At 45.9% G+C, this 288,358-nt stretch overlaps 1 protein-coding gene across 15 annotated transcripts; it reads right to left on the bottom strand.

Moving 5' to 3' along the window:
- Positions 1-32,035: 32,035 nt before the first annotated feature.
- On the bottom strand, positions 32,036-242,032 carry akap7 (A kinase (PRKA) anchor protein 7). 15 transcript variants are annotated; one of them, XM_085997131.1, is made up of 9 exons: positions 240,821-241,871; positions 225,376-225,531; positions 200,304-200,443; positions 191,999-192,135; positions 190,148-190,308; positions 166,461-166,573; positions 133,798-133,945; positions 99,711-99,803; positions 32,036-34,595 (listed from the first exon to the last, which is right to left on the bottom strand). In XM_085997131.1, the coding sequence occupies exons 1-9, from the start codon at positions 241,560-241,562 to the stop codon at positions 34,435-34,437; spliced, it is 1,851 nt and encodes a 616-aa protein (XP_085853257.1). In that variant the 5' UTR covers positions 241,563-241,871; the 3' UTR covers positions 32,036-34,434. The 15 variants fall into 15 exon arrangements, 9 of the variants coding, with proteins under 9 accessions (XP_085853257.1, XP_085853259.1, XP_085853265.1 ...); XM_085997139.1 differs by lacking the exons at positions 32,036-34,595; positions 240,821-241,871 and adding exons at positions 34,624-35,414; positions 241,891-242,032; XM_085997130.1 differs by lacking the exon at positions 32,036-34,595 and adding an exon at positions 34,624-35,414.
- Between the last annotated feature and the right edge of the window lie 46,326 nt (positions 242,033-288,358).

The raw sequence follows: 288,358 nt of genomic DNA on the forward strand, positions 1-288,358 counted from the left end.
CACTCGCAGCGACCCTAGAGACAAAACCTGCCAGAGAGTCCTCCATCTGTGCATGGAGTTCCATCACCCCTGATCTTACGGATGGACCCAGAGGCAGAGGGTCGACATACAGCTGAGCCGAGCTGGCAGAGTCCTGCGCCCTCCGACGAGGACTCTCCACTGCTGTCCCTGTCTCCACAATCTGCTGATGCTCACTTGTGAGCTGTGATACACCAGGTAACAACTCTACTCTATGTTCCGAAGGTCCCACCGAGGTGTGAGTGTCTGCGCTGGTGCTGGGTGCTCTTATTTCTGCTGACGCTGCGCCCTCAGAGGTTGCAGATTCCTCTGAGGAGTCAAGCTGCTCAGGCTCTTCCTCCTGCACAGTGGGGACGGGGGCTCTCGATGGTCCTGTGGGGGAGTCAAGGAAAAAGTTAGAGATGTGATGCCAAGGTTACATGCACGTTGCATTTTGCAGATGATCATAAGTCCATATGATGTAGCTTCAGAATCATTATCAGCGACTCATGCAATGCCAATGAGAGAGATGGAGAAATATTCTGTCACCAGCTTGTGGGGATGCTCCTGTCTGTCCTTCCCCAATGTCCACATCTCGGTCAGCCCCGGAAATCTCCAGGACGCCTTCCTCCCAGGGGGTAAGCTGGGCTAATGAGGGCGGCCCTCCTCCTGTCCTGGCTCACTCTCTCCTGTTGTGAGATATATTTTCCTGCAATGAGGGAGACAAGTGGAGGTTGAGTGAGAATGAACGAGTGAGTGCAGAGATTGCATAGCATAGATACTTAGAAGGAGACAAAGATGGAGTGAGGTTGCAATACCAAGGGCCCTCCCTGTGTGTTGTCAGTTGTGTTCAAAGCATCAGAGTGAGAGGGAGTGTGAGGGCTGCATGGTGGAATAGTTCTGTGAATGTGAGCATAGAGAGGGAATGGGTAAGGGTACATGGATGTGAGTGTCTAGTGGGATGTGCAGGAAGAGATTGCTAAAGCTGAGTGCTGGTGAGGAAAGGCAATGGGGATCAGATTGAGGGTGATGGAAACATCATACAGTACTTACTTTTCCAGTGCAAAGAAGGTCATGGAATCTTTTCCTGCACTGCAACCACGTTCTTCATGTGAGCCCCAAGCAGTTGATTTGACCTGCCACCTCTAGCCACACAGTCTTGGTCTGACTGGGAGGCCTCTTCCTCCCTGAAGAAGGGAACAGGACCTCCCTGTGGGCCCTAGCACCATCCAGTGATGCCTGCAGTGAAGCCTCAACAAATTTGGGGGCAGATCTGGCTCTCCCTTTGGCCGTTATTCCTGTAGGCTCCTGTGCCATCTTAATGGTGAAGTTTGGGAGCCTGCAGAGGAAGCAAGTCTTGCTGTGGACCTTAAAAGCAGCAGCAATGATGACATCATATTCTGCGACTTTCTGACTGGAAATACTCAATTGCCAAGGCTTCCCACACGCTGGAAATCAATTGGCCAATTGAGTTAAAATTGCATCAATCTCATAGGCCCATTTAGAATCTTGTGGGAATCACTAAATTTGGGGAACCCGCCAATTCCCCGCACCTGAGATAAAATCGACCTCTATATAAGTGCTGTAAGTTTGTGTGAAGGCTTGGCGTAGTGGGGTTCCAAAACCTCCTGCTTTGGGCGGGAATCTACCGGAATGCACGTACACAGCATGGAGCCTGGCCGCCACCTCCTACTAGGCACAGTGCACTGGCATCTTGTGGGGAGGGTGTCTTATGCAGCATATGTCCACTTCACCAGCCATTAAACAGGGCGTTGGGTACTGCGTCGCCCCATCACATATCCACAGACTGTTTTGTGCCTCCACATTGGGTATGCCTTCCTTTGCTTTTGACCTGCTACTTCTAATCCCCTGCATACAGCCTTTGGAAAGGCTGGTGGACATTTAAAAACAATGTTCAATCTCTTAAAACAACTCTAATTAATTTTTACCCCTTATATCGCTGCTTACCTTTAAGTGGCTGCATCCCATTAAATTTCCCAAACTGCATTTGATAGACGCCGACTTCCTGGATAACCAAACAGGCAGTAAAGGTGCTCCCTGCTCTTGGGTCAGTCTGCACTGGGAGTTTGTGCCAATTACTTAAATGAGTTTATCGTGCAAAATCATGCAAGGTCAGCTTGCCTGCCTAAATGTGCATAAGCTACAGTCAGTCCCGTGACGCACGCATTGCAGTCAGTCCCATGATATGTGTTCTACAGTCAGTCCTATGGTGCACACATTAAAACAAAATAATTGTTCATGGGATGTGGGTGTCACTGGCAAGGCCAGCATTTATTGCCCATCCCTAATTGCCCTCGAGAAGGTGGTGGTGAGCCACCTTCTTGAACCGCTGCAGTCTGTGTGGTGAAGGTACTCCCACAGTGCTGTTAGGGAAGGAGTTCCAGGATTTTGACCCAGTGACGATGAAGGATCGGCGATATACTTCTAAGTCAGGATGGTGTGTGACTTGGAGGGGAACTTGGAGGTGGTGGTGTTCCCATGCACCTGCTGCCCTTGTCCTAGGTGGAATAGGTCGCAGGTTTGGGAGGTGCTGCTGAAGAAGCCTTGGTGAATTGCTGCAGTGCATCTTGTAGATGGTAGACACTGCAGCCACAGTACACCGGTGGTGGAGGGAGTGAATGTTTAAGGTGGTGGATGGGGTGCCAATCAAGCGGGCTGCTTTGTCCTGGATGGTGTCGAGCTTCTTGAGTGTTGTTGGAGCTGCACTCATCCAGGCAAGTGGAGATATTCCATCACACTCCTTACTTGTGCCTTGTAGATGGTGGAAAGGCTTTGGAGAGTCAGGAGGTGAGATACTCGCTGCAGAATATCCAGCCTCTGACCTGCTCTTGTTGCCACAGTATTTATGTGGCTGGTCCAGTTAAGTTTCTGGTCAATGGTGACCCCCAGGATATTGATGGTGGGGGATTTGGCGATGGTAATACCGTTGAATGTCAAGGGGAGGCGGTTAGACTCTCGCTTGTTGGAGATTGCAGTCAGTTCCATGATATGTGTTCTACAGTCAGTCCTATGGTGCACACATTGCAGTCAGTCCCATGATATGTGTTCTACAGTCAGTCCTATGGTGCACACACTGCAGTCAGTCCCCTGGTGTGCGTGTTCCAGTCCGTTCCACGGTGAGTGTGTTACAGCCGGTTCTATGCTCTGCACTACAGTCAGTTTTGATGGAATTGCACTAGCTTGGAATATCCACCCCAAGGTGGATTTGGAAAAGCATGGTAGAACGAATTAGAGCACTGTTCTTTCAAACTTGGGTCCTTTGTCTGAATAGAGCCTAAACTGTTGTGAGGAAAGTTTCCTCTCCCTGATGGCTGGAAGGGTCCTATGTGAAATCAGTTTGTGTACTCTCAGCCCAGTTTCTAGTTAATGTGAGCTGGCAGCACAAATCTATCCACAATATGTCACTAATTGGTAGTCTGTAACAACTGACAGACAGTTCCATTGAGCTGCCAGTTCTTAATGTGGTTGCAGTGTGAATGATAAATATTGTGAGCTCCAGCCTTTCCATCCATCACACTTTAATCATTCTAATGATTTTATATCAGTATACAGTAACTTATGGCCTCAACTAGAACTTCTAGACAGGCCGCAGCAGTCACTTGAACCACAGGATCAAATCACAAAAGCAGTTTTACAGTTTTTAAGAGTCTAAAAGGACGATTTTCCTAGCTTGTGGTACTGGGAGGGGGCCTCTGTGGGTGGCAGCACATATCAAGAAATCGTAGCTGTCCTGCTTATAAATTTTCATCCATTACCTTTAATGGATGGAAAATCAAGGACAGTGTGTCACTATTTCCTGAGATGTGCACCCAGTGCACGTGACTCCCCACAAACTCAGAAAATTACCCCCCTAAATGATGAGAATGTTTGAAACATAATACAGATACACTGACCTAAAATAGATCCAAATTAGTAAAAGGCTGACCATATGCGCATGCAAATCATACCTACACAATGTAATACGCGATATTGTGAGATGTTATTTGCCTCAATTGGGGAAATGCTGCTAGTTTTTCATTAAAATGTGGGGGTTTCCCCCTACATTTACACAAAGCTCCAATTAGTTACAGTGCCGAGTTCTGACAGATCATCTAAATAATTCAAAATTTCCTTGAGAGCATTATCTGTAACAGAGGGTGATAAATTAAAGATTTGCAGAGTATAATTGTTTGGATCATGATTATATGTTTGTACATGTGATTAAACACTGAAGAACCACCCTCCCAGGACAATACATAACAAAGTATTCGATGGAATGCAAAACCTTTAGGCAAGTGTTTTTGTGTCACTGGGTCTGCCATCATGGAATGTGCTGCTGTAGAAATGACATTATGCTTTTAGAATGAAGGAAACCAGATTAATTTTATTCATATAGCGATTGGGTGTGCCCAAATTTCAAATGCTGATTGGTTGCTTCTTGTTAAGTCTGTGTGTCCCAGTTATGCTTATTATAAATCACTGGACACAGACCACAAGAATAACTTTAACAGGTCTTTACTATTCGGAGGTCAGGGCTGAACTGCCCAGCAAATCCCTACACAACACTTATATACCGGTGTGGTCACCACCGGTATTACAGTATACAGCAGCCAAGAGAAAGTAGTACATCTCTTAAGGTAGTTCTCTTAAGGTGGAACAGGTTACATACACCACAATCCTCCCTTTTTAGCTTAACAGTTATATCCCCATTTAACATAACATAATAACATATATATATACAATTTCATGCAAAACAGTTCAAAGATTCAGTCTCTGAGGAGGCCTCCTGATTCGAGTTGGATAATGCCTTTCAGGGGTCTCTGATTCTCGTTGCTGGGGTGACTCATCTAGTTGGTCTCTTATGGATTGGACATCATCATCAGGTACATTCACTTCTGAGGTAGATGCTTCAGGTTCACTAACTTCTTCCACGGTTGTCTCTGCCGTAACCATAGGTTCGACCCTTGTTCTCGATTCTACCAGTTGGTCAGCATGACGCCGTATTACATTTTTACCAATATCTACCGTGTACATCAGGGGTCCTTGTCTGGCCCGAATTGTTCCAGATTGCCATTTCTCGTTTTTATAGTCCCGGGCTAACACTGGTTGTCCTATTTCGAAACTCCGAGTGGTCTTGTTATTTATATGCTGGAACTGTTTGTTTTCAACTTCCCTCCGCACATTTGGTTTTAACAAGTCCAACCTGGACCGCAACCTCCTGTTATAGAACATCATGGCAGGACTTTGGTTTGTCACTGCATGAGTGGCGTTTCGATATGCCAGTAAGAATTTGTCCACCTTGTGTTGTAGTGGAATCTGATCTTCGCTCATGGCCTTTATTGCTTTTTTGAACGTTTGTACAAATCTCTCGGCCAACCCGTTTGTAGCCGGATGATATGGGGCAGAGGTATAATGTTTCACCCCATTCTTCTTCATGAATTTCTGGAATTCTTCTGACACGAACTGCGGTCCGTTGTCTGAACATATTTGTTCTGGCAATCCATTTCTTGCAAATATCGTTCTTAGCACCGCGATCGTCTTTTCCGAGGTAGTGGTAGTCATCTTAATCACTTCTGGCCATTTAGAATGTGCGTCCACCGCAATTAAAAACATGGAGTCCATGAATGGACCAGCAAAGTCAATATGTACACGTTGCCATGGGGTTGAAGGCCATTCCCATGGATGCAGCGGTGCAATCGGAGGTGCATTTTGCACTTTTTGGCACCCTGAGCAGCTTTTCGTCAGATCCTCTATCTGTTGGTCGATACCCGGCCACCACACATAAGCCCTAGCAAGGCTTTTCATCTTGACTCCCCCCAGATGACCTACATGCAGTTCCTTTAGAACTCTCTCTCTTAACTTAGGAGGAATAATCACCCTTGTTCCATACATCAATGTTCCTTGACAGACGGACAGCTGTTCTCGTCTTGCTGAGAATGCCGGTAACAGTGGATCATCATGTGCTGGCCATCCCTTCACTGTCACTTCGTAGACCCGGGACAGTGTCGGGTCGTTCCTGGTTTCTCTTTCAATACTTGCATTGGTGACTGGTAAACATTCGATGATGGTCGAGTGAAATAACTCAACAGGGTCAACCGTCGGTGCCTCCTCCTCTGTAGGTAGTGGCAGGCGTGACAGCCCATCAGCATTACCATGCTGCTTTGTACCTTTGAATTCAATCTGATATTGATGTGCCCCTAGGAAAAGGGACCATCTCTGGAGTCTCTGTGCTGTCATCACCGAAACACCCTTCTTAGGGTTAAAAATGGATACCAACGGCTGGTGGTCTGTCAGAAGCGTAAACTTTTGGCCCTGCAGGTAATGATTAAACTTCTTTACTCCCCACACAAGGCTGAGAGCCTCCCTATCTATCTGAGCATAGTTGCGCTCAGCGGAGGTCAATGATCTGGATGCAAACGCAACTGGCCTCTCCAGGCCATTTGGCAACTTGTGTGAGAGTACTGCCCCAATACCATATGGAGAAGCATCACAAGCCAAACGAATAGGCAGCGTTGGGTTGAAGTGAGCCAACACTTCCTCTGAGGTGATCAATGCCTTGCTTTTGCGAAAGGCCCTCTTACAGTCCTCGCTCCACTTCCATGGTACTCCCTTCTGCAAAAGAGCGTTCAGCGGGTGCAGCACCGTGGATAAATTTGGCAGAAACTTATGGTAATAGTTAATCAACCCTCGGAACGACCTCAACTGGGATACATTATCCGGAGCGGGAGCCTTCACAACAGCTTAGATCTTGTCAGGAGACTTATGAAGCCCCTCCTGGTCAATGACATGACCACAGTACGAGATCCTCTTCTGAAAGAACTCACATTTCTGGCGATTAACTCGAAGTCCATATTCTTTCAATCTGGTGAGCACCAGTTCCAAATTTGCAAGGTGTTCCTCGTCATCATCTCCTGTAATCAGAATATCGTCCAGGTAACATTGTGTGCCTGGAATTCCCTGTAATACCTGCTCCATGGCCCTCTGCCAAATTGCTGGAGCTGATGCCACTCCAAAAACCAGTCTATTATACCAGTACAAGCCTCTATGCGTGTTGATCGTGAGATACTGGCGTGACTCTTCCTCAACTTCCATCTGTAAGTACGCCTGCGCCAGGTCTATCTTGGTGAAGTGTTTCCCTCCAGACAACGAAGCGAAGATATCCTCAATCCGCGGAAGCGGATACTGCACCGTGTGAAGCACCGGATTAACAGTGATCTTGAAATCTCCACAGATGCGAACCTTCCCCGGTTCCCCCGGCTTGTTGCTCGATGAACGCTTCATGACGGGGACAATGGGCGTGGCCCACTCACTCCAGTCTACCTTAGACAGTACTCCTGAACGTTCTAGCACTTCCAGCTCAGCTTCCACAGCGGGTCGTATCGCATAAGGTACCGGTCTGGCTTTGAAAAATTTCGGGTTTGCATGTTCTTCAACCTTGATGTTTGCCGTAATTCCTCTCAGTGTTCCCAGTCCCTGTTGGAACACCTCTTTAGCATCGTCCAATATTCTGGACAATCGTTTAGGTTTGACATCTTTTTTACCGGAATCTACCGTTAGTGCTTTTAAGGAATGCCAGTCCATATTTATTTTCCTAATCCACTCCCGTCCCAGTAGTGGTGGACCTCCCTCAGGTAGCACATATAAGTCCATTCCTCGGCCTTCTTTGCCCTTGTGGACCACCTTTACCTCTATCTTCCCGATGGGGTATACTCTTTGCCCCGTGTATGTTTTCAATACAATCTCCGTATCCCGTAGGGGAATATGTGGGAATAACCTTTTGTAATCTTGCTTATTCATGACCGTCAATGCCGATCCAGTGTCCAATTCCATCTTCACTTGGACTCCTGCTATCTGAAGTGTGACCCAGATTGTTTGGAGGTCTGCTTCCTTACCAACATTGTGTACTCTTAGACTACCCAGTTCATTACTGCTGGAGTCTGAATTTGACTTCTGTTCGTTCGAACTGTTCTCTGTCACCTTGTGTACCTTTCTGTACTTTTCCTGTGGTGACTTTTTGTTGCTGGTCTTCTTTCCTGACCGGCATACTTTAGCTATGTGACCAAGCCTGCCACATTTTCTGCATTCCTGATTTTTGAACCAGCACTGGTTCTGATCGTGCGTTGTCTTTCCACAACGATAACATTTTACTGTACCCAAGACCATTTGATTGGTGCTGAGTTCCGGTGACCGTAGCTGCATTTCCGCAGTGCCATTCGCTGCGGCTTCGTGCGATGCTGCAATAGTGACAGCTTTATCAAGCGTAAGATCATTCTCCTCAAGCAGTCGCTTTTGTGTTCCTTCTTTTAACAATCCACACACAAATTTATCTCTCAGCGCATCTGCTAGTCCTGTTCCAAACTGACAGTACTTTGATAGCTTACGCAGTTCAATTAAAAATTCAGCGTTGCTTTCGTCTTTCAGCTGTGTTCTTCTGTAAAATTTAAATCGTTCCGCTATCATCAGCGGCGTGGGGTTTAAATGATTTTTCAGGACAGTAACAATATTCGCGAAAGTCTGATCCGCCGGTTTATCTGGTGACAGAAGGTGCTTCAATAGCCCGTATGTCTTCGCACCCATTGAGCTTAATAAGGTTAGTGCTTTCTCATCATCTGGTACCTTATTTGCTTTACAATAAACTTCCATGCGTTCTACATACGTGGTCCAATCTTCGATATCACTATCAAAGGTATTAATGTTCCCATGTTTAGGCATCCTTGCAAGTTTTTAAATTTTTCTTTTTCTCAAAATGGCGGCTTCCCACGCTTGTCTTCTTCCCCCGCCTACTAAAATGGCGGCTTCCCGTGCTTGGCGGTCTTTCCCGCGCTCGTCTTCTTCCCCCGCCGACTACAATGGCGGATTCCCGCGTTTGCCTTCTTCCCCCGCTGGCTGCTGTTCTCGCCTCCCCAGCGGTTCTCATGCAGCCCGGTCCTTTACACCGGCTGCGTTTGAGTTCTCTGCGGCTCTCGTGCCTTAAGCTGCCCCAGTCGCTGCGCCTCTCGGCCTCGATTGCAGCCCGGCCCTTTTCACCGGCCGTGGTCGAGTTCTCCGCCCTTTTTCCTCCGTTTTCCCTCCCCACTCCACAGTCAACGCGGACGACTTTCTGCTCGTGTCGCTGATCGGCTTACCCACCACCGTGGTAGAAGGGATGATCCCTGCCTGTCGCTGATGGAGGGCTTTGTGGTCAGAATTTTCCTTTTTAACCCGGGTTCTCGATGCCTCCCGTGCGATAGTGCTCAGCAGGATGATGAGGGCGGATGCCTCTTCTCGACGCCCGTTCTGAGGACGAAGCTGCCTTGGATGTAAAACTGCCGCAGGGTAAGATCGGACTCGTCGCCACTGTTAAGTCTGTGTGTCCCAGTTATGCTTATTATAAATCACTGGACACAGACCACAAGAATAACTTTAACAGGTCTTTACTATTCGGAGGTCAGGGCTGAACTGCCCAGCAAATCCCTACACAACACTTATATACCGGTGTGGTCACCACCGGTATTACAGTATACAGCAGCCAAGAGAAAGTAGTACATCTCTTAAGGTAGTTCTCTTAAGGTGGAACAGGTTACATACACCACACTTCTCATACCTGAAAATGGTGTTCAGCCAATCAGCATTGTTCACTGACACAAATCCACAAATTTTTGATTGTTTGGTCTTTTATCAATATGATGATATTTGGGCCAATCATGATCCTTTTCACTCTAACAATACTTTTGAGCTGTGATCAATGTTCCCTCTAATTTTCAATTGTACTGAGCGGGCGACAAACTCCTCTGAGCACAACATTTTTCTCCATTGGCAGTAGTAGTGGCAGCAGTAGTAGTAGTCATCATCGTCATCGACAACAACAGCAACAACGTTCTACCCAATAACAGCAGCAACAACAGAAAATTCAGATCTTTCATTATTTTTGTTGATTGTGCAAATACTTTTTTGGGTCTTTGAAGAGTTAACGGCCGGAATTTTTACCATGTTGTCGGGTCGGGTGCGTGCGGGCCGAGTAGCGGTTGGGAACGCGATGTTCTGCTCAGTGGGTTCTTCAGGGCAACTTTGACTTAATGGCCACAGTTAAACCAGTCATGCACGTTTCCTGCCCAATTAAATGGAGCAGGTCTGATGACATCATCGCTGACTTGTTTCCAGCGCCGATATTTAAAGCTGCCTTGCACTCAACTCATTTGAAGGTTGCTAGAGGAGTGTGGAAGCTGGAATACAAAGGGCTGAGTACTGTTCCAAACTATCAGTGATGGATAGTCAAAGGCAGAGGGCTGCACCATGATTTTGTGACGCATCCCTGCATACTCTGGTGGAGGCAGTCAGAGCACGCAGGTAGGTCCTGCTCCCTGCTAATAAGTGCAGGAGACCTCCAAAAGACACCAAAAGAGCCTGGCTGGATATAGCAGAGGTCAGCAGCAGGGATGTTGTCAGGAGGACGTGGATCCAGTGCAGGAAATGACTCAATAATCTCATGAGGTCAGGAAAGGTGAGTGCAATGCCACACTCACCTTCATCCTGATGTGCCTGTCACCACATCCCCAACACTCTGCCTTCTCAAGCCTATTCCTGCACATCACTCCTCACACCAACATACCTTGCACGTCCACCCATCCCTCTCTGTCTATGTACATACTCACATCCCCATCTGACTAACCACCCCTCACACTCACCCTCATCTGAATGCAATCATAGCAAGTAACACCACAGAAGGAGGCCATTTGCCAATGTCACACCACTCTTCATAGCCACCCTCTACAGATGTAACCCATCCATTCCTTACACTCATTCCATCACTCTCACTCAAACTTCTCTTCTTTCCCTCCTTGCAGGAGAAAAGAGCCCAGAACACGCGGGTGAGGCAGAGAACTGGAGGTGGCTCTCCAGTATTCACCCGATTAACACCAGCAGAGGAGGGGGCCCTGGAAATATTGGGAGTTGCAGAGCTGCTGGTGGTGGGAGATGGAGAGAGGGGCACATCCCAGCAACCTGGTGACAGAATTATATCTCATACAGCCACATGGCATACAGCAGTCACCCATCCGGCCCCTTGAGCCTGCTCCGCCATTCAATAAGATTATGGCTGATCTTCGACCTCAACTCCACTTTCCCGCTCGATCCTCATATCCCTTGATTCCTCTAGAGTCTCAACCACCAGCTTAACGTGGAAAAAATCTTTAATTGTAAATGATTTGTTAAGTTAATTCACATCTATGACAAATAGTTTAATAGAGAGCTTAACAGGAGAGCAGATGTTAAGAATTATAAACTGTAACCAGTGGATGGCTTATTTTACATAATTGTATCTTACAGCAGTGTATCTGCACGTTTTTGCACTAATATATAAACATTTTTTTTAGAAGTCAGGACAGAATTTATTACAAACTGTTAGTAAATGATGAAGGAAAGGATCACATTTAATAATGAAAACTAAAAAAAAAAGCCCTAATAAATTGTAGCACGGTACATTGAATGACCAGGGGGTCCAATAAAGCCCTGCTCCTTGTTATTAGCTACATCCCAAATGAACAAGTTTTAAAAAATATTTTAAAAAATTTAAACATTAATGTTTACGTGCAGAAGCTGTGTGCCCTGGGCTCGAGCCCGAGAATATGATCGTTGTGTATGCAACGTTCTGAGAACAATACCTTTCCCAGGTCTCCCTTCCAACTTTCTGCAACAAGCAATTTACCCACGAGCGCTTCCAAGGTAACCTTTTTTTTCCTCACTCATTACCTACAAGAATTGGTCACATCAGATGGGCCGCTCCCAGTGAAAGAGTATGCCGTTATTCAACAGGGTTACCAGCAGGAGAGTAAGTTGCTGTTCAGCAGGCTAAAGCTCCGGCCTGTTGGTTCGGCATCAAACTCACGATTAGAGGTTTTGTGGGAGTTGATTTATTAATCATTCTGCAGGGTTGTTTAGCAATCTTCTGGCGGTGAAATTTTGTTTTATTTGTACAGTTCGATTTATCCAACTGCTAAGTCACGGATGAAATAAAGAGTGCATCGCCCATGGCTTGGCTCACTGTGTGCCTGAGGCGAACGCTGTTTTGGAACAAGAATATTACCCTGCTGCTGAGGTAAGCTTTATGTAACTGGTGTCCTTCAAATGTCAGAAGGTGTCATTGTTGTCTTCATTTTTTTTTAAAAGATAAGTAACAAATTCTTAATTTTTAACCTGGGAGTAATTCAAAATGGCTGACAGAGTTGCTCTTCAGGATTGAAAAAGTGTTCCAAATCACATAATTTTCCGTGCATGTGCAAATCAATGTTTTTTCTTCCGAAAAAAAATCCCAGGTGCACAGGAATACACAGGAGGCTAAGAAGTGAACTGGCGATTACTGTCAATGTCTCATTGAGCAGGTCAGGGTTCATCTTTAGGTAAAGGGACTATTGAATCCAGTAAAAGGTCAGAACCAGTTGCACTTAATATCGACCCTAGTCCTTTAAATATTCTTGGTTATCAATAGGTTGCTGTTAATATCTCATCCCCATCCTTCAGTTCACTGCATTTCTGATTCCCTTTCCCGGGCCGGCTATCGGCAGGGAAGCCATCCAGCACCCTCCCCTCTCACCTGCTATTGGCTCATCCGTTGGACCCTCAGTACCCGCCCCCGTAGCCTTTGGTGAGAGTTGATGGCAGTCACAGAATGTTGGGCGGTGATTGATGGAGTGGGCTGACGGTCAGGGCGGGTGAGGCCCCGCCCTCTCTCCCTGATTGGACACTTTTCTGGGCTGCTGCTACTTTGCTGTGTTATTAAAGCCCGCTGCTGTTGTGAGCCTGAGCGGAGTGAGCGGACGGTTTCTTTTACTGCACGGCACAGTCAAGCTTACTGCGTGCCGCGGCGTGCACAGCTTAAGGGGAACATTGACTGTGATGCCCTAAAGTATCGAGCTTCTTGAGTATTGTTGGAGCTGCACTCATCCAGGCAAGTGGAGAGTATTCCATCACACTCCTTACTTGTGCCTTGTAGATGGTGGAAAGGCTTTGGGAAGTCACATTTGAAGTGTTACGGCCTACAGATGCCTGATATAAGGATTTAAAAAAAAAAAAATTCGTGGGATGTGGGGGTCGCTGGCAAGGCCAGCATTTATTGCCCATCCCTAATTGCCCTTGAGAAGGTGGTGGTGAGCCGCCTTCTTGAACCGCTGCAGTCCGTGTGGTGAAAGTACTCCCACAGTGCTGTTACGGAGGCAGTTCCAGGATTTTGACCCAGTGACGATGAAGGATCGGCGATATACTTCCAAGTCAGGATGGTGTGTGACTTGGAGGGGAACTTGGAGGTGGTGGTGTTCCCATGCACCTGCTGGCTTATTCTTCCAATTGCTAGAGGCCGCGGGTTTGTGAGGTGCTGCCGAAGAAGCCTTGGTGAGTTGCTGCAGTGCATCTTGTAGATGCTATACACTGCAGCCACGCTACGCCGGTGGTGGAGAGAGTGAATGTTTAAGGTGGTGGTTGGGGTGCCAATCAAGCGGACTGCTTTGTCCTGAATGGTGTCGAGCTTCTTGAGTGTTGTTGGAGCTGCACTCATCCAGGCAAGTGGAGAGTATTCCATCACACTCCTGACTTGTGCCTTGTAGATAGTGGAAAGGTTATGGGGAGTCAGGAGATGAGGCACTCGCCGCAGAATACACAGCCTCTGACCTGCTCTTGTAGCCACAGCATATGACAAAATGGTTTGTAACTATGTGAGAATGAGAAAAAAAATAATTTAACTTAAAAAAAGGTTAGTCTGTATATGGAGATAAATTAATGGTTTCTACATATTTTCATCTATTCAGTTGGTTTCTTTTTCAAGTTTTACAGTGTGATGGTAAACTATATACAATTTTTATTTAGATGTATTAATCGTGGAACACAAACAAACTACTATTATTGCAATGAAAGACAGCATGAGATGCTGTATATGATATTTTTAATGAAACTAGATAAACAGGCTTTAATTTACTTTTGTCTCAGTCTCTCACTGTTCCTCTTCAGGTGTCTTTTTATTTACTCTTTTTTCTTGATCACTTTTGTTCCCTTTCAAGTTCTCAATTTCCTTTCATTGTTTGCTAACTTTTTCTTTTATTGGTCTACACAAACCCATCTAGTCACTTAACTATTTTATAAACCTCAATCAAGTCACCCCCAAGTATAGAGACCCTGCTCATTAAGCCTAAATGGGTAAGTAAGATGTTTTAAACTGGGAATGAATATCGACTAATGGTAGGCCATTTGGCCCCTTGAGCCTGCTCTGCCATTCAATAAGATCATGGCTGATCTTCTACCTCAACTCCACTTTCCTGCACTATCCCATATCCCTTGATTCCATTAATATTCAAAAATCTATCAATCTCGTCTTGAATATACTCAACGACTGAGCCGCCACAGCCCTCTGGGGTAGAGAATTCCAAAGATTCACCACCCTCTGAGTGAAGAAATTTCTCCTCATCTCAGTCCTAAATGGCCGACCCCTTATTCTGAGACTGTGACCCCTGGTTCTAGACTCCCCAGCCAGGGGAAACATCCTCCCTGCATCTACCCTGTCAAGCCCTGTAAGAATGTTTTATGTTTCAATGAGATCATCTCTCATTCTTCTAAACTCCAGAGAATATAGGCCTAGTCTACTCAATCTCTCCTCATAGCACAATCCCCCCATCCCAGTGTGGTGAACCTTCATTGCACTCCCTCTATGGCAAGTATATTCTCCCTTAGGTAAGGAGACCAAAACTGTACACAATACTCCAGGTGTGGTCTCACCAGGGCCCTGTAGAATTGCAGTAAGACGTCTTTACTCTTATACTCAAATCCTCTTGTAATAAAGGCCAACATACCATTTGCTTTCCTAATTGCTTGCTGTACCTGCATGTTAACTTTCAGTGATTCGTGTACAAGGACACCCAGGTCTCTGAACACCACTATTTCCCAATCTCTCACCATTTAAAAAATACTCTGCTTTTCTATTTTTCTGACCAATGTGGATAACTTCACATTTCTCCACATTATATTCCATTTGCCATGTTCTTGCCCACTCACTTAGCCTGTCTATATCCCCTTGAAGCCTTCTTGCATCTTCCTCACAACTTACATTCCCACCCAGCTTTGTATCATCAGCAAACCTGGATATATTACATTTGGTCCCCTCATTCAAATCATTGATGTAGATTGTGAATAGCTGAGGCCCAAGCACTGATCCTTGCGATACCCCACTAGTTACAGCCTGTCAACCCGAAAATGGCCCGTTTATTCCTACTCTCTGTTTTCTGTCCGTTACCAATCCTCAATCCATGCTAATCTATTACCCCCAATCCCATGAGCCCTAATTTTGTTTAATAACATCTTGTGTGGCACCTTATCGAATGCCTTCTGAAAATCCAAATATACCACATCTACTGGTTCCCCCTTATCTATTCTGCTAGTTACAACCTCAAAAAACGAACAGATTTGACAAACACGATTTCCCTTTCATAAGTCCGTGTTGACTCTGCCCAATCCTATCATTATTTTCTAAGTGCCCTGTTACCACGTCCTTAATAATAGATTCTTGCATTTTCCCTACTACTGATGTTGGGCTAACTGGTCTGTAGCTCCCAGTTTTCTCTCTCCCTCCTTTCTTAAATAGTGGGGTTACATTTGCTACCTTCCAATCCACAGGAAACGTTCTAGAATCTATGGAATTTTGGAAAATGACAACCAATGCATCCACTATCTCTATAGCCACCTCTTTCAAAACCCTAGGATGTAGGCCATCAGGTCCAGGGGATTTATTGGCTTTCAGTCCCATAATTTCTCCAGGACTACTTTTTTACTAATACTAATATCTTTCAGTTCCTCATTCTCGCTAGACCCTTGGTTGTCTATTATTTCTGGGAAGTTTTTTGCGTCTTCTTCCGTGAAGACAGACACAAAGTATTTGTTTAATTTCTGTGCTATTTCCTTATTCCCCATTTTAATTTCTCCTATCTCAGCCTTTTTACATACCTAAAGAAGTTTTTACATTCTGTTTTTATGTCTCCCGCTAGTTTACTCTCATATTCTATTTTCCCTTTCTTTATCAATTTCTTGGTCCTCCTTTACTGAATTGTAAAATCCTCCCAATCCTCAGGCTTACTATTCTTTTTGGCAGCATTATAAGCCTCTTCCTTTGACCTAATACTATCTTTAACTTCTCTTGTTAGCCACGGTTAGACCACTTTTCCTGTGGGGGGTTTTGTGCCTTAAAGAAGTCTATTTGTTGTAAATTATGTCTTAATTCTTTAAATGCTAGCCATTGCTCATCCACTGTCATACCTTTTAATGTGGTTTCCCAATCTACCTTAGCCAACTCACCCCTCATACCTATGTAGTTTGCTTTGTTTAGATTTAAGACTCTAGTTTTGGATTGAACTAAGTCACTTTCAAACTCAATATAAAATTCTATCATATTATGGTCACTCTTCCCTAAAGGCCCCTTTACTACAAGGTTATTAACCAACCCTTTCTCGTTGCATAATACTAGATCTAAAACAGCTTGTTCCCTAGTTGGTGCCTCAACATACTGATCTAGAAAACTATCTTGCATACATTCCATGAATTCATCCTCCACACGATTACTGCAAATTTGGTTTGCCCAGTCTATATGTAGATTAAAGTCCCCCATGATTACTGTATTACCCTTGTTATATGCGCCTCTAAATTCCTGATTTATACACTGCCATACATTACAACTAATGTTTGAGGGGCTATAAACAACTCCCAGCAATGTTTTCTGCCCCTTGCTGTTTCTTAGCTCCACCTAAACTGATTCTACTTCTTGATTTTCAGAGCTAAGATCCTTTCTCTCTACTGTCTTTATCCCATCCTTTATTATCAGGGCTACCCATCCTCCTTTTCCATTTTGCCTGTCTCTTCTAAAAGTTATGTATCCTGGAATATTTAGTTCCTAACCTTGGCCACTTTGCAACCATGTCTCGGTTATAGCTATTAGATCAAACCTTTAATTTCTATCTGCGCTATTAAATCATCTATTTTGTTGTGAATGCTTTGCGCATTCAGATGTAGTGCCTTTAGCTTTGACTTATTTCTCTTTTTCCCTGATGTCACCTTAGTCACTGATGCCTTATTACCTTTGTTACACTCTCTGTCCCTTCCTGACCCACTCTGCTTATTTTTACCCAAAACTCTACTCTGCTCTAGAGCCTCGACATTTCTCTCACTGCTTTTAAATTTACTCTTTCCTGAATCTTCCCGTCCCGCCTTCATTAGTTTAAAGCCCTGTCTACTGCCCTAGTTATTCAGTTCACCAGGACACTGGTCCCAGCCCGGTTTAAGTGGAGTCCGTTCCAACTGAACAGCTCCCTCTTTCCCCAGTACTGGTGCAAGTGCCCCATGAACTGAAACCCTTCCTCCCACACCACCCTTTGTGCCACGTATTTAAACCTCTAATCTGTTTGTTCCTATGCCAATTTGCACGTGGCTCAGGTAACAATCCAGAGATTATTACCTTTGAGGTTTTGCTTTTTAATTTGGATCCTAGCTCCTCAAACTCCCTCAGCAGAACCTCATTCCTAGTTCTACCTATGTCATTGGTTCCTACGTGGACCACAACAACTGGATCCTTCCCCTCCCACTCTGAGTTCTTCTCCAGCCATGAGGAGATGTCTTTAACCCTGGCACTGGGGAGGCAACACAACCTTCGGAACTCTCGGTCGTGGCTGCAGAGCACAGTATCTATCCCCCTGACTATACTGTCTCCCACCACAACTACATTCCCTTTCACTCCCCTCACTTGAATGGCCTCCTGCACCATGGTTAGCCTGCTCATCCATCCTACAGGCTTTTCCCTCATCCACACAGGCAGCAAGAACCTCATAACTGTTAGACAAGGGCAAAGGCTGAGGCTCCTCCAGCACTGCACCTGGGGTTCCCTTACCTGCCTGGGTTGCAGTCACGCCCTCCTGTCCCTGACCACTAAACAGACCTGCACCACTACCTAACCTAAGGGGTATGACTGCCTTCTGGATCAAAGTGTCCAGGTAACTCTCTCCATCCCCGATGCCCCATAATATTTGCACCTCAGACTCCAACTCAAAACCTCTGAGCTGAAGTTCCTCAAGAAGCAGGTACTTACTGCAAACGTGGTTGTCCGGGATCACAATGCTCTCCACAAACTCCCACTTGCTGCAGTTGCAGCACACCACCTGCACTGCCATCCCTATATGACATTGTTTTATTTAATTAAATATAATTACATTTGTAATTAGGTAACTTAGTTTACAGTGTAGTTTCCTGACTACTTACTTGATCTAGGTTATGTTATGGGTATTGAAATTCAATATCTATCTGTAACACAAAGCACTACAAGTAGTGCAGGCAAAAACAACAACTCCTTCCCTCTCTTCTCCAAATTCCCACTCTTTCCAAATTCCCAACCAAAGCACTCTATTCAAGCTCACTCCGTTTAATCCTGCTCTGTGCTCTGGAGAAATGTTTACCTTTATACACTAGGAGCCTCACCCAATTTACAAGTAATGACTCAGCTCCCCTGCTCCTGGTGATTACCGCCTATTCAAGACATGCACTTACAGCTGACTGACAGTTAACTGTTACTGGCCGGCAGCTTCTGTTAGCTACACTTTTAAGTTTTAAAGTTCTATGTTAAAATCAAAATCTTAAACTAAATTTCACTTTTTACAGCTTCTACTTACCCAATACTTACCAGAAATTCCCACTCTTTCCAAATTCCAAACCAAATTCAAGTCCACTCTGTTTAATCCCACTCTGTGCAGACCGCTAATTGAGGTGTAACCAAGGTCTTGTACAAGGACAAAATGGTATGCTTGTTCTATAGGGAGTTGTTCTAGAAACCTATTTGCTTTATCTATAGCTTCCTGGCATTGTTTATGAACATTGAGATTAATGTACTCAAACACCAGGGGGGAGAAATTGGGTGAGTAGCGCCACCTGTTAGCGCCTAAAGAGGCAGTCAGTGGCTGTAGCGCCACTGGCTGCGCCTCCCGCGATATTCAGCAGGGGCGCTAATGGTGGCGTTAGCCTTTTGCGCTGCGCCGCCACTGATGACATCATCGGTGTGCGCAGCACCCCAATCGCGATATTTGGTAGCGAACGCCGCTGTCGCACCGTTCGCTACCCGCGCCCGGTTCACGGGGCCTTGCTGTGCCGGCAGAGGCGCAAGTTAAGGTGGAGGTGCGGGGCAGCCGCTTTTTCGGCGGCCGCCTGCCAGCACCTCCGTCCCCGGCCTCCTGGTCCCCCCCCCCCACAGCATTGCCGGCTGTTTCCCGAGAGCCCGGCACTTCTCCTTGGTTCCGGGCTCTTTTGCCAGCACTCGCGATCGGGGCTCGCGCTGTTGCAGGCCCCTCCCCCTTAACAGTGGGAGGAAGGCCTGCAGTGCCGCAGCATGCCGTGCCGCAGCGTGTGGCGCTGCGGCACGTAGCGCTGCGAAATTCACTTTCAGTGCCCTAAGAGGGACGCGGAGCACCTTGAGCCGTGCCCCGTCTCCCTCTAGGGGCACTTCAACTGAATTTGCGGCGATCACTAATGCGGCAATCGCGGCGCAAATTCCAGCGCCCAGGCGAACTTTGCGCCGCTTGGGCGCCTCAGGCCAATTTCTAGGCCCAGGTCTCTTTCTTTTACCACTGGCTTTAATTATTTTCCCTGTAGGGTATATGTTTCGCATTTAACTTGCCCACAGGCATAACACTGCACTTTCCTAAGTTAAACATCATTTGCCAAACATGGGTCTAATCACCAAGCACATCTAAATCTCTTGCACATATCTTGGTATTGTATGGAAACTTGTCAAGACAGAACTCAAATTGTATCTTATTTTGCTTTAAGCTTCCTTTGCCATCTTCGAGCCCTGACATTCAATACATCCTCAACATTGGCCATAGCATCTGTGTTTCTATCTGCACCATTTAAAGTTGCTTACAGTCATCTAAGAGCTATCTGCAAATACTGAATGTTGTATTTGGTTCCTGGATGGGTATGTGTGTGTCTTCGTCTCTCTCTCTGTCTAATAGCAGTTAATAATTAGGATGAGAACCCCCACAGAAATTCTACACTTGGAAATTTACTTTTGACTGGAAATGGTTTTAAAATGTGTTTACTAACTAAATATTCTTACACTTAGCTTTATCTATCCGGGGTTATGAAAAAGAAAAATGCTACTGAAAGATGTAACAGATAATTTAGATGAAACTTTCAATTAATTGTAATTTTATCAAGGAATAGTTCATCTTTTATTCATAGTGCATATACATATGTGAAATATAAAATACTGCAGATTTATATAAAGGAGAATCTGAAAAACAGAATCTGAATATATAATACTTAGCCATTCATTTTTTTTACTGTGTATTTTTCTTTACAGATTCAAGATTTCCATAAAGGTCACTTTCCTATAAAATGAAGACCACTAATCATTTCCCCTCTGCTATCTTGACTGCAGACAATTTGATTCTGTCTGTTATGATATATAGCAGCATTATTAACTGAGAGAGAAGCAATAATTTCCTTGGACTTGGAAGGCTCGTTTCAAAAATGTAATTTGAAGTCTTCAATGTAAGACAGAATGAAGCTTTAAGAAAATGACAATTATGACACAGAGGCACAATGATGCATACATGGCAACAATGAGAGTCCCACTTACCCAGATCCATGCTTCTGTTCTTATAATACTGCAAGCAAATCCATACTGTAGCAAAACATTATGAAATATAGCCTGAGACTCAGTTTTCTCTCCAGTAGTTCAGAATTATGGAGTGTTTTATGGCAGTTTTACAAAATTAGTGGTCACAGGATTTTCTACCAGAGCGACAATCATTATGAGCTGATTTTTTTTTAACTTAAGGATTACCTCAACATGTATTCAATATTTTCAGTAGCCTGAAGCAATATGATTTCTGTAGTAAGCAACTCTGAAACTGCTAAATAATTTCTCTGTTTGCTTTAAAACTAAAATGTGACAAACACAATAAAGATAATGCAATAAACACTTAATACCATTGCTTCAACACATTCATTACACTCCTGGACCTGCTACACAACACTTCAGAAGTATGAAACAATATTTCAGATAGCCTACGATCTGTATTGTAGTGAATTTATATTTGTTGGCCATAATTTTAAGCAAGTATTATATTTTGCACATATTCAGGTTTTGAACCAACATCATTGTTGCTGTAAATTGACAATATTTTCCAAAAACTTCTGAACTTTTATTGTTTATTTATAGATAGCGTTACTGCTTTATTTTGAATTATTTGTTAATATGTGCTTTTAAAAATGCTGGAAATATACACCAGGTCAGTCAGCATCTATGAAGAGAAAAGACAGGTTAATATTTCAGATATAACTCTTTGTCAGAACTGAAAGTTGAAAGATATACAAGCGTCTTAGTGAGTTGGAAAAAAGAAGAAAAGGGAGAAACAACAGATGAGTCTTAAGTCTATGAGAAGGATGGTTAAAAGAAAGAAGGGTCTGTTAATACCAGAGAGGGGATCCTGGTGACTGGTAGTTTTGGGAAGGGGGGTCCTGAAGTTTGGAAACAATATAAGGGGTTCCTGAAGATAGTGGAGGATTCTAAGTCTGTTAGCATTGAGCTGGGGGCAGGAGTCTGATCATTTTGAAGGAGGGGACCAGGGTATGACAGTATTGGCAAAAGGGGCAGTCCCTGGTGAAGTGACTGAGGTCAATCCCAGCCATCAGGTTTTTAATCCAATTTTAAGGCACAAAATCTGCTGTTTTGTACTTGCTGACTGCACGGCAGCCTAACTACTGAGAACTGGCCAGGGACGGGTCAGGATGGCATGGCAGCTACGTTTGGGCTGGGAATGCGCTTGGTGGGCTTAAGTTTCGGTGAGAGTGACGTGCCAGATCACACTCTTTCTTTCTCATTGTTGCTCTCGCTCTCACACACAGTCCAGCCAGAAAAACTCAAACTTACCTGAGAAACAATGTTTTACCTCATTAACACTGAGTGCTCATTTAACTGAAAAGAAAAAAAGATTCTTAATATGTTAATGTGAAAATTAAGATGGCCTCTAGTTTTGCTCTTCCCCACAAGTGGAAACACTCTCGGGCCTCGATTTTAACTGAGCTGTGGAGGTGGGCTTGGAGGCGTGCGGGGGGTTAAAATCGCAAAAACTGGCGGGCGAGACCCCCCCCGCCTGGTTCCCGACTCCGAGCCATTTTTACTCAGGCGTGTCTGATGGTGCTGAATCCGTCCCGCATCCAACAGGTGGGACTGGTTTTTAAGGCCCTTAATCACCACTAAATGGCCTCTATAATGCCATTTTAACAGTCTCTTGAACTTTTAACCCTTTTCCCACGTAAAACACGCCTGGCGGGAATCACGCCTGTGAAACCTGGCGGGAGCACTACTGGCTTGCTGACTATCAGCTGCAGGTCAACCATTAAAGAGGAGATTTGATCAGCCATCATTTGCAGGTGGCAGGATTTTGTCTCAGGCCTGGGGCAACTTTTACCAGGCTTAACCACACCTGTGGAAGGTTGGAGCCTCACACACATCTCCAGTGTGAACTCCTGGGAAACCCCTCTCGCCACCTTCACTCAGCGCTTCCTCAATGGAGGCATATGCCAGAAGCATGGGAGCCATTTTTTTCCTTCCCTTCTGGGCATTAGAGGAGCTCGAGCACCAGGCACGGCAGCAGCAGAACCAGAAACAACAGCAGCAACAGCAGGAGCGATAGGCTGCTGCTCACCCACCTGAGGCAGCACAGGCCAGAAGGGGCCAGCGCCTGGAAGCCCGTTGGCGCAGGAGATACCCCTCAAACAGGGTCTACAGACACAGGGTCAGCTACCTCAACATGACTGAGCAGCAGTGCCAAAGGCGGCTCCGACTTTCGCGAGAGGTAGTGACTGACATCTGCGCAATGGTGCAGCAAGACCTGGAGCCCAGAGGACCAGGTGGACACGCATTGCCAGTGGCCGTCAAAGTCACCACCGCACTCAACTTTTTTGCCTCAGGCTCATTCCAGGGATCATCAGCAGACATCAGTGGCATCTCCCAGGCGGCCGCACACACTTGCATCACGCAGGTAACCAATGCCCTCTTTGCCCTCGCGCACAATCACATCCATTTCACCAAGGATCGCGCAAGTGTCAAGGCGCGAGCGGTTGGATTAGCTCATCTGGCAGACTTTCCAAGGGTGCAGGGCGTCGTTGACTGCACACATGTGGCCCTTAGGGCACCCCATCGCAATCCAGGTATTTTTGTCAACCGCAAGGGCTTCCACTCCCTTAACGTTCAGCTGGTGTGTGACCACAGGAAGGAAATTTTGCATGTTTGTGCCATGTACCCTGGCAGTTGCCATGACTTTGAGTACAGGAACAAGGATGTCTTGCTGCAGTTGTACAGGGCCTTGCTGAGACCACATCTTGAGTATTGTGTGCAGTTTTGGTCGCCTTATCTGAGGAAGGATATTCTTGCCATGGAAGTTCAGCGAAGATTCATCAGGCTGATACCTGGGATGGCAGGAATGACGTATGAGGAGAGATTGGGTCGATTGGGCTTGTACTCGCTGGAGTTTAGAAGAATGAGAGGGGATCTCATTGAAACTTATAAAATTCTGACAGGACCGGACAGACTAGATGCAGGAAGGATGTTCCCGATGGTCGGGGAGTCCAGAACCAGGGGTCACAGTCTAAGGATAAGGGGTATGCCATTTAGGACAGAAATGAGGAGGAATTTCTTCACCCAGAGAGTGGTGAACCTGTGGAATTCTCTACCACAGAAGGCAGTGGAGGCCAATTCATTAAATATATTCAAGAAGGAGTTGGATATATTTCTTAAGGCTAAAGGGATCAAGGGGTATGGGGAGAAAGCAGGGACCGGGTACTGAATTTGGATGATCAGCCATGATCACATTGAATGGCGGAGCAGGCTCGAGGGGCCGAATGGCCTACTCCTGCTCCTATCTTCTATGTCTATGTCTAAGTCTATGACTCCTTCATATTGCGCCAGTCTAGTGTGCCTCCGCTATTCAGGCCGCCAGACCAACTTCATGGATGGCTACTTGGAGACAAGGGCTATCCCCTGAGGACTTGGCTAATGACGCCGTTGAGGAGGCCAGCCAACGAAGCTGAGGAGCGCTACAACTCCAGCCACATTTCCACCAGATCCATTATCGAGCAAACCATCAGTTTGTTGAAGATGCGCTTCAGATGCCTGTATAGATCAGGTGAAGCCCTACAGTACTCTCCAGAATCGTCGTGGTTTGCTGTGCACTTCACAACATGGCACAGCATCGTGGCTTGCAGATTCCGGAGGACCAAGTGGCTCCTCACATACCCTCCTCAGATGATGATGATGAGGGTGAGGATGAGGAGGGCGAAAACGACCATCCTGCAGAGGACCAACAACCAGCGGCAGCATTACACCAGAACATTGCTGCCCAGGATGCAAGGAACGCACTCATCCTGGCCAGATTTGCTTAGCCTAGCCAATCAAGCACTTTTGCCTCGCAGCTTCTTACCTGAGCATCGACAATGGCCAAGACCCTGCGGATTCATAGCTATTTGTCCAGCATACTGACAATTGCAAGTAATCCTGAGCCCTCAATGTGAAAGTCCCATTCGCCAAATGACATACGCCACAAATACAGCAGTAGCCATCAGACTTTTTATTGACAGAATTCATCTGATGGCTTTTTTTTAATACATAAAATTTCACCCAAGTGACTACCCTTGTGACTACTTGTGCTTTATTTTCCTCTTACGCGTGCTCCTACGTCTTGGTTCCCCTGTGGCTTCAGCAGATGTGGAGGCCCCTTGCTCACTTTCCTGCTGCTCCTGTCTCGACACCTTTGGCGGGCGTCCTCTGGGGTGGTGAGCCTGTGACGGCTCGTCAACAGTCTGCTGCTCCTGCGGCTGTGCAGGGGTTGAGACGTCTATCTCACTTGGGTGTGGACTCCGGTGGGGTTCTGACCGAGGGCTCTGCAGTGGCATGGAAGTGTGAGCGCCTCGAGAGAAACCCCCACTTCCTTGAGGTCTGCCACCAACCACCCTCTCATGGGTCAGCTCCCCCTCCGCGCCAGCAAGTGGCTGGAGAGCACCTTGCTGCACATCAGGGGGGCCATAGGGACCCATATCTGCAATGGCAGTCCTACTCAGAAGGACTTCCATGAAGGTCTGGTTTCTATGTTCAATAGATGCCCATCGCTCCTCAAGAGATGTCATTCTATTCTGAACATTCACCATGTTTTCTATACCCTGGCGACTAACCTCCTCCATGGCCGTAGCTCTCCTCTCCTCTACCGTAGCCATCCTTTCTATGTTGATGCGTTCATGCGCCAATGACTCCACAAAGGCTCTGCTCATGTTCGCTATGGACTCCTCCATTCGCTCCACACTCGCAGCGACCCTAGAGACAAAACCTGCCAGAGACTCCTGCATCTGTGCATGGAGTTCCATCACCTCTGAGCTTATGGATGGACCCAGAGGCAGTGGGTTGACATGCAGCTGAGCCGAGCTGGCAGAGTCCTGCGCCCTCTGACGAGGACTCTCCACTGCTGTCCCTATCTCTACAATCTGCTGATGCTCACTTGTGAGCTGTGATACACCAGGTGACAACACTACTCTATGTCACGAAGGTTCCACTGAGGTGCGAGTGTCTGCGCTGGTGCTGGGTGCGCTTATTTCTGCTGATGCTGCGCCCTCAGAGGTTGCAGATTCCTCTGAGGAGTCTGGAAGCTCAGGCTCTTCCTCCTGGACAGTGGGGACGGGGGCTCTCGATGGTCCTGTGGGGGAATAAAGGGAAGAGTTAGAGATGTGAGGTCAAGGTTACATGCACATTGCATATTGCAGATGATCATAAGTCCATCTGTTATAGCTTCAGAATCATTATCAGTGACTCATGCAATGTCAATGAGATGGAAAACTATTCTGTCACCAGCTTGCTGTGATGCACCCGTCTGTCCATCCCCAATGGCGCATCTTTTTCAACCCCGACAATTTCCAAGACGGCTTCCTCCCAGGGGGTGAGCTGGGCTAATGAGGGTGGCCCTCCTCCTGTCCTGGCTCACTCTCTCCTGTTGTGAGCTCTCTTTTCCTGCAATGAGGGAGACAAGTGGAGGTTGAGTGAGAATGAAGGAGTGAGTGTAGAGATTGCATAGCATAGATACTTTGTCTCCTTCTAAGATGGAGTGAGGTTGCAAGACCAAGGGCCCTCCCTGTGTGTTGTCAGTTGTGTTCAAAGCATCAAAGTGATAGGGAGTGTGAGGGCTGCATGGTGGAATAGTTATGTGGTTGTGAGCATAGAGAGGGAATGTGTAAGGGTGCATGGATGTGAGTGTCAAGTGGGATGTGGAGGAAGAGATTGCTAAAGTTGAGTGCTGGTGATGAAAGGCAATGGGGATCAGATTGAGGGTGATGGGAACTTCATACTTACTTTTCCAGTGCGTTGAAGGTCATGGAATCTTTTCCTGCACTGTATCCAGGTGCGCCGTGTGACCCCCAAGGAGTTGACCTCCCCAGCCACCTGTATCCACACAGCCTTGGTCTGACTGGGAGGCATCTTCCTCCCTGATGAAGGGAACAGGACCTCCCTGTGGGCCCTAGCCCCATCCACCAATGCCTGTAGTGCTGCCTCGTCAAACTTAGGAGCTGCTCTTGGCCTCCCGCTGGCCATTGTTCCTGCAGGTTCCTGTGCCATCAAATGGAGAAAGCTTGGCAGTCTGCAGAAGAAGCAAGGCTTGCTGTGGACCTTAAATGCAGCATCAATGATGACGTCATCGGAGGGGACTTTCAGTCATGAGAAACCCATTTACAAAGGCTTCCCACACATTGGAAATCAATTGGCCAATTGAGTTAAAATTGCATCAATCTCCCACATCTATTTAGATTCGCGTGGGAAACACGAAATTCGGGGAACACAGCAATAGCCCGCAGCCGAGTTAAAATCGAGGCCTCTGTGTCTACTCTATCAAAATGCATATAATATTCATTGATGTTGGTTTTGGTTACAATCTGAAGCGGATTATGGGCTGTGCTATTTCTGTAGGTACAAATTGAAAACCAAGCAGTCCATACACTTGAGCAATCTTTTATTTCAGATGGTTCAGCATCAATTTTTAAACTTAACCTGCTTCTGATGGCTGATATGCCATGTCAAGTAGGCTGTCTAGTTGAGCAGGCGGTTGCTAATTAAGAGCAACAGGGATTTAAAGGTACAAAAAGACAGAAAAACATCAATATGTGTCCTGACATCACAGTGTATAAAATACAAGTCTCCAAATGAACTGATTGGATCTTTTAAAAAAATAGTATTTTTATTGTAAAATGCTCTCAATTCCACCTGTTCTGCACTGATTGACTAGCAGTCAAGTGACAGATAAGGAAGTGAGCTTGCCACATATGTCATTGTACCATAAGTAGACATGAGAAAAGGGTCAAGGCCACAAGGCTGTTCATTGGTTTTAGATGCAACTAGCTGGAGGTGGGCCTATTGTACAAGTTGTGATTTCTTTCTGCTCAAAACCAGGGCTGGGCAGGATCGCTCTTTTGGATTAGAGCCCAAAAAATCCTTTTGATCTCTTGATCTGAGACAGCATGTGACCACACATACTAATAACCTCAAAGCTTTCAGTCTAGTTATATGAATATATTCATTGTCAACTCAAAATAACTTTTTAAAAAAAAATGCAGATCAGTCAACTTGTTAAAGGTTAATATTTGGATCACTCCATTAGACTCTAACTTGTTTTCTTACCAGCAAGAAATGTATGAATGTTAAAATTGGCCTTTTTACAATTTTACCTTCTAACTCTTTATTTGGCTGTAAAGAGTTTCCCTATCTCCCCATCCCCAATTAGACAGCCCCGACTGCTCACTTAGGTGTGCAACCTCAGCATCTTGTTTGACCTTGAGCTAAGCTATTCTATCAAGCATTGGGACAGTCTAATTTCCAACTCTCAAAATATTGTCCACTTTCATCTCCACTTCACCCCACAGGCAGTGAAACTCTTATTCATGCCTTAGGCATTGCAAGGCAAACTTCTCTAGTGCTCTTCTTCCTAAGCTTAACACTTCATAAACTCTAACTTATCTAAAACTCCTTTACTCACATACTATTCCATACAAAGTATCGTTTGCCTATCACCTTTTGCCTCACCGACCTCCACTGGCTTCCCACCCCTCAGGGAACTGACATCAAAATTCTTCTCTTTGTTTACATTCCCAACGTGGCCGAGCCATACCCTACCTTTGTAACCTTCTTTCCTACACCTCGCAATACTATGAATTCACCTCCTCCAGTTGCTACACCACTGGTGACAGTGTGTTCATCACAGCCTTTCATACTGTAATTCTCTTCCTAAAACCCTCCACCTTGTTCCTTTTTTCGCTATCTTCTGACTACTCCTCCGGTCAGCTTTCCTAACTTTTGTTTGGTGTCCATTCTCGCCTGTGAAGCAACTTGGGATGCTTTACTATGTTAAAACTATTACATAAATTCAAATTGTTTTAAATTCAAGTTATGCAATCAGACAACTTGGTTCTTATACAATAGCAAAATACTGCGGATGCTGGAAATCTGAAATAACAACAGAAAATGCTGCAAACACTCAGTAGGTCAGGCAGCATCCATGGAGAGGGAAACAGAGGGCTGGATTTTGCCAATGGGGAGCTTTTGGAGGCGGGACTCCCACTTGTCGGGTTTCAGTCCCACCTCCATCAACTTCTGGCCAACCCACGCTATTTTCCCTTGATTGACCTTGTTAAGCCGGCCCTGCAGGCTTAGCAGGCCAATTAAGGGAAAGCTGGTGACAGAGAACGTCAACGTATGATGTTTCATCTGTCAAAAATTTTTGACAGATGAATTGTCATTGTTTGACAGCTCTGTGAAGCTTTCAAACAGTGACATTCTCTGTAGTTTGACGAGTTCTTGAATTCAAGACCTCATCAAACCTCTTTATTTCGTAGAAATTAGATGGTTGCTGCATTGGAGAATGTAACAGTCATCTGTCATCTCTGCCGTGGAGGTGAAAGACTCTCCGCATACCCAACTCTTGAAGCCTGCAGGAAGAAACAAAGGTAAGTAAACTTTCCACTTACCTCAGATACTCGCCTCTCCACACTTGCACCCATCACTTACCTTCACAGCGCACTTTTGCACCCCTCTGATCTCCGCAGACCCACTGCTCGACTCTGTGACCCTGGCGGGGTTTGGAGCCTTTGGGAAGCCTGCACTTATTTGGGCAAAATGGGGAATATCCTCTTATCTGCCCGTTAACAGGCAGATAAGTGGCACTAATCCCCTTCCCGCCTCCAAGGTGATGGGACTTGGCGCGGGTCGGCTACCAGCCTCCTGGCAAGATGGCATGGAGGCGGGTTGAGCACCTGCCCCCAGATTCTGCCATTTTCCCGGCAGTCCCGCCTCCCCTGGGCTGGCAAGAGCGCGCCCAGAGTTAACGTTTCAGGTCTGTGACCATTCATCAGAACTGGAAAAAGAGATGTAACAGATTTTAAGCAGTGCAGAGGCAGGGAAAGCAGGGGGGGGGGGGGGGAGGAAAGAACAAAAGGGAAGGTCTGTGATAGGATACATAGAAACATAGAAGATAGGAGCAGGAGTAGGCCATTCGGCCCCTCGAGCTTGCTCCGCCATTCAACGAGATCATAGCTGATCATCCAAATTCAGTACCCTGTCCCGGCTTTCTCCCCATATCCCTTGATCCCTTTAGCCTTAAGAAATATATCCAACTCCTTCTTGAATATATTTAATGAATTGGCCTCCACTGCCTTCTGTGGTAGAGAATTCCACAGGTTCACCACTCTCTGGGTGAAGAAATTCCTCCTCATCTCTGTCCTAAATAGCTTACCCCTTATCCTTAGACTGGTTCTGGACTCCCCGACCATCAGGAACATCCTTCCTGCATCTAGTCTGTCTAGTCCTGTTAGAATTTTATAAGTTTCAATGAGATCTCCTCTCATTCTTCTAAACTCCAGCGAGTATAAGCCCAATCGACCCAATCTCCCCTCATACGTCATTCCTGCCATCCCAGGTATCAGTCTGGTGAATCTTCGCTCCACTCCCTCCATGGCAAGAATATCCTTCCTCAGATAAGGCGACCAAAACTGCACACAATACTCAAGATGTGGTCTCAGCAAGGCCCTGTACAACTGCAGCAAGACATCCTTGTTCCTATACTCAAACCCTCTCGCTATGAAGGCCAACATACCATTTGCCTTCTTAACCGCCTGCTGCACCTGCATGCTTACTTTCAGCGACTGGTGCACAAGGACACCCAGGTCTCGTTGCACTTCCCCTTCTCCCAATCTATTGCCATTCAGATAATAATCTGCCTTCCTGTTTTTGACACCAAAGTGGATAACCTCGCATTTATCCACGTTATATTGCATCTACCATGCTTCTGCCCAATCACCCAACCTGTCCAAATCATACTGGAGTTTCTCAGCATCCTCCTCACAGCACACACGCCCACCCAGCTTTGTGTCGTCTGCAAACTTGGAGATATTACATCTAGTTCCCTCGTCTAGATCATTAATTAATATATATATTGTGAATAGCTGGGGTCCAAGGGCTGATCCCTGCGGTACCCCACTCGTCACTGCCTGTCACTGGGAAAAAGAGCCGTTTATTCCAACTCTTTGCTTTCTATCTGCCAGCCAGTTCTCTATCCAAATCAATACCTTGCCCCCAATCCCATGTGCCTTAACTTTACACACTAATCTCTTATGTGGGACCTTATCGAAAGCCTTCTGAAAGTCCAAGGATGGAAGGCAGGAGTGGTTAAATGTTGTAAATGGGGACGGCAGAATCATCAACAGCTGCCGCCTGAAAAAATAGGGGCAGGGGTTATAGTCTGAAATTGTTGAACTCAATGTTGAGTCCAGAAGGCTGTAAAGTGCCTAATCGAAAGATGAGGTGCTGTTCCTCGAGCTTACGTTGAGCTTCATTGGAACAATGTAAGAGGCCGAGGATGGTGAGGTCTGAGTGGGAGTGGAGCAGTGAATTAAAGTGACAGGCGACCGAAAGCTTGGAGTCCCCCTTACGGACTGAACGGAGGTGTTCCGCAAAGCGGTCACCCAATCTGCGTTTGGTCTCCCCAATGTAGAAGAGACCGCATCGTGAGCAGCGAATACAGTATACTAGATTGCAAGAAGTACAAGTAAATCGCTGTTTCACCTGGAAGGAGTGTTTGGGCCCTGGACAGTGGGAAGGGAGGAGGTAAAAGGGCATGTGTTGCATTTCCTGCGCTTGCACGGGAAGGTGCCGTGGGGAGGGGAGAGGCTATTGGGGGTGGCTGAGGAGTGGACCAGGGTGTTGCGGAGGGAGCGGTCCCTTCAGAATGCTGAAAGGGGAGGGGAAGACGGAGAAACTGGGATAATGGAGTAGAGTCCTTACAGGAAGCGGGTTGGGAGGGAGTGTAGTCCAGGTAGCTGTGGGAGTCAGTGGGCTTATAGTGGATGTTCTTATTCTGGGATCTTATTCCATTTATTTGATTGGGTATACAATTCAAAACTAGTTAAGTTACTGGATTTTCACACATTCCAAATTGTCAGCGAATATCAACTATGAAGTTGTTGTTTATCTGTTGAATTGTTTTAGCAGTAGACGGATAGAGTCCGACAAACCACTTTCTGTTACTATAAACAGGAATCCATTATTTCTTTAAACACACAACAGATTATTTCTGATTTTGTTATCTAATTGTGCAAATATAATTTTGAGCAATGTTATGCAAGTTTGCAAAAATGTATAAGTAGCACAAAGAAAACAATATAAGACAACATGAGAATCAACATATTATTTACAATGTGAGGGTACAGAACAGCAAAGCAAGAATAATGCACAGCAGAATGAAGCACCAAAAGTATCATCGAAATATCAAAAGGCTGTGTTTGAAGTTTAGAGGAGACCCAATCCTATAAGCATATTGAAAAATTTTCTATATAATAACCAATCACATCTTTAAATACCAGCTCATATTTTAAAAACAAGTTCAACAATTATTATTTGGCATATCCTGTTTAAAAATTATTCAGCCACACTGACAATCCAGTAAATGATATGCAAACCAAATGATAATACAATATATTTTTTATTTTAAAACAATTTACAATCATACTTAAAAACCATTAGCTGACATCAATAATCACATCACAAACTTATAATAACATTTAAAAATTAATCTTACTATATGAATTTGACCACCAATACTTTCTTTCTTTACTTGGCTTCAATTTGAATCATTTTGTTTAAAATATATATAACACATACAATGTTTCTTTTATTTAGTGATATAATTTGAGAAAAGAATGCTATGTGCTCATCAATGACAAAGCCACAAAAAGAATGAAAAATAAAATCCTCACTTGAACATTACTTGAATTATGATGTTGCCAACATAATCTTTCCTCTTAATATCTATGAAAATCAGTCATGTGCATTTGATTCAAGGTGTTTGTTTAGTGCCTCTTCCCACCCTGAAATGCTCAGCTAGCTTACCTAGGCCAGTTTCTATGCATTCACAGCAATATAGAAATCCATAAACCAGTTGATTTATGTATTTACCTCAGGCACTTTAAATCATTATTCCCTTGGTTTAAGCAAATTGACTCTAAAGTGGCAGTAGAAAATAACTTGTAGTGAAAGTAAATTAATAATGTTTTGACCATATTGCTAAATTATATTTTTGCCATTCTGAATTATTTACTGCTCCCAAAAAGATATTTATTCGCACTGATCACATGTAAAACTCTTCCCTAAGGCTCTGACCAGGAAACGGACAGTCAATGCATTGCTGTCTCTTGGAAATTAAATTGGAGTTCAAAGGCCCATTGGAACACGAGGCCGCGAATTTAGTTCTGGAGGCGGGATGGGAGTGGGTCAGCTGGTTTACGGGTCCGCCCCCAGCTGCCTCCGCTCTGCAGACGTGATTTTCCCTTGATTGGCCTTGACTGGCCAATTAACAGGAAGCAGGTCTGATGACGTCATTTGATGACGCGTCATCTGCCGGTTTCCTTAAAGGGACCATGCTGGTGTGTTTCTGACAAGACGGGAAACAGGAGCCAGAAGCACGAAAATGGGAAACCACTATAAAAATAGGATTAGCAAGGCAGTTAACAGGCTCTTAACTGCCTTAACTACCTGTCCCACCGGTTCCCGTCAGGTCAGTTTGGAAGCGGCTGACCCGACACTCACGAAAATCACGTGGGGGCGGGATGGAGGCGGGTTGGCAGCCTGAAGCTATTTTTTCTGATTTTTGCTGCCGACCCGCCTCCAAAGGGCTATTAAAAGTGAGCCCCAGGTGTCTCATGAATTCAAACAGTAGTTTAATCCAACCCTACACAACTATTTTCTTTTTAAATATCAGCATAATAATTTGGCTAATGGCAGTTTTGGAGTAGACCAATCAACATTTATAACTGTTTAACATCAATATTCAAAAATTGCAGCATATAAGAAATATAAAATGATATTAGCTAAGAATAACTGTGAAATAGATATTAACAAAGGACAAAATGAGCTGCAATTAAAATTAACTCTTTTTGGTATAGGAAGTAATATGAATGGTCAAATGTTGACATTTAATACATTAAGACCGAAGATTCCAGTTTGACTGTTAGTATCTGCGGGTGGCTCTGAATATCCTTTTTGGTATTTGCATGATCTGATAGGTGCCCTAAACTGATAGGTGCCCTAAACTGATAGGTGCCCTGTGTCCTAAACTGTGAGAACAGCTTTTAAGCTCGTTAGGTTAAAATCTACTGACTGTTGAGCAAATACAGATGAGGCAAATAACAAATTTCATGCAGACTCAATGCCAAAAAGCATTTGTAACTCATTGCTGGAAATTTAATAGACTGCACACCAGTACAGCTTGCCGATACAGATCATATATAATGAGTTAAAGATTTCATATCTATTGATTTAATCAGGAGCCATACTAATGTACCTATGCAAATTAGTCTGAAACAAATGCAAATGAAATGAATACTCTTAAGAACAGTTTCCTTTCCAAATAACTATGCTGGCTTTATTTGTTTAGGTCACACAAAACAAAATGCTACTTTTCTCAGGTAATCTCTCACTGACAGTAGAAAATTAATTTGCATCTGTTCACCAATGGGAATTGAAACATTCAAGTTAATAATTTTTGCAACAATAAAATCAATGTTTTTATATATATTTTTTATATATATACTGATATATAGATATATATTTTATATATCTATATTATATAAATGTATTGAAAATGTATTAGGAACTATACTATTCATATGACTGAATGTCAATAAAGCATTACTGAACTTTAAACTTTTCAATTGAAGTAGCTGACATGCAAAATAACGATTATGTAAAACATGTTTAATTGTAAGTGACCTCAATCCTCATTTCCTCTGAGGTTTTATTACTGTATTTATTTTCCATTTTACAAGCCATAAGAACCAATGTTGACAATTAGCTCCTCCTGCTTATCACTGCTTCAGTGCAGTATTTTTTACAGCCATTTCCCTCTGAATTCTGATTTGTGTCCCTGGATGCGACAATAGTTCTCTTATCTGATTAAGTTTGCACAGTACTGTAATGGTTTCTTTCTGTAGAGCATTCCTAATTACGTCTGAATCACGCTTTTTCCCTGAAGAAAAAAAGATAAAAATGTGTTTCATTTAACAAAAGCTGATTTAATTCTATTTATGATTCAAATTAAAAAATGTAAAAGAAATGTACACTGTGTCACTAGCACAACCAGCATTATAAATAAGTACTTGTAGCATCCATGCGCACAAGCCGATTCAGCTTACATATAACTTAATTTTGTGAAATGAATAAATCTGCATAGTCTGTTGCAAGAGCTCAAACAGTTTTCCATGTGGACTATCTTCAATCATTTTACATTTATTCTGTTCTATTGTGTTTCACGACCTTTGCTGCTACAATTAAAAAAAATAGCAGTTATACAAATTAAATCAATGAAATTGTTGCCATGAAGAAGAATCAAATCAACATTTTCAGATACTTGAGACCCTTTTGTCACATTTGAGGTCCAAACACAAGCATTTAGTAGAAGGCCACTCTTTCCTTCAGTAGTTGCATTGGAGAACCTTGGAAGAATAAATTGTGAAGGTCTTGATTATTTCCATTCAATTAAATTTTCCCCCAAGCTTTCTCATCCTTGGTACATTGAACGTTCGAGACAATGATCATGTGTACTCATAAAAATACTCTCTGCACACACTAAACACGTGTTTTAAAATGTAACATTTTCATTTTTTGTTGCCATTGTTTGGATCAGTGTCATTAAACGTTTTTGAGCTGATTTTCTGCCCATTTGTGTTCTGTTTTGTTTTAGTTTGTGTTTCCTCTAGGTACTGCTGTACAGCCTTAATCACAGCAGTCTCCACTAGACGTTTACTCAGACTGACCAGTTCTTCCTCATCCGGTTCATTCTTTTCTCCTACACACCACAACAAACAAAACAGGTCAGGTATCACCTTCAGAGCAAAACACATCAAATATTTACCATATTCAGCAACAACAACTTGCAGTTATATAGCATCTTTAAAGTGGAGAAACATCCCAAGGTGCTTCACAGAAGCACAACATCATTTCTTATTTGTGACCAAGCTTACATAATCAACTTCTCTGTTGAAGCATTAATACAATATTTCATATTGTAAGGTGCATTCACTTTTTGAGAAATTTTCTATCTCTAAAACAAAATTCCATAAAGGACCCAATGTGAATTGTCACTTTTTTTAATGCTCATTAGGGTTAGTGGTGAGGGATGCTCATGCTGAGGAATGAAACTCTTCTCATTTCAGGCACCCTGTCATCAAGCAGGAGACAGTGACTAGGGATAATGGGCAGGTGCTCTAATTGGCAGGATGTGACTAGTGGCGTCCCGCAAGGATCTGTGTTGGAGCCTCAACTATTCACTGTATTTATTAATGACTTAGATGATAGGATAGAAAGCCACATATCCAAGTTTGCCAAAGATAGGTGGCTTTGTAAGCAGTGTAGATGGAAGAATAAAATTACAAAGAGCTATTAATAGATTAAGCGAATGGGTAAAACTGTGGCAAATGGGTTTCAATATAGGCAAGTGTGAGGTCATCCACTTTGGACCCAAAAAGGATAGAACAGGGTACTTTCTAAATGGTGAAAAGCTAGAAAGTCGAGGTTCAAAGAGACTTAGGGGTCCATTTACATAGATTGTTAAAATGTCATGGACAGGTACAAAAAAATAATCAAAAAGGTTAATGGAATGCTGTCCTTTATATCTAGAGGTCTAGAATACAAGGGGGTAGAAGTTATGCTACAGCTATACAAATCCCTGGTTAGACCACACCTGGAGTACTGTGAGCAGTTCTGGGCACCACACCTTAGGAAGGATATATTGGCCTTGGAGGGAGTGCAGCATAAATTTACCAGAATGAGACTGGACTCTAAAGCCTAGAAATTGGCCTGAGGCGCCCAAGCGGCGCAATGTTCGCCTGGGCGCTGGAATTTGCGCCGCGATCGCCACATTAGCGATCGCCGCAAATTCAGTTGAAGTGCCCCGAGAGGGAGATGGGACGCGGCTCGAGGCGCTCCGTGTCCCTCTTAGGGCGCTGAAAGTGAATTTTGCAGCGCTACGTGCCGCAGCGCCACACGCTGCGGCATGGCACGCTGCGGTACTGCAGGCCTTCCTCCCACTGTTAAGGGGGAGGGGCCTGCAACAGCGCGAGCCCCGATCGCGAGTGCTGGCAAAAGAGCCCGGCACCAAGGAGAAGTGCCGGGCTCTCGGGAAACAGCCGGCAATGCCGCGGGGGGGGGGGGGGCGGGGGGGGTCAAGAGGCCGGGGACGGAGGTGCTGGCAGGCGGCCGCCGAAAAAAACGGCCACCCCGCACCTCCACCTTAGCTTGCGCCTCTGCCGGCACAGTAAGGCCCCGTGAACCGGGCGCGGGTAGCGAACGGCGCAACTGCGGCGTTCACTACCAAATATCGCGAACGGGGCGTGAATGGGGCGCTGCGCACACTGATGACGTCATCGGTGGCGGCGCAGCGCAAATGTCTAACGCCACCATTAGCGCCCCTGCTGAATATCGCGGGAGGTGCAGCCAGTGGCGCTACAGCCACTGACTGCCTCTTTAGGCGCTAAGAGGTGGCGCTACTCACCCAAATTTTCCCCCTAAGAGTTAAATTATGAGGAGAGATTACACAAACTAGGATTGTATTCCCTGGAATTTAGAAGGTTAAGGGGTGATTTGATAGAAGTTTTCAAGATATTAAGGGGAACTGATAGGGTAGATAGAGAGAAACTATTTCCGCTGGTCGGGGAGTCTAGGACTAGGGGACATAGCCTAAAAGTTAGAGCCAGGCCTTTCAGGGGTGAAGTTAGGAAACACTTCTACACGCAAAGGGTGGTAGAAGTTTGGAACTCTCTTCTGCAAACGGCAGTTGATGCTGGGTCGATTTGTTAATTTTAAATCTGAGATTGACAGATTAAGGGATATGGGGCAAAGGTGGGGATATAGAGTTAGGCCGCAGATCAGCCATGATATTATTGAATGGCGGAACAGGCTCGAGGGGCTAAATGGCCTACTCCTGTTTCTATGGTTATGTCTCCTAACAGGTATGCAGTTTAGTAATGAACAATACAAAAGGAATTCTTCATACTGAAAGTACTCCCCTCAATGTGGTGTTCCTCTATAAAGCTAATTTTAGTTTTGGAAGTGCTTTTTGAGTGAAGAAGAGGAAGGAAGGAAGGGTTTATGTAGTGCCTTTCAGGACATCCCAAAGTGCTTCTTCACAGCCAAAGAAGTACTTTTGAAGGGTATTCACTGTTTTAATAGGCAGACATGACAGCCAATTTGTAAACAGCAAGATCTCATAAAAATATATTAAATAAATAACCAGATAATGTGTTTTGGTTGTGTTGGTTGAGCATTAGATGTTGGCCAGGACACGAGGCAAGCACCCCCTGCTCTTCTTCAGACAGTGCCATCAGATCTTTTACATGCACCTGAGGGCAGACAGGGCCTCGGTTTAATATCTCATCCAAAAGACAGCATCTCTGACATTGCAGCACTCCCTCAATACTGCACTGCAGGGGCTCTAATATCGCAGGAACACACATGATCAAGAACATTTAAGCTCATCTCAGGGTATCTCTATGTTGTCATAATGGTGGAGCATTGTCATAATGGATCAAATCACAGGCAAGGGGATGATCTAATAAACAACAACAACAATTATATAGCGCCTTTAATGTATTAAAACGCCCCAAGGTGCTCTACAGGGGCGTCATCAAAGAAAGTTTGACACCGAGCCACATGACATATTAGGACAGGTGACCAAAAGCTTGTCAAAGGGGTAGGTTCTAAGGAGTGTCTTAAAGGAGGAGAGAGAGGTAGAGAGTTGGAGAGGTTTAGGGAGGGAAGTCCAGAGCTTAGGACCTAGGCAGCTGAAGACACAGCTGCAAATGGTGGCGCGATTAAAATCGGGGATGCGCAAGGTGCCAGAATTGGAGGAGCGCAGATATCTCGAAGGGTTACAGGATTGGAGGAGGTTAAAGAGATAGGGAAGGGTGAGGCCATGGAGGGATTTGAAAGCAAAGACGAGAATTTTAAAACTGAGGCGTTGCTGGACCTGGCGCCCCAGTGTAGGTCAGCGAGCACAGGGGTGAAGGGTGAACGGGACATGCTGCAAGTTAGGATATGGCAGCAGAATTTTGGATGAGCTCAAGTTTACAGAGGCTGCAAAGTACAGCACAATGTATAGCTCTCCCAATGGTAAAAGTACTGCCCAGTAAACCATATATTGGTATATTTTACTCATTTTCCAGCCAGGAACACTTATCGGGAATTCAGGCATGGAGGTCAGGGGGCAATGCAGGATTTTCCTTCCATTGGAATGGAAAATCTTCAGAACCCCTAACTACTGCATCCAAATTCCCAACATAGATTCCTGCCAGGTGGAACTCTGTGTCAGGAGTTCAAATTTGTAAACGATGCCCTATAGAGCAGAAGATCACAGATTCAATTTGTGGTCTGTACTGGGTAAGATGATCTTAATGCACATTAGTGTTCCTTGGGAGAGGGAGGTAAATCATCCAGGATTCCTGCTCCTAATTGTTATCCAACAACCCTTGCTATAACGTATGTGGGTGTGTGTGTGAGCATGTGTATGCATTCAAATCTTGCACCCCTATGGTTGTGTAAGTCTGAGTGTGACTGTATGGCTCCGATATTTAAAGGGAGGCGGGAGGGACTGGGAGTGGAGGGGGGGTGCGGTGGTGGAGGGGGGGTTACAGCTCAATGGTCGGGAGACCTGCAAGTATGAATTTCCCTCAGGTCCTGCCAAATTTCATGGGAGGAGGTTGTGGACCGTGCAGGACATCGGGAGGGCCGCGGATCGCACTTCAATCGCTGGAGAGGTTAACAAAGTAGCTTGGTGGGCCGGGGGGAAGCACTCCTGTTCCTCCTGGTCCACAAGCAGTGCTGGAAAGGCACTAACCCGTTCCATCCAGCAGTCCTCGCCTCCCTTCAGTGCCGGGTTTCCCAAGGCCTGAAAACCCAGCAGGCCAGTGTTAAAGCTGGAGTAGAGATAACATTTTTGGCGTGCAGCCTCATTAAAATATTTAAATGAGGGACCCGCCTCCTGAGAGTGGGTTGGGGTCGGGTTAGAACTTGAATAAGAACAGGAATGGGTTCGACTGATGTGGTCTATGGTCAGACAGTCCGCTGAGACTCACACATGAAGAATGGCCCTTTGGTGAGGTACTAGAGGGCAGATTGGCACAGATAGGACCACATCCCAGTAAGAATTGGCACATTCATGAGAGCAGGAGAGAAAATTGAAAAAAAAAGAAAGCAGTTTGATAAATATAATAATTAAAATACTAAAAAATGGAAGTGAAAGATTAAAATCTGTTAATGTGTGACTGACTGGCATTAATGAACTCTATCATGTCAAACTACTTAGGAAGGTAGGATGTGTTTTTATTTCTCATTGTGCCCCTCGTTGTGATGAATTAATAATGTTGGCAATTAACTTTATTCCCATAATAATGCACTGGCACTACTATTCTCATGTCTGTTAAACATATTCCAATTTATTTCCCTGGCAACAAAATCATCTACAGTACCAGGGTGATATTTCAATTTTACAAATATTTATTCTCTCAGACTGCTGAAATAGGACCATTGTATGCCCAATATGCACAGTTGAAGAGGCTAGCTAAAGTCAAAAGCCAGACCCAATGTAGAGTTTTGAGTTTGGCATAATTTCCAGTATATAAAAAACAGGAATTTACAGACAGAATGAAAATAAAACTCAGAACAAGAGTTCATGGTGGGATTGGACACTGGTGCTCTGATCTTTCTTGAATGCCAAACAGTGATAGTAAATGAGCTTGAATTTATTTCATTGTAAGTCACCATAAAAGCTTTGACAAAAGGTCATCATCCTGAAACGTTAACTGTTTCTCTCTCCACAGATGCTGCCTGATCTGCTGAGTATTTCCAGCATTTTCTGTTTTTATTTCAGATTTCCAGCATCTGCAGTATTTTGCTTTTGTACCATAAAAGCTTTAATATGAGATGAGGAGGTTCTGTGGTGTTTCCCCATACAAGTGACCACAGCTCACATATATGCACCTCCTTGTTGCCAAACATATTGTGGTAGAAGCCTGCAAACATGACAGCTGCCGGTCTCCTGAGTCATGGACCAGTAGATGAGTGTAAGAAAACATGAAACAAAACAAAGCTATTCACTCATTAATCCACTCCTCCAGACTCCTCCAGTATGCTCCACATTCAAGTCTTGTTCCTCTCCTATCCATAACCTACATGCTACACCCCTGTCCAGAAGCACAGGGTCAGCTTCCACGTGTACATTCTGTACTAACTCACTGCTTGTCCAATATCAACTCCTGAAAATTCCTATTGCTCAACGTTAGCAAAACTACAGCCAGCCTCTTTTGGCTCCTGTCAGAACCTACGTGCCTTTGGTTCCATCTCCATCAATTCTTGACTCTCTGCAAAGGTTAAATCCAGTAGTGTTCAAATCCAGTGCTCTGTATGACGCTCAGCTGAAATTTTAACCCCACATGGTCCGTTCCAACTCTGGATATTGCCGGCTTATGCCCCTATTTCATCTCCTCTGCCCCTTTTAAATGCTCACTCATGCCTTCACCACCTTAACAATCAACTTCACAAATCTGGTACATGTGCAGCTTCCCTGCCTCCACCCTTCACAAACTTCTCAATGCTTTGGCCTGTGTCCACTCCTGCAAAAACTCCTGTACAGCGATCTCATCAGTCCTTGCCCAACTCCATTGGCTTCCTGTGTCCCAGTGAATTGATTTCAAGACCGTTTTTCTTATTTGCAAAACCCTCCATGGCCTCATCCACCTTATTCAGTAGACTGCAAAATCACCCAATATATCCCAGCCCATAGCCCCTGTTCTTCTGACTCTAGATTAATGTTTGTTCCCTACTCTACTGCTCCATCATTGGAGGCCTATCTTTCAACCAATGCGTCAATGCTCTCTGGAACTTTTTTCATTTGGCTTGCTATCTCCCTTGATGCTAAAAGCCGATAAAAACTTAATTTTTCTACTGTGCTTTCTGTCACTCTGCCACATTCCTTCAATTCTTCCTCAGTCCTTTTCTCCCTCTTGTAAAAGGCTCTGAGATGTTCTTCAATGCAGATCATCTATCGCTCTCCAAATCTCCTCCATTCAACCCTGCCCTCAATAGACAATATTCTACTCCACCCCCTCTCCTCAGCTGCAACAGGTCAGTGCTTGTTCCACAAGTCATCCCAAGTAGAACTTCGTTCTTACTTGTCTGTTTGCTCATGATTTCTAAATTAGTTTTAAATAAAGTGAATGTTTCCAAACATTTTTTCTGTCCCCTTTTTTTTGAAGCATAGAACTATATGAATTGGAGAGTCCAGCATGTTTCTACAGCAAGGTGGATTCTGTAATGTACCTTTAAGGGGGGGAACTACTTTTTACAGCTCATGTATACTGTAGTACCGGCAGTGACCACACCTGTATATAACGTTGAGTAGTAATCTGTACAGATCAGTTGCAGTCTGAACCACGTTGAGTAAACACCGTTTGTACCATTCTCCGCAGTCTGTGTCTGATTATACACGGACATAACATTGGCAACGAGGCAGGTTTGAACCTACCTGCAACTCTGCATCACCTCCCGGGGATTCGTTCCTGGAGATCAGTGGATTGGAGGTCAAGGCCAGAGACTCAGGCGTCGACCACGGGCAACCGCCCAGTCATCCAGCAGAGACTCGAGAATTGCGGGGGAGGCTGTTGAGAGCCAGGCTTAGCTTTCCAGTCGAGGTGGTCCAGCGAAACGGGCTGGCAACAGGTAGTGCGCAGACCCTTCCCGGACAGCGGCGGGCTAGAGCCCGACCGAGCGGCACAGCAAAAGGCCGAGCAGCGTCGACGGGGGAGAGAGAGAGAGGGCAGAGCGCACAGGACGCAGCCGGTGTTCAGGGGCCGAGCAGCGTCGGAGAGAGGGAGAAAGAAGCGCGCAAAACCTTCAGCGCGCCGCCATTGCCACGAGGACCGCCGAGAGCGGCGTTGGCAGCAGCGCAGGAGAAGCGCGCGAAACCTACAGGGCGCCGCCATTGCCACGACAACCGGCAGCAGCGGGGGAGGAAGGAAAGCCATTGGGAGACGCCATTTTAAACCACACCCAAAATGCCGAAGAGTGGCAGTATCACCGCATTTGACAATGAAGTTGAAGATTGGACTACATATGTCGAACGAATAGAGGTGTACTGCAAGGCAAATGGGGTGTCAGATGACAAGAAAGCGTCGGTATTGTTGAATTTAATGGGTGCAAAGACGTATGGGTTATTGCGAAATCTAGTAACCCCAACGAAGCCAATGGAAAAGAGTTTTGAAGACATAGTAACGATACTACAGGAACATTTAAACCCCACACCGCTTCTGATAGCAGAAAGATTCAAGTTTCACCAACGGAACCAGCATAAGGATGAAAGCAATGCTGATTATTTAACAGAGCTGCGCAAACTATCGAAACACTGCCAGTTTGGAGCGGGACTGGCAGATACCTTAAGGGACAAGTTTGTGTGTGGGCTTCAAAGTGAAGGAACCCAGAAACGGCTTTTATCTGAAAAGGACCTTACGCTGGAAAAGGCTTTCAGCATTGAGGTATCCTATGAAGCAGCAGCACGGGGCGCTGCAGAGATACAACAGAGACCGCAAGAATATGGCACAAACGAAATGTCATATGGAACAGAGAAGGGCTATCGCTGCGGCAGAACAACACACGATCAGAATGATTGCTGGTTCAAAGACAAAGTGTGCAGACAGTGTGGAAAAGTAGGACACATAGCACGAGTCTGCAGGTCGGGAAAGAAAACCAGCAATAAGAAACCGACCAAAGGAAAGTACAAGAAGGTACATAAGATAACGGAGAATAGTTCAGATGAACAAAAGAGTGATAACGACTCCGAAAGCAGGGAACTGAGTTGTCTGAAACCACATAATGTGATCACAACAGAGGATCACCGAACCATTTGGGTCACTCTCAAGATAGCAGGAGTCCAGGTAAAGATGGAATTGGACACAGGATCAGCCCTAACAGTCATAAACCGACGGGACTACGAGCAGCTATTCTCACACATGCCCTTGAGAGACACAAAAATTATTTTGAAGACGTACACGGGGCAAAAAGTCTACCCCAAAAGAAAAATAAGGGTGACCGTTATATATAACGGTAAGGAAACACCAAAACTAGACCTGTATGTATTGCAAGATGGAGGACCACCATTACTGGGACGTGAATGGATCCGGAAAATACAACTGGATTGGCATTCCATACAGGCACTGACTGTGGCTGACAAAAAGGATGACGACGTCACACCTGGGCGACTGTCAAAGATCCTAACTGACGCGAAAGAAGTGTTCCAGCAAGGACTCGGAACACTAAAAGGCATGACAGCGACGATTAAAATTGAAGAAAACGCAAGTCCAAAATTTTTTAAGGCCAGACCGGTACCTTAGGCGATCCGCCCAGCCGTCGAAGCAGAGCTGGAGAGTCTGGAACGTTCAGGTGTACTGTCCAAGGTAGACTGGAGCAAGTGGGCTACACCCATCGTCCCTGTGATGAAAAAGTCGTTGAGCAGCACGCCTGGGGAACCAAGGAAGGTTCGCATCCATGGGGACTTTAAGGTAACAGTGAACCCGGTCCTTCACACCGTACAATATCCACTTCCGCGGATTGAAGATATTTTCGCCTCGCTATCTGGAGGGAAACGCTTCACTAAGATTGATCTGGCCCAGGCGTATCTGCAAATGGAAGTAGAAGAAGCATCAAAAAAATACCTCACAATCAACACCCATAAAGGTCTCTACCAATACAACCGGCTGGTATTCGGGGTAGCATCAGCTCCGGCTATTTGGCAGAGGGCAATGGAACAAGTCCTGCATGGGATCCCAGGGGCCCAGTGTTATTTGGACGACATCCTGGTCACGGGCGAAAATGACAGTGATCACCTTGCCAACCTGGAGCAGGTGCTCACTAGATTGCAGGAATATGGGCTCCGAGCTAACCGCCCCAAATGCGAGTTTTTTAGAAAACAGATCTCGTATTGTGGCCATGTTATCGATAAAGAGGGGTAAGATTGAGGCAGTAGTCAAGGCTCCAGCACCGGAAAGTGTGTCACAACTGAGGTCGTTCCTCGGGCTGGTAAACTACTACCAAAAGTTCTTGCCAAATTTGTCGACAATACTACACCCACTGAACACCCTACTGCAAACTGGGGTGCCATGGAAGTGGAGTGACGAATGTAGACGAGCTTTCCAGAAGAGCAAAACACTAATCGCATCGAAAGAGGTATTGGCCCATTACAACCCGGCATTACCAATTCGGTTGGCATGTGATGCGTCACCCTACGGCATTGGAGTGGTGCTGTCGCACAAATTCTCGGACGGCTCAGAGAGGCCAATAGCCTTTGCGTCACGATCACTAACCTCAGCCGAGCGTAACTACGCCCAGATTGACAGGGAGGCCCTCAGCCTAGTGTGGGGAGTGAAAAAGTTCAATCACTATCTGCACGGGCAGAAATTCACCTTGCTGACTGATCACCAGCCTCTTGTCTCCATTTTTAATCCAAATAAGGGCGTTCCGGTGATGACTGCGCAACGACTACAAAGATGGTCACTTTTTCTAGGGGCGCACCACTATGAGATTGAATATAAGGGCACGAAACAGCATGGAAATGCTGATGGGCTATCACGCCTGCCACTGCCTACTGCGGAGGAAGCACCAGCAGTGGATCCTGTCGAAATATTCCATTCGACTATAGTTGAATACCTACCGGTAACTAACGCTTATATCGAAAAGGAAACCCGAAATGACCCGACACTGTCTCGGGTATATGATTTGACGGTAAAGGGATGGCCAGTACATGGCGACTCACTGTTGCCAGCATTCTCGACAAGGAGAGAACAGCTGTCAGTGTGCCGGGGGACCTTGATGTGTGGATCCCGAGTGGTAATTCCACCCAAGTTAAGGGATAGAGTGCTCAATGAGCTTCATGAGGGTCATCTGGGAGGGGTAAAAATGAAAAGCCTAGCCAGGGCTTATGTGTGGTGGCCGGGAATCGATAAACAAATCGAGGACCTGACCAAGAGTTGCTCAGGATGCCAGAAAGTCCAAAATGCACCACCACAGGCCCCTCTACACCCATGGGAGTGGCCCTCATCTCCATGGCAACGGGTGCATATTGATTTTGCTGGTCCATTCATGGACTCAATGTTTTTAATAGCCGTGGATGCGCACTCGAAATGGCCCGAGGTCATCAAAATGTCCTCCACCACCACGGAGAAAACTATTGCAGTTCTACGGACCATTTTTGCCAGGAATGGCTTGCCAGATCAGATTTGAGCCGACAACGGACCACAGTTTGTGTCCGAAGAGTTCCGGAGGTTCTTGAAAAAGAATGGGGTAAGGCATTACACATCCGCCCCGTATCATCCAGCCACAAATGGATTGGCTGAGAGGTTCGTACAAACCTTTAAGAAGGCAATAAAGGCTATGTACAATGACAACATTCCGCTGCAGCACAAGGTGGACAATTTCCTGTTCGTCTACCAGAATGCGACACATGCAGTCACCAACCAGGCCCCAGCCATGATGTTCTTTAACCGAAGGTTAAGATCTCGCCTGGATTTGCTCAGACCAAACGTACGAAGAGATGTTGAGAGTAAGCAATTCCAGCACATCCATGAGAAGCCAACAAGGAGCTTCAATGTAGGGCAACCAGTCTTGGCCCGCGATGACCGAACAGAAAAATGGCAGCCAGGAACGATATGCACACGGCAGGGCCCACTAATGTACACAGTGGACGTTGGGGAGAGCATCGTGAGACGCCATGCTGACCAGATCCTAGAGTCACAGGAACAAGTCAACCCCATGCCTCGCCCATACGTACCTGGTGATGAACCCGATGTACAGGTAGCATCTACCCCAGAAACAGTAGCATCGGAAGCTGATGAACCAACCGACGACAGGGGGCCAGAATCGCCTCCGCACCAAGAGCAAGACACTCGGGAAAGGTGCTATCCAGAAAGTATCAGGAAGCCTCCCCAAAGACTGAATTTGTAAATAGACTATTTTCAGCTAATGTTGCATGTTAAAAGTGTTAATTGTAATTTGTTTGGTATTTAATTGTTAAATGAGTGTTATGGTACTGTTAATCTAAAAGGGGAGGAATTGTAATGTATGTACCTTTAAGGGGGGGAACTACTTTTTACAGCTCATGTATACTGTAGTACCGGCAGTGACCACACCTGTATATAACGTTGAGTAGTAATCTGTACAGATCAGTTGCAGTCTGAGCCACGTTGAGTAAACACCGTTTGTACCGTTCTCCGCAGTCTGTGTTTGATTATACACGGACGTAACAGATTCCTGGTATGGAATGGATACAAGTGCTTTGTATCACTTTCTACAAGCTAAAATATAAGGCAAGACAGTGATGGCTGGGATTGAACATAAGAAATAGGAGTAGGAGTAGGCCAATCGGCCCCTCGAGCCTGCTCCACCATTCAATAAGATCATGGCTGATCTGATCCTAACCTCAAATCTTCTATCACTCTCCATCCACCCGAACCCATGTGATCTCCCGGGAGAGGCGAAAAACCAGATAAAAAACCCAATGGCCAATTTGGGAGAAAAAAATCTGGGAAATTCCTCTCCGACCCATCGAGGTGATCGAAACTCGTCCAAGAGATCACTCTGTCCCTATATTTTCTACAGTACTTACCTTCTGTAAAGGCGATCTCCACCCCAGCCAGGAACAGGAATAAAACCATCTCCTGAAATCTAACACAGAATTAGAACACAGTAGGAGCAGAACCAGGCTACACGGTCCCTGGGCCCACTCCACTACCCACAGGGCCATGACCATTCCGAACCTAGACTCATGTCCAATTTCCTGCCCGCTCCCCGTAACCCTTAATTCCCTTTACTTGTAGGAAACTATCTATTTCTGTTTTAAATTTATTTAATGATGTAGCTTCCACAGCTTTCTGGGGCAGCAAATTCCACAAACCTACCACCCTCTGAGTGAAGAAGTTTCTCCTCATCTCAGTTTTGAAAGAGCAGCCCCTTATTCTAAGATTATGCCCCCTAGTTCTAGTTTCACCCATCATTGGGAACATCCTCACCGCATCCACCCGATCAAGCCCCTTCACAATCTTATATGTTTCAATAAGATCACCTCTCATTCTTCTGAACTCCAATGAGTAGAGGCCCAATCTACTCAACCTCTCCTCATATGACCACCCCCTCATCCCCGGGATTAACCAAGTGAACCTTCTTTGTACTGACTCGAGAGCAAGTATGTCTTTTCTTAAGTATGGACACCAAAACTGTATGCAGTATTCCAGGTGCGGTCTCACCAATACCTTGTACAACTGCAGCAATACCTCCCTGTTTTTATATTCTATCCCCCTAGCAATAAAAGCCAACATTCCATTGGCCTTCTTGATCACTTGCTGCACCTGCATACTAACTTTTTGAGTTTCGTGCACCAGGACCCCCAGATCCCTTTGTACTACAGTACTTTCCAGTTTCTTGCCATTAAGATAATAACTTGCTCTATGATTTTTCCTGCCAAAGTGCATAACCTCACACTTTCCAGTATTGTATTCCATCTGCCAAATCTCTGCCCACTTACTTAGCCTGTCTATGTCCCTTTGCAGGTTTTTTATGTCCTCCTCACTCACTACTTTCCATCCCATCTTTGTATCATCTGCAAACTTTGATATGTTACACTCGGTCCCCTCCTCCAAATCGTTAATATAGATTGTAAAGAGTTGGGGACCCAGCACTGACCCCTGCGGAACACCACTAGTTACTGGTTGCCAGTCTGAGAATGAACCATTTATCCCAACTCTCTGCTTTCTGTTAGAGAGCCAATCCTCCACCCACGCCAGAATATTACCCCCAATCCCGTGATTTTTTATCTTGAGCAATAATCTTTTGTGTGGCACCTTGTCAAATGCCTTTTGGAAGTCTAAATATACTACGTCCACTGGTTCCCCTTTATCCACCCTGTATGTTACTTCCTCAAAGAACTCAAGCAAATTTGTCAAACATGACTTCCCCTTCATGAAACCATGCTGAGTTTGTCCTATTAAATTATGTTTATCCAAATGTCCCGTTACTGTCTCCTTAATAATGGACTCTAACATTTTACCAACCACAGATGTTAGGCTAACAGGTCTCTAGTTTCCAGCCTTCTGCCTACTACCCTTTTTAAATAAGGGTGTTACATTAGCAGTTTTCCAATCTGCCGGGACCTTTGCTGAGTCCAGGAAGTTTTGGAAAATTATTACCAATGCATCCACAATCCCCACCGCCACTTCCCTCCAGACCCTAGGATGCAAGCCATCAGGTCCAGGGGATTTATCCGCCTTGAGTCCCATTATTTTACCAAGTACCACTTCCTTAGTGATTTTAATCGTATTTAGCTCCTCCCCCCCCCTAGAGCCCCGTTTGTCCAGTGTTGGGATATTCTTAGTGTCCTCTACCGTAAAGACTGATACAAAATAATTGTTCAGCGTTTTTGCCATCTCCATGTTTCCCACCATTAATTTCCTGGTCTCATCCTCTAAGGGACCAACATTTACTTTAGCCACCCTTTTTCTTTTTATATAACTATAGAAACTTTTGCTATCTGTTTTTATATTTTTTGCTAATTTACTTTCATAATCTATCTTCCCTTTCTTAATCAATCTTTTAGTTATTTTTTGCTGTCTTTTAAAGGCTTCCCAATCTTCTATCCTCCCACTAGATTTGGCTACCTTATATGTCCTTGTTTTTAGTCGGATACTATCCTTAATTACTTTACTTAGCCACGGATGGCTATCTTTTCTCTTACATCCTTTTTTCCTCAGTGGAATATATTTTTTTGGAAGTTGTAAAATAACTCCTTAAATGTACACCACTGATCATGTACTGTCTTACCCTTTAATCTATTTTCCCAGTCCACTCTAATGAATTCCGCTCTCATACCTTCATAGTCTCCTTTATTCAAGCTCAGCACGCTTGTTTGAGATCCAACCTTCTCACCCTCTAATTGAATATGGAATTCAACCATGTTATGCTCACTCATTCCAAGGGGATCCTTTACTAGGACATCTTTAATTAATCCTGTCTCATTACACAAGACCAAATCTAAGGTTGCTTGACCCCTGGTCGGTTCAGTTACATACTGCTCAAGAAACCCATCCCTAATACACGCAATGAACTCATCCTCAAGGCTGCTCTGCCCAATTTGATTTGTCCAGTTAATATAATTAAAATCCCCCATAATTATAGCTGTTCCCTTATTACAAGCCTCAACTATTTCCTGATTAATACTCCGTCCAACAGAGTTGCAACTGTTCGGAGGCCTATAGACTACACCCACTAGTGTTTTTTCCCCCTTATTATTCCTTATCTCCACCCAAACTGTTTCACTATCCTGCTCCTTTGACCCAATATCATTTCTCTGTATTATAGTGATTCCTTCCTTTATTAACATAGCCACCCCACCTCCCCTCCCTTCCTGCCTGTCCTTCCTGACTGTTAAATAACCTGGTATGTTTAATTCCCAGTCATGGTCACCCTGCAGCCATGTTTCTGTAATGGCCACAAGATCATACCCATATGTCGTTATTTGTGCCGTTAACTCATTCATTTTGTTACGAATGCTACGTGCATTCAGATAAAGAACTTTCAAATATGTTTTGTAACACTTAGTTCCTGAAGATATAAAGGGCAGGGACTTGATAAACACTGGATGAGGGTTGATTGTAACACCAATCCATTAGACAGAATAGGCTTGCTGGGTCAAACGTGTTTTCTCATTCTGCAATTTTTTGCTCTTACTGCACCACATATTTATAGAAAGGAATGCGTTAATAGCTCTATTATCTTGAGTGCTTAGGAGCACATCTAAAAAAACATCTATCATGAGCTTATGAAAAAGAACTCTTAATTCTTAGCAGAAGGAGTAGTCAAGGAAACATTGTTCTGTTATTCTTATAAAGAGGTTAGCACTTGGTAGACAGGCAATATCTAACTTTACAGAGACAATAACTCAGCCTGATTTACACAGATATCAAGTAGCTTTTCATCACCATCAAATGGAAAATGTTTAATTAAAACTCAAAAGTAAGCCATATAAAGTATTCTTCCTGGAAGACAAAAGCTACAGTTACTGTTACTTCAATATTACAAGCTCCATTATTTTATAAGGCACATCATTTTGTAAAAAAATTAAAAACAATCAACAAAATTATTCCAAATTAGCAAACTGAATTGTAAGTAGGAGGAGAATCAAAAAGCAGGTGCTCATTCAAACATTACATTATTAACTACAAAAGTAAAGCTCCAATGGTTTGACAACCTGAATTCCATCCAAATTGCGTTAGTATCTTAAAGGTAGATTGTCCGAGTCCTTACAGATGGTGAGGCACCTTGCACACTGCGAGACCCGGCTGGCAGGGGAAGGCCAGCTCAAGGAGCAAGGCGGTGGTTACACCTTCTTTTGGAAAGGCAAACCTGAAGAAGAATGCTGCCTCCATGGGGTAGGCTTCGCCATAAAAAATGAGCGAGTTGAACGTCTCAGAGACTCCCCTTGTGGAATAAACAAATACCTCATGACTCTACGGCTCACCCTAGCCCAGTGCGCTACGGTCAGCAGTGCGTATGCCCCAACACTGGAAGCCACAGACGAGACCAAAGAGGAATTCTACTCCAGCCTCAAACAATCCCTGTCCCAAGTCCCAATGGGCGACAAGCTGATCCTCCTTGGCGACTTCAACATCAGAGTTGGAAAGGACACAGACCTCTGGGGAGGTGTGATCGGCAGAGAGGGGGTAGGGAAAGCCAACTCCAATGGTACCCTCGTCCTGATGAAATGCTTAGAACATGGCCTTGCCATAACCAACACCTTGTTCCGTCAGAGAGACAAGTACAAAGCTTCATGGCAACACCCTCGCTTCAAGCACTGGCATCTGCTGGGCTACATCATCGTCCGAGCGAGGGAACGCAAGGACGTCCGCATCACCCGCGCCAGGACAGGAGCCGACGACTGCTGGACAGACCACCGCCTAATCCGCTCTGTCATCTCCATCAACGTAGCCCCAAAACAGCGGCGGCAACAGAAGCAATGCCGCAGGAAAATCAACGCTGGAGCACTCAAAGACCCTGCTACGAAAGCCCTACTCAGCCTGCGCCTCACAACCAACCTGATGACTCCCAGTGATGCAGAGACACAGAGTGTCCACAGCGCCTGGTCTGCACTCAAGGCCTCCATAATCAGCACCTGTGAAGAGACGCTCGGTCACTCGACCAGGAAACACCAAGACTGGTTCAACGAGAACGACCAGGAGATCCAGGAGGTAATAAGCCGCAAGCGCAAGGCATTCCTGATCTGGAAACAGCAACAGAACTCGAGAGCAAGAAAGCAGCTCTACAGATGCCTGAAGGCCGAGGTCCAACAAAAAACTCACGACCTAAACAGATGGTGGGTGGAGAAAGCGCAGGAGATCCAGCAGCTAGCTGACAACCATGATGTGTGTGGATTCTTTAGCGCAGTCAAGACCATCTAAGGCCCAAGAACCAAAGGCCCTACCCCACTGCGGGCCAAGAATGGAGAGGTACTCACCAAGGACAGAGAGGCAGTCAGTGCCCGCTGGAAGGAGCACTTTGAAGATCTCCTTAACCGAGACTCTGTCTTCGACGCGAGTGTCCTCGACTCCATCCCGCAGCATGCTACCTGCCACCACCTCAGCACAACCCAGCCCGGCATGAGGCTGAAAAGGCCATCCGACAACTGAAGAACAATAAGGCCTCTGGAGCAGATGGAATCCTCACTGAGGTGCTAAAACATGGCTGAGAAGCACTATTGGCGCGAATACATGAACTAATTTCTCTTGTTTGGAAGGAGGAGAGCATGCCAGGGGATCTCAGTGATGCCGTAATCATGACCATCTTCAAGAAAGGTGACACGTTCGATTGCAGTAATTACAGAGGAGTCTCCCTGCTGTCTGCCACAGGGAAAGTCATCGCAAGAATCCTCCTCAATCGCCTTCTCCCAGTGGCTGAAGAGCTCCTCCCAGTCGCAATGCGGATTCCGCCCACTAAGGGGCACAATGGACATGATTTTCACCGCGCGTCAACTACAAGAGAAATGTAGGGAACAGCACCAACCGCTGTACATGGCCTTCTTTGACCTCCCAAAGGCCTTCGACACCATCAACTGTGAGGGATTATGGAGTGTCCTCCTCAAATTCGGCTGCCCTCAAAAGTTTGTCACCATCCTCCGCCTGCTTCATGATGACATGCAAGCCGTGATCCTGACCAACGGATCCACCACAGACCCAATTCACGTACGGACCGGGGTCAAGCAAGGCTGTGTCATTGCACCAACGCTCTTCTCGATCTTCCTGGCTGCAATGCTCCATCTCACCCTCAGTAAGCTCCCTGCTGGAGTGGAGCTAATCGACAGAACAAACAGGAAACTGTTCAACCTCCGTCGCCTCCAGTCCAGATCCAAGGTCGTCCCATCCTCTCTCATCGAATTACAGTATGCAGACGACACTTGCGTCTGTACACACTCTGAGGCCGAACTCCAAACCATCGTCAACACCTTCACCGAAGCGTACGAGAGCATGGGCCTTACAATAAACATCCGTAAGACAAAGATCCTCTTCCAACCTGCCCCCGCCACACAGTACTGCCCCCCGATTATCAAAATCCACGACGAGGCCTTGGACAACATGGACCACTTTCCATACCTCGGGAGCCTACTGTCAACAAGGGCAGACGTCGATAACGAAGTCCAACACCACCTTCAATGTGCCAGTACAGTCTTCGGTCGCCTGAGGAAGGGAGTGTTTGAAGACCTGGACCTCAAACCCAGCACCATGCTCATGGTCTACAGAGCAGTAGTGATATCCACCCTCCTGTATGCTTCAGAGACATGGACCATGTACAGCAGGCACCTCAAAGCACTGGAGAGGTACCACCAACGCTGCCTCCGCAAGATCCTGCAAATCCATTGGCAGGATAGGTGCACCAACGTCAGTGTTCTCGCTCAGGCCAACATCCCCAGCATCGAAGCTTTGACCACGCTCGATCAGCTCTGATGGATGGGCCATATCGTTCGCATGCCCGATACGAGACTCCCAAAACAAGCGCTCTACTCAGAGTTCCGACACGGCAAGAGAGCCCCAGGTGGGCAGAGAAAACGCTTCAAGGACACCTTCAAAGCCTTGTTGAAAAGTGTAACATCCCCACCGACACCTGGGAATCCTTGGCCCAAGACTGCACAAAGTGGAGGAGAAGCATCCGGGAAGGCACCGAACACCTCGAATCTCTTTGCCAGGAGCAAGCGGAAGCCAAGCGTAAACAGCGGAAGGAGCGCACGCCAACCCAAGCATCCCATCCACCCACCCCTTCAACCACCGTCTGCCCCACCTGTGACAGAGACTGTAGGTCCCGCATTGGACTCATCAGTCACTGAGAACTCATTTTTAGTGTGGAAGCAAGTCATTCTCGGTTCCGAGGGACTGCCTAAGAAGAAGATGAGGATACACATTTGAATATTGCGGGCAGCAGTTCCACAATTTTCCAGTGCAGGTTTGAGGTGTGTGAGGTAGCTCATATTATGCAAGGGCTCGTTAAAACTCCCGTTTATATAATTATATTTGCATTTTTATAGCAACTTATTGCATCGAAATACACCAAAATTATTCACACAATAAATTACTTTTGGAGTGTAGTGACTGTTATGTAGACAAACACTGCAACCATTCTGCACTATTAGTGTCCCAGAAACAGCAATGAAATGAATGAACAGGATTTTTTTGTGGTGTTAGTTGCAGAGGAATGTTGCTCAGGACAACAGGAATGCTCCTTGCTCTTCTTAGAATAGTGCCATGGGATTTTAACATTAAACTGAGACATGGGAACAAGCACACGCACCTTAGTTCACCATCTTATCCAAAGGACAGCACTTCTGACTATGCTGCAGTCCCACAGTACAGCACTGGAGTGTCAGCCTAGAGTGATATTGGGCTTGAACCTATAGTATGTATACAATGTACTTATCGCCCTGTATTTTCTGAAAGTAATACTCTCACAAATTGATTATTCTTCTGTCAGACTATGGTACGTTCTGAGGAATGTTGCACCTTCAGTATCAGAGGGTTGTTCTACTGTTGTGGCTATGATGTCACAATCTTACAGTTTATTTATGCTGCCTGGCCTGCTGAATGTTTCCAGCATTTTCTGTTGTTATTATTGTGCTTGTTCAGTCAACTCATTCCATTGCAACTGTGTTCACTTTTCACATACAAAACTAGAAAAAAGTAGATTATTCAAAGCTAGCAACATATAGCAACTATTTAACATTCATTAAAGTTTTGCCGACATTATGACATTTATTTTACTTTAAGCAAGTTCATTGTTTATGAAGTGCTTTGAGACGCTTCTGAAGCATAACAGATAGAAATTACAGTAGACAAACTTGTGTGTGTTATTTTCAAATATGCGTTAATCCATTTATTTTGCTTGTGTGAAAATAGCACACTGGAAAACAGCACAAACATGTCAAGTGCTCATACGTGAAGTTTACCAATCAGAGCTTCTGTCCTAATAGATGCTATATGAATACAAGATTCTTTTCCCATTTCCATCCATCTCTGAATAATCAATTAAGCTTCACTTCTCTAAAACTTATAGACGTCAAGGAGTGAGAACAGTCTATAGATACAAAATATAGATAAAATCATATCAATATATGAATTACGGCTTCACGCAGATTTCTTTGACCTGGTATGCAAGGTATGATCAACCACTTGGCATAAAGCTTGCAACTGTGACTTTTACAGTGATGCAAGTGATACATTGATTTTTACAGTATCTGCCTCAGTTTATGGTTTGTTTTCTAACTGTAGGGTTTGTCACTCCCCAATGACTATGTCACTGTCTTGAGTCAGGAATTTACAGAAAAATATCAGCTGATAAGAAAATGAACCTCCTAGAGGAGGTGACTTAAAAAATAAAACTGGTTAACCTGCTAGCTGGTAGCTTTAAAAACAAATGAAAATAGCACTTTGTCGAGGCAGTGTTCAAGGATGAGTACAGTTTTGTATTACTATGTGGTTGGAGTTGGGGGTATAGGAGGGGTCCTTTGTTGGTTGTACCCCTTGTGCACATACTGATGCAAAACCATCTTGGAAATGATTGAATTCCTTCAATTCACCTGAATGACCCCAATTCAGTATTTAATGCTATTCTATTTTATTTGATTACTTATTCCAGAACTTGAAAGCCTAATTTTTATTAATTAAACTTGCACTCGCTCAGTGACATTCTAAGCCTTGTGCAGTAGCATAAGGAAATGCTTGTCACACGCATTGTGATGCAAGCAAATGGAAGATAGTGATCAAGTGACTGGTTGAAGAGTTATTGCAAGATTGCTGTCTTTTTTTCATTTTGCAGTGAAAGATCAACCATTCACTGTCTTTACTAGCTCCACTTGGAACTTATCTCCCACTAATTTTTCAACATTATCCTTTCATCCTGAACGCTTGTCTGCTTTTCCAAACAAAGAGTACCTCAACAAAATCACCATCCCAACTAGAAGATATACTGACTTCCTTTACAAAGAGATAGGGTCCAGCATCCCCAGTTTATTAGGTTGTTGTGACATATTATTAATATTCTTCCTTCTCACTCTTTTAAAAAAAATGTACTGCAGGTTTTCACCTCAGAACTAAAAATAACTCCCTCTCCAAATGAAATGCGCCAATGCTTCAACAATGCATCAATTTTCCTTTGCTGTTCACTAAATATGTTACTCCTTACAGCAGTATCTGCTCTGGTTACTAGAATTTAATCATAGAAGTGAACAACTAGTGCACCGTTATACCCTTGTGAAAAAATAGCTGGCTTTTGTCTCCTCACCTGTGTTTTTTTTTAACAATAATAATTATGCACAGAAAATAGCCCCCTTCTAATCCATTGGGACTTCCAAGCGAGGGCATCCACTGAATTCACAATTGAATTTGTCCCACTTCCCTCTCTGTAAACTCACTCAAACAAAGAGAAAAAAATGGTGAAGAACTGCATCTGAAACATCACCTACCAGTCTTATCGTAACAGAATCGAAAGCAGCACAGCTGGCCCATGGCAGCCTGTGGTTTTCACGTTGTTCCCTTTAACCACTCCAAGCCACTGATCAATGATCTGCACAGCTTTGGAAAAAAAGCTTTTCTCTACTTTCACAGGGGAGGGGGGGAACTCAAGGCAGTGGCTTGCAAAGAGCTCCACCTCCCTGTCAAGCTTACACATGTAATTGCTTTAAGATTGACAGCAAAACAGCCATCCTCCTTCTCGCTCTCCCTCCCTCTCACTCGCTCTCTGTCTCTCTCCCTAGTCCCACCCTCATGCCAAATATGGTCTCCTTATTAATGATGCAATCTCTCAGTAATGAATTTAAAACTGTGGCACACAGCAAGTAAACACACTGTAACTTTCTCTTTCAAACAATAAAAAACAAATCGAGTATCCGTGCTGGGAATTATGTTTGAACTGTAACTGCAGAGAGCCATGGATTAACTCTTCACATACCAACAGCTCTTCCCTTCCCTTCCAGTCTTCAAAACAGAATTCTGCAAAGTATACTGACGCTGAATAAGGAATTAGCAGAAACTGATAGAATCATAGATTTTCTCCCCAGTTTTCTCCCCTTGCCATTCTTCTCTTGAAAATGGTAAGGCTGACTTTCCTGTGCTTAGCAGCCAGAAAATGCTACTTCCCCGGGTGTGAAGCACAGGCAAAAGGGGTGAAGAGCTATGATACTGGGTGTCTGCCCCCTTTGCATTGTATTGTGATTTCTGGGCTTTCTCCCAAGGTGGGGTGCACCTGGAGCAGGTGCATGCAGGGCCATTCTATGCAAATACAGTGGGAGGGACCTAACATCACCTACTCTGACAATGCCGGACAGGTGACCATTCAGTGCAGTGACAAACATAAGTGGTCCTTAGATCCTATGCGCAGGACAAAGATGGAACCGAGAAAAAGGTAAATACCTTTTTCTTTCAGGGACTGGAAGGGGGCTGAAGGCCATCTGGCTGCTGTTACTTCTTACAACAGCATCTCCTCTGGTTACTGGCACTTACGAATCAAATAAGTTGACGACCAGTGCACTCTTAAACCCTTGTACAAAATAGCAGGCTTTTATCTCCATTAAAAATGGTGTAGAACTGCATCTGAAACATCACCTACCAGTCTTACCTTCATAGAGGCACGTGCACGATGGACCGACTGGCCTCTTTCTGTGTTGTAAGAGTCGACATAAAGAACCGAGAACAGCAGAGCCGCTTGGCATTAGCAGCTATTGCTGATTTTCCTCCCATGCTTCCAATTCTGGGAGACTGTGGAGACCCTGAACCAGGAATGCATCTGGCCTATCAGATCATGTCAGATGGAGTGCACTTTGGCTGACTAGTGCCGAGGCTATATTTCACATGGTTTTAAATTAATGCCGGGTTACATCATTAATAAGGAGACCATATTTGGCAGAGGGGGTGGGAAAAGGGTGAGAGATACAGAGAGGAAGAGAGAGCAGCAGAGAAGGAGGATGGGTATTTTGCTTGGGAAATCGTAAGTGGATTAAAACACTTACCACTATTCATCAGAAGCTGATAAGATGAAAATTCTGCTTCCCAGAAACAGTATAATTCAAAGTCCTTCACATTCTCTCATGGGACTTCTGTTGTACCTGCCTCTTTATGGTTGCTGCTGCGTTTAAGGCCCAGGAATCGCTCAGATGTCCCCTTCCTTGCTTGCCTGTGGTAATAATGTGCCCCTATGAAGAACAGGCACTGAAGTTGTCATTCCATCAGTGTGTACTTCTGGAACACTGAGGATGAAATTGGTTTTAAGTGGTAGCACAAAACGGGCGATAATTAATCGGCAGCCAGTCAATGGAAAAGAAAATCGGGTGGAGTGTAAAACGGGCTGTCGATTTGTTATCATCCAATTTTTGTAACCATCCAAGACCAATTTCATCCTCATTGTGCCTGAATTGTCCCAGAACAACCTGCCCAGGAAAATCCACCCTCATGTGTTTCAGTCACCCTTGCCTTTACTAACTGCACTATTAGGGGGAGCAGTCTGGTCTGGTATAATTTGTTTACAACAACTTATAATCAAATAGCACTTCTCAGATAAGTCTCAGAATGCTTTACGAGAAGGAGAGGTGAACACAATATAACAATGTTGTGCTCTACAACTTTCTTAATATGGTTAATATTATTCACGCAGGATGTTGTGTTTATTCTTAGAAACAGAAGCTTAATTGAGATGCCAATTTCAGGACTGCTTCTATGTAGTAATTGAAGTGCTCATAAACAAAGTGTTAAGGGCAGCATTCAGCTATTTGCTACTGCATAAAAGCTATGTATGCCAGAACAACTTTTTTTTTTAGACCTCTTCCTCAATGACTGAAAATAGGTCAGAAGGTTATGGGTTCAAGTCCCACTCCAGAGGCTTGAGCAAAGAAATTTAGGCTGACACTCCAGTGCAGTACTGAAGGAGTGTTGCATTGTCGGAGGTTCTGTCTTTCGGATGAGATGTTAAACTGAAGCCCCGTCTGCTTTCTCAGGTGGATGCAAAAGATCCCAGGGCACTATTTTGAAGAAGAGCAGGGGAGTTCTCCCCGGTGTCCTGGCCAATATTTATCCTTCAATCAACATCACTAAAACAGATTGGCCTAGAAATTCAGTATCGCCACGTTTGGGGCGTTATAGACGAGCGGCGCAAATTATCGCCACCTTCAGCGAAATTGACCTGCTTCGCCCCAAGAGGTGCTTGGAGCGCTAAAGCAGGCGCTGCACAACTGTCCTAAGGCGCTAAGCCAGAGAAGCGAGGCGCTAGCACCGAGGGCAGGCGCAGCGCAGGTGTGGCCAGTTAGCGATTGCAGGCAGACACGCTGGCGCTGGTCAGCTCTTAAAGGGGGAGGGTCGATTTGGATTGCAGCCACGCCCTGCACATTGGAGCCCTGATTCTCGGCCTGGACAGACCTGCTGCCACATTCTAACGCCTAGGACCATGGAGAGGGCCAGGGAGCGAGCGCAGCGGTTCAGTGAGGGGGCCCTGCAGGTTCTCGTTGGCGCAGTGGAGCGCAGGTGATCTATCCTGTTTCCGGACAGTGGCAGGAGGCCGCTGCCCACCGACTACTGCAAAGCTTGGCGGGAGGTGGCTCACAGAGTGACCTCCAGCAGCATGGGTACCTAGGACCCCTGTGCAATGCAGGAAGAAGTTCAACGACCTCACTCGGGTTGTCAGGGTGAGTACCCTTTTCAGTATCCTCTTCATCCCTGCATGTGGACCTCACTTTATGGGCAAAGGGTCCTGAAAGCCCCAATGGCCAGCCCTCATCCAACACCTATGGGCCTTTCATGAAACTCACATGCACATTCACCACTTTACACACTGTAAGGGCTATTCGACCATGGGAGGCACTGCAGTCAAGATCAGGGCTTCACACTGTAAGGGCTATTCCACCATGGGAGGCAGTGCAGCCAAGATCAGGGCTTCACACTGTACTCAGAGCCCGCCCTTTCTCTTGCAGGGCAAGCTGGCACACAATAGGAGGCAGCAGCAACGGACCGGGGGAGGCCGGCCTCACCTTAAAGACCTAAGCGATCTGGAGCAGCGAGTCCAGCGCATTATGGCAGGCCGGCTGATTGGCCCCGTCGCCACTGGAGATGCCGACCCCGTTCTGGACAGCAATGGTAAGGTCATCACCTTTTTGACCTCTCTCCTTCCACTTGTGCCTCACACCAGCATCGTTTGCCACTATCGAACCAATACAGTGCATTGCAGCACTCATGCCACCCTCGCTGCCGCCCTGCCCTCACGCTAAAGCATCTCTTGTACCTCCCTGCTTTCAGATGGTGAAGCGCCAGGTGAGGAGGCGGGCCCTCAAGCTGTCACTGTGAGTGATTCTGAAGGCGAGGAGGAGGAAGAGGAAGCTGGACCATGAGTGCCACCCTCAGCCGAGGCAGCCCATGGCCATAATGGGGACACGTCTTCCCTGGAGGGGAGCAGGGGGGAAGGGTCTGAGGAGGGTGAAGCTCCGGGGCCCAGCGGGCTGCAGCAACGTGGGGGGGTTAGGGAAGCTCGGCGGCCTTCTCCCCGGAGGGAGAGTCTGGCCTCCAGTCCTGCTACAGTGAGCGCAGAAGAGGTGCGGCTCCTCGCTGAAATGGGCGCCCAGGCGAAGCAGAGTCACACTGAGTTCATGGCTGCAGTGGCAAGGATGCCTGAATCCATTGAGTCACTGGCAAGGAGTGTCCAGGACTTCGGGGCAACACAGGCAAGGAGTCTGCAGGACTTCGGTGCAGCACTGGCAAGGAGTCTGCAGGACTTCGGTGCAGCACAGGCAAGGAGTCTGCAGGACTTTGGTGCAGCACAGGCGGCTTCCACGCAAGTGCTTAGTGGTGCCATGCAGTCAGTGGCTGGTCTGATGCAGACACAGATTGAGGCCACATGAGCACTCACTGCTGCCATCCTCGCTGCATCGGGCACGAATCGCCGGGCCCCTCGCCGCGCAAGGCCAGCAGTCTGTGCTTCAGCAGATTGCTCCGCATGCTGCAGTGCTGCCCCGTGGGAGTGCCAATGTGTCGTCCGACCAGGGAGTGCCTGTGCTCTGTCAGGATGGCAGCATTCCTGCTGCCAACACTGTCACTCCTCCACTGCAGCTGCCACCACCCGTAGGACAGACTGCTGCCGCCCATGCAGAGTTGCAGCAGTCAGCAGCCGGGCCCTTCAGGCCCGGAGCTGGTCCAGGCCGTCCCTCAAGGGCATCTGCCGACTCAGTTTCTGACACTCAGCAGCCTTCCCCCAGCCTTGCTGCAGCCACTGGGGTCCCATTGTGGAGGAGCTGCAGGGTGGGAAGGGGCGAATCTCGCAAGCGAAGCAGATCACCCTCGCAGGCCAAAAAGTAGGAGGTGTGGCAAAATGCTGTTAATTTTTTTAGTGAAGGCCGAGGAGCATGGTCATTTTTGGTTAACTCTTTTGTTCATTGTCTCCAGGTTGTGAGAGCCAGTTATGTGTCTGACTGTTTTTTTGGGGGGTTTCTCTGTATTTCTTTGTCATGCGGGAAGGGCACACAGTTTGTTAAATAAATAATTGTCTTTATTCAGAATGTGCATGTTTGCTCTTTGAACTATTTGTTGCCTTGGCCGGCTCAGGGTTTGCAGAACCGTTCCATTCATGTTCTTTCAATGGCACAAGCCATTCCCTCAGAGGGGGCCTAGAACCGACTTGCAATAAGCCGCTGACGGACGGCCCTTGCACTTTATGCCTCCCTCCCGTCTTGGTGCTCCTCTTCCTCCTCCTCTGCTGGTGCTCCAATGTCTGCTGGCAGTGGCTGAGTCCTGAGGATAGCCAGGTTATGCAGCATGCAGCACACTACAACGAAATGGGAGACTTGCTCAGGCGAGTACTGAAGGGCTCCCCCGGAATGGTCCAGACAGCGGAACCGTTGCTTTAGCATGCCGATTGTGTGCTCAATGATGTTCCTGGTCGCTTGATGGCTGTCATTGTATCGTTCTTCAGCAGGGGTGCTGGGCGCACGGAGCGGGGTCATCAGCCAGGTGCACAAAGGATAGCCCTTGTCCCTGAGAAGCCAGCCTCCTGGGTGAGCTGGGGCTTTGAAAAGGTCTGCCACAGAAGTCTGGCACAGGATGAAGGCGTCGTGGCTGCTGCCTGGAAAGTGGGCATTGACAGCTAGTATCAGCTGTCTGTGGTCACACACCAACTGCACGTTCAACGAATGGAACCCCTTCCGGTTGCGGTAATCCTTGGCATTCTCTTGAGGCGCCCGCAAAGCCACATGCGTGCAGTCAATGGCGCCCTGGACCATGGGGAAGCCCGCTATTCTTGCAAATCCCATTGCGCGCTCTTGCTGCTTGTCCAGGGTCATGGGGAAGGAAATGTACTGATGTCTCCTTTTGAAGAGGGCATTCGTGACTTGGCGGATGCAGAAATGCACTGCAAACTGGGAGACATTGGCAATGTCCCCAGTAGCGGATTGGAAGGACCCAGTGGCATAGAAGTTGAGAGCCACTGTCACCTTCACTGCCACCGACAGAGACGTCCTGCTCCTCAGCTGAGGCTGCAGATCTGTCTGAAGCAGGTGGCAGAGCTCAGTGACCACCTCCATGCTGAATCAAAGCCTCCAAATACACTGCTCCTCAGACATGTTGAGGTAGGAGAACTGCTGGCGGTATACCCTGGGAGGGTAAGGTCTCCTGTGCCGACGCCTCTCAGAGGGTCAACTCCAGCAGCATGGTGACCAGGAGCCCTGTGCAGTGCAGGAAGAAATTCAACGACCTCACTCGGGTCGTGAGGGTGAGTGTTGCTTATGTAAACTTATGCATCCCTCCATTCGCACCTGACTTTATGGCTACAGGGTGCGCTATGCCCCAATGGCTATCTGTCAGCAAGCACCCATGGCCCTATCTGGTCACACACATGCACATTTAACTCAGGGCATCATGTGAGGGCTCTTCCACCACGGGGGGCATGAGATGATAACTCAGGGCATCATGTGAGGGCTGTTCCACCATGGGGGGCATGAGATGATAACTCAGGGCATCATGTAACATCACTTCCCGTCCATTCCCCTGCAGGCCAAGCTGGCGAAGATCCGCAAGGACCAGCTTCGCACCGGAGGAGGTCCTCCTCAACTGCAGACTCTGACGGATCTCGAGGAGAGAGTCCACCAGATTGTTGGAGGACGTCTGAGTGGTCCTGTCACCACTGCAGCTGCCGACCCCATTGTCCACAGCGATGGTAAGGTTCTCACCTTTTACAGCTGTCTCCTTCCACTTGTTTCCCCCGCCAGCATGCTTTCTCACTGTGGATCCATGTCATAGCATTGCCGCACTCTTGCATCCCTTGCTGCCAAGCTGTCCTTTTGCTAAAGCCACTCTTCAACCTCCCTACTTTCAGATGCTGCATCACCAGCTCGGGAGCCGGCCCCTCACGCTGCCAGTGCCAGTGCCTCCGGAGGCGACGATCAGGAGGAAGCCGGACCATCCGTGCCAGCCTCAGGGGAGCCAATGCATCTGGAGACTGGGGATAGTAGTTCCCTAGAGGGGAGGGGGGGGGGCTCTGATGAGGAGCCAGTTGCAGGAACCAGCGGCCTGCAGCAACGTGAGGGGGGTAGGGAAGTTCGGGGGCCGTCTCCCTGGAGGGCGAGGCAGGTCACGATGACTGCTGCACAGAGTGCAGAGGAGGTGCGTTGCCTTGCCGATATGAGCGCCCAGGCCCGGCTCAGACACACTGAGCTTATGGCTGCAGTGGGGAGGATGCCTGAGTCGATCGACACACTGGCAAAGAGTGTGCTGGACTTTGGGGCAGCAATGGAAGGGATTGTCCAGGGCTTCGGGGCAGCAATGGAAAGGTTTGTCCAGGGCTTCGGGGCAGCAATGGAAAGGTCTGTCCAGGCCTTGTCCGAAGCAGTGGAAAGGACTGTTCCGGCCTTGTCCGAAGCAGTGGAAAGGACTGTTCCGGCCTTGTCCGAAGCAGTGGAAAGGATTGTCCATGGCTTCTCCGAAGCACTGGAACCTGCCATGCAGGTCCTCACTGCTGCCACGCAGTCACTTGCTGGCCTCGTCCACACGCAAATTGAGGCCACGCGAACACTCACTGCTGCCACCCTAGCTGCATCATGCAGGATCACCCCAGGCCCTTGCAGCACCACAGCAGGCCATGAATCTGTGGAGCAGTCGGTTGTGGCGGATGATCCGGTGTGGCCCCGTCAGAGTGCCAGTGTGTCGGCTGACCACGGTGCAGGTGTCCTCTCTCTGCATGTGAGCATTCCTGATGCCACCGCTGGAACGTCAGCAGTGCAGCTGCCACCACCTGCACGGCAGACTGCATCCAGACATGCCCAGTTGGAGCAGCCAGCTTGCGGGCCCTCCAAGCCCAGGGGTCGTCCAGGCCATCCCTCAGGGGCTTCAGCGCTTCCAGACACTCAGCAGGCGTCCCCCAGCCTTGACGCAGCCACTGGGGTCCAATTACGGAGGAGCTGCAGGGAGGGAAGGGGCCGACCTCGTAAGAGGAGTCGGTCTCCATCAAGGGGTCAACAGCAGAGGGAGGTGCTAAGACGTGTCTTTTTTTGAAATGAAGGCCGTCCACACCTGCTGTGTTTGTTTGTTATGTTTTGGTTAGTCTCGCCGGGTTGTCAGACAGTTATCTGTTAGTTTGTTAGTTATGATTTCTGTTACCATTACGTTGTCATGCTGGAAGGAAGCACTTGTTTGAAAATAAAGAAAATGTTTTATTTACAATGGAGCTGTAGACTATTTACAATCATGGTGGCCTTCATAGGCTTACTGCGAACCGAAGGGCGCTGTTCCAATCACAGCCAGCATTCCGTCCGAGGGGCCTAGAACCGAGTCCTTATGAGCCTCTGACGAATGGCCCTTCCAGTTTCTGGAGCCCTCCCATCTTCCTCCTCCTCCTCCTGATCCTCCTCGTCCGCATCCTCCTCCTCCTCCTCCTCGTCCACCTGCTCTGCTGGACCTTGAGGGTTGGCTGGCATTGGCTGGGTGCGTCGGATGGCCAGGTTGTGGAGCATGCAGCAGACGACGATGCGCGCCACATGCTCCGGCGAATACTGTAGGGCGCCCCCCGAATGGTCTAGACAACGGAAACGCTGCTTCAGCACACCAATTGTGTGCTCCACAATGTTCCTGGTTGCCTGATGGCTGTTGTTGTAATGCTCTTCTGCCGGGGTGCTGGGCAAACGGAGCGGGGTCATGAGCCATGGGCAGAGAGGATAGCCCTTGTCGCCAAGAAGCCAGCCTCGTGGGTGAGCCGGGGCCTCAAAAAGGTCAGCCACTGAGGTCTGCTGCAGGATGAAGGCATCATGGCTGCTGCCAGGGAATTGTGCGTTGACCGCCATGATCATCTGCCGGTGATCACAGACCAGCTGGACATTAAGGGAGTGGAACCCCTTGCGGTTGCGGAACTCCTCAGGATTCTGTAATGGCACCCGCAAAGCCACGTGTGTGCAATCAATGGCCCCCTGCACCATGGGGAAGTCTGCAATAGCCGCGAAGCCCTGCGTGTGCTCCCCCTGCTTCTCCAGGGGCACAGGGAAGGTGATTAAATCGTGCCTCCTTTTATAGAGGGCAGCTGTCACTTGCCAGATGCAGCAATGCACTGCAAATTGTGAGATATTTGAGATGTCCCCAGTTGCTGCCTGAAACAAGCCGCTGGCGTAAAAGTTGAGGGCAACAGTGACTTTCACGGCCACCGACAGAGAGGTCCTGCACCGTAGCCGCGGCTGCAGATCCTGAGCAAGCAGGTGGCACAGCTCAGTCACAACATCCTTACCGAATCTGAGCCTTCGCAGACACTGCTCCTCCGACATGGTAAGGTATGAGACCTGCTGCCTAAAAACCCTGGCAGCGTATGGTCGGATTTGGCGACGTCCATTGGCCCTCCTCCTTCTGGCCAATCCCGGCCCTCTCTCCCTCCGTCTCTGTGCCCTTGCCAGTTGTTCAGCCAGGATGACGTTCCTCTCCAAAGCAGCTCCCATTATTCTGTCAGACGAGTAAGACGCAGTAATCTCTCAGGATCAAACTGTTCTGGACAGGGCTGAAGGTCCCAAGGCTCCTCTGGCTCAATGAGAAGAACTCTCTGCAACTGAAGGTCTGCAACTCTCTCCAGCAGCGAGCAGGATGGCCAGGCCAAATGGCTGCCGCTTTTATACTAGTGCTGTCCCCTTTAAAGAGCGCCCCCCGAGTACGAGAAGGACCTGGTAACGTTCCATCCAACTGTCACTAATAGCGCCAGGTGGAACGGAGGGGGGCGCCAAAAAGGCGTTGCACAATGAAATGACGTTATGATCTGGCTGCGCCCGCTCGGTTAGCGCCGGCGCTAAAAGGCTACTCAATATGGCAGGAAGCGCTGGGATCACTGCGCCCAGCCGAAAATTGGGTAACGCCCCAAATCTCGGGCTCATTAGGCGCTAATCACTGGCGCAACCAACCGAATTTCTAGGCCCAAGTGTGGTATCACCAGGGCCCTATATAATTGCAGTAAGACGTCTTTACTCTTATACTCAAATCCTCTTGTAATAAAGGCCAACATACCATTTGCTTTCCTAATTGCTTGCTGTACCTGCATGTTAACTTTCAGTGATTCATGTACAAGGACACCCAGGTCCCTCTGAACACCAACATTTCCCAATCTCTCACCATTTAAAAAATACTCTGCTTTTCTATTTTTCCTACCAAAGTGAATAACTTCACATTTCTCCACATTATATTCCATTTTCCATGTTCTTGCCCACTCACTTAGCTTGTCTATATCCCCTTGAAGCATCCTTGCATCCTCCTCACAACTTATATCCCCACCCAGCTTTGTTTCATCAGCAAACTTGGTTATATTACATTTGGTCCCCTCATCCAAATCATTGATATAGATTGTGAATAGCTGAGGCCCAAGCACTGATCCTTGCAGTACCCCACTAGTTACAGCCTGCCAACCCGAAAATGACCCATTTATTCCTACTCTCTGTTTTCTGTCCATTAACTAATCCTCAATCCATGCTAGTATATTACCCCCAATCCCATGAGCCCTAATTTTATTTAATAACCTCTTGTGTGGCATCTTATCGCATACCTTCTGAAAATCCAAATACACCACATCCTCTGGTTCTCCCTTATCTATTCTGCTAGTTAGAACCTCAAAAAACTCTTAACAGATTTGTCAAACACGATTTCCCTTTCATAAATCCGTGCTGACTCTGCCCAATCCTATTATTATTTTCTAAGTGCCCTGTTACCACATCCGTAATAATAGATTCTAGTGTGGCTCTGTACTAACGTTTCATGATCTACTAAGATCATTGAAACGTTTGCAGCACTGCACCAAGGTCCTCCTGACCACATCCCTGCTTGTGACCTCCTCTGCAATGTGCAACCAGGCTGTGTCGATCTCCTGGGGAGATCTCTTCCGCACATGGGAAGGGAAGAGGACCTCCCTGTGTGCTGTGACTAGTCATGGGAGAGCCTGGGTGCAGCCCTGCACCTTTGTACAGTGATTGTCAATGTTTGCAGCACCTCAATGCTGTAGAACACCGACAACACAAATGTCAAAATAAAGTTGGCCATGGTCCCTTTAAGGAAACTGGCTGATTACGCATCATCAAATGATGTCCCCAGACCCGCTTCCTCTAATTGGCTGGGAAACGTGCTGGCCGGGCTTAACAAGCCTTATCATGGGAAACTCATTTCAGAGGCCGGGATGGAGACAGCAGCGGGGTCGGGACCCACCACCAACGTCACCTGCCACGGATCTGTCAAGGTTAGTAAAATTGTGGCCTTTGTTTCTCCTCAGGGTAAGCAGAGCCTCTTCATTCTGAGCTCCCTGATTATTCTGCTGAAAGTAAGTACACAGGACTTACTATAAATAACAAGAGCTGAAATCTTTCTCTTTAACAAGAGTGGACTCCTGATTCAACAGAAGTCCAAGGAGTAAAATTAAAACTCTTCTATCGTCTTTTCAAAAGAAGTTAATGATGGAGCTGCAAATTTTTCACTATTAGACCAGTGAATGGGTTATGAATTAATAAAATGTCAACCCTTGTATCAGATACAAGGAATACTGTTTCTGTAAAACTAAATTGCTTAGCCCTAATAGAGCCCTAATGCCATCATACCAGCCGAGTCCTCTCAGTCTTGCTCTTCTTACATAAATATGTGTAATACCCACTGGAAATGTTATGTACGCTAAGTATGGTTATCAATCTTTAACTTAGACACTGTATTATCATTGTTATAAATCCCTGGGTTAAAGTTGCCCATGTGAAGGTACGGCAAGAACTTTTAAGGACACAATGTGACTAAGAGCAGACTTTCCATAATTCTGCACCAGTATCAACTGTTGCAGACAGTGAGGCTGCGCAGTCTCCAGGCAGAAACCCCAGGAGGAAGGGGTGGAGTCGGGTTTTTCGAGCGGGAAAACGCGAGCGACTGGAAGAAAAGAGGGCTCAGGAGGCAAATGGCTGCCGCATCCCGTCCCGGGCTTCCAAACTCGGCCGCCGCCCTTCGTATTAGTAGCTCTGCATCCAGAACTCAAAGTGGGATTCAGTGATCGTGAAGAGAATTCAACGAAGGGGTTCGGAGTTGTAAATCTTGCAGACATTATACATACCATGAGCTCCAACTTAAGCGCGCCAACGAAAGAGTGTACTCGAATTTGGACACAGGGACAGATTCTCCTTTGAATCCATGTAAATGGAGAATGTATGTTTATTATGTCTAGATTCATTCTAATGTATGCAAATGTCTAATTTAGTTCATTGACCTGTAATCTTCTTATACTGTCTGACGTTAAAACTATAAAGTAAGATAATTAGAATTAAGCCATAGTAGTAGTGATCTCCTTACTGGACTATAGAATACTGTCTACAACAGAGACCACATCTCACATATAGCTAGACTAGAGAACCGTGAAGGGGTTACATATGTTCGATTATTACTCATCGGTCATTTCACTTAACATGTCCAAACCATCTTAGTCCTTTCAGTGACTTGATTCACTTCTGTTTTGTTCAGTCCAAGTTTCTTTCATATTGTGTCATTTCTAATGCATAAGGCCTATAAATGCCTAGAGTACATGTTAAGGTAATCCATTCCTACCATTAACAATTTAAGTAGGCTCTTTACCAAAAGCTGGGTGCTTACGTATTGATCCATGGGCTGCATCCAGCTTTCCTCTGTAACAACCTTAACCCAATTTAAATAATCTGCTGCAGACTCTCACCCAACAGCTGGCCAGATTGATAGCCTGGCCGGCGGGCGGGTGCACAAACAAACAGCTGGAGGCCGCAGCCGCGGTCCCCAACAGTTAGTGGGGGGGATAGGGATAGCTCGGGGCCATGATGGCGGCGGTGGGGGAGAAGAGAGCGTTTCAGAGATCAGGGCCGCGATCGGGATAGGTTGGAGACTGAGCGGTCGGGGCTGTGATCGTGGAGGTGGAGGGAGGGTCTTGCCATGATCGAGGTGAGTGGAGGTACAAGGGAGGCCCAAGGCTTCCTCATGAGGCCTGGAGAAGCACGCCCACCCAGGATCTGGCTCACGGCAGACATTTTGTGATCTATTAAGATCATTGAAATGTTTACGCCACTGCACCCAGGTCGTCCTGACCACATCCCGATATCCGACCCCGCTGCTGTCTCCATCCCGGCCTCTGAAATGAATTTCCCTTGATAGAGCTTATTAAGCCCGCCCAGCACGTTTCCCGGCCAATTAGAGGAAGCGGGTCTGGGGACGTCATTTGATGACGCGTAATCAGCCGGTTTCCTTAAAGGGACCATGGCCAACTTTATTTTGACATTTGTGCTGTCAGGCAAATGTCTGACAGGAGAGCCGACACTGCCACTGCCACCACCCCCGCCCAGGCTAAAGCTTGATATTGTAAATCGGGTCTTGATGACATCATTGGACCTTATCTGCATATTAAAATCAGGATCTTGCTTCCTTCCTCAGCGTGTCCTTCTCGCCTGCTCTAAAGAGCAGGTTAATATGGGGACATGGCAGGAAGGAAGTGGTCTCGGTGAGGATAAGTGACTCCTATTATTTTAACTGCCCCCCGCCTGTTTACAGCAGGTGGAGGCCGTAAAAATCAGGGCCTATGTTTCTGCAAATCCACATTATTTCAAGAAATAATGACTAACAGCATCCAGAGAATGAAAGTAACATTGTTGCTCCCCAGCTCAGACATTAAGCTGTGCACTGCTTCTTTGGCCTGGAGTTTCCTCTGCTCTTGCACCCAGATACACCTGTAATTTTGGCGCAAACCAATTACGTGGCTTATAAGATAGCAGAATTTTGGGCGTAAATGAGTTTCGTAGGTAACTGCAAGACACCCAAGTCTTCTCACTATTTTATGTCGCTCCATCAAACCTTTCGTCTAAACTAATCATAGCCTACAAAACTGGTGCGCCCCAGACTCTCAAATGCGAGTAACCTCCAATTGCGCTTGTTCATTGGCTCTCTCAACATTGTGACCAGATTTACAAGCGCAGCAAGAAACAAAGTAATTTTTCTGGTCTCTTCATTCCAATTTTTGAGCATTGTTTTTTAAATTTATCCTCACCGAGACCTGCTCTGTACTGTATTGTTTGTTTCTTTCCATAAATTTTTATGACATATTGTCACCAAAAAAATGAAACAGATTCCCTGGTTAATGATGGCTAAATGAGTTGAAACTTAAATTTTAAGAATGGGAGTAGAAATATACTGGTGTAGGGTCGGTGTTCCCTTGGGCCTCAATTGTTTATGCTGATTTATGCCCATTTACATCCATTTTAGGTCCAGGCATATTCTACTGAGATTGGGAGGATACTTGGGTGTAAGTTGACATGGACGGTATGGGAGCAGCTTCGGGCGCAACTGCTGGTTTGCAGCCAAGCTGGAAACTCCAGGCCAACCCCTGATCTCTGCCAAGGTGGTGGTTGCGGCTCTACAAGTGGCCTCATATCCCCTCGGTTGTAGAAGGGAAAACTGAGGATTCCTACTGCTGATTGCTATGCAATGACCTCTACTGGAAGTGTGCATGTTGAGTCAGGCTAAGATAGTGTTTGGATGCGGTGATCCCTCCTTCGATTGATTAGCTTGCTGACACTTACTGTCAAGGCTTATCTGAGAATAATGGTCACTTCCATGAGGTTCCAATGACCTGAAGGTGGGAAATACTCTTTCTGTCGCTGTGTTTGTCTGTTTCTTTCTCTCTCTCTTTTGTCTATCTTTCTCTCTCTTTATAAGGTATCAGCCTTGGTTCAGTTGGTAGCACTCTTGCCTCTGAGTCAGAAGGTCATGGTTTCAAAAGCCCCACTCCAGAGACTTGAGAACATAATCCATGGTGGCACTTCAGTGCTGTTCAGAAGGAGTGCAGGTTTGTCGAAGGTACAGTCTTTCAGATGAAACATTATAACAAGGCCCTGTCTGCCCCTTCAGGTTGATGTAAAAGATCCCACTGCACAATTTGAAGAAGAGCAGGGGAGTTCTCTCGTGTCCTGGCCAATATTTATCCTTAAGCCAACATCGCTAAAAACAGATTATTCTGGTCACTTATTTCATTGCTGTTTGTGGGACCTTACAGTGTGCAAATTGGCCACACACGCAGTTGGAAAAATGCTAAATCTTACCTCGGAATGCAGGTTTAGTTCATAAAGTTGTAGAGTGAATTTTCCAACTTTCCACTCCCAGTGGGGAAGTTTGCCCACCATGAACACCTATCAGAAATTCTGGCACACCCTGTGCATGATTTTCTAAACCTAATGGTTCTCCATTTTCTTCTGTATGCAAGAGTTCAGCTGCTTGGCTGCATTTTGTGCCTCCCAGTCAATAGTGGTGTTGGCCTGACTTCTTTAGCACATTTTCCATGGGCAGAGAGTTTATTCAAAGTAAGGAGGGAACTGTATCTTAAAATTCAACTGCTTCCTCATTAGGACAACACTCTCATCCTGCTCAGCTCCCTCCCTCATTCCAATTTTGGGCCTAAGAGACTGCTGAAGTACATACCTGCTCCAGCTTTGACCCTTGAGCCTTATGGCACTCCTTCCAAATCTCATTTTTTGGGTTTGGACCCCATCGTCTTTCCTCCCAAACTCAGATCCTAGTCCTTTTCAGCCTCAGAGCCCTTCTGTCCTCATCATAAACTCCTGCACCTGCCGAGACCCACGCATCAAGTATCTGTTTCACCCATTCTTGTTGCAGTTCCACTCAGTGATTACCAGATAAGTACTAGTTACCATTGTGGCTCTGGATCTACCACATCAGCAGAAAGAGCATCTAGCCCAGAGTAAAGGTGTATCCTCGACCAAAGGATTGCTCTCCATTCGATCCTAGCCCAGGGTGCTGTGCCCATTATCCTCCCAGCTCAAGCCCCAGTGTACCACTCCATTCTGGTCTCCAGTTTCTCTCTTGCCTGTGTGTGTTGTAGAGGTTCTCGGATGGTCTTTCCCACCCAGACAAAAACCCACCACTGACCTGATACTGGTTCCTACATTGTTCTGTGCCTGACCTTTAAAAAAAACGAGAGCATTTAAGGGGCGATTCCATGAAACCCGAACCTGCATCAAGTCACACTCACCCATCACTCCTGTACTCGCTGACATACATAAGAACATAAGAAATAGGAGCAGGAGTAGGCCAATCGGCCCCTCGAGCCTGCTCCGCCATTCAATAAGATCATGGCTGATCTGATCCTAACCGCCAATCTACTATCACAGAACCATCTCCTGAATCTAACAGAATTAGACACACGAAATAGGAGCAGGATCGGGCTACACGGCCCCTGGGCCCGCTCCGCTACCCACATGTCCAAATTCCTGCCCGCTCCCCGTAACCCTCAATTCCCTTTACTTCTAGGAAACTGTCTATTTCTGTTTCAAATTTATGTAATGATGTAGCTTCTACAGCTTTTTGGGGCAGCATATTCCATGGACCTATCACCCTCTGAGTGAAGTAGTTCCTCCTCATCTCAGTTTTGAAAGAGCAGCCCCTTATTCTAAGACTATGCCCCCTAGTTCTAGTTTCACCCATCATCGGGAACATCTTCCCCGCATCCACCCGATCCAACCCCTTCACAATCTTATATGTTTCAATAAGATCGCCTCTCATTCTTCTGAACTCCAATGAGTAAAGTCCCAATCTACTCAACCTCTCCTCATATGTCCATCCCCTCATCCCCGGGATTAACCGAGTGAACCTTCTTTGTACTGACTCGAGAGCAAGTATGTATTTTCTTAAGTATGGACACCAAAACTGTATGCAGTATTCCAGGTGCGGTCTCACCAATACCTTGTACAACTGAAGCAATACCTCCCTATTTTTATATTCTATCCCCCTAGCAATGAAAGCCAACATTCCATTGGCCTTCTTAATCACTTGCTGCACCTGCATACTAACCTTTTGAGTTTCGTGCACCAGGACCCCCAGATCTCTTTGTACTTCAGTACTTTCCAGTTTCTTGCCATTAAGATAATAACTTGCTCTACGATTTTTCCTGCCAAAGTGCATAACCTCACACTTTCCAGTATTGTATTCCATCTGCCAAATCTCTGCCCACTTACTTAGCCTGTCGATGCCCCCTTGCAGGTTTTTTATGTCCTCCTCACTCACTACTTTCCCTCCCATCTTAGTATCATCTGCAAACTTTGATATGTTACACTCGGTCCCCTCCTCCAAATCGTTAATATAGATTGTAAAGAGTTGGGGACCCAGCACTGACCCCTGCGGAACACCACCAGTTACTGATTGCCAGTCTGAGAATGAACCATTTATCCCAACTCTCTGCCTTCTGTTAGATAGCCAATCCTCTATCCATGCCAGAATATTACCCCCAATCCTGTGATTTTTTATCTTAAGCAATAATCTTTTGTGTGGCACCTTGTCAAATGTCTTTTGGAAGTCTAAATACACTACGTCCACTGGTTCCCCTTTATCCACCCTATATGTTACTTCCTCAAAGAACTCCAGCAAATTTGTCAAACATGACTTCCCCTTCATAAAACCATGCTGACTTTGTCCTATTAAATTATGATTATCCAAATGTCCTGTTACTGTCTTCTTAATAATGGACTCCAATATTTTACCTACCACAGATGTTAGGCTAACCGGTCTATAGTTTCCAGCCTTCTGTCTACTGCCCTTTTTAAATAAGGGTGTTACATTAGCAGTTTTCCAGTCTGCCGGGACCTTTGCTGAGTCCAGGGAGTTTTGGAAAATTATTACCAATGCATCCACAATCCCTACCGCCACATTGGCTCCCGGTCTACCAACACCTCAAATTTAAAATTCCCATCCATGTTCAACCCTCCATGGTCTTGTCCCTTCCTATCTCTGTAACCTCTTCCAGCCTTAGAACCCTTTGAGAACGCTGCGTTCCTCGGAGTGCATCCCCTACTCCCTTTACCCCCCCCCACCGCCCCCTTTGTCAGGTGTGCCTTCAGTTGTCTTAGGTCCGAACCTCTGAAATTCTCTCCCGAAACCGCTTTCTCCTGCTTTAACAACAATTTGCATTTATATAGAGCCTTTTAACGTAGTAAAACATCTCAAGGCACTTCACAGGAGCGTTAGCAAACAAAATTTGACACCAAGCCAGATAAGGTGATATTAGGGCAGAAGAGGTAGGTTTTAAGGAGTGTCTTAAAGGAGGAAAGAGAGGTAGAGAGGCAGAGAGGTTTAGGGAGGGAATTCCAGAGCTTAGGGCCTCGGTAGCTGAGGGCACGGCCACCAATGGTGGAGCGATTAAAATCGGGGATGCGCAAGAGGCCAGAATTGGAGGAGCACATATATCTTGGAGGGTTGTAGGAGGTTACAGAGATAGGGAGGGGCAAGGCCATGGAGGGATTTGAAAACAAGGAGGAGAATTTTAAAATCGAGATGTTACTTTACCGGGAGCCAATGTAGGTCGGTGAACACAGGGGTGATGGGTGAACGGGACTTGGTGCAAGTTAGGATACAGGCAGCAGAGATTTGGATGACCTTAAGTTTAAGGAGGGTGAAAGATGGGAGGCCGGCCATGAGTGCGTTGGAATAGTCAAGTCTAGAGGTAACAAAGGCATGGATGAGGGTTTCAGCAGCAGATGAGCTGAGGCAGGGGTGGGGTCAGGCAATGTTACGGAGGTGGAAATAGGCGGTCTTAGCGATGGCGCGGATATGTGGTCGGAAGCTCATCTCAAGGCCAAATACGACACCAAGGTTGCAAACAGTCTGGTTCAGCCTCTGGGAGTTGCCAGGGAGAGGGATGGTTGGTGGCCAGGGAACGGAGTTTGTAGCGGGGATGGAAGACAATGGGTTTGGTCTTTCCAATATTTAATTGGAGGAAATTTCTGCTCATCCAATACTGGATGTCGGGCAAGCAGTCTGACAATTTAGAGACAGTAGAGTGGTCAACAGAGTGGTGAGGTAGAGCTGGGTGTTGTCAGCGTACATGTGGAACCTGACACTGTGTTTTCGGATGATGTCGCTGAGGGGCAGCATGTAGATGAAAAATAGGAGGGGGCCAAGGCTAGATCCTTGGGGGATCGTAGAGGTAATGGTGTGGGAGTGAGAAGAGAAGCCATTGCAGGTGATTCTCTGGCTACGACTGGATAGATAAAAATGGAACCAGGCGAGTGCAGTCCCATCCAGCTGGATGACAGTGGAGGGATGCTGGAGGAGGATGGTGTGGTCAACCATGTCAAAGGCTGCAGACAGGTAGAGAAGGATGAGGAGGGAGAGTTTACCACGGTCTCAATCACAAAGGATGAATTTGTAGCTTTGATAAGAGCTGTTTTGTTACTTTAAAATCTTAGGCAATTACTCAAAACTGCTGCCTTGAAATTCTGATAATAACCAACTGCCTATGGTTCATATAAAGTAGCCCGTGTTTTTATTGCCTGGTTTTAACACAATAAAGAACCCATGTTATGGCACAAATTCTTGCTGATGTATGGGTACACAGTACTATACTGGGCAAACATTCCAAAGCAGGTGAATTACTTGTACATAGGATCTATCGATTTGCAATGGGCTCTATCAGAAACGGATTTTTTTATAAAACAGAAGGTAAAAAAATGCTTTACTCACCTGTGGGTGTAAGGAAGTTATGATAAACCTTTATAAAACACTGGTTCTGCCTCAACTGGAGTATTGTGTCCAATTCTGGGCACCACACTTTAGGAAAGATGTGAAGGCCTTAGAGAGGCTGCAGAAAAGATTTACAAGAATGATTCCAGAGATGAGGGACTTCAGTTATGTGGATAGACTGGAGAAACTGGGCTTGTTGTCCTTAGAGCAGAGAAGGTTGAGAGGAGATTTGATAGAGGTGTTCAAAATCATGAGGGGTCTAGACAGAGTAGATAGAGAGAAATTGTTCCCATTGGCAGGAAGGGTCGAGAACCAGAGGACACAGGTTCAAGGTGATTGGCAAAAAAAACAAAGGCGACATGAGGAAAAACGTTTTTATGCAGTAAGTGGTTAGGATCTGGAATGCGCTGCCTGAAAGGGTGGTGGAGGCAGATTCAATTGTGGCTTTCAAAAGGGAGCTGGATAATTAATTACCTGAGGGGAAAAAATTTGCAGGGCTACGGGGAAAGGGCACGAGAGTGGGACTAGCTGAAGTGCTCTTGCAGAGAGCCGGCACGGGCTCGACAGGCCGAATGGCCTCCTTCTGTGCTGTAACTATTCTATGATTCTATGAGGTCAACTTTCAGATGTTTGTTGCCCACACCAGCTTTACCCCTCCGCATCTGTTGACTCAATGACTATCACTACGCTATCTGACTGCCTGTCTGTCATAAACTGGTGGATGAGCCAGAACATTAGCAAATATAGTATCGATAAAACTGAAGCCATCCTAATTGGCTGCCAACCAAAACTCCACACGCTAGTCCCTAGTGCCATCCACCTCTTCTGCTGTTTACTCAGGCTGAACTGGACAGTACGAAACCATGGTACAGTATCCAATTTGACCCTGGCTCCACATCTATCACAAAACTATCTACTTACACTTCTGCAATGTCACTTGGCCCTGACCTTACCTTGCCCTCAGTGCCGCTGAGTTTCTGGAGTGGGGCTTGAATGCATGACCATCTGACTCAGGAGTCAGAAGTGAGAATATTATCACTGAACCAAGACTGACACCTACACGCAAGTTGTTGTTGGTTAGGTTAACACAACTATGGACTACGAAAAACTCATTTGCCACCCAACTATCTTTCTAATAAACATAAATTTACTTTGAGTTGTATTAATTTGAGTGGAGAATTTTTTGGTTCCTGTTGTTCTTTTAAAAATATAATGGGGGAATTTTAAAGCCCCAAAAAAGGGCAGGTTTGGGTCAGGTGGAAGGTTAAAGTGGTAGAAATCTGAATCCTGACCCCCAACCAACCCACTTCCGGTTTTAACGGAGGCGGGACAGGGGGTCAGGCGGCCAACCCGCTCCCAAGAGGAGGGTTGGCATTTTAAATATTATAGTGAGGCTGTGTGCCTCATTTTGAAACTCCATTTTCAATTTAACTTTGGGCGGCCAGGTTTCCCAGGCCTCAGAGAACACGGGAGCTAAAGGGAGGTGAGGACTGCTGAATCCAGGAGGTAAGTGCCTTTCCACTTAGCTGCTGGATCCAGCGTCCCTGCCACCCCCATCCTGACCCCCGCAATTGATCACCCTAGACCTCCCTTACCTGAGGCCAATGATCTCCCCCATGAGGCCTCAAACCCCCACCCCATGAGACCTCTGATCGCCGATCCCCCTGATGTGCCATCAATAACTCAAAGACAAGGAATTAAAGGATTCAACTGAAGGCTTTTAATCACTAAGAACATTGCATGTCTTTCCACATCGGATTCGTCTGGCAGAAATGACTCATACAGCTCTTGAGACCTTTATATGACAAAAGACAGGGGCGGAGCCAATACACACAATAGGAAAAAGGGGGTGGTACACACAATACAATGCAGGTAAAACACAGGGGCTGATGAAGGCATATATTTCATCACCCCACCCCCCCACTCCCGACCCACCCTCCGGCCTCCAATGCCCAAGCCCACAACCCCACTCTGACCCACTCCGATCCCGGCCTTCCGACCGCCCCACCTCCCGATCTCCGACCCACTCCGATCCTGGTCTTCCGACCACCCCCCCCCCCGATCTCTGACCCCCTCCAATCCCAGCCTTCTGACGCACCCTCCACGATCCTGGCCTTCCAACTTCACCACCACCCTCCCTCGCCCCCCCCCCCCCCGATCCCGGCCTTCCAACTCCCCCCACCTACCCCCCCTCCTCCTCCCCGATCCCAGCCATCCGATATCACCCCCTCCCAACTCCGACCCCCTCTGATCTCCCGCACCCCGATCCCTTCCTCCCTCTCAATCTAGCTGGCTGTGGCGGGGGGTGGGGGGTGGGGAGGAGGAGGGGGAGACAAGAGAAAAAAATGTTCATCAGGCCCTGCAGTTTAATTCAGCAGGGCCTGATGTTAACCTGTTCACCAGGGATTCCCCACCGCAATCCAGCCCCCCTCCGCTCCCTACCTGCCTCCAAGTTAAAAACCTGCCCAATATGTCATATTATACCCAGGATCTCTCCAGTTTTTTTTTTCCAGTAGCTACACTGAAGGGGTCTTCAGAATTCATTAAAATAACATAACGGAAAAAAAATTAAAGCTTAGATAAACTGCTGTTTCCATGGATACAATTTTTTTCTGCCCTGCAGCATTAGTTTTCTGTTACATTCATCTACATTCTCAGCAGATCATCCAAACTGCAAATACTGCAGATATATCGTGAACCTCCCAATGTTGGATTCATTAGATTTCAAGGAGGGATTCTTCTTATGTTTTAGAGTACACACGATTGCTGCACTTACAAACATTGTCTATGGATGTATCCGATTTGTACACTCGATTTTTTTTAATTCTGGAGCCCACCGTGTTCTTATGTTTATGCTGAAAGGCAGTAAGTACTACACTCTTGGATTGTTAAGTGCAGGTTAACATCAATAGTAAGATTGGTTTACGAATAAGATTATTACACAGAAGCAGTAATGTATAGCAAGATACTGATAGTAAAAACAGTTAGAAAGGAATTGGCCCGCAAAGGGTTAAATGCCTTTTCTAGAACATATTTCTTAGTTTGTTGCAATGATAAGGCTTTAGGGTGAAATATTCTTGTGAGCATTCAACAGCGCAATGCCTTACGTAATCAATCAGTTCCTCATTCATCCTACAGAGTCATAAGGCAGGATTTACCTTGTGAGTTATTCCAGCATTATGTAGACAGGAGGAGCAGAAAATTGGATGGGCACCCATTCCACCAGATCCTTGTCCTTGTATTTGATACAAGGATCTACTAGTCATTTCAACGGATGCTAGAAGCGTCTTTCCAAACGTGGGTGGGTGCATGCAACTGAGGTGGTAATGATGGAGTGACATCATATGTCACATTTACCACTGCTGGTCACACTTGGGTACAACAGAAGTCCATTGTCAGTAGGAAATGAGAAAATTGGTTGCAACTTTAAAACAACAGAGCAGAAACTTAAAAGAACAGGGAGTTCCATCTTTATAATATTGCAATAGGGAACATGAGAGAGAATGTGTGCCCAGGCCAGCAGCCACGCTATGTGATTCTGTGAACCTGCAGCATGCAGGAACCGTGTGTCAGCAGTGGTCTTGGTGCTTGTTGCTCGTCATGTTTAATGGGCAAAAGAGCAAACGCATTGGCATGGCAGCAATACAGAGGGCTAAATCCTAGGCATAACTGTGCATTTGCAAAGTAGATGAACAGTTGCCAGCATGCTGTGCATCCTAAACAACAACAACTTGCATTTATACAACGCCTTTAACGTAATAAAAACGTCCCAAGGAGTTTATGATGCTCCGTCCATGATGTTCCACCAAATTTAGTTAAGTGCTGTTAACATGTATCATAAGGTAAGGTTGTAAAATTCAGTAAATAAGGGCACATTTACTTCAACAACCATCTGGAATCCAGCAAATTTCTTCCTCACCTGCTCTCAGGTTCTGTACACAGGTAAGATAGCATTGACTTTTCAAGCCTTCCCATCCAGCTTGCTTTGATGCTGCTCTTGACTGGAGGATGTCCCTTAGTAACAAAAAGGGCCACCCTCTCTACAAGACCTCCAAAGCTGTATCTTGGAATGGAGCCATTCTACTTTGTTAACTTGCTTCACCCATTTCTTCTCTCTAAATAGCTTTAAATGTGCCAGCTAACCCACATCTCGACCCTGGTGCATTCCCAACATGTCATAAGCTGTGCGCATGATGATATTATGTAAACGAGCTGACCTCACATTATATACAGCACTCCTGCTCCCACTGCACTGGGACCGCCTTAAGGCAAAATATTTTAGAAAAGGTTTGCAACAATTCTAACCTTGATATTATTATTGCAATATATTAGTATATACAAACTATTAATCGGCTCAAAATTAAAAAAAAATGTAGTCTTCATTAAAATAGAGCATGGAGGAACATCATACTATTGTGTTAAATGCTCATATGCTAATATTAGTAATTGTCAGTATTATATTTACTATTTTTGCTTTGGGAACTGCCAAAGATGACATTCCACCATACCATTGCTAAGATTTTATTTTTTAATAGTCTGAATGTGTATTGGGATGTTTCAATTTCTTTTAGCACTTTCATTCCCATGAGATGAAAAGTGTGAAAGCACTGCCATTGGAGGGGCAGTAAACTGACATAATAACATTCAATACTTGGCTTGGCACTAAAGCTGGTGTCCATCATGTGAAGGTCAAAATGCAGCACAGCACTCTAAAACTCAACATGGAAATGGGCTGACAGCTATGACCATCCCAATATGTGAGCTAGCTACTGAATTCATTTAAAAAAAAACTACCTTAACAAAGGTAAGCTGAATGACAATTTTGGATTTTAGTTCCTGACACTTTCTAAGGCAAATCCCATTTTTGTAAACCTTCTCAGGATTTGTTTAATTCACATGTTCTCATAGTATTGTTGCACTTGCCTGTACATTTACAAGATGAACCAGTAGACTGTCCCCAGCATAACAAGTAACAGTCATTTTACTGAGTATTCAAAGGCAAGTCTGAGGGCAGACTAAGAACACAAGTTCATGGGGCTCTTGGAATCTTGGCAACAAATATATCCCTGGCTTCTAGGACTGCTTGCTAAGAAGCTGTGAGTCTGAAGGCATAACTGAAACACACGGAGCCTATATCTCCATATGTCAGTCAACTGTTGTCACGAATACCAGTGCAGAATTTGTGCAGCTTGTGTGGAGGAGTGGAAAGATTTACACAAGATCCTCCATTGCCTTCCTTTATCTTTTTTCTTCTCCTAGTGATTCAACTCAACTGAAAATAAAATAAAATTGTACTTCCACATCTTATCATAACTGTATTGTACATTTTCCATTTCCCAAAAGGTAATTCAATGAAATAAAAGCAAAGGTTCTTAGAATAAACATTTCATGGCACTCATACTCTCGTGAGGCTGATCATAACTCGCTGGTAACTATCACTCGCGAATTATCCTCTCCCACTTAGATGCAAATACCATACAACACATAAAAATCCTATCACATGTCTCCATGTCTTCTATTTAATATGCAAGAGGACACCATAAACAACCTGACAATATTGCAGAATGGGATACCTCAAAGATAGGCTGACATATGATACAGGAACAGCCAATTAATGTCAAAATATTATGCTCATTTACCTAATGTCAGTGAATAGTAAATAAAGCAGCCACAATGCAAATCTCTAACTTTTCTGATTCAAGTTTCATTATTCAGGTTTTTCCAGTTAAGGTCAGCCTGAGAACCAAATGTATAATATGCCATCCAACATTAATTAAATATATTAATATAGTCCCAAATTCCACAATCATTTGGGGCAAAAGTGTAATAGTTCTGGCATGGGGGGCCAGATTTTGGAGTATAGGTCAGATACATCAGACTTATACCCATTCTAAAATACACACTAAATTTTGGTGCCCACCCCCAAGGTGGTGGATATATGCAAAGGACAGGATAATGAGAGTTAAAGCAGCTGTCCCAGAAATTCTGCCATTTGTGCCTGATTTGCACCTGACTTAACTTCAGCCTGTAGGAAAGAGGAATAAGTTTTCTACATGACTTGCAAAACCAGAAAGTGGTTGAGTTCACAAGCTTTGAGAGTCCACAATCTGTCTGAAATATAGGCTTTGATTACAGCAATTAGAAAATTATTTTCTCAGCTGTGCTACTAAGGAGGAATTCTGCAAACTGCCTTTCAGCAGCTTTTGGCAGGGAACCATTTTTCTTCCCATCCTTCTGTCATGGAGCCCTTATCATGGGGTTCTGTACGGCCATTCCCATATATGGCCTTATAATGGAAGTAGAACAGAAGATGGAGAAAGAGGAAATGAGAGAGACATGCAGAATAAGGATTCCCAAAAGAGAAGACAACTAACTGGGAGGTATTCTTTCACTAAGGTCTGTAGACCATGCTGCTCCCTTGAGAATGTATCACAAGAGATCTGCTTAAGAAGGCAAATGGTTCAGTAAGGAGACATGGATTTAATTCTGTCCTGTGGAAAATTGACCTCCAAACATCCTCTCAAACACAAAAAATAAAGAGATAACTTCTGAACATTGCACTTCATGTTACAAAGTTTTTTTTTTTTTTTTTACTGTACACGTATATATTTACAACAAGTGTTTTGTTTCATGCCTACCCCTATTGCCTCGCCATGCTGTTCTTAAAACTATCCTGGTGTTGCACCAAGGTGCTACCTGTGGGCCAGGGGTGTGAGTAGTTTTTGGTTGTGCTGTGGTATCATGAGTCTCTTGGGAATGGGCTTTGTTTCAGGGCTGAGTCTCGGGAGGATTCTTCAGTGGGGTACGTGACCACTGCAGGCAGCCTGGTCCTATACCCTGACACCTACATAAGCAAGCATCTGATGGAGCTGGCTAGAAAGGTCACATGAATTACTATCAGGAAAGAGGATGGCATTATGAAGGTGGACAGCATTTGTGCCCCCTGATCAGTGAAATCTAAACTGATGGATCAGCTAGATCCTGCAGGCCCTAGGAGATGGCACCCCAGAGTTCTCAGAAGCCAGTTGCTATCATTCTGTTCAAACAGCTCCTCAAGGCCTGTGGTCAAAGCATCCACATAGGATGCACTGACAAGTCTGCAAAACTCTGTCTGGGGAACAAATGCAGGCGCCCCTGTTGCTGCCAGTCGCTCCAGTTATTGCCACATCAAGTCAAATCCTTCTGGCACAGAGGATGATGTTGGACTCTGCTATGACCCCTCCCTTCTGTCTCAGGTGCTCCAAAATGGTCCTGTGCCACCACGAGTGCACTGCTCATCCAGCATCCCTCCTTTTAGAACAGAGCTCCGGAAATCTGAGTCGGCAAGTTCTGGAGCCAGAGGCTGATTTCAGGAGAGCCTCCACTGCACTGCCAGATCTTACTTTCACCTCTGACTACTCCATTCCCTCGTGTGTCATGTCTCACTCAGTGGAAAAACCCACATTATAACTATCTACATTCTCCCCGGGATTGATTTCTCTGGGAAAGTGAGATAGAAAGAATGAATTGATGGCGTGAATGAGGGAGGATGTGGCTGATTGGCCAGGGATGAAAGGCTGCTTGTCTCTTTCCTCCTCCTCAGTAGTATCTTGCTTTGGGTTGTTTAGAGGAAAACAAAATGAAGAGATATATTAGGCAGCTACCTGGACAGTTCCTCTGTAACTTCTGAAGGTGCCCAATCATGTTGCTTGCTAATAAGGTTATGGGTTCAAGTCCCACTCCAGGGACTTGAGCACAAAATCTAGGCCGACAATCCCGTGCACTACTGAGGGACTGCTGCACTGTCAGAGGTGCCGTCTTTCAGATGAGATGTTAAACCTAGGCCCCGTCTGTCCTCTCAGGTGGACATAAAAGATTCCTGGCACCGTTTCAAAAAAGAGCAGGGCAGTTAGCCCCGGTGTCCAAGCCAATATTTATTCCTCAATCAACATCACAAAAACAGATTATCTGGTGATTATCACATTGCTGTTTGTGGGAGCTTTTTGTGCACAAATTGGTTGCCGCGTTTCCTACATTACAAGAGTGACTACACTTCAAAAACTACTTCATTGGATGTCAAGAACTTTGGGATGTCCGGTGGTCATGAACGGCGCTATATAAATGTAAATCTTTATTTTTTTTAATGTGTTTGCACTCCCAAACCATTATACAGGCAAGTTGCTGAGAGCCCAGACAAACCGGGCTTCCTAAGTCTCAGCCTCATGGCTTCCCAAGGTCTCCAAGGCTTCTTTTTCACAAGGGGTCCGAGGTCTGTTGTCAGGAGATCAACACCTGTGGCCTAAGATTCCCAGTGCGAGAGAAGCTGTGAGTATTGCAGAGAAGGCTGGGCAGATAGTTTTGTTACAAAAGTTTAACACACAGGAGGTGAATGTCCTAGCCATTTTTGATGAATATGTGGCATATAAAGCGGGCAAGAAAATTTTTGTGGCAGGATAATCGGTCAGTAGCTGTTTCCGCCCGTTTTCCGTCATTAAATTGCTTCCGGAGACCTTTTGCGTTTTTTGGCCCTTGCCGCAATCTCTCTGGCAAGTCTCAAGTGCATTCATTTCAACATATGCTAATGAGAGTCAATGGCCCTGCAGATCCCAGTTTCCTGCTTTGAAACTTGCAATGCACTCAGGGTAACTTAGACTGAAGTTTATAAGGCGCATCCGATGCTAGGATCGGATGATACAGGCGGAAGCAGACGTATTTGAGTCTGAAAAGTCTGGGGAGTTTGACTAGTGAAATCTACACCTAGGACACACTTTTTGCAGTGATTTTTCTTTTTGCCATTCTGCCTATACGCACCTGGACTTGCTTCTCACTGCTTTCGACAGGATCAGTCTACCAGCAGATGTTCGCTGCCACCCATCCACCCGCATTGAGAGTTTTTCTGGAGCAGGTATGGCTAAAGCCATTTTCATGGAGGAGAAGCAAAATCATTGTGACGTGAAGCAAGAGAGAGTCAGGCAGCATTTAAAGACGATGCAGTCCACTATTACCACCCCCACCACCATAGAATATACAGGCAGCGTAGGTCATACGAGAGCTTTACTGAGGAATTATGTATAAGAACAGTGTGCTTCACCAAAGGGGCCATAGGGCAGCTCCATCACCTACTGCGTAATGACCTCCAGCCACACTCATCTACTTGCACTGTTCCTGTGGCTAGGGACCTCACTAAGAGTGGCGAAAACAGCGGCAGAGATGCACTACAACAAAGCACATGCCTCTACTTGATTAGTTGAGAGGATCATCGGGGTCTTAAAGGTATGCTTTCGCTACCTGGATTGAGAGGGGCTCTGCAGTATGCTCTAGATCACGTATCACGATGAGCTGTAGCCTGCTCTTTTCTTCACAACTACACCACTTAGGAAAGAAAGAACTTGCATTTATATAGGGCCTTTCACGAGCTCAGGACGTCCCAAAGCACTTTACAGCCAATGAAGTACTTCTGAAATGTAGTCACTGTTGTAACGTAGGAAGTAAGGGCTGGGCCTTGTGGCATTGGTGGCGTCGAGGCTCTGGCTCCTTTGGAGCTGGAACTAAATGCAGGAGAGCATCACAATGACCTACATTCAAAGGACTCCTCAGTGACTTGTGCAAGGGTCATCAGAGCACATCTCATCCTTGTTGTCCTCTGTGTAACACTGGGGTCACAGTCTAAGGATAAGAGGTAAGCCATTTAGGACAGAAATGAGGAGGAATTTCTTCACCCAGAAAGTGGTGAACCTGTGGAATTCTCTACCACAGAAGGCAGTAGAGGCCAATTCATTAAATATATTCAAGAAGGAGTTGGATACATTTCTTAAGGCTAAAGGGATCAAGGGGTATGGGGAGAAAGCAGGGACAGGGTACTGAATTTGGATGATCAGTCATGATCTCATTGAATGGCGGAGCAGGCTCGAGGGGCTGAATGGCCTACTCCTGCTCCTATCTTCTATGTTTCTATGTAACACAGTCTACCTTTGGCATCGCTGCCTTACCTCCTTATCCCCCACTTTCAAATAAAGGGACATTCACTCCATCCCTTTAAATTTGACTTGCACACAATTTACCTCACTCACCACAAGTCTGCTCTTCCAAATAGACACATTTAGTGGTATGCTAATAAGCTGATTTCGGAATATTAGGTGTAATCAGGCAATTTGCATGTCTCTGTCTGAAGATGTCAAAAGTCAGTCGAGCAATAACTATGCCAAAAAAGAGGGATATCTAGCCTACTGTGTTGATAACTATGGGCAAAACCCTTCAGCCCACCACACAGCTGTGCAGTTATTGAACCAATGTGCTGCAAAATAGAAAAAGAAAATACTGCAGATGCAGGAAATCTGAAATAAAAACAGAAAATGCTGGAGAAATTCAGCAGGCCAGGCAGCATCTGTGAAGAGAGAAACAGAATTAACGTTTCAGGTCGATGACCTTTCATCAGAACTGGAAAAAAGCAGGAAATGGAACAGATTTTTAAGCAAGTGTAGGGGCTGGGAAATGGGGGAGGGGATGAAAGAACAAAAGGGAAGGTCTGTGATAGGATAGAAGGCAGGAGAAGTTAAGAAACATTAAGAGATATTCAAGGCAAGAGGAGATAGTAATGGGACAGGTTAAAAAACAAAGGATGGCTCGAGATGAAGTGTAAATTGCACTGGCAGAATGAGAGACAGCTGCCATGTGGGAGAGAAGAACAGAAGGCACAAACAAAGTGTGGATAAATAAAAAATATATATATGATAGGGGCCAGGTTATGATCTGAAATTGTTGAACTCTATGTTGAGTCCAGAAGGCTGTAAAGTGCCTAATCGAAAGATGGAGGTGCTGTTCCTCGAGCTTACGCTGAGCTTCCGTGGAACAATGCAAGAGGCCGAGGACGGTGAGATCTGAGTGGGAATGGAGCAGTGAATTAAAGTGACAGGCGACCGGAAGCTCGGGGTCCCCCTTACGGACTGAACGGAGGTGTTCCGCAAAGCGGTCACCCAATCTGCGTTTGGTCTCCCCAATGTAGAGGAGACCACATCGTGAGCAGCGAATACAGTATACTAGATTGCAAGAAGTACACGTAAATCGCTATTTGACCTGGAAGGGGTGTTTGAGGCCCTGGACAGTGGGAAAGGGGGAGGTATGAGGGCATGTGTTTCATCTCCTGCGCTTGCACGGGAAGGTGCCGGGCAAAGGGGAAGGGGTGTTGGGGGTGATAGCGGAGTGGACTAGGGTGTCGCGGAGGGAGCGGTCTCTGCGGAATGCTGAAAGGGGAGGTGAGGGGAAGATGTGTTTGGTGGTGGGATCCCGCTGGAGGTGGCGGAAAATGATCCATTAAATGTGAAGGCTGGTGGGGTGAAAGGTGAGGACAAGGGGAACTCTATCGTGGTTCCGGAAGGGGGGGGCAGGAATGAGGGCAGAAGTGCAGGAGATAGAACGGACACGGCCAAGGGCCGTGTCAACCACTGTAGAGGATAATCCTCGGTTGAGGAAAAAGGAAGACATGTTGGAAGCACTGGTATGGAAGGTGGCATCGTCAGAGCAGGTGCAGCGGAGATGGAGAAACTGGGAGAATGGAATAGAGTCCTTACAGGAGGCGGGGTGGGAGGAAGTGTAGTCCAGGTAGCTGTGGGGGTAAGTGGGCTTGTAGTGAATGATTGTCAATAACCTATCCCCAGAGATGGAGACGGAGGAGTCGAGGAAGGGAAGGGAAGAATCGGAGATGGACCATGTGAAGGTGAGGGAAGGGTGGAAATTGGAAGCAAAGTGAATGAAATTATCTAGTTCAGGATGAGAGCAGGAAACGGCATCGATAGAGTCATGAATGTACCGGAAAAAGTGAGGAGGGGACCCGAGTAGGATTGGAATAAAGAGTGTTTCACATATCCCATGAAAAGGCAGGCATAGCTAGGACCCATGTGGGTACCCATAGCAACACCTTTGATTTGGAGGAAATGAGTGGAGTCAAAGGAGAAGTTGTTCAATGTGAGAACAAGTTCAGCCAGGCGGAGGAGGGTGGTGGTGGATGGGGACTGGTTGGGCCTCTGTTCAAGGAAGAAGCGGAGCGCCCTCAGGCCATCCTGGTGGGGGATGGAGGTGTAGAGGGATTGGACGTCCATGGTGAAAAGGAGGCGGTTGGGGCCAGGAAACTGGAAACAGCGATTTACTTGCACTTCTTGCAATCTAGTATACTGTATTCGCTGCTCACGATGTGGTCTCCTCTACATTGGGGAGACCAAACGCAGATTGGGTGACCGCTTTGCGGAACACCTCCATTCAGTCCGTAAGGGGGACCCCGAGCTTCCGGTCGCCTGTCACTTTAATTCACCGCCCCACTCCCACTCAGACCTCACCGTCCTCAGCCTCTTGCATTGTTCCACGGAAGCTCAGCGTAAGCTCGAGGAACAGCACCTCATCTTTCAATTAGGCACTTTACAGCCTTCTGGACTCAACATAGAGTTCAACAATTTCAGATCATAACCTGGCCCCTATCATATATATATTTTTTATCATATATATATTTTTTATCCACACTTTTTGTTTGTGCCTTCTGTTCTTCTCTCCCACATGGCAGCTGTCTTTCATTCTGCCAGCGCAATGTACACCATCTAGAGCCATCCTTTGTTTCTTAACCTGTCCCATTACCATCTCCTTTTGCCTTGAATATCTCTTAATGTTTCTTAACTTTTCCTGCCTTCTATCCTATCACAGACCTTTCCTTTTGTTCTTTCATCCCCTCCCCCATTTCCCAGCCCCTACACTTGCTTAAAAATCTGTTCCATTTCCTGCTGTTTTCCAGTTCTGACGAAAGGTCATCGACCTGAAACGTTAACTCTGTTTCTCTCTTCACAGATGCCGTCTGACCTGCTGAATATCTCCAGCATTTTCTGTTTTTATTTGCTGCATAATAGATCGTTTATATTTTTCAGAAAACCAAATGGACTGTCCAAGGACTTAGCAGTGTGTAAAATCTCAATCTAATATCATGTCCAAGACATCCTCAGACTTAATTTAAAGGAAAAAGAAAACCATCTTGGCGGTGTTCTGTTCTTTGGAGCCTTAAGAAGTTTACGTGCTGCTCGATGCAGAGGAAGAACTTGAAGGTGTGCATGAGCTTCTTGTAATTAGAATTATGGTTGATGGTATATTTGAAAGCCCCATGTCATCAACGTGAACGATGAGGGAGATTACTTTGATTGTCACAAGTTCTAGCTTAGCATTAAGGATTTTTTATACTTCGCTTAAAACTTTTGTAGGGAAAGCAGGAAAGCTGACATTATGAATCTCCCAACTATCAAGAATCTTCCTCTGATAATAAAAGGAAAGAACCCTGGGAATGGGAATTGCTCCAGCGTTGCTATATCAGTATGCTGCTCACAATCCAGGCAGCTGGATAATTTGTATTTAACCCAGAGTTAATATGCTGGCAAAATCTGCTGGCAACTAATGTTTTTTTTTAAGCTTAGTATGGTTGCTTTTTAACATATGTTTTTAAATACCTCACCCTGAATCCCAATGCAGCAACATTGGAGTTAATTTTATAATTTTTGCTGAAAAAATACTAGTTTTGAAAGATATGTAATTTTATTAAAAATAATTGATATGTAAAGGAACTGAAGAGTATGGCTCAGTGACATTACCAAAAAAATTGTTAATTCTCTCCATTGTGGTTGTACTCTGAATCACATTTGGCTCTGATCCAGGGATACTAGCCCAGAAATCTTAAGTACTTTCTGCTGATTGGCCTGCTGGGCTGCATCAGATAGGATGCTGCGGGACACCCTGCACTACTAATAGTCTAACATAGAAGGTATCAACATGCACACATCTGTTCTTCCCTGAGTTTTGGAATGAATCACTATTATGAGTCTCTCTCTCAGTAGGGGTAGGTTTAAATTCCAGAGTGGCGCAGTGTGAAGAGTTGAAAATTCATCATGTTGCTGTGCTGTCCCTCATGTCATTGCTAAGCTACTACCTTGTTTGTGAATATAAAAAACACCAAATGCAATTTCATTAATTTAACTTGAAGAATTGATTTTTTTTTTAGCTCTGAGATGGTAGTATGAGATTAACGGCTCAATTCAGCAACCCTTGTTCAATAACCAACCAATCTAACCCCCCTGGCCCAGTCATGGAAAATAAGTTCCTTGTTCGAATTAGCCTCAATATCCCATGTTCCCAATGGTGACTTGCAGCAGAATAATTTCCATTTGTAGTCTGTCTATTCTGGAATGAGCAAAAAGTATCAAAGATTAAATGGCCCTTTCATTTAGTGGAGTGCAGTAACTTTATCTTCAACATTTACAAAATTACAGTTCAGAATAAAGGAACAGAAACATTACTAAATTATTTTCATGATTTATAAATTATATAAGTAAATGATTTTACATATATGTAAAATTTAACTTTAAAAAATCAGTTGTTTGATTTTAAATAATGAAGCAGCTGATTTAATTAGAAAACAAATGGTATGAGCAAAAGAATGCAACAATTCTATGATTTGTTATTTTTCCCTCCTCTCCAAAGTCTCCCTATGCATCAGGTAAAAGAGCAGGATGGAGACCTGTTCTTTGGCCTCCAACAAAGCTGCTCTATAAATGGCTACCAGGAGGAATTTTAGACTTTCCTCCTTTCCTGTAGGGAAAAAGGGTCAGGAACTAACTTACAAAAGAAATGTTCAAAGCCTCAAAATGAAGGTCACTAACTAACCCTGAAACTCCAACTCCAGAAGAGCAGGACTTCTACCCGCCCAATGGACTCAACGTTGATCTACCAGAAATCACAGGGTCTGATCATTTTAATATTACTGTGCAGGACAAAGACGCAATTCCTGCCAATTGGTGAGTTACGTCAGTCAACTATGGACTATACGTGTGTGGGGAGGGGGTAGAGGAAGCACTCGTGAGGTCAAGATTTAAAACAGGACTTCTCTCAAAGAAAAACTAACGAGCAGCAATCTGAAGAAGTGGCTCCAACAGGAACAAGCTGCAAACTTCTCAGAGTGATATAAATATTATTCTTACTGAAATTAGACACAGAATAAATGCAATAGTAGAATTGATTGGCAAGAGAACACAAGAGCCAGGACCATGTGGTAAGAAGTAGCACAGGTAGTAAGGATAAACTTACTCCAAGGCCCTTTTGCAAAACAGGAGTCTAATATTGTGAACAAAGGTAAGTGTGATGGCTGCAGGTCACCATTAATGTATTATTTTGTATATTTCAGGCAGTAGACCTATATTTACCCTAACAGTGCATTCACAAATCTAAGGGTATCACTGTGAACTGTTGCGACACTGCAATTCAACTGCAAGACTTCAATTACATGGATACAGTATCCTGCAATAAATGCATGCCTGTTGAAGTCTCACTACCTCTATGGGAATTCCATAAAGAACTGATAAGAAATCTCAAATAGTTGTCACATTAAACATTGTGTGACTGACAACAAGCATACTTTTGTCATGCAGGAAAATATTGTGCACAATTCCAGAGAAGGACAGGGATAGCAGTAGGAGGAAGCAATTCAAATCCTGTTAATCCGCTCAGCTAATATTGTAGGGGATGGAGCCAGGGGAGGGCCTGCGCCCACAGATGGTCTGTGCTGACTAAGTAAGTGCTACTTATTAAAGATAAGAAATGGTTTCTCCTTGTTTTAGGCTCATACTGTGAGGAGACTCTTATGTGAGCCTAACAAGATGGAAAAAGTGAACAGAAGGAAACTGATTATATTTCTCATTCTTTTTAACTTCTCAGAAGCCAGTAAAATTCTGTTGAGAGAGAGAGGACTCTATGTCAGAACCTTCAACACCTGGCTCTGCCTACAGAAAGTGGCCTACTGTGTCATGAACTCTTATCACTAGCAGTCATCAGCCCAGATAGGTTAAATTTAAGGTGATAGTCTAGGCAAGGAATTGACACTTACAAGGATGCCAGAGAATGAGGTATTAGAGGTGGAGCAAGATATACCTGAGTGGAATCATAGAATGATACAGCACAGAAGGAGGCCATTCAGCTGGCTCTTTGGTAGACCTATCCAATTAATCCCTTTCCCCTGCTCTTTCCCCATGGCCTGTAATTTCCACCCCCCCACCCCACCCATCAAATATTTATTTAATACTCTTTTGAAAGTTACTATTGAACACCCTTTCAGGCAGTACAATCTAGATCACAAAAATGTTTTCTCATGTTGCCTCTGGTTCTTTTGCTAATTACCTTAAATCTGAGACCTCTGGTTACCGACCCTTCTGCCACTGGAAACAGTTTCTCTTTATTTACTCTATCAAAACCATTCTAATGGGGCGTCAGATCTGGACTATGGAACATTTAGGCGATGATCTCAGAGGTCCTGCCATGAAAAGTTTTTATACGTATGTGAAAAGGAAATGACAGGCGCAGGTAAATGTAGGTCCTTTACAGTCAGAGACGGGAGAATTTATAATGGGGAATGAGGAAATGGCAGAGAAATGAAATAAATACTTTGTTTCTGTCTTCACGGAGGAAGACACAAAAAACCTCCCAGGAATACGAGAAAACCAAGGGTGTGGCGAGAATGAGGAACTTAAAGAAATTATTAGTAAAAAAACAGTACTAGCAAAATTAATGGAACTAAAAGTCGATAAATCCCAAGGACCGGATGACCTACATCCTAGGGTTTTGAAAGAGGTGGCCATTGGAATAGTGGACGCATTGGTTGTCACCTTCCAAAATTCTATAGATTCTGGAACGGTTCCTGCAGATTGGAGGATAGCAAATGTAACCCTGCTATTTAAGAAAGGAGTGAGAGAGAAAACGGGGAACTACAGACCTGTTAGCCTCACATCAGTAGTTGGGAAAATGCTGGAATCTATTATAAAGGATGCAATAACTGGGCACTTAGAAACTAATAATAAGATTGGGCAGAGTCGACATGGATTTAAGAAAGGGAAGTCCTGTTTAACAAACCTATTGGAGTTCTTTGAGGATGGAACTAGTGGAGTAGACAAAGGGGAACCGGTAGATGAGGTGTATTTGGATTTTCAGAAGGCCTTCGATATTGTCCCACACAAGAGGTTGGTGAACAAAATTAGGGTACATGGAATTGGGGGTAATATACTAGCATGGATTGAGAATTGGTTAACAGACAGAAAACAAAAAGTAGGGATAAACGGGTCTTTTACAGGATGGCAGGCTGTGACTAGTGGGGTACCGCAAGGATTGGTGCTTGGACCCCAGCTATTCACAATCTATATCAATGATTTGGATGAGGGGACTAAATATAACATTTCCAAATTTGCTGATGATACAAAGCTAGGTGGCAGTGTCAGTTGTGAAGAGGCTTCAAGGGGATCTCGACAGGCTCAGTGAGTAGGCGAGAACATGGTAGATGGAATATAATGCAGATAAATGTGAAGTTGTCCACTTGGTAGAAAAAACAGAAAGGCAGAGTATTTCCTAAATGGTGAAAGATTGGGGAATGCAGATGCTCAAAGGGACCTGGGTGTCTTTGTACATGAGTCACTGAAAGTGAATGTGGAGGTGCAGCAAGCCATTAGGAAGGCAAATGGTATGCTGGCCTTCATTACAAGAGGATTTGAGTACAGGAGTAAAGATGTCTTACTCCAATTATATAGGGCCTTGGAGAGACCACACCTGGAGTACTGTGTACAATTTTGGTCTCCTAAGTAAGGATATACTTGCCATAGAGGGAGTGCAACGAAGGTTCACGAGATTGATTCCTGGGATGGCGAGACTGTCGTATGAGAAGAAATTGAGTAAACTAGGCCTGCATTTTCTTGAATTCAGAAGAATGAGAGGGGATCTCATTGAAGCATACAAAATTATTACAGGGCTCGATAGGGTGGCTGCTGGGAGAATGTTTCTCTTGGCTGGGGAGTCTAGAACCAGGGGCCACAGCCTCGGGATAAAGGGTAGGCCATTCAGGACTGAGATGAGCAGAAATTTCTTCACACAGAGGGTGGTGAATCTTTGGAATTCTCTACCCCAGGGGGCGGTGGAGGCTCAGTCATTGGGTATATTCAAAACAGAAGTTGATAGATTTCCGACTAGTAAGGGCATCAAGGGATATGGCAACAGGGCCGGTGAATGGAGTTGAGGCAGGAGATCAGCCATGATCTCATTGAATGGCGGAGCAGGCTCAAAGGGCCGAATGGCCTACACCTGCTCCTATTTCTTATGTTCTTAAAAGACAAACATAGAAAAATAGAAGATAGGAGCAGGAGTAGGCCATTCGGCCCCTCGAGCCTGCTCCGCCATTCAATGAGATCATGGCTGATCATCCAAATTCAGTACCTGGTCCCTGCTTTCTCCCCATACCCCTTGATCCCTTTAGCCTTAAGAAATATATCCAACTCCTTCTTGAATATATTTAATGAATTGGCCTCTACTGCCTTCTGTGGTAGAGAATTCCACAGGTTCACCACTCTCTGGGTGAAGAAATTCCTCCTCATTTCTGTCCTAAATGGCTTACCTTATCCTTAGACTGTGACCCCTGGGTCTGGACTCCCCAACCATCGGGAACATCCTTCCTGCATCTAGTCTGTCCAGTCCTGTCAGAATTTTATAAGTTTCAATGAGATCCCCTCTCATTCTTCTAAACTCCAGCCCAATCGACCCAATCTCTCCTCATACGTCAGTCCTGCCATCCCAGGTATCAGCCTGGTGAATCTTCGCTGAACTCCTTCCATGGCAAGAACATCCTTCCTCAGATAAGGCGACCAGAACTGCACACAATACTCAAGATGTGGTCTCACCGAGGCCCTGTATAACTGCAGCAAGACATCCTTGTTCCTGTACTCAAACCCTCTCGCTACGAAGGCCAACATACCATTTGTCTTCTTAACCGCCTGCTGCACCTGCATGCTTACCTTCAGCGACTGGTGCACAAGGACACCCAGGTCTCGTTGCACTTCCCCTTCTCCCAATCTATTGCCATTCAGATAATAATCTGCCTTCCTGTTTTTGCCACCAAAGTGGATAACCTCACATTTATCCACGTTATATTGCATCTGCCATGCTTCTGCCCAATCACCCAACCTGTCCAAATCATCCTGGAGTTTCTCGGCATCCTCCTCACAGCACACACGTCCACCCAGCTTTGTGTCGTCTGCAAATTTGGAGATATTACATCTAGTTCCCTTGTCTAGATCATTAATATATATTGTGAATAGCTGGGGTCCAAGGACCGATCCCTGCGGTACCCCACTAGTCACTGCCTGCCACTCGGAAAAAGACCCGTTTATTCCAACTCTTTACTTTCTGTCTGCCAACCAGTTCTCTATCCAAGTCAATACCTTGCCCCCAATCCCACGTGCCTTAACTTTACACAATAATCTCTTATGCGGGACCTTATCGAAAGCCTTCTGAAAGTCCAAATACACCACATCCACTGGTTCTCCCTTATCTATTTTACCAGTTACATCCTCAAAAAATTCCAGTAGATTAGTCAAGCACGATTTACCTTTATCTGATCCTGTCACTGTTTTCCAAGTGCTCTGCTATTACATCTTTTATAATGGACTCTAACATTTTCCCCACTACCGATACTTGCAGAGCATCAGAACCATATGAAACCACGACAAAGACTCATCAAAAATCTGCATCAGATAGTCGGGATGGCAGCAGAGCCCAATGCCATCCTTTGTAACACTATCAGTGTTGGCTTCTCTACAATGCTGTAGCTCCTGGAGCGAGTGGCAACTCCAGGAATTTCTGCACACGTCCCACAGAAAACAGAAGCCTCCTGACACATAACTCCATGGATGTATTGAGGAGTGATCTTCTGGGGCTATACATCTTAGTGGTTGGGTGTCTATTGGAGTGTCTAGATCTCCCAAGGTGTTGCCTTAAGAGCCTGGCCTTTCGGGTAATGTTCCGTATAAGCTGCGCTTTGTTCTGCTGTTTCTTTCAATGCGCGGTCCCTTTAAATTTCTGCGCATGCACGGTATTTACAATGTAAAAGCCGGCGAGCGCCTGCGTGGGATCTTTCCCATTACTGCGCAGCCGCTTAGAGGGAACATTGCTTTTGGGTTGCCTGCTGTTCCTCCGCTTATTCCTGCTCCAGCAAATAAATCATAAAAAGGGGTAACTCCTGTGGGGGGGAAAATACTTTGCAGCCTTCCCCTTCATTTTAGAAAAATTCGAGGGAGAATTCCAAAATAAAGAGCAAAAAAAACCTGATAAAAGACCAATCCAAGGTAAAGCTACAAGCCACTATCTCACAGCACAATGTAATACGTCAATGGAGTGGGCCTTTGGCGTAGCGGTAGCATCCCCACCGCTGGGCCAGAAGGCGTAGGGTTTCGAACCCCGCTCCAGACAGTCCCGGCAAGTGGAGTCGAAGCTCCGGCTCTAAATTCTGGGTTGACATCCAGCGGGATACTTGCGTCCGTGGGTGTGGGTGGCACCGCCCCCCTCGTATGGGTTGTGGGAGCCCGTAAAACCCTCCCGCCATAGGACTAACCACCCTAATGGCTGGTACGAAGATGGTTACGGTCACGGAAGGAGCATTAATCGTGGCCAGAAATCCTTCCACCACTTCATACAGTTCCCCAAAGGGAACAGTATGAAGACATGTACGACGACGACCTTTAAGATCTCAGCATCAGCCTGCCACAGCTTCTGCTCTGTAACCCCTGTTACAGTGGCATAAGGTAGATTGGCGAATCCTAGGGTGCAAATTATGGAATTTAAGACTGATGATGTCAGCCTGGCCTAGACCACCCTGTTTGCATGGCTGCACATAAGCTACAGCAGGCGCATTTTACACCCTCCCTCAGTTCCAACAGAATTAAGGGCAGAACCTGAATGAGGCGTAAAATCGCTGGATTCTCTCGTCTTCCCAATTTCTGACCCTGTTCCAGTTTTATCCGCAGCATTTACACCCTACCAAACTATCAGAATTTCAGAACCTACGTTTTCTTCTAAACTTATTTAATTTTGTCTTTTGGCACAAATAGAAACCATCTGACAATTATGGAAACGGCTACGCTTGCTATGCTCAGATCTTTCATTTTCCAAGCCGGACTTGAGCCAGCTCACCAAACACGAAGTGACAGGGCATTGTGCTACAGCAAAATTAAATGATTCACCTTCCATAGTCTGAAAGTTGCTATACTTAGCCTTTTAATTTCAATTACATTTTAACATGATTTTTATCATCCATTTCCTTTTTGGTTTCCTTTATTCCTCATTATTTAACAAGACAAATAGAGCATTTCAGTTTCCTCTTCTACAACATTTGGATCCAGTTTATTTTAATCAATTCATTGCAGACTTCCCCTTGTTTTTCTTAGCTGCCCTTCAGTTAGTAAAAGGTCAATTATTAAGGATTTCTGTCGCTCAGTTTTATCTGTTAGAAACAGTAGCAGATGCAAAAACATGGCAAAGCTGAAAGCAGATAAATGATCAGTCCTTCTGGAACATGCTGCTATTTGGAGCTGAAGCCCATTTCTGACAGAGTATATACATAAGTAGACCAGTTGAAAAGCTGTTGATGTCCCCACTCTGAATTATATATCTGCATAACTCATGTACACCACTATGTGTGTACTTTATATATAGAGAGAGCATATAATAATAAACAGAAAAGTGCTGCAAGGCACGTGAGTGGTTCAGATATCGGTTGAATCCAATACAATCTCTGTCTTTCAAAACATTCCTAAATACATCAGTATCTGTCCCTCAATGCCACGAGTTTTAAATCTTCATCCTCATCTTTAAATAACTCCATTGTATTGGACTACGATCTCTTCTAGCCTCCTCCTGCCCTATATACCTTCCTGAACTCTCCATTCCTCTGACTCCAGCCTCTTGTGCATCCCCTCCGCCTTTTGTCCCACCAATGGCTATAGAGCCTTCAGCCACCGGACTCCTGCTCTCTGAAACTCCATTTGCCTTTCCACCTCTCTCTTTAAAAATCTCCTCAAAACCCATCTTTTCGACCAAACTATTGGTCACCCACCACCCCACCCAACCCTGCTTCTTTCCTGGCCAGTGGTCAGTTTCTATACGCCTACAAATACATAGGACATTCTTTACAATAATTACTGACTATCCAAAGCCTTTCCATCATCTACAAGTAAGGAGTGTGTTGGAATACTCTCCACTTGCCTGGATGAGGCAGCTCCAAAAACGCTCAAGAAGCTCGACACCATCTAGCACAAAGCAGCCCACTTAATTGGCACCCCATCCACCACCTTAAACATTTACTCCCTCCACCACCGCCGTACCGTGGCTGCAGTGTGTGTGTACCATCTACAAGGTGCATTGCAACAACTCGCCAATGCTCCTTCGATAGCACCTACCAAACCCGGGACCTCGACCACCTAGAAGGACAAGGGCAGCAGGCACGTGGGAACACCACCACCTCCAAGTTCCCCTCCAAGTCATACACCATCCTGACTTGGAAATATATCGCCATTCCTTCATCGTCGCTGGGTCAAAATCCTGGAACTCCCTCCCTAATAGCACTATGGGAGTACCTTCACCCCGCAGACTGCAGCAGTTCGAGAAGGCAACTCACCACTACCTTCTCAAGGGCAATTAGGGATGGGCAATAAATGCTGGCCTTGCAAGCAACATTCACATCCCAAGAACGCATTAAAAAAAATTAAACGTGCAAGTTGGAGTGTGTAGCAAGCTAGCAACATAAGGAGTTAGCATGTGGTTGACAATGCTATGGCAATCGCAGTATTATTGGGCGTGGAAGCCTGAGGCCTGGAATACACCCAATGCAGTCCAATGTGGGTGGACGTTGCAGAGTGCTGGGAGCATGCGCACAAACTGTTTACAAGGGCCGCAAAGATACTTCAATTAGGAAGATTCCCCCAAAATACGACTGAAGCATGTGAGCAGCATTTGAGTCGTGGGGCATCCATTCCCAATGGGTGCAGAAGATGAGGGCTGGTTAACTAAATTATTTTTCGCCTGGGGAGGCCCTTCCCTTTCTTAGGGCCACTTCGACATCAAAAGGCCTAGGTGTTCCATCATCACCATTGTCCTCCCCCCTCCCTACCACAAAAACACGCTGCCAATCAATGGGCAGCCAGCAGTTGTGTGACTCACCAGAATCACTGGAAAAATATTTAATTGATTTTGTTACCATGTAAGGTGAGCTCATGGCATGGCAGATGAGTGTCGCGGGACCAGTGGTCTATGTATATACCAGGTCCTTAAAGGGACCGCTGAATGCCACTCCAAAAAGGCTGCATGTAAGTTCTGCAATGATTTTTCTGGGGCTAGGAGGAGCACAAATGCTACCCCATTGTAATGAAATCTGTTTGTCTTGCCTGTATTCGTTTTGCACTCATGTATATTACCCTCCCCCACACGGTGTATAGTTTCACTTCCTCTTTCCTGACTAACCTGGAAGGTTCCAGGTCTTGGCTCTTGGCTCCGCCCCTGACTTCTCTTACTTAAAGATCTCAGGATCTGTATGACTCATTCCTGTGAGCCAGTCGGTGTGTTGAGATGTTAGCTCTGATCTTAGTGATTAAAAGCCAACTTGTTAAAGTCTATAACTTCTAGTTTTGTGGTTATTGAAGGCACATCACCCGTGTTATGTGTTCTCCTCCCACCTGCGGTGGCGCTGTCACAGCAGATAAATGGTTGGGTTTGTTCTCTTGGTTGGGTTTGTACTCTTTTGTTCTGTATTTTCTCTGGAACTTTCCCTTTGAATAAAGAAACAGCATGTTTGTAATCTCAGGGTTCTGAGCACTAATTGTGTTTAAGTGCAATGGCACAGGTACAGACACAACAAAGTGGCGACGAGGATCGGATGAATCTGCGTTATGGGAACTTTCTTGTTTTCGACTACAAAACACTCGGAACCGAGATTGCAGCATTACATTAATGTTACGGGTGCAGTGAGTAAACAGAAATTAAAATTTGAAATGTGACATGACTGCTATATTCGGAAACATCGGTGATTTTGATGAAAATGTTGAACAATGGAGCGCTTATACGGAACGTTTTGACTACTTTGTTTTGGCGAATGCGGTGGCAAACGTAAAGGTCGTGCCTACCTTTTTGAGTATAATGGGAGCAAAGACATTCAATTTACTGCGCAGCCTTGAACAGCCAGTTAAGCCAGGAACTAAAACATATAAACAACTAGTGGAAATTCTTGGAGCACATTTTTCACCGAAACCTCTGTGAAATCTAAATCTCTCAGCAATAACCAAACGGAATCAAGAGGAGGGGGAAACAGTGACTATGTTTGTTGCTGCTTTGAAAAGGTTGTCAGAACACTGCGAGTTCAAGGAGGTGCTGAATGACACCATTAGAGACAGACTTGTGTGTGGTCTGCAAAGTGCAGCCACACAGAAGCGCCTTTTTACTGAGGACAACCTTACTCTTGAAAAGGCCATTGAAGTTAGTGTCTCCATGGAGATGGCGGTAAAGGAGGCTCACCAGTTTAGTTCAACAGGGAGAGTTCACAAGGTGTCATCTGAGCCTAAATGTGCGCGGAACAGCACATGTTACCGTTGTGGAAAAACAGGCTATCACGCTAATGACTGCTGGTGTATGGAGCTGGAATGCCGAAACTGTGGCAAAAAGGGTCACATTGAACGTGCCTGTAGAGGTAAAAAAAGGAGAGCTGGGAAGCATGAAAACAAAATGTCTGTATTTGGACAAGAGAAGAAAAAGAGTGTTCATTCAGTGCAGCATGATGGAACAAGCGAAACAGAGCGACACCTCTGAGGAGGAAGAGGTGCACATACTGACGGTTGCAGGTGGTCCAAATGACGACTGGGTGTCACCACTGGCAGAGGGACAATCAGTGCGGATGGCGGTGGACACAGGCGCGGCTGAGTCCCTTGTTTCAGACACTGTCTGCAACAAAATGCTAAAGCACCTTACCCTTCAGCCAACAAACATTGTGCTAAAGACATATACCAGCGAACCGGTGGCCATGAGAGGCGCCATTGAGGTGACAGTTAAATTGAACGGACAGACTGCGAAACTGCCGCTATATGTGGTAAAGGGAAATTACCCATCTCTATTGGGACGTGCGTGGCTAGAGAAAATCACGCTGGACTGGCCTGCAGTCTGCATGATGTCAAAAGGGGAGTCAGGTCTGACTGCAGTTTTAAACAAACATGCAGAACTCTTCAATGGTGAACTTGGGAGCATGAAAAAGATCAGCGTGAGACTGAACATTAAACCTGACAGCAAGCCGAAGTTTCACAAAGCCCAACCTGTACCCTATGCAATTAGGCCAAAAGTTGAGGCTAACTTGGAGGCCTTAGTCGAGAAGGGAGTCCTGGAGCCTGTGAGCGTGAGCAAATGGGCCACACCCATTGTTCCTGTCCTGAAAAGGGATGGATCTATTCGAATCTGCGGGGATTTTAAAGTGACCATTAACCCGGTGCTGTCTGCGGAACAGTACCCTCTTCCCCTCATTGGTGATCTCTTTATGGGCCTGGCTGGAGGGCAAAAGTTCAGTAAAATAGACTTATGCCAGGCTTATCTACAAATGCATGTCGATGACAAATCAAAGGAGTTGCTGACAATTGTGACACACAAGGGGCTATACAGGTATTGCCGCCTTCCGTTTGGAATTACGTCAGCCCCTGCTCTATTCCAAAGGGCAATGGATCAGAATTTGAGTGGACTGCCAGGAGTCCAGTGCTACCTGGACGACATCCTTGTCACTGGGACAAATGAGGATCATCTTCGGAACTTGGATGCGACACTACAGCGACTGAAAAAGTACAGACTCAGAGTTCGTAAGGACAAATGTGAATTCTTTCAGTCTTCAGTTGAGTACCTGGGGCATGTGATTGATGCTACTGGCCTGCATAAGGCGCCGTCAAAGGTCAAGGCGATCGTGGAGGCCCCAGCACCCCAGAATGTGAGCCACTTACGTTCATTCCTGGGGCTACTTAACTACTATGGAAAGTTTATTCCAGACTTAGCAACATTGCTGAAGCCGTTACATCAGTTGCTATGTCAAGGCAAAACATGGAAATGGACTGAACTGTGCAACGAAGCTTTCGCCCAAGCAAAGAAAGCATTGCTGAAGTCGGAGGTCCTGACACGCTTCGACCCAAAGCTACCCGTGCAGCTAGCATGTGATGCATCACCATATGGGGTGGGAGCAGTCATATCCCACATCATGCCTTCTGGTGAAGAGAAACCTATCGCCTTCGCATCACGCACCTTGAACAAGGCCGAGAGTAATTATGCATGGATTGAGCGCGAGGTCTTGGGAATCGTTTTTGGAATTTGAAAATTTCATCAGTACCTGTTTGGGAGAAGGTTCACACCCCTGACGGACCACCGTCCATTGACTTCAATCTTCGGGCCCCACACCGGAATTCCGTCTCTTGCTGCAAGCAGGATGCAAAGGTGGGCTTTACTGTTGTCGGGACACACATATGACATCAAATATCGCAAATCAGATTTGCACGGCAACGCAGACGGTCTCCCGAGGCTGCCCTTGCCTGTTACTCCCCCAGAGCCTCATCAGATAGACATCTTCTACTTCAGACAGGTGGAGGGAGCACCTGTCACTGCAGCTCAAGTGCGAAGGTACACCCGCAACGATCCAGTCCTGTCTAAGGTAATGGATGATGTCATTCGAGGGACAGCTACAGGAGATTCTCCTAGTTTGAAACCTTACGCTTCAAAAAGAAATGAGCTCTCCGTCCAGGCAGGTTGTCTTCTCTGGGGACGCCGTGTCATCATTCCGCCACCTCTGAGGGAACCTGTACTGCAACAACTTCATGCAGGCCACAGTGGGATGGTTCGGATGAAGGAAATGGCAAGAAGCTACTTCTGGTGGCCAGGTCTCGATGGAAATATTGAGGAGAAAGCCAAAACATGTTCCCCGTGTCAAAGGGTCCAGAATGTTCCACAGCTGGCAACCCTACACCCCTGGGATTGGCCTGAAGAAGTGTGGCAGCGCGTACATGTGGACTTTGCCGGTCCTTTCGAAGAGATGATGTTTATGGTGGTTGTGGATGCTCGTAGCAAGTGGCCGGAGGTCGCTGTGATGAGGTCTACCACGGCAGAGAAAACAATTGAGAAACTTGGTGAGATGTTCAGCTGTTATGGCTCACCGCAACAACTCGTAAGTGACAACGGTCCACAATTTGTGTCACAGGAGTTTGCAACCTTCCTGCAAGTGAATGGTGTCCAACACATCAGGTCTGCACCCTACCATCCCTCTGCTAACGGCATGGGAGAAAGGTTCGTGCAAATTTTGAAGCACGCCTTGAAGGCATCGCAAGGTCGGGGCTCAATCCACCAACGTCTGAACAGCTTCCTGTTGTCCTACAGGAATGAGCCGCATGCCACAACTTCCCCCGCTTCGCTCATGATGAAGAGGCAGTTGCGGACAAGTTTTGACTTACTCAAACCTCCAAGGGCAGAGCAGGTTGTCCAACGTCAACAACAAGCTCAAACTGAAAGACGAGAGAAAAGAGCCAAGGAGAGACGGTTTCATCCTGGAGAGCATGCCCTAGCTCGAAACTACAACACTGGACCGAAATGGGTTCCTGCTACGGTGATCGCGCAGACGGGCCCTGTGTCTTACACGGTTGAGACTGCTGAGGACGTCGTCTGGAGAAGACACACTGATCAACTGTTGCTAGGAGCAGAGACAGCCACAGAGGCTCCAACGGCTGCTTTGCCGGTAGTTTCCGGATGATACCGCAAACCAGCATCCTTTGCCACAGTGCTCTTCTCCAACACAGGAAGTCATAGAGACTGTTCCACCTGTGCAAACTCCTGACGTTTGACTGACACAGGCACCTTCTCCAACCAGGCCTGTGTCAATGCCTACTGCTGTGGAAGCCAGCGATGACCACCGGTATCCTGTCAGAGAGCGGCGGCCTCCAAGACGCTTGGATCTGTAGGCTTAGCGACTTACCCACAAGACTGGGGCAGAACAAACCCCAGGGTAAAGTCAGGGTTTGAGGCAGTCTACCTCTACCCTTGGTTAGTTAAGTGCATTGAAAGTAACTTACCTGTTGAGGAATAATGTGGACATTTCATTTACGAGGGGAGGAATGTGTTATGTATTATGTGTTCTCCTCCCACCTGCGGTGGCGCTGTCACAGCAGATAAATGGTTGGGTTTGTTCTCGGTTGGGTTTGTACTCTTGTTCTGTATTTTCTCTGGAACTTTCCGTTTGAATAAAGAAACAGCATGTTTGTAATCTCAGGGTTCTGAGCACTAATTGTGTTTAAGTGCAACGGCACAGGTACAGACACAACACCCCTCAATTTTAATATGTCCCTGCCAGCTCGCCTCTGCAGAGGAGCCACTGGATTTCCCGACCCGACCGAACCTCCGCAGCCCACCACCTCCACCAAATCGCAAGCTGTTGTCCACACTGGAAACATGTGGCTAACTCGCCTATCAAATTAAGATGAGGCCCAACTGTGAAAATGGTTCTGGGCTCTTGCCAGTGACATTGGGTGAGCGTCTGCGTTGGTGCTAGCTGCACATGAGAATTAACTACTTTAATCCCAGTTCCCTGCTGTTTCCCCATACCTTGTGAAAGTAGATCTTATTTCACTGCTTGCTGTAGGAGAACAGTGCCACCCTACTTACAATTTCTTTAGACTGTCATATCTAGGTAATCAACTGTGAATTTTGACTCATGGTTTACATCATAATTCTTAATCGTTCACTTCATATTGACGGTATATTGTATTTTAGACAACATTAACATATTACTCATGGTTTATGCTGTTCTTTGAACCAGTAAATAAGATTACGCCTACAGCGAGCTAGCTGACTGATCCTTATCGGCTCCTTTAGGTACCCATCAACTAGTCATTAAAGAGCAGCAGTTTAATCATCTACACAAGTACCCCAAATAGATTCCATTTTGGTAGTTTCACAGATGCCAGCTCGTTATAGCAACAATGCAATTTGTCGAATGTACCTTTCTCATCGGATCAAAAAACTATTTCAAGCAACCACTGATCTGTTGTGTGGAAGGAAACCTGACTTTCAAGTGCTTGGTTACCAGGCTCTCTAACCAAGGGGCAACACCTTCTCAACCTCTAGTCAACAACATCTTCCTCCTCATGTTATGAGTTATTTATAGAAACGGTGGGTATATTCACACACACACACACAAACAAAACCACTGATGTAAAACTACAACAGGTAATTTGTTATTTGTGGGATCTCCCTGTGGCAATTCTCGTGGTAAATTGCAGGAAATTTTCTGCATCTTGTGTTTTGTCTGTGTTCTTGGTGATGCCACTGTGTCTTTTTGTGGCTCTCTGCTGCATTATCCTTTTGTGCTCAGGTCTCTGGTGTTTTGCATTTATCTCTGTATTCTTGTTTTGTAGCTTGTTGTGTTTTCTCTTTTTTCTTCTTTTATATTGTTGCAGGTGGGGGAGACTTGTGATGTGTTGCACTTGTGCTACTTGTCACCTCCCTGTCTTGTGTAACGTTTTCCTCAGTGTTTATTTTCTGTATGTTCCCTATGCCCTTGTTCCCATGCCATTCCACCTCTTATTTGCTTTTAATCCACTTATTGTTATTCTTTGTCCTGTTTAGTTAGATTTCTTGTTCCTTTGTCTGTCCTTCCTACTTTTGCTTTTACATAACCTTTTTTATCCACTATTGTTCTTAAACGCTTCACCTCTTCGTGGTCTATCACCAAAGTTGTTGGGGACTGCCTATTCTTGAAGTCTCCGTATACCCCAACATGTACTCTCCACCAACTTGTGACTCCCTACTCCTCACTCTTCCTGCATCACTCATCAGCTTATCATATCTCCTCCATCACTTGTCCCTCTCACCATCAGTGCTGACCTTTGTACTATTACTCCCTCAGCCCTCAACCACCCTCACCATTTTCCCACTAGAGCTCACCTTTCTCTGTTTACCCTTTTGATATCTTCATCACCTTTCCCTTATCCTTGGCTGTAAATTGATGTCTCCATTCCCCTTGGGCCCTGAAGCCTTACCGTGAAAGGTTTCAGAGGGAGAATAGTTGATGCACAAGTTTTCATTGGGCCTGCTATATATTCACTGTGGCCTGCCTGTCACCAGGCTCCCACTGGCGCCACTTTCCCATCTCAAACATCATGTTCACTGGTTTGATGAAATTTTAGTTTTCAAGCAGATGAAACATCAAGAGTAAGAGGGAGACACTGGCGGCGGTAAGACGGTTTGGCTGATGGAAACAGATTAGGCGCCATCAAATAACCAGAGAAAAATGGAAGAGGCAGGCTTGTGGGAAAGTTGGAATGAAGGGCAGGCGGGACAGCTTGAGGGAAGCCAACTGAGGTTGAAGGCAGGAGAATGAAAGAAAGAAGAAAGGCTTGGATTTATATCACACTTTTCATGACCTCAGGCCATCTCAAGGCGCTTTACAGCCAATACAGTATTTCTGAAGTGTAGTCACTGTTCATACCAAAGCACATCACTGCAATCCGAAAATATTGCATCGGATGTTATGCAAAATACAGGCACATTACAACAGGATGTAATTCATTTTATTTCTCATTGTAATTAGCTAGCGGTTCATACAAAGACTTGGATTTATATAGCACCTTTCACTAGCTCAGGATGTACCAAAGCGCTTTAAAACCAATGAAGTACTTTTGAAATGCAGTCATTGTTGCAATGTAGAAAACACGGCAGCCAATTTGCATACAGTAAGCTCCCATAAACAGCAATGAAATAAATGACCAGATCCATCTGTTTTAGGTGTTGATTTGAAGGATAAACATTGGTCAGGACACCAGGGAACTTTCCTTCTTTTCTTCAAAAGTGCCATGGGATCTTTTATGTCCACCTGAAAGGGTAGACGAGGCCTCGGCTTAACGTCACATACAAAAACTGGCACCTCCGACAGTGCAGCGTTCCTTCAGTACTGCACAGAAGTGCCAGTCTAGATTATGTGCTCAAGTCACTGCTCCTTCTGATGGGGTCCCACTGGTTGCTATGGAAGCAACAGGCATACTGTGGCTCCCAAATCCCTGCCCAACACTTCACTGTCTTCCTTGAATAGAACTAGGAGGCTGGAGTTCCTCATGACAAACACACTGTGACAGCTCCCTACGCATTTGGCACTGACATGCAGGATTCATAATCGCTGGTTTGCCTCAACTTGAAGATTGAGGGAGTGGAATCCCCTTTTATTCTGGATATTCAATGGCTCTGAAATAGGAGGCCACAGTGTAATATGGGTGCCATGTATTTCTCCCTGAGCTCTGGGAAATCCAGCAATATGACCTCAGGAAGGATGTTCTTGCCAGAGGAAGGATGTTCTTGCCATGGAGAGAGTGCAGCAAAGATTCACCAGACTGATACCTGGGGTGGCAGGAATGACGTATGAGGAGAGATTGGGTCGATTAGGCTTATATTCGCTAGAGTTTAGAAGAATGAGAGGGGATCTCATTGAAACTTATAAAATTCTAACAGGACTAGACAGACTAGATGCAGGAAGGATGTTCCCGATGGCAGGGGAGTCCAGAACCAGGGGTCACAGTCTAAGGATAAGGGGTAAGCCATTTAGGACTGAGAGGAGGAGGAATTTCTTCACCCAGAGAGTGGTGAACCTGTGGAATTCTCCGCCACACAGGGCAGTTGAGGCCAATTCATTAAATATATTCAAGAAGGAGTTGGATATATTTCTTAAGGCTAAAGGGATCAAGGGATATGGGGAGAAAGCAGGGACAGGGTACTGAATTTGGATGATCAGCCATAATCTCATTAAATGGTAGAGCGGGCTCGAGGGGCCGAATGGCCTACTCCTGCTCCTATCTTCTATGTTTCTATGATAGAACTGAATAGCTGTTTCATGCTGCTGACTAGGCATCCTACCAAAATGGATGAATTCCTGAAGATGGAATTGATGACCTGTTGTGTACAGGTTCAGACAGCTCCCTGGCCAATGTTGCCCATGTCTGTGGTTGCAGCGTGGAAGGTACCTGTGGCATAAACGTTGAGAGCTGTGCTGACTTTGATAGCCACTGGTGGAGCTGTTCTGTTAATAACCTGCAGCTCCAGTAAAGTATGTGGAAAGTAGCATAGCTTATCAGGGCAAAATCACTAAAAGCAGAGCTTCTCATTCAGTCCCTCAAAAGACCAGTTGGGCTATATAGCCGTTGTGAGGGGTAATCATGGGTTGGCCTCATCCTACTTTGATGCTGCCTCACTTTGTTTGCAATGTAGAAAACACAGCAGCCAATTTGCACACAGTAAGCTCCCACAAACAGCAATGAAATAAATGACCAGATCCATCTGTTTTAGGTGTTGATTTGAAGGATAAACATTGGTCAGGACACCAGGGAACTTTCCTTCTTTTCTTCAAAAGTGCCATGGGATCTTTTATGTCCACCTGAAAGGGTAGACGAGGCCTCTTCTGTTTGCCTCCTCCACCATCAAGATAGCAATAAAGGTGAGATTAGGAAATCCATGCTGCTCAACAGTATTGGGAGTTAAAAATGTGCTGGTGACCAGAGGGTCCCTCACTCTGGCAACTTGAAGTGCAGCTAAATGACCCAGCTATACCTCATTTATCTGTGTGTCAGTTACACCGACGGAAACGATGCCTAAGAAGTATGTAAATGACAGGAATTCTGACGTTATACATCATATGCCAAGACACATTTACGCTGGGGGCGGGGCAGACATAGGAAATGGCTCCTCGCACCCAGACCAGAAATTTAGGTAGGAAGAAAAATGGATATAACCTTGGTGGAAACAAGCCTAATCCAAAAATCTGACCCATGAGACTTTGTTGCACCAACATTATACTCCTATCTCACCAAAACATGTGCACATTTTTGGCCTTGTACTATAGGCAGAAAAGAATAAGGAGGCAAGAATCACCCACTACAACCTATTTGGTCAATGATGCCTTCTTTTAACTAACTGGTTACAGAGAGGATGCTTTGACAACTCCCCCACCCCATGACACTGTGTGAATAGGTTGTCAAAACCTTAAAATACAGCATGAATCTTAGTTTACTTCCTTTAGGAAGCTAATGCGTAACAATGGGAAACATGGATTTTTAGGCAGCCGGAGGTCATTCTGGTGTTTAATTCAAAATATAAACACAAACTGCAGTGAAAATGACTTACAAAATATCTCAAGGAGAAAAACTGAAAAAAATCTACTAATAAAAGCCATTGTGCACTTTTACAGAATGTGTGGTTAGCTCCATTCTTTACCTCCACCCCTCCCTCACCCCCCAGCCATTTACTTCAGAGACTTTGAAAGGTCTGTTTAATCTGGGAGACTAGAGAGAATGCATCAATAAAAGGCCACTGCTGCTGCTGCTCAAGCATATGCCTTGTATTCAAGCCAATGGTTGGCAGAAGAATGCAGAAAGAAAGCAGCAAAACCTTCAAAATCAAGGCACAGGGAAAGCCTGGACTCGAGGGAGGGTGGTAAACTGGAGATGAAAGTACAAAAAAAAGTCATCCCAGAGATTGAAGTGCCAACGTTTTGGTAAAAACATCAGATGATAAGCAAATGGCAGCAGTGCCTTTTGGGTCTTATGCAAATCTATGCTTTCGAGGTATTAATAAAACATATCAACTAGGAATCATAGCAATGATTCTACAATCTGGCACTGCTAGTGGCACTTACAGGGAGCACATCTCAAGAAATTGCAGGACCACAGCCCATGATTTTCCATCCAATTTTTATTGGCTTCTTATTAACTGTGAAGTTTTAACAAATTGTGGATCTTGATGACAACATATACCACAAAAGGAAAGTATAGAATGTACATATTTTCACCAGGGCCCAGAAATCAAACCAGAATCCTGCAACACAAATACAGACATTTTCTGAAAAAAGGAATACTTAATATATACAAGATATTAGTAATTTCAGTTATTAGATAATAAATGTTTTCTTAAGTTATTACTTTTTCAACAATATGGATGAGATAAGTGACTTGGTTCAGTACAACTCTTTACCCAGAGAGTGGTTAGACTTTGGGACCTGCTACCACATGGTGTAGTTGAGGTGAATAGCAGAGATGCATTTAAGGGTAAGCTAGATAAGTATCATAGAATCATAGGATGAAACATCACATGAGGCCATTTGGCCCATCGTGCCTGTGCCGGCTCTTTGGTAGAGCTATCCAATTAGTCCCACTCCCGTGCTCTTTTCCCGTAGCCTTGTAATTTTTTCCCCCATCAAGTATCTATCCAATTCCCTATTGAATCTGCTTCCATCACCCTTTTAGGCAGTACATTCCAGATTATAACAATTCATGAGGGAGAAAGGAATAGAACGATATGCTGATAGGGTTAGGTGAACTAAGGTGGGAGGAGGCTCGTGTGGAGCATAAACAACCGCATGGACCAGTTGGGCTGAATAGCCTGTTTCTAAGCAAGGTATATATTCTACATCCACATCTATTTACCTATTATTATTTCATGTTAGTGGATTTTCCATGTGTGTGTTGGGGGGGTGGGATGGGGGAAAAGTGTTTAGTAGTTTGCTAGTATGGGGGGGGAGGGGTGGTCTTCATGTTTAACAACATGGAGGCCGCGATTTTATCAGCACTGAGAGGGTGAGTTTGGAGGTGGGTCCAAGGTTAAAAATTTTTGATTGAGGCGGGTTGCGATCCCGCTGTCAACCCGCCTCCACGCTACTTTGCTAAATGCCGGCTCTGGGAGTCCCGATCGGTCCCGCCACCAAGTGGCAGGAGAGACCCTTAAGGCAGTTAACAGTTTGTTAACTGCCTGGATAAGCCTATTCTAACAGGGTATTTCAATTTTAGCACATTTTCAGCGTGTTCCACGCTGTTCCCAAACCACAACAGCTGATTGTGCCGGGTTCAGCAAGTGCCTGACTTCTTGACACTGCAGCATAGGCATAAAAACGGAGCTCTCAACAAGGCTCATTTACAGATGACAGAACTTTGTTTTATCAGGTGTTGGAACACTTTTTGCAGGTCTACTGAGCTTGTAAGTGCTGAAGCTGAGATCCATCTCCAGTGTGACCTCCTGGGAAAACCCTCTCCCCACATTGACTGAGGTCGCAGCCGCGGCAGGAGCAGAACCAGGCACAACAGCAGCAGCAACAACAGGAGCGCCAACCTCCTCCTCATCCACCTGATGCTACACAGGGCAGAGGGCGTCAGCGCAGGCCTGCACGTCGCCGCAGGAGATACCCCCAACACAGGGTTTACAGGCAGAGGATAAGCTTCCTCAAGATGACTGGGCAGCAGTGCCAAAGGAGGCTGAGACTTTTGCGAGAGGTAGTCGCTGACATCTGCGCAATGCTGCAGCAACACCTGGAGCCCAGAGGAGCGGGTGGACACCCCTTACCAGTGGCTGTCAAAGTCACCACCGCGCTCAATTTTTTTTGCTTCAGGGTCCTTCCAGGGCTCATCAGCAGACATCAGCGGCAACTCCCAGTTGGCCACACACACACTTACATCACGCAGGTTACAGATGCTCTCTTTGCAAAGGCGCACAATTACATCCACTTCCTCATGGATGAAGCACGTGTAACCGCGCGTGCGTTTGGCTTTGCAAAGCTGGCAGGCTTGCCAAGGGTGCAGGGCGTCGTAGACTGCACATATGTGGCCATTAGGGCATCCCATCATAACCCAGCTGCTTTTGTCAATCGCAAGGGCTTCCACTCCCTTAACGTCCAGCTGGTGTGTAACCACAGGAAGAACATTATGCATGTTTGCGCAAAGTACCCTGGAAGCTGCCATGACTCGTTCATCCTGCGGCAGTCTAGTGTACCTCCGCTCTTCAATCCGCCAACCCAATTTTCTGGATGGCTACTTGGAGGCAAGGGCTATCCCCTGAAGACGTGGCTAATGATGCCGTTGAGGGGGCCATCAAACGAAGCAGAGGAGCGCTACAATGCCAGCCACATTTCCACCAGAGCCATCATCGAGCAAACCATCGGCTTGCTCAAAATGCGATTCAGATGCCTTGACCAATCAGGTGGAGCCCTACAGTATTCAGCAGCCAGGGTCTCCAGAACCATCGTGGTCGGCTGTGCACTGCACAACATCGCACAGCAGCGTGGCTTCCAGCTGCCTGAGGAGGCGGCGGAGGAGGAGGAGGACCTTGCGGAGGCGGATGCGCCAGTTCCAGCAGCACGCGAGCACATTGCTGCCCGTGATGCAAGGATGCACTAATCTTTGCCAGATTCGCTTAAGTAGACGAATCAAACACATGTGGCTGGCACCTTCTTAACACACCATACACAATGTACAAGAACCTGTGAGTTCCTATCACTCTCATCGCCATCATTACAAATGCAAGTCGCCCTGAGCCCTCAATGTGCAACTTCCATTTCCCAGATCACATAGGCCAGAAATTCAACTGTTTGCCATCACTTCTGTTTAATACATACACAAAAGGATGCCAATGGCAAATATTAAACAGAACAAAAGACAACAGAACAGAACACCCAAGTGACTACCCTTGTGACTATTTGTGCTTTATCTTCCTCTTACACGTGCTTCTCCTGTGGCTTCAGCAGATGTGGAGGCATCTTGCTCACTTTCATGCTGCTCCTGCTTCGACACCTTTGGCGGGCATCCTCTGAGTTAGCGAGCCTGTAAGGGCTCGGCAACAGTCTGCTCCTCCTGTGGCTGTGCAGGGGCTGAGACGCCCATCTTGGTTGGGTGAGGACTCTGACCGATAGCTCCGCAGTGGCATGGGAGTGTGAGCACTTGGAGAGGAGCTCACACTTCCTTGTTGCCTGCCACCAACATCCCTCTCATGGGTCAGCCCCACTTCAGTGTTAGCAAGTGGCTGGACAGAACCTTGCTGCACATCAGGGGGGCCATGATGACCTGTATCTGCACTGGCAGTCCTCCTCAAAAGGACTTCCATGAAGCTCTGGTTTCTCTGCTTAATAGCTGCCTATTGCTCCTCCAGAGATGTCAATCTATTCTGAACATTCACCATGTTTTCCTGACTCTGGTGACTTCTTTCCTCCATGACCGTAGCCATCCTTTCCTCTGACGTAGCCATCCTATCCGTGGTGATGCGTTCATGTGCCATTGCCTCCACAAAGGCACAGCTCGTGTTAGACATGGACTCCTCCATCCTCTTCACACTCGCAGTAACCCTAGATGCAAAACCTGCCAGAGACTCCTGCACTTGTTCCTGGAGTTCCAGCACCGCTCTCTTTCTGGATGGCCTCAGAGGCACAGGGTCCACATGTCGCTGAGCAGAGCTGGGAGTGCCCTGCGGCCACCAATGAGGACCCTCCACTGCTGTCCCTGTCTCCACCATTTGCTGATGCTCACTTGTGAGCTGTGATACACCAGGTGACAACACTACTCTATCTCGCGAAGGACCCACCGAGGTGTGCGTATCTGAGTTGGTGCTGGGTACGCTTAATTCTGCTGACGCTGCACCCTCAGAAGTTGCAGCTTCCTCTGAGGAGTTTTCCGGCGCTTCCTCCTGGACAGTGGGGAGGGGGGCTCTCAATGGTCCTGTGGGGGAATAAAGGCATGAGTTAGACATGTGATACTAACGTAGCATGCGCAATGAATTGTGCAGATCTGTATGAGCATCAGATGCCATATCAGTCACTCATGCAATGTAAATGAGAGGGATGCAAATCTATTCTGTCATCAGCTTGCTCTGCTGCGCCTGTCTGACCGTCCCCCACTTCCAGATCCTCATCATCTCCGATGATTTCGAGAGCAGCCTCCTCAGCAGTGGTCATATGGGCAATGGAAGGTGGCCCTCCTCCTGTCCTGGCCCTCTCCCTCTTATTGTGGGCTCTCTTTTCCTGCAATGAGGGACACAAGTGGAGTTTGAGTGAGAATGATGGTCTGAGTGTAGAGAATCCATAGCATAGATGCTTAGGAGACGACAAAGATGGAGTGAGGTGCCAATACCAAGAGCCCTCTCTGTGCGTTGTTAGTTGTTGGCATTGCATCACATTGATAGGAAGTGTGAGGGCAGCATAGTTGAATAGTGAAGTGATTCTGTACATAGAGAGAGAGGGATGGTTAAGGGTGCAAGGGATGTAAGGGTAAAGTGGGATGTGCAGGAGTAGGTTGACAATGCAGAGTGCTGGTGATGAGAGGAGATGGAGAGCACATTGAAGGTAAGTGTGATGTTATACTCACTGAGCGTACCAGGTCATTAAATCTTTTTCTGCACTGGACCCAGGAGTGAGCACACAAAGATCTGAAGCTGACCTCCTCAGCAATTTGCAGCCAGGCTGCTTTGCTTTGCTGAGGAGGTTTCCTCCGTCCAGATGACGGGAAAAGTACCTCCTTGCGCCCTCTCACTCTATCCACAAGAGCATGGAGGGAGTCATCATTAAAGCAGGGAGAGGCCTTGGCTCTTGCAGCAGCCATGGGTACAATTGCCAAAACAAGAACCAGCAGAAAAGGATGAAAAGGAAACAATGCTGCATGGACAGACATCAGCAGACCCGAAACCACTAATTGGGCCAGGTAACACGCACGCAGAGATTCAATAGGCTACTTAACTCAAAATCGCAATTTTTGACCGGCTGAAAGTGGAGGCGGGGCCAGAACCCACCGACCACCTGACCCGCACCCAACCCGCCTCCAATGATAAAACCGCGGCCAGAGGGTGGGCCGACACTATCCCTACTGTTGTAGTAAAACCTAAGTAGCAGCATCACTATTATTTATTTTATGCAATTAAATTTAAAGTATTCTGCTCCATGTCTGTTTGCTGTATGTTTATATTCAAATATTAATGATAAAAATATATATTTTTTAATGCAGGTATTTAGTGCAATCTGGAGATTAAAAGGTCGCAAGGTTTAGCGAATTATTTTCAGAAACAACAGGAAACCAAAGTTAAGAAGATGGCAGGAGGTTAGGGAGAGTTTGCAGCAGTTTTTAAATGTCTGTTCAAATGGGCTGTTATGGTCATTTGTAATTATCCCTCCCTTAGATGTGGTACCAAAAGAAATGCATGCCTAGCCTTACATAAGAACATAAGAAATAAGAGCAGAAGTAGGCCATATGGCCCCTCGAGTCTGCTCCGCCATTCAATAAGATCAAGGCCGAACTTCTACATCAACTCCACTTTCCCGCCCTATCCCCATAATCCCTCGATTCCCTTAGTGCCCAAAAATCTATCGATCTCAGTCTTGAATATACTCCACGACTGAGCCTCCACAGCCCTCTGGGGTTGAGAATTCCAAAGATTCACAACCCTCTGAGTGAAGAAATTTCTCCTCATCTCAGTCCTAAATGGCCAACCCATTTATCCTGAAACTATGACTCCTAGTTTTAGACTCTCCAGCCAGGGGAAACAGCCTCTCAGCATCTACCCTGCCAAGCCCCAAGAATTTTATACATTTCAATGAGATAATCTCTTATTCTTCTAAACGCCAGAGAATACAGGCCCATTCTACTCAATCTCTCCTCATAGGACAACCCACTCATCCCACAAATCAATCTAGTGAACCTGCGTTGCATATTAACCTTCATCATCAACTTTAACCTTCAGAAGATCTGCATGTCTTCTGCACTGATATTGCGTGTAAGAAACACAACATATTATAACACAACGACGATTTAGGCCATTTTTTACATGTTTTAACTAACAAAGAACTTTGTCTGCTGAATAGATTCCCAAAAATATCTGCAGAATCACCACACCAGAGTCATATTTGTAAATGTTCAAGGTGTGAGAAATATTAATGAGAAGTAGACAATCCGGTTCTTGGCAAGGTCCAACAGCTATAATTGCACACGTATTCATTATCACCCACTTCCTAAAAAAAGACCCTGGAGGGGATTTTAACTCTACGTACCTGGCGGAAACCAGATGGATGGGCAGTTAGAATGCCTGGATGCTGCCAATTCCAATTTTAATGAACGCATCTGAACAGGTGGCTAAGCCACCCAGCCAAACCCAGTGGGGTCCTAATTCATATGTGCTATTTAGGGTCCAATGATGTCATCGGGCCCCATCAGCAATTTTAACTTTGGCCTGAGCGGGGTAGTGGCTGTGACTTTGCCGCCAGGTGAAGGTTAGCGTGAAGAAATCAGGAAGCTGCTGTGGGGCCAGGAGGAGCAGGAAAGTTTAGGTCTCCCCTGCCCATGCAGTTAAAATCGCTGTGGCCTCATGCTGCTGTGGCCAAGTGGGAAACGAACTGACACCGGCAGTTTCCCACTGGCAATTAAAATCCATCCATCTTGTGAAATAGAGGTGGTGAAAGTAATCTCCTCTGACATATCCTCTGATGCAGGTCCTGAAGTACTGACTGGTATCGTTAAAATGCCTCGGCAATTGTAGCACTTGCATTTATTGTCCCTTCACAAATTCCTACTCCTTATCTGAATGCAGTGTGTTTGGAAGACACTGCTATATTCACCACTTTGCATATTGCAACATCAAGTCAGCTGCAACCAAGAATAATGCTTCAAAGTACTAGCGAGGGGATAAAAACCCAAAATGTAAAATTCAACGACTACTAACATAAATCAACAAAGAATACATAAAAATTCAAAAAAGCAATTTCACGAAAACCCCATGTTCCCCTTTTAAGAAGCTTGCTTCACAGTAGGCCAGGTCCCAGGACTGGCATGTGGTTTGGGCAGAGCTTCACCCAAACACACAACATTTGGCATGGGGTCTTGTTCAGGTCATTTCAATATTTAAATGAGGCCTTCTCTTGATGATAGTATAGCCCCTACACTTTGCCCCCAAATCACCCATTGGAAAATTGGGTGCTCTTGGCAGTGTTAGTGTAAGGACAAGCATCCAATTTTCTAACTCATGGCCACTGCCTACTAGACTCTGTGCTGTCGGCAGGGTCTTGTATCTCATCTTTCTCTTTGGCACTAATCAACCCTCTGGCCTGAACATTAGTAACTTTAGACCTTTGCGATCTCCCCCATTTTATTGGAAGCAGAGAGTGTTGAAGATATATGGCAGGTCCAGTGGTTTCTGGAAGGGGGCGGGGAAGAAGGGGAAGAGTTATTATTTCAGGTGTAGACATTATCTGGCTGATTACACACCCTTTGTTCTTTTAAGTGATTAATTGTTGCATATCATCCAGTCTCTGGCTTGTAAATAAACCTGTTTGCTGACATTAAATCCATTAACTCCTCTATGTGATAGGAGTCCTTACACACGATACTTGACCGTTATCTTTTGTTCTCCTATTCCTCCTTTCACTTTTTCTTCAACCCAATTATTTTCCCATCTCCAGTTCTGATGAAAGGTCTACACCTGAAACACTAATCTGTCTTTTCTCTATACACATGTTGACAACAGCATTTTCTGTTTTTATTATTGCTTTATCCACCTGCATAAATGTGAAAGAATGTCATAAACTCCAGTGTGATATTCATTCATTAATACATATATTTTGCAGGCTATCTGAACATGCAAATCTTATATATTTCACTGCCATATGTTAACTGGAATGTTATCAACAGAGCTGAAAGTGGTAGGATCATACAAGAATAAGACTGGTGTTTTGATGATGAAGTATCAGCATACTGTGCCACTGCAAGTTTAATGTGCCTTTGCACCCAAGCTAACCCTATGAAAAGTTCTTGATTTCTGCCACAGCATCAGGGTACAGTGGAATGTCTAGGTCAAATGAAGTCCCCATGGGGAGAGAGGAAAGCAGAAACTAATATAACATTGATAAGCCCCTCACGCTACATTTCCAAATAGAAACATAGAAGATAGGAGCAGGAGTAGGCCGTTCAGCCCCTCGAGCCTGCTCCGCCATTTAATGTGATCATGGCTGATCATCCAAATTCAGTACCCTGTCCCTGCCTTCTCCCCATATCCCCTGATCCCTTTAGCCTTAAGAAATATATCTAACTCCTTCTTGAATATATTTAATGAAATGGCCTCAACTGCCTTCTGTGGTAGAGAATTCCACAGGTTCACCACTCTCTGGGTGAAGAAATTCCTCCTCATCTCAGTCCTAAATGGCTTACCCCTTATCCTTAGAATAACTGATTCAAATGCAGTAGAGAGAAGTTCTGAAAACGGGGTCTACCTAATCTTTTAGGCCTAAGAATGATGCATAGTCCTGTGTGACTAAAAACAAGGGTAGAAAAGGGGAAATGGGAACATATCCCTGTGGTTAAATAGATACAGGGATCTTTTTTCATTGTATAGCTGGAAGAATTTCTATAGCATATAATAATAATGTTCCACACACAAGAACATATCAGGGTAGATTTTCCCCTGGTGTGGACCTCAAGCAGGCAGGCAACCACCGGAAGCCTAATTGCCCCCAGCAGGATGCACTGTCCGTTTTAAGAACTTGGCCTCATTAGCATTCGGCCGGTGGGCTGGGGGGGCGGAAAACGAGGGCCATGGGGCATCCCGCTGCCATATCAAGCGGACAAGCCAGCCTCTGGATCAGAAGAAGATAGGCCCATGTGGGTGGGAGGGGGAGATCTGAGCAGCAGCAGCTCAGTTTGGTTTTGCAGAGTCCAGAGGTACACTACTACTCCTCCTGCAGCTGCAAAAATATAGAGTATAACTTACTCTTGGGCTCCTCTTCAGCTCAACAGACAACTGGTGCTAGGCGTAGCATGCGCCACGCACGTCATCAAATACTGTCCTAAAATCGCAAATGAGGTCTTATATATGTTATAGGACTCAGATTTACATAGACTCAGACACTCTGGCCGCCCCATGGTAGGCCCAGAGGATGATTGTGGCGGCTACAGTGACTGCGGGAATGTCGTTTCCCACCATTGAAAATCTCCCCCTATATGTCTCATTCAATAAAAAATTAGAAATATGAGCTTAAAAATCAACATCGTAAGGCTTTTAATTATTTAGTGAGAAAACCTGAGCTGTTTTGAACTATTATGTGCCTATAACATATTAAAATTCTTTCAAAGGTTGCCTGCTCCATTGCTAGGTGCTGTGTTATCTTTTCCACACAAATTACTCAAAATGCTTTCTAAAAAAAGGCCTTTCTTTTCCTTCAGAAACGAACATTTCTAATATCCAAGACAAGATCTTTTAAACAAAACAAAAAAATTGCATATTTTGCAATAACACAATTACATTTATCCACTGAATTGTCCTTGTGGAATTGTCCACAGTGTCAGCTGTGGCTCAGTTGGTAGCGCACTCACCTGTGAGTCAGAAGGTTGTGGGTTCAAGTCCCACTCCAGGGACTTGTAGCACATAAATCTGGGCTGACACTCCAGTGCAGTGCTGAGGGTGTGCTGCGCTTTCAGATGAGACGTTAAACTGAGGCCCCATCTGCTCTCTCAGGTGGACGTAAAAGATCCCATGGCAGTATTTCGAAGAAGAGCAGGGGAGTTATCCCTGGTGTCCTGGCCAATATTTATCCCTCAATCAAAATTTTAAAAAAAAGAGTTTATCTGGTCATTATCACATTGCTCTTTGTGGGAGTTTGTTGTGCGCAAATTGGCTAACACATTTCCCACATTACAACAGTGACGACACTTCAAAAGTACTTCACTGGCTGTAAAGCACTTTGAGACGTCCGGTGGTCGTGAAAGGCGCTATTATAAATGCAAGTCTTTCTTTCTTTAATGCTTTCATTAATGTTTTTACTTGAAGGCATTAGCCTCTCCCAAAAATCTGGGCTTGTATTTGATACTTTTGCACAGAGCTGTGAATCCGTTAGCTGAATACAGATTGTGCAGTCTGAACATCTAGGATGTATCAGTAACATATTTCTCCAGCTTCTGTCATTATTTGAAGAAAAGTTAGGCAACAAATTTCAAAAGCTTTATTCAACTAAAGTTTCTATTAAGTTTTTTTTAAACTGAGGATGTGTGTGCGTCCGAGAAAAAAAGAACTGTCGCTTATAAATTTCAGAAAGCATACTAAGCTAAGACAGAGAGACACAGGAGTCGACAATCTGCAGGGGAGTGCATTCCAGCATAAATGCCCAGATGAGTCCACCCTTGACATACAAACATTTAAGCGATCAGCAAAACAGTGACCATCCAAGGAGGGGTGTGTCAGGAACTCTCCGCTGGAAAGAACTGTTAAGTATCCCCAGTGGTCCCCTTTGTAAGGGGGCTGCATTTAAAATTGAGAGTTGGGAGTTCCTGCCCTCTGTTACGTCACTGAACTTGTAATGGCCCAACCACTTACAAAGCCTGTGGAAATACTGCCCCAAAGGCCGGGAACTGCCATACGCAACTGCTGGTTTAATTCTGGCTCCTCCAGTGCACGCCTGCCAGAGCTGTGGTGGGAATGTGCCAGAATGGCAATGTCCAGATAAGTCCCCCATCTGATTCTATCTTCCTTCCTTAAAGGCGAGTTCTTTGGCTCAATTTGCTGCCATTCCTTGATGGTCCCACTGAGGTCTGGTACTCACTGCAAAGGGGATTATGGAAGGAGGGAAAAGCTGCATCCTATCATTCTGTGATGCATGTATTATTTCATCAATGAGCTCACTAACTGTTCTAGTTGTTATAACTCCTCTTCCCCTTGGTCTGCTGAAAAATATAGCTTTTTAAAAATACACTTGGCTTCATGTAACGCTCTCAGTAATAAACATCATCTCTGTTTAGAAGGGTTGCAGCATCTTGTCTGCGAGCTTTTTCATGTTTAGTGGCATATTTTCCGGCTGGCGCTGTTCCCATACAAATGCTTAACGTGGCCATACGAAGTCTCTCTGTGCAGGTGTTAACTTGTTTATTTTAAATATGAGTTAATGCCTGCGTTAAAAATAGCAGACAATGAAATTAAATATTAAAGTGTTAGGCACTAGTATGGGTAAACGCCTGTTGGAAAACATAGCCCTAAATTTTATACTTTGTTTTTAGATATTGGCCCGGATATTCCGATCCCTACGGGTGTGTAGGCACTGTGTACCCACCCGTAGGGACATCGGAAATGTCGATTTCAGGCATGCACTGAAAACCGACATTTCCGATCTGTCAAGAATGCTCATGACAGATCGGGTGCCTGCCCTGGAGAAAGGCCTCTACGGGCGGAGAGTTCCGCTTTCTGGAGACCCTCGGTCCGTAGAAAACCTTTAGAATTCTTACACCAGGAGAAGAGTTGAAAAAAGTTTTCAAAAAATTAAAAATTCAGTCATTTATCATTTAAAAATATTTTTTAAAAAGGTTTATTTTTAGCCCTGTAAAAAAAATATTTTTTTCAAAAAATTAAATTTTTGTTTAAAATATTTAATTTATTGTAATTTCAACTAATTTTAAAAATGTGATTTAAAAAAAATTATTTAATGTTTTGAAGTGTTTTTGGGGTGCTCTCCATTCATATATTTGACAGATCTATCTGTCAAGTGTATGAAGGGAGATTCCCGTCTTTGATTGGCTCCCCATGGCCCATGTGACCCCAGGGATGCTTGCAAACCACCTGCGCCTCTGGGATACGTAGGCCCTGCGCACTTGGAGCTCGAGAAGCTCAGCATCGGAACTATATGCACCTTGGAAGCCTCGGGTAAGTGCATAGATTTTTTCCAGATCGCAGGCTTCCGCACGCGGGAAGCCTCCGATCGGAAAATATGGAAGATTATTTATAATGGGCACCATTTGATAACATGTAAAGTAGTTGGTTTCCAAGCACAGTTCTGCAATGAAGCTGAAGAACGTCAATTAACTAAATCAATATTTGTATATGCACATACACCGAGGTATAAAATGAATAGACGTGTACAGTCTTTAACCATTTTGTTCTTAGCAAGCTATTGTGGTATTTTCTCCCCTTCTCTTTAGTTCTACCTAGGTCAAAAGCAGCCTACAGCTAAACCAGTGCCAGTATGTAACCAGCTGCTATGGGATGCACAAAGACAGCCCAGGTTAATGCTATTTTATATGGATATAAGGTGTGTGCTTTGGGTGGAGCAAAGTCTAGACAGTCTGTATGAACCCTGATTTTCATTTCCAAAAATACTAAAATAAGACTTGCACTGTCTTTGTAAGGCCTGATTCTGCCGCTTGAAAACCCAAGTTACAAAATGTAGCGAAATCAGGCATGTCATTGGTGGAGTCGTACAAAATTTACCTTAAAAATAGCAAGTCCGTAGCACAACTAATTTATTTTTCTAATGCGTTTCATGTTAAAATATCTTAGTTAAGGGTTCAAAGACCAATGACAGACTTCTTCACCGCATGCTCTCCAACAACTCCATAGAGCATCTGCTATGCTAAGTGCATTCCTCTGAAACGAATAAATGCAAGGTTCTGTGGAAAGTTTCTGCAATAAGGATTCAAGTTTTTTTTAAAAATTGACTCCCACATATCTATGGGCAAATGCTTATCCCTAAATAACAGTTTCACTTTAAGAGACAAGTGGAGAAGGAGATAATGGGATAATAATAGGTATACCTGTTTAGGTACCAGTGGTGTGGACAAAAAGGGTGATACAGAAGAGGGAACCATTAGCAACTACAAGGCACTGGGAAGCGAGTGGTTATCCACAAGGGAAACAGTACAGGTAGTAGGAATAGGCGAGTGGTTATTGTGGGTATTCTATCATCAAGGCGTTAAGATAGTTTCTTATGTGGACGAGATCCAGAGTCCTGAATGGTATGCTGCTTCCCAGGTGCCAGGGTTCGGGACATCACAGAACGAATACAAAAGGTTTTGGAATGGGAGGGCGAGCAGCCAGAGTTCGTGGTTTATGTGAGAACCAATGACATAGGTTCGAGGTTCTGAAATGGGATTTCAAGGAGCTAAATCCTAGATTAAGGAGCAGAACCTCCAGGGTAGTAATCTCTGGATTACTCCCAGCGCCACACACTGAACCAGACTGGCACAGAAAGATTAGGATTGTCAACATATGGCTGGAAGAATGGCAGAGAAGCAAGGGTTCAGATTCCTGGGACATTGGGACCACTTTTAGGACCAGGGAAGGCTGTACAGACAGGATGGTCTTTACCTAAACCCAAGGAGCATTCATGTCCTTGTGGAAAGGGTAAACAGGACAGCGGAGAAAGATTTAAACTAGTTAGGGATGTGGGAGGGGAAAATCCACACTAAGTCAAAAAGTTTGTGAAAAACACCAGCAGGACATATGGGCAGGCTGGCGACCGTTACCCACATAAGAGTTCTGTACACAAATGCACACAGCATAAGAAATAAAGCAAACGAGTTAAAAGCAGAAATTCAGCTTAAAGGGTATGATACAGTAGCCATTACAGAAACCTGACTACAACCTGAGCATGATTGGGAGCTAAATATTCCAGGCTATCGGAACTTTATAAAGGACATGGAAATTGGAAAAGGAGGGCGAGTATCAATATTTCTAAGACACAATTACCACCGTAGAAAGAAGAGCTATCAGTAAGGGTGATGGGGCAGTAGAAACAGTATGGGTAGAGTTAAGGAACAGAATAGGATGCAAGACTTTGGTAGTAGTTGTCTGCTGGTAGGAGTTGCCTACAGACCTCCTGATAGAAGTCGTCGTCTTCTTTCATATGGTAGTAGCAAAGCAAATCAAATGTCAATACCTAAGTCAGGTATCCAGGCCAAAGTTTCCAGTGTAACAGCATGGATATCTTGTAGGCTCCCTGCAAATTTCCTCCAAGGGCAGTGCTCAATGATGTGCTTCAGGGTCTGATCAGGAGCTCCACAGTCGCATGATGGGGATGCTTTAATCTTCCATCTATGGAGAAGGTGGCAGCATCTACCATGACCGGTTCTGAGGCAGTTGATGCTTGTCCATAATTTGCGAGGAAGGTTTGATCCTTCAGGTTGTACTGTGGGGTCCTCTATAAGGGATCCATTCAGTCTGTCACAGTTCTTCCAAGCATTTCGCCATCGGTCATCAAGGCTGAAGGGAGATCGCTGAAGGGCTTTGGCAACGGTCCAAAATGGCCTTCTAGATTGGAGACGGGTTGGTGGTAGGTTGTTCAAGTCGGCCTGGATCGGCATGTCTTTGCTGGTGTAGCGGTTGCATTCTCTTCGCTGATGGACAGATTCATGTTTTGCGTGGCCAAGGCAATGTCACCAGCGTATACAAACTTGCGGAACTCTGTTTCGGGCAGGTCACTGGTGTAAACATTGAATAATATGGGTGCCAGGACAGAACCCTGTGGGAGTCCATTGTGCAATGTCCTATATCTGCTCTTCTGGGTGCCAGGGTGCATGGAGTTGAGAAGATAGTAGTGATGTAATGGGAGGGGGCGACGAGATAGATGTACAAATACGGAGATCAGGGAAGCATGCAGCAAAAGCAATGTTATTATAATGGGAGATTTTAATTTTCACATAGACTGGGAGAAGCAGAACAGCTCAAGTATTGAAGGCAATGAATTTCTAGAATGTATTCAGGACAGTTTTCTAGATCAATGTTTTAGAAGCAACAAGGGAACAGGTCATACTGGATTAGTGATGAGTAATGAACCAGAATTAGTTAACAATCTAACTGTAAAGGAGCATCTTGCAAACAGTGACCATAATATGATTCAATTTGATATTAGGTTTAAGAGGTTTAAGAGGGAGAAAGGAGAGTCATAAACCAAGGTTTTAAATTTAAATAAGGCAAACTTCAAAGGGGCGAGAAATGAATTAACTGCAGTAAACTGGACGGAACTGTTAATGGGTAAACCAACAGACAAACAGTGGGAATATTCCAAGAAATATTTGGTACGATACAAAACCAGTACATACCTCCAACAGGCAAAGGCTTCACTTGTATAGTTAAGCAACTTGCAAGGGATATTACAGCTAACAACAAAAGCTTTTTATAAATATATTAAGAGAAAGGTAAGACTATAATGGTTAATAAGGAAGTGGCAGACTTGTTAAATGAGTACCAAGTATCCGTTTTCACAGTGGAGGAAGAGGACAAAATACTAACAGAACAAGGGAATCTAAAAATTAACTCAAGGGAATGAATGTGAATTAAATACAAGTTAAAAGATGGTATTGGAGGAAATAATGGGACTTGGGATAGACAAATCTTCAGAACCGGATGGTTTCCACCCCAGAATATTAAAAGAAATAGGTGGGGAATCAAGATGCATCTGTCATAATTTTTCAAAGCTCCCTAGATTCAGGAATTGTGCCTTTGACCTGAAAATTGTGAAAGTCACTGCATTTTTTAAGAATGGAGTGAGAAACTAGTTAACCACAGATCTGTCAGTTTAATGCCACTTGTGGGGAAGTTATAAGAATCTATCACCAGAGACAGAGTGAGAGCATCTGGATAAGTCTCAGCTGATCAAAGAAAGTCAGCGTGGATTTGTGAAGGGTAGGTCATGTCTGACTAATCTAGTTGTTTTTTTTTTTGAGGAGGTCACTAAAATGGTGGATAGGGGAGTGTCTATGGATGTTGTCTATATGGACTGCCAGAAGGCAATTGATAAGGTTCCGACCATGAGATTATTCGCAAAAATTAGAGGTTCGTAGAATTGGAGGTAACCTTATAACATAGGTCTGTAATTGGTTGGGAGGTAGGAAACAGAGAGTAGAGATAAAAGTTCATTCTCTGATTGGTGGGGTGTGACAAGTCATGTTCCCCAGGAATCTGTACCAGGGCCTCAGCTTTTTACTATATATATTAATGACTTGGGTGAAGGAATAGTGTTGTACTGTATATCCAAGTTTGCAGATGACACCAAATTAGGAGGCATAGTAAGTTGTGTGGCTGGGAGCAGGAACTTACAAAGGGACATAGACAGACTAAGTGAGTGGGTAAAACTTTGGTAGATGGAGTTCACTTTGGATCTGAGAAAAGCAAACCGGAATATTTCTTAATGGTGAGAGACTAGGAGCTGTGGAGGAGCAAAGGAATTTAGGTGTCCATGTACACAAAATCACCAAAAGCTAATGCAGTTACAAAAAGTAATCAAAGACTAATGGAATGTTGGCATTTAGCTCAAGGGGTTGTAATTTAAACTTGAGGAAGTGAAGCTTTAACTGTACAGGACTTTGGTCAGACCCCATCTGGAGTACTGTGCTCAGTTTTGGGCACCAAACGTCAGGAAAGATATATTGGCCTTGGAGGGGGTACAGCGCCGATTCACTGGAATGGCTTAAAGGGTTAAATTATGGTAATAGGTTGCATAAACCTTGCTTGTATTCCCTTGAGTTTAGAAGGTCGAGCGGTGATCTAATCAAGGTCTTTAAAATGACAAAAGAATTCAAAAGGGTAGATACAGAGAAACAATTTCCTCTGGTGGGAGAATTCAGAACAAGAGAGCATAATCTTAAAACTAGAGTTAGGCCATTTAGCAGTGAAATCAGGAAGCACTTTTCCACACAAAAGGTAGTGGGAATCTGGAACACACTCCCCCAAAAGGCAGTGGATGCTGGGCCAATTGAAATTTTCAAGACTGCGATTGATAGATTTTTGTTGGATAAGGGTATCAAGGGATATGGAACAAAGACGGGTAAATGGGAGTTGAGGTTCAGATCAGCCATGATCCGATTGAATGGCAGAATAGGTTCGAGGGGCTGAACGGCCTACTCTAGGGAGCTTGTCTGGATTTTAAAATTCTCCATTCATAGGGAATTCAAAGATGAATATGCAGCAATCAGTATTGAAAATAAATTATAGGAACTATACACAATATTAACAAATAAATGGACACACATGCAAGACTCTAGAAAAAAAGTTTGAAAGTTGCCATTGCGACTTTCATTTCTGGCTGCAGATCTTCCCTATGGCTGGTGAACTTCCATACAGGCCAGCAATTGAGGAACATGGTGCCAATTCAAGCCAAATTGTGGGCAGCATGATGTTGTGGGCTATACCCGCTATGAATTGAGCTGACACGACCTGAATTCATTCCATGTAGGATCTTTGCAGCTGGTGGAGAGGATAATTCGATCTCAAATGTTTTGAACCCAATTTCCAGAGATGCAAGGATAATGTTCTAACTCACTGCTTCAGCCTTTTCCACTCTCAGGACAATTTTCAGTTAACTTGAAAAAACATTTGTTTCAGAAGATGACTTGTTCCATATCAATTTTTTCCAAATTCTTCGCTAAAGCTTTCTACCCACTTGCACACTGGGGAGAGTCCAGACCTGACAGTTGGAAAGGCTAAAACTGATCCGCATTCAGAACAATTGCAGTAGCAGAACATTAACATGTTGGATCCGATACCACAGGAGCAAGAAGATGGGCTAACTAAGAATAGAAACGAATGCATGTCAAGTGATGCATTTAAAACAATTTGGATGAAAATATAAAATGTAAGTACATCATATGTGTATACAAATTGACAAAGCCCTGGAAGTATGAACTGTATCTTAATTACAAAAAAAAAGTTGGCGTCTTACTAACTTTGTACCAGTAGATGGAGTCAACACCCTTTTGATTACTATCCTACAGAGCAGTGGCGCACAATTAAATTTTGGTGAGATACACTTTAATTTTTATTGAGAAAGCTTTTGAAGGACAGCGCCAAAGCTGAATAAAGTAAGAGAGAATGAGGTAAATCTAAGAAGTAGTGATTAGGTTGCATCAAGCTTCGTTTTTAGAAGCTTGTAAATTAGGGTTGCCAACTCTGGTTGGATTATACTCTGGGAAGTTTTGTCGCATGACCTCCCACTTCCAACCCCCGCCCCATCATCCTGCCATCGGTCATTTGACACATTAATCTGCATGGCAGTCAGTTAATAATGGCAGCTTAAACCACTTTATCCATTGCACGGTTTACCAGTTAAAGCACGCGTGTGCCAGAGCCACGTTGCACCCTGGGCGCGTTGCAGCACTGCTGTTTGCCGAGAGTCCGGTCGTAGTGGAACAAGAGAAGAAAATGCTCTATGATTTTTCTCCTAGGTTGCTTGCAGGGGTGTCCTGGAAATTAATCTTTAATTGGTACTGGACTAGAAGTTGAGAGTTCAAATCCCCGCAATATTGAATTCAATGGGCCCGATTTTGTGGATTGTGTGGGAAATGGTCGGATTCCCCGAATGTGGGGTTCTGACCCACAAAAAAATGTCAGCCAGCTGCACGCAATTTTCCCTCAAGTGGCCAATTAATTTCTAGCGTGTGGACAGCCTTGCTAATTGTCCATTTCTAGTCAGAAAGCCCCACAGTATGATGTCCTCATTCGTGGTGCTTTCAAGGTCCACAGCAAGCATTGCTTCCTCTGTTGGCTTCCAAACGAACCATACAGGATGGCAGAGGAGCCTGCAGCAGCTGTGGCCAGTGCCAGACCCCGAGCTGCCTCCAAATTCGACGAAGCTTCACTGCAGGCATTATTGGATGGGGTTAGGGCCCACAGGGACGTCCTCTTCCCTAGGTCAGGCAGGAAGAGGCCTCCCACTGAGACCAAGGCTGCATGGATGCAGGTGTCAGCAGATGTCAACTCGAATGTGCATGTAACCTTGGCATCACATCTCTAACTCCTTCCTCTACTCCCCCACAGGACCATCCAGAGCCCCCGTCCCCACTGTGGAGGAGGAAGAGGCTGTGCAGCCAGACTCCTCAGAGGAAGCTCCAACCTCGGAGGGCACAGCGTCAGCAGAAGTAAGCGCACCCAGCACCAGCGCAGACACTCACACCTCGGGGGACCTTCGGAACATAGAGTAGTGTTGTCACCTGGTGTTTCACAGCTCACAAGTGAGCCTCAGCAGATTCTGGAGACAGGGACAGCAGTGGAGAGTCCTCGTCGGAGGGCGCAGGACTCTGCCAGCTCAGCTGCGCTGCATGTCGACCCTCTGCCTCTGGGTCCATCCGCAAGAGAAGAGGTGATGGATCTCCATGCACAGATGCAGGAGTCTCTGGCAGGTTTTGTCTCCAGGGTCGCTGCGAGTGTGGAGCAAATGGAGGAGTCCATAGCGACCATGAGCAGAGCCTTTGTGGAGTCATTGGCGCATGAACACATCACCATGGAGAGGTTGGCAGCCTCCATGGAGGAGATAACTCGCCAGGGTACGGAAAACATGGTGAGTGCTCATAAGAGAATGACATCTCTTGAGGAGCGTTGGCCATCTATTGAACAGAGAAACCAGACCTTCATGGAAGTCCTTGAGTAGGACTGCCAGTGCAGAAACGGGTCCCTGTGGCCCCCTAAAGCGCAGCAAGGTGCTCTCAAGCCACTTCCAAGCACTGGCCCCTTCTGGCCTGTGCAGCTTCAGGTGAGTGAGCAGCAGCCTGGTGCTCCTGGTGCTCATCCTGCTGTTCCTGGTTCTGCTGCTGCCACCTCTGCTGCTGGAGATCCTCTAATGGCAAGAAGGGAAGAAAAAAAGGCGTCCCATGCTTCTCGTAGATGCCTCCACTGAGGAAGCGCTGAGTGAGGGTGGCGAGAGGGGCTTCCCAGGAGATCACATTGGAGACGTGTGTGAGGCTCCAACCTTCCACAGCTGTGCCTAAGCCTTGAAGAAGTAGCCCCAAGCCTGCAGCAACAAGGTCCTTCTCCATACAAATGCTCTCCGATTAAATCGCAGCTTTCCCGAATGACCTGCAGCTGACAGCAAGCAAGCCGGCAAGCTTCACGCCAGGTTTCATCAGCGGGGTTCCCCGCAGGCGTGTTTAGCGTGGGGAACCCCACAAAATCGCAACGGCCCCTGAAAATGGCATTAAACATGCCAATAATTGGTGATCAGGGTCCCGACGGCCAGTCCCGCCAGCGGCGGGCAGGACTGATTCGGGTCACAGAGAAACGGTGGTCCGAAATTCGGACGGGGTGGGGAATCAGGCGGGGGGGGGGGGGGGGGTCGCAACCCCCACCATTTCTGCGATTTTCGGGCCTCGCCCGCCTGAAAACCCGCCCGACAGCTGGCAGAAAATCCGGGCCAATATATCTGAAATTTGTGGGCTAGCACCAGAAAATGACCATGAAATCTGCTGAATCTTGTAAAGACCCCACTGGTTCACTAGTGTACTTCAGGGAAGGGAACCTGCCCCCCTTATCTGGTTTGGCCTACACGTGACCTCAATTCCACACGATGTGCTCAACTGTTAATGCTCTCAAGGCAAATAAGGATGGGCAATAAATACAGCCTTGCCAGCACTGCCCACACAAATTAAAAAAATTGTCTAGCAACTTCCCTTTTCCAAGGGGCCACTTGGTTTTTGGTTAGATTTGGCTACACTGGTACTGGCAGCCTCTGAAGCATCAACCAAGTGGCCCCTGTTCATACATGACCCTAGCCAGTGAGTGTTAGCAGACGACTAGACCAAGAACAGAAGCTCGGCCAAGTTCAACCCTATTCTTATCCGATATCCACACACATACGTTCCAGCAGAAGCCTATGGATAGTGAAAAGGATTGGAAAACCTGGCTGATGTTTGCTCTCTCTAACCTAAAGATGATAAGGCCAGTTTTAGCACCCCAACTGTTGCCCCAGCTGAGATCAGCTGACTTTGCAAAGACCAAGAATCAAACTTGGATTTTTCTGGTTTAGGAACATTATGTGACATTTCCTGCTACTGAAATATGTAGGAGTGAGGAGTCTTTCATCACTCAGCATGAGAAGAATTTAAACCCAGGTTCCAAAGGTGAAAAGTTAGGGTCTAACCCTTTGTGCCACAAGTGAACAATTTTTCTATGTTTGGAGATAACCAATGTCATAAATCCATTATAATTCACATTTTAAACCTTATAAGTCACAGATCAACAATGATAATTGCTTCAACACATTAATAAATTCAAATTTGAATTTATACTGAATAGTCCAATTACCAGCAGTAAAACTTGCTAATTCTGTATTGTCACCATAACAAGGGGCTCATTCTCATATCACATTCACACCAGATATGAAATATATTAGCAATAAAAAGACTCAAGACAAATTTTTTTTTAAAGCAATGGTTTGCAATCATAAACAAAAATAGCAGATACACAGAGTGAGTTAGTGGCTGAAACCTAATTTTCAGACTTCAGATAACAATTACAAACTGCTCAAGCTTCACACTCATAGTACATAAACCCCTTGAAAGTGGCCTGACTGTTCCAAAGCTTCTCAACAATTACTCTCAAGAAACAATGGCTTCTGTTCAATTAATAAAGCACTCAGGCACAATCTCAGCTTTCCCTCCCCAACACCTCAGCAGCCATGCAATACCATTTGCTCATGTGGCTACCTTCAATAATCACAAGATGCACCACATGACCAAACATCTGGCTTCCACACAAATGTTGTGAAAAAGCAAATAAAGGACACCAACTACGATACACTCAAATGAACTTAAAAATCCTCAAAAAGAACAAAACAGATACTCTTGTGAGTTACATGCAAAGCCCCTCATTGCCTGTAATCCCCAATGTCACAAATCTGCATAAATTGCAAATTACAGCTCACAATTGTCGCATTCCTCCTCACTGACAAGCAAGTGTTCTATTTATTCAAATTTTCATTAAACAATTCTTTTAAAATTAAAAAAAACTAACATTATTTATAAGCAGAAGACCGCATAGACCCAATCGGACATAAGGCACTTGTGTTCGGGGGAATTTTCCAACTTCACACTAGGAGCCTCACCAGCACACTGGAAATCACAGCAAGCACTGACAACACCAAAATGCACGCGGCACAAACTCCATATACTTGCCACTGACTCAATTCCCCCTTCCACGGCCTCCGTCTCAGGCTGAACCAGACTGTTTCCAACCTCAGCATCCTATTTGACCCCAAGCTGAGCTTTTGACCCCATACCCTCCATCATTAATTCCATCTCAGTGACAGTGCCGGCTGCCGCCATTTCCTCAGCCCACCTGCTCCTGAAACTCTCACCCATACCTTTATCACCGTCAGATTCTATTACTCAAATGCTCTCCTGGACAGACTTGCATCCTTCACCCTCCATAAACTCATCCGAAACTCTGCTGCCTGTGCCCTATCCAACACGAAGTCCCACTTGCCCAACACCCTGTCCTTGCTGACATCTATTCATCTCTGGTCCTCCAATGCCTCAAATTTAAAATGCTCATCTTTATGTCTAAAATTTCTTAAAGGCTTTGCCCCTTCCCATCTCTGTAACCTCTTCCTGAACTACAACCCCACCCACCACCCAAAATTGGCTCTTGTTTAAATCCCCCTTCCTTGGCCCCACCATCGGCAGCTGTACTTTAAGCTACCTAGGCCCCATACTCTCCATAAACCTTGTCACCTTTCCAAATTGCCTCTCCAACCTTAAGACGATTCTTAAATACTATGCTATCTTTGTACAAGGCCTTGGTTAGTCCAAAGGTTGGACTAACAAGAACGCTTTAGTCAGACAGTAACAAGTCCTGTCAGCTCACTTCCCCTCTAGTGGGCTGCTGTTATGAATTTATCACAGCAGCCTGCCAAATTTCGCTCACCATCTTTCTACAAGGAAACCACTGTGCAGTACAAAGGAACAACAGCAGTGGTCCTGGGCTGCATGCTGCCAAGTAAATCCATCGCCAGCAACAGTGCAACTTCCTGCTTCGTTCATAACATAGCAGAGCTTGAATAAGGTTATTTTGCCAGTCAAATGCTATCCTTTCAGCCTAACGTGGCTGTCTCACTTCTTTAGAATGAGTACACTTATTACAACATAAGGAATCTTGTAATGTATACCTAAAATTTATTTGCAATACATTGGAGACCATATTAATAAAAAATAAATGGTTTTGTTTGATAATTATGTGCAATTGAAACTATTACTGTTTCCTAACACTTGCATGATGAATCAAAAGCAAAATAAAGAGATATTTAAACAGCATCCACACATACCCATTTCCTTAACAGCACAAGAGCTAAAAATGGCTGCTGATTATTTTTTAAAAAGCTGTATTTAAATTAAAAACTCCTTCCCTGAAGAATTAACCTTTTTGAATTTGGAAATAACCTCAGGTTGTCCCAAAGCGCTTTACAGCAAATAAAGTACATTTAACGTGCAGTCACCATTGTAATGCATGAAAACGCAGCAGCCAATTTGCACACAGCAAAGTCTTGCAAACAGCAATGAAAATAATGACCAGATCATCTGTTTTAGGTGTTGGTAGAGAGATAAATGTTCAGGATAACTCACCTGTTGTTCTTCTTCGAATAGCGCCATGGGATCATTTACCTACTGCTGAGTGGGCAGACTTGGTTTAACGTCTCATCCAAAAGACAGTACACCTCCAACAGTGCTGCACTCCCTCAATACTGCAATGCACTGGAGTGCCAGCCGAGATTATGCGCTCAAATCTCTGGAGTTGGGTGAACCCACGACCTTCTGACTCAGAGGCAAGAGTGGAATTACAGCCTTCACTCTGATGTTGATAAGCATATGTTTGATCCTGCTCTGTTTGTTCATTATTTGCTGGCAGGTACTCGTCTCATGCCTCATTAATTTGGACTTAGATCTTTGAAAATCATCTCAGCCCAATCTTTTGCTTGGTCTGGCATAGCCTCTTGCATATCAGACATGTTTTGCCCCTGGCTGACTCTCTAAATCATTAGGTATGCATGTCAGACCCCTAGCATGATTCCCACTTGAGAGAGAGAGAGAGAGAGAGAGAGGGGGGGGTTGAGAGAGAGGAGGGGTTGAGTGTGAGAGAAAGAATGAGGCTGAAAGAAAGAAGAGTTGAGAAAGCGGAGTTGAGTGAGAAGGAGAAAGAGAAAGGGGGTGTAATTACCATGTGGCAAATTTACATAGGCAGTTTGCATTGTGGACAATGAAAATATAAACATAACGACAGAATTTATGACTCCAAAATTGGGGCTGAATTATGTCTGTGCACCTTGGTCCAATTATCTCAGCCTCTAACCCCGATTCACCTGAAGGTTACATTTGGTCTTGACAACCTTGTGCAACAGCAGAAGGGATTACCTAGTAGATAGTAAATAAATTTAGACTTCCGTGTTAGCTGAATACATGAATATACACTTACCCACAGCAACCGATGTCTCACAGTGATAGTAGCCATTTGGTTGTTTTCTCTTGAGCATGGAGCAGAGTTGTAGGCAAGTCACAATCTCATCACCAAAATAATGATCTTCAAAATTTTTATATAGTTCTGGAGAAAACTTCTTAATTCCCTGCAGAGAGTAAATATGGTTTTTGCTGTTATTACTTCTGTAGAAATAGGTTTGTAATCATTTTAATTAACATAGTAGTATTTTTGATGTTCTGTGTTCTGAAAGTTAATATAATTTTTATAATTACTCTAACCTTTGACAATGCACCACAACAATTTAATGATAAAACTGCAATGCTCACTTCAGTTTAGCAGATACATTTCTGAATAAAAACTTGTTTAGTTATCAAATATAATTTTGTTAACGAGTAATTTGGAAGTTACCGTATTTGAATTGAAATGTATGCACTGTTCATGGCTTGTAGTAACTGTTACAATTAGAGCTCACTCCAGATACTTTTTCTCATATGCAATAACAACTTTTATTTACATAGCGCCTTCAACATAGTAAAACATCCTAAGGCGCTTCACGGGAGCGTTATCAAACAAAGTTTGACACCAAGCCACATAAAGATATTAGGGTAGATGACAAAAAGTTTGGTCAAAGAGGTAGGTTTTAAGGAGCGTCTTAAAAGGAGGAAAAACAGGTAGAGAGACGGAGAGGTTCAGGGAGGGAATTCCAGAGCTTAGGGCCTTGGCAGCTGAAGGCATGGCTGCCAATGCTGGAACGATTAAAATTGGGGTGCGCAAAAGGCCAGAATTGGAGGAGCGCTGATATCTCGGAGGGTTGTAGGGCTGGAGGAGGTTACAGTGATAGGGAGGGGTGAGGCCATGGAGGGATTTGAAAACAAGGATAAGAATTTAAAAATCAAGGTGTTGCTTAACCAGGAGCCAATGTAGGTCAGCGAGCACAGGGGTGATTAGATAAGCAGGAATTAGTGCGAGTTAGGAAACAGGCAACAGAGTTTTGGATGACCTCAAGTTTACGGAGGGTGGAAGATGGGGAGCTAGCCAGGAGTGCCAAAATTCCACTTCCTAGCTAAGTCTTCACTCCCTATGAACAAAAATGTGACCTTATGCATGAAGTAGTCTGTAATGGAGTGCCCCAGGCAAACAATGAACCCCTTTATTGGTATCAGATAATATATTGGCCCGGATTTTGCTCTCAGTGACTCAGAGGCAAGAGTGGAATTACAGCCTTCACTCTGATGTTGATAAGCATATGTTTGATCCTACTCTGAAGGAACCTCACTGACAACTGTCTACGGAGTTTTTGCGGGCTTGTCAGCAGAGATTTCCACTAATCAGGCTCCTTTTCCAGCGTGGCGTCCTCTACAGGGTATCTATGGCATCTGTGAACAGGGCAAGCAACAGCAGTGGCTCTTCAACCAATCAAATTGAATTATTCTCATTGAGACACTCGGGGGGGAAATTTTTTAGGGGGTCAGTGGGCGCGTTTGGTGGTGGGTCGGGTGGGGGAAAAAATTGACAGCAGGTAGGGAACCCGGTCAACCCGCCGCCACGCTAGTTTTCCAGATGTTGGTTCTGTCGTCGCTGAACAGACCCGACACCAAGCAGCGGAGGAGGCAATTTAGGTGATTAAGCTTGTTAACAGCCACTTAAAAACTATTTTGAGATCACTGTTAAATTTTACGAGGTCGCCCACGGGCTCCATGCTGCTCGGGGATCACGTCAGGTAAGGAGGTCGGGAGTTGCGTGACTATGAAATCATCTCTTTACTTGACAGCTGCAAATGTGCTATAAAAGCTCCCATCTCACAGCTGTTCACTTTCCAAGGTCAGAAGCTGTTGCTTACTGCATTTGGAAGACAGATTGAGCTTTATGCAGGTTGCAAGTGTTTGGAGTAAACTGTATCAGTGTCACCTTATTGGAACAACCTCTCTCACCATTGACAGATCGCTTCTGTCATCTCAACTTTACCTGACATCTATTACATCGCATCGGTGCCCTTGAAACTATCTCAGCTTGATCCTCCGAATCCCACCACGATCAGCCCCAACCTTCTCTGCAATCAACTGAATGCTGCACAGGACACAGGGCATCAGCACCCGAGCACATTGCTGCCCGGGAGGCCAGGGATGGCCTCACTATAGCCAGATTTACTTCACTTGATGCTGTACACCCTGGCTGCCACATGATACGCCAGGTTGGCACCACTCCACACCAACACCATAAAGCATTCCTACAATGCCCAAGCTATTCCTTTCACACTCATCACCATTGCGGGGGTACCGTTATGTCTCACCATTCACTGCTACTCACTAAGCCATTTCCAAAGGTGCACACAAATCTGTCCAAGAACGCAATGTGTTGAAAATAAAGATTTCAATGCTTGACAGCACATTAACAGAAACTTCACATGAACATTGGCTAAAGCACACAAGTGCCTACCCTTGTGTGTTGTTAGTTGGTATGATTGGACAGGATGAGGGCAAGTGTGAGGGGTGGCAAGTGAGATGGGGAAGTGATAATGCAGGTAGAGAGGGATGGGTGGAGGCACAAGGTAAGTTGGTGTGAGTAAGGATGTGCAGGAGTAGGGTAGGGAAGACAGAGTGATGGAGATGTAATGAGTGGCACAGCAGGATGAGGTTGAGTGTGGCTTTGCAGTACCGTTTCATGATCTCCTGAGATCATTGAAAGGTTTGAGCCACTGCAGCCTGGTCCTCCTGATGACATCCTTGCTTGTGTCATCCTGTGCAATGTGCAACCAGGTTGCGTTAATCTCCTGGGGAGGCCTCTTCCATCCATGGGAAGGGAAGAGGACCTCCCTGCATGCTGTGACTCCCTCCATAAGCATATGAAGGGAGTCATGGGAGAGCCTGGGTGCAGCTGTGCACCTCTGTGCAGTGCTCGTCAGTGTTTGCAGCACCTCAATGCACCGTAGCACAACTTTCAAAATCAATTTGCGCATGGTCCCTTTTAGGAAACTGGCTGATGACCCGGCATCAAGTGACATCATCAGACCCGCTTCCTTCAATTGGCAGGCAAATGCGCTGGGCGGGCTTAACAAGCCCCATCAATGTAAAATCACTTTGGATAGCTGGCTGGAGCCAGCAGCGGGGTCGCAACCCGCCACCGACCCCAGCCGCACCGGACCCGTCGAGGTAGGGGAAATCGCGGTCCCAGAGTTCAAACCAGGAAGTATAAAACAGAAAATATAAATTACATTTAAATGATGTAGAGAAAGCAAAATATAGATTGGGAAATACAGATGGGATTAAGGGAGAGAGATAAGAGAGACAAACAGAAGATGTTTAAAAAAATATTTTTATTTAAAATCTGCAATATTAATTTTCTTCTGAGGGAATGAGACACCACACTTGTAAAATTAATTTTTAAGGGCCAGTGAGGTTGTTCAGCAGTAATTATCACTTATTACACCATTAAAAACATACTTACTCCTGAACGCACAAGCCCTAACATTTTCGGCTGTTTTTAGTGCGGAACTAGTGGGTAAGTATCTCAAGTTCACGCCATTAGAGTGATTTCAGTACCGAGCCTATCGGCGAGGACTGCAACAGCGCACCCTGTGGTGGAGCAGGGTATCTCTGACAGCAACTTCTGGATTTCTGGGTTTAACTGCGCATGTGCAGATGCCAGAAGTTGCTGTCAGATTTACCATGCGCCAACAGCCTTGCTGTTAATGAGTAGAGCAAAATCCGGGCCGTAGTAATTCCATTATGTCTCAGGTCACTTTGGAAGACAAATAATATTAGCCACACCAGAAATTCTTCATAACAGAGTAAACTACCAAAGAGGTTTCCTCACAGATAAATCTATCTACTGAAGCAGCAGAATTAATGAGATATTGAATGTGTTCAAACACAGCTGTTTAGAGCCAGTTCACAAAGACTTACACATATGAACCAGTCAGATGAGATGCTTTGAAAACTTCCTTGCAGAACTTGGGATACCAGCCTTCTTTGGAAATGGCAATTATTTTTGAAAGGAGCATCTTCATTCGGCTCCTACAGCAGCGGAGAAGTGGTTCACAGATTTTTAGGCCCATACTTTTTAAAGAGAGAGATCTGTGACTCACTTCACCGCTGCTGTAAGAATTGACTTCCATTCACTGTCCTCAGGGGCATTTACATGAAGTGGGCAGGCATCTACACCAGCAGCAATGCAGCTGGGAGCCCACAAGGTGGGGTGGGGTGGGAGAGAAATAGCAGTGTCAGTCAGTCACTGGAATGAAGTGGCAGCAGGGGTTCGAGATAGCAGTCTTATTTCTGAGCCAAGAAACAGAATACAGTTCTTGCAGGATTTATGTAAATGCATGCCTAGAGCTGTGTTCTATCATTGCATCTCATGGCCAAACAAAGCAATACTGTTGATATATGAAAGGTGGGGGATTTTTATACTTATACTTTGAAGATAGGCAACATTCGGTGCTTTGTGCGAATTGTAAATGCACAATATTTGCACTTTACATAACCTGATAATACTTGGATCAAAGCACCATTAGTTCAATCAACCCACTTCTGATCAGGACAGGAGCACTATGATTGTTTCTAGTGGTACATTCAATCTTGAAAAATTTTGCAATCAAAATATTTGTATATTAAGGATTGTTTGCCCCGTCAAAGGAATATTGCAGCCCCTTTGTCTCTCTAGCCTATTTGTAATGAATAAATAATTTCCATTTTGAGTTTGACGTATTGAAACTGATTTAAACTAAGAGGTACAGAAAGAAAAAGATAAGAAAGCACTGAAAAAATATTCCATTTTTGTCAGAGTAACATCCACTGCATGCTGTACAAATAAAAAATAAACAGCAAATGCTGAGAAATCTGAAATAATCCACCCAACACTGTTTGTTCCTACTAGTCAATGAACCAGAAACTAACAATGCAGTTTACAAGTCAGTGAAATTTCCAAACACCTTATCAGAGAAATATTAAAAACATTCAGCAACTAATGATGCATTTGCACAGTGCACTGGAGCATCAACATATGGTATCAGAGTGATTATATGAAGATTCAATTCCCACCGAGTTCTTGATCTTTAGCGCATTGCTAAGGAAAAATACTGAGCAATTTCAGACACATCCTGACAGAAAGTAAAAATCAGAGGCAGAGTAATTTTTGGCCCACTTTTGCACAGTTCCTGGTGAAGGCCTGTAATGTAATTGCTAGGGATAAAAACAGAGAGAGTTTACACTGACAAAAATGTATATTTAAAATGTTAAAATTATTTTTAACCTGGCAAATATGGGGCAATGTAACTTAACATTTATTTGCACATCATAAACGAAAACTATGAGTTATTATAGTGGTTTTTGGGACGTAAACCAGTTCTGAAAATCTGACAACCTAAACACATGATTCTCTGAAAATTTAGGCACAGTTCACGAGTTAATCTCATTTTTAACATACTTCAATTTTAAGCCTGCCACTGAAACATGTAATTTCCAATCAGTTTGGATGGGCAAAGATGGGGAAAAAATGTTTAAGTTTTATCAGGTCACTTAAAAATTAAAACAAACGTCAGATCCATTTATAAAGTTCTTCATCTTCTAACACATCAAATAAAATGTTTCAAATTTATTGCGATGCACAATTATCTCATTATAAATCTACAGAAACTGAATAATCATACACAGTGTAATAATTGGGAGCCTTGAGCCAACTTGATTACTAATAACCTAGAACAAATTGAAAATAATTGATTGTAGGCGTTTGATTCTAGTTCGTAGCAGAAATTTCCGTACAAGCAAAGTAATTTGTAAACGTCAGAAGTTCATAATTCATTTATATCAAAACTCTATTCATCTCCCTTTTACCATCTGAGGTGGAAAGAAAGATTGCCCTTATCTCGCATTTAGCTCCATTGCTTGGTGCATGGGGAATACTTGTGTTTTAAATGTGATGTACCAATTTATTTATGTACTCCGCTCCCCTTTTTTCATTGCCTTTCTCCTCTCTCAGACTTTCAGGTTGCACTTATCCAGAAGCTACCAGTCTGAGCAGTATCTGTGGCGTGTAGTGCACAATCGGGAGGCGCAAGTTATACTACCAACTGCGGCAGGCAGTGAGGCTAGCCACAAAGGAGCTCATTTTTAATTTGAGCGCGCACGCAGGATCACCCGTACTCTCCGAATATAACAAACATTGAAAAGTAAATTTATAGAGTGCGTAGGAGGTCTAACTAAACTGACAAGCTCACCCAGAGAGATCGTAAGAATTACAGGGCTATGAGAAGAATGAAAATTTGCATTGCTGCAGTCTCGGATACTCATCTGAGGATTGTTTTAAGTTCAGAAATGAGGTCTTTCCATTCAAAATTGTTTACATTTTCAACTCAGTGAACCGAAGAAAATTTAATGCTTGACTGAATTAAATTGATAGTTGTTGGTGGAAGGGGGAATTGCATTGTGAGTATTAAATTACTTCCTATACTGAAATAACAACAAAAAATGCTGGAAAAACTCAGCAGGTCAGGCAACATCCGTGGAGAGAAATTTGAGTTGACGTTTCGGGTCGAACCCTTCTTCAAAACTGGGAAGAAAAGATGATAGATCGGAGGCAGGGCTGCGATCGGACAAAAGAATAAAAGAAACAAAAGAAGTAAAAGAGACAATAAAAGGTATTAGAAGCTAGACGAGATGGTAATAGGCTGAGATTAGGTGTAAAGTGTACTGGCAGGGCAAGAGATAGCTGCCAGGTGTGAGAGAGAAACAAAAGGAAAGGGGGGGAGGGGGGGGAAAAGGAGTGGAAAAATTACAAGAAGAAATGAAATAGGGGCCGAGGTTATGATCTGAAATTGTTGAACTCGATATTGAGTCCGGAAGACTACAGAGTGCCTAATCGGAAGATGAGGTGCTCTTCCTCGAGTTTACGTTGAGCTTCCGTGGAACAATACAAGAGGCCAAGGACGGTGAGGTCCGAGTGGGAATGGAGCGGTGAATTAAAATGACAGGCGACCGGAAGCTCGGGGTCACCCTTACGGACTGAACGGAGGTGTTCTGCAAAGCGGTCACCCAATCTGCGTTTGGTCTCCCCAATGTAGAGGAGACCGCATCGTGAGCAGCGAATACAGTATACTAGATTGCAAGAAGTACAAGTAAATCGCTGTTTCACCTGGAAGGGGTGTTTGGGGCCCTGGACAGTGGGAAGGGGGGAGGTATAGGGGCAGGTGTTACATCTCCTCTGCTTGCACGGGAAGGTGCCAGGCGAAGGGGAAGGGCTGTTTGGGGTGATAGAGGAGTGGACTAGGGTGTCTCGGAGGGAGCGGTCACTGCAGAATGCTGAAAGGGGAGGGGAGAGGAAGATACGTTTGGTGGTGGGATCACTTTGGAGGTAGCGGAAATGCCGGAGGATGATCCGTTGAATGTGGAGGCTGGCGGGGTGAAAAGTGAGGACATAGAAACATAGAGATAGGAACAGGAGTAGGCCATTCGGCCCTTCGAGCCTGCTCCGCCATTCAATGAGATCATGGCTGATCTTCATCTGAGATCTTAGCTGATCTTACCAGTTCAGTACCCCGTCCCCGCCTTTTCTCCGTAACCCTTAATCCCCTTAGCCTTCAGAAATATATCCAATTCTCTCTTGAAAATATTTATTGAATTAGCCTTCACAGCCCTCTGTGGCAGGGAATTCCACAGGCTCACCACTCTTTGAGTGAAGAAATTCTTCCTCATCTCTGTTTTAAATGATTTGCCCGCTATTTTTAGACTGTGGCCCCTGGTTCTGTGCTCCCCTGCCATTGGAAACATTCTCTCTGAATTCAGCCTGTCCAGGCCTGCCATAATTTTATATGTTTCGATGAGATCCCCTCTCAATCTTCTAAACTCCAGTGAGTACAAGCCCAAACTATTCAATCTCTCCTCGTAGGTCATTCCCGCCATTCCAGGTATCAGCCTGGTGAATCGCCGCTGCACTCTTTCCATGGCAAGAACATCCTTCCGCAGATGGGGCGACCAAAACTGTACACAATACTCCAGATGCGGTCTCACCAGCACCTTGTACAGCTGTAGTAAGGTATCCCTATTCCTATACTCGAACCCCCTTGATATGAAGGCCAACATACCATTTGCCTTCTTAATCGCCTGTTGCACCTGCATGCTCTCCTTCAGTGACTGGTGCACAAGAACACCCAGGTCCCTCTGCACTTCCCCATCTCCCAATCTATTGCCATTTAGATAATAATCTACCCTCCTGTTTTTACCCCCAAAGTGGATAACCTCGCATTTATCCACATTATAGTGCATCTGCCACGTATCCGCCCATTCCCCCAACCTGTCCAAATCGCACTGTAGCCTCTTGACATCCTCATCAGAGCCCACCCCTCCTCCTAGTTTAGTGTCGTCAGCGAATTTGGAAATATTGCATCCAATTCCCTGATCCAGATCATTTATATATATTGTGAACAGCTGGGGTCCCAGGACAGATCCTTGCGGCACCCCGCTGGTCACTGCCTGCCACTCCGAAAACGAGCCGTTTATTCCAACTCTCTGTTTTCTATCCGCCAGCCAGTTCTCTATCCACGTTAATACTTTGCCCCCAATCCCATGAGCCTTAATTTTGCATGATAATCTTTTGTGTGGAACCTTATCGAAGGCTTTCTGGAAGTCAAGGTACACCACATCCACTGGCTCTCCCCCATCTATTTTACCAGTTACTTCCTCAAAAAATTCCAGCAGATTAGTCAAACACGATTTACCCTTTGTAAATCCATGTTGACTCTGTCCGATCCTTTCCCCATTTGTCAAGTGCTCCGCTATTTTATCCTTAATAATGGACTCTAGCATTTTGCCCACAACCGATGTAAGGCTTACTGGTCTATAATTCCCTGCTTTCTCTCTACCCCCCTTTTTAAATATTGGGGTAACATTAGCTACCCTCCAATCCACGGGTACTGTTCCCGAGTCAATGGAGTTCCGGAAGATGATCCTTAGAGCATCTGCTATCTCCAGGGCCACCTCCTTAAGTACCCTAGGATGTAGTTTATCAGGCCCCGGGGATTTGTCGGCCTTCAGTCCCCTCAACTTACCCAGCACCATATCCCTAGAGATACTAATTTCTGTCAGCTCCTCCCTCTCATTAGTCCCTATGTTTGCCGATATTCCTGGGAGGTTATTTGTGTCCTCCTTTGTGAATACAGAACCAAAGTATGAGTTTAATTGGTCTGCCATTTCCTTATTCTCCATTATATATTCTCCCGAATCGGACTGCAAGGGACCGACTTGGGATTTTACCAGTCTTTTCCTCCTGATATACCGATAAAAGCTTTTGCAGTCTGTCTTTATGTTTGCTGCAAGTTTACTTTCGTATTCTATTTTCCCCTTCCTGATTAATCCCTTTGTCCTCTTTTGCTGTATCCTGTACTGCCCCCAATCTTCCGGTCTGGTGCTTTTTTTTGCCAGTTGATATGCCCTTTTTTTTGATTTTATGCTGTCCCTAATTTCCCTCGTTATCCACGGTTGAGCCACCTTTTTAGGTTTATTTTTATGCCAAACCGGTATAAACATGTTCTGGAATTCTTCCATTCTATCTTTGAATGCTTGCCATTGTCTATCCACTGTCAATCCCCCCAGAAACACCACCCAATCAATCTTACCCAATTCCCATCTCATACCCTCGTAATTCCCTTTATTTAAGTTCTGGACCTTAGTCTCTGATTCAATTTCCTCACTCTCCATCTCGACTGAGAGCTCGATCATATTATGATCGCTCTGACCCAAGGGGCCTCGTACAAGAAGATTGTTGATAAGTCCCTTCTCATTGCACAATACCCAGTCTAAAATGGCCTGATCTCGAGTCGGCTCCTCGACATATTGGTCCAGATAACCGTCCCGAAAACATTCCAGGAATTCCTCCTCCTCAGAATTTTTACTAATTTGGGTAGTCCAATCAATATGTAAATTAAAGTCACCCATGATGACAGCTGTGCTCTTATCGCACGCTTCTCTAATTTCCCTTTTTATGCCTTCCCTCACCTCCATATTACTATTTGGAGGCCTATATATCACACCCACTAACGTTTTCCTCCCCTTGCTATTTCTCATTTCTACCCATACAGATTCCGTTTCATCCGAGTTAATATCCTTCCTTTCCATTGCATTAATCCCCTCCTTTACCAGCAATGCTACCCCACCTCCCCTACCTTTTTGCCGATCCTTCCTAAATATTGTATATCCCTGGATGTTAAGTTCCCAGCCTTGCCCACCCTGCAGCCACGTTTCTGTAATCCCAATCAAATCATACTTGTTTACCTCTATTTCCACAACTAATTCATCCACCTTGTTCCTAATGCTTCTAGCATTAAGATACAAAGCCTTCAGGCTTGCTTTTTTCACACTCTCATTATGAATTAGTTTGGCCCTTTGTGTTTCTCTCCTTTGCTTATTGCTTCTCACCTTTCTACCATCTATTTCTGACTTCATATGACTTCCCTCTTTTCCACTATCTAGGTTCCCATCCCCCTGCCAAATTAGTTTAAATCCTCCCGAACCGCCCTAGAAAATATTACCCCGAGGACATCGGCTCCCTCACAGCTCAGGTGTAGACCGTCCCCTTGGTACAGGTCACTCCTCCCCAAGAACTGGTTCCAATGCCTCAAGAATTTAAATCCCTCTCCCTTGCACCACTGCTCAAGCCACGTATTTAGCTTATCTATCTTACTCTCTCTAAACTTATTAGCTCGTGGCACTGGTAGCAATCCAGAGATTACTACCTTTGAGGTCCTACTTTTCAATTTAGCTCCTAACTCCCTAAATTCAGCTTGTAGGACCTCCTCCCTCTTTTTACCTACATCGTTGGTACCTACATGTACCACGACAACTGGCTGATCCCCCTCCCCCTTCAGAATGCTCTGCACCCGCTCCGAGACATCCTTGACCCTTGCACCAGGGAGGCAACATACCATCTTGGAGTCTCGGTCTCGGCCACAGAAACTCCTATCTATCCCCCTTACAATTGAATCCCCTATCACTATAGCCCTATCCCTTTTTTTCCCACCCTTCTGTGCAGCAGAGCCAGTCATGGTGCCCTGAACCTGGCTGCTGGTGCCTTCCCCTGATAAGTCATCTCCCCCAACAGTACCCAAAACGGTAAACCTGTTTTGGAGGGAGATGACCGCAGGTGACTCCTGCACTACCTTCCTGCCTTTACCCTGCCTTTTGGTCACCCATTTACTGTCTGAGCTAGCCTTTACCTGCGGTGTGACCAACTCACTGAATGTGCTATCCACAACATCCTCAGCATCGCGTATGCTCCAGAGTGAGTCCATTCGCAGCTCCAGCGCCGCCATGCGGTCTGCTAGGAGCTGCAGCTGGACACAATTCCTGCACACATAGTTGTCAGGGACAGTGTCCCTGATTTCCCACATGGCACAGGAGAAGCATGACACGGGTCCGAGCTGCCCTTCCATGACTTAACCCTTACAATACCCTTTTATTTACTACGATTTAGCTTAACTATTGAATTCTACTTAGAATAAGTTTGTGAAAGTACTCACCAACCAGTCACCTACCTGTTTTCTGGTGTTGTATTTTCACTGCCGCCTCCTGTCCTGGAACCTTCTCCACCTAGGTTAGGCTCCTGAAATAAAATAAATTGAACCTACCTTTTCAACTTCCCCTAACCCCTAAAAGGTTAGAGGAGGTGGAAGGGTGGGAGACACTACACTGTAGTGTTTCGGGTTTAGCAACAGCTCCACCTATATAAGAGTTACTGGCCTCCTGCTCTCCCGTCTGCACCAGCTGTGAAAGAAAAAGCCCGCGAAAGGTGAGCTTTTAAACTCACCAGTTACTGGCCTCCTGCTCTCCCGACTGCCCCAGCTGTGGTCTCGGGCCTCGCCTCTCTCCGGTTTTTATACCGGCTCTGAATCACTGCTCCCGACTGGTCTCGGGCCTCGCTGGTCGCCGGGTTTTCTCCCGAGCTCCTCCTCGCTGCTCCCGCTGCTCCCGACTGGTCTCGGGCCTCGCCTCTCTCCGGTTTTTATACCGGCTCTGAATCACTGCTCCCGACTGGTCTCGGGCCTCGCTGGTCGCCGGGTTTTCTCCCGAGCTCCTCCTCGCTGCTCCCGCTGCTCCCGACTGGTCTCGGGCCTCGCCTCTCTCCGGTTTTTATACCGGCTCTGAATCACTGCTCCCGACTGGTCTCGGGCCTCGCTGGTCGCCGGGTTTTCTCCCGAGCTCCTCCTCGCTGCTCCCGCTGCTCCCGACTGGTCTCGGGCCTCGCCTCTCTCCGGTTTTTATACCGGCTCTGAATCACTGCTCCCGACTGGTCTCGGGCCTCGCTGGTCGCCGGGTTTTCTCCCGAGCTCCTCCTCGCTGCTCCCGCTGCTCCCGACTGGTCTCGGGCCTCGCCTCTCTCCGGTTTTTATACCGGCTCTGAATCACTGCTCCCGACTGGTCTCGGGCCTCGCTGGTCGCCGGGTTTTCTCCCGAGCTCCTCCTCGCTGCTCCCGCTGCTCCCGACTGGGACAAGGGGAACCCTATCGTGGTTCCGGGAGGGAGGGGCGGGGGTGAGGGCAGAAGTGCGGGAGATAGAACGGGCACGGTCGAGGGCCGTGTCAACCACGGTAGAGGGGAATCCTCGGTTGCGGAAAAAGGAAGACATGTCTGAAGCACTGGTGTGGAAGGTGGTTACAAAATTATTGAAATAATAAAAGCAGCTAATATTTACACTTCAAACATAATATGCACTGGGAAACAGCGGAATACAAAATATATACCATTCATAAGAATCACATACAAATATCAGAGCCTAAGACGACTCCTTCCTCACATAAAATTCTCTTCTACTCTGAATGGCATATCCTTTATATAACACATAGCCGAGAGGAAATTAAATAAAGAATAGATGTCAAAGACCTATTGGATACCATAATAATTTAATGAATAAAACTAACCAAATAGCATATAAGTGGCCACCGATCGAACATCATAATGTGCTCAATGTCTTTAACAAATGGTCTTTGATTTTAAATAGCTTTTTTTAACATGATACCCCACTGCAGTGCAGCAAGCTACACATGATACCAGCAGATCTCCCGCAGCATGGCTTAGTGAGTTAGAGGATACACTGAGGGTGATTTCAACATTGGGTGCCAGCCACCCAAAAATTTGCTGAGAGGAGTGTGCCTCATTTGTTTACTACTGGAGGTGGGGGGAGGGGGTTGGAATTCTGATGACTCCCCTGTGGACTTGAGCCAGACTGGCAGACTAAAGGTGGGGGGGGGGGGTGGAGGAGGCAATCGTGAGGAAGTGGGTATTGGCCAGCAGCAGGGAAGAAGAATTTTGTTGGCCTGAGAGCAGCATTTAGCAGTGGAAATCTTACTGGCATTCTCTATCGGTAAACTGTTAAACTCCAACAACAACAACTTGTATTTATATAGCGCCTTTAACGTAGTAAAACGTCTAAAGGCACTGCACAGGAGTATTTTAAGACAAAAATTTGACACCGAGCCACAGAAGGATAAGTTAGAGCAGGTTACCAAAAGCTTGGTCAAAGAGGTAGGTTTTAAGGAGCGTCTTAAAGCAGGAAAGAGAGGTAGCGAGGCAAACAGGTTTAGGCAGGGAATTCCAGAGCTTAGGGCCTAGACAACAGAAGGCACGGCCACCAAAGGTTGAGCGATTATAACCAGGGATCCTCAAGAGGGCAGAATTAGAGGAGCGCAGGTATCTCGGGGGTTGTGGGGCTGAAGGAGATTACAGAGATAGGAAGGGGCGAGGCCATGGAGGGATTTGAAAACAAGGATGAGAATTTTGGAATCGAGGCGCTGCTTAACCGGGAGCCAATGTAGGTCAGCGAGCACAGGGGTGATGGGCGAACGGGACTTGGTACGAGTTAGGACACGGGCAGCCGAGTTTTGGATGACCTCAAGTTTACGTAGGGTGGAATGTGGGAGGCCAGCCAGGAGTGCATTGGAATAGTCAAGTCTAGAGGTAACAAAGGCATGGATGAGGATTTCAGCAGCGGATGAGGTGAGGCAAGGGCGGAGACGGGCGATGTTATGGAGGTAGAAGTAGGCGGTCTTTGTTATTCTGCGGATATGTGGTCGGAAGCTCATTTTAGGGTCAAATATGACGCCAAGGTTGCGAACAGTGCGGTTCAGCCTCAGACAGATGTTAGGGAGACGGTGGAATCGGTGGCTAGGGAACGGAGTTTGTGGCAGGGACCGAAAACAATGGCTTCGGTTTTCCCAATATTTAAATTGGAGAAAATTTTTGCTCATCCAGAACTGTATGTCGGACAAGCAGTCTGACAATTTAGACACCTTGGAGGGGTCAAGAGAAGAGGTGGAGCTGAGTATCTTCAGTGTACATGTGGAAACTGACGCTGTGTTTTCGGATGATGTCGCCAAGGGGCAGCATGTAGATGAAAAATAGGAGGGAGCCAAGGATAGATCCTTGGGGGACATCAGAGCTAACGATGCAGGAGCGGGAAGAGAAGCCGTTGCAGGTGATTCTCTGGTTACGATTAGATAGATAAGAATGGAACAAGGCGAGTGCAGTCCCACCCAGCTGGACGACAGTGGAGAGACGTTGCAGAAGGATGGAGTGGTCAACCATGTCAAAGGCTGCAGACAAGTCAAGAAGGACGAGGAGGGATAGTTTATCTTTGTCAGTCACAAAAGATGTCATTTGTGACTTTGATGAGAGCCGTTTCGATACTGTGGCAAGGGCAGAAACCTGATTGGAGGGATTCAAACATGGAATTGCGGGAAAGATGGGCACGGATTTGGGAGGCGACAACACGTTCAAGGACTTTTCAGAGGAAAGGGAGGTTGGAGATGGGGCGGTAGTTTGCAAGGACGGAGGGATCAAGGTTTGGTCCTTTGAGGAGAGGGGTGATGATGGCAGTTTTGAAGTAGAGGCGGACAGTACCTGAGGAGAGAGAACCGTTAACAATATCAGCTAACATGGGAGCCAGAAAAGGAAGTTGGGTGGTCAGCAGTTTGGTGGGAATAGGGTCAAGGGAGCAGGAGGTGGGTCTCATAGACAAGATGAGCGCAGAGAAGTCATGAAGGGAGATCGGAGAGAAACTGGAGAAAGATGTGAGTTCAGGGCTAGGGCAGGGGGGAGCCTTAGAGGAAGTTTGGCCCAGTGGGCATGGGGAAAGAAGGGAAGTGCACTATCCCTGCACACATTTGTGGTTTCCTAAGCCAAAGTGGGATGTTCTTTATCTGCACTCTGGCAAACAGAAATTCAACATATATTCTCAGTTGCTTCATTCAGAAACTCTTAAACATAGTTATGGGTTTCTGCATGTGCAAGACACCTGGCTGACCAAGAAAGTCTGGTTGCTATGTGTAATAAAATCATAAACATACTGGTCCTGAAATTTCACAGGTGACCTACTCATCTCCCAGAGGAGACTGGCGGAAACACCAAGGAAAGAGGTGTAACCCCTTACAGAATTTAAGGGCCATTCTTTTTGAATGCATATCAGATGTTGGTATATCCAATGACCAGCACAATTCTTCCTCCCATGTTACTTAAAGAGTTAATGAGGATTGTTTGTAAAGTATCATTGAAGCTAACACGGTGTCAAACTCACTCAAATGCGATGATTTGTTTTCTGCTAATATCGTCACACTGGCAAAGAAGTTACATGCTTCTTTTTGCAATTTTAGAATTCGTCTTTGATGTGTTCACTGCACAGCCGAGGAAGTCACACTGGGCTGGATTTTCCTAAGCCCCTGGAGTCGGGTTGGAGGCGTGCGGGCGATAAAAATCGGAGATCCGGGGGTCCCGACCCCATCCCGCCTCCATGTCAATTTCATAGGAGTCGGGTTGCCGACAAGTGCTGGAACCCGACTCCCAGAGGCGGGAAGGGATTAAAGGCAATTAAACTGCCTGTTAACAGGTAGTTAACAGGTAGTTTTTTGCCTATTCGCGATTTTTATTGCTGGTTTGTGGGCTTCCCGACAGTTCCAAACCACGAAAAGTTTTCGAGGCGGGACGTGGGTCTGAGGTCTTGGAGGGGTCGAGATGCCCAGTGTTCAGGTGAGTGAGGGGTGCAGGAGTGCAAAGGTAAGTGTTTTGCAAGTGTTTAAAGTGTTTAAATAAGTGTAACTTACTTTTACTTACCTGTCCTGCATTCCGGTGTCGGGAGTCGGCTGCAAGAACCACAGAAGCTCCGATTTAAAAAAAAAAATCAGCTTCTTGGTTTCTGCAGCAAAATGATTTTAAAGTTATCCTGAGAAAGGACGGAGGCTGAATTAGCAGTTTTTCAGTGCTTGACAGCTTCAAACAGCTGTTAAACACTGATATTTCATCTGCCAAAAGCTTTTGACAGATGAAATGTCAATCTCTGATGTCACCTGTTGCCGGGTGGCCCTTAATTGGTCTGCTGAGCCCACAGGGCGGGCTCAACAAGGTCAGAGGAAAATCCAGTGGGTTGGCCACATCTCCATGGAGGCGGGACAACAAGCCCGAATGTGGGTTTCCCACCTCCAACCCGCCCCCGTAGCAAAATCCAGCCCACTGAATTACCTGCACCCACGAGCAAAATTTGTTTCTATTTCGTTGACAGGATCAGAGTGTTGCTCAATGCTCACCAATTTTTTCAATATATTCCAGAGGGGAGAGGAGGATAATTTTTTTTAATTTTTTTTTTACACAGCGCGTTATGATGATCTGGAATGCACTGCCAAAAAGGGTGGTCGAAGCGGATTCAACAGTAACTTTCAAAAGGAAATTGGATATATACTTGAACTGGAAGTTTGCAGGGCTATGGGGAAAGAGCAGGGGAGTGGGACTAATTCAATCGCTCTTTCAAAGTGCCGGCACGGCATGATGGGCCGAATGGCCTCTTTCTGCACTGTATGATTCTTAATCTTGACAATAATAAGTGAATGACTGGGATTTTTTTTCTCTGTTTTGTAATTACAGCAGCAGGAAAGCCAAAGCAGACACATATATAAATAAAAATAAATAGCATGCAGAAAATATAGCACTTGTAGAATATACTGCAATGGATTACAGTAGATGGAAAAGTTTCACATATTGCAATTGCTAAGTGATTATAAATGGAATGTAACATAATGATTATCTACTTATCGAGTAAATACTTTCCCAGTAACAAATAGATTTTACGGTTTATAAATAGGGGAAAAAAACACTATAGGGTAGAAATTCCAATCGAGGTAGTGGAACTGTGGCGCAATCCTGGTGGGGGTGGTGCAATCTTAGGCAGAATTCAGATATACCAGTTTTCCATTCTTCGCAACTTCCCTGGTATTTTGCACTCCAAGGAGGGGAGGGCAGATGCTTCTTAGGCCCATCTCAGTTATATCCCTGACCAGCTTAGGGGGGGGGGGATATGTGGGGAGTTTCTGGGCTATCCCAGGAATTCCATCCAGCTTGTTACTAGCGGAGTGCTAGCAGCAGAGAGTGCCTTTGAGAGTTTGGGTAAGGGAGAGTGTTTTGGCAAGTGGGGTGTGCGGTGCTATTTTTGTTCTGTTTTCGTCTTGTTCTTCCTGCCAGTCTCAGGATTAGCAAACATCGCAGAGGCGGAGCAGCGAGGCGAGGCCCAGTCGAGGCAGCGGGTGTCGAGTCGGAGCAGCGAGGCGAGGCAGCCTAAACAGGCTCCACAGGCAACATTCCAAAGGGAGGTCAGAATTCAAAAGTGACATCACAGCCAAGCTGGTAGGTGATTGGCTGGTTGGTGAGTACTTTTCCTTCCCTTTTAAACCTTTATAAGTTGGTAAGTTCAATTAAATAGAGGTGTGATATTCATCATCTAGAATCGGGGCAGAGGGTATTTAAAAATAATAATAAATTAAATTAATTACATAGAATGGCAGAGCAGGTGATGTGTTACTGCTGCAATATGTGGGAGCTGGTGGACACCATTGATGTTCACAGTGATCACATTTGCAGTAAGTGTTGGCTGCTCGAGGAACTCCGGCTCCGTGTTGATGAGCTGGAGTCCGAGCTTCAAACACTGCAACACATCAGGGAGGGGGAGAGTTACCTGGACTCTGTGTTCCAGGAAGTAGTCACACCAATTAGATTAACTAATTCAGATGTAGTCCGTGGTCAGGGACAGGAGGGTGTGACTATGAGTGAGGCAGGTACGGGGATCCAGGAGGTAGTGTTGGAGGAGCTGCAGCCCTTGCTCTTGTCCAACAGGTTCGAGGCTCTTACTCCCTGTGGGGATGGGAACAGGGACTGCAGGGAGGATGAGCAACCTGGCCACAGCACCGTGGAACGAGGGGCCATTCAAGTGGGGGGGAGTAAAAAGAAATGTTGTAGTGGTAGGGGATAGTATCATTAGGGGGATAGATAGGGTTCTTTGCAGCCGAGAGCAAGAGTCCCGAAGGCTGTGTTGCCTGCCCGGTGCCAGGGTTAAGGACATCTCCTCTGGGCTGGAGAGAAACTTGGAGGGGGAGGATCCAGTTGTCGTGGTCCATGTTGGTACCAACGACATAGATAGGACAAGGAAAGAGGTTCTGCTGAGGAAGTATGAGCAGCTAGGGGCCAAATTAAAAAACAGAACCACAAGGGTAATAATCTCTGGATTACTACCTGAGCCACGAGCAAATTTGGCTAGGGTAAATAAAATCAGAGTTAAATGCGTGGCTCAAAGACTGGTGTGGGAGAAATGGGTTTTGCTTCTTGGGACACTGGCACCAGTACTGGGACAGGAGAGAGCTGTTCCGTTGGGACGGACTTCACTTGGCCAGTGCCGGGACTAGAATCCTGGCGAATCGAATAACTAGGGTTGTAGAGAGGGCTTTAAACTAATTAGTGGGGGGGGAGGTTTCAAGAGAGCAAAAAATAAAAATGTCAGCGGAGAAGGCAATAGAGCAAGGTAGCAGTGGGGGAATTAAAAACCAGAGCGTGTCAGGAAGGGACAGAATGTATAAAGATAAAGGTAAAGTAGTAAAGGGGGTAAAAGCAGGAATAAATTGTCACAAAACATATTTAAAAGTTCTTTATCTGAATGCACGCAGCATTCGTAACAAAATAGACGAGTTGACGGTACAAATAACTACACATGGGTATGATCTGGTGGCCATTACGGAAACATGGCTGCAAGGTGACCATGACTGGGAACTAAACATCCAGGGGTATTTGACAATTAGGAAGGACAGACAGGAAGGAAAGGGAGGTGGGGTGGCTATGTTAATAAAGGATGGAATCACTGCAATAGTGAGAAATGATATTGGGTCAAAGGATCAGGATAGTGAAACAGTTTGGGTGGAGATAAGGAATAATAAGGGGAAAAAGTCACTAGTGGGCATAGTCTATAGGCCTCCTAACAGCTGCAACTCTGTTGGTCGGAGTATAAATCAGGAAATAGTTGGGGCTTGTAATAAGGGAACAGCTATAATCATGGGGGATTTTAACTTTCATATTGACTGGACAAATCAAATTGGGTAGGGCAGCCTTGAGGAAGAGTTCATAGAGTGCATTAGGGACGGGTTCCTTGAGCAGTATGTTACTGAACCAACCAGGGGGCAGGCAATCTTAGATCTGGTCCTGTGTAATGAGACAGGATTAATAAAAAACGTCCTAGTAAAGGATCCCCTTGGAATGAGTGACCATAACATGGTTGAATTCCAAATTCAGTTGGAGGGTGAGAGAGTTGGATCTCAAACCAGCGTACTAAGCTTAAATAAAGGAGACTATGAAGGTATGAGAGCAGAGTTGACTAAAGTGAACTGGGAAAATAGATTAAGGTGTAAGACGGTACATGAGCAGTGGTGTACATTCAAGGAGATATTTCACAACTTTCAAGAAAAATATATTCCACTGAGGAAAAAGGGGCGTAAAAGACAGCCATCCGTGGCTAAGTAAAGTAATAAAGGATAGTATCCGACTGAAAACAAGGGCATATAAAGTAGCCAAATCTAGTGGGAGGATAGAAGATTGGGAAGCATTTAAAAGCCAGCAAAGAATAACTAAAAGATTAATTAAGAAAGGGAAGATAGATTATGAAAGTAAATTAGCAAAAAATATAAAAACAGATAGCAAGAGTTTCTACAGTTATATAAAAAGAAAAAAGGGTGGCTAAAGTGAATGTTGGTCCCTTAGAGGACGAGACCGGGAAATTAGTGGTGGGGCGGCAAAAACGCTGAGCAAATATTTTGTATCAGTCCTTATAGCAGAGGACACTAAAAATATCCCAACGCTGGACAAACAAGGGGCTATAGGGGGGGTGGAGGAGCTAAACACAATTAAAATCACTAAGGAGGTGGTACTCGGTAAGATAATGGGACTAAAGGCGGATAAATCCCCTGGACCTGATGGCTTACATCCTAGGGTCTTGAGAGAAGTAGCGGTAGGGATTGTGGATGCATTAGTGGTAATTTTCCAAAATTCCCTGGATTCAGGAAAGGTCCCAGCAGATTGGAAAACTGCTAATGTAACGCCCTTATTTAAAAAGGGAAGTAGACAAAAGGCTGGAAACTATAGACCAGTTAGCCTAACATCTGTGGTTGGTAAAATGTTGGAGTTCATTATTAAGGAAGCAGTAACAGGACATTTGGAGAAGCATAATTTAATCGGACAGAGTCAGCATGGTTTTATGAAGGGGGAGTCATGTTTGACAAATTTGCTCGAATTCTTTGAGGACGTAACAAACAGGGTGGATAAAAGGGAACCAGCGGATGTAGTGTATTTGGACTTCCAAAAGGCATTTGACAAGGTGCCACACAAAAGATTACTGCACAAGATAAAAAAATCACAGGATTGGGGGTAATATACTGGCATGGGTGGAAGATTGGCTATCTAACAGAAAACAGAGTTGGGATAAATGGTTCATTCTCTGGTTGGCAATCAGTGACTAGCGGTGTTCTGCAGGGGTCAGTGCTGGGACCCCAACTCTTTACAATCTATATTAACAATTTGGAGGAAGGGACCGAGTGCAACATATCCAAGTTTGCCGATGATACAAAGATGGGAGGGAAAGCAGTGAGTGAGGAGGACATAAAAAAACCTGCAAAAGGACATAGACAGGGGGCAGAAATTTGGCAGATGGAATATAATGTTGGAAAGTGTGAGGTTATGCACTTTGGCAGAAAAAAAATCAAAGAGCAAGTTATTATCGAAATGGAAAGAAACTGCAAAGTGCTACAGTACAAAGGGATCTGGGGGTCCTGGTGCATGCAACACAGAAGGTTAGTATGCAGGTACAGCAGGTGATCAGGAAGGCCAATGGAATCTTGGCTTTTATTGCAAAAGGGTTGTGTGGTGTTGTGGTCGCTGTTCTCCTGAAAGCTGGGTAATTTGCTGCGAACGATGGTCTGTTTGAGGTTAGGCGGCTGTTTGAAGGCGAGCAGTGGAAGCGTGGGGATGGCCTTAGCGAGGTGTTCGTCATCATCGATGACATGTTGAAGGTGATATGCCTATCAATTAGTCCAATAAAAGGCGACGAGTTAAGAACGTAACTGAAGGTTTTTATTGGCTAAATAACAGAGCCCACCCTCGTGGGTGATCCGATCCAACAGGGAGGAATACTAGCCAGTCAGCTACCTTTATACCTGGGCAGGTAATGGGCGGAGTCGGAGGTGGTCAGCCCAGGTATAACAGTGCGACAAGAGGCGACCTCGTGTAGTGATGTGACAGTGAGAACAGTGAGAACAATATACAGTGATAACTATAACAGTGGTTTACCACATTCACCCCTTGTTTAGATTAGAGTCCGGCGGGGTGAAGTGTATTACCAGCTCTGGTATGTCAGTCTGTCCGGAGGCTTCGTTAGCCTCTCCGATCGTCGCAGCGGCGGTGTTACATTATCCGGTGTTAAAGCTGGTGTCTGCGTAGTCGGCAAAGGCTCGTGGGGTTCCGGCATGCCGTCTACCTCGGCTGGACTCGGGGGGTTGGGAGGGGGGGGTGAGGGTGCGAGGTCTCGTAAGGAGACAGTGTCCTCCCGTCCGTCTGGGTAAGCCACATAGGCGTACTGGGGGTTGGCGTGCAGGAGGTTCACCTTCTCGACCAGGGGGTCCGTTTTATGGGCCCTCACGTGCTTTCGCAGCAAGACGGGTCCCGGAGAGGTCAGCCAGGTTGGTAGGGTGGTTCCCGTAGTCGACTTCCTGGGGAAGACAAACATTCGGGCATGGGGGGTGGTGTTAATGGCAGTGCAAAGTAGTGACCGGATGGAGTGCAGCGCAATCGGGAGGACCTCTTGCCAGCGGGAGGTTGGGAGGCCCTTAGACTTTAAGGCTAAGAGGGTGGCCTTCCATACCGTCGCGTTCTCTCTTTCCACCTGGCCGTTCCCTCGGGGGTTGTAGCTGGTGGTCCTGCTTGCTGCAATACCCCTCTCCAATAGGAACTGACGGAGTTCCTCGCTCATGAAGGAGGCGCCCCGGTCACTATGTATATAGTTCGGGAACCCGAACAAGGCGAAGAGTTTGTTCAGGCATTTAATGACCGTGTTACTGGTCATGTCTGGGCAGGGGAAGGCAAAGGGGAAACGGGAGTACTCATCAACGATGTTGAGGAAGTACACATTACTGTCGGATGACGGTAGGGGCCCCTTGAAGTCGATGCTCAGACGCTCGAAGGGGCGGGTGGCCTTGATCAGGCTTGCTCTGTCCGGCTTATAGAAGTGCGGTTTGCACTCAGCACAGATCTGGCAGTTCCTGGTCATGGTCCTGACCTCCTCGATGGAGTATGGCAGGTTGCGGGCCTTAATGAAATGGTAGAGTCTGGTGACTCCGGGGTGGCAGAGGTCATTGTGGAGGGTCTGAAGTCTATCACTTTGCGCGCTGGCGCATGTAATGCGTGAAAGAGCATCAGGGGGGTCGTTCAGTTTACCGGGCCGGTACAAGATCTCATAATCATAGGTGGAAAGCTCGATTCTCCACCTCAAGATTTTGTCGTTCTTGATCTTGCCCCTCAGCTTGTTATTAAACATGAAGGCAACCGAGCGTTGGTCGGTGAGGAGGGTAAATCGTTTGCCTGCCAAGTAGTGCCTCCAGCGCCGTACTGCCTCCACAATTGCCTGGGCTTCCTTCTCGACCGACGAGTGTCGGGTCTCGGGGCCCTGTAGGGTCCTTGAGAAGAAGGCTACCGGCCTACCCTCCTGGTTAAGGGTAGCGGCTAGGGCGAAGTCGGATGCATCGCTCTCCACTTGGAAGGGGATTGACTCATCCACTGCGTGCATTGTGGCCTTGGCTATGTCTCCCTTAATGAGGGAGAAGGCCGCGCACGCCTCTTCCGTGAGGGGGAAGGATGTGGTTTTCAGGAGGGGTCTGGCTTTGTCCGCATAATTGGGTACCCATTGGGCATAGTAGGCGAAAAGCCCCAGGGTTCTCCTAAGTGCTTTTGGACAGTGGGGGAGGGGTAGCTCCATGAGGGGGCGCATTCTTTCGGGGTCGGGGCCGATGACTCCGTTCTCTACTACACAGCCAAGGATGGCAAGGCGCGCTGTGTTAAACACGCATTTCTCCTTATTGTAGGTGAGGTTCAGCCGTTGGGCCGTACGGAGGAATTTCTCCAGATTCACGTCGTGGTCCTGCCGGTCGCGGCCGCAGATGGTGACGTTATCTAGGTAGGGGAATGTGGCCTGCAGTCCGTTCTGGTCAACCATCCGGTCCATCTCCCTTTGGAAGACCGAGACCCCGTTGGTGACACCGAAGGGGACCCTAAGGAAGTGGTATAGGCGCCCATTCGCCTCGAAGGCGGTGTACTGGCGGTCCTCGGGGTGGATAGGGAGTTGGTGGTAGGCCGACTTAAGGTCGATGGTCGAGAATACGCGGTATTGTGCAATCTGATTGACCATGTCAGATATGCGGGGAAGGGGGTATGCGTCCAGCTGGGTGTATCTGTTTATGGTCTGGCTGTAGTCGATGACCAGGCGATTTTTATCGCCGGTCTTAACGACCACGACCTGGGCACGCCAGGGGCTGTTGCTCCCCTCGATGATGCCCTCCTTCAGGAGACGCTGCACCTCAGAGCTAATGAAAGCTCTGTCCCCAGCGCTGTACCGCCTGCTCTTGGTAGCGACGGGTTTGCAGTCGGGGGTGAGGTTAGCGAACAGGGAAGGTGGCGGCACCTTGAGGGTGGATAGGCTGCAGGTGTTACGCGGTGGGCGGTTTAACCTTCGCTGGTTGTCGACTGTGAGTGGGGGGAGGGGTCCACCGTATGCTAGGGTTACACTTTGGAGGTGGGATTGGAAGTCCAGCCCTAGTAGGACGGCAGCGCAGAGCTGGGGGAGGACGAGGAGTTTAAAGTTTTTATACTCTGTACCCTTAACCGACAAGGTCACAGCACAGTAGCCGCTAATGTCCGTGGCGTGGGACCTCGATGCCATCGAGATTCGGTTGCGCGTTGGCAGGACAGGGAGGGAGTAGTGGCTCACCGTGTCTGGGTGGATGAAGCTCTCCGTGCTTCCGCTGTCGAACAGGCAGGTCGTGGCGTGGCCGTTTACTTTGATGTCCATCATCGACTTGGACAGGTGGTGTGGGCGGGCTTGATCCAGAGTGACGGAGGCTAGCGTGTAGGTAAGCGAGTCGTTGTCGTCTGCGGGCGAGGCGGTCGTCGGGTCCGGGGGCCCGGTGGCAGTCGGGCGTGGTGTGTAAAATGGCGTCTCCCACGAGGTAGGACAAAATGGCGGAGAAGATGGCTGCCCCCATAACTCACATGAGGCACTATTGGGGTCGGTTGCCTTGATCAAAGATGGCCGCCCCCATGACTCACGTGTGGGGATACTGGCCTCAGTTGCCGTGAAAGAAGATGGCCGCCCCCACAGTTCGCATGAGGCACTGCTGGCCTCTGAAGATCCGCTCCTGCAGGCCTTAGAGAAGTGGCCTTTCTTCCTGCAGGTTGTGCAGGTAGAGTTCCTGGCTGGGCAGCGCGACCTCGGGTGCTTCTCCTGGCCGCAAAAGAAGCAGCCGGCGGCCCGATCGCGGGTGCCCGATGTCGGAGCCGGTACCGGGGGTGGCGGGCCCGGTCGGGTCCGGGACGCCGACGCTGAGGTAGGTCCCGGGGGCGGCGCTGCGAAGGGTATTGCGGTAGGGGTCGGGCCCGAGTCCCAGGGTCGCGAGCAGTACCTGGAAAACGCCTCCTGGTCCTGATGGGCCACCTCCAGGGAGAGAGCGAGGGCTTCAGCTTTGTCCAGGTCGAGGTCTTTAGCTTCAAGCAGTCTTTGCCGTGAGTAGTCGGACCGTAGGCCTTTCACAAAGGCATCGCGGATATTATCTTCCGTATTTTCAACAGCCGTCACCGCTTTAAAGTCACAGTTCCTGCCGAGTGCTCTTAGCGCCCGTAAAAATTCAGCTACAGACTCTCCTGGCTGTTGCGGGCGGGATCTTAGGAGGTGCCTGGTGTACATGTAATTTATCGGGCTGCGGTACTGCTGTTTCAGTAGGTTGATAGCGGCCTCGTACGTAGTCGTGTCCTGTATGAGTGCGTATACTCTCGGGCTCGCTTGGGCGTTCAGAAGTCTTAGTTTGGATCTCTGCGGGGCGCCGGATTCTTCCAGGTAGGATTCGAAGCAGTCCAGCCAGTGTTTGAAGTTGAGGGCTGCGTTTGGTGCCTGTGGGTTTAGATCCAGGTATGGTGGTTTCAAGGCTTGCAGCCAAGCCGGCTGGTGTGGCCCGTTGTCTGGAGGCTGCTGTTGCTGTGCTGCTGGGTGAGCTCCTTGCTGTTGCTGTTCATTATCAGACATCTTTAAAATTTAGCCAATAAAATTGATATGCCTATCAATTAGTCCAATAAAAGGCGACGAGTTAAGAACGTAACTGAAGGTTTTTATTGGCTAAATAACAGAGCCCACCCTCGTGGGTGATCCGATCCAACAGGGAGGAATACTAGCCAGTCAGCTACCTTTATACCTGGGCAGGTAATGGGCGGAGTCGGAGGTGGTCAGCCCAGGTATAACAGTGCGACAAGAGGCGACCTCGTGTAGTGATGTGACAGTGAGAACAGTGAGAACAATATACAGTGATAACTATAACAGTGGTTTACCACAGAAGGCTGCGAAGAACATGGCGTAGTTTCTCCACTCCAGGGAAGTACTGGACGACGAAGGGTGCTCTGTTGGTTATGTCCCGTGTTTGTCTTCTGAGAAGGTCTATGCAGACACTGCGACAACGGATGAACGGACACCGCGCAACAATCGTTAGGCAGGAGTGTTCCCTCCCAGTCGGGGAACACTTCAGCAGTCAAGGACATTCAGCCTCCGATCTTCGGGTAAGCATTCTCCAAGGCGGCCTTCGAGACACACGACAACGCAAAATCGTCGAGCAGAAACTGATAGCCAAGTTCCGCACTCATGAGGACGGCCTCAACCAGGATCTTGGGTTCATGTCACGCTACATGTAACCCCACCAGACTCGAGTCGTCGTTGGCTTGTTCTCTCTACACAGATGCGGCTGGACCTGCTGTGATTTCCAGCAAAAAAAAATTTTTTTGTCTGTTTTTTGTTTTTCCATACAGACCCCAGCATCTGCAACATTTGACCCCTTGTGGCCCCACCTCATTGTTCTTTGATGTAATGTTTTCCTGACTAACCTGTTTGGACACCATTCACACCTTTGATTGCTGTGATTATCTCTCTGCCGAGGTGTGATAAATGGCAGTTAGAAAGATTACCTGTAAACATCTGACATTATTCTCTGACTATATAAGCTGTGTCTTTATGCATCTCTCCACTTCACCTGACGAAGGAGCAGCGCTCCGAAAGCTTGTGATTTCAAATAAAATTGTTGGACTATAACCTGGTGTTGTGTGACTTCTTACATTTGTCCACCCCAGTCCAACACCGGCATCTCCATACCATGGTTTTCAAAACTGAGATGAGGAGAAACTTCTTCACTCAGAGGGTAGTAAATCTATGGAATCTGCTACCTCAGAGCTGTGGAAGCTGCGACATTAAATAAATTTAAAACAGAGATAGACAGTTTCATAGCTGATAAGGGAATTAGGGGTTACGGGGAGCGGGCAGGGAAGTGGACGTGAGTCTAGGTGCGGATCAGCCAGGATCCTATTGAATGGCGGAGCAGGCCCGAGGGGCCGTATGGCCTACTCCTGCTCCTACTTCTTATGTTCTTATGGACCAGCAGGACCTGCACTTGCTGACAGAAGGCATTGGTCTCATTGTGGGCCTTAAGAAGCAAGAGAGCTAAAGTATTCAATCTCAGGGTGACTGATTACCTTTACCAGGCTGACCCTCTGTTCCTTCAGGATCATCTTTAAAAGATCTTCTGGTATTTTTCTTCGACGTTTTCTGGGCCTTGGGTGCCCTGTCAAAGCGGTGGCATGACGCTCAGACCTCCACTTCCTCAGCGGGACGGGTGCTTCTGTTGCGCCACTATAGGCGCAAGCACCTGCCCAAAATATTTAAATAACCCTGTCCTCGGGATTTGGGATAGGATCAACGGCAGCCCAAAAGGCAAGTGGAAGTCCAGCTTTCCTCCTTAAAAGGGTTGATGGAAGTATCTGCTTTTTGTTTGTCAAACATTTGAACGTGATGCCAGTCATACCAAAACACATCACTGCAATCCAAAAAACATTGCATATGATGTTTGCAAAGTACACAATCCTTCAGTGTTCTAAGTAATAATTCTGATACAGCTAGTGACAGGCAAGCACATATTAAAAGTGGATGAAACTTATTTTATTTTTCATTGTAGTTAGCTCGAGGTTCATATAAAGAAAGGTTTGCATTTATATAGCACCTTTCACAACCTCAGGATGTCCCAAAGCATTTTACAACCAATGAAGTACTTGTTAAACGCAGTCACTGCTGCAATGTAGGAAACATGGCAGCCAAATTGCGCACAGCAAGGTCCCACAAACAGCAATAAAATAAATGAAGAGTTCATATGTTTTTAGGTGTTTATGTTGGCCAGGACACCGGGAGGAACTCCCCTGTGCCATGGGAACTTTTCCGATCACCTAAGAGGGCAGACAGGCCTTGGTTTAACGTCTCATCTAAAAGACGGCACCTCTGACAGTGCAGCACTCTCTCAGTACTGCACGGGAGTGTCAGCCTAATTTAGTGCTCAAGTCTCTGGAGTGGGACTTGAACACACAATCTTCTAACTCAGAGGCGAGAGTTCTACCACAGAGCCATGGTTGATAGGAAGGAACGAGAGGACAGAGGATTCTCTCAGTGAAAAAAAATTATGTACTTAACATTATTTCAGGTACAGTAATTATGTAAACTTGAACAGCTTACGTACCAGTATATAGAAATGAGTGGAAAAATTAACAATGGCCCAGAAATTCAGGTCGAGGGCTTCCCGCGGGTGTAAGCCCCCGACCTGCACTTACCTTGCGCGCCGGCCGTTGAGCTGTGGACCCCCGTGGAATTCCGATCCTGGGCCTGCTCCAACTGCCGGCGCGCAGTGCTTGCGTATCCCAGGGGCGCAGTTAGTTCGATGCGTCCCCTGGGATCACGTGGGCCATGGGGAGCCAATCGGAGCAGGGAATGCTTCATTCATAAGTTTGACAGGAAGGGCTGTCAAACTTATAAATACTACAAGCCCCAAAACATCACTAAATATTCAAATAATTTTTTTTTTCTTTTTTTTAAATCACATTTTTAAAATAAACTATAAATTACATGAAATAACTATTTTAAACAATAATTTAAATTTTTGAAAACAATAATTTTATTTTCTAACAGGGCTAAAAATAAACTTACCTTTCTTTAAAGTATTTAAAAATAATAAACCTGTGGGAAAAAATGTTTTAATTTTAATTAATTCACCACTTACCTTGTAAAAAGCAGGCCTTGCGACTGCTTTTTATATATGTGTAACTTCTGGAGACTTACCCTCCCGGGAAAACCTGCAAAAAAAACATAAGTTCGATGTGCACGCGCAGCCTCTCCTGCGCACGCGTTCGAACTCTGAACCCCTTCTTTCAGGGGAACGGAAGTGCCGGTTTCCCACGCATGCACAGTGCATGCAGGAAACCGGCACTTCCATTGGGCTTACGGGTGAGTACCCCGTGCGTACAGACCCGTGGAGACCCGAATTTCTGGGCCAATAAATTCTAAATGTTACGTTAAGCTGTCACTACAGTAATTCATTTCTAAATAACCACATCCAAGTGTTAAATAAAAATAAAGTTACAATTCTTAATCTTTTTTGATTACGCCTCTGAAGTGTCTTGGGACATTCTTTTATGTTAAAGCTGCGATTTAAATGCATGGTGTTGTTGCTGTTGTATGGAAACATGCTAAAGCTGTGTTTAAGCAGGGAGCATAGCATTTGGGTTGTGAATTACTGGTATTACAAAATGGAAGATAATGTGTATTCTGTCTTTGGCAATACTTACTATTAAGTTTTCTATTTTATTTATGAACTGTCAATGTATGGCTAAAGAAATCTGGTAGCTGCAGCCAAGCCAACTACAAGAAGCAGCTAACATTACTCCAAATACATGAAACAATGCAACATGATGCTCACCATGAACTTCATAATATTTAACCAAAATATTCCAGCACATGTGAATGCTTCCAGTACATAAATGAACAAGTGAACGAGACTAGAGTCAAATTAAAAGATCTGAATTAATTACCAGAACAATGATGCTTCTAAGAGCAAAATACTGCTGATTCTTTGTACATCTGACTCTTTCCAGACTTGAGCTCAGCCTTCACGATATTTGCTTCTTGTATTCCGAATAGTAATTATAGGGTCAATTCCTAGGATACATCAACAAACTTCCATAAAACTCCTTTTCAACGACTCACTGTTTGCTGAAAGAACAAACTGCTTCGACAATCTGTGGATACTAGGCCTGTAGGCCTAATATTAGCGTGTATGTGTAGACAATGGAGAGGACATGCATTTCTTTGATGCGCTTTCTACCCAGGTACTTCTCACTTATTTTATTTCTTAAGAACATTTTCATGGGCTGCAGTTTATGACATGGTGCAATGTAACTGGATACTAGCTGCAGTATCATGACCTGATTAACTTTGATGACTTTAAACTGATGACATGAAAGCACCCGTACAATATACTCAGACCGTTGTACTGTTTTTGCAATTTCCTGTATCAGCTGTGATAATGAAACTTGACACGACTAAGGTAATGATGCTCAAGAACCAGAAGTCAACTAAATATTCTAAGACAAACTTACAGCATTTATATAAATTAGTACAGGGGTATTGTGATGTAGATACTTCACATATAGGCAGTAACATCATACTTCATGCAATGTTTCTGCCATGTCAATTCCCATTTGTGCCAAATCTCTATAGCGACGCTGTATAAATCAGTGCAGGCCAGAAAACTGAACTATTTAAGGATGAATGAACACTCTAGAGCAGTCTGATCTAAAATAGACTCACTGACTGAAGAGATAAAACTGCTGTTTCCTCCGACAGTTCAATAACAATAGGCAAACTTGTCTAAGTTTCATAATTAGCTTATTTTTAAAACCTAGCATATCTACATTGGCACAAAACTGAAAAGTATCCGAGCCCAAATCAAGGGGAAATTCGCTACGCCTAAAAAATTAACATCCTCATTTAAGGCTACAAATGACCATAAACATATGGAGTTAATGAAGTAAGGAGGCCAGGTATTTTGAAAGAACTGGATACATCTGATCTGTAAAACGGAGTTTGAACATGAAGAGCATTAACTTGTTGGAATTTACACTTTATGTGACGCTATTGTGGTCCATATTCAGGAAGCTACAGTACAGCTGAAGATCCAGGCCTTGTTACAAGGTATGGTGAGAAATACTAGCAGCTGTTGGTACTTCTGCATTCCTGGCTGCTCAGATAAGAATTCAGATGTTGTGCAGGCAAAAAAAACCTCAAAAGGTGATAGAAACACTGATCTAAGTATAGTTTATTGCAATTGAAAGATAGAGAGACTTGTTTGTGAACACCCTAGAGTTGCTACTCTTCACATTCTCTCGCATGGTTAAAATTTGATACCCCAAACATGAAACCTGCATCAGAGGAGGTAGGGCCAGGGGCATGGACTCAGTGTAAGGTAAGAAGCCAGTACACCCAGTGAGATGAGGTATGCTAGCCTCTTGAAGGGTGCAAGTGAGCTTCACTGTATTTCCAAAGATTGGGGCTGTGGGGGCAATAATTCTATTTCCAGGGTGGGGATGGGGTGGGGGGGGGGGGGGGGCGGCGGTGTTACTGGGATCTTTGGTGGGGGCTACCACATAAGTACTCCCATGCAGCGGATGGCCCATTCATGTAGGCTCCATGAACCTCAGCAGGGTCAGCAGCAGTTATATAGCAGGCACAATCCCAGTGTACCTGCCAAGTTTGTGCCCCCGTGGATTGTGTACTACTTCCAAAATGGACACCGAAAACAGAAAAATAGAAAAAAGTAATTCAAAAGTTAGAACAGCTTATATTAATTAGAAATAAAGAAAGAAAAATAGGAGGAAGCAAATGGGAAAGGGAAGAAAATAAGGAAAAAAAGACAGGGCAAACATAAGTGTTAAACATTTTCATTTAAAAATGCTTATTTTATTTGTAATAAATACTTATAATAAAATACTTGTAGTAAAGCTATTCCAGCATTTACGAGGCTTCATTACAATATCAAAATGTAGCAAGCCACACCTGAGCTATGTTGCACCAAGACGTGTTCTTGGAAAGGAATTGGGGCACTCAAGAATAGGCTGTCACCAGTGGCACGAAACTATCCTTGGTGACAGTATTAAGAAAATCGCAGTACTGCACCACGCAAAAATGCATGATACCATCGGTGTGAATAGCCAAAAGTATCCTTTATCAGTTTTTCTTAATGCTAGCCATAATATAACTGCACACTGATCACTTATATATATATTTTTTTTAACATACTTACACTATCTCTATCTCAGTGAAAACAGCATAGCACTACAGAAGCCAGTACAGATCACACCTTGTGCATACAGGTATGCTTTTCCCAGCACATGTGTGGAGTTCAGTTATCGCCATCTCCAGCAGTGTGAGTATCAGAATAACTCACTGCTCCTTGTTTATATAGTACGACTGTACTGTGCCAACATTTCCAGCATAAAGGGAGTTTTCAGGATTTGTTGTGCTGTGTGTTAGAAATGGTTGTTGCATTTTAAAGCACTGGTTCAAATTTAACATAGAATATAAAAGAATTAAGACTCCAAATTTAGGAAATAGATGATGCAGTGGGTTAGAATTTGGGTTAGTTTCTGTCCTGTTGACGGGATGGAAATCTCCTCTGTCTGTATGCTAGAAGGGTCCTATGTAAAGGTAGTCCGGACAACCAGAACCCAGCTCCCACTGCGTTAGCACAAATTGTCTGCGTTATTCAGATTGGCCAGATAGGTTTGTCACATGAGGTTCCTCCAAATTTGAAGCATGGAAATGCGCAATGTTGATGGCTGGCGTAAATAAATCTGCATTACTGACATCTCTTGCATTGATGAGCAAAAAAAGAAATGGTTACTGTGGAGTCAAGCAATTCTCCGTGCTCTAAAAGATGAACATCCAGCAACCCGAGTCCCCAGCTTCGGCAACACCAGTTTTCATCCATCTCTTCCACCCTCCCATTTTTGTAAAACACAGTAATAAAAGGACGTACCTTCTTGTGACAAAAAAAATTATTACAAACCAATATACTTCTCTTAAGGACAGTGCTCATGAAATGTTCTGTGCAGCAGCAGCAGTTGTATAGAGCTCAGCAACTCCAGTGGACTGTTTCCGATATTGGCTCTACTTATATACCTGCTTATGATTGATTGGAAATGTGGTCTGACCTGGTGACGTAGTTTTGGTGCCCTTGATAGTTTCATAAAGGTCAGGTGAGGTTTAAAAGCTTTGCTGTCTCCAGTCAAAATGCCATTTGCTTGGAATCTTGTCTTCAAAGTCTCTGTGGGATAAGCAGATAGAGATTTAGCTAATTTTGGAAAAAAAATGGACAGATCATATGTCTCTTAATGGGCTGATAGGTCTCACAGTAAAGTAAAGAAACAATCAATAGTTTCAGGAAGGATTAGAGCTATTACTTGGCTAAATAACAATGGATTAAATTAGGTGAAATATACATTGCATTCTGAATGTCTATAAATTTTTAATTATTGGAATATTTTTTCCAAGAGCTATTCAATACAAATCTGATTTGCCATCTGCAGAAACGCTCGGATAAGAAAGTGACCATATTTGTCTCATTCCATTTCAGTCACGAAAAAGGTTTAAAGCTCTGCATTTGACTGTTTTTAATAAATGTTAGATGAGATGGACGTTCCAGCCAATAAAAGATGTTGGTTTTGCTGGACAGAGCTCATTCTTAAATAACTTCAATCATCTTATGCATCACAATTTTTTTTTTCAGAAGCACATTTGCTTGATCTTTTAATTAGAAAGATATATTAAACAAGCAGCTATACATAGGAATGCAAGAGGTGGACTGGATCGTGCAGTGGGTTAGCGTACTGCCTTTCCACCTCTAGGACTGCGTTCAAATTCTACCCTAGTTGATGAGATGAAAGTCAAATGAGTTTTAGTAGTCATAATCCAATTCGTAGTGGGCATGTGCCCACAGTGCAGAACTGTCCATAATCCGACATATATCTGACAATAGTGCTCAGGGAGGCCCAAAGATTGGCTGATGTGGGAAGTGGATAGGAAAGGGAAATGGCACAATAGAGTCCCTCTGGGGCTGGGAATTGAGGCACAATGTTGGGGCAGAACAATGGGAGTTTTACTCTGCAGTTGGCTAAATTAATCGGCTTGATTTTGAAAAAAATTTTGCCCCAGCCATTTCCTCACTATGATGAGGACAAAATATATTCCTTTGTAAAAAAAAAACAAGCACAAGTGTTCATAGACAGGTATTACATTTTTGTGTTTTATTCTCAGATATCTTCCTTTCATGCTTAGCCCCAAAGATCACTCCTGTAAGTGAGCCCTCACTCCTATGAATTGGAGTGCACATTTATATATCCAATGTCTGGTAATGCAGTGAAATCAGAGGTCAAAAAAGACACTCTTGTTACTGTATTTAGCTTGCTGGATACATCACAGGCTTTCAATTTCCTAGAATTAAGTAAGCAGTAGAATAAACACTCTCAGATCTTGATTAAAGCTATAAATGAAAGAGAAGGTTTCTTCAAAATAACATAAGCAGCAGCAAAGGTAATACACCACTGAATTCTTTTTACAGAACTTTTTAATTCATGCTCTCTCCTTGGAAACAAATTACTGTAACACAGTGTGCAACACTTCATTAGCTCTACTGATACTAAACCTGGATCTATGTTTGTAATATAACTTGTATAACTCCCACCCCGCCTCCTGTAAGGACTCTATTCCATTCTCCCAGTTTCTCCGTCTCTGCCGTATCTGCTCCAACGATGCCACCTTCCACACCGGTGCTTCCGACATGTCTTCCTTTTTCTGCAACCGAGGATTCCCCTCTACCGTGGTTGACACGGCCCTCGACCGTGCCCGTTCTATCTCCCACACTTCTGCCCTCACCCCTGCCCCTCCGTCCCAGAACCACGATAGGGTTCCCCTTGTCCTCACCTTTCACCCCACCAGCCTCCACATTCAACGGATCATCCGCCGCCATTTCCGCTACCTCCAAAGTGATCCCACCACCAAACGCATCTTCCCTTCCCCTTTCAGCATTCCGTAGGGACCGCTCCCTCCGAGACACCCTAGTCCACTCCTCTATCACCCCCAACAGCCCTTCCCCTTCGCCTGGCACCTTCCCGTGCAAGCGCAGGAGATGTAACACCTGCCCCTATACCTCCTCCCTTCCCACTGTCCAGGGCCCCAAACACCCCTTCCAGGTGAAATAGCGATTTACTTGTACTTCTTGCAATCTAGTATACTGTATTCGCTGCTCACGATGCGGTCTCCTCTACATTGGGGAGACCAAACGCAGATTGGGTGACCGCTTTGCGGAACACCTCCGTTCAGTCCCTAAGGGTGACCCCGAGCTTCCGGTCGCCTGTCATTTTAATTCACCGCTCCATTCCCACTCGGACCTCACTGTCCTTGGCCTCTTGCATTGTTCCACGGAAGCTCAACGTAAACTCTAGGAACAGCACCTCATCTTCCGATTAGGCACTTTGCAGCCTTCCGGACTCAATATAGAGTTCAACAATTTCAGATCATAACCTCGGCCCCTATTACATTTTTACTTATATTTTTTTCCACCCCTTTGCTTTGGGTCTTCCCTTCACCCCCCCCCCCTTCATTTTTTTCCTCTCTCCAACATGGCAGCTCTGACTCATCCTGCCAGTACACTTCACACCTAATCTCAGCCGTCTTTTGTCTCCACTTGCCCTATTACCATCTCGTCTGGTTTTGAATACCTCTTAATGTCTCTTTTACTTCTTTTATTCTATCGCAGCCCTGCCTTCGATCTATTTTATTTCCTTTCCGGTTTTGAAAAAGGGTTTCGACCCGAAACGTCAACTCTAATTTCTCTCCACGGATGTTGCCTGGGGCCTGCTGAGTTTTTCCAGCATTTTCTGTTGTTATTTCGGATTTCCAGCATCTGCAGTATTTTGCTATCGTACGTTGTATGTAACATCATTGGGTTCATCCCTTAAGTCAAAAAACTGGTGAATTGGATACTCGATATATCACCCTAGTACCCTTTAAAGTCTGGCCAGGAACTAAGGAAATGGAAAAATGCAATTTCTCCAAGTAGAATAAAGCTGGCAAACAAACATATACAGTAGTTAACGACAAAGTGTCAGACCAAGATCACTTGACCTGTCTGCAAACTTAAAGACTTGCATTTATATAGCGCCTTTCACGACCACTGGACCTCTCAAAGCACTTTACAGTCAATGAAGTACTTTTGAAGTGGAGTCACTGTTGTAATGTGGGACACGCGGCAGCCAATTTGCACACAGCAAGATCCCACAAACAGCAAAGTGATAATGACCAGATAATCTGTTTTTGTTATGTTGATTGAGGGATAAATATTGGCCTGGAAAACCAGGGATAACTCCCCTGCTCTTCTTCGAAATAGTGCCATGGGATCTTTTACATCCATCTGAGGGCAGACGGGGCCTCGGTTTAACGTCTCATCCGAAAGACGGCACCTCCAACAGTGCAGCACTCCCTCAGCACTGCACTGGAGTGTCAGCCTAGCTGTATGTGCTCAAGTCCCAGGAGTGGGACTTGAACCCACAACCTTCTGACTCAGGCGAGTGTGCTACCAACTGAGCCACAGCTGACACTTGTTTATTCTTAAAGAGCCATCTAGCGAACAAAGGAAACCACCATGCAAAATAATTCACAATTATAAAACATCGACTTTTAATGCATTTTGTCAATGAAAAATATTTACATGGAATGAATGTCCTAGCTATTCAACTGAATATGAAACCCATGGATCTCACCTGCTGCGGCTTGTATATTTCGTGCTGAATACTAACTGTAGCAGGACCAAAATTTAAAGTGGCTGCCAGTTTTCTCCATATAGATATTAATTAAAATATAAAGACTTATAATTAAGACCAAAACTCCCAACTCACCTCAGAGTTTAACTCTGCAAGTGAACTCCAACAGCTAAACGTAATCATAACAGGTTTTGCATATAAATCAAGAGCAATATTTATGCTCTCCATTTTTTAATGTCTTCCCATTTACATCTGTTTTTTCTGTCTTACATTAAAACATTCCCCAGTAAAAGAGGCATGAACTTTTATTATAATACAGGCCAGCAGTTACATGTTCATACTTTTGGCAATTAAAAACTTCACCTTTAGACTATGACCTCTAGAGGAGACAAGTCTCAGGATACTGCAGTGTGAGTTATCCAACACAATACAAGCTTACCACATGTACAGCACTAATCTCATATTTCAACTGAAGCTTGGAGAATTTGCTTTTTAATGTACTTCCTCCAGTCATACAAATGGAAAATGACTCCAGTTTATGATAAAAAAAACAATAACACACATTTGAATTAAGCCTTGGGAGTTTTTTTAATGTTAAAAAGATACCATATAAACATTCTTGTTATCATTATACAACTTCTACTTGTCAAAATACTGCAAGACAGTTTCAAATAATCACTAATTTCAAGGAAAAGTTCAGCGTTCAAGCAATAGCAGTGCTATGGATGATATCGTTAATCAAGCTACTAATTTTTTTAACATACCCAACAGAACTTTCACTTTGATTTTTCTGACCCCACTACATACACATTGCCAATGAATCTTTATATTATGTCCACTGTCCAATTATTTTCAAGATTCTTGTTCTAAAATGATGGTTTAACTGTACATCCTTTATGTTCTATTTTAATGCAGTTAGTATAAACTGGGTTAGCTGTTTCCTTCCATTATTGTTGTCACTACTTGCCACTGAGTTTCAGAAAAGACATAGCAGGTTAGTTATCAGGATATCATGCTATACATTGTCCTCCATAATGGAACTTTAAGAGGTTAATGACCACAATTGGCTCTGCACGCTGATACACTAATTATTACAATTGGAAGAGGTGGCATTTCATGGTTATGCAGGCAATACTATTTCATTGACATATAGACTAGTTGGTCAAATAAAGCTCATGATACACGACACAAGCATCCATCTTGCTGGTACATCATTCTAAGCATTGGTATAGTGGTGCAGCATTGCCAACACAGCTTTGGGAAATCCTGCACATTCATGAACTTGTTGGTATGTAGAACCATTCTATGGTGATGCACATTTGATTTTGGTGCAATATTTTTTTAACCATTGGTTTATTACTCTATCCTTTCATATGTTCTTATTGTTTTGTGTGTGCTGAAAATGAAATCATCAAACTGAAAGGAGGCTTGTGATCCATGTTCCCCCTAATTTTTTGGGGGTGCGCGGCCACGTGAACGGGTTGCGCGGCCCGTTTAAAGTCTCACATTTAAAAAGCCAGTCCCGGGACCGGCAGACAGCTGCGCGGCCGCGTGGCTTAGAGGGAATATTGCTTGTGATGTCTAGTGAAATTAAGTGACTCTAGCATTGAACTCCCACCAGTAATGACTTGCCACATCCTGAGCATTAGTTTTGGCAAGGAGAACTTTTTAAGTTAGGACTGGCTTGAAGTAGCGACAAGTGTTAAAAAGAACAGCAGCAACGGTACTCTTAGCACATGACATATGTGCCTAACACGCAGGAAGTTGAACTAAATATACAAGTGGGCAGAACAATGGCAGATAAAATTGAGCACAGACAAGTGTAAAGTACAAAAATAAAAACAGAAAATGCTGGAAATACTCAGCAGGTCAGGCAGCATCTGTGGAGAGAGAAATAGAGTTAACGTTTCAGGTTGGTGACCCTTCATCAGAACTGAAAAAAGTTAGAGATAGAACAGGTTTTTAAGCAAGTGTAGGGGCAGGGAGAGGGGGGAGGGGAGGAAAGAACAAAAGGGAAGGTCTGTGATATGATGGAAGGCAGGAGAGATTAAAAGACAAAAGGGATGATGGTGCAAGGCAAAAGGAGATGGTACTGGGACAAGTTAAGAAACAAAAGATGATTCTAGATGAAGTGTAAATGGCAATGGCAGGATGATCAACAGCTGCCATGTGAGAGAGAGAAAAAAAAATTAAGTGTAAAGTAAACTTTACTTTGGAAAAATGGACAGCACACATATTGGTGTTGAAATAGCTACGGTTAAAGTTGAAAGAGACCTTGGAGTTCTGGTCGACTCAACTCTCAACATGTCCAGCCAATGCAGAGCAGCAATCAATAAAGCCAATAGAATGTTGAACTATACAGCCAAAATAGTGGAATACAAGTCAAAGGAAGTTGTTATCAAACTGTACAGCACTCTGGTCGGACTGCACCTTCAGTACTGTGTCGAGTTCTAATTATTGAGACACAAGGGAGAGATTTAAAAGCCAGAAACAGTGCGGAGAAGAGCCACAAGATTAAGCCATTGTGTCAAAAACCTGAGTTATAAAGAAAGGCTGAAATAACTTTGGTTGGGGGGGGGGGGGGGGGGAGGAGAAATTCGTGAGGTTTGCGCCACAAGATGGTGCTAAATCGCCGTTGACAGCAGTAACAACAGCTGATGCCGGTTCCAGCGCCGCACACCATATTGGTGTTGCCGGTAGCACTGCCGCTGAAGTGGGTCGCCGGGGCCCTCGCAAAGATCATGACGTGAGTGAGTGTGCAACGTTCACTGGACGTCTGGTCTCCAACATTGGATTTAGCCACTTACCTTAACAGCAGCACAGAACAATGACAGGTAGAGCTGGCGTCTACCAGCAGAAAGCAGGCTGCAGCAGTGATATTTAAAGGCAACACCCCCAATCAGCTGTGCCTGACAGGATTTTGCAGTTTCAGAGTCCGATTGCTATTTCCTGCAACTGAAACAGCTTTCTTTAGTTATTTCAAGTTTTTTGGTGACAGGGAATGTTGATTCAAGTGCAGAAGTCACTCATTATTCGTTAAAGGCTTCTGCTCACAACACTTCCTCACAGTCATGGGGGCTGTGGGATTGCGGGATTACCTTGGGAGGATGACGAGGCAGAGGAGGATGAGGAGGATGACGATGAGGCAGGAGGAGGATGAGGAGAAGGACAACGAGGCAGGGGAGGAGGAAAATGAGAAGGAGGATGACGAGGCAGAGAAGGAGGAGGAGGATGAGGATGAGGCAGGAGGAGGATGAGGAGAAGAACAACGAGGCAGAGGAGGAGGAGAATGAGGAGGAGGATGACGAGGCAGAGGAGGAGGAGGAGGAGGAGGAGGAGGAGGAGGAGGATGAGGACGACAAGGCAGAGGAGGAGGAGGAGGGCGAGGCAGGGGAGGATGACGATGACGAGGCAGTGGAGGAGGAGGACGAGGAGGATGAAAGGCAGAGGAGGAGGAGGACGAGGAGGAGGAACAGGAGGGAGGACGGAGGCAGCAAGACAATCGGCCTTCCGGACGGGCTGTCCATAACTAGCTCATCAGACTCCGATTCGGAAGAATGAAACCCCAGATCCCCGTAGCTCACCACATCCCCATCATATAATCCCTGTCTCACACCATATCACAGCGTCCTCCTGGGCATAAAGGTGAAATGAGAGAGACCACAAAATATTCCAAACACACTTAATAAATTTATCTATAAACATATATCACAAATTCTAATAACTACTGACCCTTGTGCCTGCCATATTCGAATAGCTGTCATTGTGTGCAAGGTGTGAGATGTGGGTGTGAGTGTTGCTAGGTAGAGATTGTCAGTGGGTGAGTGCTGGAGGTGTGGTGCACTGAGCAGTGTGAGCGCCTTGTGGTACAGATGGTGGTGTGTAGCATTTGTTGAAGCCTTCACTCACCCTGACCACCCGAGTGAGCTCATTAAACTTCACCCTCCACATAGTCCGGCAGACTTGTGGCGAGGGCCTCCTGCCAGTTGGCGGGTACAGAACCACCTGCTTTCTCTCCACCACTAAAACCAATGCCTCCAAAGTTTCATCAGAAAACCTCCGGGCTCTCTCCCTGGGGTGGTGATCTGCCATCAGGATTTGTAAATAAGTGCTCCTTCTCCTTGTTGTTGTTCTTATAGTTGTTGAGGCAGCTGCACACACGCACACCCAACAATACTGAGAATGAGGTGCTAACAGCATCAATGAACCTTCCCTTTAAGTAGTGAAAAAAGCCTGCAGCAATCATTACTTGCGTTTAGACTGCCCCCGATATTGGTCCATCTTTTCACTGTATGAGCTTGGGTTTTTAGACGAGAATCATAACTGCAATCATTTTAATGAGGAGGATGAATTTTGCATGCAGCCTAGACGATTTTCAACTGGCGCTACTTAACCATTTTTAGTCGAAACACTGCCCATTTCTTGGCTATAATGAATTTCTAGCCCTTGGACTTTTCAGCCTTGAAAGGAAGCATCTCAGAGGTGATCTTTTAGAGGCATACAAGGTAATGTAAGTGATATGGAAAAAGGTAAATCCAGAAAATTACTTTAAACTAAATTGCAAAAGTACACAAGAGTTAACAGGTTTAAACTAGTAAAAAGGTAAATTTAAGTCTGATATAAGAACAGAAGAACTAGGAGCAGGAGTAGGCCATACGGCCCATCGAGCCTGCTCTGCCATTCAATAAGATCATGGCTGAACTTTTACATCAACTCCACTTTCAGGAAGTGTTTCCTGCTCTGAAACCTGCAACTAAAGAGGTAGGCCTGTAGGGATATCCTTAGCTCCTCTCAAGGTCCAGGAGAATCATGCACAAATAACAAATATGGTACAGATTTGAGAAGCTGCAAGTTTCCCTGTCTTCCTTTCTCTCACAACAACAAAACACAGAAGCAGTGAACGACAAACAATTAATAAAAATCACAAAAAGCAAGCCAAACAGGTGCATTTGCACCTAAACAGCTCAATAAAGGCAACAGCTGTGTATATCTCAGCAACTAAGACTATCTAAGAAATCCTTCATTTTGTTGGTCTGTGCTTTATACTTTCATTAGGCATTTTCAAACTAACAGTTTGCAGCTAAAGAACAGCAATTAGAATTCCAATGGCAGCTCATAAAATGGCTCAAGTTCTTTCAAACCATCCTATGGAATACCAGCCATGTCGCATGATAGCAGTGCATGTGCCTCAATTAGTCTGCACTGACCAAGGTAATCAAAATAGTCTTGACTGCCAGGTGAGGGTCCCCACCTGTACAACGACGGGAACAGAGGGAGGATCTTATAATGGACGTGAGTGAGCGCCATGCCTGGTGCAGAATCAGATTAATTTCAAGTCTGCAGAGCTAAACCATTATGTACACTTTATTTGGGGTGGCCATGGCTCAAGTAGTAACTCTCTTGCCTCTGAGTGAGGAGGTTGTGGGTTCATGTCCCACTCCAGAGACTAGAGTAGAAAAATATAGACTGGCACTCCAGTGCAGCACTGAAATGTTGTACCAAAGCCCTTTCTGACCTCTCAGGTGGACGTAAAATATACAAAATTCTTACACGGCTTGACAGGGTAGATGCAGGGAGGATGTTTCCCCTGGCTGGGGAGTCTAGAACCATGGGTTACAGTCTCAGAATAAGGGGTCGGCCATTTAGGACTGAGATGAGGAGAAATTTCTTCACTCAAGAGGGTGCTGAATCTTTGGAATTCTCTACCCCAAAGGGCTGTGGAGGCTCTTTTTTTTTTAATTCATTGATGGGATGTGGGCGTCGCTGGCTAGGCCTGCATTTAGTGCCCATCCCTAATTGCCCTTGAGAAGATGGTAGTGAGCCGCCTTCTTGAACCACTGCAGTCCATATGGTGTAGGTACACCCACAATGCTGTTAAGGAAGGGAGTTCCAGGATTTTGGCCCAGCGACAGTGAAGGAACGGCAATACAGGTCCAAGTCAGGATGGTGTGTGGCTTGGAGGGGAACTTGTAGGTGGTGATGTTCCCATGCGTCTGCTGCCCTTGTCCTTCTAAGTGGTAGAGGTCGTGGGTTTGGAAGGTGCTGTTGAAGGAGCTTTGGCGAGTTACTGCAGTGCATCTTGTAGATGGTACACACTGCAGCCACAGTGCGCCGGTGGTGGAGGGAGTGAATGTTGAAGGTGGTGGATGGAGTGCCAATCAAGCGGGCTGCTTTATCCTGAATGGTGTCGAGCTTCTTGAGTGTTGTTGGAGCTGCACTCATCCAGGCAAGTGGAGAGTATTCCATCACACTCCTGACTTGTGCCTTGTAGATGGTGGAAAGGCTTTGGGGAGTCAGGAGGTGAGACACTCGCCGCAGAATTCCCAGCCTCTGGCCTGCTCTTGTAGCCACAGTATTTATATGGCTGGTCCAGTTCAGTTTCTGATCAATGGTAACCCCCAGGATGTTGATAGTGGGGGATTCAGCGATGGTAATGCCATTGAATGTCAAGGGGAGATGGTTAGAGTCTCGCTTGTTGGAGATGGTCATTGCCTGGCACTTGTGTGGTGCGAATGTTACTTGCCACTTGTCAGCCCAAGTCTGAATGTTGTCCAGGTCTTGCTGCATATGGACACGGACTGCGTCAGTATCTGACGAGTCTCGAATGGTGCTGAACAGTGTGCAATCATCAGCGAACATCCCCACTTCTGACCTTATGATGGAGGGAAGGTCATTGATGAAACAGCTGAAGATGGTTGGGCCTAGGACACTGCCCTGAGGAACTCCTGCAGTGATGTCATGTGATTGAGATGAATGACCTCCAACAATGACAGCCAACTTCCTTTGTGCTAGGTATGATTCCAACCAATGGAGAGTTTTCCCCTCGATTCCCATTGACTTCAGTTTTGCAAGGGCTCCTTGATGCCACACTCGATCAAATGCTGCCTTGATGTCAAGGGCAGTCACTCTCACCTCACCTCTTGAGTTCACCTCTTTTGTCCATGTTTAGACCAAGGCTGTAATGAGGTCAGGAGCTGAGTGGCCCTGGCGGAACCCAAACTGGGCGTCAGTTAGCAGGTTATTGCTGAGTAAGTGCCGCTTGATAGCACTGTCGACGACACCTTCCATCACTTTGCTGATGATTGCGAGTAGATTGATGGGACGGTAATTGGCCGGGTCGGATTTGTCCTGCTTTTTGTAGACAGGACATACTTGGGCAATTTTCCACATTGCCGGGTAGATGCCAGTGTTGTAGCTGTACTGGAACAGCTTGGCTAGGGGCGCAGCTAGTTCTGGAGCACAAGTCTTCAGTACTATTGCCGGAATGTTGTCAGGGCCCATAGCCTTTGCAGTATCCAGTTGTTGAGTATATTCAAGATAGTGATCGATAAATTTTTGAATATTAAGGGAATCAAGGGATGTGGGGATAGTGCAGGAAAGTGGAGATGAGGTAGAAAATCAACCATGAGCTTATTGAATAGCAGGGCAGGCTCAAAGGGCCTACTCCTACTCCTATTTCTTATATGTTCTTAAAACATCCCATGGCATGATTTTGAAGAAGAGCAGGGGAGTTATCCCCAGTGTCCTGGCCAATATTTATCTCTCAATCAACTCACTAAAACAGGTTATCTGGTCATTGTCACATTGCTGCCTGTATGACCTTGCTGTTTGCAAATTGGCAGCCGCATTTCCTGCATTACAACAGTGACTCCACTTCAAAGGTACTTAATTGGCTGTAAAGCGCTTTGGGACGTCCTGAGGTCATGAAAGGCACTATATAAATGCAAGGCTTTCTTTTTCTTTTTCATATGCAGAATAAATTCAAAACATTACTTCTTTAATTAACTTTAAATTATATTTTTAATTAGTATAAGTATTACTTTATCCTGTAACATGACCACTAGATATTCTATAGCCAGCCTTATTTCTACCGAGATAATCAATACAGTTCACAGTCATACAAACTAGGAATATCACTGACATGGACAACAGGTCAGCCAGCAATTATATTAGAACTATATATAGGCAAGGACAAGAGTTCACATGTAATTACATTACAACCAGATATACAAGGAGAATTTATATAGAAAAGCCAACTAAAATTCAACACAAGTGGGAATAAACCAAAGCTAAGATGCCAATCGTGAACCTATAAATATCAGTCAAATCCTGTAATTAATAAAAATATACATTGTATGACTTTCCACTTCAGTCTGGAAAGATAGACACTGCATATCTTACATTTCTTGCCATCCTACTAACAAAAATATTTGTGGGCATAGTGGTTTAGGCACTAAAAGAGTAAAAATGTTCAGGACCCATTGCAAAACTGTTGCAAGACTGAAAGAGAGAATATTTAAATAGGGCATACACTGGCAGAAATAGGGCAGTAGCACCCCAAAAATGGTGAGAATTATTTATCGTCCCATTCCCGCCATCGCTATGGCCGTAATAATCTTCCCCCTGACCCACCACTGGACAGCCGGCGCACCTGCCTGAATCAAGCGGTCGGCCCTTTAAATATGCAAATCGACATCCTATGACAACATCGGAACCTGTTTGCCATTTTAGGGCAGTACGGGGTGGAGCATGCACCTTCTTCCGGCACAGTATTGTGATGGCCTGGAGCTAGCGGACTTGTTTTCCGCCCGCACCCCGCCCCAGCCAAATGCTAATGAGGCCTGGCCCTCAAAATGGCTGGCTTCCTGAAGTCTGCACTGGGGGAAATAATTTACCTCATTGTGTTCAGCTGCAGCATTTCTTTCCAGCCACGCTACCCAGGAGCCTTGCAGGAGCCCCATAAAACAAGTCAGAGATCTCGAAGCAGTGCATCACCCTGCAGCACAAACTGTTCTCTAACCACCGCAGTGTGCCAGTGCATAGGAGAAGTATTCCGCAGACGAAACGCTTCATAGCTAATGCTACAATCAGAAATTATGCCAAGTCTGTATGAGACTAATCTTACATTTGTAATTTAGTTCAGATTATTTCCTATCACAGAGAACACAATATACATATTCACACAACACATTAACCAATTCAGATCTCTTTTTACATCTTTTAAAAGGAGGATCTGCAAGAGATTTTACAGTTTGGAATGCGAAGTCAGTCAGGTATTTTTTTTAAAAACTCGAAGAGGAAACTGTGTGCAGTATCCAGAAGCAGGCACTCTCCCCTACCATGTGCTGTGGTACCATACCACATAGATTAGGAAGATCCCAGGTTAGATCTCTGGTCTCTAGCACATTAGATCTCAGCTGGGATGAGGGTATTGGAAGACAACTGGTCTCAGTACTTCCGGCAGGAGATACAAAAAACAACAGACAGGGTCCTCAATCCTGATCATAAAGTATCCCTCCTGGAAGTGCATATGCAGATATCAGATAAGGGTGTGGTTGACTCTTAATGTCCTCAGAGCAACTAGGGAGCAGCAATAAAATGCTGCCTTGCCAGTGCTGCCCAAATCCCAACAACAAATTTTAAAAATGGAAGTGAAGACCCTCAAATCCACTGACAGTCACTGTCTAAACTCACCAATGAAAAATGGCTACTTGGGCAGAATACTACCACCCACGGAAACATATTCCAGCATAAATCATAGCCTTCAAGTGAGAGAAAAGATTTATAATGTTGATTATCCACTTTTAGCAACATCAAAAGGTTATGTAAAGAAATAAGGTCAATGTCTCATGTTTCACTCTTGGTAAAGCCAAGTCATTTAATATTTCATATCTCCACAGATGACTGACATCAGATCTTTGGTACAGTCTGCACCCTTCTTTGTAAGTTTCCTAGATGATAATTGTTTGGTATTCCTGACATTTATACTGGTCAAAAGGTGCCAAATTCTGTGTTCATTAGTTCATCTGGAAATATTTTTCACCCACATTCTCACTGGTGGAGTAACTGGGTCATTCCACAGCAGAGCATTATGCCCAATGTAAAAGTAAACAGGAGAGAGAGAGCAATCCACAGAGGTCACTCTCCTGTGACAGGAGAGAAACAACTTGGCAATGCATAAACATTTGTAAGCTAAATAGCCTCCATTCACTCACGCGTGATCAGAATACTCAGGGTACAAAGGTTTTTAGTGGTCTATTGAATTTTGTGCATATGCAGCCCATCTGCCGCTGAAAGCCTCATCCATGCCTTTATCACCTCCAGACTTGACTATTCCAATGTTCTCATGGGCAGCCAGAGACGTGAGTTCAAATCCCACCATGGCAGCTGGAGAATTTTAATTCAATTAATTAAATCTGGAATAAAAAGCTAGTATCAGTATCGGTGACCTTGAAACTATCAGATTGTTGTAAAAATCCATCTGGTTCACTAATGTCCTTTAGGGAAGGAAACCTGCTGTCCTCACCTGGTCTGGCCTATATGTGACTCCAGACCCACAGCAATGTGGTTAACTCTTAACTGCCCTTTGAAATGGCCTAGCAAGCCACTCAGTTGTACCAAACCACTACAAAAAGCATCGACCTAGGTACTGGCTTCAGACATGACAAAGGCATAACCAGCCCAGTCGACTCTGCAAAGTCCTCTTCACTAACATCTGGGAACTTGTGACAAAATTGGGAGAGCTGTCCCACAGACTAGTCAAGCAACAGCCTGACATAGTCATACTCTCAGAATCATACCTTCCAGCCAATGTCCCAGATTTCTCCATCACCATCCCTGGGTATGTCCTGCCTCACTGGCAGGGCAGACCCACCAGAGGGGGCGTCACAGTGGTATAGTCGGGAGGGAGTGGCCCTGGGACTCCTCAAAATTGAGTCCGGACCCCAGGAAGTCTCATGGCATCAGGTCAAGCATGGGCAAGAAAACCTCCTGCTGATTACCACCTGTCTCCCTCCCTCAGCTGATGAATCAGTACTCCTCTATGTTGACCACCACTTGGATGAAGCACTGAGGGTAGCAAGGGCACAAAATGTGCTCTGGGTGGGGGACTTCAATGTCCAGCACCAAGAGTGGCTTGGTGACCAAGCTGGCCGAGCCCTGAAGAACATCGCTGCCAGACTAGGCCTGTGGCAGGTGGTGAGAGAACCAACACGAGGGAAAAACCTACTTGACCTCGTCCTCACCAATCTACCTGTCACAGATGCATCTGTCCATGACAGTATTGGCAGCAGTGACCACCGCACAGTCCTTGTGGCGACAAAGTCCCGTCTTCACACCAAGGACACCCTCCATCGTGATGTGTGGCACTACCACCATGCTAAATGGGATAGATTTAGAACAGATCTAGCAGCTCAAAACTGGGCATCCATGAGGCGCTGTGGGTCATCAACAACAGCAGAATTGAATACTAGCACATGGACCTCATGGTCCAGCATATCCCTCACTCTACCATTACCACCAAGCCAGGAGAACAAACCTGGTTCAATGAAGAGTGCAGAAGAGCATGCCAGGAGTAGCACCAGGCATACATAAAAATGAGGTGCCAACCTGGGGAAGCTGCAACACAGGACTACATACATAGGATTACATAAGATATACAGCACAGAAACAGGCCATTTGGCCCAACCAGTCCATGCTGGCGTTTTATGCTCCACACGAGCCTCCTCCTGTCTTTCCTCATCTAACTCTATCAGCATAACCCTCTATTCCTTTCTCCCTCATATGCTCATCTAACCTCCCCTTAAATGCATCTATACTGTTTGCCTCAACGACTCGCTGTGGCAAGTTCCACATTCTCACCACCATCTGGGTAAAGAAGTGTGACATTTGCATATTGAATTATCATTGGCCCGCAGGCATTTGTAAGGAATACCTATTATATTCACATGTGATCACATGCTGAGTTGTCATTGGCCTGCAGGCATCTGTAAGGACTACTATTGTTTTGAAGAACCAGGCTAGGGGGCCTAATGCCAGGCTTTTCCCCACTGTGCTGTATGATTAAGATCACAGACCTAATGCTTAATAAAAGAGTTAAACTGTAATACTCCGTTGTCCTGCAAGTTATTATTTTTGTGCAAAACAAGACATGGTGTCAGAAGTGGGATTTGAAATGGACATCGTTGGAGCTCCCTTACCTCGAATGAATTGGGAATCTTTGAACTTACATAGAGAATGGCGCAAGTTCAAGCAACACGTGGAGTTGCTGTTCTCGGGTCCGTTGAAAAGCAAAGGGGAGGAAGAAAGACGCAGCTACCTACTCCTGTGGATCGGAGAAAAAGGGAGAGGCATTTTTAACACATGGTCTCTCACCGCGGATGAAGCAAAAGTACTGAAAAGTTATTTTAACCGTTTTGAAATATAGTGATGCCCAAGACAAATACGATATTCGCTAGGTACAAGTTTCAGGAGAAAGTACAAGGAGCTAGTGAGTCGTTTGAACAGTTCGTGACTGAGTTAAAACTGCTGGTAAAAGACTGTGAATATGCAGATAAAGATGAGATGGTCAGAGACTGCATCGTGTTTGGAATACATTCAGCTAAAGTGAGAGAGAAACTTTTGAATGTTGGGTCCGGGCTAACGCTGGACAAAGCTATGGACATAGCTAGATCGCACGAGATAGCCCAAGCACAGTTGAAAACCATAACCGGCGCCACGAGCAGCTCGCGTGAACAGACAGTGCACGCAGTTAATAGACACACACCAAAGAACACCGCCCAGAGAGCGTGTTTCAGAACAGAAAGAACAGAGAGAGTTCTAAAAATGAGCGACACAGACATAAAACGCTTCAAAAACTGTGGCTATTGTGGAAACAAGATGCATGGAGAAAAGGAGCACTGCCCCGCCAAAGGAAGGCAATGTGCTAAATGTGGTAAACGGAACCACTTTGCTAAAGTTTGCAGGACTGTTTTTGGAAGCGCAGTACACACAGTGAGTGACAGCCAAATGCCAGATAGAGAGCCAAATGCAGAGAAACTGTTTCTTGATTCTGTGTCACAGAAAAAACAGATTTCAGAGACTGAATAAGCCTTTGCAGATATTGAGATAGGAAAACAGGGCAAAGAGCTTAAGTTTAAACTAGACACTGGAGCTCAGGTTAATGTAATTCCTCTGAGTGAGTATCACAGCTTGAAGGATGAGTGTGAGCTACAGCCCACCTCACGCAGACTGACCAGCTATGGGGGTGAGCAGCTCATTGTAAAAGGCACATGCGTGATGAAATGCAAGTACAAAGAAAGCGACATGAAGTTGGACTTTTACATTGTTGACACTCGAGCACCTCCAGTGCTAGGTCTAAAGGCATGTTTAGACATGGACCTCGTCAAGCTAGTGCTATCATTGACAGCACCAGTTGAGAAGCAGACAGTCATGGAGGAGTTTGCTGACATTTTCAAAGGAATCAGACTATTCCCAGGTGAATGCACTATTCACCATGACCCAGCAGCAACCCCTGTGGTTTGCCCACCAAGAAGGATACCCCTTGCTCTACATAGTCACCTGAAGGAGGAGCTGCAGAGCATGGAGAATACAGAAATCATCGTCCAGGAAACAGAACCGACAGAGTGGGTCAACGCAATAGTAGTGGTTGAGAAACCACGTACAGGCAAGCTCAGAGTCTGTCTCGACCCCAGACATTTGAACAAGGCTATCAAATGCCCTCACTACCCTCTACCAACGCTACTGGGAGCACATTATTTCAGTGTAATGGACGCACGATCAGGATACTGGAATATGAAGCTCGCGGAAGAGTCATCTAAGCTAACAACGTTCAACACACCATTTGGACGCTACCGATTTCTGCGTTTACCATTTGGTCTTATCTCAGCTCAGGATGAATTCCAGCGGAAGATCGACGAAACCTATGAAGGCCTCGACGGAGTAGTCGCAATCGTAGACGACATCCTCATCTATGGCAAGAATAGAGAGGAACATGACAGGAACCTCCGTGCGATGCTACAAAGATCACGGGAGAAGGGTATCCGGCTCAACCCTGAGAAAAGCATAATCGGATCCACCGAGATCAGTTATTTTGGGCATCGCCTCTCAACTGATGGCATTAAGGCAGATCCAGAGAAAATCTCCGCCATTAAGAAGATGGAGCCGCCAAAAAACCGCGCCGAGCTAGAGACAGTACTAGGCATGGTTAACTACTTAGCCAAGTTTGCCCCGAGCCTCTCCGAAATCAACGCACCTATGCGTCAGTTGCTCAAACAATCCAGTACCTCTATATCCTTTTTAGAATATGGTGACCAGAATTGTACGCAGTACTCTTAAGTGTGGTCTAACCAAGGTTCAATACAAGTTTAGCATAACTGCACTATTTTACAATTCTATCCCTCTAGAAATAAACCCTGGTGCTTGGTTTGCTTTTTTTAATAAATGGTCTTGTTAGCCGGTGTCGCTACTTTTAGCGATTTGTGTATTTGTAGTCCGAGATCCCTTTGTTCCTCTACCCCACCTAGACTCTCTCACTCCAAGTAATAAGTGACCTCCCTATTCTTCCTACCAAAATGTAATACCTCACATTTATCTGTGTTGAAATTCATTTGCCAATTATATACCCATTCTGCAAGTTTATTAATGTCCTCCTGTAATTTGTTGCAGTCCTCCTCAGTATCGACTATCTCCCCCAATTTAGTGTCACCGCAAATTTAGAAATTGTGTTTTTGATTCCAAAGTCTAAATCGTTGATATAAATTGTGACCAACAGTGGTCCCAGCACTGATCCTTGTGGAACACCACTACCCAACTTCTGCCGTGATCTTTGTAGCATCGCACGGAGGTTCCTGTCATGTTCCTCTCTATTCTTGCCATAGATGAGGATGTCGTCTACGATTGCGACTACTCCGTCGAGGCCTTCATAGGTTTCGTCGATCTTCCGCTGGAATTCATCCTGAGCTGAGATAAGACCAAATGGTAAACGCAGAAATCGGTAGCGTCCAAATGGTGTGTTGAACGTTGTTAGCTTAGATGACTCTTCCGCGAGCTTCATATTCCAGTATCCTGATCGTGCGTCCATTACGTTTCAATAACGATGTACAGTTTTTTTTTAGGGCAGCGATCCGCCTACACCCTTTGACAGTTCACAAGTCAAGGATAACTCTAGGCTTGACCTCTCGTCCCGACCTTGTGTGGTATGGAACTGAGCATGCTCCTGAATCGGTCAACAATTCAGGTTCAGGTAAGTATGATGTGTATTGCTCTGTTCATCACACTCTGTTGAACTGATCCTCTCGTTGGAATGACAGTGTTGTTCCTTGGTGTTCAGATTGCAAAAACACTCATGGACAAAGCCAAAGCGGACATAAGAGACCCCTACATCAGTCTCCTTGAGTACCGCAACACTCCGGTTGACAACTTCAAGTCACCAGCACAGCTGTTGATGAGCCGCAGACTTCGCTCAATCCTTCCAAGCACCAACCAGCAGCTGCAGCCAGAGGTCCTCAGCTGCAAGCAAGTGCATGCAAAACGTGTACAGAGACAGCAACACCAAAAGAGATACTATGACAGGTCAGCTAGACTACCGCCGCCGTTGCACAATGGAGAATCCGTCAGAATCCAGGAGCATGACTACTGGAAGCCAGCAGTCGTCATCCAGCCAGCTGACACTGAGCGATCGTATCACGTCCACACCCTAGAAGGACAGAAGGCAAAGACATTCCTGTCGCAGGCACGCTCTCCAGAAAGTCTCTTAGCTACCAGGACACCTTATTGATGGCATTTTGAAAATCCAGATGAATTACATCTACTACATTACCCTCGTCTATTCTCTGCGTTACCGCTTCAAAAAATTGAATGAGGTTGGTAAAGCAAGACTTTCCCTTTTGAAATCCATATTGACTATTCATTATTATATTTTTGGCTTCTAGATGTTCTTCTATTTTCTCCTTTAGTAGGGATTCCATTATTTTTCCTACCACCGATGTTAAGCTGGCTGGTCTATAGTTCACTGGACATGTTCTATCTCCCTTCTTAAATATAGGTGTTATGTTAGCTATCCACCAGTCCTCTGGTACTACACCTTTTTTTAACAAATTATTAAATATGTGTAGTAATGCGCCTACTATCTCTTCCCTAGATTCTTTTAAAATGCGCGGATGTAACCCATCCGGACCAGTGTTTCTTTCCTCTTTGAGTTTGATTCGTTTATTTAATATATCTCCTCTTTTTATTTTAAATGCATTTATTTCATTTCTAATCTCACCTTCCGGGCTCATGTCCATCTGTTCAACCTAAACAGCGGAAGCAGCAGCTATAGACAGGGCTAAGCGATCCCACAACCAACGGATCAGATCAAAGCTCTGCAGTCCCGCCACATCCAATCGTGAATGGTGGTGGACAATTGAACAACTAACGGGAGGACGAGGCTCCATGAATATCACCATCCTCAATGATGGCGGAGCGAGTGCAAATGACAAGGCTGAAGTGTTAGCAACCATCTTCAGCCAGAAGTGCCGAATGGATAATCCATCTCGGCCTCCTCCCGAGGTCCCCACCATCACAGAAGCCAGTCTTCAGCTAATTCAATTCACTCAATGCGATATCAAGAAACGGCTGAGCACACTGGATATAGCAAAGACTATGGGCCCTGACAACATCCCTGCTGTCGTGCTGAAGACTTGTGCTCCAGAACTAGCCAAGCTGTTCCAGTACAGCTGCAGCACTACCCGACAATGTGAAAAATTGCCCAGGTATGTCCTGTCCACAAAAAGCAGGACAAATCCGATCCGGCCAATTACCGCCCCATCTGTCTACTCTCAATCATCAGCAAAGTGATGGAAGGCGTCGTCGACAGTGCTATCAAGTGGCATTTACTCACCGATAACCTGCTCGCTGATGCTCAATTTGGGTTCCACCAAGACCACTCGGCTCCAGACCTCATTACAGCCTTGGTCCAAACATGGACAAAGGAGCTGAATTCCCGAGGTGAGTTGAGAGTGACTGCCCTTGACATCAAGGCAGCATTTGACTGAGTGCAGCATTAAGGAGCCCTAGTAAAATTGAAGTCAATGGGAATCAGGGGGAAAACTCTCCACTGCCTGGAGTCATACATAGCACAAAGAAGAATGGCTGTCGGTGTTGGAGGTAAATCATCTCAGCCCCAGGACATTGCTGCAGGAGTTCCTCAGGGCAGTGTCCCAGGCCCAACCATCTGCAACTGATTCATCAATGACCTTCCCTCCATCACAAGGTCAAAAGTGGGGATGTTCGCTGATGATTGCACAGTGTTGAGTTCCATTCGCAACTCCTCAGGTAATGAACCAGTCCATGCCCTCATGAACTGGACAACATTCAGGCTTGGGCTGATAAGTGGCAGGTAACATTCGCACCACACAAGTGCCAGGCAATGACTACCTCCAACAAGCGAGAGTCTAACCACCTCCCATGACATTCAACGGCATTACCATCGCCAAATCCCGCACCATCAGCATCCTGGGGGTCACCATTGACAGGAAACTTAACTGGACCAGCCACATAAATGCTGTGGCTACAAGAGCAGGTCAGAGGCTGTGTATTCTGTGGCGAGTGTCTCACTTCCTGACTCCCCAAAACCTTTCCACCATCTACAAGGCACAAGTCAGAAGTGTGATTGAATACTCTCCACTTGCCTGGATGAGTGCAGCTCCAACAGCACTCAAGAAGCTCGACACCATTCAGGATAAAGCAGCCCCCTTAATTGGCGCCCCATCCACCATTTTAAACATTAATTCCCTCCACCACCAGTGCACTGTGGCTGCTTTGTGTACAATGTACAAGATGCACTGTGGCAACTCGCCAAGGCTTCTTCAACAGCACCTCCCAAACCCGCAACCTCTACCACCTAGAAGGACAAGGGCAGCAGGCGCATGGGAACACCACTACCTCCAAGTTCTCCTCCAAGTCACACACCATCCTGACTTGGAAGTATATCGCCGTTCCTTCATCGTCGCTAGGTCAAAATCCTGGAACTCCCTCCTTAACAGCACTATGGGAGTACAGGTAGACTATCCTTTATCCGAACTTCCGAAAACCGAAAACCTCTAAAAACCGAAAGTTTTTTCGTTCAGCGTAAGTCGTGCGCACGACATGACCAGAGTGGCGCACGACTTACGCTGAGCAGTGCAGAGGGTCACAGAGTTCCCTCCTGGGTAGGAGATTGCAGGCCGAGCCGGGCAGTGTGAAGGAGGTACCGGGAGAGTGAACCCGACAATACAGCGGCCCGTCCGATAGCTGCAGCGGCCCGTCCGATATTCTTTTCTCCCCCGCCAACCCCCACCCCCGACCCCCCGCCGACCCCCACCCCGACCACCCGCCCCCGCCGACCCCCGACAAATTTCCCAATACCTTCTGAAATCCGAAAAATTCCAAAAACCGAAACTCAGCTGGTCCCAAGGTTTTCGGATAAAGGATAGTCTACCTGTACCTTCACCACACGGACTGCAGCGGTTGAAGGCGGCGACTCACCACCACCTTCTCAAGGGTAACTAGGGATGGGCAATAAATGCTGGCCTTGCCAGCGAGACACACATCCCAGGAACGAATAGAAAAAAACCTGGTGGTGTCTGCCAATCAATAAATTGCATGTAAGTACCATCATAAATTGTGGATTTGTGCTGTTCCAATTTTTATATCAGTACACAGTCAAGGTGTTTACTAAAGAAAAGGGATTTGTTCTGGGCTATTGCATTTTGTAGATCACATCTTGCCTTTGATCAGATATTTCAAAGAACAGTTTGTTGGTCTGAATCTAACAAATGTCCCTTTGATGGAAAGAAAGTCTCCAACAGAGTGATACTTTGTATGGAGTGTTACAGATGTGAAGTTATCTCACTGTATTTTAAAATATCCACATCATTCAAAGTTGCACATCATTTTATTTTGTAAAGTATTCATATCCTTTAATGTTTTGTAATATTGTAATTAGACAAGTGAAATGTTTCATCAGTTTTAATTGTGTGGATATATTCAAGGCTGCTCACTTTCTGATCATCCAACATCAATGTTAATGGTAGGTCTAAAAAAACGCATCTGATGTCACTGTACGAATTTTTCAAAATTTCATTTTTTCATCCTTTTTAGTGTTAGCAAATAATGAACTATTCCGTTTGCTCTTTGTTAACAATAAAATGCAATCAGCATTCAGCCACCAGTCAGCAAAGCTCTGCACATGTAAGTCAGCTTCTATGTGAAGTTCTATATTCCCTGGCCGAAGGTCACACAACCGGCGGTATACTGCCTGTCTGCGCTGCCCTAAGCAGGTACTTATAGTATAACTTTGCCCCAAGTTTGTTAATTATGCGTTCACCCAGACAAAACTGCAGCTGACTTTTTGAGAATTCATCCACTTGCTTTGATGTTTCACAAGAAAAATGAAAACTTTGTAAAGCATTACATAAGAACACGAAAAAATAAGAATTAGGAGCAGGAGTAGGTCATACGGCCCTTCGAGCCTGCTCCACCATTCAATAAGATCATGGCTGATCTTCGACCTCAACTCCACTTTCCCGCCCGATCCCCATATCCCTCGATTCCCCGAGAGTCCAAAAATCTATCTATCTCAGCCTCGAATATACTCAATGACTCAGCATCCACAGCCCTCTGGGGTAGAGAATTCCAAAGATTCACAACCCTCTGAGTGAAGAAATTCCTCCTCTCAGTCTTAAAAGGCCAACCCCTTGTCCTGAGACTACGCCCCCTAGCTCTAGACAATCCAGCCAGTGGAAACAATCTCTCGGCATTTATCCTGTCAGTCCCCCTCAGAATCTGATATGTTTCAATGAGATCACCTCTCATTCTTCTAAACTCGAGAGAGTATAGGCCTAATCTACTCAATCTCTCCTCATAGAAGAACCACAATTACGGTGCCACGAGCAAAAAGGGGAAAAAAATTAAAGGAACAAAACATTCTGTGGGAGAACATTCAAACCTCACTTATACCTTAAACTCAACCCAAACAAAATATTCCTGCGCATCAAGTCAAAAGTTGTGAATGTTAAAAAAATAAAAGCCGAACTGAAAGAGACACCAGCCTTGAAAAACCACTACAAAGCAGTACTTTTGGGCGAGTATTCCAGAAAAGATTTAATTAGGAAGTATTTAATTTTTTTTTAAACTCCCAAGTTCGGAGTACATTTGCTGTAAACAGGACATTTTGACAGAAATTATTCAAAAATATTTGCAGAACTGCAACTTAATACATTTTCTCTTGAGCATGATAATATAAAACACCTTTGGAAGCAAATTCAAACCAAACTACTTACCTGTAATAAGTGCTAGAGTCGTCAGGTGTTCGTTTTGCACCAGTCGCGCAAATACCACTTCACCTCTAAAATCTGCAATCCCTTGAAATCGCAGGGCCAGCTGCGTTCCCTGCAGGATTCCCTGCATCGTCTCCTTGCATTCTTCAATAGCACTCACTGCTCTGCCAGAAAGAAAATCAAACAGCTTACATAAACAAAGGAAAGGGTTCGAACTCTCATCACCCAGTTCCACTCATGCAAAAACTCTGGCAATGGCCTAGTAATTACTTGGTCAAAATATTTAAAAAAATATTCTGGCAGTTACTGAAAATACAGTTTTTATTTTGCTACTAAAATCCTTACAAAATGTACTGAACAATTATGAAACTGAGCAAAGCAGCACGATCTGAAATATAAAACAACACTGAAGAGCCATTTTTACAAACTTAAATACAACTTTGTGGCTGTGAAAAGGGTAAATATTAACTGTGTTTCTCTTTATAGATCTAGAAAGGTAGACAAGGATAGGATATCAAATGACTTTGTTTTTTACTGCACATCAAAACTGTGCATCGTTTCTAAGTTTCCAAGAGATGCACACTGCAGAAATGGGTGTAGGAACTGGAAATAAGAATTGGAGTCAGAAATCTGTGATGGGAAACAAATGACTGGGAGGTCTGGCGTTTCCTCTGTTGGTGCAACCTGGAAGTTAGACCTGAACATGCACTCAATGTCATGCCCATTTTACCAATGTCAAGTTATGCCCAAGTATCCTCCCAATCTCATTAGAATACACCCAAACATAAAATGGGCGGAAATCAGCGTAAATAATCGGGGCCCAAGGAAAGCACCGAACCCACACCATCTATTTCTTCTTTAAGTATGAAAACTTAAGTTTAAACTCATTTAACCTTCCTTCATGCACACCAGACACAGCATGTTTAAGAGCCTGCATTTGGGGAAGCTTTTCAATATTTTATGTGACTTATACTTATGTCATAAAAATGCATGAAAAGAAACAGAAAATATAGTGCAGGTTTCAGTGAGAATGAAGTTTATTTTAAACACTCAAAAATTAGCAATAAAACACCAGAAGAGTGAGTTTGTTTTCTGCAGTGGCTGAAAATCTGGTCGTAATGTGAAGAGATCCTCTGAACAAGCGCAATTGGAAGATACTCACATTTGAATATTTTGTGGGCAGAGATTTGTTTGGGCTTGGGGGGGGGGGGGGGGGTTGTGATGGACAGCTGAAAAAAAATTGAGGAGATTTGGTTGTATTGTCATTCTGTGTGTAACTCACTTACGCTTAAAATTCTGCAATCTTTTAAGCCACGTAATTGATTTACGCCCAGATTACACATGTCCAGGCCTGGCAATTTATTGTACAAGACTTTTCTGTAAAAAAATTTGTATATTTTCCTAAACGTTTTGAAAAAGTAACAAAAATGAAATGTCCTGAGAAGCCTGAAGCTATGCATGGTTCAGGATAAAGGCGGCAGGTTAGTGAATCAAGTAGAATGCAAAGTGAAGGCCACAAAAGGAAATGGCAACTAAACCAGTGAGAGGAGAAGGAAAACATCATAGCAGCAAGCTATTTAAGTAATCAATGTTTTTTTGGTTAAGTTACTTTCTCTCTGCTCTCCATCATTCATCAGCTTAGAGGGCAGGTACACAATTTCAATGACTCCTCTTTCCCCCAGGAGTAGGACACTCATCCAAGCAATCTGCCAAGGAATGGTGTGCAGCTTGGGAAGGCAGGAAAATAAAATAAGTGGGAAAATATAGTATTGAATAAACATTTTATAATACTTCTACAAATGTTACACAACTGAATTGTATTATCCAGTTTAACATTCATTGCAAGGAACTCACTTGTTCACCTCCACCTCACTTGCAAGGTATGTCACAAGAATGGTGACATGAAGACAGGCAACTGGTATCATGGCCTTGGAGAGACTTTCATCCATTTGGACTGCAATGTCTTGCACAGCCTTGATACCACCTACAATCTTAAGTAAACACAGAAAATTTAAAAAAAATTAACCTGGATATATTTCTAGTAAAATAAACTTATAGCAATCCAAGGTAGAAATAATCCACACATAGCAGGAAGTTACCTGCTGAGAAACTTTAGTTTTGATACAGGTTCCATTAGCAGTTACATGCAATGACGTAAGTGAATGATTGCAGGGGAAAACAATTGCGAGAAAGCTCAAAACAGAGCAAGAAGGAAAAGGTTTTTTTCCCAATCAGTGTTACAGAATATTTTAGCTGCTTCAGAAACTGAAGCAATTGACAATATGGAACTTACACAAACAATTTTACCTCCTACAATGTCTTAGCCTAAAGTGAGTAATTATATATTTACCAAAGCACATTGCGACAGTTTTTATAAAAACATCCTGGGTTATAAATTCAGACGGAACACCCCCTTCGGTTCTTCTAGAAATGTCACATTTTGATATATTCTCTTTCCCACCCCAAATCAGATATTCAAAGTAAAGAGTCCATTTTTGTGTGAAGATGATGCAACATGTTGAAAGCTGTTGGGGGGAGGGGGGGGTTGCATTGTTTTCAGCCTTCATAAAAATATAATGTTTTACAGAGCAACCTTTATTTGATCAGGACAAAAATCTTTTTGATAAGTACACAAATTAGCCTACAGAGGGAGCTAGCTAACAATTAGTTATTGTATGCTCAGGCTGGGAACTCTGAATAACCATTATAAACATCAATTAATGAACTTGTTTTTCAGCTGGAAGGAATGTAAAGAGACTTGTGACCAGTATTCACAGAACATACAAGCTCACGTTGTCAGTGAACTTATTGGTTTAATTATTTTTTTTTTTAAAGAAACCATTAAATAATTACAGAAACATTGCATGCAGGTCCACAAAATAATCTCACAGTATATGCAGATGTGCAGCCAATTAGTATAAGTGAATCTATGCAGTTTCCAATTGAAAAGATTACTAAATTAACACATCACACTTGATAAAAATGCTGGATTGGGTTGTGGGTTCTAAGAAGGTCAGTGCCATTTAGCCTAAGGCTCATAATTGGCTAGAGACGCAACATTCCACTGAGTTTTACATACAGTTTTTCCAATATTTCAAAGCATTACACAGATGATCACAAGATGCTGTGGACCTGAATCAGGTGCAGTAAAATTCTCCCACGATAACTCAAGTGGATAAGTATACCACATGCGTGGCAGTTAACTAATACAAACAGAAACATCTCAAGTTCTGTCTCAAGTTCTGTCTCTAGCCTGTGCCAAGGCAGCTCATTTCAGCTGGGGTAGTTCTATAATCAGCTTCAACATCTGTGGGCGGTAGAGGGTAGGGCATCCGACAGAATTCCCCCTTCCATATTCAATTATTATTCAGCAACTGCTGCTGAAAGTGCATGTTATGGGCATCAAGCTCAACTGAGATGGCCCCAAGTACACCAACACTCTCCAGGCCCACACATGACGGATGGGCTCTTGGGTGACGCACTGGAGGGCTGCACCACCAGGTGAACAATACACCAGCACAATGAAAAGCCATCTTCAGAAGAGGAAAGGTGAGGGAGAAAAATCCAAGGGAAACTAGAGAGGAAAAATAAGTGAAACTAACTTCTGAATAATGGAAATTTCTAAGTGAAAAAATAAACTATACAAACGCTTGCACCTTTGCTTTTTACAAAAAACATGTTTTCTCCCTTTGCCGCCTTCTCATTCTATGCACCACATACCAGCCAGGAGATCAGCCAAGCTGCTTCGAGTCCTCTTGTCAATATCACTTTACAACCTGCTACTAGGGGCTAAACAAACAAAGCTGGCCTATCACACAGGGCCTCCCGCAGTAACATTAAACTCACCCTGCAGAGAGTCGCGGGTACAAACCTACGTCCTAGAACTCTATGGTGCAGATAGAACTCCCAAAAATCACTGAATTCCATGCTTCATATTTGTTCCCCATGGGGTCAAATCTCCAATGCTGTTTCAGGTCATTACTTTCTTGGGGAACATAAACAACCCAGGTCTGAAACAATGGGCTGAATATTTCAAAGGAGTCGTGCCTTTTCAGTATAACTTTGCAAAGTTTCCTTATTTTTAGTCTGACTATAGATTTGATAGTACATAGGAAAAATACAAAGAAAGATACTTAAAGCTACAGAAACATTTTGGAAAAGAGTAGCCATGAGCAAGGAGCCTTGCAGATGTTTGGATCTCCGATGAACTGAATCACTATGTTACCAGTTGAAACATTGGCCCAGAATTTGCTGGGAAAATAATGGCAAGTTATATATGCACGCCGTTATTAATGTGTAAAAAAAACAACAATTTGTGGCGAGGAATAGCTACACCGTGAGTTGTGAATCGCCACAAATCGCTGGACGATTTACACCTCACTGCTGTTAGCTTCGTAAAAATGGGAGCTCGCCGTCTGATGCGCTATCAATAACTCAAAAGACTGAGATTAAGCGAGTAACTAACAGGCTTTTATTAACAAGAGAATGAAGGTGTGCCTCGAGTGGTCGACCGGTCCAGAATACAGAGGGACTGTGGAGCAGTCACCTTTATACCTGGACTCGTGGGAGGAGTCAGCCGAGGCATGTACAGGCATGTACACAGTGGAATACAAACAGTGGTTTACCACATTCACCCCTTGTTTAAAAATGAGTCCAGCAGGGTGAAGTGTATTAAAAGTTAGTGTATTGTAGTCTCTCCGGAGGTCTTGTCTGCCGCTGTGATCGACGTGGCGACGGCAGGGATAGTGAAGCTTCCGGCGTCGAGTCCCGCGTAGGCTGGGGCACTGGTGTGTAGTCCTCGTGGGTGTCGAGCGGGTCGCGGGGACCAGGCCTGCCGTCTGCTGGGGCTGGATATTGGATCGTGGGGGGGGGGGGGGGTGGTAGTGGGTTGTGGGTTACTGCGGCCCCCGAGGGTGCGAGGTCTCGTATGGAGACTGTGTCCTCCCGCCCGTCCGGGTACGCAATGTAAGCATACTGGGGGTTGGCGTGGAGGAGGTCGACCCTCTCGACCAGAGGGTCCGTTTTATGGGTCCTCACGTGTCTTCTCAGTAGGACCGGCCCTGGGGACGTCAGCCATGGCGGTAGCAATGTCCCCGATGTGGACTTCCTTGGGAAGACAAACATTTTCTCATGAGGGGTGGTGTTAGTGGCAGTGCAGTGACCGAATAGAGTGGAGCGCATCGGGGAGCACATCCTGCCAGCGGGAGGTCGGAAGGCCCCTAGACTTTAAGGCTAGCAGGGCGGCCTTCCAAACTGTCGCATTCTCTCTTTCCACCTGTCCGTTCCCCCGGGGGTTGTAACTGGTGGTCCTGCTTGTGACAATAATCCTAGCGAGCAGGTACTGGCGGAGTTCGTCGCTCATAAACGATGAGCCCCGGTCGCTATGGATATAGCTGGGGAAACCGAACAGGGTGAAGAGGTCGTTCAGACATTTAATGGCCGTGGCACTGGTCACGTCCGGGCAGGGGATGACGAACGGGAAACGGGAGTACTCATCAATAATGTTGAGGAAGTACACATTGCGGTCGGAGGAGGGGAGAGGCCCTTTAAAATCGACGCTCAGGCGCTCAAAGGGGCGAGTGGCTTTTATCAGGTGAGCCCTGTCTGGTCTATAAAAGTGCGGTTTGCACTCAGCGCAGACTTGGCAGTTCCTGGTCATGGTCCTGACCTCCTCAATGGAGTAAGGCAGGTTGCGGGCCTTGATGAAGTGGAAGAACCTGGTGACCCCCCGGGTGGCAGAGGTCATTGTGGAGGGCCCGCAGTCTATCGATCTGCGCGCTGGCGCAGGTGCCACGCGATAGAGCATCCGGGGGTTCATTGAGCTTCCCGGGTCGGTACAAGATCTCGTAATTGTAGGTGGAAAGTTCGATTCTCCACCTCAAGATCTTGTCGTTTTTGATTTTGCCCCTCTGCTTGTTGTTAAACATAAAAGCAACTGAACGCTGGTCAGTGAGCAGGGTAAATCGTTTTCCGGCCAGGTAGTGCCTCCAATGACGCACGGCCTCCACAATAGCCTGGGCCTCCTTCTCAACAGCGGAGTGTCTGGTCTCCGGGCCCTGGAGGGTTCGTGAAAAGAAGGCCACGGGTCTCCCCGCCTGATTAAGGGTAGCGGCCAGGGCAAAGTCGGACGCGTCGCTTTCCACCTGGAAGGGGATGGATTCGTCCACTGCGTGCATGGTGGCTTTGGCAATGTCTTCCTTGATACGGTGGAAGGCTAAGTGGGCCTCTGCCGTCAAGGGAAAAGAGGTGGACTTGATCAGCGGACGGGCCTTGTCCGCATAGTAGGGGACCCACTGGGCGTAATAGGAGAAAAACCCTAGGCACCTCTTCAGGGCCTTGAGGCAGTGGGAGTTCCATAAGGGGACGCATCCGGTCGGGACCGATGACTCCGTGTTCCACAACACAGCCAAGGATGGCGAGGCGGGTTGTGCGGAATATGCACTTCTCCTTGTTATACGTCAGGTTCAGGAGTTGGGCGGTGCGGAGGAATTTTTCGAGGTTTGCGTCATGGTCCTGCAAGTCATGGCCGCAGATGGTCACATTGTCCAGATATGGGAAAGTGGCCTGCAACGCATTTTGATTGACCATCCGGTCCATCTCCCTTTGGAAGACGGAGACCCCGTTGGTGACGCCAAAGGGAACCCTAAGGAAGTGATAGAGGCGGCCGTTTGCCTCAAAGGCAGTATACTGGCGGTCCTCAGGGCGGATAGGGAGCTGGTGGTACGCTGATTTCAGGTCAATGGTCGAGAAGACGCGGTACTGCGCGATCTGGTTGACCGTATCAGCTATGCGGGGGAGTGGGTAAGCGTCCAGCGGGGTGTAGCGATTTATTGTCTGGCTGTAGTCGATGACCAGGCGCTGCTTCTCGCCGGTCTTAACGACCACAACCTGGGCTCGCCAGGGGCTGGTGCTGCCCTCAATAATCCCCTCCTTCAGGAGCCGCTCCACTTCGGTTTTAATGAAAACCCTGTCCCCGGCACTGTATCGCCTGCTCTTTGTGCGATGGGCTTACAGTCGGGGGTGAGGTTAGCAAACAGTGGGGGGTGACTCTGAGTGTGGAGAGGTTGCACCTGGTGCGCGGCGGGCAATTTTGAAGCTGCTGGCTGCGGACTGTGAGTGGGGGGAGGGGGTCCACCGTACGCCATCGTAACACTTTTAAGGTGGCACTGAAAATCTAACCCCAGTAGAACGGCAGCGCAGAGGTGGGGCAGGACCAGAAGTTTAAAATTATAGTACACAGTCCCGTCTACTACGAGTGTCACCACGCAGTAGCCGCCAATGTCTGCCGACTGGGACTCGGAGGCCATAGAAATCCGCTGGTGCGCAGGCAGGACTGGGAGAGAGCAACGCCGCACCGTGTCGGGGTGGATGAAGCTCTCCGTGCTCCCAGAGTCAAAAAGGCAGATTGTTTCGTGACCATTTACCTTAATGTCCATTGTGGACCGGGCCAGTTGGTCCAGCGTAACGGAGGCCAGCGTAGGGGTCGGTGTGTCGCTGCGGGTATCAGATGAGGCGGTGTTGGGGGCCTGTTGTGTCCCGGCTGTCGTCCAAGATGGCGGCGTCCATGATCCCCATGTGGCTGGAGGCGTCCAAAATGGCTGCTGTTCCAGTGGTTCGCACATGGCTGGGGAGGCCCAAGATGGCGGCCCGCACGCGGCGCTGCTGGGGTTCGGGGTGGCTTTGGCTCTGCAGACGCTGGCGTAGTGTCCCTTCTTCCCGCAGCCCGAGCAGATCGCATTTTTCGCCAGGCAGCGCGCTCTGGGGTGTTTGGCCTGGCCACAGAAGTAGCATTTCTGGCCTTGGGACACTGCTGTCTGGCCTTGGGACACTGCTGCGGTAGTTGGGCCGTTGCTGGGATGTGGCTGGGGTGGCACGGCGCTATGAGACGGTCCTACCGTGTCCCAGGCTGTCGTTCCCCGCGGCGTCCACGGTGCAGAGGAGTAGGCATCCATGCCCCGGTAGGCTGCGTCCAATGATAGTGCGAGTTCAGAGGCCTTGTTGAGGTCGAGGTCACTCTGCTCCAACAGTCGCTGTCGGGTGTAATTGGACCTGTGGCCCGCTACAAAAGCGTCCCGGATAAGTTCCTCTGTGTACACGGCGGCCTTTACATCCTTACAACCACAGGCCCGGCCAAGCACAGACAGTGCCTGAAGGTATTCCTCGGTCGATTCCCCAGGTTGTTGTTTACGACTCCCCAGGAGGTGCCTAGCGTACACCTCGTTCACTGGGCGCGTGTACTGGTCCTTGAGGAGCTTGATAGCATCCGCGTACGAGGTCGCGTCCTGGATGACCGAGTACACTCGGTGGTTCACTTTGGAGGTCAGGACATCCAGTTTGTCCTCGTCCGATTTGACCGTTGCAGCGGAGGCAATCAGGAATTTTTCAAAACACCTAAGCCAGTGAGTAAACTTGGTGGATGAGTCCGCCTCCCGATGATCTAAGTCCAGGCATGCTGGTGTGAGGATCTTCTCCATTATAAAGTCTTGTTAATAAAATTGATGTGCTATCAATAACTCAAAAGACTGAGATTAAGCGAGTAACTAACAGGCTTTTATTAACAAGAGAATGAAGGTGTGCCTCGAGTGGTCGACCGGTCCAGAATACAGAGGGACTGTGGAGCAGTCACCTTTATACCTGGACTCGTGGGAGGAGTCAGCCGAGGCATGTGCAGGCATGTACACAGTGGAATACAAACAGTGGTTTACCACACCGTCAATCTCTCGAGTTTTAAGAAATTACTGGAATTGTGCCGTAAATACAAATTAAACTTGCCACAAAAAGTTAGGGCTGGTATTTAACAATGCAAGGACCCTTTTACTGAGGAGGTTAATATTCCTGCAATGCCACTCAACCTCGGAGGCCCAGAAAGGGGACAACTGAAACTGTAGATGCTCACTCCTGCAGGTAGTAAAATGTTCCTAGAGGTTTAAAACTCTTACTTTTCCTTTCTGTCTCTTTCTTTTCTCTTTCTTAATGCAATCTTTCTTTCCCTCTCTTTATTTCTCTTTCTGTATCTAATCTGACTCTAATTCACCCCATTTCCTTCTCAGTTGTTCCTCTGTTTCTTTCTCTATCCTTAAATTCATTGGTTAAAGAGATAGACTGTTGGTCCCATCATTCACCAAGGTCCCAGATACTCCATTCACCAAGGTCCCAGATACTCCATTATCAACTTGCACTTCCAGCAATATGCAGCACAAAAAATGTTCAAACTGCAGGGTGAGGAAAAAAAATCTAACAAATGGGACATGCTGTGAGATGTCCCGCTCCAGCAAATTCTGGGCCACGATTGAGGTGGGAAAGAAGGTACTGATAAAAAAAAGTTCGATGCGAAAGTGCAACACATTATCTTGTTTGTGATAAATTTAAATACATGCTCTCAGTTACTGCAACATGTAAATTATGCTCAAAACCAGAGTATGTCCATTAATCTCTTTCGATCAATACTATTTTGTCCACTGTGCTGCATGAGTGAATCAAAATGACGAGTACAACAGGCTGGAAAGGTTTTTTTTTTTGTAACATGTTCACTACATTAAAATAGCTCAGAAACTGGTCAAAAATGTCACCCATAAAGGTTTGGTATTCAAAATGTTGTAAAATTAACAACTCAGGAAATTCTGCTAATAATTTCAAACTGCAGTTAATGGTAGCATTTTAATGTGATCGTTTAACATTCTTATCCCCGAGGAGAACACAAAAGAAATGACAAGCAAAAATTAAGGAAAATCCACTGAGCAATAGTTGTCTGATGGTAGAACTGGAGATGAATGAATTCCTAGGAATACAGGAATGTGCACGACCGGAACAGATCATTGTGGATCATGTGGCCAATCCCAAAGTTCAGAAAATGCCATATGCGAGTCTACCTCTGATATCGATCCATTACAAGATGATGTGGTCATTATCAGCTGTTCTTTTCTGAATGTATTTATTTGAGCTCTTTAGAAAATAGTCCAAGTTAACGATCAGAGCTTGTTTACAAATTAGGCCCTGTTGGAGAAAGTGGAATGGGCAAACAGATCGGCACCCTTTCGCAACTCGATAGGTTGGAACATGATAACACGTGAATAGCTCGGATTGGTGAGTTAATGAGTTTAGACTTCTTACACATCTTTTGTAACAAATTTAATTTATAATATAATATAAAATGATGTACCTTTGGGTTTGTTATTGGGATAGATACAAAGTAATTTGGATGAGCCTTTTTCTTCTTTTTTTGACCTGCATCTTCATCATTCTCACCACCAAAGGTTCGCTTTCTCATTTTCTTTGAATTCTTTTCAGGGGCTGTACTGACTGAAAAAAACAACAAAGAAAATACAAATATGTTCTCAAAACATGTTAGTATCAAACTCAATTATATGTATTTAAATCCTAGTCCACTAAATCGCAAACTATCCCATAGAGGATACAAAACAGGATCTGCTTGGGTACTATGGAACTGAATTTGAGTAATGTCACAAGTGCATCTATGACATGGGGTCCAGGAACTATAGTAAACAAAATAAGCCATTGGGAACAAAAGCATTTTCTCTTTAACACCGTGGTTTTGGTTGGGTGAGCGAAACATTGAAACAACTTGGGGTAGGAGAAGGTGGAAAGAAGGGGAAGTGGGAGAAAGGGGTGCCATTTTTAACTTTTTAAAATTACAAAACAGGATTTTATTCTCTTAAATTTACTGTTCAAAAATTAGATAATCAAATTATTCTATCTTCACACAAAATTAATTTATACAATCTTCCACATTTAATTCATCGCCATGTGATTCTTCTCATAATCTATATCTACACTCTCTAAATATTCAATTCAAATAAATTACTTCACCAACACCCCACACCAACCAAACAAGACTTGAACATAATGCTATTCCTAATATAAAATTAGTTAATTGCGGTGTAAGCCTTGGCTCAGTGGTAGCAAACTTGCCTGCGAGTCAGAAGGTTGTGGATTCAAGTCCCACTTCCGAGACTTGAGCACATAATCCCTCAGTTCTGAGGGACAACTGCAGTGTCAGAGATGCAATCTTTTGACTGAGTCAGGCAGCAATAGAGAGATGGCAGAGATATTAAATAATTACTTTGCTTCAGTATTTACTAGGGAGATAGAACAGCTGGAGATGACATTGGATGATGAGATTAGTAATGAGTTAACTGCATTAAAAATAAAACGAGGAGATATAGGGGGAAAAATTTGGTTGGTTGCGCCGCCCGTTAGCACCTTAAGAGGGCGCTAACGGGAAGCAAAGCAACTAGCACCCGGGCGCGGCACTGTCCACGCCTCCCACAAAATTCAGCGGGAGGTTAGTGGTGGCGCTAACCAGTAGCGCCCTGCGGCGCTGCGCCGCTGGCGATGACGTCATTGGCGTGCACAGCGCCCCGCTCACGATCTTCGGGAGCGCCCCCTGACTTACCGCCAAAAGTTATGTCCGAAGGAGTCAGGGGGGCCTACCTGCGGCCAGGGAGGCGCAATTTAAAGGCGAAGTGCGGGACGGTCATTTTTGTTGCTGGCCGCCTGCCAGCACCTGCCTGCGCTCCCGTCCCAGACCTCCTGAAACGCCACCGCCCCGCCGCGCGCAGAGCGCTGGCTGCACTCCAAGAGCCCGGCTCTTTTGCCTGCACTCCCGATCCCCGGGGGCCCAGCTGGGCCCAGGTTGCGCTGCACAAGGCCCCTCCCCTTGAAGAAGGGGAGGAAGGCCCGAAATACCGCGTCACGACGTGCCGCAGCGGCACATAACGCCGCAATATTGACTCTCAGCGCCCTCTTGGGGCGCTACCACTCAATGTCCGGCGCGGGGATACTAATTTTTCCGGGGTGTGCGGGGGGGGGGGCGGTGGGGAAGGGAGGGGGGTGGGGGAAGGGAAGGGAGTGGGGAAGGGAAGGGGGGAAGGGGGGGGAAAGAAGGGGGGGGAGAAGAAGGGGGGAAAAAGAAGGGGGGGGAAGAAGGGGGGGAAGAGGGGGGGGGAAGAAGGGGGGGGAAGAAGGGGGGGGAAGAAGGGGGGGGAAGAAGGGGGGGGAAGAAGGGGGGGGAAGAAGGGGGGGGAAGAAGGGGGGGGGAAGAAGGGGGGGGAAGAAGGGGGGGGAAGAAGGGGGGGGAAGAAGGGGGGGGAAGAAGGGGGGGAAGAAGGGGGGGGAAGAAGGGGGGGGAAGGGGGGGGGGAGGAAGAAGGGGGGGGAGGAAGAAGGGGGGGGAGGAAGAAGGGGGGGAGGAGAAGGGGGGGAGGAGAAGGGGGGGAGGAGAAGGGGGGGAGGAGAAGGGGGGGAGAGAAGGGGGGGGGAGAAGGGGGGGAGGAGAAGGGGGAGGAGGAGAAGGGGGGAGGAGGAGAAGGGGGGGGGAGAAGGGGGGGGGAGAAGGGGGGGGGGGAGAAGGGGGGGGGGAGAAGGGGGGGAGGAGAAGGGGGGGAGGAGAAGGGGGGGAGGAGAAGGGGGGAGGAGAAGGGGGGAGGAGAAGGGGGGAGGAGAAGGGGGGAGGAGGAGAAGGGGGGGAGGAGAAGGGGGGGAGGAGAAGGGGGGGAGGAGAAAGGGGGGGAGGAGAAAGGGGGGAGGAGAAGGGGGGGAGGAGAAGGGGGGGGAGGAGAAGGGGGGGAGGAGAAGGGGGGGAGGAGAAGGGGGGGGAGGAGAAGGGGGGGAGGAGAAGGGGGGGAGGAGAAGGGGGGGAGGAGAAGGGGGGGAGGAGAAGGGGGGAGAGGAGAAGGGGGGAGAGGAGAAGGGGGGGAGGAGAAGGGGGGGGAGGAGAAGGGGGGAGGAGAAGGGGGGGGGGAGGAGAAGGGGGGGAGGAGAAGGGGGGGAGGAGAAGGGGGGGGAGGAGAAGGGGGGGGAGGAGAAGGGGGGAGGGAGAGAGACACTGGGTACAGGGAGGTCGCACGAAAGATGAGCTGAGTTTTAATGTTTTTTAGTGTCTAAAGTGGGGGAAAAAAGTTACATTTCAAGTTTTAAGAAGTATAAATTCTAGCTAAGTTAGTTCAGTTTAGTTTAGTTTAATCTAGTTTAAGTTTAAGGTTAGTTTAACTTAGTTTAAGCACAGAAAGAAAAGGAAAAGAAGCCCGGAAAAAAAGAGCGCCAAAGACGGGACCCGAAAAAAAGAAAAAAAAGAGGAAAGAAACTAGAAAACATAAAGAAAAGCCAAAGCAAAAAGACAGGAGAGGAATATACAGACGAAAGACGAATCCGAACAGCGGCCACACGGGGCCACAGCAGCAGTCGGAGCGCGGTGACTCAACGGAGGCCGCACGGGGCCACAGCAGCAGTCGGAGCGCAGTGACTCAACGGAGGCCGCACAGGGCCACAGCCGCAGTCGGAGCGCGGTGACTCAGTGGAGGCCGCACGGGGCCACAGCAGCAGTCGGAGCGCGGTGACTCAACGGAGGCCGCACGGGGCCACAGCCGCAGTCGGAGCGGCGACTCAACGGACGCCGCACGGGGCCACAGCAGCAGGAGAGCGGCGACTCAACGGAGGCCGCACGGGGCCACAGCAGCAGTCGGAGCGCGGTGACTCAACGGAGGCCGCACGGGGCCACAGCAGCAGTCGGAGCGCGGTGACTCAACGGAGGCCGCATGGGGCCACAGCCGCAGTCGGAGCGGCGACTCAACGGAGGCCGCACGGGGCCACAGCAGCAGGAGAGCGGCGACTCAACAGCGGCCGCACGGGGGCCACAGCAGCAGGAAAGCGGAGCGCGACTCCTGAACGGCGGCCGGAACACAGGACCGTAAACCAGGGAAAGGCCAGAGGAGCCGGGCCGAGACAGAGGCCTGGAGACCTCTGAGGGAGAGGGGAGCAGCCCGAAGGCACCGTGAGGCAGCGGCTCCCAGACGCAGACAGTGAGTACGGGTCCTGGGGAGGGAGCCTGAAGCCAGGGAAAGGCCCGAGGAGCCTGGCCAAGACAGAGGCCCAGAGACCTCCGAGGGGGAGGGGAGCAGCCGGGAGACACCAGGAAACGGCAAATCCCAGACGCAGGCCAGGACAGTGAGTACGGGGCCTGGGGAGGGCCTGGAGAGCGAGCGAGTCCAGGGACTGGGAAAGGTCACGAGCAGGGAGAGGGAAACACCAAACCCGGGGCCCCAGAAAAGCATATTCTAAGGTCAACAATACTTTCTACCTCTACACTACCAATAATGAGCGAATCAGAGGAGCCACAGCAGCTCCCGAGGCACACTGAGAGCAACCTCTTCCAGATTCCCCCCAACACCAAAAAAAATGCTAAAAAATCAATCAAGCAGAAGCAGCTGAGAGAAAAACCAGAAACTCTTTTTGCTGACTGGTACAGCACTGGGAAAAAGTGTAATCTCATTTTTTATTCAGATCAGTCAGCGGCTTGGATCACAGCAATAAGATCACACTATACCAGGGTTAAGCAGGAAAGAACCGCTAATGGGTCCAAACTGAAAATTAAGAAACCAGGGGACCCGGACAGTGCAACCACGACTGTCAACATGTACGATAACAGAACAATATTGGTGCAAGGCAATCTCGACGACTTTGAAACGGCCTTCAAGACACTGAAAGAAATAACTGAGAGAGGAAGGAACAGCCCCAGAGTGGCTAACAGGGGAAAAGCGACTCGCACTCCCCCCACCATTGACAACTCACCAGGAGTAAATCAGCCTGGTCAGGAGGTGACCGAGCCACACAGTTCTAACCAGACACTCACCCCGGGGCCCCACAGCCACATGATACAGCTGACTAACCCCAGCGTAATTACCAGGGAGGAAGCCACACATACTCCCCCTACCACTTCCAGCTCACCAGGAGAAGAGCAGCCTAGCCAGGAAGTGAGTGAGCCCTCCAGCGCCGACCACATACCCCGGGATCACACAGCCAGATACAACTAAAGGATAAATTTAACCAGTTAGAGACAGAGCTGGTTAAACTTAGAGAGGAGGTCCTTAAACTGAAACACGAACAAAAGCAAGAGAGGGAGAGATACAGGAGAGAGCTGAATCGACTTGGGAATCAGGTGAAAGAGCTGCAGGAAAACAAAGAGAGCCATAGAGGAGAGATAGCACCATTAGACCAGCAGCCAGAGGCTAGAGATAAGACAATACAGAGCCCGACTGAACAGCTGCTCTCCCACACTGAGCAACAGCAGCAGACACACAATACAAGGGGTGCCACACAGACCGACCAGCATACTGAAGCTCAGTCTTCCACCACCGTGGAACCACAAGCGAGCCGCTCACAAGAGGAGCGCACACACCAGACACGACTACCCCAGTCCAACACACACCCTATGAGTCCAGGCGAAAGCCACCAGACAGTAAACACCAACAAGGCTGACATCGTAATACTCAGACTCAAATGGGAAATTTCTATGGGAGAAAAAGCTCTTCCCTAGACATATAGTAAAAAAAGATCCGGTGCCCAACAACAGACAGAGCCCTGGAATGGCTGACCAAAACCCGATTAGGCTCCCCCCAACACATAATACACACGGGCACAAATGACCTAAAGGCCCAGCAGAAAGGGGTAGCAACATCGCTCAGAGCAGTGATTGAGAAGGCAAGCAATACATGTCCAAACACTAGAATCACTGTTTCCACAATATTGCCGAGAACAGACTTTAACAACAACACAATTCATGAGATAAATGCCAGCATAGCAAGAGACTGTGAATTAAAACACAACGTGCACCTGGCCCAACACCCCACCCTCGATGTGGAATGTCTTCACGACCGCGTCCACATCCACAGGAAACGAATACCGATCTTTGCTAAAGCCCTGAAGGACGTCGCTTTTAATCGGGTCCATACCCAGACTCCAGGAGGACCCCCCCCCCCCCCGGCCACCAGAGATCAGCGGGGTACATACCAGGACTACTACAGAGACCACCACCACACCAACCGGGACCAGAGAGGATCCCCATGCACAACAACATCAGACCTGCACCACTCCTGTCCTACAGGGGAACAGGACCGCTCCCAGTCAGACAGAGGGAGAGATGCACAGGGTGTACGCAATACCTCAGGCAGAGACAATCCATTAAGAGACACTAAGCAGACGTGCAACAGTATCTACTTCCGCCTTATGGATCAGAAAAGGAAAAAAAAAATCAAGGACTAATTACTAGAAAGAATTGTAACCAAGTAGTATTAGCATTTATAGACAATTGAGATGATCTTTTTTTCCCCCATTTAGACACGACAAACACATATCATTCCTTAACCTATCATAGTAAAAGATCAAACTTAACATGAAATCCTTATATATTTCGACCTGGAATATCCAAGGTCTACGCTCTTCGGTGCTCGACGTGAAGAGTAGGACCCCAGAGTTCATAGATGAAACTAAAGATCTGGATATTATCATTTTACAGGAAACTTGGTACAGAGGAGAAGGACACACTGGCCGTCCCCAAGGGTACACAGAGCTGGTGGTCCCCTCCAATAAATTGCCAGGAGTAACCCAAGGCAGAGGCATACTGATTTGGTTTAAAACAGAGCTTAAGAATTGCATCAAATTTATTAAAAAGGGCGAAAACCACATGTGGCTCAAAATTGAGAGGGGGATTATCTCTAACCCCCAAGATGTTTTCATTTGCGCACTCTATATCCCCCCAATGGAATCCCCGTACTTTAAAGAGGACACCTTCTCCAACATTGAGAGGGAGATTATCCAATTCCAGGCCCAGGGGAACGTGTTGATCTGTGGTAACCTCAATTCAAGAACTGGCGAAGAACCAGACTTCACCAATAATCAGGGGAACAACTACATATTCGGGAATAACCACTTTGATATCCCTTCCCTTCCATACAGGCATAACTGCGACAAGCAGACAAATACCAACGGAAAACAGCTCCTGCAGCTCTGTCGAAGCCTGGGTCTGTACATTGTCAATGGTAGGTTCATGGGAGACCTCCTAGGAAGATCGACCTATTGCTCACCTCTTGGCTGTAGCACCGTAGACTATATGATTACGGATTTGGACCCATCCTCTTTCAGAGCATTCACAGTCAAACCACAAACAACACTGTCAGACCACAGTCAAATTACTATGTATCTTAAAGACAGAAACAACCAACACAGAAACACAACCCAGTAAGCTGTACAACACCAAAAAATCGTACAGATGGGCCAAAAACAGCACGGAAAAATACCAGAAAGCAATTAGCAATCAATCAACTCAAGCTCTCTTGGACACCTTTCTGGATAACATATACACTCACAATAAAGAAGGCGTAAACCGGGCAGTGAATAACCTAAACAATATTTTTGATAATTTGGCAACAAGGCCAAACTTGAAAGCTCGCAAGAACAAACCCAAAACAAAAAACTATGAAAAATGGTTTGACCCAGATTGCCATTACATGAGGAAAAAACTTAGAAAAAAATCAAACCAAAAACACAGACAGCCAGAAAACAAGGAATTACACCTTACTTATTGTCAGACACTAACAATACAGAAACACACTCAGAACCAAAAAAGAGCAGTATATTAAGAATACACTCAGCTCCATTGAGGAATCCATTGATTCCAATTGTTTCTGGGACAACTGGAATACATTACACAAAAAACAACACGACGAATTGGCCATTCAAAATGGAGACACATGGGAAAACCACTTTGAAAAATACCAGAAAAACACACTAAGGCCAGAGCAACACCAAATATGCAAAAAAACTGGAAAAGCTCGAAATGGCCATAAAAGATAACCAAAACCCGCTAGACTCCATAATAACAGAAAAAGAACTATTTGAAAAACTCAAGGACCTGCGACCAGGAAAAGCTTGCGGTGCAGACGGCATACTAAGCGAGATGATTAAACACACAGACGATAAAATGAAACTGGCTATCCTAAAACTCTTCAACTTGGTTCTGAGTGTCGGTTACTTCCCTGATATCTGGAACAAAGGACTCATAACGCCTATATACAAAAGTGGGGACAAAGTTGACCCAAATAACTATCGAGGCATCTGTGTAAACAGTAACCTGGGGAAGGTATTCTGCAGTATCATAAACAAAAGACTTACAAACTTCCTTGAGGAGCACAATGTCTTGAGTAAAAGCCAAATTGGATTCCTGCCAAACTATAGAACATCAGATCATATCTTCACCCTACAGACCCTAATTGACAAACACGTTCATCAAAACAAAAGCAAAATCTACGCATGCTTTATAGATTTCCAGAAGGCTTTCGATTCCATCTGGCACGACGGTTTATTCCTGAAACTTATCGAAAGCGGGGTAGGGGGAAAAACATATGATGTAATTAAATCAATGTATACAAACAACAAATGTGCAGTTAAAATTGGAGACAAACAAACAAAATACTTCCCACAGGGGCGGGGGGTGACGCAGGGCTCGCCCATCTCACCGACACTCTAATATTTACATAAATGAATTGGCAAAACTACTTGAACAATCTACAGCACCCGGCCTCACCCTATATGAATCCAAGGTTAAATTCCCCCTCTATGCAGATGACCTGGTTCTGCTGTCACCAACTAAGGGGGGGGTCTACAGCAGAACCTGGATCTGCTGGAGTCGTTCTCCCAGACCTGGGCCCTGACAATAAATCCCCAAAAAACCAAAGTCCTTGTGTTCCAGCAAAGATCCAGACATCAGGGACACAAAATAAATTTCACACTAGGAACAACCAAAATTGAACAAACCACTAACTACACATACTTGGGCTTAAAAATCAGTTCTACGGGAAATTTTCATCTGGCTGTGAATGAACTGAAAGAGAAAGCAAGAAGGGCTTTCTATGCCATTAAAAAATCAATCCAAATAGAAATCCCAATTAGCATTTGGCTAAAAATTTTCAAATCAGTAATTGAACCAATTGCACTCTATGGCAGTGAGGTGTGGGGACCGCTAATACAACAAGAATATGCAAAATTGGACAAACACCCAATTCAGATCCTACATGCAGAATTCTGTAAAAGTATCCTCCGGACTCAAAGGAAAACCGTAAACAATGCATGCAGGGCAGAACTAGGCCAATATCCATTAATAATCACTATCCAAAAAAGAGCCACCAAATTTTGGAAACACCTAGAAATGAGCAACCCCCACCGCTATCATTACGAAGCCCTGAAATGCCAAGAGAGGACCATAAAGAAGAATACCCTCAGTCAACTAGTCCTGGGACTCAGTGAAGTAACTACTAACACTACAAACAATAACCAGCCCCAGGACAGTGACAGCGTAACACAAAGAATTCAACCCAACACAATCGTCGCTAAGCAAAAGGAAAAATATCTGTCATATTGGGCAGAAACAACAAAAACCCAAAGCAAACTCAATTGCTACTTGGCCCTAAACAGACAATACAACATGGCTGATTACCTGACCATGGTAAAGGATAGCAAACTGAGAAAAACCTTGACAATGTACAGACTTAGTGAACATAGCCTGGCGATCGAAAAAGGTAGACACAGGCAGACCCGGCTACCAAGAGAGGACAGGATATGCTCTCACTGCAGTCAGGGAGTGGTGGAGACAGAGATGCACTTCCTCACAGCTTGTAGAAAATATCAGGGCATAAGGGAGAATTTCTACCCAAAATTCACAAAAATATGCCCGGAATTCAGAAATTTGAATGACGACCAAAAACTCCCATACCTACTAGGGGAAGAGAGAAATTGTGTAACCTTAGCGGCACACTATGTTACAGCTTGCCATAAACAGAGGGACAACCACTAAATATAAAATGAGTATATACAAATTATATGAATGTATGTATATTTATACACTCAAGGGATATATCTGTTTATACACTGTATGGATAGATCTGTATTTTTGTGTACAACCATGAATGTTTTTCGATGCTTTGGCAACATAAGATGTACCTTGTCATGCCAATAAAGCAATTTGAATTGAATTGAGAAGGGGGGGGGAAAGAGAGAAGGGGGGGGGAGAGAGAAGGGGGGGGGAGAGAAGAGGGGGGGAGAGAAGAGGGGGGGGAGAAAAGAGGGGGGGGAGAAAAGAGGGGGGGGGAAAAGAGGGGGGGGAAGAGAAGAGGGGGGGGAAGAGAAGAGGGGGGGGAAGAGAAGAGGGGGGGAAGAGAAGAGGGGGGAGAGAAGAGGGGGGGAGAGAAGAGGGGGGGAGAGAAGAGGGGGGGGAGAGAAGAGGGGGGGGAGAGAAGAGGGGGGGGAGAGAAGAGGGGGGGGAGAGAAGAGGGGGGGAGAGAAGAGGGGGGGAGAGAGAAGAGGGGGGGAGAGAGAAGAGGGGGGGAGAGAGAGAAGAGGGGGGGAGAGAGAAGAGGGGGGGGAGAGAGAAGAGGGGGGGAGAGAGAAGAGGGGGGAGAAAGAGGGGGGAGAGAGAAGAGGGGGGAGAGAGAAGAGGGGGGGAGAGAAGAGGGGGGGAGAGAAGAGGGGGGGAGAGAAGAGGGGGGGGAAGAGAAGAGGGGGGGGAAGAGAAGAGGGGGGAGAGAAGAGGGGGGAGAGAAGAGGGGGGGGAGAGAAGAGGGGGGAGAGAAGAGGGGGGGGGAGAGAAGAGGGGGGGAGAGAAGGGGGGGGGAGAGAAGGGGGGGGGAGAGAAGAGGGGGGGGAGAGAAGAGGGGGGGAGAGAAGAGGGGGGGGGAAGAGAAGAGGGGGGAGAGAGAAGAGGGGGGGAGAGAGAAGAGGGGGGGAGAGAGAAGAGGGGGGGGAGAGAGAAGAGGGGGGGAGAGAGAAGAGGGGGGGAGAGAGAAGAGGGGGGGAGAGAGAAGAGGGGGGGAGAGAGAAGAGGGGGGGAGAGAGAAGAGGGGGGGAGAGAGAAGAGGGGGGGAGAGAGAAGAGGGGGGGAGACAGAAGAGGGGGGAGAGAAGAGGGGGGAGAGAAGAGGGGGGGAGAGAAGAGGGGGGGAGAGAAGAGGGGGGGAGAGAAGAGGGGGGGAGAGAAGAGGGGGGGGAGAAAAGAGGGGGGGAAGAGAAGAGGGGGGGAAGAGAAGAGGGGGGGAAGAGAAGAGGGGGGGAAGAGAAGAGGGGGGGGAGAGAAGAGGGGGGGGGAGAGAAGAGGGGGGGGAGAGAAGAGGGGGGGGAGAGAAGAGGGGGGGGAGAGAAGAGGGGGGGAGAGAGAAGAGGGGGGGAGAGAGAAGAGGGGGGGAGAGAGAAGAGGGGGGGAGAGAGAAGAGGGGGGGAGAGAGAAGAGGGGGGAGAGAAGAGGGGGGAGAGAAGAGGGGGGAGAGAAGAGGGGGGGAGAGAAGAGGGGGGGAGAGAAGAGGGGGGGGAGAAAAGAGGGGGGGAAGAGAAGAGGGGGGGAAGAGAAGAGGGGGGGAAGAGAAGAGGGGGGGAAGAGAAGAGGGGGGGAAGAGAAGAGGGGGGGGAGAGAAGAGGGGGGGGAGAGAAGAGGGGGGGGAGAGAAGAGGGGGGGGAGAGAAGAGGGGGGGGAGAGAAGAGGGGGGGGAGAGAAGAGGGGGGGGAGAGAAGAGGGGGGGAGAGAAGAGGGGGGGGAAGAGAAGAGGGGGGAGAGAGAAGAGGGGGGGAGAGAGAAGAGGGGGGGAGAGAGAGAAGAGGGGGGGAGAGAGAGAAGAGGGGGGAAGAGAGAAGAGGGGGGGAGAGAGAAGAGGGGGGAGAGAGAAGAGGGGGGGAGAGAGAAGAGGGGGGAGAGAGAAGAGGGGGGAGAGAGAAGAGGGGGGAGAGAGAAGAGGGGGGAGAGAGAAGAGGGGGGGGAGAGAGAAGAGGGGGGGAGAGAGAAGAGGGGGGGAGAGAGAAGAGGGGGGGAGAGAGAAGAGGGGGGAGAGAGAAGAGGGGGGGGAGAGAGAAGAGGGGGGAGAGAGAAGAGGGGGGGAGAGAGAAGAGGGGGGGAGAGAGAAGAGGGGGGAGAGAGAAGAGGGGGGGGAGAGAAGAGGGGGGGGAGAGAAGAGGGGGGGGAGAGAAGAGGGGGGGGAGAGAAGAGGGGGGGGAGAGAAGAGGGGGGGGAGAGAAGAGGGGGGGGAAGAGAAGAGGGGGGAGAGAGAAGAGGGGGGGAGAGAGAAGAGGGGGGGAGAGAGAGAAGAGGGGGGGAGAGAGAAGAGGGGGGGAGAGAGAAGAGGGGGGGAGAGAGAAGAGGGGGGGAGAGAGAAGAGGGGGGGGAGAGAGAAGAGGGGGGGAGAGAGAAGAGGGGGGGAGAGAGAAGAGGGGGGAGAGAGAAGAGGGGGGAGAGAGAAGAGGGGGGAGAGAGAAGAGGGGGGGAGAGAAGAGGGGGGGAGAGAAGAGGGGGGGAGAGAAGAGGGGGGGAGAGAAGAGGGGGGGAGAGAAGAGGGGGGGAGAGAAGAGGGGGGGAGAGAAGAGGGGGGGGAGAGAAGAGGGGGGGGAAGAGAAGAGGGGGGAGAGAGAAGAGGGGGGAGAGAGAAGAGGGGGGGAGAGAGAAGAGGGGGGGAGAGAGAAGAGGGGGGGAGAGAGAAGAGGGGGGAGAGAGAAGAGGGGGGAGAGAAGAGGGGGGAGAGAGAAGAGGGGGGGAGAGAGAAGAGGGGGGGAGAGAGAAGAGGGGGGAGAGAGAAGAGGGGGGGAGAGAGAAGAGGGGGGAGAGAGAAGAGGGGGGAGAGAGAAGAGGGGGGAGAGAGAGAGGGGGGGAGAGAAGAGGGGGGGGAGAGTGAAGAGAGGGGGAGAGAGAAGAGGGGGGGGAGAGTGAAGAGGGGGGGAGAGTGAAGAGGGGGGGGAGAGTGAAGAGGGGGGGAGAGTGAAGAGGGGGGGAGAGTGAAGAGGGGGGAGAGAGAAGAGGGGGGGAGAGAAGAGGGGGGGAGAGAGAAGAGGGGGGGAGAGAAGAGTGGGGAGAGAGAGGGGGGAGAGAAGAGGGGGGAGAGAAGAGGGGGGGGAGAGAAGAGGGGAGGGGAAGGGGAGAGAGAGACAGAGGGAAGGAGAGAGGGCAAGTGGCCCGCGGCCGCAAATGGAGCCAAGCCCCGGGAACAGGCGTGAGCCGGCTTGAGGCTGTGAGAGACGGCCGCGCCCGGTTGCCGGGGTAACCCTTCCCCCCCCTTCCGAGCCCCCGTCCTCCCGAGCACCGGCCGCGCCGCCCAGCCCCGCACTCCCGAGAGCCCCGCTCTCCGAGCCCCGCACCCCCCGCCCGAGCCGGCTTCAAGACCGCCGAGCGGGGGAAGAGAGATGCCGCACCACAGCTGCTGGCTTCCCGCGCTCTGTGCGTCGCCTGCTGCGTGCGCACCCTGTGCATGTGCCGTGACCCTCGCGGCCGACGCTGTTGCCCTGGGTAATGTGACGCAGGGGGTGGGGGGGGAGGAGGAGCTTACCAGATGCCGTGGGACAATTACCTAGCTCGGGCGTGGCTGGGCAAGAGAGGCCCAGGTTTTGAGGCCTAGGCTTTGAGGCCTTACAAAAACGGGGAACGGTAGTGTAATGAAATCTGTTTGTCTTGATCCTGTATTCGTTTTGCACTCATGTATATTACCCTCCCCCACTGTGTATAGTTTCACTTCCTCTTTCCCGACTAACCTGGGAGGTTCCAGGTCTTGGCTCTTGGCTCCGCCCCTGACTTCTCTTACATAAAGATCCCAGGATCTCTATGACTCATTCCTGTGAACCAGTCGGCGTGTTGAGATGTTAGCTCTGATCTTAGTGATTAAAAGCCAACTTGTTTAAGTCTATAACTTCTAGTTTTGTGGTTATTGAAGGCCCATCAATTTTAATCCCTAAAGAATACTAGGGTGGATCGACTCCTAAAACCAGAGCGTCTGGACTTGGATCCACATTCTGCTGAAGCATCAAATCAATTTGGACACTGGCTCAAATGCTTCGAACTCTTCGCGGGGGCCTCATCCGCTAGCGAGGTAGATAAACTGAGTCTACTGACTACTCGCGTAAGTCATCGGATTTATTCGTTCATCCGGGACGCCACCTCTTACACGGAGGCCATCACTATCCTGAAGGCCCAATACCAGAGGCTGGTAAACGAAGTGTACGCCAGACATCTGCTGGCTACACGCAGGCAGCGACCAGAGGAATCAATGGACGATTTCTTACAGGGCCTAAAGGACCTGGTCCGGGACTGTAACTGCAAGGCCGTGACGGCCAACGCGTACTCTGACGAATTGGTCCGCGATTCCTTCATCACGGGCCTCAAATCGAATTATATCCAGCAGAGACTGCTGGAGAAGGAGGTCCTGGACTTAAAAAAGGCAGTGGCCACTGCGCGATCGCTGGACGTGGCCCAGAGAAACTCTGACTCTTATTCTTCCGGCCATGCGGCCCTCACCGCCTCGTGCGCGCCGAGGGGGCCGCCCTCTTGGAATCAGCCATCTTCCCCATCCAGGTCTCAGACCAGCTCTATGCCGCCGGAGTCCCCACACAGAAGTTCACCCAGGAGTCCTACTACAGCGGCAATGTCTCGAGGCCCGAAATGCTACTTCTGGGGCCAGGCCAAGCACCCCAGACAACGATGCCCAGCGAAGGACGCTACATGCTTCAAATGTAAGAAAAAGGGGCATTTTACCAAAGTCTGCAGGGGGAATCCGATTTCCAACTCCGTCACCGCCTCGTGCGTGCTGTGCGGGCCGCCATCTTGGGATCCGCCATCTTTTCCCGACTCAACGGTCGCCCAGGGCCCAACAGTGGCTTCGATCACGGTGGATCAATCCAGGCCACACCCGTTGACAAAATCCATGATGGACATACAGGTAAACGGGAATTTAACGAAATATCTAATTGACTGTGGGAGTACCGAGAGTTTTATCCACCCTAGCCTGGTACGGCGGCACTCATTAACGGTAACCCCTACACGGAGCAGAATTGCTATGGCTGCTAAGCCCCACACTTCGGACATTTTGGGCTACTGTGTGGTAACACTGACTGTAAAAGGCACGGACTACAAGGATTTTAAACTCCTCATGATGCCAGAACTCTGTGTTAATGTAATCTTGGGCCTGGACTTCCAGTGCCACCACGAAAGTGTCACGCTAGCATATGGCGGGTCCCAGCCGCCACTCACAGTCTGTGGCCTATCAACCTTAAAAATCAGCCCGCCCTCTTTATTCGCTAATCTCGCTGAACTGTAGGCCCATAGCAACCAAAAGTAGACGGTACAGTCTGGAAGACAGACACTTTATCAAGGCGGAAGTGGACAGACTCCTGCGGGAAGGCATTATTGAATGCAGTACCAGCCCGTGGCGTGCCCAAGTAGTCATAGTTAAAAATAGCAAAAAGAAACGGATGGTAATTGACTGCAGCCAGACTGTTAATATTTATACCCAGCTCGACGCCTACCCTTTACCCCGCATATCAGAAATGGTCAACCAGATTGCGCAATACCGAGTCTTCTCGACTATCGACCTCAAATCCACGTATCACCAGCTCCCCATTAGAACGGAGGACCGCCCATACACCGCCTTCGAGGCAAACGGGCGCCTCTACCATTTTCTCAGAGTGCCCTTCGGGGTAACAAATGGGGTCTCGGTCTTCCAACGTGAGATGGACCGCATGGCTGACGAGAATAAACTACAAGCTACCTACCCCTATCTGGACAATGTCACTCTCTGCGGGCACAACCAGCAAGACCACGATCTAAATCTTGCAAGATTTTTAAAAACTGCCCTAAAGCTGAATCTAACCTACAACGAAGACAAATGTGTCTTCAACACAACCCGTCTCTGTATCCTCAGCGGTGTGGTGGAAGATGGGGTAATTGGACCGGACCCTGACCGATTACGCCCCCTAAAAAGGAACTGCCCCTGCCACACAATCCCAAAGCTTTAAAAAGGTGCCTGGGATTTTTTTCGTATTATGCCCAATGGGTGCCCAATTACTCTGATAAGGCCCGACCCCTCATTAAATCGACGTCCTTCCCACTATCAGCTGAAGCTCGGGAGGCTTTCACCAGTATTAAACAGGACATTGAAAGGGCTGCAGTGTTTGCAGTGGACGAATGCATTCCCTTTCAAGTCGAAAGCGACGCGTCAGACTTTGCCTTAGCTGCGACCCTCAATCAAGCTGGGAGACCTGTGGCCTTCTCCCGAACCCTTCAGGGACCTGAAATCAGGCACTCTTCTGTCGAGAAGGAGGCACAGGCTATAGTGGAGGCAGTGCGGCACTGGAGACGCTACCTAGCCGGCAAACGTTTCACCCTGCTCACCGACCAGCGGCTTTCATGTTTAATAACAAAGGGGGAAAATCAAGAATGACAAAATACTCAGGTGGAGGATCGAACTATCCACGTTCGACTATGATATTATGTACAGGCCGGGAACCCTTAATGAACCCCCAGACGCCCTATCGCGGGGAATGTGTGCCAGCATTCATACGGACAAATTACAGGGTCTCCACAACGACCTCTGTCACCCAGGGGTCACCCAACTATACCATTTTATAAAGTCCCGCAATCTGCCCCACTCCATCGAGGAGGTCAGGGCAATGACCAGAGCCTGCCGCATCTGTGCGGAATGCAAGCCTCGTTTCTACAGGCCTGACCGTGCACACCTTATCAAAGGCACACGGCCATTCGAGCGCCTAAGTCTGGACTTCAAGGGACCCCTTCCCTCTGCCGACCGTAACGTATATGATATGCTTATCAATTAATCCATAAAAAGCAATGAATTAGGATAGTAATGAAAAGGTTTTTATTAACTAAAGAACAGAGCATGCCTCTCGTGGACGACTGGTTCCAAGGAGGAAGTGGGTTGCCGAGCAGCCACCTTTATACCAGGTCATGTAGGCGGAGCCATGGGTGGAGCCAGCTGAGGCATACACTGGTACACAGTGAGTAGCAAGAGGTAACAATGTGCAATAGCGATAACAGTAGTGAACAATGAAAACGATAACAGTGGTTTACCACAGTATACTTCCTCAATATCATTGATGAATATTCCCGCTTCCCCTTCGCCATTCCCTGCCCAGACATGACCAGTGCCACGGTCATCAAGTGTCTCTGTAATCTATTCTGCATGTTTGGCATGCCGAACTACATACACAGCGATAGGGGGACGTCATTCATGAGTGACGAGCTGCGCCAGTTCTTGCTCTCAAAGGGGATAGCCACTAGCAGAACCACTAGCTACAACCCCCGGGGTAATGGGCAAGTGGAAAGGGAGAATGCTACTGTTTGGAAGGCTGTCACGTTAGCCTTAAAGTCAAAAGGCCTTCCGACCTCCCGCTGGCAGGAAGTCCTCCCAGACGTGCTCCACTCCATAAGGTCTCTTATGTACTGCCATTAACGCTACCCCTCACGAAAAGATGTTCGTTTTCCCCCGGAAATCCACCTCGGGCATATCTCTACCCGCGTGGCTGACGTCTCCGGGGACAGTACTATTGCGGAAGCACGTGAGAGGCCATAAAACGGACCCCCTTGTGGAAAAGGTACAGCTCCTCCATGCAAACCCTCAGTACGCCTATATCGAATGCTCTGACGGGCGAGAGGACACTGTTTCCATAAAAGATCTCGCTCCCTCGGGGAGCGGAGAGAACGATGGGAGACTACCCGATGAAGGCCTACACTACAAAGAGACAGGACGCCCAGAGGTATCAATACCCAACTTTAACCTGGAGGACACTGCAGGTAACCTGGAAGACACTGCGGAGGCCCGGACAGCAGAGGAACCAGAATCCACTTCCCTAGAGGCACCCCAACCGGCTTTGCGCCGAACACCGAGAACTGCAAAACCGCCTGACAGACTCACTTATACCAACTTTTAAGAAACATCACCCCGATGGACTAAATCTATAGAAGGGGTGAATGTAATGAAATCTGTTTGTCTTGGTCCTGTATTCGTTTTACACTCATGTATATTACCCTCCCCCACTGTGTATAGTTTCACTTCCTCTTTCCCGACTAACCTGGGAGGTTCCAGGTCTTGGCTCTTGGCTCCGCCCGACTTCTCTTACATAAAGATCCCAGGATCTGTATGACTCATTCCTGTGAACCAGTCGGCGTGTTGAGATGTTAGCTCTGATCTTAGTGATTAAAAGCCAACTTGTTTAAGTCTATAGCTTCTAGTTTTGTGGTTATTGAAGGCCCATCACGTAGGAAAAAGAATCATCAGGTTAGAGAAAATATTTACAAATGAATGAACATTTTTTAAAAACAATTTATTAAAAGCAATTTGTTTTTGCTGGAAATGTAGATTTGAAAAGAAACACGCAGAAAGCGGGAAGAAGAATGGAATCAAGATGGCGGCCACTCACCTCGGTTCAGAACGATGAGGCCCGCCCACACATGCACCGATTGGCCAATCATCCTGTCACTCGACTCCAGGAGGGCCCGCCCCCGCGACGCAGTGATTGGTCGACCGTCGGGTCGCTCGATGCTAATGAGCGGACTTTTGAACGTTTTTTGGATACCGCGGGCGCAATTTTTGTCTCGCCGAAACGTAAATACGCTTATGACCGTTCCGGAATCGTAAGCTTTCTTTTGATGTAACGCACGTGTAGGTACGCTCTATAACTTTAGAGTGTATAGCCGGACAGACAGAAGTACCGCTTTATTATATAATCAACTAGCTGAAGTGCCCGGGAGTGCCGAGGCTTTTTCGAGGGCATGTTGTTGTTGGAAGAGAGAGAGAGAGAGGAAGAGAGAGAGAGAGAGAGAGAGAGAGAGAGAGAGAGAGAGAGAGAGAGAGAGAGAGAGAGCGGGTGGGAAGGGGAAGGGGGGGGGGAAGGGGAGGAAGGGAGGGCTTGAGGCGGAGAGACGGCCGCGGCCACGACCGGTTGCCGGGGTAACCCTGCCGCACCGCCCCACCCCGCACTCCTGAGAGCCCCGCTCTCGAAGCCCCAGCCGCCCCGCCCCGCACTCCCGAGACCGCCCCGCACTCCTGAAAGCCCTGCTCTCCGAGCCCCGCCCCCCCGGCCGAGAGCCTGCTCTCCAAGCCCCAGCCGCCCCACCCCGCACTCCCGAGAGCCCCGCTCACCAAGGCCGAGATCCGCACTCTCGAGAGCCCCGCCCGAGCCGAGCGCGGAACAGAGAGAGACGCCGCGTCTCACCTGCTCCTGCTGCGCGTGCACCCTGACCCTCGTGGCTGACGCCGTTGCCTCGGGTAACGTGACACTGGGGGGGGGGGGGGGGGGCGGGGGGGGGCGGCGGGTGAGGAGCTTAGCAGAAGCCCAATTACCTAGCTCGGGCCTGGCTGGGCAAGAAAGGCCCAGGCTTTCAGGCCTAAGAAAAAAACGGGGAAAGGTAGGAAAAAGAATCTTCAGGTTAGAGAAAATATTTACAAATGAGTGATTTTTTTTTTTTTTTTTTAAACAATTTAATAAATTCAATTTTATTTTGCTGGAAATGTATATTTGAAAAGAAAGACGCAGAAAGCAGGAAAAAGAATGGAAGCAAGATGGCGGCTACTCACCTCGGTTCAGAACAATAAGGCCCGCCCACACATGCACCGATTGGCTGACCGTCAGGTGACCAAAGCGTAGGATTGGTCAATCGTCCCGTCACTCGACCGTAGGAGGGCCCGGCCGCACGCGGCAGCAAGCCGGCATACAATTGGTCAACCTCGAGGTCACTCTGTCGCTAATGAGCGGATAATGAGATGCTAATGAGCGGAATGTTGAAGGTTTTTCGGATACCGCGGGCGCAATTTTTGTCCGGCCGAAACGTAAATACGCTTAAGACCGTTTTGGAAAGGTAAGCTTTCTTTCGACGTAACGCACGCGTAGGTACGCTCTATAACTTTCGAGCGCATAGCCGCCCAGACGCACACGTGCGGACAGACAGATCGACCGATTTATATATATAGATAGATAGATAGATATAGATATTTAAGAAGGGAGATAGAACATGTCCAGGAAACCAAGGCCAGTAAGCTTAACATCGGTGGTAGGAAAAATAATGGGATCCCTACTAAAAGGAGAAAATAGAAGAACATCTAGAAATGAAAAATAATAATAGTCAGCATGGATTTCAAAAGGGAAAGTCTTGCTTGACCAACCTCATTCAATTTTTTGAAGAGGTAACTGAGAGAGTAGACAAGGGTAATGCAGTAGATGTAATTTATCTAGATTTTCAAAATGCCTTCGATAAGGTACCACATAATAGACTAATGAATAAGGTCAGGGAATGCGGAGTCAGAGGACAAGTAGCAGAATGGATAGCTAGCTGGTTTCAAGACAGAAAGCAGAGAGTAGGGGTAAAGGGTAGCTATTCAGAGTGGCAAAAGGTGGGAAGTGATGTTCCACAAGGATCAGTGCTGGGACCACTGTTGTTCACAATTTATATTAATGATTTAGATCTTGGAATCAAAAACACAATTTCTGAATTTGCGGACCACACCAAATCAGGGGGGAAAGCCAATACTGAGGAGGACTGCAACAAATTACAAGAAGACATTAATAAACTTGCAGAATGGGCATATAGTTGGCAAATGAAATTCAACACAGATAAATGTGAGGTATTGTATTTTGGTAAGAAAAATAGGGAGATCACATATTACTTGGAAAATAAGAATCTAAATGGAGTAGAGGAACAAAGGGATCTCGGTGTACAAATACAGAAATCACGAAATGTATCGACACAGGTTAACAAGGCCATAAAAACGCAAACCAAGCACTAGGGTTTATTTCTAGAGGTATAGAATTGAAAAGTAGTGAAGTTATGCTAATAATCTATAGAACCTTGGTTAGACCACACTTGGAGTACTGTGGTCAATTCTGGTCGCCATATTATAAAAAGGATATAGAGGCACTGGAGAGGGTGCAGAGAAGATTTACAAGGATGATACCAGAAACACATCAGGAAAGGATGAACAGGCTGGGTCTCTTTTCTCTTGAAAAAAGAGAAGGCTGAGGGGTGACCTAATAGAGGTCTTTAAAATCATGAAGGGTTTTGATAGAGTAGCTAGAGAGAGAGTGTTTCCACTTGTGGGGAAGAGCAAAACTAGAGGCCATCAATATAAGATAGTCACCAAAAAATCAAATAGGGAATTCAGGAGAAAATTCTTTACCCAGAGAGTGGTGAGAATGTGGAACTTGCTGCCACAGTGAGTGATTGAATGAAATGAATAGTATAGATGCATTTAAGGGGCAATTAGATAAGCATATGAGGGAGAAGGGAATAGAGGGTTATGCTGATCGGGTTAGATGAGGAAAGACGGGAGGAGGCTCGAGTGGAGCATAAACGCCAGCATAGATTGGTTAGGCCGAATGGCCTGTTTCTGTGCTGTGTATCCTATGTAATCCTATTGTTAAACCAAGGCTCCGTCTGCCGTCTCAGGTGGACGTAAAATATCCCTCGGCACTATTTGAAAGAGAGCTGGGCAGTTCTCCCAGTGTCCTGGACAATGTTTATCCCTCAACCAATATCACTAAATAAATACGATAGCAAAATACTGCAGATGTTGGAAATCCGAAATAACAACAGAAAATGCTGGAAAAACTCAGCAAGTCAGGCAACATCCGTGGAGAGAAATTTGAGTTGACGTTTCGGGTTTGACCCTTCTTCAAAACTGGAGAGAAAAGGAACTAGATCGAAGGCAGGGCTGCGATCGGACAAAAGAATAAAAGAACCAAAAGAAGTAAAAGAGATTAGAAGCTAGACGAGATGGTAATAGGCTGTGATTAGGTGTAAAGTGTACTGGCAGGGCAAAAGATAGCTGCCAGGTGTGAGAGAGAAACAAAAGGAAAGGGGGGGGGGGGGAAAGGAAAGGAGTGGAAAAATATAAGTGAAAATGAAATAGGGGCCGAGGTTATGATCTGAAATTGTTGAACTCGATATTGAGACCGGAAGGCTGCAGACTGCCTAATCGGAAGATGAGGTGCTGTTCCTCGAGTTTACGGAACACCTCCGTTCAGTCCGTAAGGGTGACCCCGAGCTTCCGGTCGCCTGTCATTTCAATTCACCGCTCCATTCCCACTCGGACCTCACCGTCCTTGGCCTCTTGTACTGTTCCACGGAAGCTCAACGTAAACTCGAGGAACAGCACCTCATCTTCCGATTAGGCAGTCTGCAGCCTTCCGGTCTCAATATCGAGTTCAACAATTTCAGATCATAACCTCGGCCCCCATTTCATTTTCACTTATATTTTTCCACTCCTTTCCTTTTCCCCCCCCCCCCCTTTCCTTTTGTTTCTCTCTCACACCTGGCAGCTATCTTTTGCCCTGCCAGTACACTTTACACCTAATCACAGCCTATTACCATCTCGTCTAGCTTCTAATCTCTTTTACTTCTTTTGGTTCTTTTATTCTTTTGTCCGATCGCAGCCCTGCCTTCGATCTAGTTCCTTTTCTCTCCAGTTTTGAAGAAGGGTCAAACCCGAAACGTCAACTCAAATTTCTCTCCACGGATGTTGCCTGACTTGCTGAGTTTTTCCAGCATTTTCTGTTGTTATTTCACTAAATAAATAGATGATCTGGTCATTAATTTCATAGCTGTTTGTGGGACCATGCTGCTGCTTTTCCCTACACTACAACAGTGACTTCACCTTAAAAGTACTTCATTGGCTGTAAAGCACATTGGGACATTTCATGAATGGCGCTATATAAATACGAGTTCTTTCTTTAAACCTTTTCACATTACTCCATCTATGCCTCGTTAATGAAATTATTTTCCAAGCACACCATCCAACATTATCATTTATTCACTAACACTACTGGAACGACTTTCAAAAATTTAATGCATTTTTATTCAAATCATGTGCAACAGCAGGGGTATTGACAAGGTATTTATAAATATGCTGCTTAAAACACAATGCTTCTGAATACTGTAAATTAAGTTTGCCAGTATATAGCCAGATTTGTATAGTATTCTTTTGGTTTCAGTGTAGTTACTATGCTGCAAACAAATGCAAGGCTTTCTCCACACCTAAATTCCATACAAAATTTATGATTTATGACTGCTGGCCTGAGTAACCATAGGCAAAAACATACATAAATATATACAAAATGACAAGGTGATTGTTCTATTAAGCTACACAGCAATCACTCAAAGCAAAAAGTTACACGTGTCTAACCGAAGTGAAGAAAATTCAGCTGAACTTTTTTTTTTTTTTAAATACTGGCTCAGTGAGTAAGTGGTGTAACTGAGAAGTACATACCATTGTATGTCCCATGTTCAATCTCTGGCTTGTCATAAATTAGGACATCTCACCCAAAACACTGCAAGCGACCTCCTTCTCTCCAGGCAGGAGAAAAAGGTTGGGGGTGGGGTCAGTGGAAGAGAAAAGACTAGGGTTAAAGCTTCTGACCGCTATTTTGCAGCTTCTGCTAGCAATGCACGTGTGGATGTTAGGAAGGGCAGATTTGAACTCAATTGTGAAACTCCCATGGAATGAATAGCCTGCCAACACCCACTGTCCATGCTTACATGAAGAATGGTTGTTTGGTTGAAGACAAGAGAACTCCTGCCACCCATAAGATTGTACTCTAGCAACAGTGACCGTCTTCAAGAAGAGTGGGGTGCAAGGGAAGAAAACTGAAGGGACAACAAAACAACAAGAACATTGCATTATTTCTTCACCAACTTTAAATCTACAAGCCATAATTCCATGACTTGTCCGTTTGCAGAATTTTTGAAACTGACCTATAGTGTGTGCTAAATTTAGTATAGGTAACATTTTTAACACCGGGGAATGCTCATGAAGCAACTCAAACCACATCACTGGACACCTAAACAGTGATATATTTTAACATTTCATATTCCTGAACTCTGACTTTTCCTTTGTTCATTTCAATCTAATATTTTCAAATAAGCTATTTCAGCATTGAAAAATGTCTTGCCAATTTGTACTTGCACAAAAGATGACGCCAAGCCAAACGGACTAGAAACCCAGCCAAAGTGCAGTGAAACTGCATTTATTCGTTTTTGTTTTTCAGCCATTTTCAAAAGGTACGCTTACAAAGATCATTTATTGACAGATCAATGTACAGATTTTAATAGTAACTTTTCAACTTTTCCATTGGAGTTCAGCCTTTAAATTATGTCTGTGCAGCAGCTGACAAGGCAGAAATGCAAAAAATTATTTTAGCCACCAATGAATGCAGTGTCACTATACTCAGAAATTTCACAGCATGCATGCAAATCAAATGATTCAAGTGCAGTATTTGTACATACACATGCATAAATTAATGTGACTTGAGCATACAATCTTGGCTGACACTTCACTGCAGTACTGAGGGAGTGCTGGACTGTCAGAGATGCTGTTTTTCAGATAAGATGTTAATCCAAAGCCCCGTTTGCCCTCAGGTGGACATAAAAGATCCCATGGCACTAATCAAAGAGCAGGAGCGTTCTCCCAGTGTCCTGGCCAACATTCATCCCTCAACCAACATCACAAACAGATTATCATGTCATTTATTTCATTGTTTGACTTTGCTGTGCACAATTGCAAGTTCTTTCTTTCTTAATGATTTATTCATTCATACCTCCATGTTTTGTACAAATGTGTACTTTAGTGTTAAGGTAAACAATAAACAATGCTTACTAGTACATCAGACCTCTGCTTTTCGGTTTATTTATTTGCTACATAATTACAATTGAAGAACTCTCCACTGGAGCCTGGTTCACATTCACATTATACCCTACAGGAGATCATTTTACACTACTGGAGGCAAAGGATCACCAGCAGCTAATGTAAACAATGGCAACCATTGGTGTTGGATGCCCTAGCCAATAAGAAAGAAGAAAGAATTTGCATTTATATCGCTGATTATTTCCACGGTGTTCTGGTCCCTCTACGCATGCACAGTACCAAATGGGGGCGCATGCACTCTCGATCCGGACGTGCATGCGTAGTATCAGTAGTAGCTGTGGCCTGCAGAGGAGGTCAGGGGATCGGATGGGGTGTGGGGGGTTGAGAGGAAATCAAAGTAGTAGGAGAAGGGATTGAAAGGAGGGGGAGGGGGAAAAGAAAGAAAGAAAGAAAGACAGAAAGAGAAAGAGAAAAAGAGAAAGAGAGAAAGAGAGAAAGAGAGAAAAAAAGAGAGAAAGAGAGAGAAAGAGAGAGGAGAGTGAGGGAGCTCGGCGGGCGAGAGGGGAGTTCGGCGGACGAGGGGCGAAGGGGGAGCTCTGCGGGTGAGGGGGCGTTCAGCGGGTGCTCGGTGGACGAGGGGGGAGTTCAGCAGGCGAGGGGTGAGGTCGACGGGCGAGCTCGGCAGGCGAGGGGAGAGTGGGGAGCTCGGCAGGCGAGGGGGGAGCTCGGTGGGAGCTCGGTGGGCGGGGGATTTTTTTTTTTTTTAAATCTAACAATTAAAATCTGAAGGAATGAGACTGCATGCTTGTAAAAGTTTCCGCGTTTTACTGCGCATGTGCAGATGCCAAAAGTTGCTGTCTGATTTACTCCATAGTAACGGTGAGCGCTGATAACCTCACCATTGTTATTACTGTACTGCAAAATCAGGGCCGTTACCTCTAAATTCACAATGACTGTGAAAAAAACTGAACCACACCACTAAATACAAAACTTACAGCCATACTCTTCCCTGATCTCCACATGTGGGAATGGAAGTTCCGCCAGAAAACTACTGATTTCATTCTCTGCCGCAGATTGATTTTTCTTCCTCTTTCTTGCCTTCAGCCTCTTCTTTTTAGTGTCCCCTGTCTTTTGTGTCCCCTCAGGAGCATCTATACAAAAGTAAGAATCATAAAATAAGAATGTAGTAAATCATATAATTTAACAAGAATATTTGTATAAAATCAATCTGATTGAATGAGGAATTGAGTCAAAGTAAACAGTCATCCTTAGCCATCGACAGTACAACTGGCGAGGTGATTTACACTTGGACAGGTTGTAGGCGGTAACCAGGACAGGTTTTATTTTACTCCAATGCACTCAGTTCAATGAAGAAAATGAAGTAGGGAATGATTTTTAAATCGTGTATTTCTTTAGTCATGCTGAACCATATTCAAAAGTACCAAGTCTGTATAAAGTAATTTTCCAGATTTTACATCACAGAAAATATCTGCATATTTTGTAAACGGTAAAGGTTTTTCAATACTCCATGGGTTATGTTATTCGCATTCCTGTTTTCAGCACAGTTGCAGAATGTATCAGTGTTGAGGCCCCGTTTCCCCTCTCAGGTAGACGTAGAAGATCCCATGGCACTTTTGGAATAAGAGCAGAGGAGAACTGGGAATTCTCCCAGTATCGTGACCAACATTTATCCCTCAACCAAAATCACTAAAACAGACAATCTGGTCATTTATCACATAGCTGTTTGTGGGATCTTCCTCTGCACAAACTGGCTGCCGCATTTGCCTCCAATAAACAGTGCCTACATTTCAAAAGTACATCAACAGCTGTCAATCGCTTTAAGATCTGCGGAGGACAAAAGATACTGTAGAAATGCAAGTTCTTTCTTTGATTAATTGTTGGAAATAAACATGTTTTATCTGGGTTCATACTGGGTACTGAACCACGAATCTCTACAGGGTCAGAATAATGGATTGGATTCTTGCAATGCTGGTTCAGAAAGAGTACAAATAAAGTATTCTGTAGAGGAGAGGTTATTTACTCCTTGTGTTACCTTAAAATCTATCAAGACCAAGCAGCAGCATAAAATATGCAATTCCACATACCATGAACTATGTACAAAAAACAGTTTGCAGAGCTGAACTATTCTACGCAATAATCTCAGTGGTCTCTACCATTCAGAATTCTGGAGTTGAATTGGGGTCATTCTCAAAAAACAGTGAAATTTCTAAACAAATAAAAAATTGTCTTTTGCGTTATATAGTCAGTAGCCCCAATTTGTTTGGGTAGAGGCAAAGGGCTGGATTTTGATTCTGGAGGCATGTAGGAGGCGGGACTACAACTTTCGGGGTTGTAGTCCCGCCTCCATCGAGTTGTGGCCAACCCACGCGATTTTCACTTGATTGACCTTGTTGAGCCCGCCCAGCAGGCTCAGCAGGCCAATTAAGGGCCACCCGGCAACAGGTGACGTCACAGATTGACATTTCATCAGTTAAGAGCTTTTGACAGATGCAATATCAGCATTTGACAGCTCTTTGAAGCTGTCAAACACTGGCAATCTGTACACTAAGTTAATTCATTCCTCTCAGGCTGATTTAGAGATCACTCCAGAACAGAAAGCTGAATGCTGCAATTTTTGACAGCTCGCGGCCATGCTACTTTCTGTGCCGGTGAGATGAGGGACTCCCGAGACCTGAAGGAAGGAAGGCTGTAAAGGTAAGTAAAACTTCTTCAAACACTTTACACACACCAAACACATTTACCTCTTCACTCATGCACCCATCACTCACCTGAACACCGGACATCTCGAACCCTCCAAGTCCTTCAGCCCGACGGCCCGCCTCGCTAACTTGGCGTGGTTTGGAGCCGTCGGGAATCCCACACTTCAGGAATAAAAATAGGGATTAGGCTAAAAACTGCCTGTTAACTACCTGTTAACAGGCAGTTAATTGGCACTAATCCCCTTCCCACCTCGGGGCGGCAGATCCCAGCACAGGTCGGGTATCCGCCTCCTTTGAAACTGGCATGGAGGCGGGATGGGTTCGTGCCCCCCGATTTCGAGATTTCAACCCCCCACACGCCTCCAATCCCCCCCTCCACGACCCAATGAAAATCCTGCCCATAAACTTTTCACAGAGCTGCAATGTAGCTGTTTTTCCACCAGGATTCAGTAAAGTGCAATGGAGTACATGTAAAAAAAAAATCAATGTGTCCACTTGAACTGTGGAAAAACATTGCATTACATGCTATATTTGTCTTTAGAAATGCAAGTTGTGTTTAGAGAACGCATTTTGCGCTCTACAGCAATTAGAAGTCGTGCTGGTAGTTAGAACTCGATCACTGGTGGGAGCACTTTGAGGTGATGAATAAATATCACACATGAAGCGTATCCCACATCAAAGTGACAAGACTACATTAAAAGTTAAAGCATTGAGATAGTCTTGGAATAGCTGCAATGCCCAAGATCACAATCCACCAGTTCCTTCAGTTCCATTCTAATGCAGAGTTTAAAGTATTGTAATGGTTGCCCTTAAGATTTCAAATTATATTCTTAAAAACTGCAAGTAATGTATTTTCAAACACAGTAAATCAAAAGATGGCCCCACACATAGGCAGCCAACATGTTCTGTACTGTGCTTCCTGATCAAAAGATATTTTTAACTCCCCTGTGGCCATTTAGGAAAGCATAATGTGTGCTCATTTAATTTCCCCTCATCTTGAATGGATGAAGCTTCGTACAATAAGATTCACATAGTCATCTCTTTGTTATGTTAGCAACCCTGACTGATAAAACGTGACAGATGCCCAGATGGGACTGTTTACTAATAATCCACTTAACCAGATTATACTTCAGTGAGCATTTGTTTGGAACCCCTTAGTCTTTTTATTTGCTAGGTCAGCTACAGGTATTAAATGTGTACAAACTTACTGCGACTTTGTTATACAATTCTACCAGCAGCTTGAATTTGCTGCAGTTTAATAAAAGTAGAGAATCAGAGTGCTGTACCGAGAAGCACATGGACAATCGGTCAGAGTCAAGGAAATGAGTGGTTACACTCCCTCAGCATATTATGACTAGTAGCTACAACTGACTCAAAGACAATGTGACACTGAGGATTGCATACATCAGAGTGATTACCTCACAAACTGGCTTAAAACCTCTCAGTCGAGTAGATCATTACACTAATATTACCGTGCCATTGCTGAATTATGTATGTGACATTTCTGTAAATCAGCTCAGAACCTTTTACTTTGTTTCTACCTCCTACAAAACACAACAGCTGCACCACCTTGAAGCAGTTCCAAACAATCTTTTGCATATCCATCTGCCCGTCATCATTTAGCCCTGAAAGCCCTTGTCATGGTATAATGTTCGTACACAATTCCAACCTGTGAGTAAAAACAGTTGCTGAAAAACAGACTACAGAGAGAAAACAAAATTACTATGTACCCAACTTTGTAAAATCTTCGACAGTTAAAATTAGTGCTCGCTCCAGATACCTTTTCCCCTGCCCAACACAGACGTCCACTTCTACAAGCAAGTCCCGATTCTCTGTGACCCAAAACATTACCTTGTACATGAAGTAACACGGGATATCAAGCTACAGGATAAACAACAAACCCTTTTACTAATGAAGTGCGCACAGGAAATAGTAAAGGTTATCACCGTCTGCTCTTAATCTCTCCAACTGACTGAAAAAATAACACTCCAACTGACCATATATGTCAAGCTACAGCTATGAATCAAGGTTATTAAGTAGAATTAAGCAGAAGCAACAGCAAATTTCACTATATTATAAAGCTTTACTTAAATTTGTGTGTCAATTTCTAAATAATTTGATGGAGAGGACTTACGCGAGAGTGGACGCTCACAAAGTGCTCTTCTAGCCCTGACTACCGAGAACCGAACTCATGGGGCCAGATTTTCATTGGGCTGTGAGGCGGACTTTCAGGCGTGCGGGGGGGCAAAAATCCCAAATTCGGGGGTCCCAACACCATCCTGCCCAAAACCCACCTCCACGTAAGTTTCAAGGGAGGCGGGTACCCACCCTGCACTGGGACCCGCCGACCCGAGGCAGGAAGGGATTAGTGCCAATTAACTGCCTGTTAACAGGTAATTAACAGGCAGTTTTTAGCCTAATCCCTATTTTGAGGGGTGTCGTGTGGGATTTCCGACAGCTCCAAACCACGCCAGGTTAGAGCAGGCAGGCCGTCGGGTTGAAGGACTTGGAGGGGTCGAGATGTCAGTGTTCAGGTGAGGGATGGGTGCATGAGTGCAAAGGTAAGCGTGTAAAGAAGTTTAAATTACCTGTACTTACCTTAACAGCCTTTCTTCCTCTAGGCTTCGGGAGTCCATCACTCAGCCGGAACTGAAAGCTGAACGGCTGCGATGTCAAAAGTGACAGCCTTCAGCTTTCAGTGCCGGTGACAACTCTAACTGAGTATACGTAGAAGGACTCAGGTTAGAAGTGAGACTGTCAGTGTTTGACAGCTTCAAACAGCTGTGAAACACTGATATTTCATCTGTCAAAAACTCTTGACAGATGAAATTCCAGTCTGTGACGTCACCTGTTGCCGGGTGGCCCTTAATTGGCCTGCTGAGCCCGCTGGGCGGGCTCAACAAGGTCAATCAAGGGAAAATCGCATCGATTGGCTGGACATCGATGGAGGCGGGACTAAAACCCAAAAGTTGTAGTCCCGCCTCCTTCCCGACAGCTTAAGGAAAATCCAGCCCATGGTGTTTTGCTTGGCCGCACTGCCTACAAAGTCTTCTGATTCAAGCACTCCATGAGACACACAGAAACCTGCCAGAAAGAATACATTCCCATTATACCCAACACTTCCTGCAAGTTGCTTTTGCCACATGGCATGGTAAGAGCCCTTCAGATGAACAGCCTCACTAAGCCAATTTAGTCCAGCAACAATGGCTGAAAGCTTTTTGCAAGTTTTTCTCCTGTTTTTCGTGCACGCTTGACTGCTGCCTAGCTGAAGCAACTGTGTCCTGCAAGGGCTTACTCAGCTCCCAACTAACGAGCTAATAATGTTACCCCATGTTCTTCAGTTGAGATTGAGAATTATAACTGAGTTGTTGGGGTACCAGGGGTGTTGGATGAACAGGGCAGGATACAGGCAGCAGAGGTTTTGATGAGCTGAAATTTAAGGAGAGACGACTAGCCAGGAGACGACGGACATTGTTAAGTCAGGAGGTGACAAAGGCACGGACAAGGGGTTCAGCAGCAGATGGACTGAGGTAGAGGCGGAGGTGGGCAATTTTATGAAAGTGGAAGTAACCAGTCTTTGTGGTGGCGAGGAAATGGGGTCGAACAGGATGCCAAGGAAGCAAACAGTCTGGTTTAACCAGGATGATGGCTAGGAGGTTGATGGAATTGGCAGCCAGAGTAGAGAGTTTCTGGCGGGGGCCAAAGGCAATGGCTTTGCTCTATCCAATGTTTAGCTGGAGGAAAATGCTGTAGCCTGATATCCCGACTTGAGTGGGAGCGGCAGCAGCGGAGGCGACGGCTTAAGGGGAGCACTGGAGGAGGCCCAGGACGCAGTGTGGATTTAAGCGGGAGCAGCGGCAGCGGCTAAAGGGAGCTGAGCGGCAACTTATAAAAAATAAAAAACAAGGAGTGAGGTCACAGGACAGCAGGTAGGTAATTAGTTGGTTGGTTAGGTAACTGGATTAAATTCAGAACTGGGAGAGTATTAGCTACTATAACTTTATTGAATTAATAACAAACTAAATTAACTAATCAAAACTAAAAATTAAAAGTAAAAATAATCGTTTGAAGGAGGCGTAGTATAAATCGAGCGGGAGGCCCAGAGAGAGCGCAGATTGTAGCAGTGGCGGCAGCGTATAAATCGAGCAGGAGGCCCAGAGAGAGCAGAATGGAGCAGCGGCGGCAGCAGCGAGGAGGCGGAGTATAAATCGAGCGGGAGGCCCAGAGAGAGCGCATACTGGAGCAGCGAGGAGGCGGAGTATAAATCGAGCGGAAGGCCCAGAGAGAGCAGAATGGAGCAGCGGCGGCAGCAGCGAGGAGGCGGAGTATAAATCGAGCAGGAGGCCCAGAGAGAGCAGAATGGAGCAGCGGCGGCAGCAGCGAGGAGGCGGAGTATAAATCGAGCGGGAGGCCCAGAGAGAGCGCATACTGGAGCAGCGAGGAGGCGGAGTATAAATCGAGCGGAAGGCCCAGAGAGAGTGCAGACCGGAGCAGCGAGGAGGCGGAGTATAAATCGAGCAGGAGGCCCAGAGAGAGCAGAATGGAGCAGCGGCGGCAGCAGCGAGGAGGCGGAGTATAAATCGAGCGGGAGGCCCAGAGAGAGCGCATACTGGAGCAGCGAGGAGGCGGAGTATAAATCGAGCGGAAGGCCCAGAGAGAGCGTAGACTGGAGCAGCGGCGGCAGCGTCTAAATCAAGCGGGAGGCCCAGAGAGAGCGTAGACTGGAGCAGCGGCGGCAGCGAAGGACCTCCAGCCAAAACAATAATAAAAGCAACAACTGCAAAACAGCTAACGTGACGTCACAACCAGGGAAGGAGCTGATTGGTGAGTAGCTGGTAAGTGTTTCTAGTTAACAGTCTATTAAGTAAAGGCATGGGAGGGCATCTCAGTCCCATGGAACGCACATCCTGTGCCATGTGGAGACTCCAGGACGCTTCCCGAGTCCTGAACAACCACATCTGCAGGAAGTGTCATCAGCTGGAGGAGCTCGAGCTCTGGGTTTTGGGGCTTGAGCAGCAGCTGGTGTCACTACAGTGCATCCGTGAGGCTGAGAGCTTCGTGGATACCGCGTTTCAGGAAGTGGTCACCCCGTGTGCAGGCACAGAGGGAATGAGTGACCACCAGACAGAAGGAGGACCAGGCAGGTAGTGCAGGAGTCCCCTGAGTGCATCTCGCTCTCCAACCAGTATTCAGTTCAGAGTACTGGTGAGGGTGGTGGTTCCTCTGGGGAGTATAGCCAGAGCCAAGTCTGCGGCACCACAGGTGGCTCAGCTGTACAGGGGGTGAGGAAGAAGAGTGGGAAAGCAATAGTGGTCGGCGATTCGATAGTTAGGGGAGCAGACATGTGTTTCTGCGGCCGCAGACGAGACTCCAGGATGGTATGTTGCCTCCCTGGTGCAAGGGTCAAGGTTGTCTCGGGGCGGCTGCAGGGTATTCTGGAGGGGGAGGGTGAACAGCCAGTTGTCGTGGTGCATATAGGTACCAACGATATAGGTAAAAAAGGGGATGAGGTCCTAAAAGCTGAATATAGGGAATTAGGAGGTAAATTAAAAAATAGGACCTCAAAAGGTAGTAATCTCAGGATTGCTACCAGTGCCACATGCTAATCAGAGTAGAAATAAAAGGATATTTCAGATGAATACGTGGCTGGAGGAATGGTGCAAGGGGGAGGGATACAAACTCCTGGGACATTGGAACCGGTTCTGGGGGAGGTGGAACTAGTACAAACTGGATGGTTTGCACCTGGGCGGGACTGGGAACGATGTCCTAGGGGGGAGTGTTTGCCAGTGCTGTTGGGGAGGGTTTAAGCTAAAATGACAGGGGGTTGGGAACCTGTGCAGGGAGGCAGAGGAAAGGGAAGCAAGGATAGAAAGCAGAAGGAGAAGCAGGAGAAGTGGAAGGCAGAGAAATCAAGGGTGTAAATCAAAAAGGGCTACAGTAAATAATAATTCTAAAAGGACTAAGAGTTAAAAAAACACAAGCCTGGAGGCTTTGTGTCTTAATGCGAGGAGCATTCATAATAAGGTGGATGAAATAGCTGCGCAAATAGATGTAAACGGATGATATAATTGGGATTACAGAGACATGGCTCCCGGGTGACCAAGGCTGGGAATTCAACATCCAGGGGTATTCAATATTCAGGAAGGACAGGCAAAAAGGAAAGGAGGTGGGGTAGCATTGCTGGTTAAAAGAGGCAATTAACACAATAGTAAGGAAGGATATTAGCTCTGATGATGTGGAATCTGCATGGGTAGAACTGAGAAATACCAAGGGGCAGAAAACATTAGTGGGAGTTGTATACAGACCCCAAACAGTAATGCTGAGGTTGGGGATGGCACAAAACGGGAAATTAGAGACGCGTGCAATAAGGGCACAGCAGTTATCATGGGTGATTTGAATCTACATATAGATTGGGCTAAGCAAATTAGTAACAATACTGTGGAGGAGGAATTCCTGGAGTGTATACGGGATGGTTTCCTGGACCAATATGTTGAAGAACCAACTGGAGATGAGGCCATCTTAGACAGTGTATTATGTAATGAGAAAGGATTAATTAGCAATCTTGTTGTGAGAGGCCCCTTGGGGAGGCGCGATCATAATATGATAGAATTCTTCATTAAGATGGAGAGTGAAGTAGTTGACTCAGAGACTAGGGTCCTGAATTTAAATAAAGGAAACTACGATGGAATGAGGCGCGAGTTGGAATAGCATGGATTGGGGAACGTTACTTAAAGGGTTGACGTGGATAGGTAATGGCAAACATTTAAAGATAGAGATGCATGGATGAACTACAGAATTTGTTCATCCCAGTTTGGCATGAAAATAAAACAAAAAAAGGTGACTCAACCGTGGCTAACAAGGGAAATTAGGGATAGCATAAGATCCAAGGAGAGGGCATATAAATTGGCCAGAAAAAGCAGCAAACTTGAGGATTGGGAGCAGTTTAGAATTCAGCAAAGGAGGACAAAGGGATTAATTAAGAGGGGGGAAATAGAGTATGAGAGTAAGCTTGCAGGGAACATAAAAACTGACTGTAAAAGCTTCTATAGATATGTGAAGAGAAAAAGGTTGGTGAAGTCAAGCGTAGGTCCCTTGCAGTCAGAATCAGGGGAATTTATAACGGGGAACAAAGTAATGGCGAACCAATTAAATACATACTTTGGCTCTGTCTTCACAAAGGAGGACACAAATAACCTCCCAAAGATGTCGGCAACATAGGGTCGAATGAGAGGGAGGAACTGAATAAAATCAGTATTTGTAGGGAAATGGTGTCAGGGAAATTGACAGGATTGAATGCGGATAAATCCCCAGGGCCCGATAATCTACATCCTAGGGTACTTAAGGAAGTGGCCCCTAGAAATAGTAGATGCATTGCTGGTCATGGATTGGAGGGTAGCTAATGTAACCCCACTATTTAAAAAAGATGGTAGAGAAAAAACAGAGAATTACATCGGTAGTGGGGAAAATGCTAGAGTCCATTAAAAAAGATGTAATAGCAGAGCACTTGGAAAACAGAGACAGGATCAGACAAAGTCAACATGGATTTACAAAAGGTAAATCATACTTGACTAATCTACTGGAATTTTTTGAGGATGTAACTGGTAGAATAGATAAGGGAGAACCAGTGGATGTGGTGTATTTGGACTTTCAGAAGGCTTTCAATGAGGTCCCGCATTAAGAGATTAGCGTGCAAATTTAAAGCACATGGGATTGGGGGTAAGGTACTGACTTGGATAGAGAACTGGTTGGCAGACAGGAAGCAAAGAGTTGGAATAAACGGGTCTTTTTCCGAGTGGCAGGCAGTAACTAGTGGGGTACTGCAGGGATCGGTGCTAAGACCCCAGCTATTCACAGTATATATTAATGATCTAGACGAGGGAACTAGATGTAATATCTCCAAGTTTGCAGCGACACAAAGCTGGGTGGGTGTGTGTGCTGTGAGGAGGATGTAGAAAAACTCCAGTATGATTTGGACAGGTTGGGTGATTGGGCAGAAACATGGCAAATGCACTATAATGTGGATAAATGCAAGGTTATCCACTTTGGTGGCAAAAACAGGAAGACAGATTATCTGAACGGCAATAGATTGGGAAAAGGAAAGTGCAACGAGACCTAGGTGTCCTTGTGCACCAGTTGCTGAAGGTAAGCATGCAGGTGCAGCAGGCGGTTAAGAAGGCAAATGGTATGTTGCCTTCATAGCTAGAGGATTCGAGTATAGGAGCAAGGATGTCTTGCTGCCGTTGTACAGGGCCTTGGTGAGACCACACCTTGAGTATTGTGTGCAGTTTTGGTCGCCTTATCAGAGGAAGGATGTTCTTGCCATTGGAGGGAGTGCAGCGAAGATTCACCAGACTGATACCTGGGATGGCACGAATGACGTATGGAGAGAGATTGGGTTGATTAGGCTTATATTCACTAGAATTTAGAAGAATGAGAGGGGATCTCATTGAAACTTATAAATTTCTAACAGGACTAGACAGACTAGATGCAGGAAGGATGTTCCCGATGGCGGGGGAGTCCAGAACCAGGGGTCATAGTCTAAGGATAAGGGGTAAGCCATTTAGGACTGAGATGAGGAGGAATTTCTTCACCCAGAGAGTGGTGAACCTGTGGAATTCTCTACCACAGAATGCAGTTGAGGCAATTCATTAAATATATTCAAGAAGGAGTTAGATATATTTCTAAGGCTAAAGGGATCAAGGGATATGGGGAGAAAGCAGGGACAGGGTATTGAATTTGGATGATCAGCCAAGATCTCATTAAATGGCAGAACAGGCTTGAGGGGCTGAATGGCCTACTCCTGCTCCTATCTTCTATGTTTCTATGTACAGGAAACTCTCTTTTTACTGGCACCTAAATAATCAGAAATCTCTCTTAACCGGCAAAATTCAGGAGTAGGTTCAGGTAAGTTTTACTTCTCATTAGTGGCCGTGTAACCGGGGTTCCTGGATCTGTGGCCGTGTAACCGGGGTTCCTGCACCTGTTGCCATGCCACAGGGATGCCTGGATCTGTGGCCGTGTAACCGGGGTTCCTGCACCTGTTGCCATGCAACAGGGACGCCTGGATCTGTGGCCATGTACGGGGCTCTCGTACCTTAGTAAGTATACCTCTCTGTAATCCGGACTTTTTGATCAACCGGCACCACGCCGGTCCTGTCAGTGCCGGATAAAAAAAGAATTTCCTGTATGTTGCCTCCCTCGTGCCACGATGAAGGGCGTCACCAAACGGCTGCAGAACATTCTGAGGCAGGAGGGTGAACAGCCAGTGGTCGTGGTCCATCTCGGTACCAACGACATAGGTAGAAAAAGGGATGAGGTCCTGCAGGGAGCTTTAAGGGACCTAGGAATGAGATTAAAAAGCAGGACCTCAAAAAGGTAGTAATCTCCGGATTACTCCCGATGCCACGCGTAGTGAGTAAAGAAATAGGAGGATAGCGCAGATGAATACGTGGATGGAGAGCTTTAGATTCCTGGGCATTGGGACCGTTTTTGGGGGAGGTGGGACCTGTACAGGCCAGATGGGTTGCACCTCAACAGAGCTGGAACCAATAGCCTTGCGGGGAGGTTTGCTAGTGCTGTTGGGGAGGGTTAAACTAATTTGGAAGGGAGATGGGCACCAGAATGTAACATTAGAAAGGGGAAATAAAGTGCTCAAAGGATTGGGAGGCAGAGAGCCTTAAGTAAGAAATAGTAAGGTATTAGGTGGCGTCAAACTAAGAGGGAATACAGGATGGTCTAAGATGGGTTTACAGTGTATGTATGTGAACGCATGAAGCGTAGTAAACAAGGTAAGTGTGCTGCAGGCACAAATAGCCACATGGGAATATGATGTTGTGGCAATAACTGAGACCTGGCTCAAAAAGAGCAGGATTGGGTATTAAATATTCCTGGTTATAAAGTGTTCAGGAAAGATAGGGAAGGAAAGATAAGAGGTGGTGTGGCAGTATTGGTCAAGGAGAATGTTACAGTGCTGGAGAAGGAGGATGTCCTGGAGGGGTCAAGGACAGAATCTATATGGCTACAGTTAAGAAATATTAGAGCTGTCATTACACTACTAGGTGTATTCTATAGGCCACCAACAAGTGGGAAAGATATGGAGGAGCAAAGTCGCAGAGAAATTACAGAGGTGCAAGAGCTATAGAGTAGTAATAATGGGAGACTTCAACTATCCCAATAAAGACTGGGATCGTAATAGTGTTAAGGGCAGAGAAGGGGAAGAATTTCTGAAGTGTGTTCAGGAGAACTTTCTTGATCAGTATGTTTCTGGCCCGAATCACAGTGGAGATACATTCCCACTAGGGGGAAAGGCAGGGCAACTAAAGTCAGGGCTCCCTGGATGACAAAAGAGATCGAGAATATGATGAAGCAGAAAAAGAGCGTGTATATGACAGATGTCAGGTTGCAAATACATCCGAGAATCAGTCTATATATAGAGAGAAAGGTCAGAGGAGAAGTGAAAAAGAAAGTAAGTGGGGCAAGGAGAGGGTATGAGAATAGAATGGCAGCCAACATAAAAAGGTAATCCAAATGTCTTCTATAGGCATATAAATAGTAAAAGTGTAGTAAGAGGAAGGGTGGGGCCAATTAGGGACCAAAAAGGATACCCATGCATGGAGCCAGAGGGTATGGCTGAGGTACTAAATGAGTACTTTGCAACTGTCTTCACCAAAGAAGAGGATGCTGTCATAGACAGCATAAAGGAGGTAGTGGAGATACTTGATAGGATAAAAATTGATAAAAGGAGGTATTAGATAGGCTGGCTGTACTTAAAATAGATAAATCACCAGGAGTGGATGGGATGCATCCTAGGATGCTGAGGGAATTGAGGGAGGAAATCGCAGAGGTATTGGCCATAATATTCCAGATATGGGGGTGGTGCCAAAGGACTGGAGAATTGCAAATGTTACACCATTGTTCAAAAAAGGGTGCAAAGATAAACCCAGCAACTATAGGCCAGTCAGTTTGACCTCGGTAGTGGGGAAGCTTTTAGAAACGATAATCAGAGACAAAGTTAACAGTCACTTGGACAAGTGTGGATTAATTAAGGAAAGCCAGCAGAGATTTGTTAAAGGCAAATTGTGTTTAACTAACTTAATTGAGTTCTTTGATGAGGTAACAGAGGGTTGATGAGGGTATTACAGTTAACATAGTGTACATGGATTTCCAAAAGGCGTTTGACAAAGTGCCACATAATAGGCTTGCCAGCAAAGTTGAAGCCCATGGAATAAAAGGGACAGTGGCAGCATGGATACAGAATTAGCTAAGTGACAGGAAACAGAGAGTAGTGGTGAACGGTTGTTTATCGGACTGGAGGAAGGTATACAGTGGTGTTCTCCAGGGGTCGGTTCCAGGACCACTGCTTTTCCCCCGATATATATTAATGACTTGGACGTGGGTGTACAGGGCACAATTTCAAAATCTGCAGATGACACAAAACTTGGAAGTATAGTGAACAGTGAGGAGGAGATTGATAGACTTCAGGAAGACAGACAGACTGGTGAAATGGACGGACATGTGGCAGATGAAATTTAATGCAGAAAAGTGTGAAGTGATACATTTTGGTAGTAGAATGAATAAGAGGACATATAAACTAAATGGTACAATCCTGAAGGGGTGCACGAACAGAGGAACCCGGGGGTATATGTGAAGGTGAAGGTGGCAGGGCAGGCTGAGCAAGCAGTTGAAAAGGCTTACAGGATACTTAGCTTCATAAATAGAGGTATAGAGTATAAAAGTGTGGACAGTATGATGAACCTGTATAAAACACTGGTTCGGCCCCAACTGGAGTACTATGTCCAATTCTGGGCACCACACTTTAGGAAGGATGTGAAGGCCTTCGAGAGGGTGCAGAAAAGATTTACGGGAATGATTCTAGGAATGGGGGACTTCAGTTACGTTGATTGACTGGAGAACGCACCAAGCCGGACAACGGGGGGGGAGGGGAGGGGAGGGGAGGGAGGAGGAGGTGAAGTGGGGGGGAGGAGGAGGGGGAGGAGGAGGGGGGGGGGGGGGGAGGAGGAGGGGGGGGGGGGGGGGGGGGAGGGAGGGGGGCTCTGAACCCATTGCTGGAAATGCTCTTGCTATGTTTGGATAGGCAAGAATGAAACGCACCAAGCCGGACAACGGAAGAGAGAGTTATTAGAGAATGATAGTGACAAAGTTAAAGAGGGAAAATACACCAGAGTCACAGTCATAGAAAATGTCATTTGTGACTTTGATTAGGGTCGTTTCTGACAGGCAGGTAGAATATGTGGTTTAGCTCACTGATGGATTCCTGGTGTTTCTCAGCAGTGAGTGGAGGCAGAGCATGGGAGTCAGATAACATTGGCGGGGTAGAGAGGTGTCACCCCAGGACTAACAGCACTAGTGTGTAACTTTCTAAGAGATCTTTGTAAACATTAAAATTTAATGTTTTCCGATTGAATCTTGACAGTGTATCAGAGTCTGTCTGACTCTATCCTACAAGTGACTGTAATTAGAATATTTACATTTAAATATCAAAACGCAGGATAATTACCAGCTTGTTTTGCTTTCAAAATTTTTTTTTTTTCAAATTAGGGCAAGAAAGACACTGCCTATGTGTGCACATCTGTGTGTCTCGCTCCCTTTCCCCCTCTCAGTTTGACAGGCATTCGAAAGTTTACAGTACTTACAATTGGAAACCAATTACAACAGGTGTGCAAGCAGTACGGCCAGGCATGTTCTTTTTTCTCACTCTCACGCAACCTCACTTTTTGAAAACACTTCAAATTTTACCTGAATAAAGCTTTTGAGATTTGTTCTCTAGGTTTTCTTTAAATAATTTTGAAAAACAAAACAAATGTTGTAGAGACTGAGCCAGAAGTATTCTATCATTGGGCTATCTGACAGACTGCAGGAATTGCCTTCAGCAAACAGCATCACTGCTCTGGGCAAAAATATTGAGCCGGAGCCCAGGCTTTTGGAAGAGGTTGAGGCCTTTAAGTAAAAACTCTAATGAAGGCATTAATTAAATACAATTCAATTAGTACATTTTATATTATTGTTAATTATTATATAAATGTTATTTTCAAAACTAGAAATTTCAGTTAGAGATAAAATGACTGTTTTTCAAAAAACAGTTTGGATTGATTGAATTGGTTCATTAAAAAACAAGAGCAAAAGGCTTACATGATGGGGCTTGCCATTATAAATATTTACATGGGAATCTTCAATGTTAAATATTCACAGAAAAAGTGACTGAAGAAAAAGTGACTGAATTAAGGTTTGTGGACAGGAAGAGCATATGATATATATATATATATATACGGCTACACCTTTATGAAGAAAGGCCACTAATTCACAGAAACATGAACAGTTGCAGATTTCGAACCCCAAAACACCAATAAAAATCCATGAATAAAAACAATCACTGTATATCAGTGGCCCTGACAATACATTGGTGCATGTTACATAATATAACAGTACATCCTCTGACTCACCATGAGTAACGCCACTGATGGCCTGATATTTTTATATCATTCATATATACATAGACAAACATTAGATATTACACAGACTGTGCATACAGGTGTTGAGAATCTTGCAAGAAGATGGTCAACTTACTGAGATACACGATAATCAGTTTTTTGTGCTGTTATGCACGTGGTACTCTGGGATGATAAATGGTTAAAAGACGTTGTAATAAAGCTTCTCAAATTAGGAACAAAGAGCATTTAAATGTATTATGTGCGATGCTCACCATTTTCTAGAAGCTCTGTAGCATTTACATCTGAAAATAACCAGCCTGTGCCAGCAGGCGAACCCCTCACGGAGGTTGCATCAGACTCGGGTCTTAATACTAGCTGAAGTTCTTCACTGCTTTTCTGATCACATTCCATAGGCATGATAATATTGTCATCTTCCAACGTCTTTGAAGCTACTGCCTCCATGGTCCCAACAGAAAGTGAACGCAAGAAGACTACTGTGGAGTACCTGGCGTTTGTGCCACCCAGTTTAAAAACAGGTGCTGTAAACTCTCTTTGAAGTAAAGTTGAATGATAGCGTAAAAAGTTTAAAAAATAAAAAACATAAATATTTTCTAAATAGTCCGTTGCTTTGAAACACTTGGATTCATTGGGGGATTCCGTTCTCGCAAAACATTGAGATGATGCAACCCCAAAGGACTGTGTGTTTTCAGTGAAACATTTAAAGCCCCGTTGCTGCCCGGGGGGACTGCGAGGTATCCAGGCTGCAGGATCCAAGTGTGCTGACCTTTCACGTTCTAATTCTGGCACATTTATGACACAACGCTCGCACCCGGGGGCCGGGTATAAACTCCAGCGGGATCGGCCTGCGAGCGCACGGGGACAACACCTCCACTCTCTCCCAGTCTCTGGTGTCAGCAGCGACGTGTTGGAAAAGCAACTCAATGTCCTGCTGGTGTGCGGGTCTTCCCTCCGGCATATTGCAAACAGACGTGCTGAGCGGGAGCGGGCGAGCATTGAGCGGGCGCTGCTTTATTGCCGTCTTCACTCCCAGGGCTTGGGGAGCTCGAGCCCGGTGACGCAAACTGGGCCCGGATTCTGATTCCGATTCCGATTCTCCAGCTGGAGCCGGGCAGATACGGCGGCTCGCGAGGGCCTGCGTGGGGCTCCTACCTGTCGCACTCACTGACGTTCGTTCAGTCTCATGCGCAGGTGCCCCCCCCCCCAGATCCGCGCGGCGAGTTGCAAAGTGCCAAGTTAGAAGGACAATCACTCAGGTTACGCATAGACAGACGAGTTCAAAACATACAGCAGCCTTAGAAATGAGCACGGCCCCATATCTTACCTGTCATACTTTGCACTTTTAAACCATTTTTTTTGACTGATAGCTTCGCAGAATGTACACTAAATGTTGCAATGCAGGAGAAATTGGATGAGCGATTTCAGTAATTACACCACCCCTAGTAATTAGTCTGGATTGATACAGTGATAAGTCTGATCTTGCAATTACAGCTTTATATACGATAATAATTTTGTTTATTGGGAAAGAAAAAATAAAGTCTTGCATTTATATAGTGCCTTTCACGACTTCAGGACCTCCCAAAGCACTTTACAGCCAATTAAGTACTTTTGAAGTGTAACCACTGTTGTAATGTAGGAAACGCAGCAGCTAAATTGCACACAGCAAGGCCTCACAAACAGGTAATGCATTTGGGGAGGGCTAACAAGGCAAGGGTATACACAATGGGCCAGAAATTCGGGTCCCAATGCGTGAGTACGCACGGGGTACTCATGCGTTGGCCCAACGAAAGTGCCAGTTTCGTGCATGCATTGTACATGCACGGGAAACCGGCACTTCCGTTCCCCTGAAAGAAGGGGTTGACAGGTCGAACGCGTGCGCAGGAGAGGCAGCGCGTGCGCATTGAACTTTCGTTTTTTTTGCAGGTTTTTCCAGGAGGGTAAGTCTCCAGCAGTTACACTTTTAAAAAGCAGGTGTACTCTTTTGACAAGGTAAGTGATGAATTAATTAAAATTAAAACATTTTTTCCACAGGTTTATTATTTTTAAATACTTTAAAGAAAGGTAAGTTTATTTTTAGCCCCGTTAGAAAATGTAATTAATGTTTTCAAAAATTTAAATTATTGTTTAAAATAGTTATTTCATGTAATTTATAGTGTATTTTAAAAATGTGATTTAAAAAAAAAATATTTGAGGTTTTAGTGATGTTTTGGGGCTTATAGTATTTATAGGTTTGACAGATCTTCCTGTCAAACTTATGAATGAAGCATTCCCTGCTACCATTGGCTCTCCATGGCCCACGTGATCCCAGGGGACGCATCGAACTAACTGCACCCCTGGGATACGCAAGCACTGCGCGCTGGCAGTTGGAGGAGGCCCAGGATCGGAATCCCACGCGGGCAAAGCCCCCAACCTGAATTTCTGGGCCAGTAAATGGTAGGATACTGAGAAGTGTAGAGGAACAGAGGGACCTTGGAGTTCATGTCCACAGATCCTTGAAGGTAGCAGGACAGGAAGATAAGGTGGTTAAGAAGGCATATGGGATACTTTCCTTTATTAGCCGAGGCATAGAATATAAGAGCAGGGAGGTTATGCTAGAACTGTACAAAACACTAGTTAGGCCACAGCTAGAATATTGTGTACAATTCTGGTCACCACATTACAGGAAAGATGTGATTGCACTAGAGAGGGTACAGAGGAGATTTATGAGGATGTTGCCAAGACTGTAGAATTTTAGCTATGAGGAAAGATTGGATAGGCTGGGGTTTTCTTTGGAACAGAGGAGACTTAATTGAGGTGTATAAAATGATGAGAGGCCTAGCTAGAGTGGATTGGAAGGACCTATTTCCCTTAGCAGAGAGTTTAATAACCAGGGGGCATAGATTTAAAGTAATTGGTAGAAGGATTAGAGGGGAGTTGAGGAGAACTTTTTTCACCCAGAGTGTGGTGGGGGGTCTAGAACTCACTGCCTGAAAGGGTGGTAGAGGCAGAAATGCTCATTGCATTTAAAAAGTACTTGGATATGCACTTGAAGTGCCGTAACCTACAAGGCTACAGACCCAAAGCTGGAAAGTGAGTTTAGGCTGGATAGCTCTTTTTTTGGCCAGCAAATACATGATGGCCCAAATGGCCTCCTTCTGTGCCATAAATTTCTATGATTCTCTATGAAACAGCAATGTGATAATGTCCAGATAATCTGTTTTAGTGATGTTGGATAATGGTGGATGAGGGATAATTATTGGCCAGGAAGAACTCACCTACTCTTCTTCAAAGATTGTTATGGGATCTTTTACGTCCACCTGAGAGGGAAGATTCAGATTAACGTCTCATCCAAAAGACGGCACTTCCGACAGTGCAGCATTCCCTCAGTAGTGCACTAGTGTCAGCCTAGATTATATGCTCAAATTTCTGGAGTGGGACTTAAGCCCACAACATTCTGACTCAGGTGAGCCAAAGCTAACACAAGGGAAATAATATTGAAACAAAAAGTTAAATTCTACAGATGCTGGAAATCTGAAAATGCTGGAAACACTTAATGGGTCAGGCAGCATCTGTGGAGAGAAGGTTGGGTTAACATTTCAGGTCTTATGACCCTTCATCAGAACCAAAGGTTGTTACAGATAAATAGTTTATACGGTGGAACAGAGCTCGGGGGAAAGGGTGCAGAGAGATGAAAAAAATGGTCTGTGATTAGGTGGAGACCAGGAGATGATTAAATGAAAGAAATGATAATGGTGTAAGACAAAAGGAGGCAATTAGAAAAATAAAAGATGTATCCAAGACCCAGAGGATGTGTAAATAGTGACAGCAGAATAGCAGAAGGGGAGGGAAGTTGTGCTTGTGCATGTGCTCTTCTTCAATCCAGGGGTTCTGATTCTGACTGACACACAGGGATGGCATTACGCACAGTCACCCTCATGCACAGTCATTCAACTTGGCCTTTTCACTTCATTTCAAAATCAGCAATCCCCAATTGCACCAGCGGCTTCTTGGAGAAACAAAATTCACAACTATATAGATTGCATTTGTCTGCTTATGCCACTGGGAGAAGAGGGTGGATGAATTTGCAAAGCTAGCAAGGGTCTACAGGGCACCGTGTCTGATGCAATGAGTTGTTTTTAGATATTTTTAGTTTTTATCTATTGTTTTTATTAAAACTACAAGGTGCAGTAATAAGTAGCAGGAGATCCGATAATTATATCACATAAAATTTTAAATCTTCCACTTTTGATGATTTTGAGGCCCCAGCTGGAGTCTTGTGTCCAATCCTAGGCACCACACTTTAGGAAGGATGTGAAGGCTTTGGAGAGGGTGCAGAAGAGATTTACTAGAATGGTTCCAGGGATGAGGGATTACAGTTACGTGGATAGACTAGAGAATCTGGGGTTGTTCTCCTTAGAGCAGAGAGGCTAAGAGGAGATTTGATAGAGGTGTCTGGTTCCATTCATTATCTATCCAATCGTAGCCAGAGAATCACCTTCTCTTCCCACTCCTGCACCATTACATCTGGTGTCCCTGAAAGATCTATCCTTGGCCCCCTCCTATTTCTCAGCTACATGCTGCTTCTTGGCGACATCATCCAAAAACACGACGTCAGGTTCCACACGTACGCTGACGACACCCAGCTCTACCTCACCACCGCCCCTCTCGGCCCCTCCTCTCTCTCTCTAACTTGTCACACTGCTTGTCCGACATCCAGTACTGGATGAGCAGAAATTTCCTCCAACTAAATATTGGGAAGACCAAAGCCATTATCTTCAATCCCCACCACAAACTCCATTCTCTAGCCACCGACTCCATCCTCCTCCCTGGCAACTGTCTGAGGCTGAACCAGTCTGTTCGCAACCTTGGTCATAGAGTGACAGAGTGTCGTATTTGACCCCGAGATGAGCTTCCCACCAAATACCGCACCATCACGAAGACTGCCTATTTCCACCTCTGTAACATCGTACAACTCCGCCCCTGCCTCAGTTCATCTGCTGCTGAAACCCATGTGCTTCTCCAACCTTTCAATAGACACCACTGATGAACAGTCTGGTAAGGGCAATGACAAATCCAGAAAGCTGGTTTATTTTGCAGAATACATGCAGCTCTAGTCTCCAACAGCATGCCCCATAACAACAGAAAAACACGTGGAGTTATCCCGCTCACTGAATAGTCACTTGTCATTTTATTTCCTCTTGTGTCAGCTTCTAGCTAGGAAAAAAAACACCTGCTTTATCTTAATTCTCAGCTCAGGCCTTGACCTTCCATTCTCACAACCTTTGACCTGAATGACCCTGAACATAGGGTTTTCCTCTTGTTGTTAATTGTGACCTCCAGGAAGCAGAATTTCACCAGACTATGCTGGCAACTACCCCTACAGAGCTCACTTGAGTCGAATCATCTCAACCAGAATAAGCTCCAACGATCATTGAAATGTCAAAATTAACTTTCATTGTCAAAGCAAATACCCTATCAAAAGGAAACTAGATGAGTACATGAGAGAAATAGGAATAGAAAGATAAGCTGACAGGCTGAGATGAGGCAGATAGAATGGGAGGAGACCCGTGAGGAATATAAACACCGGCACAGACTAGTGCTATGTTCTATGTATATAAATTCTATGTATTCCACCACACTCCTGGACAGCCTCCCATCTTCCACCCTCGATAAACTTAAGCTCATCCAAAACCCTGTTGCCCGTATCCTAACTCGCACTTAGTCCCATTCACCCATCACCCCGTGCTGGCTGACCTACATTGGCTGTCGGTTAACCAACGCCTCAATTTTAAAATTCTTATACTTGTTTTCAAATCCCTCCATTGCCTCGCCCCTCCCTGTCTCCATAACCTCCTATAACCCTCCGAGATTGTAGTTCTCCGATTCTGGCCTCTTGCATATCCCTGACTTTAATCACTCCATCATTGGCTGTTGTGCCTTCAGCTGTTGAGTCCCTAAGCTCTGGAATTCTCTCCCTAGATCTCCCATCTCTCGTTCCTCCTTTAAGACACTCCTTAAAACCTACCTCTTTGACCAAGCTTTTCTGCCCTAATATTCCCTTTTGTAGCTCAGTGTCAAATTTTGTTTGATAATGCTGCAGTGAACCTTTTACTACGTTAGAGTTACTATATAAATGCAAGCTGATGTTGGGTTTAGTCAGAGTAAATAAAGAGAAACTGTTTCCAATGGCTTAAGGATCGATAACCAGAGGGCACAGATTTAAGGTGATTGGCAAAAGAACCAGAGGCGACATGAGGAAAAACCTTTTTTATGCACGAGTGGTTAGGATTTGAAATGCACTGCCTGATAAGGTGGTGGATACAGATTCAATAGTCACCTTCAAAAGGGAATTGGATACATACTTGAAAGAGAAAAAATTGCAGGGATGTGGGGAAAGAGCAGAGGAATGAGACTAACTGGATTGCTCTTCGATAGAGCCGGTGCAGATTCAGTGGGCTGAATGGCCTCTTTCTGTGCTGTACTATTCTATGATTTTATGATTCTGTGAAATGAAAAGGCTGCGTTGAGGAAGTGCACATGCGCAAGCATGACTGTGTGTCATCGCAGCCTTGTATATTGGTTAGGGTCAGTACACTGACTGATGCTCAGGAATATCATGATGCACAGACAAGTTTGCATTTCTTTTACCCTATCCCTTTGAAATATAGAAATTTGCTGTTGCTGCACTGGGTCCATCTTTCCAGTTAAAGTCATTTTTTTTACTGTTAAAGAACTCAATTGGTAGTTACTAATTCTGCAAGATAAGGAAAATTAAATTCACAAAGTTGAAAAAAAATAATGTCTGCAATTGGAAAAATGTTGCAATTTATTTCATTCCAATTACTAATTTTATCAATGAATGTAAGAAAAGTTAAGGATAACAAATTGGCCATTTGACCTATCTAAGCTTATTCCTCCTGACAGTCCCCATTATAGCATCCAGCTGCATTATGAACACTGCCATTGTTTATGTCTGCACTACCCAGTTGGCAGATTATTGCATACATTTATCACCCTTTGAGGAAGGAAATTCATCCTAATATTTGTTTCAAATTCAAAAGTTGTGTACATGCTGTGACACATCAGAGATCTGTTTTGTTTTCAATCATAAAAGCCTTTTGTATTTTATATTTATTCATGGGAATTTATAAATTGTGAGAAGTTTAAAATGTCTCTACATGCTAGAAGGACTCTCTGTTTCTCTGTATTGCAGGAAATACACATGTTGACCAACGTCGAAGGGGATTGTCAGCCCCTCACAGGGTGGATTGCTTAACAAGTATCACAGACAACTGCCATTATTGGTGCTGCCAGCCCACCAGGGTAGAAAGCTGGCACACTCTGTATCAGAGCTGCTTTGTTTCACAGATATAAACATTACATCAGGAAAACCCGTCAGGCAGTTTCCATGCCTTTGAACAATACTTTGGTTTGCAGTGTTGCTTAATTGGAAAATATACTTGTTAAATAACCTTCCTTTGCTCTAGTTCAGTATTCAATATCAAGATTTCTTCAGTAAATCTCTGCTTTTTCAGGCAGCTAAGAGCTATTGAAACATTCTATGAATATTGAATTGCACATAGAAACTTGGCATCATACATTGGTCCAAAGTAAAAGTGTAATGTTGCAGAGAACAGAACTTCAAAACACTTTATTAATTTAAAACAGGCACTGTGAGTTAAGTAAAATTAGCTAATCAAATGAAAGTCTGTTGTTTGTTCCTGCTTGTGCTAATTTTATTTAAAAATCTGATTCATAGTTGTAGCTTGAGATTCGGTCTGTCAGAGTTTTATTGAACATCAGTAAGAGGGGTCTGCAATTACTACAGTAAATTTTGCAAAGTTGGGCATGTTTTTGCATGCAACAATCGCATGCGAAAATCAGCTGCTGTAGACTTTAGAGGCTGGCAATATTTACCCTCCTATTTCCAGTGTACATATCAACAATAAATAGGGTTATTCCTCACCCTGGGCGTGCAACCCCCAGATTACTTCACAAGAAGCACTGACAATGCCTTTGAAGGCTGTTCTTTGTGCTGGGCATAAGAAAAGTACCCAGAAAGCTCCCAAATCATGGCACATCCACCATTCCTCAGAGAGACAAAAGCAAAATACTGCAGATGCTGGAAATCTGAAATAAAAACAGAAAATGTTGGAAATACTCAGCAGGTCAGGCAACATCTGTGGAGAGAGAAACTGAGTTAACGTTTCAGGTCGATGACCTGATGAAGGGTCATCGACCTGAAACGTTAACTCTGTTTCTCTCTCCACAGATGCTGCCTGACCTGCTGAGTATTTCCAGCATTTTCTGTTTTTATTCCTCAGAGAGATACTTGTGTACTAACTGGTGGCTTTCATTCCCCATCACTCACTGATATGTGTACACTGATGTGGTTTTTCAGTCTCGCTCTTTCAGATATCTACACACTAGAGGGTAGAGTTTCCGCTTTGGGTGCAATTGGTGATTCCGGTGCAAATTGTGCCCATTTTGAAAAGTGTTTATTCCCGCATTTCTGCTAAAACTCATTTGCATATCACCGAACGTAAAACCTGCCAGGAACCTGTGCAATTGGGCAGCATTTTAAAACATAATTTAAAAGAAAAATATTCTGTGATATATTTAAGAGCGGAAATGTGGTAAAGTTAGATTAATACAGCTGAAAATGGGTTCATCACAAAAAATAAGTATTTTATATCACACTGTCAGTAACCTGATTTTAAATTACTGAAAATTACTTTTATAAAATATACAAAACTATTTTCTAGTTAGATTGGAGGACAGTGGCGAGTTCCTTAGTACATTTTTTTAAAAACATTCAAAACCTTTCAAACCATACCTATTGGCCCAGAACTTGGTGTCGGGGGCTTGCCGCGCGTGCAAGCCCCCGATGTGCACTTACCCGGCGCGCTGACATCTGAAACCTGACCCGCAGTGGATTTCCTGTCACTGGCCCGGTTCAGATGTCGGCACACAGTGCTTACCTGATCCAGTGGCGTACTTAGTGCGATGTGCCGGCTGGGATCAGGTGAGCACTCTGCAGCCAATCAGGGGAGGGGAAACTCATTCATGAGTTTGATAGTAAAGACTGTCAAACTCATGAAAACTACGGGGGCCCAAAACACTAGTTAAACTTTAAATAACATTTTTAAAAACATCCCACTGATTATAATAACTATAAATAAGTTTTTTAAAATGTTTTAAACAATTAATCAATTTTTTGAAAAAAATAAATTTTTAAAAAATAGGGTCTAAAACTAAACTTACCATCCTGTAAATTCTTTAAAAATAACAAACCTGTGGAAAAAAAATTTCTACATTGTACTAAAAGCCCACTTACCTGAAAAACTAAATACTTACATCTTGTTTTTCCACGTGTAAAGACCGGAGGCCTTTACACGTGCGCAACTCTGGAAAAAAAAAAGGAATTTTACTGCGCACGCGCTGCCTGTGCAGTCGCGCGCGCTCTGCCTCTGAACCCCTTCGTTCAGAAGACAGGAAATGCCGGTTTTCCCCGCATGCGCTGTGCATGCTGAAAACCGGCATTTCCTCCGGCCAGACGCGTGAGTACCCCGACCGTACTCACGCGTTTGGAAAGGAATTACTGGGCCATTAGTATCCTTCCAATCAAAAGTTCCAGCTTAATTTTTGAAGCCTCCTCAAAGGCCTGCAAACGAGTGCAATTAGTGGAAACTCCCAATGGTGATAAATTCACCCTGGGGGCATGGCCAGTTTTGTGGGTGGGACCTGCTTCCAGCGCGATGATTTTAAAACTAGCGTGAAAGATTGAGGAAACTCAATATGCACTGAATACAATTTGCGCTTCTAATTCCGTGATTTTTTGCGCAGGTTATGCCGATATTGAGGGAGTAGAGCCGAAAAAAACAGGCTGACACTCCAGTGCAGTGCTAGAGGGAGCGCAGCGCTGTCAGAGGTGAGACGTTAAACCGAGGCCTTGTCTACTCTCTCAGCTGGATGTAAAAGATCCCATGGCACTATTTCGAAGAACAGGGGAGTTATCCCCGGTGTCCTGGCCAATATTTATCCCTCAACCAACATAACAAAAACAGATTATCTAGTCATTATCACATTGCTGTTTGTGGGAGCTTGCTGTGCGCAAATTGGCTGCCGTGTTTCCCACATTACAACAGTGACTACACTTCAAAAAATATTTCCTGGCTGTAAAGCTCGTTGAGACGTCCGGTGGTCGTGAAAGGCGCTATATAAATGCAAGTCTTTCTTTTCTTTCTTGCATGTAGTAAATTGTTGTTAGATATTTCAGTAATTTCAAATTAAAATTTTTACTTTTCCATTCTGCCTTTTTTTTCTCTCGTAATCCAATCTTTCTTTCCCTCTCTTTGGACGCAAACTTAATTGCACTGAGAAGGCGGGTTTGGAGGCGGGTCTATTGCGAAAATCAGAGAAATTGGGGGTGGACTGCGAAGCTGCCTCCATCCCGCCTCCACGCGACTTTGGTAAGTGTCGGGTCAGCCGCTCCCGAACTGACCAGACACCAAATGGTGGGACAGGTTGTTAAGGCAGTTAACAGGTTGTTAACTGCCTGGATAATCCTATTTTAAAGGGTTGATCTGATTTTGGAGGTTTTTCTGCATGCTGCCCGCCTTCATAAAAACACGCCAGGTGAATCAAGCCAGGTTAAGCTCAGACCTGAATTGTTGCCAACTGCTCGAGCAGCTTAAAAGCGGTCCTGCAATCTCTCATTCTTTCACATGTCACAACTTAGTGATTTGAGGTTTGGGAGACATTTTGCAGCTCAACTAATCTTGTGCGTGCTGAGTCTGAAATCCATCTGCTGTGTGACCTCCTTGGAAAACCCTCTGGCCACTTTGTCTGAGTGCACACAACCTCCATTCCTTGACTGAGATATATACCAGCGGTATAGGAACCATTTATATCCTCTCATCCTGGTCATCAGATTTGGAGAAACAGTAGCCGCGGCAGCAGTGCAACTAGGCACAGCAGCAGTACCAACAGCAGCAACCTTCTCCTCTGCCTTCTGATGCTGCACAGGGCAGAGGGCATCAGTGCAGGGCTGCACCTCATCGCAGGAGATACCACTAACACAGGGTTTACAGGCATATACAGCTTCCTACACATGAGTGAGCAGCAGTGCCAAAGGAGGATGAGGCTTCCGCAAGAGATAGTCGCTGACATCTGCACAATGCTGCACCAACACCTGGAACCCAGAGAAGTGGGTGGACACTCCTTAACAGTGGCTGTCCACGTCACCACCGCCCTCAACTTCTTTGCGTCAGGGTCCTTCCAGGGATCAGCTGCAGACATTAGCAGCATCTCCCAGTCGGCCGCAGACGCCTACATCATGCAGGTCATGATGCTCTCTTTGCAAAGGCGCCCAATTACATCCACTTCTCCACGGATGAAACAAGTGTAACCTCGCATACGGTTAGCTTTGCAAATATGGCACGCTTTCCAAGGGTGCAAGGCGTCATCAACTGCACACATGTGGCCATTAGGGCACCCCATCACAACCCAGCTGATTTTCTCAACTGCAAGGGATTCCACTCCTTGAACATCCAGCTGGTGTGTAACCACAGGAAGATCATCATGCATGTTTGCGCCAAGTACCCTGGCAGTTCCCGTGAATCCTTCATCCTGCGGCAGTCTACTGTGCCTCAGCTCTTCAATCCGCCAACCCAACTTTCCAAATGGCTACTTGGAGACAAGGGTTATCCCCTGAAAAAGTGGCTCACGACACCGATGAGGAGGTCATCAAACGAAGCTGAGGAGTACTACAATGTGAGCCACATTTCCACCAGAAGCATCATAGAGCAAACCATCGGCTTTCTCAAAATGCGATTCGGATGCCTCGACAGATCTGCTGGAGCCCTGCAGTATGCACCAGTCATGGTGCCCAGAATCATCGTTGTCTGCTGTGCCCTGCACAATATCGCACAGCAGCGTGGCTTAGCACTCCCTGAGGAACAAGTGGCTCAGTGCAGAGCATCCTCGGAAAAAGAGGGGGAGGATGAGGAGGAGGTGTGCCTTGCAGGTCCAGATGTGACCAATGCAGCAGCCCTCGAGCTCATTGCTGGCGCAAGGGATGCACTCATCCATGCCAGATTCACGTAAGCTTACTCTTCAACCACAGGTGGCTAGCATATGGCTATAAATGTGTAAACGACCTTCCTAAAACGCCATACATCATCTCTGCAATAAATGGTTCTTTCCTATCACTTTCACCATCATCATTACAAATACAAGTCGCCCTGAGCCCTCAATGTGCAACTTCCATTTCCCAGAACACATAGGCCAGAACTTCAACTGTTTGCCATCACTTTTGTTTAATACATTCACAAAAGGATGACAATGGCAAATATTAAACAGAACAAAAGACAACAGAACAAAACACCCAAGTGACTCCCCTTGTGACTATGTGTGCTTTATCTTCCTCTTACACCTACTTCTACGTGCTACTTCCTCTGTGGCTTCAGCAGATGTAGAGGCACCTTGCTCACTTTGATGGTGCGCCTGCTTAGACGCCTTTGGCAGGCGTCCTCTGGGTTTGGGAGCCTGGGAGGGCTCTGCAACAGTCTGTTCTTCCTGCAGCTGTGCAGGATGCTGAAACGGCCATCTCAGTTGGGTGTGCAATGTCGGTCTCTGACTGAGGGCACCGCAGTGGCATGGTCATGTGAGTGCTTGGAGAGGAGCCCACACTTCTTTGTTGCCTGCCGCCAACATCCCTCTCATGGGTCAGCCGCACTTCAGTGCTAGCAAGTGGCTGGAGAGCACCTTTCTGCACATCAGGGGGGGGCCATGAGGACCCATCTCTGTACTGACACTCATAACAAGGATGTCCATGAAGCTCTGGTCTCTCTCCTCAATAGATGCCCATCTCTCCTCCATAGCAGACAATCTATTTTGAAGAGTGTGATGAAATAACTCTGTGTTCTGGCATTTGTATTGTTGTTGTTGTTGTTGTACTTGTTAATGTCTGGAATGTTCCACCGGTGTAACCACTAATGCTCCTCCCTAGCCCCGCCCCTCTTCTGGAATGTTCTACCAAGGGCTGGGTCGGTGCTGACTGTGTTAACTTGATGCCATGTTCTTACTTAATAAAAGCCTTTAGTCTTAAGCTTTAACCTCATGGATTCAGGCAGTTATTTGGCACATCAAAGAGTCACCATGTTTTCATTAGTCTGGTGACTTATGTCCTCCATGGCGGAATGTTCATGCGCCATTGCCTCCACAAAGACAGTGCTCATGTTAGAGATGGACTCCTCCATTCTCTGCACACTCACAGTTACCCTGGATGCAAACCCTGTCAGAGACTCCTGCACTTATTCCTGGAGTTCCTGAACCGCTCTCTTTCTGGATGGCACCAGAGGCACAGCGTCTACATGCAGCTGGGCAGAGCTGGAAGAGCCCTGCGACCTTCAGTGAGGACTCTCCACTGCTGTCGCTGTCTCCAGCATCTGCTGATGTTCACTTGTGAGCTGTGATACACCAGGTGACAACACTATGGCCCAGTAATTCCGGGCCCAACGCGTGAGTACGGACGGGGTACTCGCGCGTGGGCCCGATGGAAGTGCTGGTTTTCAGCATGCACAGCGCATGCGCGGAAAACCGGCATTTCCTGTCCTCTGAACCAAGGGGTTCAGAGGACGAACGTGTGTGCGCAGGAGTCTGCGCGTGCGCGCTGAAATTCCTTTTTTTCCACAGGTTTGCGCATGTGTAAGGGCCTCCTTGGAGACGTAAGGACTTCATTCTTTAAGGTAAGTGGTCTATTACTTAAAATTATAACATTTTTTCCACAGCTTTATTGTTTTTAAGGACTTTACAGTAAGGTAAGTAGTTTTAGACTCGATTTAAAAAAAAATTATTTCTTTCAAAAATTTGATTAATTGTTTAAAATAGTTTTTAAATGTTATTTATAGTTTATTTAATTATTGGGATGTTTTTTAAAATTTTATTTAAAGTTAAACTAGTCTTTTGGGCGCCCGTACTTTTCATGAGTTTGACAGTTCTTACTGTCAAACTCATGAATGAAGTTTCTCCTCCCCTGATTGGCTGCACAGTGCTCACCTGATCCCAGCCGGCACATCGAACTAACTACGCCGCTGGATCAGGTAAGCACAGCACGCCGACATCTGAACCGGGCCTGTGACAGGAATTCCAAGCAGGCCCAGGCTTCAGATGTCGGCGCGCCGGGTGAGTGCACATCGGGGGCTTGCACGCGCGGCAAGCCCCCGAACCTAATTTCTGGGCCTATATGTCGCGAAGGACCCCCCAAGGTGTGCGTTTCTGTGCTGGTGCTGGGTGCGCTGAGTAATAGTGACGCTGCTCCCTCAGAGGTTGTAGGTTCCTCTGAGGAGTCGTCCGGCTCTTCCTCCTCGACAGTGGGGAGGGGGGCTCTCGATGGTCCTGTGGGAGAGTAAAGGCATGAGTTAGACATGTGATTTTTATATAGCAGACGCATCCTTTTGTGCAGATGATACAAAGTGAATTTATATGAACATCATATGTCATTGCAGTCAATCATGAAATATAAACGAGAGGGATGAAACTCTATTCTGTCACCAGCTTTGCCTAGTGCGCCCGTCTCTCCATCCCCCACTTCCAGCTCCTCGCCACCTCCAATGATCTCATGCGCAGCCTCCTCAGCACTTGTCAATATAGCGAGGAATGGTGTGCCTCCTGTCTTTGCTCTCTCCCTCTTATTGTGGGCTATCTTTTCCTGCAAGAAGGGACACAAGTGGAGTTTCAGCGAGAGTGATGGAGTGAGTGTGAAGAATCCATAACATAGAAGGTTAGCGGGAGATGAGGATGGAGTGAGGTGCCAAGAGGAAGCTAGCTCCCTGTGCGTTGTTAGATGTTGTCATTGCATAACAGTGAGATTGAGTGTGAGGGGTGCATAGCAGGATGGTGAGGTGATTCAGTACAGAGATAGAGATGGTAAGGGTGCCTGTGAAGTAAGGGCAAGGTGGGATGTGGAGGAGCAGGCTTACAAAGCAGAGTGCTGGTGATGAGAAGAGAAGGGAAACAGATTGAAGGTAAGTGTTATGTGATACTCACTTTTGCTGATCGCAGAAGATCATTAAACTGTTTCCAGCACTAGATCCATGTGCGTGAACACAAGGACCTTGCACTTACCTTCTCAGCAATGTGCAGCCAGGCTGCCTTGGTTTGCTGAGGAGGCTTCCTCCGGCCATCCGGAGGGAAGGGAATCTCCCTCCACAAGAGCTTGGAGGGAGTCTTCATTGAAGCGTGGAGCAGCCTTTGGTTTGGAAGCACTTATTGTGGCCATGCCACATTCAGACACCAGCAGAAACAAGAAATGAAAGGCTGAGGCTGCATGGGACCCTTAAAAACATCTGCACTAATGACATCATCAGAGACAACTAACAGACCCAATCCCAGTCATTGGACCGGCCAGCATGCACCCTGGCACTTAAGGGGCCAATTAAATTAAAATTCGGGAGCGGCTGCAGCCGGCAGCAGGTCCGGACCCCGCCCACCAGGCAACCTGACTCCAAGCTGCCTCCTCAATTAAATTTGCGGCCTTTATTTCTCTTCCCGTACCTGATTTGTCTATTTCACCCTCCTTCCCTGTCGTTCCTCTGTTTCTTTCTTGTAAATCTCATTGGTTAAGGAGATACACTGTTGGTCCCTGTTATGTTCGTAATAAATAAATAGACGTTTTCATTATGAACAGCTAGCTTGAGCTAGTCATTTATTCAGCCATGTGGACTAGTGTACAGGCATCCATCTTGACCACTGCCTTGTGGGTAGCCTACACCTAAACATACAGCTCCACCTAGTGTACCATTCTAGAATGACATGTTACTGATCATTACATCCCCCTTCCTTAAGAGGTTAAACAAAATCAATATCAATCAATCATAACGACATAAACATCTTCACAACAGTCAACACATTTTCAAAGCTTTACTTTATGAACGCTAAGCTTTTCATTCTTTTATTATAGTTTTCTTTGTACTCAAAGATTAAGTCTATCAGGCTTTTTTACTTCACGTGTGGATCTTCTCAGCACAGGTAAGTCTGATGTGTTTTCATGAGAGCCTGTATGTGTGTTTGATTGTTCTGGTGGTAAGTGACAAGATTCAGTTGTGGCATTGTCATCGATTTGCTCTTGGATAGTTTCTTGTGTTTTCAGGAGGGAACGGTGGTTCCTCCTGAGAATCTGTCCTTCCTCAGTTCTAACAGTGTATGACCTTGGTCCTACTTCCTCAAGAACTGTAGCTTTCCTGTTCCATGCATCTGGATCCTCAATCCTGACAACATCATCCCTTGTCAATGGTTTCAGAGTTTTGGATGACTTGTCATAGTTTGATTTCTGTTTCAGCTTTAACAGTTGAAGTGTCTGTCTCAGTTCCTTACTCTGCTTTTCTTTTGCACAGCAGGGTAGCGTGGTGCGCAACTTGCGACCCATTAGGAGTTCAGCAGTTGAAGAACCACAGTCCAAAGGGGAGGCTCGGTAGCTCAGCAGGGCGAGATAAGGATCAGACTTGCTTTCTGTTGCTTTCTTCAGTAGCTGTTTGAGAACTTGAACACCTTTCTCTGCCTTACCATTCGACTGAGCATACAGAGGACTGGATGTGATGTGTTGAAAGTCATAATGTGCTGCAAACTGTTGCCACTCCTTACAGTTGAAGCACGGACCATTGTCGCTAATGGCAATCCTGGGAATTCCATGTCTGACGAAGATGGATTTAACATGCATTATGACACTGCTTGCTGATGTGCTTGAGAGCAGCGCCATCTCAGGATAGTTAGAATAGTAGTCGATCACTATTAGATAGTCTTTACCATTCAAATGAAAGAGGTCCATACCAACCTTTTGCCATGGTGCTGTTGGTAAGTCAGCTACTATCATTGGTTCCTTTGCTTGTTTGTTTTGGTGTTTCTGACATGTCTCTCATTCGCCTATCATGTTCTCAATGTCCTTATTTATGCCAGCCAATAAACAGTGTCTCTTGCTCTCCTTTTGCATTTTTCAATTCCAAGGTGTCCCTCATGAATCCTTTCCAGCATGTCTCGACGTAGAGCCTGTGGAATGACTATTCTGTTCTGTTTTAGTAATAGTCCACTTGCGACACTCAACTCTGACCTGATGCGAAAGTACTTTGGACAGGAACCTTTTGGCCAACCATGATGAATGTTCTCTATTACTGTTTGTAACACTGTATCTTTTACTGTTTCTTCTGCTATTTGCTTTGATTTTGTGTCTGACACGGGCAGCGCAGCAGTGACCATACTCACATGAACATCCACGTCTTCCTCAGTAGAGCTCACCTGACTCATTGTGGGTGCTCGGGATAGTGCATCTGCTAACACTATGTGTTTGCCTGGTGTGTAGATCAGTTCAAAGTCATATCTTTGCAGCTTCATCATGAGTCGTTGAATCCTTGGAGACATCTCATTCAGATTTTTTTTTATGATGGCAACCAGTGGGCAGTGGTCTGTCTCAACTGTGAAGGTGGGAAGTCCATATATGTAGCCATGGAACTTTTCTAGTCCAACTACCAAGCCTAGACATTCCTTTTCAATCTGGGCATATCGACACTCAGAATCAGTCATAGACCTGGAGCCATAGGCAACAGGCTTCCAATCTTCACCCTCTGCTTGTAGCAAGACCACGCCTAGGCCATCTTTTGATGCATCTGTTGACACTTTGATTCTCTTTGTTGGGTCAAAGAAGGTGAGTACAGGTGTGGTTGTCAGCACTGTTTTGAGGTTCATCCACTCTTGTTCATGTCTTTCTGTCCATGCGAACTCATTTGTTTTATGTAGCAGGTCTCGCAGACAGGCTGTCTTGGCTGACAAGTTAGGAATTAACTTTCCAATGAAGTTTATCATCCCCATGATGCATAGTACTCCTTTTTTGTCAGTGGGTCGGGGCATTTTGAGTATGGCGTTTACTTTTTCCATATCTGGCTCTATTCCTTTACCAGATAGATTATCTCCTAGGAAAGTGACTTCCTGGATGCCAAACTGACACTTGGCTTTGTTGAGCTTCAGTCCATTCCGGCGTATGCTCTGTAGCACTTTAGTCAGTCTCTCATTGTGTTCTTTCAGTGTGGAGCCCCAGATGATGATATCATCAACATAGACCCGAACTCCTTCCAGACCTTCAATTATGTGTTCCATCGCTCTATGAAAGATTTCAGATGCAGATATTATCCCGAAAGGCATTCTGAGGAAACAATACCTGCCAAATGGTGTGTTGAAGGTACAGTATTTGGTTCTCTCTTCATCCAGTTTTAGTTGCCAAAATCCTTGTGAGGCATCGAGCTTTGTGAAGTATCTGGCACCTGACATTTCACTGGTGATTTCATCTCACTTGGGAATCTGGTAGTGTTCACATTTTATGTTTGCATTTAAGTCCTTTGGATCCATGCATACTCTTAGATCATTGTTCTTTTTCTTTACACATACCATGGAGTTAACCCAGTCTGTTGGCTCTTTGACTTTCCTGATGACTCCTAGTGTGGTCATTCTGTCCAGTTCTTTCTTGAGCCAGTCACGCAGGAGTGCTGGAACTCTCCGTGGAGTATGTACCACTGGCTGAGCATCCTCCTTTAGCTGGATCTTGTAAGTGAATGGTAGAACTCCAAATCCTTTGAACACATCCTGGAAATTACTCACTACAAAATCCACTGAGTCAGCTGGTCTGCTTATGGCACAGTTTATACGGTAGACTCTCTTGACCAGTTCTAAGTCCTCACAAGCTTTGTCACCTAGTAGTGAATCAAGTCCTTCAGCCACAACAGAAAACATGAGATGATGCACTTCGTCTTTGACTGTCACTTTAAGTCTGCATACACCTAAGCTATCTATTTTCTGTCCATTATAGTTCTTCAGTAGTACTGACTTTTTTCTGTATTTTGGGCTTTTCTTTCATATTTTTAATGTCACTCATACTGATTAAGTTTGCTTTTGCCCCAGTGTCTAGTTTCAATGTAACTAATGCTCCATTTACCTGCAGTGGCATCATCCATTTCTCCTCTTTTACTGCATTAACTTTATGTTCAGCATTGTCCATTCCTGAGGGCTGCACATTTTCTGTATCCTTTTCGATATTGTCATATGACACCATTCCTACAAAAAATGTCTTACTTAAATCAGTGTCCTCAATCACATTGACTTGTTGCCCTTTCTTTGTTTTTACTTTTGAAAAGCATTGTTTGGCAAAGTGATTCTTTCCATTACATTTTGTGCACATTTTTCCAAACGCTGGGCATTGTCGTGACTGGTGTTGGTAACCACAGCGTTTACAATTAAAAATTCCATCCTCCGATTGCTTTTCATTTCTGTTCTGCCCATGTTTCTTCCCTTTGTAGGACACAGCACCGACAGCAGCACTATCACTTACTACAGTCGCATTATTATTAATTTCACTGAAAGTCTTTGCGTGCTGTTGAGCTAACTCACTGGCATGGCATATTTTCACAGCTTTCTCCAATGTTAGTTCGGTTTCCCTCAACAAACGTTCCCTGACCTTTTTATCATGAATACCAAACACAATCTGGTCATGAATCATGGATGATTTCAGTTCAGAGAAATTACATGTCTGTGCTTTCAGTTTCAGATCAGTCACAAAGCTATCGAAAGTCTCATTTTGCTGCTGTGTCCATGAATGGAACACGTACCTCTCATAGGTCTCGTTCTTTTTGGGAGAACAATGTGTATCAAACTTCTTTAGCGCATCGTCCATTTTTTCTCTGTCCTCCTCTTGATCAAATACAAATGTATTAAATACCTCTATCGCCTGCGGGCCTGTAACCGTGAGCAGCAACGCTATTTTCCTTGCGTCTAGCATTGTACCGAACACGATGGCAGCAATGTAGAGTTCAAATTGTTGTTTAAAATCTGCCAATTGCAGTCGACATTCCCTGTGAGTTTCAAACCCTCCGGTGGCTTCAAATTCTCCATGTCACATTTCACAATATTCAGCAGATATTATCAATCCTGGTACCATATTATGTTCATAAATAAATAGACATTTTCATTATGAACAGCTAGCTTGAGCTAGTCATTTATTCAGCCATGTGGACTAGTGTACAGGCATCCATCTTGACTACTACCTTACACCTAAACATACAGTTCCACCTAGTGTACCATTCTAGAATGACATATTACTGATCATTACAGTCCTGTAGTTCACCTAAAGTCCTAGATGCCCCGTTACCCTTGCCGCACCGTTATCAGCTCACACTTCTAGTAAGTTATGGCACAAATTATATTCGAGCTGAAGGGTGCGGGGAAAAAAAATCTAACTAACGGGGCACAACGCAAGATGCCCCGGTCCAGCAAGATTTACACAATATGTACAGTGCAGCCACACTCCCTTTAATTCTTGTGTCCTAATTTTATCAACAAGCCTCCTATGCAGCATCTTATTAAATGCTTTCTAAAATAATCCGTACAACTGCATTTCCTTTATCAATACACTATTATTTCCTCAAAGAACTCTATTAAATTTGTCAGACATGACTTGCCCTTAACAAATCCACGCTGGCTATCTTTAATTAACGTATGTCTTTCTAGGTAAGTATTAATTTTATCCTGTATTTTGATTTCTGGATGCTTTTCCATTAGGCATGTTGGTCCATAATTAGCTGAATTATGTTACATTGGCAACCCTCCAGGCTTTTGGCACAACTTCTGTTACATTGTTATAGTATCACATCGTTAAATTGAACTACTTTGGTATGGAACTACTTTGGTATGGTGTAGTTATATGTGGCACACTCTGCATGGGCAGTGCACAGTACAGCGTCGGACATCTTGTATCACTCCGCACCATGTGGCAAGACAGAAACAAAGCAGAAATACAGCTAGTAAAAGCAGTAACTAAAATGAGCTAAAAGTGTCTGTATTATTTATAGTAAAAGAACACAAGGAGACACAACATGGTGGCAGCGGTATAAATGAGTAAAAAATTGTGCTATACGAACTACGAATAAGACGAAAAGTGATTTTATGAGCTGATTGTGAGTGCCGATGTCTGCGGTGATTGAGAGTGAATCATACGGGAAACTAAAATGACGACTGTGCAAATGCAACCCCTCATGAACTGGGAAGCCGACGATATAGTAGAAGCATTCCACAAGTTCAAACAGAAATGTGAGCTTACGTTCAAAAGCTTCCTGAAGGGCACTACCAATGAGGAAAAGGTTAGTTACATTCTGTTGTGGACAGGAGAAAAAGGTCTAGATTTGTATAATAGCTGGAGTTTGACTGAAGACGAAAAGGAAAACCCTGCGACAATTTTTGATAAATTCAGCAACCATCTAGAGCCTAAATCCAATCACCATATACACAGATACAAATTCCAGAGTCTAAGACAGGAACCCGGTGAAACAGCTGACAATTTCCTAACAAGGCTGAGAAATGAAGCCAGCAAGTGTAAATTTAAGGAAATGGAAGAAAGGCTTGTGGACCAGCTAATATGGGGGTCAGCGCATGTAGAGGTACAAAAAGCCCTGATAGGAAAAGAAAAGCTTGGAATAACAGAGGCTGTAGATACTGCAAGAGCTCATGAAGCCATGAAGCAGCAAATGAAAACGCTGATTTCTCAAACGGCTGACATGCAGACGGCTTCTGAGACAGACAACAGAGTGGATGCAGTGAGAGAAAAGTACAACACACAAAGACATGCACATGACAATGGGAGAAACGTGCAGAAATTGTGGAAGACCACACAATTACACAGACAAGAGGAAATGTCCAGCATATGGAACAAGCTGCAATGCATGTGGCAAACTAAACCACTGGGAAAAGAGGTGTAGAACAAAGAAAGAAGGAACATACATCAAAAACAAAGGCGGACAGCAGAACCAGAGAAAGAAACACAATATCCATGCCATGGATGAGCAGGATGATGATGATGATCGCGACAATGGACTAAACATCGAAACCATAAAGATACAGCTTCACGAGATGTCCAGAGCGGAAAATACTCTGAGGAGAGAATTGCACACCATCATCCAAATCAAAAAAAAGATCAAAGGTTGGCCCAAAACCATCAACTTAAAGTTGAAGCTGGACACGGGCTCAGAGCAACATTCTCCCATTGAGATTGTACCAGCAGATCTTTCCCGAAAACCTGAGAGAAGATGGCTACCCGAAAAATGGTTGTTTAAAGGCAAGTAATGTCACGCTGACAGCATACGGGGGGAGTGAGATTAAACAACTCAGAATAACCTTTATCAAAGGGACACATAAAAGAAAGAACATCAACTGCATGTTCTATGTCACCGACACTGAGGGGCCAGCGATCCTGGGATTAAACAGCTGCGAGAAGTTGAGATTGATCTCAGTGCATCACGAGCTGACGGAAACACCACTGAAGATAGACAGCAACACCCCACTGGAGAACCGCCCACAAATCAAGAGTAAAAAAGACTTGATAGACATGTATCCGGAATGTTTCGATGATACAGTGGGATGTTTCGGAGATTTCCAATACCACATCACCATCGATCCAGAGGTAAAGCCCATTATCCATGCTCCACGAAAAGTACCCATCGAGCTGAAAACAAAGCTTGAAAGAGAGCTAAAGGAGATGGAAGAAAAGGGAGTGATCGTAAAGATCACTGAACCCACAGACTGGGTAAACTCAATTGTGGTATGAGAAAAGCCAAACGGGCGTCTCAGAATATGTTTGGACCCAAAGATCTAAACCAGGCAATAAAGAGGGACCACTATCCCACCCCAACGCTAGAGGAGATTACGCCATCACTGGCAGGAGCCAAGGTTTTCTCAAAACTAGATGCCAGAAATGGATATTGGAACGTGAAGTTGGATGAGGAATCAACAACACTGACAACATTCAACACACCATTTGGGCGTTACAAATTCCTGCGGCTACCATTCGGGCTAAAGGTCAGTCAAGATATCTTTCAACAGAAAATAGATGAGACATACAGAGGCTGTGAAGGAGCTATAGGAATGGCTGATGATATTCAGATCTATGGAGCAGATGAAAGAGACCATGACATGCACCTACATGAGGCCATGGAGAGTACCAGGAAGGCTGGCATCAAGTTAAATGCAGATAAGTGCATAGTTAAAGTCAAGGAATTCCAATTCTTCGGTGTGATTTATACACCAGAGGGAGTCAAGCCAAATCCAGAGAAGATTGCGGCGATTGCTGAAATGAAACCACCCAAAGACAAGAAAGAGCTGAGGAGTTACCTCGGCTTGGTCCAATACATGAGTTCTTTCATCCCACACATGTCGGAACATACAACAAATCTCAGAGAGCTATTGAAAGAAGACGCCGAATACCAGTGGTCTGAATCACACGAAAGGAATTTCAAACAACTTAAAGAACTGTTGCGCAAAGAAACAAGTCTGTCATATTATGACAGAAGAAAACCAGTCACTCTGCAAGTAGACGCTTCTACCAGAGGATTAGGGGCAGCTCTGGTGCAGGAAGGAAAGCCGATAGCTTTCGCATCAAAGGCCTTGACGTCAGCCGAGACGAGATATGCCAACATAGAAAGAGAACTATTAGCAGTAGTGTATGGATGCGAGAAATTCCATACATACCTATATGGCAGGTGATTTACAATAGAGAGTGACCATCGTCCACTAGAACAGATCTATAAGAAGAATCTGTGCAAAGCGCCTGCAAGACTGCAAAGACTACTTCTAAGGATCCAAAGCTATGACTTCACGCTTAATTATAAGCCAGGAAAGGAAATGGTGCTAGCAGATGCGTTGTCTCGATTGTCACCATATGAGAAACACGAGGTGGAGGGCCTAACAGTAAAAATCCACCACCTAGTGAATGTTACCCCTACAAAGCTCAGTCAAATCAGAGATGAGACTAGCAAAGATGAGGAGTTGCAACTACTCACACAACAAGTAATACAGGGGTGGCCGGAGAGAATCCAGCAGGTACAGGCAACAATTCGTCAATACTGGACGATTAAAGACGATATTGCAGTAGAAGACGGTATTCTCCTTGCTGGATCGTGGATCATCGTGCCAAAGACGATGCAGACACAACTTCTCCATCTCATACATGAAGGCCACATGGGAATGGAGAAATGCAAGCTGAGAGCCAGATCAGCTGTATACTGGATAGGCATGTACAAAAATATTGAACAGATGGTCCCTGCATGTGGTATATGCCAGAAATACAGAAATGCACAACAGAAAGAGGAGATGATACCTAGTGAAATACCGTCAAGACCATGGCACACTGTTGGGGCAGATCTCTTCATGTGCAATCAAGAATAGTATCTCATAGTGGCAGATTACTATTCCAAGTTTCCTTTTGTGAGACTTGAGAGCCACAACTACCATCAGGATTGCAAAGAGTTGTTTGCTGAACAAGGAATCCCGGAAAAGGTAATCTGTGACAATGGAACCCAGTTCACATCGAGTGAATTCAGAGCTCTGGCAGAAAAGTATGGGTTCAAAATAGTAACCTCATCCCCACGTTTCCCAAGGGGACATGGGTTCATCGAAAGACAGATCCAGACTGTCAAGAGAACTCTCATCAAAAGTAGTGAGATGGGGGAAGACCAAGACCTTGCCCTCCTATCACTCAGATCAACACCACTGAAAGCAGACATGAAATCACCTGCGGAATTGCTGAATGGGAGGAAGTTTAAGACTACACTACCAGCAAAAATACACCCTCCCCAGGACCAGGAGGACTTCAGACAAAAGCTGGCAGAAGCACAAATCGTAGGAAGCAAACATTACGATAAACATGCAAAGACGCTACCAGAATTGCTGAATGGACAATCAGTGCATGTGCAAGACCCGGTGTTGAAAACCTGGAATCCAGCCAAGGTCATTGGAAAAGCTGATACTCCAAGATCCTACTTCGTAGAGACTGAACCTGTTAACCAATACAGGCGGAACAGACTCCACATCAGACCTTCGCCTGAACTGGATAAGCAGCAGACAACATCAGCAACATTGACAACACCAGCTACCAGAAGCAGTACAACACCAGAAACAAGTGCTACAAATCAAACAACCACGAGCATGCACACTCCAATTCCAAAGGCGACAGCAACAACAACGAGAGCGGAACACACCAAAACACCGCAGAGAGGAATGGTCACCACCAAATCCACAAGATAGAGGGACAACATCCAACCACCTGAGCGATATCGCAAATTAAAAAAAACTCACGATTCTTTGTAGTTGATCATAATAGTTTAGATATAATATTTGTTAATTTAAATTGTTAAATTTCATGTTTTAGTTTTTTGAGAAAGAGGGATGTTACATTGTTATAGTATCACATTGTTAAATCAAACTACTTTGGTATGGAATTACTTTGGTATGGTGTAGTTATATTGCTATGTGGCACACTGTGCATGGGCAGTGCACAGTGCAGCGTCGGACATCTTGTATCACTCCGCACCATGCGGCAAGACAGAAACAAAGCAGAAATACAGCTAGTAAAAGCAGTAACTAAAATGAGCTAAAAGTGTCTGTATTATTTATAGTAAAAGAACACAAGGAGACAACAACTTCCATATCTAAAGACTGTTGAAAGATTGTGGTCAGAGCCTCTGCTGTTTTCTCTCCAACTTCCCTCATCATTCATGGAACAATGCTGTCAGGACCTGGTGCCTTTTACACTTTTGTTCCAATAATTTTTCCAGTACTTATCTATAGTTATCCAACATAATTGCTCCACCACCTCCTCATGTTTCATTCCCACTACCACACTTTTCTGGGAAAAATGAGCCAAATTACTTATTTAATATCTCTGCCATTCCTTCATCCTCTATAAAAAATCCTTTTTCATATTTAATACTCTTGCTTTAACTATATTTTTTAAAACTTTTTTACGTGTTCATTTTTAATTTTCTACTCATCCAAGTAACTTCAGTTTTTGCTGTACCACCTTTACCTCTTGTGGCAATATATCTGGTATGTATCCTAACCATTTCTTTCCAGTTTAAGCCAGTTCCTTACATAATTCATTTTTTTTAATGAACCGAGGAGTTGTTAATGCTGATTCTGAAAGCAGGTATGGTAATGTAGTAGTTATATTACTGGACTCGTAATGCACAGGCCTGGACTAATCATCCAGTGCATGTGAGAGCAGAACCCTATCTTTTTCAAAACCCATGATGGATTGAAATGATGCTTAATATGAGCAGCCTTGGACCGTAGAAACATTGAATAAAAGCAAAATCAGAATGCTGGGAAATTAGGCCATTGACATGTCCTGAAAGGGATCATGAATTTTACTACTTACTGGCAGGGTGTAGTTTTGCTGAGACAATAAATAGGATGTGTCACAGGCTGATTTTACCCACTTTCAGCAGTTTTGCAATGGTTAAATTGAACAATTAGGAAGAATAAAAGAGAAGCACTGCACAAACAATGGAATAAGGTATATAAACAACACTCAGAAGAAGCACAGCAGCACTCACAAGAAGAAGAAGAAAGAAAACTCAGATGACACATCAGCTACCAGAGAATGGCTCCCAAGACTGAACTTAATTACCCCAAGGTCTTGAGCTCCACTCCCCAGATAAAGTTGTATAATTGCTTTAATTGTCTGGTAAACTGTCAATGAAATTGTTAAGTAAAGATTATTTTAAAATAATATTTTTTGTCTGTGACTGGTCATTAACCATCTGGCTGAATCTAAAATCTTACACCCACCAGTCTGACTTATATGTGACTCCGATCCCACACCAACATGGTTGACCCTTAATTGCCCCTGAAGTGTCCTACCAAGCTACGCAGTTGTATCAAACTGCTACAAAGAATATCACTTTTAGTAAGTACCCTACTGGAATGTGTGTCTCTGCTACCAGCACTATCACTGAATCAATCCATATGTGGAAACTGAGGTGTAATTGTGTGGGAAGACAACAGGCAGAGAACAGTTGGAGCTAGTAAAGCGGAGAGGGCAAAGGCAAGATATTGTGATATCCATGGTCAACCTTGTTATGATGACTGACTTTGGGATTCAGAGAGAAAAAAGCATTATGTTGTATTTTTTTAAATACTTTTTGTGAATCTTGTGTTCCTCAAGGTAAGGAATGCTGTTTGTGCTGAGGAATGAAACACTTTCCAATTCAGCTACCCAATGTCAACATAAAACATTCAATGTAGAATATAAGTAACAACATAAAGTGCTGGAAACACTCAGCAGGTCAGACAGCATCGAGGAGAGAGAAACAGTCGACGTTTTGGGTCAAACCCTCCGTCAGAACTGGAAAAGGTTAGAGAGGAGAGATCTTTAAGCAGGGGCAGGGAGGAGGGGAGGAAAGAACAAAGGGAAGGTCTATGATAGGATGGAAAGCAGGAGAGATTGACAGACAAAAGGGATGATGGTACAAGGCAAAAGGAGATGGTAATGGGACAAGTTAAGAAACAAAAGATGGCTCTCGATGATGTGTGAATGATGATGGCAGCATCATTAACAGCTACCATGTGAGAAAACAAGAGAAAAAATTATATAAAGAAATACAGGGGCCAATTTATAGTCTGAAATTGTTGAACTCGATGTGAAGTCCAGAAGGCTGTAAAGTGTCTAATAGAAAGATGAGGTGCTGTTCCTTGAGCTTATGTTGAACTTCATTGGAACAATGTAAGAGGCCGAGGATGGAGAGATCAGAGTGAGAGTGGAGGGGAGAATTAAAGTGACAGGCGACCGGAAGCTCGGGGTCACGCTTGCGGACTGAACAGAGGTGTTCCGCAAAGCGGTCACCCAATCTGCGTTTGGTCTCTCCATTGTAGAGGAGACCGCATCATGAGCAGTGAATACAGTATACTAAATTGCAAGAAGTACAAGTAAATCGCTGTTTTACCTGGAAGGAGTGTTGGGGACCCTGGACGGTGGGAAGGGAGGAGGTAAAAGGGCAGGTGTTGCATCTCCTGCGCTTGCACGGGAAGGTGCCAGGCGAAGGGGAAGGGATGTTGGGGGTGATAGAGGAGTGGACCAGGGTGTCGCGGAGGGAGTGGTCCCTTCAGAATGCTGAAGGTGGGGGCAGGGGAAGATGTGTTTGGAGGTGGGATCACGCTGGAGGTGGCGGAAATGGCACAGGATGATCCGTTGAATGTGGAGGCTGGTGGGGTGAAAGGTGAGGACAAGGGGAACCCTACTGTGGTTCGGGGAGGGAGGGGAAGGGGTGAGAGCAGACACGGTCGAGGGCCATGTCAACCAAGGTAGAGGGTACTCCTCGGTTGTGAAAAGAGGAAGACATACCGGAAGCACTAGTATGGAAGCTGACATCATCGGAACAGATGCGGCGGAGACGGAGAAACTGGGAGAATGGAATAGAGTCCTTACAGGAAGCGGGGTGGGAGGAAGTGTAGTCCAGGTAGCTGTGGGAGTCAGTGGGCTTATAGTGGATGTTGGTCAATAGCTTATCCCCAGAAATGTAGACAGAGAAGTCGAGGAAGGGAAGAGTCGGAGATTGACCATGTGATGGTGAGGAAAGGGTGGAAATTGTAAGCAAAGTGAATCAAATTATCTAGTTCAGGGCGCGAGCAGGAAACAGCACCAATACAGTCATCAATATACCGGAAAAAGAGGTGAGGGAGGGGACCTGAGTAGGATTGGAACAAAGAATGTTTCACATATCCCATGAAATGGTAAGCACAGCTAGGGCCCATGCAGGTGCCCATAGCAACACCTTTAATTTGGAGGAAGTGAGTGGAGTCAAAGGAGAAGTTGTTCAATGTGAGAACAAGTTCAGCCAGGCGGACAAGGGTGGTAGTGGATGGGGACTGGTTGGGCCTCTGTTCAAGGAAGAAGTGAAGCGCCTTCAGGCCGTCCTGGTGGGGGATGGAGGTGTAGAGGGATTGGACATCCATAGTGAAAAGGAGACGGTTGGGGCCAGGAAACTGGAAACTGTTAAAGTGGCTGAGGGTGTCGGAAGAGTCGTGAATGTAGGTGGGAAGGGACTAGACAAGGGGAGAAAAAATAAAGTTGCGATAGGAAGAAATCAGTGCTGTGGGACAAGAACAGGCTGAAACAATGGGTCTACCAGGGCAGTCCTGTTTGTGGATCTTGGGAAGGAGGTAGAAGCGGGCTGTGTAGGGTTGAGGGACTATGAGGTTGGCGGCCATGGAGGGAGGATCTCCAGAGGAGACGAGGTACGTGACAGTATTGGAAACGATTTCTTGATGTTCGGTAATGGGGTCATGGTCCAGGGGGAGGTAGGAGGATGTGTCAGGAAGTTGCCGTTCAGCCTTCACACGGTAGAGGTCGGTTCGCCAAACAACAACAGCACCACCCATGTCAACAGGTTTAATGACAATGTTAGGGTTGGATCAGAGAGAAAGGAGTGCTGCAAGTTCAGAGGGAGTTAGGTTGAAGTGAGTGAGTGGAGCAGAGAACTGGAAACAGCCGATGTCACGCTGGCAGTTAGCAATTAAAAGATCTAGAGAGGGTAAGAGGGGTCCAGGTAGACCGAAAAATCTGAAAGCGGGAGAAAGGGTTCGCTGTACTGGGGGAAGACTCCTGGCCAAAGATGTGGGCACAGAGATGAAGGTGAAGGCATCGTGCCAAGCTCAAAATTCATTGAGGTGGGTGTTGTGTATGTACCTTTAAGAGAATAACTGGTCTCAGACTGCAGTACCGGCAGTGACCACCCCTGTATAAAAGGCGCTAGTAAGCCTCTGTAGTTTCAGTTTCCCGATTGACTCCTTTCAGTAAAGACTTGTTTTGTTCAACTCCTGCTGTCCGTGTCTCAATCATACATGGACATAATACTGGCGACGAGCAGATACGAACTTACCTACAGTCTGCACCACCTCCTGGGATCCATTCCTGCAGTGAAGTCAGCAGAGGTCGAGGCCAGAAGGAAGAAAAAAGCAGTAGAAACGGGCGTCGACCGTGGGCATCCGCCCCTGTGTTAGCGGAGTTGAAGATTGCTGGAGAAGCTGTCGAAAGCGGGGCCTGGTTCCTGTCGACGGTGCTTCAGCTAATCGGGCTGGTGGCAGGTAGTACACTGATCCTTCCTGGGCTGCGGCGGTCGCGAACTCAAGCGGGTGGCTTGCAACGGGGCCGAGCAGCGTTGTCGGGAAGAGGAGAGAGAGAGGGTGGAGCACACAGGGCGCGGCCGGTGCTACGAAGCCGGGCTGCGTATAGACCCGAGAAGAGGGAGGCAAGAGTCCCACAGGGTTGTTCCACGACAGGAAAATAATAAAAAAAAGAAATATTAAACGCGCAGGAAACCGCGAGGAGCTGCAGGTTGCAATGGAAACCGCGGAAAGCAGCGCTAGCAACAGCGGGGAAGAAGGCAAAAGCGCGGAAGGTGCCATTTTGTTAAATCGGGGAAGAAGGCAAAGCGCGGGAGGCGCCATTTTAGATTTTCAAGATGCCGAAGACTGGCTGTATCACTGCCTTTGATAATACAATAGAGGACTGGACCACGTATGTGGAAAGAGTCGAAGTATGTTGCGAGGCAAACGAAATAGCCGATGAGAAAAAGGCATCGGTATTGCTAAACTTAATGGTCACTAGAACGTACGGCCTATTGCGGGACCTGATTACTCCAGCCAAACCGAAGGCGAAGAGTTTTAACGAAATTGTTGCTGTCCTACAGGGACACCTAAACCCTGCACCGCTGTTGATAGCCGAAAGATTTAAATTCCACAGGAGAACTCAGCATAAAGATGAGAGCAATGCTGAGTACCTTACGGAACTACGCAAGCTATCAAAGCACTGCCAGTTCGGAGCAGGACTGGCAGATACACTACGGGACAAATTTGTCTGTGGACTCCTGAGTGAAGGAACACAGAAGAAGTTACTCTCGGAGAAAGAGCTGACGCTAGATAAGGCTTTCAGCGTGGCAGTATCGTATGAAGCAGCAGCCAGGGGAGCTGCGGAAATTCAACAAAAGCCACAGGAATACGGCTCCCACGAAATGACACGGGGATTTGCAAAATGTTATCGCTGCGGCAGAACTAACCATGACCAGAAGGACTGCTGGTCCAAGGACAAAATATGCAGGCAATGTGGAAAGATGGGACACATTGCACGAGTTTGCAGGTCTGGGAAGAAGACCAGCGACAACAAAAAGGCTACTAAGGAACCGTACAAGAAAGTACAAAAGATGACGGACAGTAGTTCCGAAGACCAGATGAGCGATAGTGAATCCGGGAACAGGAGACTAAGCTGTCTCAAACTTCACAATGTAATCGCAAAAGAGGATCACTGAACCATTTGGGTCACCCTCATGATAGCAGGGTCCCAAGTTAAAATGGAATTGGATACAGGATCAGCGCTAACCGTCATGAATTGACGAGACTACGAGCAGCTATTCTCACACATACCCTTGAGAGAGACATCCATCGTCTTGACGACGTATACGGGGCAAAAAGTATACCCCAGAGGAAAAATAAGGGCGCCTGTCGAATACAACGGCAAGAAAATACGGAAATTGTATCTCTACATACTGCAAAATGGTGGACCACCGTTATTGGGACGTGAATGGATCAGGAAGATAAGCTTAGATTGGCACTCCATTCATGCAATGACGGTGGATGGTAAAAAAGATGAAGACGTCACTCCTGGACGATTGTCAACAATCTTAGCTAACGCCAAAGAGGTATTTCAACAAGAACTGGGCACTCTTTAAGGCGTAACCGCCTCGATAAAAATAGAAGAGAATGCAATTCCCAAGTTTTTCAATGCAAGACCGGTACCATATGCAATTCGCCCAGCCGTCGAGGCAGAGCTGGAGAATCTGGAGAAGGCAGGCGTGTTGTCTAAGGTCGACTGGAGCGAGTGGGCGACACCCATCGTTCCTGTCATGAAGAAAACGTTAAGCAATAAGTCTGAGGAGCCAAAGAAGGTTCGCATCTGTGGGGATTTCAAGGTGACGGTGAACCCAGTCCTTCACACAGTACAATATCCTCTTCCAAGGATAGAAGACATCTTCACCTCACTTGGACGACATCCTTGTGACAGGTGAAGATGACAGTGAACACCTTAACAATCTAGAACAGGTGCTCACTAGACTACGGGAACATGGGCTACGAGCCAACCGCGCCAAGTGCGAGTTTTTTAAGAAACAGATATCGTATTGTGGCCACGTGATTGATGAAGAGGAGTTACATAAGTCCCCTGACAAAATTGAAGCGGTTGTTAAGGCCCCAGCGCCTGAAAATGTGTCGCAACTGAGGTCATTCCTCGGATTGGTGAATTACTACCATAAGTTTTTGCCGAATTTGTCGACAATCCTGCACCCACTGAACGCCCTGCTACGAACGGGAGTAGCATGGAAATGGAGCAATGACTGTAAGCGGGCCTTTCAGAAGAGTAAGGACTTAATCACTTCAAGAGAAGTATTGGCTCACTACAACCCAGCACTGCCGATCAGACTGGCGTGTGATGCGTCTCCCTATGGCACTGGGGCGGTACTGTCACATAAATTCCTTGATGGTTTAGAGAGGCCGATAGCTTTTGCATCACGCTCGTTAACTTCTGCCGAGCGTAACTACGCCCAGATTGACAGAGAGGCCCTCAGCCTAGTGTGGGGGGTGAAGAAGTTCAATCACTACCTGCACGGTCAAAAATTTACTCTACTAACCGATCATCAACCCCTTGTCTCCATTTTCAACCCTCAGAAGGGCGTACCGATAATGACAGCGCAACGGCTGCAGAGGTGGTCCCTTTTCCTAGGGGCACACCAATATGACATCGAGTACAAAGGAACTAAACAGCATGGGAATGCTGATGGATTGTCACGCCTACCGTTGCCGACGGTGGAAAAAGAAGACCTTGCAGTGGATCCAATGGAGTTATTCCACTCGACCATAGTCGAATGTCTCCCTGTGACGAATGCAAACATAGAAAAGGAAACACGGAATGACCCGACACTATCACGGGTCTATGATTTAACGGTGAAGGGATGGCCAGCACATGGCGAACCACTGCTGCCAGCATTCTCGCCGAGAAGAGAACAGCTGTCAGTGTGCAGAGGAACCTTGATGTGTGGATCCAGAGTAGTAATTCCACCTAAGTTGACGGATAGAGTGCACAATGAGCTTCATGAGGGTCATCTGGGTGGGGTAAAAATGAAGAACTTAGCCAGAGCATTTGTGTGGTGGCCGGGAATCGATAGAGAAATCGAAGAGATGACCAAGAGCTGTGCAGGATGCCAGAAGGTCCAAAACGCCCCACCACAAGCTCCTCTACATCCATGGGAGTGGCCCTCATCTCCATGGCAAAGGGTGCACATTGATTTTGCTGGTCTCTTCATGGACTCGATGTTTCTAATTGCGGTGGATGCACATTCAAAGTGGCCAGAGGTAATAAAAATGTCCTCAACCACCACGGAAAAAACTATCAAAGTTTTACGAGCCATATTCGCCAGGAATAGGCTGCCTGAACAGATTTGCTCTGACAATGGACCACAGTTTGTGTCTGAAGAGTTCCGGAGGTTCTTAAAGAACAATGGTGTTAAGCATTACACATCTGCCCCATACCATCCAGCCACTAATGGATTGGCCGAGAGGTTTGTTCAAACATTCAAGAAGGTTATCAAGGCAATGTGTAATGAAGATATACCCCTACAACACAAGGTGGACAACTTCTTGTTTGCCTACCGGAATGCGACACATGCGGTTACCAACCAAACTCCAGCCATGATGTTCTTCAATCGAAGACTACGATGCCGCTTGGATTTGGTTAAGCCAAACGTCCGAAGAGATGTGGAGAACAGGCAGTTTCAGAATATGAATGAAAGGCCGACCAGGAGTTTTAAGATAGGTCAACCAGTTTTGGTCCGGGACTACCGCACTGAGAAATGGCAGCCAGGAACGATTTGTACACGGCAAGGACCTCTCATGTATACCGTGGACGTTGGAGAGAGCATTGTAAGACGCCATGCTGACCAGATTCTAGAGTCACTGGAAAACGTCAACTCCACACCACATCAAATCGACGTACCAATTGCAGCTACCGCAGAATCGGTGATATTGGAAGCAGATGAACCAAACAACGACATTGATCCCAACTCAACCTTGCCAGAGGAACCTGATACCCCAAAGAGGCGTTATCCAGACAGAATCAGGAAGCCTCCTCAAAGACTGAACTTATAATTGCTTAAACTTAACCAATGTATCTAGCAACTGTAATTGTGATTGTAATTAGTTATCATTTAGTTGTTAAATGAATGTTATGTACTGTTTATCTAAAAGGGGAGGAATTGTTGTGTATGTACCTTTAAGAGAATAACTGGTCTCAGACTGCAGTACCGGCAGTGACCACCCCTGTATAAAAGGCGCTAGTAAGCCTCTGTAGTTTCAGTTTCCCGATTGACTCCTTTCAGTAAAGACTTGTTTTGTTCAACTCCTGCTGTCCGTGTCTCAATCATACACGGACATAATAGTGGGGGCGTAAGGGGATGAAGCTCAGGCCTTTGCTGAGGACTGATCGTTCAGGGTCAGAGAGGGGAAGGTCAGAGGAGATAGCAAAAACACGGCAGGGGGTAAGATTGGAAGAAGGGATGGGGTCAGAGGAGAGTGAAGAGGAGGAAGGTTCCGGAGGGGCGTTCGTGTACAAGAGTTGATGAAGTCAATGTGGAATAAAGATCCCTTTACTCTGTCCCAACTTTAGAAGAATAGGTCCTACTGCACCAGTGCAGTATTTTTCCATTTCCTTCACGAACCATCCTGTAGCTGACAATTAGTGCTGAATTAGGGCCAGCTTTGTGTCCAAGCTCATGTCACATAGGGACTTTAACAGCCAGCAGGTGGAAGGGACTTTCATCTCATTAGTCACGGCTGGATTTGAGCTTAAATCTCAGAGTGAAATGTTAGCGTCGAACCCCCCGCACCACCTGCTAAACATAACCAGGGTCACTAGTTTATGGTGGTTGACTTGGCAAAATCCCTTTAGATTTTATGGAATTTCAGGATTTTTACCAATGTTTTGGGATCACATTGGGATGTAAACGTTTTTAGGAACATTACAAGTCAGGTTTCTAAATGCTATTTTACTTCAATTTTTAAAAATGTTTCTTAAAAAACAAGATAATTACAAGAACAAGTAATATGAATGGCCACCATAGTACCCTACGTAGCACTGTGTTAGTTCAAAAATAAAAACATTTGGCGCTTCGCTGTCACTCCATTTTGGGAGTTTAACTCGAGTCACTGAGGGGTCATAAGCCAAAGGAAATCATGTTTGAGCACATCTGTTTCTTATTATTGACTTCAGTGTGTTGGTTTGTGAGCAAGTTCTTTTATATTTTGTTGCCTTGTCTTCTACATGTTTACATTCCATTCAATGAGCCCACTTTGTGGTAAGTACTGACTCAGTTGAAGTATTCAAAATTGATTTTGGTTCTATTCCTGATACAACAGGGAGTGGAGAGAAAAATGAAAAATGCACCGATGGAGTTCTGGAATAGGACACAATGACTTAGTGGCCTTTTTTCATTCCTCTGTTCTATATGCTTATGTTTCTTTGTATTGCGGCTAAAGTGGGAAATGGAGAATACAACCTGAGGTCCAGAGAGAAGCTACGTAATGGAAACATTTAGAACATTGATTGCCTTGGGTTAATGTCCTTCTGCATAGAGTTACTTATCTTTTTACCAGAAATGTAAAAAAAATGAACACAGGAGCATATCTCATACCAACAAAGTAGTAATGGCCAATTTCAGTATATAGCTTACACAGGTATAACGTCTGGACTGTAGTTGAGAGCTAAAGCCATGAATAATTGATCTAACAGGGTGATACTTCATTTTATAGCTCAAAAATTGCACTCGATATTTGTTTAAATGGGCACTCCTTAATTGTTTGCAGAGTGAGTCACACGCAGATTTCCTGGGTCTGCTCATTTGCTTTCCCATTGGTGCAATCATTGGTACAAAATCCATGTAAAATAGGGATAAGCAGCTGAAGTACCTGGGAAGCTCTGTGCAGCCTTTATAAAGACAGTGCAGCCTGCACTCTTCAGCAGCAGACTGGGGGACAAACAGATAAAAGATGATCAGTGCTTGGCTCTTTCAACTTAACTCTCCAACAACTTCACTGCATTTCTCAGTAATATTTTTAATACACTTGTACAGAATTTTGACCACTCAGGCACCATCTGTGCCCAGAGGGCAGCAGGCAATGGAACCAAGCCAGAGTAGAAGAATGCAGACCTCCAATCCTCCTCAGGAAAATCAAAGGGAGGAGACATAGACTCCTGCGTTTGGGTGCCACCAAGCTACCTAGTGATGTAAGTTGTGTTGCCTGGAGGGAGATGACACCGGCACAAACTGCCAACTCCCTCACAGCAGGACTGCAGAATAAAAGTTCAATGACCTAACCAGGTCTGGCAAGATAAAACACTGGCCACTCTCCTTTTCTTCCTTGTTCACCTGGGCACCAGGAGACTCTTCGCCCTCTTGAAGCAACACTTCCACAGCAATCCCTTTATACTGCACTGTGGCTACAGGGGGCTGTAACCCAACTCCCCTTAGAACAAATAATGGGAATGGTAACATAGTGGTAATGTCACTGAGCTAGTAATCCAGAGCCCTGGACTATTGGTCCAGAGATGTGAGTTCCAATCCCACCACGGCAGCTGTGGAATTTAAATTCAGTGAATTAAATAAACCTGGAATAATTACTAGTATCAGTAATGGTAACCATGAAACTATCAGATTGACGGAAAAACCCATCTGGTTCACTAATGTCCTTTAGGGAAGGAAATCTGCCATCCTTACCTGGTCTGGCCTATATGTGACTCCAGATCCACAGCAATGTGGTTGACTCTTAACTGCCCTCTGAAATAGTCTAGCAAACTCAGTTGTAACAAACTGCTATGAAACAAAATAATAAGAATGAAACCAGACAGACCACTCAGCACTGACCTCAGCACCAGCTACGGACATGGCAACGGCACACCCAGCCCAGTCAATCCTGCAAACTCCTCCTGACCAACATCTGGGGACTTGTGCCAAAATTGGGAGAGCTGTCCCACAGACTAGTCAAGCAACAGCCTGACCTAGTCATACTCACAGAACCATACCTTTCAGCCAATGTCCCAAACTCCTCCATTACCATCCCTGGGTATGTCCTGTCCCACCGGCAGGACAGACCCACCAGGGGTGGAGGTACAGTGGTATACAGTCGGGAAGGAGTGGCCATGGGAGTCCTCAACATTGACTCCGGACCCCATGAAGTTTCATGGCTTCACGTCAAGCATGGACAAGGAAACCTCCTGGTGATTACCACCTACCGCCCTCCCTCAGCTGATGAATCAGCGCTCTGCCATGTTGAACACCACTTGGAAGAAGCACTGAGAGTAGCAAGGGCACAGAATGTACTCTGGGTGGGGGACCTCAATGTCCATCACCAAGAGTGGCTCAGTAGCACCACTACTGACCGAGCTGGCCAAGTCCTGAAACATAGAAGGTAGGCCATACGGCCCCTCAAGACTGTTCCGCCATTTAATGAGATCATGGCTGAACATCCAAATTCAGTACCCTGTCCCTGCTTTCTCCCCATATCCCTTTAGAAACATAGAAGATAGGAGCAGGAGTAGGCCATTCGAGCCTGCTCCACCATTCAATGAGATCATGGCTGATCATCCAAATTCAGTACCCTGTCCCTGCCTTCTCCCCATATCCCTTGATCCCTTTAGCCTTAAGAAATATATCCAACTCTTTCTTGAATATATTTAATGAACTGGCCGCCACCGCCCTCTGTGGCAGAGAATTCCACAGGTTCACCACTCTCTGGGTGAAGAAATTCCTCCTCATTTCAGTCCTAAATGGCTTACCCCTTATCCTTAGACTATGACCCCTGGTTCTGGACTCCCTGGCCATCAGAAACATCCTTCCTGCATCTAGTCTGTCCAGGCCTGACAGAATTTTATAGGTTTCGATGAGATCCCCTCTCAATCTTCTAAACTCCAGTGAGTATAAGCCCAATCGACACAATCTCTCCTCATACATCATTCCTGCCATCCCAGGTATCAGCCTGGTGAATCTTCGCTGCACTCCTTCCATGGCAAGAACGTCCTTCCTCAGGTAAGGCGACCAAAACTGCACACAATATTCAAGGTGCGGTCTCACCAAGGCCCTGTACAACTGTAGCAAGACATCCTTGTTCCTGTACTCAAACCCTCTTGCTACGAAGGCCAACATACCATTTGCCTTCTTAACCGCCTGCTCCACCTGCATGCTTACCATCAGCGACTGGTGCACAAGAACACCCAGGTCTCTTTGCACTTCCCCTTCTCCCAATCTATTGCCATTCAAATAATAATCTGCCTTCCTGTTTTTGCCACCAAAGTGGATAACCTCACATTTATCCACATTATAGTGCACCCAACCTGTCCAAATTGTACTGGAGTTTCACGACATCCTCCTCAAAGCATACCCTCCCACCCAGCTTTGTGTCGTCGGCAAATTTGGAGATATTACATCCAATTCCCTCATCCAGATCATTAATATATATTGTGAACAGCCGGGGTCCTAGGACCGGTCCTTGCGGTACTCCACTAGTCACTGCCTGCCACTCGGAAAACGACCCGTTTTTTCCAACTCTTTGCTTTCTGTCCGCCAACCACTTCTCTATCCAAGTCAATACCTTGCCCCCAATCCCATGTGCCTTAATTTTGCACGCTAATCTCTTATGCGGGACCTTATCGAAAGCCTTCTGAAAGTCCAAACACACCACATCCACTGGTTCTCCCTTATCTATTTTACCAGTTACATCCTCAAAAAATTCCAGTAGATTAGTCAAGCATGATTTACCTTTTGTAAATCCATGTTCACTTTGTCCGATCCTGTCACTGCTTTCCAAGTGCTCTGCTATTACATCTTTTATAATGGACTCTAGCATTTTCCCCACTATCGATGTCAGGCTTACCGGCCTATCATTCCCCGCTTTTTCTCTACCACCCTTTTTGAATAGTGGGGTAACATTAGGTACCCTCCAATCCATGGGTACTGTTCCAGAGTCTATCGAGTTCTGGACGATGACCAGCAATGCATCTACTATTTCTAGGGCCACTTCCTTAAGTACCCTGGGATGTAGAATATCAGGCCGTGGGGATTTATCGGCCTTCAGTCCCATCAATTTTCCTAACACCATTTCCCTACAAATACTGATTTCTTTCAGTTCCACCCTTTCATCAGACCCTATGTTCCCCGGCATCTCTGGGAGGTTATTTGTGTCCTCCTTTGTGAAGACAGAACCAAAATATGTATTTAGTTGGTCTGCCATTTCTTTGTTCCCCATTATAAATTCCCCTGATTCTGACTGCAAGGGACCTACGCTTGACTTCACCAATCTTTTTCTCTTCACATATCTATAAAAGCTTTTACAGTCAGTTTTTATGTTCCCTGAAAGCTTACTCTCATATTCTATTTTCCCTTTCTTAATTAATCCCTTTGTCCTCCTTTGTTGAATCCTAAACTGCTCCCAATCCTCAGGATTATTGCTTTTTCTGGCCAATTTATATGTCCTCTCCTTGGATCTTATGCTATCCCTAATTTCCCTTGTTAGCCACGGTTGAGTCACCTTTTTTGTTTTATTTTTATGCCAAACTGGGATGAACAAATTCTGTAGCTCATCCATTCGGTCTTTGAATGTTTGCCATTGCCTATCCACCATCAACCCTTTGAGTGCCATTCCCCAATCAATCCTACCCAACTCGCTCCTCAGACCATCGTAGTTTCCTTTATTTAAATTGAGGACCCTAGTCTTTGAGTCAACTACTTCATTCTCCATCTTAATGAAGAAGTCGATCATATTATGATCGCTCCGACCCAAGGGGCCTCGTACAACAAGATTGCTAATTAATCCTTTCTCGTTACATAATGCCCAGTCTAAGATGGCCTGATCTCTGGTTGGTTCCTCGACATATTGGTCCAGGAAACCATCCCGTAAACACTCCAGGAATTCCTCCTCCACGGTATTGTAACTAATTTGGTTGGCCCAATCTATATGTAGATTAAAGTCACCCATGATGACTACTGTGCCTGTAAGGGGTTTTCGATCACAGAGGTTTCTCTCTCTAGAGGCCTCTCTCTCTTGCACAGTAAAACCTTGAGTGGTTCACCCACTCGCCCCTTAGGTTCTAGATACTGGTCTTGGATGCAGGAACTACAATGTAGAGAATACTCGGTAGGCCAGGTTTAATGGAAACAAAATGAAATTTTATTGCATAGAGAAAAACAAATCAAATGCAAGTCAATAAACGGTACATGGGAGGGAAAAAGAAATTCATAATACATTACTAACTGAGATAGATACAGGCATATTATACTTTACAAAAGTCATCATGAAATGGGGAAACACACGGAACATCGAGGGACAACAACTCATTACCCCTTAAATGCCCACCCCCTAAGCCTATCTAGATCAGATTCTGAGGGGCCAGAAACATGCTCACCAATCCAGTTGGAAAGTATAGAGTTTTGAAACAGGTCTGCGTTTTGATCCTTTCAGGCGTCCTGTCTCCACGTGGTCAGCTAGATTTCTTCTGTAGGGCTGCTGTCCCTTGTCTCGTCAACGGCCCGGGGTTTGTCAATGATCTCCCGATGGTTACTCCGGGGCGGGACGCAGACTCGAATCACCTTCTTGGTCTCTGGATCAACAGTCCTCCACGGCTCTCAAAAGGACAAGCTCAAAAGCGTGTCTGACTGATCGCTCCCGATGGCTACCCCGGGACTCTAGTTATACTTCTCAAGAGAAGCCTTTATCTCCCGCCAAATCAAGGTTAGTCTTTGTTTAACTTTTGGCAGGCTTGTATCACAAAGGGGTAGTTATTATATTTAAACTGCTTTCGGGATGACCGGTGATGGCCATCTCTGGTCTGGAATGACCTTGTATTGTTTTGAATGTCCTCTTGATGTCTTTAATGGGTCTTTGATGCTCCCCTTATGAATATAAAACTGTTTCCCTTTGTCTGGGTAAACATTTAGATGGCATTTATCTACAGGCCGATCTGACTGGATCTGCATCCAATCCATATGTATGTGGTTGTGTCTGGTTTCGTTTTCTCCGAAATGGCCTTCCAGAACTTACTGTGGGCTGAATCCACAAAGGCTGTCTGGGGACTGCAGGAACCATTTTAAAGTGTCCAGAAAGCTAGTCACGGGGTCTGGCGGCCATTTTATGTGTTCCTTTTTCTGGGCTTCTTTTGAAACAGTCTTTTAAAAGTGAAGGCCTCTTCTGCCAAAGGACCCTTATCTGACAATATTAATTTTGCAAATCTTACAGTCCTCCCTGATGATACTATAACTTGCTTGAAGTATCATAATTCTGGGTGAGCAAAATTTTCTGACTCTCCACAATCAAACCAACCCCTGTAATTACCTATCTATGATCCCACGACACATGCATTTCCCGTTTCAGAAAACCTACAGTGTACATGAAGCATCTATAGATGGCCATACATTGGATTTAAAACCTGACACACTCATTTCCAGGCATGGAGGGGGGGCCTAATACCCCTACACCACCTGGTTCATACACATTATCTTTTATTAACAACAACTCACTTAATGAACTTCAACAATAAAAATAAAGTAGACACGGAATTACACATGAACAAACATCAAACATAGAGGAGGGAGGGAATCTTTAACTTTATACATAGCAGCAAAAATCTAAATGGGTGTCTCCTCGTCTACCCGCACATAATGCTCCCTCCATTCTCCACTGTTCTCATACTTCTGCGAATGTCTGACCTTTTTACAGTGTACAAATAGTAAATAGATCACAATAAAAACCTGACACACTACAAGGATGTGGGAAGCTATCCTACTCCAAGAAGGGACTTCTATATTAGTGAACAGATCCTACCACTGTGGGGTCACTATATCTAATATGTCTGCCCCTATTTCTAACGTCTTCTGCTCCAGCGTGTAAAAATGTTTCTGTGAAATGGCAACGGCTTTTAGTATCTTGGTGAGGTGTTCAGGGAGAGGGGGGAATGATATATCCAAAATGTGCAACGAATCGTTACAGATCGGTGAAATTTTCCTTAACAGTGATGTGAACAGTGGAAGGCTCAGGAATGGGGAAAATTCGCTCTTGGGCCACTTGAACTTCTGCCTTGGGTTTGAAGCAGAAACTGCTGTCACTCACCGGACACCAGCCGTGCTGTCCATGTTGGTAGTGGGGCGCTGCAGTGGTGACACAGTATGTCCCACCTCCGATATATGCCACCTGCGGGGGCACATGGCCTTGTGCCATTGCCTCCATGGTGCAATTTATAGGCTTCGCGCCAGCAGTTCTGAACCCGCACTGTGGTTTCGAATAGGCATTCAAGTGCTGGGGACACAGGATGTGTGCTCCCCGGCTCCGGCACCCCAAGAGGTCGGTACCCGTCATTCCATGCTCCCATCGAATGACGTATGGTGGGACCGCTGTGTAGCGAATGTGTGCACCCCCTTGAATGACTCCAATGTTCTCCACCCTGTATACCGGGGCGGGTTTAGCTGTTTTTCCCATTACCGGCATTCTTACCACTATACCCATAATGGTATGATTAGACCTCCCACAGTCCACTGGGGCTGGGTAGGCCTCTGAAGCTAGTCTGAGCTGGCACGCACTCAATGCGTTCTCAAAAAGGTGGAGGGCTGCGAGGTGCTTGTTGCTGATCCAGGAGGGGACCAAACCTTGTTTTAAATCCTCCAGATTACTGCGGCCCTCGCCCAGTAACCACGCCCCATACAGCATGCACGCCTCGTTCTGCGCAGCCTGATCAGACGCATTCCAATCCTCCCTGATGAGAGCATTTACCATTTTAGCGTGTTTCTCCAACTCCACTATAATTTCCTTTAAGTGTAGTGTCATGGCCTGGTCCTCATGTAACTCAGAACCCACTACCTTATTCTCATCCGTCAGTATCTTTCTTAACTGCCCTATTAAATCATTGATCTGAGTCTGCAGCTCCACGTCATCCAGAATGTTGATGATGGAAGTCCCTGCGTTAAAAGCTGTAAAAATATCATTTACTGTACCCCTTCTTTGTCTCCCTACCCTGTCCAAAACCTCATGTGGTGTGGTGTACAATCCGGCTCTGTCTACATCAGCAAAGTCGAATTCATAAAACTGTCTGAACATGTTTGTTATCAGGACCTGGTACAATTGCCCCGTTTCTTTGGGGCACCACTCTAGCAATCGCACCTCGGTGAGGTTTAAAATCACCGAGGCCACCGCGTCGTGCACCCCTTGGTACAGCACCTGACCTGTGGGCACTAATACCAATCCGTTCCCGGGACCTTTGGTAGTGGTGGGGCACCCTTCCTTGCGGGCTTTGGCTACCGGAATCGTGGGCAGGGGCTTGCGGGGGCGGGTGATGAGCTCAGTGGCATTTACTGGGATCTGAGAGTATGGACTCCGCACGCCCGTGTGCTGACGTCCCATCTCATCCCTTTTCCAGCATCCTGCCACTGTCTTTGGAAAAAGATGGAGACGCCTGTGGGGCAGACGCGTTCTGAACCCCACATACAGATGTAAATCCCCTCGTCTGGTTTCCACCAATTGTCCCAACAGACACTCAACCCCCCATGAGTCCCCTTAATAGTCCGATGTGTATTACCCAGTCGCTCCCACTCGACCGTGGAGTTCTTCATGGTCTTACTCAGCTTCCGCAGCCACCATCATCGGTCCAAAGGAACATGTCCCGTACAGACCAAACAAATCCTTTTCCCGACGGTAACGCTGACTCTGGGTGCGATGATCCTCACCCTGGGACACGTTAGAGAAGTCTCTCTGTACTTAAAACCGAACTGGCTGGAGTATTCCGTAGAGTTCGACCCCAGCCATCCTGGCCACCTCCCTTCGTGGAAATAGGTGGCTGTCTCCTCAACGTCACGCGCGCCCGACCCATCCGTCACGATGGGGGCTGTGTCCCCAGAACATCCATAAACTATGGAGTCCTTGGTGTGGCCCCGATAGGCCCAGCTACACCCGATCACCGTGAACGCGATGCGAATCTTTTCCATTATCCTTTTGGTTCCTGTAACAAATTAAACGATATAGCCAGGCTCCCGAGAGATTCTGGCCTAAGTGAAGGCATGATCGGGTCTTTTGACCTCGATCCAAAACAACACACATGCTGGGCAGATTCCAAAATTATTACTTATACATACTATTGTCTTAAAATTACACACCTTAAACTTAAACAACCAAACTTAAACTTAACTAAACTTATGTACAGCGCCGCCCATTCCTGGGCGGCTTGCCTAATCCCTGTTTGGACTGCAGCTCACCGCTCCCTGTGGCGGGGCTGCACTGACCTGTTGCTTGGGTCCCTCGCAGCCTTTTGCTGCCAATTGGGGGCTGCGTTTTTCCATGGGTTTCCCAAGTCGGTGTCTGCTGACGTAGGGGAGATCTGGCCAGGTTTTTCTTGGCTGAGGCGTCCGAGACGACCTGCGAAGGGGTGTCTTGGGCGAGGCTCCCTTAGCGAGTGGACCTGTGGTTGGGACTTTAGCCCTCACAGCCCGTGGCTCCACCACGACTGCCGGCTTCGGCTCCCTGCCCTCAGGCTCTGCCCCTTTGGGATTTGGGTCTGTGGCAGACGCCTTCTCCCTACCTGTCCCTACAGGCGGAGAATCTCCGCCCCCAAGTTCTACCTCCCCTAAGCTTGAGTTGAGGGCAGGACCTCTGTCCTCCGACTCCACCTCCTCCAGAATCGTGTCAGGGGCGGGGCCTAGCTGTTCGGGCACCCCCCCAATGGCGTTCGGATCAGGGGGAGGGCCCTGGTCTTCGGGCTCTTCCCCGTCCGAGTCCCAGGCCAATGGGGAAGCTTCCCAGGTGGGCGGGATAGCTTCTCCCCTCAAGCAGGCTGCGGTTCCAGCCTGTGTGGTCTGCGACTCATTGCATGCCTCAGGCTGAGGATCTTTACCCTCAGACCTGGCCTCAGTTGCTGGCTCTTTTGCACCCGGCTTAAACAGTTTGCACTGGTTGATGTGAAACCATTTACAAGCCCTTAGCTGACCCTCTAAACTGCCAGCCCTCGCTGTTAACCTAGCGTTCTCCTCCCTTAAAGACTGCTCAACTAATTTAGCCCCCGCAACCTGGCACCGCAGGTATTCCTCCATTTTACAGGAGGTCTCTTCCTGTGCATGTCTTTCTAGAGGACACAGGTCGACAGGCTGCGCTGGCTCTAGTCAATTCTGTGGGTTGTCAAAGGGGGCCGAGGGAACTATCCCACCGGTGGTGGCTACTATCTTCCCCTGTGAGATCATAAGAGACCGCATTGTCTCTAAAATTGACTCTATCGCAGCGGGATCCATAGCTACACCAGTTCCTCTTTCTAGGGCAGGGGCTGCTGCTTGGACCTGGACTCGTGCTGGGGCGGCGGTCTGGGCTTGGGCTTGGGCTGCGGGAGCTTTTCCCTTATTATCCTTCCACGGATTTTTAAAGTCCCTGCGCCAATGTCCATCCTTCCCACACCCGTAACAATTGAGCTTGGCTTGGGCAGGGCGGTTCCCTTCCTGATGCCACTCCTTTTTGCTTGGGGCTGCGGGTTTTAGAAACATAGAAACATAGAAGATAGGAGCAGGAGTAGGCCATTCGGCCCTTCGAGCCTGCTCCGCCATTCAACGAGATCATGGCTGATCATCCAAACCCTAGCACCCGGTCCCGACACCGACAGCCATCCCACCCAAGCCCTATCCCCGTAACCCCGTAACCCCACGTATTTAATCCCCCCTAACACTAAGGGCCAATTTTTTTATCATGGCCAATCAACCTAACCCGCACATCTTTGGACTGTGGGAGGAAACCGGAACACCCGGAGGAAACCCACGCAAACACGGGGAGAATGTGCAAACTCCACACAGACAGTCACCCGAGGCCGGATTTGAACCCGGGTCCCTGGCGCTGTGAGGCAACAGTGCTAACCACTATGCCACCGTGCTGCCTCATGCACTTTTCCCTTAGAGGAAGGTGTCTCCTGACTTCTACAATTCTTGTAAGCAATGTTAAGCTGTCAGAGCACTGTCTCCTCCGTGATACCGGGACCTTGGGGGTCAAACCAAGATTTGGCTAGGGTCCGTATCTGGGGCAAGCTGTTAGCAACCAGACAACGGAACCAATGAACCCGCTGTTTGGCGGTCATTGCGGCCTGTTCCGGCATGCCCGGACAACTGCGCCGATACACTGGCCACAGCCTTTCTGCGAAAACCCACGGGGGTTCTCCAGTTAGCTGCACAGTCCCTTCCACGCGGAGGAACGGATTACCATCATCCACTCCCAGAACCCCCAAGACCTGGACCCTGAGTTCCACATACCCTGTCCATCCTCTTTTACTCCCGTCTGAGAGGCACTGAAGGATTGTGCTATCCAGGGAGAAGAGCAGCATCTTTGCCTGTTCAAGATCATCACAATCATTGATGGCAGCTGTTTCCTCTACCTCCCTGAAATGGACTGAGGGATCTCCCTTCTCGGAGAGTTTTGGGAGGTGGCTTATCATTGCTCTGAGTTGTTGGGCACCATAGGGCACCACGAGCTGGTTCATGTGGGGTCCCACATCGCCATTTGCGGCGGTGGCACTGAACCTCTGGTGCCGAGTAGGACACATTGGTGCCAGCTCCGGCTTTACTACCAGGGGTTGTTCTTCCTCCTGCTCCACCTCGGTTACCCTTTCTTTCACCACCCCCCCTTCGGGCCAAGCCTCACTATAGCTCGGTGGGGCTGAGGGTTCAGTGGCTGGTGCCACAACTACTTCACAAGGAATCGGATGTTTGGATTCCTGCAAAAAGTCTATGTGACTTGCTTTTGGGTTTACGAGGCATACCATGCCTTTTGCCTTAACCAAGGCCGTTCTCAGGTCCTCTATGGTCTTTTGGCAGGGGCCATGGTCGGCACTCTCAAACCCGTGCTCAAGGGCCAGCTTGTAAGCTGCCTTAACCTCTACTACTCTCTCCTCCTGCGCTCTTAGCTGTTGTGCGAGGCGGGCGTTTTTCTCCCGTATCCTCGTTTCATGTATCTTTGCCTCAGTAACCTGGCATTCCAGGTACTCTATCCTAACCTGGTGTTGGCTGGCTATAACTTGGCATTCCTGATTCAGCGCGTGAAGCGCTGTGATGAGTTTTTCCCCACCCATAGCCTTTTCCTCTATTTCTGCTTCCTGGGCAGTGATCTTGGCTGCCTGTGCTGCAACGACTCTGTCCAAAATCTGGACTTGTTTCTTGTAGCACACCAGCCACACTGCCTTTTCCACTGACTTTTTATGTTCTTTGCTCTCTGTCCACCTGATGGCTGCGTCTACCGGACGCCCATCCAGTAAGAGATCGGAAATCCACTGCTTAGTGAGATTTACCTTGCCAAAAACATAATCCGCTATCCTCTCATCCATAACATTTCGACCATTCGAACCTGGGTCTAATACATTGCAATCCTGCTGCCAGTGTCCTGCCCTGGTCGCCATTTTCTGTAAGGGGTTTTAGATCGCAGAGGTTTCTCTCTCTGGCGGCCTCTCTCTCTTGCACAGTAAAACCTTGAGTGGTTCGACCCACTCACCCCTTAGGTTCTAGACACTGGACTTGGATGCAGGAACTACAATGTAGAGAATACTCGATAGGCCAGGTTTAATGGAAACGAAATGAAATTTTATTGCATAGAGAAAAACAAATCAAATGCAAGTCAATAAACGGTACATGGGAGGGAAAAACAAATTCATAATACATTACTAACTGAGATAGATACAGGCACATTATACTTTACAAAAGTCATCATGACATGGGGAAACACACGGAACATCGAGGGACAACAACTCATTACCCCTTAAATGCCCACCACCTAAGCCTAGCCAGATCAGATTGTGAGGGGCCAGAAACATGCTCAGCAATCCAGTTGGAAAGTATAGAGTTTTGAAACAGGTCTGC

The sequence above is a fragment of the Somniosus microcephalus genome, chromosome 9 (genome assembly GCF_052327205.1).
Source record: "Somniosus microcephalus isolate GS21.2 chromosome 9, FLI_Smic_1.0, whole genome shotgun sequence".
NCBI classification, from domain to species: Eukaryota; Metazoa; Chordata; class Chondrichthyes; order Squaliformes; family Somniosidae; genus Somniosus; species Somniosus microcephalus.

What these genes read in the sequence shown, in the direction of transcription:
- akap7 (XM_085997130.1), bottom strand. Translation starts at nt 241,562, where the DNA reads ATGCTCGCCCGCTCCCGCTCAGCACGTCTGTTTGCAATATGCCGGAGG. An exon ending in GACTCTAGCACTTATTACAG is followed by an intron (nt 166,574 to 190,147) that starts GTAAGTAGTTTG and finishes CTTATCCCACAG; the next exon opens with AGACTTTGAAGACAAGATTC. An exon ending in CACCAAAACTACGTCACCAG is followed by an intron (nt 133,946 to 166,460) that starts GTCAGACCACAT and finishes TACTCTCTGCAG; the next exon opens with GGAATTAAGAAGTTTTCTCC.